The sequence below is a fragment of the Dendrobates tinctorius genome, unplaced genomic scaffold (assembly GCF_039654945.1).
Source record: "Dendrobates tinctorius isolate UK_male_01 unplaced genomic scaffold, ASM3965494v1 ptg000016l, whole genome shotgun sequence".
NCBI classification, from domain to species: Eukaryota; Metazoa; Chordata; class Amphibia; order Anura; family Dendrobatidae; genus Dendrobates; species Dendrobates tinctorius.
The window spans coordinates 21,450,205-21,738,562 of record NW_027361684.1 but is presented as its reverse complement, the minus strand read 5'-3'; the positions used below and the strand labels follow the sequence as shown (position 1 = coordinate 21,738,562).

The window sequence follows — 288,358 nt, the reverse complement described above, 5'->3', positions numbered from 1 at the left end:
CACTAGAAGTCTAAGTTACAGTGGAGATGTCTGGCGGGTCGACAAGTTGGGGAGACCATTCATCGAGAGGATGTTTCTCGTCACTTTCACTGAGATTAATTACAATCTCAATTGTCATCCTGCAGTTTGGAAAACAGGTTAATATCGGTAGCAGCTGATGGAATGCAGGGGGTTAATATCAGTAGCAGCTGTTTTTATTGCCCTAGGACGCTATTCACACTCTGATCGCATTAAATGCGATTCTAGTAATTATGTGCACTGTGGCAGTTTCCGTTTCACGCGTCCTGTATTTTGGAATATAGGAGGAGGCTGCATTAACCTTTTTATGAGACCATTCACACTTTGGAAGCATGAAATATGATATTAGAAACAATGGGGAATATGGCCGTTTCTATGCATGCATGCGTCCTGTATTTTGGAAAACAGGAGGTTAATATCGGTAGCAGCTAATGGAATGCAGGGGGTTGATATCAGTAGCAGCTGTATTTATTGCCCTAGGATGCTATTCACACTCTGATGGCATTAAATGCGATTCTGGTAATTATGTGCACTGTGGCAGTTTCTTTTTCACGCGTCCTGTATTTTGGAATATAGGAAAAGGCTGCATTAACCTGTTTATGATACCATTCACACATTGGACGCATGAAATATGATATTAGAAACAATAGGTAATATGGGCGTTTCCTTGCATGTGTCCAGCATTTTGGAAAACAGAAGGTTTATATCGGTAGCAGCTCATGGAATGCAGGGGGTTAATATCAGTAGCAGTTTGCGACCTGAGGTCAGACGCTGGGGTGGAGCATACCAATAATGGAGTCTTTATCAAGAGTCCATGTGCTTTCACCTCCAGGACTCCACTTGGTAGTGACAGGGACAGTCACACTAGTTTGTTAGGCACCTCGCCACTGCAGGGTCTGTGGACTTAACGGACAACACTAATTCTATATATTCTTTCCTACTGCTTTATATCTATTTGACTCCCCTGATGAATCCCCAGCTTTTGGGAAGAAACGCGTAGGGAGCTTCTGTCTATTTTTCTCCTTAGGCCTCTTTCACACTTCCGTTTTTGACCATCAGTCAAAATCCACCAGGTTTTGAAAAAAACGGATCCCCCATTTTTTTTGCGGATCCGTTTTATTCCCCTTTGAGTTGCATTACTGGTGGATCTTGACGGATGGCCATCCGTTGGATCCGTTTTTGTGAGGATCCGCCAAATTTTTTTCATCCGCCGGCATGCCTGGACAGACCTTGCAACTTTTTTTTGTTGTTGGATCCGCATTTTCCATTGCGCTTGCCCGGAGAAAGGAACTCAGGGAGAAAATTAACCCTGAAATCCTTTCTGGCGGAGGAAAAAAAAATTCTCTCTCTCTCATTCTCTCCTTCCCCGCCAGCGGTTCCTTTAAAATTCTTCATTCTGAGGATCCGTCAAAAAATGGATCCTGTGGCATCCGTTCACTTCAGTTAGGAACGGATCCGCTTTTCCGCCTTTTTGGCGGATTTTAACTGACACAAAAAACTGAATTGTGACAGAGGCCTTATCAGTGGGGGTGTCCACTACAGGATCCACTTGGGGCCTGTCCTTGTTAGGACAGGAGTAACACTGGGGCATGACAGGGAGTGTAGGGGAACACTTTACACTAACACTGGTTTTCCCATGTCTCGGCTCCCCATGAGTGGATCGTCTCTCCAGCAGGATACGCCCCGATGCTGGAATGCTATATCTAATACCAATGGTGAGACCAAACCATTTTTTATTGAGCACTGATTCACATGAGCACTTTTTTGTAATGTTTTGGTGTGTTATGTCCTTTTAATGGTTCATTAAAGGTTATGATTTAATTGACTTTAAGTGGGATACTCTCTAGGCTATGTGCCTCAATTATTACGAACCAAAGGATGTAGAGTCCAAATTTCAGTAGGGTCAACCATCTCTTTTAAAAGTTACAGCAATTTTTTCAGGTAAAGTTGCGAGTGAATCACCCCATACATTATTCAGGTGCAATAAAAAGTCATAGCAATTTTTCTTTACCTAATATACTTGATATATTATTAGATTAGTCATAAAAAATGCAATTTCTACATTATAAATGAACAGACCAGTAACTATTGCTACAAATGTAGACTGATCTTACATCAAACAAATTAAAATACAAAATGCCCTTGTTACTTTAGGAGAATCAGTAATGATAGAAATATAGGAACATTAATAACTGGCTAAATTAACACTGGTAAAAAAATCTAATGAACACAATAAATAACTTTTAAGCGCAATGTCTGGAAGGCAATAAGGATCAGCGCCAATTCCTGCACTTCCTGTTCACTTACTACTTCAGACACTAGAAGAACTCATTTAAGACGACAATCACAGGAACTCAATGCATTTCAAGGAAAAGTAATATAAAGAGCAGTGGGGATTCTTTATGAGGTTGAAAATATTGAAAGAACAGAAATATAAATTTGAAAAGAAGTTTAGAGATATCTATACTATTTAAAATGGATTTTCACACCATTTCATTTCAAACAAGCTTTATTCATGCAATTACTTCTGTGTCATCCAAGTGATGCAAAAGCAAATTCTACATTGAAGTACACATTGAATCACTGAGCCTTATGTTTTCTGTTAAAACACAGTAAAATTGGGGAAATTATTTCTTTTTGATCTTTACAAATTAAAAATAGTTTACCGAGACATATCTGAATACGATAGCTTTTTTATTTTAGACCTTGACATATCCTGTTTGTAATTCTCAAGATTGATAACAAAAAGTAAAGATGAGCATATCTGTCGAGAAAGCTATTTAGTAAATCTCTTGAATTTGGCAGAAAAATTTGATTGTAGTTATCTGATGCAAATTTAAAATCCTCATTATGTTCCGGCGTCTCTGCAGACCCCAGAGAATAATCCAAGTAGGGTTTTAAAAAAATGTAAAAGTAATATCCTGCAGCTCACCTCTCCCATGGCTACTGCAGCCTACTGTCCTGAATCTTTATTCCGCCTTCCCCATCACATGACATCACCTTTGACCTTTTCCACTCTGAACTGGGGCCTCTGGTGCCAAAGTAGCACCCATTCTCTACCACAGTTGGTATTTTTCTAAAAAAAAATGCAATACAAAGCTATTAAAATGTCATGTTTAAACTAAAATGGCATTTATAAAAACTACAGCTTGATTCAAAAAAAGTAAGCCCTCCATTGACAGAAAAATTAAAAAAAAGTTGCAGATCTCACAGATGTAAGGGGAAGGAACTAACTAGGCATGTTTCCTGCATGAAGGGTCCGGAACTGTCGGGGCTGTCACCTATATTGCGGGGTAGAAAGCTTGAGACTCCAGACTGTACTCTGTGTTTGAGAAAAGGGGGCATGGCTAAGAGGACAGAGCTGCAGTGAGGGACGCCTGTGAGGTAAAATCAGCTGAGAGGCGTCTGGGCATAGCAGAGTGGAGCCTGTGATGGCAGAGCGCTTTGACAGGAGAATGTCGACTGAGTACCGCTCAGACACCGCTATCCCAGCTGACATCACTGCCCTCGCTGAGACCGCTGACACAGCCGACAACGCTGCCACAGCCGCCCCTGCTGACCGTGAGAGACAAGGTCTGTGAACGGGACTTAGGCGTGTGTCGATTCGGCACAGCGAACCAGGCTGCCCATTGTAAACTGTGTTTGGGCAGTGCTGCAAATCTTTGTAGTGTTGTGACACTTATCGCAGAGGATAAGGACGTATCCCTCTTCATCACGTCATCTGCTGGATCCAAGACCATCATCAGGATCCCGAGGATTTGCCACCATCATCAGGACCATGGGAGGACACCGCTAACGTCAAAAGATACTACATCATTTACCTCAGGATTGTGACAGACCCCACTGCGACGTAATCTAGGCAGCAGCAGTCACAGACAGAAGTTCAACCGTGACTGGCACCTGAGTGATAAGTTATATTTTATTGTATTGTCGGCTTTACTTGTCCCTGTAGCTTAAGTTATCCCCATTAGCCTTTTGCTGTTTTGCTGTATTAGGAAATATTATTCCTCTGTTTTCTCCCTGCGTGGAGTTTCTACAGTATAATAAACCCCTTTCACCCTTCGTCTGTGTACAGTCCGTTACTCTATCCTACAGTATGTCCCTGCAGTCTCCTCACAGAGACGCAAACCAATTTTTAACAAAGATCTGAATGTTTTTCAATAAACAAATTTTTTAAAACTAATTTTGGTATTGCGATCGAGCTCATGCGGACCACCGTAATTTTGGTCCCAGTGCTATCCAGCAAAACATCAGATTTCAGTCAGCCTAGTGTTAGTCTATGGGGCCATGCACATGATTTTTTTTCCTCGGACATAGTGACGATCGAGCAGTAAACTGCTCAGGTACACCGTGCTCGAATTGAGCATATTGAACTGTTTGGGTGCTCAACTGAGTACTGAGCATAAGGTAAGTCAATGAAGAAGTTGAGCATTTTTCCTGGAGACCTTTACTCAATGGTCGGGTAACATAGAGAGATATATAAGAGAAATAAGCTCATTTGAATCTGAGCCGCACACCGCACTGAAGCTGGGAATTCCCTTGCTGGGAGTGCAAGGACTACTCTGTAAGCCTCTTTGCTAGCTATTTTTCTCTCTCATCTACATTGTTTTTGGTGCCCTTTGACAGCTCTTTGGTCTTCAATAAAGTGGTGTTTGGAGTGTGACTGTTTGAAGTTGTGGACAGGTGTCTTCTATACTGATAACAAGTTCAAATAACAAGTTCTTAAAAAAGTTGTTACAGGTCTGTGAGAGCAAGAAATCTTGAATGTTTTTAGGTGACCAAATACGTATTTTCCATTATAATTTGCAAAAGTAAATCTTGCCAAATTAAACAAGTTGATTTTCTGGATTTGTTTTCTCATTTTGACTCTCATAGTTGTGGTCTACCTATGATTTCAATTTCTGGCCTCTCTCATTTTTTAAGTGGGAGAACTTGCACAATTGGTGGCTGAAAAAAACTTCTTTTTCCCCACTGTATCAAAGTACAGGAGTGGCCATGTGCCCTGAGTCATCTACAGGATCTCAATACGTAGATCAAGGTCGTGTGTCTAATCACATCATGGGTGATATGACCCTGACGCATGGATCTAATACCATCATATGTGATATGTCCCAGATCAGTGTATCTAATCCCATTATGAGTGATATGTCACAGATCCATGTATCAAATCCTATCATGTGTCATACACCCCAGGCCCAGGTATCTATTTCCATCAAGCATGATACGCCCCAGACCAGTGTATCTAATTCCATTATGCCTGATATGCCCCTGACGAGTCTATCATACATGATACACCCCAGACCCAGGTATCAAATCCCATGTCGCGACATATGCTCCAAACACGTGTATCCAATCCCATCATGCGTGATACACCCCAGACCCATGTATCTAATCCCATCATATGTGACATAGTAACGTAGTAAGCAAGGCCAAAAAAAGACATTTGTCCATCCAGTTCAGCCTATATTACATCAGAATAAATCCCCAGATCTACATCCTTCTAAAGAACCTAATAATTGTAAGATACAACATTGTTATGCTCCAGGAAGACATCCATGCCAATACTGAACACCTCGACTGAGTTCACCATGACCACCTCCCCAGGCAAGAAATTCCAGATTCTCACTGCCCTAACAGTAAAGAATCCTCTTCTATGTTGGTGGAAAAACCTTCTCTCCTCCAGACGCAGAGAATGCCCCCTTGTGACCGTCACCATCCTTCGTATAAAAAGATCCTTGGAGAGATATTTGTATTGTCCCCTTATATACTTATACATGGTTATTAGATCACCCTCAATTGTCTTTTTTCTAGACTAAATAAACTTAATTTTGCTAATCTCTCTGAGTATTGTATTTTCCCCATCCCCTTTATTAATTTTGTTGCCCTCCTTGCTTAAGTCATAAGTAAGACTGCTTAGTGCAGTCGAAACGCGTCGACTGGGTCATGTTGACCATGAAAATTTACTTTTGTATGCACTATAATTTCTTTTGAAAAAGAGAAGGAAAATCCAGTCCTGTTGAGCCGTACTCCAGTTTTTTCTATTATCCTTGTTGTGAGGCCAAGGCGAGGCCGGTGTCTGAGCCCCACGTGGATGAGCATAGAGCAACTGAGTGAGCTGTAATAAAATTTTTAGGAAGTTATAAGGGTTAAAAGTTGACCTGCGATTTCTCATTCTTACAACAAAATTTGCAAAACCATTTTTTTAGAGACCATCTCACATTTGAAGTGATTTTGAGGGGCCTATATTACAGAAAATACCCAAAACTGACTCCATTCTCAAAATTGCACCCCTCAAGCTACTTAAAACCACATTCAAGAAATTTATTAACCCTTCAGGTGTTTCACAGAATTTTTTGGAATGTGGAAGGAAAAAATTAACATTTACTTTTCTTTCACAAAAATTTTCCTTTACACCTAATTTTTTTACTTTCCTAAGGGTAACAGGAGAAAATTGACAATACATTTTGTTGTGCAATTTCTCTTGAGCATGCCGATGCCCCATATGTTGGGAAAATCTACTGTTTGGGAACACGGCAGGGCTTGGAAGGGAAAGAGCGCCATTTCACTTTTTGAATGTAAAATCTGCTTGCATAATTAGCAGCCACCATGTCATGTTTGTAGAGCCCCTGATGTGCCACTTTGTACACTAGACCCCTTAAGGAACGTATTTAGATGTGCATTGAGCATCTTGAACCCACAGGTGCTTCACAGAAGTTTATAACGTTAAGCCGTGAGAATAAAAAAAATCACTTTTCCCAGATAAATCTTCTTTAGCTCCAAATTTTGCATTTTTATAAGGGTAGCAAAACAATTCCATACAATTTGTTGTGCATTTTCTCCTGAGTACACCGATACCTCATATGTGGGGGAATACTATTCTTTGGGCGCACCAAAGGGCTTGGAAGGAAAGGAGCGCCATTTGACTTTTTGAACGTTAAATATGCTGGAATAATTAGTGTTTGCCATGTCACGTTTGGAGAGCCCCTGATGTGCCTAAACAGTGGAAACCCCCAACAAATGACACCATTTTGTAAACTAGACCCCTTTGGGACCTTATCTAGATGTGTATTGAGCACCTTGAACCCCCAGGTGCTTCACAGAAGTTTATAAGGGTAAACCGTGAAAATAAAAAAAAATCAAATTTTTCCCACAAAAATTATTTTAGCTACAAATTTTTTATTTTCACAAGGGTAAAAGGAGAAAATAGATGCCAAAGTTTGTGGTACAGTTTATCCTGAATTCAAAGAATCCCCATATGTGGTTGAAAACTACTTTTAAGGCACAGTGCAAAGCTGAGAAGGGAAATAGCACCATATTACAGTGCAGATTTTGCTGCATTTATTTGAGGGTGCCATGTTACATTAGCAGAGCCACTGAGGTGCCAGAAGAGCAAAACCCCCCCATAAGTGACCCCATTTTACCAATTAAACCTCTCAATGAATTTATCTAGGGCTGCAGGGATTATATTGACACCACAGCAGTGTCACAAACTTTTATACCATTGGGCAGTGAAGAAAAAATAATTTACATTTTTACCACCAAGATTGTGTGTTAGCCCCAAGTTTTACATTTCCACACTAGGCAACAGAAGTTGTTTCACAACTTCTGCTGAATGTAGAAATACCCCATATGTGGCTGTACAGTACTACTTTGCCATACAGAGTGACTTAGGAGGGACGGAGCACTATTTGCCTCCTGGAGTGCAGATTTTCCTAGACTAGTTTGTGCATTTCATATAAAGAACCCTTACGTGCTAGAAAAGCAGAATCTCCCCTCAAGTGACCACATTTTGGAAATTATTACCCTTTGGAAATTTATCTACAGATGTAGTGACGATTTTAACTACATGGGTGTTTTCCAGAAACAAACAGAAATGTATGTTGCTGATTGAAAATTGCAAACTGCGGTTGTAGTGGCCAGAACATTATGCCCAGCTCATGCTTCTGGAGACACACACACCTGTAAATCAGGTAGGTCCTCATCACTACAAAAATGCCAATCATGTGGATGCTAAATGTGGTATAGCCACACTGGAGCTCAGAAGGGAGAGGTAATTTGGATTTGGGAGCAGAGAATTTGCTGAATTTGTTTCGGCGGGTGAGGAGCCATTTTGCTTTTCCAGAGCCTTTGTGCTACCAGTAAGGTGGAAGCCCCCTATATTTCCATTAACAGAGGACAGATCTGAGTGGGGACTTGCTTTTTTGTGGATTCAGTTGAAGCTTTTATTGGGAACATTTTACATAATGTTTGGGATTACTTTTATCCCGCGCTCTACATTTACGACCTACTTTGGGGTTTCCATCTAAATCTCTGAGTGACGTGACAGATGAAACCCCTGATGGATCCATTCATTCTAATGAGGCAGCAGAGTTACTCTGGACTCCGTCTGACCTCTGTTCAGCGGTGTCCTTTTCAGAAGTGCACAAAACTGTGGCCAATGGCACTTTTATGCAATCCTAAAAAGATGGACACCACCGGGTCACAGGTCAGACGGCATCTAGAGTGCCTCCATCTGCCTCATTATAGGGAATTTTCCACCGGGGATTCTGTCTGAATCACGTATTTCTGAGATTTACACGGAAACCCCAGTGTAAGCGCTCAGCAAAGAGAGCAGGATAAATGTACGCCGAGACTTACTGCGATCTTTGGAAGGCAGAATGAAAAAATCAACAGCATGTGAAGAATTGGTTTTATTTATTTTTTGCGCCGTTCCACATGCGGTATAAGTGATTAGGCAACTTTATTCTTTGGGTCGGTGCGATTATAGCGATACCAGATTTATATCGGGTTTTTATGTTTGGCTGCTGTCACACACTAAAGTACGCTTTTTATTGTGAAAACTTGGTTTTGCATCACCATTTTCGAGAGTTATATTTTTATATTTCAGCCGACAGAGTCATATGAGAGCTTATTTTTTGCGGGATGAGCTGATGTTTTTATTGGTACCATTTTTTCGTGCACATGACTTTTTTTATCGCTTTCTATTCTGATTTTTGGGAGACAGATTGAACAAAAACCAGCAATTCATGAATTGATTTTTTTTTTTTTTACCTTTCCACGTGTGGTAAAATTGGTAAGGCAGAGTTATTCTTTGGGTCAGTACGATTACAGCGATACCTCATTTATATCTTTTTTATGTTTTAGCGCTTTTACACAATAAAAACTATTTTATAGAAAAAATAATTATTTTTGCATCACTTTATTCTGAGAGCTATAATTTTTTTATTTTTCTTCTGATGGAGTTGTATGGGAGCTTGTTTTTTGCGGGACAAGATGATGTTTTCAGAGGTACCATTTTTATTTACATCTGTCTTTTTCATCGCATTTTATTGAAATTTTTGTTTGGTGGTATGTTTATAAAGCATTGTTTTTCATCTCGTTTTTTTAACGGTGTTCACTGAAGGGGTTAATTAGTGGGACAGTTTTATAGAGCGAGTTGTTACTGATACGGCAAAACCAAATATGTGTACTTTATGGAGTTTATTTATTTACATAAATAAATGTATTTATTGGAAAAATATATATTTATTATTTATTTAGAGATTTAAAAAATATATATATTTTTACACATTCTAACATTGTCCCATTATGGGACATTATTACAGTTGTGGCCAAAAGTATTGACACCCCTGCAATTCTATCAGATAATACTCAGTTTCTTCCTGAAAATGATTGCAAACACAAATTCTTTGGTATTATTATCTTCATTTAATTTGTCTTAAATGAAAAAACACAAAAGAGAATGACGCAAAAAGCAAAACATTGATCATTTCACACAAAACTCCAAAAATGGGCTAGACAAAAGTATTGGCACCCTCAGCCTAATACTTGGTTGCACAACCTTTAGCCAAAATAACTGTGACCAACCGCTTCCGGTAACCATCAATGAGTTTCTTACAATGCTCTGCTGGAATTTTAGACCATTCATCTTTGGCAAACTGCTCCAGGTTCCTGATATTTGAAGGGTGCCTTCTCCAAACTGCCATTTTTAGATCTCTTCACAGGTGTTCCATGGGATTCAGGTCTGGACTCATTGCTGGCCACCTTAGAAGTCTCCAGTGCTTTCTCTCAAACCATTTTCTAGTGCTTTTTGAAGTGTGTTTTGGGTCATTGTCCTGCTGGAAGACCCATGACCTCTGAAGGAGACCCAGCTTTCTCACACTGGGCCCTACATTATGCTGCAAAATTTGTTGGTAGTCTTCAGACTTCATAATGCCACGCACACGGTCAAGCAGTCCAGTGCCAGAGGCAGCAAAGCAACCCCAAAACATCAGGGAACCTCCACCATGTTTGACTGTAGGGACCGTGTTCTTTTCTTTGAAAGCCTCTTTTTTTCTCCTGTAAACTCTTTGTTGATGCCTTTGCCCAAAAAGCTCTACTTTTGTCTCATCTGACCAGAGAACATACTTCCAAAACGTTTTAGGCTTTTTCAGGTAAGTTTTGGCAAACTCCAGCCTGGCTTTTTTATGTCTTGGGGTAAGAAGTGGGGTCTTCCTGGGTCTCCTACCATACAGTCCCTTTTCATTCAGATGCTAACAGATAGTACGGGTTGACACTGTTGTACCCTCGGACTGCAGGGCAGCTTGAACTTGTTTGGATGTTAGTCAAGGTTCTTTATCCAACATCCGCACAATCTTGTGTTGAAATCTCTTGTCAATTTTTCTTTTCCGTCCACATCTAGGGAGGTTAGCCACAGTGCCATGGGCTTTAAACTTCTTGATGAGACTGCGCACGGTAGACACAGGAACATTCAGGTCTTTGGAGATGGACTTGTAGCCTTGAGATTGTTCATGCTTCCTCACAATTTGGCTTCTCAAGTCCTCAGACAGTTCTTTTGTCTTCTTTCTTTTCTCCATGCTCAATGTGGTACACACAAGGACACAGGACAGAGGTTGAGTCAACTTTAATCCAAGTCAACTGGCTGCAAGTGTGATTTACTTATTGCCAACACCTGTTAGATGCCACAGGTAAGTTACAGATGCTGGTAATTAAACAAATTAGAGAAGCATCACATGATTTTTCAAACAGTGCCAATACTTTTGTCCACCCTCTTTTTTATGTTTGGTGTCGAATTATATCCAATTTGGCTTAGGACAATTCTTTTTGTGTTTTTTCATTTAAGACAAATTAAATGAAGATAATAATACCAAAGAATTTGTGTTTGCAATCATTTTCAGGAAGAAGCTGAGTGTTATCTGACAGAATTGCAGGGGTGTCAATACTTTTGGCCACAACTGTATATAACATCAGATCGCTGATCTGACACTCTGCACTGCAGAGTATCAGATCAGGATCTGACAAGCAGGGAAGGAGGCATGCCGCTGCCTGCTCTCAGAAGGAGCTCACAAGGCACCTTCCCTGCAGGACCCGGAAAGACACCACAGCCATCTTGGTGCTGGGGGTCTCCTTGGAGAACATCAGGATAATGCAATCGCATCTCGTTGTTCTAATGGAAGCGCGCAGGGAGCCCCCTCCTGCGCAATGCTCCTCTATGGCACTGTCACTACTGACTGCGGCATCAGAGGGGTTAAATGCCCACAATCGGTGCCAGCACCGATCATGGCCATTGCTGTGGGGTGTCAGCTGTCACATACAGCTGACACCCGCACCTGATCACTGCGGCACACAGTGTGGGGATGCGCAATCGGTATGCTGTTCATATACTCCTGTTTGCGGGAACACATTTCCCGCAGCACAGTATATGTATGGCACATGTCGGGAAGGGGTTAATGACCAAAGGTTTTGTGAGTCTTAATTGACAAGAGAGATTTCCTATTTTAAGCAAATGTTAGTCTTTGTATAACTGTAAACTCCACAGTTTCCAGGCCATTTATTTCTATTACTTACATATCTCCAATATATTCCAATATTGTTATCATTCACAGTTCCCATTGGGGCACACAAACTGAATTCAGTCAGTCTTTCAAGTATGGGAGCAAACCAGAGTACCTAACGGAAACCCAGGCAAACTCAAAGGTCATGCTGGCCTTAGCATAAGTGCTGCGAGGCAAAAATGCTAATCACTGAGCCATTATGCTGACCAATTATGTACTCTTCCTTCAGTTACTTGTGATTTTCAATATTATTGCTTGCTGAAATGTATTCAAAACTGTTATTGTTTATTTCCAAGTAATAAAATTCAGTCTTGGTCATGTTATGGACACACACACATACAGCTATGATAACTGTTGTGAACTCATTTTCTGGTCTGCCTCTGGTTTCTGGTGAGGGAGCTGGTTGTGCTGACAGAGGAGTTGTGAGTTCTCTTTCCAGGCTCCCTCTGGTGGTGGCAGGAGGTAATGAAGCTGATCTAATTAACAGAGACCTGCCACCTGATAATGAGGAAGAGGAGTGGACATCTGGAGTCTCAGACTGGATTTAAGACAGCCGACTCCCTATTCCCATGCTGTTAATTTTTTTCCTGCCTCCTAAGGTCTTAGTTTCCAGCTCAGTTCCTGCCTTCTCAAACTAAGTTATCTTTGCTAATGTTCACATTTGATTTGGTTTGGTCTATTCAGCTTTTTGTGTGGTCAGCCAGCCCCGGCTGGGGCTGTGCTGAATTTCCACTCTTATGTCACTGTATGTGCCAGTTTGATTTTTGTCTTATTAGATTGGCCTCTTTTTGCTCTGTTCTCAGAATATGCCAGAGTGCTGATATAGTAGGAGAAGTCTAGTGACTTCAGGATATTTTTTGCTATCAGAAGTGTTGGACATTTTTGCAGGGTTTTTTTGGCGTGATTGCAGACAGTATCTTTCCTTTCCTGTCCTTTCTAGCTAGTGTGGGCCCCGTCGTTTGCTCAGCCTATTTTCCTACCTGTGTTCGTGTTTTCATCTTGTCTCACTGTCAATACATGTGTGGGGGCTGTCTATTCCTTTGGGGTCTGCTCTGGGGCAGTTTTAGATTTCCCCTTTTCTTGCTTTAGGCTTATTTAGTCCTCCGGTTGTGACGAGGCATCTAGAATCATCGTAGGTATGCTCCACGGCTACTGTTAGTTGTGTGGTTAGGACCAGGGGTCTGCAATCCGCGTAGTTACCAACCTCTCTGGTTTTCTGTGACTTGGCTTGGTCTTGTCTTCCTCCTCGGTGACCCAATCATAACAGATAACTGTGCTACATTGTAATCAGCCCTGCGCTGGTGTGTCCACCACATGACCAGGACAAATCTTCTGGAAGTAATGGATCCTATTCACTATCTACAAGAAGATATTGTGCTATCAAGAGAAATTGATGCTAAAAGTAGATTGGAAAATTGAAATAACCCTTATTCAAGTAACCCATTTGATCTTTCTGCTGTCAGATGGACATTTATTTTATTTTATCTTTTTTAAGGAGAAATTGGCCAATATCGATTTTGCCTCCCTCCTTTTGGTTAGATCAAGGTATGGTTGACAATGTCCTTATTTAAATCGTTACAGCTATTTATTTTAGGGACTTTCATACATTTTCTTATATTTTCAAGAACTGCTCTGACATGCATTTGTACTGTTTGTTGACACTTGTTCTCCTCACATATATTTGCCTTTGAATTGGCATTGACAATTATTACCTGTTGCGTTTGTTCCCTTGTGGACTAAGTGAAGTGTAATTGTGGGTTTCATCTCTTTCCAGTGACAAGTGTTGATGTTTTTCATATTTCAGTGCTAGGCCGAGCAACACTAAATGTGGATACATATCTCTCACTTCAGGTTAATGACAAGAATATAATCTTCGGGCAGCCGACCATCTACGTCAACTAAATTTCAAAACACGATCATGATAAAAAGCCTCAGTTTAATGACCCGAGCACAGATCAGTCACATTGTTTTTCCACACCTACAGAAGCATTGCAATGCTGTAAAAATATGTACACCTGTCAAAAAATATTTTACAGCGGGTGAAAATGCTTCCCTTGGGTGGTTGTTATCTCCCTGAAAGTCGCCATTCATCCAACAAGACAGCTAACCTTTCCGATGAAATCTATCACATACAAATAATTTATTGCCAGTGACTTTCCACTGTATCGCTCACCTTATGAAACAATGACCTGTATACTAATAAATCTGTACAGCATGAGCAGGCAGATATAACTTACAGGTTAGGGAATCATATAGTAAGTTCATACAACGTCTCCATTAAGAAAGAAAGGAATGGCAATGAAGTGCTGAGTATGTGAATATCACCTCTCCTTTTCATTGTGACTTAAAGGGGTTTCCACCACTTTTTTAAAAAAAAACAGGGTCCAAAGATGAAAATGAAACTATCTCTAAGTCCACATATTCCTTTCCCAGTGCTGCCCAGGTACCCTATCAGTTTCTGTCCGGAACTGACAAGTGTCAAGCATATCACCATATAAGCAAGTTGTTCAGAGCCACTTTCTTGTCTCGCTCAACAGTTCTGTTACCGCTGCAGTCAATCATTGGTTGTTGTAGTCACATGCCTGATTCCAAAGTAAGAGAAAGATCCAAGGTTGGTGGGGGACCCTGGCAGTAGGAGAATATCATTTTTTTAATTCTTAGACAATGTGGGCCTTGTTTTAGAGCCAAAAATTGTAAACCAACTGCTTTAACACTATTGTCAAAGATTTTGTAATGGAAATTGTAATATGTTGAAGTTGAGCAAAATGAGTTGTAGGGCCTTGTCAATAGTCCATGGAAGCCGGATCAGAGCCCTATGAAACTTCTACTACAGCAACCCTGGCATCATTTCTGATTAGTAGGCCTGACCCAACATCATCATTGCAGCACTATCTATGCATGACAGAGGAGAACAGACGACAGCAATGGCCGGCAGGAGGAAGTTCATGGGGTCTGATCCGGCAGCAATGGACTAAAGACATGGCCACTGGATAAGAGTCCTGCAAATCTTTTTACCCACATCTAATTATTCTACACATTTAGTAAAAACTTGATTATTGTAAATAAAATAAACCTTTTATAATGGCCATTATTTTTTAACCGTTGTCACTTAGAAAAGACATGGGGGAATTTATCACGTTTAGTACCAGAATTTTGGCACTTTTTGTTTTAATTTTTTTTTTTACCAAACAAAGAATAAAAACATATTTAAAAATTGGCTGTGATGGTGGAAAGGAGTCTATTGCTGTGGTATTCTTTGAAGATTCATTATAATCAATTTCGCATTTCAAAGCTGTAGTAAAGTGTAAAAAAAAGCAGTCACTGTTTCCTCAACTTTTAGTTTTTAGATACATTTATAAAAATGGTACAAAATTTTTAAAGCATTTTGCTCCAACTTTGTCATTTATTTTATGAGGTCATTAAAAAAGGCAAATCCATGGGATTTTCACAGTTTTAGTTACATTTATGACATTAATTTTTTTTTAAATGTCATAAAATCATTCCAAAATGGTGATGGTGCAAAAAGTGAAAAATCAGTTCTAAGATTAAATCTAAAAATGAGCAAATAATGACAACATAGCCATAAGTGAAACAAACTGCAAAAATTCCTCTCATGATATAATCCCCCCCCAGACTAATCTTTAACACCTGTTTGGTCTCTGCAACTTCAGAAGATTAGAAAATAGAAATTGCCTCACCCTGAACTAATGACTCAATTAACAATGTATTTTTTACCGCATTTCCCTCTTTTCTTCTTCTTTCTCTCAAATCCAAGTCAATGTCTATGGTGGGAATTTTTCATTTGTTTTTTGTCTTTTTTGGTGTACTTTGTGTAAATTTTTACTTTTTAGACACTTTTATAAAACATGTGCCATTTTTAACAAATGAAAATGGGTGAATCCCAACTATTTTCCCTGTATTAGATGTGATTATGACTCACAACATTTTTTTTTTTAAATGTCATGTAAAATTTCCCAAACTCAATCCAGGGTGGCATAAAAAGTGAAATAATATTTTTAAACAAATGTGTAATAGCTTTAAGATGTAGCAAATTTATCATTTATATTAAGATACAATGTGAAAACAATTGCGAATAATGGAAAAGTAAAGCTGAATTAAAAAATATCCTTTTTGATACCTTTTCCATTAAGGGTATAAAAATGTGGCTTTGACAGTAAAAAAAAGGTTTACAATGTGGGGGCCAAATCCTTGTCTACATGTTTGTCTACTTGTTTACATGCAGTGGATCTGTCCTGATCATTTGATATGCACACAGATGCATGGCTCTTCGACAAATGTCTTGCACACTGTTTTTGCTACAATGATTGTATATAAATGTTTTTATGCAAAGAAAAGACAAAATTATTGTGAAAGTGATAACTTTCTTGGTTATGGTTTTATATTTATATGCAAAATTGTGGAAAATCATCAGAAATTTCAGCTCCTATGATGCCCAATGACAACACAATTTGTAATAGAAGAGGAGAAGGAGGGAGACAAGAAAGTGTATCAGGAGGCACTTATTTCTGAGGTCAGCAGTGGATGGGGACGGGTCAAACAATGTACCTTAGTTGAAATGTGGTTGTGTCATGATTTTTTTAGGTAAAATGTTTTGAAGATCAGAGCAAAATAATGCTTTTTTTCTTACCAGAATCAATATAAAAATACTTTGACCATATCTATGGACCCACATTCAATACCCACGTAATGTTTGCCTGAGATAGTCTTGTGTGAGGTGGCTGTATGTGTAATTCCGACGGACACTCTGGCAGACGGTCGCTTCCATATTCCTGGACCATGCAGAAAAAGGGGTGTCCAGGCTGAATGTGTGTGGTGTTACCTTTAAGATACACCATGGAAGATTGCATGCTGCTACTTGACATGACAGGTCAAGACTCAAGACCCGACAAAGTAGAGATGAGCGAGATAGATACCAGAGTGCATAAATTGCTGTGGGTATGGAAAGTATTCAGACCACTTTAAATTTTTCACTCTTTTATTGTAGCCATTTGGGAAATTCAAAAAAGTTCATTTTTGTTTCTCATTAATGTACACTCTGCACCCCATCTTGACTGAAAAAAAACAGAAATGTAGAAATTTTTGCAAATTTATTAAAAAAGAAAAAATGAAATATCACATAGTCATAAATATTCAGACCTTTTGCTCAGACACTCATATTTAAGTCACACTAGTCATATTTAAAAACTTCTACTGTCCTTCAGACCCAGGATTTCTTGGACGCTTCTCCTTTCACATAAGCAGCCGAGTGGTCCCCTTGTGCAACATACATGATGGATGGATTGATGAAGGCCACTGGCATTCTAGAGAAAACTTCTCCTGTAGCTTCTGGCATGTTGACGTGGATGCGTGAGTTTGGCTCCGCACAGACAGGTCCTCTAAGTATCTTGGTGGGGAAGGGAGTAAAGGCTCATACTCATATCTGTCTGGAGAAGCGTACTTTGTGTCATTGGATACCAAACTTCACCTTTAGGGCCTATAATACCCAGAGAGATTAGCAAAATTAGGATTATTTAGTGTAGAAAAAAGGTGACTAAGGGGCGGTCTAATAGCCATGTATAAGTATATAAGGGGACAATACAAATATCTCTCTGAGGATCTGTTTATACCAAGGAAGGTGATGGTCACAAGGGGCATTCTCTGCATTTGGAGGAGAGAAGGTTTTTCCACCAACATAGAAGAGGATTCTTTACTATTAAGGCAGTGAGAATCTGGAATTCCTTGCCTGAGGAGATGGTGATGGCGAACTCAGTCGAGGGGTTTAAGAGAGGCCTGGATGTCTTCCTGGAGCGTAACACTATTGTAGCTTACAGTTATTAGGTTCTTTAGAAGGACGTAGATGTGGGGATTTATTCTGATATAATATAGGCTGAACTGGATGGACAAATGTCTTTTTTCAGCCTTGCTAACTATGTTACTATGTTAATTCACGCACACCATATGTTGGGTCTGCTCTTCTTTGATAAACCTGCATTTTCTTACCTTTTCAAACTATAACACTTGTCACTTGGTTGTTTCTGGTAAGTGTGGGCCATTTGGGTTTTAGCAAATTCTTCTGTGAATTTTATTTTCACTACCACCTCAGAGATCCAGTGGTCAATTGATGTGCCACTCTCTTTCTTGCAATAACATCCAACTGGTTTCTCAGCTTTGTAGGGATCTGGCCCTTTTGCTCTTTCTCAGACGAATACCAAGCTGGAACAAATAGCTCATTTTTGGCCTCTGGCACTGCGGCTTTGCCTTCACTTAGATGCTAAGTGCGTTTTTTGGCCAGACCAGCTGGCCAAATGTCAGCACTGGGTAGCAGGACTTGAGATGTTCTTGACCTAACATGGGCTACACTGGGGGGGCAAGAGTGACCAGGGTACAGAATATCATGAAAATGAAGAAGGAAATCTGCAGCACTCTCCTAAAGGATGCATAACCGAAAACTACAAGGAATGCACTAGAAGATAATCCAGTATATTCACAATAGACAGCGTCAAAATCAAATTCAGCTTTTTTACAGATGGTGTTATGTTTGTATAAAGAATTTGTTGAAATTTCATTGAATTCCTTCTTCCCTCTTCCCGTGAAGTGTACCCTGTGCCATTGGCTGCAACACGACCCTAAAGAATAAGCAGTGGGATAACCTCCAGAAAAAATCATAAATATTAGCAAAATGGAGATAAAACTTAGCTTTTAATAGATAATTTTTTAAAATACTTTAGACCATAAAAAATCACACTCATGAGTGTTTTACCGATAATATCAAATTTATTGCAACCACCAAGGTAAAGTGAATTAGTGCTAAACATACAACTGCACCCAGAATCTAATCATGCCATACATATACGATCAATATAATCATTTAGCAAGCCATGTAAAGCATGAAAAATGCCTAATCAGCATAAAGGGACCTAATCATGTTGGTTTATCAGCAACAATTTATACCAACACTCCCACAGAAAGGTCCACATAAAGGCACATGCTAAACATATAAATTGTAGGCATATACAACAACAGTTTACATAAAATTGGAACAGTTTCACCCAGTCCTTGGCTGAAAGGGACTCTCAAATTCATCACGTGATGTACTGTTTTAAAAGGTAACGCCTTTCAGCCAAGGCAGAATAAATTTTGTTTTACTTCAACACTCAGAATTTTTTAGCTGTCTCTTATGATTATAATGGACTATGCTCACATGGGTTTCTTGGAGTTTCTGACTGTCTTTGGACATATAATGGAGGGTGAAGTAATCTCAGCAGGCTTCTCAGCCTTTTTTTTGCTCCACTAGCTATCCGATTGAGCAACTACTTCATTCCAGCTGCTCTATGAGCTAACAAAAATGGCCATGACCTCTGCCTGAGGAGAACAGTAGTTTCTCATGGGGCATTATGACCTTCTTCCATGCCCATTAAGACACCTGCCTTGAGGCCTCCCTCCTTCAATTCGGAACTGCCAACCGCCATTCGCTGTTTCTCCATCTCAACCTCGATGGGACAATCCTCGATGTCTTCTGTACACGCCAGCTTCATATCCAAATCCTGCTTGAATTCCTTATTAAGTTCTGTGATTCCTGACAAACTATCTGCCATATTGCTCTTGGGTATCTTTCCCTTCCAACAGACTAATGGCAGGTCATTGACATATAAGTGCCCTCTCATTCAAACACAGGAGGATGATAGATGGGACAGAGCATCAAGAAAAGAGCCAGCCCACAGTCACATCCCGATGCAGCGAGATATAATTACAGGAAAACTTCAAACACTGATTACACAAAAATCACAAAACGAATTTCTTCACCGTAGGTATTCTTTTAATCAGTATTACAGAGAGCCATGTCTGTACTTAGCAAAATCATGCTGACAGGCTCTCTTTAACTTCTTCTTATCTTCTTATCTATCTAACATTTACTGTGGCCCCCACTCACCTGAGATAAAGAACCCTTCTGCTACTTTATAAAGGGCCTTTCACAGTAAGCGATATCGCTAGCAATATCGCTATAACGTCACTGGTTTTTGTGACGTTATAGTGATATTGCTAGCCATATCGCTATGTCTGATACTTACCTCTGACCGCTCCCCCGCTGGTTAACGCTGATCGCGCGAGAATGTCCTGGGCCGTTTCTCGTCGTCAGCTTCCTGCTGGGCTTCCTGTGGTGCCGACGAACGACGTGTGGACGCGGGCGGTAGGACGTCAGGATCGCCTCACCTGACAGGTAAGTAGCGACCCCCGACCACTGCTATGTCGCTGGTGAGATCTGCCTGTTTGGCAGCTCACTAGCGACCACTTAGCGATGCACCAGCGATCCTGACCGTGTCATATCGCTGGTCGGGATCGCTGGTGCATCACTAAGTGTGACAGTACCTTAATTTTTCACTTCAGGGCTTGCTTCCCGAGTATGGTTTCCTTCCTTTCTTCCACACAATACCCTTAACCCCTTTACTCCCAAGGGGGGTTTGAACGTTAATGCCCAGGCCAATTTTTACAATTCTGACCACTGTCCCTTTATGAGGTCATAACTCTGGGACGCTTCCATGGATCCCGGTGATTCTGACATTGTTTTCTCATGACATATTGTACTTCATGTCTGTGGTAAAATTTCATTGATATAACTTGCGTTTATTTTTTAAAAGAAAGGTGAAATTTCGCAATTTTCCAACTTTGAATTTTTATGCCCTTAAATCACAGAGATATGGCACTCAAAAAACTTAAAAAGTAACATTTCCCACATGTTTAATTTACATCAGCACAATTTTGGAACCAAAATTTTTTTTTGTTAGGAAGTTATAAGGGTTAAAAGTTGACCAGCGATTTCTCATTTTTACAGCACCATTTTATTTTTAGGGACCACATCATATTAGAAGTCAATTTGAGGGGTGTATATGATGCAAAATACCCAAAAGTGACACCATTCTAAAAACTGCACCCCTCAAGGTGCTCAAAACCACATTCAAGAACCCTTCAGGTGCTTCACAGGAATTTTTAGAATGTTTTAAAATAATGAACATTTAGCTATTTCTCGCAAAAACAAATTACTTCAGGTCCAATTTTTTTTAATTTTACCAAGGGTAACAGGAGAAATTGGACTGCAAAAGTTATTGTGCAATTTGTCCTGAGTAAGCTGATACCTGATATGTGAGGGGAACCACTGTTTCGGCGCATGGCAGAGCTCGGAAGGGAACGAGCGCCGTTTGACTTTTACAATGCAAAATTGGCTGGAATTGAGATCGGGCCCCATGTCACGTTTGGAGAGCCCCTGATGTGCCTAAACAGTGGAAACCCCCCACAAGTGACCCCATTTTGGAAACCAGACTCCCAAAGGAACTTAGCTAGATGTGTGGCGAGAACTTTGAACCCCAAGGGGCTTCTCAAAAGTTTATAACGTACAGCCATACAATTAAAAAATCATATTTTTTCCACAAAAATGATCTTTTCACCCCCAAATTTTATTTTCCCAGGGGAAAAAGGACCCTAAAAGTTATTGTGCAATTTGTCCTGAGTACGCTGATACCCCATATGTTGGGGTAAACCACTATTTGGGTGTATGGCAGTGCTCGGAAGGGAAGCAGCGCCATTTGACTTTTTTGGCTGGAATTGAGATCAAACGCCATGTTGCGTTTTGAGAGCCCCTGATGTGCCCAAACAGTGGAAACCCCCAATTCTAACTCCAACCCTAACCCCAACACACCCCTAATGCTAATCTCAGCCCTAGACTTAACCCTAACACTAGCCCTAACCCTCAACCTAGCCCTAACCCTAACAATAATGGAAAAATGGAAATAAATACATTTTTTTTAATTTTATCATTTTTCCATAACTAAGGGGGTGATAAAGGGGGGTTTGATTTACTATTTATGGCGGGTTTTTATGTTTGGCAGCTGTCACACCCTAAAAGATGCTTTTTGCTGTAAAAATAGTTTTTGCATCACCACATTTTGAGGAGCTATAATTTTTCCATATTTTGACCTACCGAGTCATGTGAGGTCTTATTTTTTGCGGGACGAGTTGTAGTTTGTAATGGTGCCATTTTGGGGCACCTGACTTTTTTTGATCGCTTTTAATTCTGATTTTTGGGATGCAGAATGAACAAAAACCAGCATTTCATGAATTTCTTTTGGGGAGTGCGTTTACACCATTCTGTGTGTGGTAAAATTGATAAAGCAGTTTTATTCCTTGAGTCAGTACGATTACAGTGATACCTCATTTATGTCTTTTTTTAAGTTTTGTCGTTTTTATGCAATAAAAACAATTTTATATAAAAAAAAAATATTTTTGCATCGCTTTATTCTGCGAGCTATAACTTTTTTAATTTTTTGCTGATGATGCTGTATGGTGGCTCATTTTTTGCAGGACAAGATGACGTTTTCAGCGGTACCATGATTATTCATATCCGTCTTTTTGATCGCGCGTTATTGCACTTTTTGTTCGGCAGTAAGATAATAAAGCATTGTTTTTTGCTTTGTTTTTTTAAGGGGTTCATTAAAGGGGTTAACTAGTGGGATAGTTTTATAGGGCGGGTTGTTACGGACTCGGCGATACTAAATATGTGTACTTTTATTGTTTTATTATTTAGAAAAAAAAGAATTTATTGGGGAATTTTTTTTTTTTTTAATTTATTTTGGATTTTTCTTTTAAATTATTCTTACACGTGTTTTTTTTTTTAACTTTATTATATTGTTCCGAGGGGACATCACTGTCTTTTGTCAGATCGCTGATCTGACACTTAGAACAGCGCTGTGTCAGATCGGCGATCTGACAGGCACTCCGCAGGCTTCCTCCTGCCTGCTCTCAGCAGGCAGTGAGGAAGACGCCTCCTTGCAGGACTCCGAAGGCCCCTGCGGCCATATTGGATCCAAAGGCCTGCAGGAAGAAGGACTCTAGGAGCGACGCAGCACATTGCATTGCTCCGAGGGTCGCAGGGAAGCACGGAGGGAGCCCCCTCCCGGGGAGCTTCTCTCCTATGCCCCGGTACACTGTGATCATGTTTGATCGCAGTGTGCCAGGGGTTAATATGCCGGGGTGGTCCGTGACCACCCCTGACACATACTGCCGGCCACGATCAGCGGTGCTCCCCCGTGAGCGCTGCTGATCACCTGTGACGTAATATTCCGTCCTTGGGACTTAGGTCCCAGGTCTCATGGATGGAATATTACGTCTAATGTAGGAAAGGGGTTAATTAATGCAGATCTGCATACCTTAGGTCCTTCTCCTTTTTGTACTTTCCACTAACTGCCTGACAAACAGGAAATAAGTCTCTTCTTCCATGTAACTCCTCCCACCATGGGCTGGCTCCAATAGTTATCTACTGGCTGCAGGCCAGAAATTATGTAAAACAATATATCAAACATGACAATGCATTATTTTACTATAGGATCTTCTGGAATTGTGTCGATAGCTTCTTTACTCCTTTACATATGCATAGTTCCAACTGTTTGCTCTTCTGTGCTTTTTCCACACAGGTACAGCCACATAATTGTTTCCACCAGAGACTCGTCTCAGTCGGCAGTTCTAGCACATGTTGCTGCTGCTAAAATTGTGTGTATAGCGGCTGAGGAGTGAACTCCACCAGCCTGCCACAGTCAGGAGCACGTCCTTGTCAGCTTATAACCTCATAACAAAAGGGAAAATCAATTTGCCCTTCAAGTCGCTTTAGTTCCATGGTTTCTATTTTTTTTTAATCCACTACCAATGCACTTGTCACTGAATGTTAAACTTCAACCTATTGGTGCAATGAATGTAAATGTGCATCCATTTTTATGGTGGCTTATGAAAGTACATTGTTTATATGAGCAATCTGCCTCAAAGAATATGCAACAAACTAATCTTTTAAAGTATCACCAATTTTTTTTATCTGCATTATGAATAATATAAAATAAATTTTAAAAATGCCATAATTTCAGTTTTGATTTTATCTGCTTCACAAACAGAGTGAAAAGCAGTCAAAATAGAAAATCTAAAGCTTGTTTTGCAAAAAAAAGAATAACACCTCCTACATCCCCTCAATGGCAAAATAAAAAGTATATGGTTCTTTGCATGTAATTGTTTTAAAGTGTTTTTAGCCTGCAAAATTAGTAAGTAATAAAAAATATTATAGAAATTCAGTATCACCATACTAGCACAGACTCGCAGAAGTTAACAAGTGATTTCAAACACATAGTAAATGGCAAAGAAAAACTAAATGTAGAAAAAAGAATGGTTATTTAACCCAAATGGAATCACTCAAAACATAGTAACATAGTAACATAGTAACATAGTTATTAAGGTTGAAGGGAGACTTTAAGTCCATCTAGTTCAACCCATATCCTATCCTAACTTGCCCTAACATGTTGATCCAGAGGAAGGCAAAAAAACCCCATGTGGCAAACAGTAAGCTTCACATTGGGGAAAAAAATTCCTTCCCGACTCCACATACAGCAATCAGACTAGCTCCCTGGATCAACGCAATATTAAGGAGACTAGTGTATATACCCTGTAATATTATACTTTTCAAGAAAGGCATCCAGTCCCTTCTAAATTTTAGTAGTGAATCACTCATTACAACATCATATGGCAGAGAGTTCCATAGTCTCACTGCTCTTACAGTAAAGAATCCGCGTCTGTGAGTATGCTTAAACCTTCTTTCCTCCAGACGTAGAGGATGCCCCCTTGTCCCCGTCACAGGTCTAAGAGTAAAAAGATCATTAGAAAGGTCTTTGTATTGTCCCCGCATATATTTATACATTGTAATAAGATCACCCCTAAGCCTTCGATTCTCCAAACTAAATAACCCCAAGTGTAATAACCTGTCTTGGTATTGCAGACCCCCTAGTTCCCTAATAACCTTGGTCGCTCTTCTCTGCACCCGCTCCAGTTCAGCAATGTCTTTCTTATACACCGGAGACCAGAACTGTACACAGTATTCTAAGTGTGGTCGCACTAGTGACTTATATAGAGGTAAAATTATGTTCTCCTCATGAGCATCTATGCCTCTTTTAATGCATCCCATTATTTTATTTGCCTTTGCAGCAGCTGCTTGACTCTGGCCACTAAATGTGAGTTTGTCGTCCACCCATACACCCAGGTCTTTTTCAGTGACTGTTTTGCCCAGTGTTTTACAATTAAGCACATAATTATACAACTTGTTCGTTCTACCCAAGTGCATGACCTTACATTTTTCCCAATTAAAGCTCATTTGCCATTTATCAGCCCAAGCTTCTAGTTTACATAAATCCTCCTGTAATATAAAATTGTCCTCCTCTGTATTAATTACCCTACAGAGTTTAGTGTCATCTGCAAATATTGAAATTCTACTCTCTATGCCCCCTACAAGGACATTAATAAATATGTTAAAAAGAAGCGAAGAAGCGGGCCCAAAACTGACCCTTGTGGTACCCCACTGCTAACCGTGACCCAGTCCGAGTGTGCTCCATTAATAACCACCCTTTGTTTCCTATCCCTGAGCCAGCTCTTAACCCACCTACACATATTTTCCCCTATCCCCATTGTTCTCATTTTATGTATCAACCTTTTGTGTGGCACCGTATCAAAAGCTTTTGAAAAGTCCATGTACACCACGTCCACTGCATTCCCTTGGTCCAGTCCGGAACTTACCTCTTCATAAAAGCTTATCAGATTAGTCTGACAGGAACGGTCTCTTGTAAACCCATGTTGATATTGGGTCATAAGGTTATTCTTCTCCAGATACTCCAGTATAGTATCTCTTAGAAAACCCTCCAGGATTTTACCCACAGTTGAGGTTAAACTTACTGGCCTATAATTTCCAAGTTCAGTTTTTGTCCCCTTTTTGAATATTGGCACCACATTTGCTATACGCCAGTCCTGTGGTACAGACCCTGTTATTATGGAATCTTTAAAGATTAAAAATAGTGGTCTATCTATGACTGTGCTTAATTCCTGCAGTACTCGGGGGTGTATCCCATCCGGGCCCGGGGATTTGTCAATTTTAGTGATTTGTAGACGCCGCCGTACTTCCTGCTGGGTTAAGCAGGTGACATTTAATGGAGAATTTTTAACCCTGATCATGCTATCCGTCATGGGATTTTCTTGTGTAAATACTGTTGAAAAAAAGTCATTTAGCATATTGGCTTTTTCCTCATCCTCATCCACCATTTCATCCAGGCTATTTTTAAGGGGGCCAACACTATCATTTTTTAGCTTCTTACTATTTATGTAGTTAAAGAATATTTTGGGATTATTTTTACTTTCTCTGGCAATGAGTCTCTCTGTCTCAATCTTTGCTGTCTTGATTTGCTTTTTACAGAATTTATTTAATCTTCTGTATTTATTTAATGCCTCATCACTACCTACTTGCTTTAATTCTCTAAATGCTTTATTTTTATCTCTTATTGCGCCCCTTACAGCTCTATTTAGTCATAGTGGTTTCCTCCTATTTCTCGCATGTTTATTCCCATACGGTATATATTGTGCACAGGTCCTATTCAGGATGCTAATAAACGTCTCCCATCACGTAAACGTCAATTCATCCTGCAAAATCAAAATTTACAAAGCTTCAAAAAATTGTTATTCCCAATATAGTAAGCGTGACGAACAATAACATCAGGAACGATAGTAAAGAGGTCCGAGGTTAGTACCATGAGGTCAATAGAGACAAAGGGAATAGACAAAGGAGTAGCCAAGGTCAAAGTATCAGGAAGTTGGGGATCAAGAGAAAGGCGTAAGTAAAAAAGGAAGGTCAAAAAGGTAAAACCTAGGTTGGCAATAGAGATCACAATGCAACTTAGAGTACAAGGCAAGCACACACACCTCTTGGCAAAGGTCTGCCAATTGTCAGAGAGTTAAAAGGTCCTGTAATCACTCAGAACACATGACACCACAGACACAGCCAGATAGGATGGCAGAGCTGTCAATCAATATCCAAACACTTCTGCTTCAGATTGGGCAGCAGAGCTGTCACTCACAATCCTGACCGCTCAGTCAGCTCTCGATCCCATAGGGTGGTAGAGCTGTCATTCACAGCATCCCTCAGACAACGTGAGTGGTGGAATTGTGACAATAAGTAATCCCCTATCCACGGAGATAGTAGATAACTTAATGATCATTGAGGATCCAAACATACTGAGAATGGGTCTCTAGAACCCAGGAACTAGACTCTGCAGAGCCCTGTGTTGAATGGAGAAGATGTGCAGATGCTCCATCTCCACTTCATCCATTGTCTGTGGAGTTTCCGGCAAAAGCTGAACACTGTTCAAGAGCCCTGTTTTCGGGATTGCTGCGATTCCCAGTGAATTTTATCAAGCATGGGGATAAAATACCATTTTTGATAAATCAGGGACATTATGCACTGGCCCAGGGTGAGCATGGAAGTAATTATACCCAAAACTGTACTCACCTCTCGGATCGACACCACTCATCCACACTGACTACCATGTCCATCACCAGTCTCCTGGAATAAGAATTATCACGTGACAGCTGCAAAAAGTCTAAAGAAAACTCTTCTAAAAACACCACATAAATCACACTGGTAATTGTACTTCCTTGGCTCAGTTTTTACTTGATGTTAATGGTGAGGATGCTAAGGCTACTTTCACACTTGCGTTTTTTTGTGCTGCGCTGCGTGCGCAGTGCAAACGGGCATAAAAAAACACATCATGCGTTTTTTATGCGTTTTCTTGGTTTTTGCGCATGGTTTTTGCACGTCAGCGCTCCCATAGACTTTAATGTGTTTTTGGGTGAATTTTGTGCGCATTGCGTGCGCATGCGTTTTTTTGAGATGGGTCGGACGCAGAAAAAATGCAACAGGATGCATTTTGTGCGCCCGGGCGCACACTACAAAAACGCATGAGCATACAAACGAGTACAAGCGCATGCCAATGCGCATGCATGTTAAGAATAGGAAAAAACGCATGCGCAAAAGCGCAGCGCAAAAAAACGCAAGTGTGAAACCAGCCTAAACATCCTCAAAAATAGCACCCAAAACTATGCTACATATGAGAACAAACTGTCTTCATAGTCAAAGAGATCAAAATATATAAAACCAAAATGCAATGTATGTTGAGAATTTCACATTTTCCTATCGGCTCAAAGACCAAATGTAGTCATAATGTTTTTCGCTAAGAGAAAAATGTCACTAATAGCTCCATGAAAAAAGCAAAAATGAAGTTAAGCTTGGCAAAGACAGAAGAGGATCCAGGCATGTCTCTCTTTACTTTGTTTCCTATTTTTCTTTTGCCTTTGGAAAACAGCATCAAAATCTCCAGTATAATTTATAAAAATGAGTAAAACCAGCCTTAATCAAGTCTGTACTTGTAATTCATGAAGACAAATCTATATTTCCCTTTAGATAATTGGAGGAAAATGTATTCCAAAACTGCTTCCCATTCCATTCATTCACATCTGCATCTTTTTTTTAGTTGAAACTGATTGCCCATATCCTAAATTATAACGAGAACAAGTCCTCCCACAACGACCATAACAAGTTCTTTGCAGACACTGAACAAGCAGGGGTTAATCGGATGATTTATAGTGATATTAACTTCTGAAAAATTGTAATTCAAGTCATTTTATATTTTATACCATGTAAGTGAAATCTTTTTCATCTCATTGTTATCACTAAAGACTTAAAACAGCTTCAAAATGGAGCGTTCTGTACTAGAATCACTTCAATGTTGTGTTTTCAAATCAATAATTTTTGGAATATATGGAAAGAAAATATAATAAGAAAAATGCTACAAATATCGGCAAAATATACAAAAAATACCCTTCCCTTGTTTCCATACATCTTACCTTTTACTGCCCTCTACTGGTTACTTCTTGTGCTTTCAATGCAATTTTGTGTAGAGAAATTGAAAAACGTTATGAAAAACATTATTTATGATTGTTTTGTAGCAATGTCCATTGTAGTTGTCCAGTATAAATCCTATATATTTACTTTGGTACTACAGATCTGTAATAAATATAAGACAAAAGAGACAAAATTGTGATCAGCATTAAAGTATTGGAGCCTCGATTGCCTTATGTGTGGGAAATATGGGTATATGATAGGATGTTCAGCAGGAAAATGTGATTTCCCAGAATTTTGCATCTTCTTCATTTGTTATTACCTTTCAAAGACCAAGAACTTGAATCTGACAGGGCCAAGAGTCCCATTATTATAAAAATATGGATCAAAAATTCCCCCAATAGTAGAAAAAAATATATGGCCACAATAATTCAATAATTATAAATCTGTCAGTTTCTACATATGGAAGGAGTAGTAGTAATGATAATTATACCTTTTCTATAGAGATCAAGTATACCAGTCATGAGTATGTGGTGGGTCACTGGGGAGGCGCCAGACGTTGCAAAAGGGCCAGCAGGGGGTAGTCCCACTGGCAGCAGATAATGATGTCACAGTTGCTGAAGTGGGTCGTTGGACCCCTCAACACTTCCCTTGTGTCCACAACAATATCAATAGTGAGAGGTGGCACTTGTGGATGATATAGGGCCCCCCAGGGGCACTCCTGTAGCAGTGGTGTCTGGGTGCAGGTTTTGAAGTGCTCGTGATGTTTGTGCAATCTCAAGCAGCCAGACACGCAGGTGAACTTGTAAACATTTTACTGAAAAAGGTATCGGGGTACAGTCTCTCTCTTAAAGGTGAAGTTCACAGTATATTGTGCATATGAAAGTAGTAGTTCTCTCCTCATGAGACAAGCAAGGTAATGGCCTCTCAGAGTTCTTTTCACTTGCTATTAGAGGAAATGTTATGCACAGTCTAAAAAATATTACACTGATGGCGGGACCTTCACAGATTGGCTCTTGGTGGAAACACACTAAAGTGTGGAAGTAATCACAGTTTTGAGCCTACCGTTCCCTTTCCCAGGGGGTAAGTTAAACAAAGTTGGTGACGTGGCAGCCACGTGGATCTGATCCTGGCTAGAAGCAAACAGGATAACCCGGATGCAGGAGAGCACATGTGCAGCATTATCTCTCCTGACTGGATGAGGCTTCACTCCTTTGTGGAGGAAAGTATGTTGAGAAAGATGTCCTCTCAGTGTGGACTGGCATGGAAAGCAGTAGTGTCTGTGTCCACTGCCTTCCTTAGGCAGCTTGAACCGCCCAGAACTGGTTTGTACCAGTGCTCAGGAAGTGTGTGAGCCCTGAGCTGGGAGGCTCTTCCTAGCCATTTCTATGGGAGCTTGTTGTGAGGAGAATCATCACTTAACCCCTTAACGACCACCGATACGCCTTTTAACGGGGTAGTTAAGGGTACTTAAACTACAGCGCCATTAATTAACGGCACTGTGGAAAAAGTGTATAGCGCTGCCCAGAGTCGGATTTTCTCCTGGGTCTCGGCTGTCAAGGGTAGCCAATACTCCAGAGAACATGATTCGGGTCGTTTTTTACCGACCCTGCTTTTGTGATCACTGTTACTAACCATATAACAGCAACCGCAAAAAAAGCCGCAATTTTGCATTTATTTTCTCTCTCCTCTGATGTGATCGCACATCAAAGGAGAGAGAAATAGGGTACCCGATTCCCCTGGTACCTCCCGATGATCCTCGGGCCCTCCAGCATCCTCTGGTGGGTGCCGCCATCTTCTTCCAGGAAGTGCACCCGCCGAATCTGCCGGCCGGCAGATTCCATTCATTAATTCAACATACATTTTGAACACTGTGATAAACCCTATCACAGTGATCAAAATAAAAAAATAATAAATAACCCCCCCTTTATCATTTAGTTAGGGAAATATAATGAAATAAAGAAAATATATTTATTTTCATTTTTCCATTAGGTTTAGGGTTAGGGTTAGAATTAGGGTTAGGGTTTGAATTAGTGTTAGGGTTAGAATTAGGGTTAGGGTTAGGATTAGGGTTAGGGATTAGGATTTGGGTTAGGGGTGTGTTGGGGTTAGGGTTGGAGCTAGAATTGAGGGGTTTCCATTATTTAGGCACATCAGGGGGTCTCCAAACGCGACATGGCGCCACCATTGATTCCAGCCAATTTTGCGTTCAAAAAGTCAAATGGTGCTCCCTCCCTTCCGAGCCCAGACGTGTGCCCAAACAGTGGTTTACCCCAACATATGTGGTATGAGCGTACTCAGGACAAATTGCACAGCACCTTTTGGGGTCTAATGTCTCCTATTACCCTTGTAAAAATAAAAATTTGGGGGTGAAAATATCATTTCCACAAAAATGGAAAAAAAATGATTTTTTATTTTCACGGCTCTGCGTTATAAACTTCTGTGAAGCACATGGGGGTTCAAAGTGCTCAACACACATCTAGATAAGCTCCTTGGGGGTCTAGTTTCCAAAAAGGGGTCATTTGTGGGGGGTTTCTACTGTTTAGGCAAATCAAGGGCTCTCCAAATGCAACATGACGTCCGATCTCAATTCCAGTCAATTCTGCATTGAAAAAGTCAAACCGCACTCCTTCCGTTCCAAGCCCTGCCGTGCACCCAAACAGTGGTTTACCCCCACATATGGGGTATCTGCGTATTCAGGAGAAATTGCACAACAAATTTTGTTGATCATTTTCTTTTTTTACACTTGTGAAAGTAAAAAAAATTGGTTCTGAAGTAAAATGTTTGTAAAAAAATTAAGTGTTAAAGGGTTAATAAACTTCTTGAATGTGGTTTTGAGTGCCTTGAGGGGTTCAGTTTTTAGAATGGTGTCGCTTTGGGGTATTTTCTGTTATATTGACCTCTCAAAGTGACTTCAATTGTGATGTGGTTCCTAAAATATATGGTTTTGTAAATTTTGTTGTAAAAATGAGAAATATGCTGCTCCATAAAGGTTATGGCCTCATAAGATGCTCCATAGAATAGGCCCCATATGCTGCTGCGAAAAAAAAATAACATACTCATCTCTTGTCGCTGGGGGCCAGGTGCCGGTGTCCTGAGTAGCCGCTGTAACGGGGTCTTCCAAGCTGGGGTACCTCTTTCAGTACCACACCGTGTTTTCGGAGGTCCGCTCTGCGTTGGCTGGAGTCTGAATGAATGATGCTGGCTGGAATTCCTCTGAGTGCATGGGCGCATATAAAAGATCACTGCTTCTCCATGTATTTCCAGTCTGACAACACTTTACTCACAGGACACAGAATGTATATCACAGATACAGAGGGCCGGCCAATAGACAAGCGTCAGGCCAGACATGCATTACAAAAGCCGCAGGTGGCCAGAGCCTGCAGATGTTTACTGTGGGAATTACAAATGTGGGGGGAGGGCGGACACTGCTGATACATTAGGGACATGCATCTCACATGGAACCTATTATATATACATATAACTGCACAACATATTCTGGGTGCTGAGTGGTTCTGTAACACGGCTCCCCTTTTCAGCGAAGCGATCGGCATACACAGTCTGATCCTCAATGGATCGGTTTGGGGATGACCGAAGTTTATGGGGTTGGTTCAAGTTCCGTTTGTCGACTTAGTCCATCGGCGTTACCGTTTTGTTTGCCGGGTCTGTGGTGGATGGTGAAGTCCAGAGGTTGTAGGGCTAAACTCCACCGCAGCAATCTGGCGTTGTCTCCAGAGACCCAATTAAGCCAGACTAGGGGATTATGGTCCGTTAGGAGGGAAAACTGTCATCCATACAAATATGGCTGCAACTTCTTGAGTGCCCATACTACCGCCAGGCACTCCTTCTCGATGGCAGCATAGCTTACTTCACGGGGCAGTAGTTTCCGACTCAGGTAAGCTACCGGGTGTTCTTGGCCGTCCGGCCCGACTTGGCTCAGTGCTGCCCCCAATCCAAACATAGAAGTGTCTGTATGAACAAGGAAACGTGTAGTTGGATCGGGTGCGGCCAATACAGGGGTATTGGTGAGGGAGTCCTTTAGTTGGCGGAAGGCTTCCTCACACTCTGAGGTCCAGGTTACCAGGCGGGGTTGGTTCTTACGGGTCAAATCAGTGAGGGGCTTCGCTACGCTGCTGTAATTGGGAACGAATTTCCTGTAATACCCCGCTGTCCCTAGAAACGCCATGACCTGGGTTTTAGTGCGTGGCATGGGCCATTTGGCTATGGCCTCAATCTTGGCTGGTTCTGGTCGCTGTTTCCCACTTCCCACCCAATGCCCTAAATACTGAACCGCTGCTTTGCCCACGTGACACTTGTTTGGGTTCAGGGTGATTCCGGCCTGGTGGATCCTGTCCAATACTGTTTCTAGGTGATTTAGATGCTCTTCCCATGTCGCACTGTAGATGGCGATGTCGTCCAGGTAGGCACAAGCATAGTCCTGGAGACCATCCAGAAGCCGGTCAGCCAGCCTTTGGAAGGTCGCCGAGGCATTCTTCATCCCGAATGGCATAACTCGAAACTGGAATAAGCCGAACGGGGTGACAAATGCCGACTTGGGAATAGCGTCAGGACTAAGGGGAATCTGCCAGTAGCTTTTGCATAGATCGATGGTGGTCAAATACTTTGCCCCCGCCAGCCGGTCTAACAACTGATCCACACGCGGCATGGGGTATGCATCCGTCACTGTTTTCTCATTGAGCTTGCGATAGTCTACACAAAACCGTGTAGTCCCATCCTTCTTGGGCACTAACACTACGGGGGATGCCCAGGGACTATCTGACTCTTCAATGACCCCTAAACGCAGCATCTCTTGTATCTCTTGTCGCATCCCCTCTTGTACAGACTCAGGGACGCGGAAGGGGTTTTCTCTCAGGGGGGTCTGATCCTGGGTCTCAACCTTTAGTTGTGCCAGGCGAGTGTACCCTGGTCTCCCCGAAAACATCCTCTGTCGCTGCCTCAACAACTCCTCCGCCTGCTGTCTCTCCCGGGGGCCTAGGTCTTCACCCAAGTGTACCTGGTCCCATGTTTTAGACTGAGTCCTTTCCCCTAAGACATCCGGCAAGGGAAGTCCGGCTAAATCCTCTGCTTCAGGTGCACAGATGGCCACTACCTCTTCAGGGCGCTCCCGGTAGGGCTTCAGCATATTCACGTGGAACATGCGGATAACCCTGGGGTCATCACAATCGGCAACATTATAGGTTGTGTCGGCTATTTTCCCCACTACCTGGTAGGGCCCCTGCCATGCAGCTTTAAACTTATTCTGCTTAGTGGGCTCTAACACCAGGACCTTCTGTCCTATTTCCAAGGTGTGCTCTCTGGCCCTCCGATCGTACCATATGCGCTGGCGCCGCTGGGTCGCCTGCATGTTCTCACGTACAGCCTGAGTCAGCTCCTGTAGGCGGTTCCAGAATTGCAGCACATAGGGTAGAATAGGTACCCCTTCTATGAAGACCTCCCCTTCCCAGTGTTCCAGCACTAAGTCTAGGGGTCCTCTTACCCGTCTCCCGTATACCAGCTCGAACGGGGAGAACCCTGTGGATTCTTGGGGCACCTCCCGATAGGCAAACAGGAGGTGTGGCAAGAATTTCTCCCAGTCCCTGTAGGTCCTGGTAAAAGTCCCAATGAGCTGTTTTAATGTCCCGTTAAAGCGTTCACACAACCCATTGGTTTGCGGGTGGTACGGGGCGCTTCTAATGGACTTTACGCTGCACAGCTTCCACAGTTGGTTGGTAACCTCTGCTGTAAACTGGGTACCCTGGTCCGAGATAATCTCCTGGAGAAATCCAACCCGTGAGAAAACCTGGAGCAGGGCGGCCGTCACCGTCTCTGCCAGTATGTTAGGTAACGCAACCGCCTCTGGATACCGTGTGGCATAATCTACCACTGTCAATATATACTTTTTCCTGGACGGACTGGGTTTGGCTAACGGCCCTAACAAATCTACCGCTACTCGGCTAAATGGTTCCTCCACAATGGGGAGGGGGCGTAATTTGGCCTTGCATCGATCCCCCTCTTGCCAATGCGCTGACACCTGTCACAGGTCTGGCAGTACTGACGAACATCATAGGTTACCCCTGGCCAAAAGAAGTTTGTGTCAGACGATGCCTGGTGCGACTGACGCCGAAGTGCCCGGCCAAGGGTATATCATGAGAGATTCGCAGTAGCTCCTGCCTATACTTCTTGGGAACTACCAGCTGTTGTTTTATAGTGGGGCTTGTCCCTGTGTGGTGCTGCTCTGTGATCTGGTAGAGGAGTCCCTGCTTCCATACAAACTGTTCCCCTTCTAGTACTCCTCTCCCCTCCTGTGCCTTCCCACGATATCCCTCCAATGAAGGATCCTCAAGTAACTCCCTCTTAAATTCATCTGAGGTGGCCCATGAAATGTGTCTGGCTATGGGAATATGTGCAGGGCTGGGATGTCTTACCTGGGCCTCCTCTGAGTGTGATTCCGCCTCCGCAGCTCGAGCTTGTCTCCGGGAGGTCACAGGATAGGTCTCAGCCAGAGGGGCCACCGAGAATGCAGACAACATGGGCCCCAAGTCATTTCCCAGCAAGACGTCTGCAGGCAAATCCTCCATCAAGCCGACCTCAACAAGGCCATCCCTGACTCCCCAGTTCAGGTGAATCCTGGCAGTGGGTAGTCGATGTATGGCTCCCCCTGCTACACGGACTGCCACTGTCCGGTCCGTCTTCTCTTGGTCCCGGACGAGATAAGGCTTCACAAGGGTCAAAGTTGCTCCGGAATCTCTTAGTCCCTGCATACGTTTCCCATTAACCCACACGACCTGTCAATTCTGTTGTAGATTATCTGCCCAGGCTGCCTGCACAGGGTCTACTTCATGCAGCACTTCCTCCATCTCTTCCACCCCTTGGTTAGTCGTAGCCCCCAATGCTGGGTCAGCTTCACCTTGGTAGCAGTGTACAGCAGCCCGGCTGAAGGTAGCTGTTCCCACCTTTGGCCACTGGGTATGCTGAGTCTGGTTGGGGCATTGTCTTTGCTGGTGGCCCAGCTGACGGCAGGTGTGGCATCGCGCCCCAGGGGGACTGTGGTAGGCCGGGTTTCTAGCTGATCCCCCTTCAATCTTTGGTGGTTTGGGGCCCTCCAGGTCCATGGGCGGGCCCCTAGTGACCACCTTTGATCCGGAGAACTGTGGCCTCCTGGCATCATGATGTTCATCGGCCAGACGAGCGGCTTCCTCAAGAGTCGTTGGCCGCCTGTCCCGAAGCCAATCCTGTGTCTCGGGGTTTAGTCTATTAAAGAATCATTCTAACAGGAAGAGCTGGAGGACGTCCTCCTTATTGGTTGCTTGGCTCCCTTGTACCCACTGTAGCAGTGACCGCCGTAATTTACAGGCCCATTCAGGGTGGGTATCGGTTATGCGTTTTATAAGTCCGTGGAACTTTTGGCGGTGGGCCTCTGGTGTCAGCGCATACCGGGCCAAGATCACTTCCTTGATCCGCTCATAGTCCATACAGTCCTCATCAGGTACCGTGCGATAGGCATCCGCTGCCTGGCCTGTCAGCTTGCTGGCCAGAATCTGAACCCGTTCCTCCAGCTTTACTTGATGAAGGGCACACTGCCGCTCAAAGTCCTGCAGAAAGCCATCAATGTCTTCCTCTGCCTCCCCCAATTGTCGGAAGGCATTGTACTGGATCTTTTTGTGGCTTACTGTTGAAGTTACCTGGTCGAAGGCCAGAGCTCCCCCTGCTCGCTGACTCTCCTCTCTCAGCTCTGCCATCTCCATCTTGGCCAGCTCCACTTTGGTTCGCTCTGCCATTTCCATCTTGGCTAGCTCTATCCTGGTCCGCTCGGCCATCTTTTCCTTCAGATCAGTATGCACATCAGCCATCACCTCTCGTATGATCTCTACTGCAGGGTTTGGGCCATAGAACACCAGTCTGTTCTTTACCTCCCTCTGGAATTCGGTCTCCTCCACGTTCACATTGGGGGGCGCTGCACTGTCGTGTTCCATGATGGCTGCTATCAAATCCGCTTTTGTTTTGTTGCTGGCGATCAACCCTCGGGCTTCCACCAGATCTTTTAATGTAGTCCTCTTTAACTTCTGGTAGTTATTTTCCATTCATTCTTTTCCTCCTGTAGAAGGGGTATCAAATCCTGCTGTCTGCCACCAGTGTAATGGGGTCTTCCAAGCTGGGGTACCTCTTTCGTGTTTTCAGAGGTCCGCTCTGCGTTGGCTGGAGTCTGAATGAATGATGCTGGCTGGAATTCCTCTGAGTGCATGGGCGCATATAAAAGATCACTGCTTCTCCATGTATTTCCAGTCTGACAACACTTTACTCACAGGACACAGAATATATCACACAGATACAGAGGGCCGGCCAATAGACAAGCATCAGGCCAGACATGCATTACAAAAGCCGCAGGTGGCCGGAGCCTGCGGATGTTTACTGTGGGAATTACAAAGGTGGGGGGAGGGCGTACACTGCTGATACATTAGGGACATGCATCTCACATGGAACCTATTATATATACATATAACTGCACAACATATTCTGGGTGCTGAGTGGTTCTGTAACACGCGCGCTATGGGGGACAGGTGCCGGTGTCACTGCTGGCTCAGGCCCCTGGCGCTGACGATATTCACCTGTCCCTGTTCCACCACCGCACGCTGCTCTGCCAGTGACTGTTCAGGCAGAGGGCACGCACTAACTACGTCATCATGCCCTCTGACCTAAACTTCACAGTCAGAAGACGCGGAGGACAGAGCGGCGTGCGGCAGTGGAACGGGGGCAGGTGAATATAGCAAGGCTCCCCCGCATCCTCCCCGTCATACTCACCCCCTTCTGGCGCATCTCTGCATCCCCTGCTTCTCCCATGGTCTCCAGTGCCACAGCTCTTCCTTCCTTCAGTGGTCAATTAGTACCGCTTATTAAAGTCATGAATATGCATATATTCATGACTTTAATCAGCAGTACCACGTGACCGCTGAACACAGGTGCTGTAGACCATGGGAGAAGCAGGGGGGCTGCAGAGACTGTTCCAGGAGGGGGTGAGTATATGTGACAGCCGGGCTCCCGCTCCCCCGCCAACCCCCTGGCGTATATGACTCGAGTATAAGCCAAGAGGGGCACTTTCAGCCCTTAAAAATGGACTGAAAATCTCGTCTTATATTCGAGTATATACGGTATTACATCTCCTAACTCACAGTGCCCAAACTAATTCTGACACACTGGAACAAATCTACTGCCACATGACAGCTGTCTCATTCAGCAGCTGCAGAGCAGGTACAGGGATATCACAAGTAATCTAACAAAGAATCCATATGCAAATCAGGCTGGAAGTACAGAAGGGGTGTGCCAATGCATTTGGACTAATTCTTTGACGTGCACTGACACATCCCCTGTGCGCTTCCAGTCTGCTTTGTATATGACTTCTACGCTAGATATCTCATGACAGGCATATCAAATCTTTAAAAAAACAAGGTAATATTTTTTATTAGGACACAAACACCAATAAAGCCATACCACTATTTCTATGTAAAAAAGTGCTGACAGCTTCCCTTTTAAATATCAGTATGTAATTTATTTATGCTTAAAAATCGAAATTTATAAAACACAAAAAATCAAATGAAAAAATGGTTTCACCCAACCACTAATCATGAGTGGAGAAAAAGTTTTGGTGTTATGATTCATATTCTCTGGCCAAGAAAGCAAAAATGCTGCCGGGGTATGTAAACTTTTGAGTACAACTGTATATATATACCAAGTTCAGGGAGGAGACATAAAAACTACTCCTCTGTTGTAGAGACTTGCGCCATATTAAACAAACTCTGTTCTGCTGGATTGGACTGCAGTTTGACAGCACCAGGTGGAGTCTTGGCTGGGAGGCTGTACAAGCAAATAGGAAGAAATGCTTTACATAAAAGGGCTGATCGTGGCCATCCTGGGAAGAAGATGAGAGCTAGAAGACGGAGAATGTGCTGGATCTCCATTCAGCGCAATCCTTGGAGTTGTGTGTCCTAGAGAGACAAAATTTGCAATGCATAAAAGAGAAAACTGTCCCTTTGCAGTTCCAATGACAGGGGACAAGTTTGCAGTGACTGTTATGCTGCACTCATCCATTGCCGGGACTCCTCGCCCGACATCACCACCTCCTGTGCCACGGCCACTCCGGGGATCCCGTCAGGTCCCGCGCTTGATTCATTGGCTGCGCTGTGTTGCTAGCACGCATGCGCTCCTTTCCCTGCTCTGTTTGCAGCCTCGCCGTCTCTATGGTCCTGGAGGACCTGACCCGGAAGTCCCAGCGCTCATGCCCTATATTAGGCTACGTCTTCCTATGGGAGGTGTCTGATTATTGTTGTGCTTCCTGGCTTGGTCTGTTTGGTCCTTGCTCAGCTGTGCACTGTATTCGGGTCCTCTGCCTTGTGTTCTGTTGTGCCCCCTGGCATATGCTCTGTTCCTGTACTCTGCCTTGTGCTCCAGTCCTTTACTCAGCCTCGTGCTCTGTTCCTGTACTCTGCCTCACCGTGCTTCCAAGCACATGCCCTGTTCCTACACTCTCCTCTGTGCTCTTCCGTGCTTCCAGCACACATTCTGCTCCTGCACTGTGTTCTGTCATGCCTTTTGGCACACCTTCTGCCTAGCCTTGCACTCAGGCGTGCTTCTCTGCGCGCACTCTGTCTAACCCTATACTCTGGTGTGTTCCTTTGCACGAGCCCTGCTTTGCCCACACCCGTGCGTGCTTGTCTCTGCACGCCATGTGCACTCCCATGTACTCACCTTGCACTATCCAGTATCTGGCGCACTCCCATGTACACGGCCTGTATTGTCCAGTATCCTCCGTGCTCCCATATACACGCCTTGTATTGTCCTGTATCCTTCGTACTTCCGTACACTTGCCCTGTACTGTCCTATACCCTGCATGCCCCTGTGCCCATGCTTTGCACACTCCCTGTTGCTTCCTGCAGACACACTCACTTGTGTCTCCCATGAGCCGGCCACCTGGTTCCAGCAGTTGTGGTACCTTACCCCCTTGGGCCTTCCCCTGACACTCCCTGTATAGGGGGTGGTCCTCACTAGGTCAGCTCACCCTAGGTAGGTTGGTGCCACAACCCAGAGAGTCCATTCCAGGAGTCGTCACAGTGATATCAGCAGGAGAGAATTGAGCCGAAATCCTCGGGAGCCGGTATCAGAGATACAACTGAAGAGTCCTCCAGCAAGTCAGGTGTGGTACCACGTGCCAGCTGCAGACTCACTATTCCCTGCTCACGCCATCGTCAGTCAGGCGGATGCAACTCTGTAGTGTTACAGTGACCATATCCAGGTTGGTAAATCTGAAGCTCAGGCCCTCTGCAGGGATCAATGTGGGAGCGAACATGGACACAGTTAGTTTGACCCCAACTCAGACAGGCAGATACAGGCACTTGGTTGCACCAGTGTACAGCAGACTCAGCTTCCTGAGTCACCAGTGCATTATAGAGACCACAGCGGTAAAGTCAAATCTACCGGAGTATACAGAGGTGTTCCAGGGAGAAAACCTATCATTCTCACGTGGTTCTTAACCTGAACAGAATGGTATATGAATCATTCTTAAGATGTCCTTCATTTGGCTACAAGATTCAGTGTATAACTAAATTAATACCTGGACTACGTAGGAGTGTTCCCCCCTCCACCACGCGTGCCAACTCTGGCTGACCAGTACTCATTTACCCACCAATGGGGAGTAGTGGGTTTAGAGTCATTTGGCTAAGGTCGTGAACTGCTGTGCTGCATCACCAATAGGCCATCCCTGATATTCATTTGATTGTTCCAATCCAAGGTCAACACTCGCCAACCACACTAGGCAGATAAATTATAGCATCGTAGTCTCGACTTCCAGACCTACTGAGTGGTGCAGCGCAGTGGTCCTGGTTAGTCCTGACTAGAAGTCTGTGAGTTAACTTGTTTAATTTTTTTAGTTGTTGGAAAAGTATTCTATCTAAATTCTTCAGTAAAAGTTTATCTGGCAATTTTAGTTTTGGGGTACTTTCCTTGTTCCTGGCTTTCGCTATATCCTGGGGAAGCCCACCCCGGTACAGGACCACTGTGTTGTGTTTCAATGACAGAAGCTGCTGGCTACTTTGGATGTGGAATTGTCCCTCTTACCTTGGGCCTCTGAGCAGCTGCACAGGTTGAACAAATGTGTTTTCCTCACTTAGATAAGTGGTTGTCCTGATAAGACAATCCCTTTAATCTTTACAGAGGCTAGTCTAAATGGCTTCTAGATAACAGGAATTACCTTCTAAAGCTTGTGGATTGCTCCTATAAAAATAAAGATGTCAGATGGCATTCACTAATAAAATCTATGTCTACAGGTAGATTCCATTTGGCAAATGGAAGAATTGGTTTTTGCTTCGTCCTTTTCTTGATCTATGTTTCCAATAAAATGGCAAGTTAAAAACTATGGACATTTGCTTGTCTTCCTTAACGGGGTTGTCCAGGACGCAAAGGGGTTATAAACAGGACTTTAAACATTTTTGCTTATGGGGCTAAGAACTAACAGGCAGATAGTTTCTTACTACCTGTCTAATCTGCATGGGGACAATTCCTGCCAGCTCAGTCGGTGATTCTCCCGCTTCATTTTACGCAACGTACCATTGTCATTTTACCATTGTCAACAGAGCAGACACCTTCTCTTCTGGTCTGTCGACAGGGCATCACTACAGATACAATGCTGATTGACAGTCGGCTCCCTGCAGGTAGGCAGTGGGTAGCCAGTTGTTAATCAGCATCACATCGGCAAAGATGCCCCATCGACAGAGCAAAGCGGAAGAGAAATTGATGCTAGAATCTCAGCGGAAGTAGCAGAATTGTCGGCATGAGTGGTCTGTGACCGCTCTGAAATAGCAGTGATCAGAGCCGGGAAGAACAGGCAGATAGTTACCAACATAAAATGTGCAGTGATCCTTCATCTATTATTCACTTCAATGGAAGCCAAGCTGCAGCATCTAAGATCGGCCACTAACCAACGTGCATAGACTTCCAATTCTGTACACTATCTACAACTGGCCGTTACTGGGAGATGATGCTTATCTGTGGAGTTAGGGGTTGTCGGACCACATCGATCTGATATTAATGATCCATCGATAGGAGAGGTCATCATGTCTAAGTCCTGCACAACCCCTATAATAACAGCTCCTAGTAATCATTGAAGAAATAATGTTAGCAGCCAAACTACTAAACTAGCCATTTAAACAACGACTGAAGCTTCTGTTGAAAGCGTAGAAGGTGATCAAGTGGAAGGATTCTCCATAGGTGACCATGCTAGATCAGCTTTCCCAGCAGAACCGCAGCTTTAATGTCTGCTAAATTAACCGTCAGAGCATAAAAACATTCTGAAAACTAAAAATTTATGCACGATATTAGGGCAGCGCTCATCACTGTTCTATCACTTCAAACCAGAAAAAAAACAGTTTTCATTGTAAGCCGCAACCCAACAATATATTTGATATGACGTCTTGCTTTAGAGCACAAGTTATGCTACTGGCTGCTGGCTCTCAGGATAAGTAAATGAGCTTTTCTGCTGGTCAATGAATTCATCAAAGTACATTTTATTGCATTTGTGTTTGTAAATAGATTTTACAATGTTGTTCTTTTCCAATTGATTTCCCTGATTAATATTTACAAAGTGACAAGTTCAAATTGATATGCAAGTCAATGAGGAGAAAGGTGAAGTTCATATGGATTTTATAGTCAGCACGGAGATTTGTTGACTGTAGACTGAGCGCTTACATTTTTAATACAGAAAAAAAACAATAATGTAATGTAATAATATTATCTTGTATCTGTACCTTGTGACTTTATAAATAATGCCTCCTAAAATCACATTAACCTACCTGATTTAAAGGCTCACCGCATCTCAGGAAAAATCAATAGCGTACGTTGCGTAATATAATTATCTTTTTCACAACTGAGATAACATCCTTTGGCCTCATATACTCCGTATCCTTCATCCAGAAGATAAAAAATACATAGATATTAGAAAATAACCGTCTGCCATAGTGAACTCATAACTTTGCAGTTATTTCATGATTTGCCTTTCTATGTGCTGCGTCTGTATTATTCATGGTAGATATTGGACAAGTATTAGATAAAATTAGATAATGACTGCTTCGTACCCACAGTTTTCCCCAAATGATGACCCTTTTAGGAATTTAAAGGAACTTTGCATTGGAAAAAACTGCTATTAGGTTCACATGACAGAAAAAGTGTCATGAAGTGTTTCTCAGGAAAATGCAGCAGAGTAATATACCTCTACCCCATCCTTACGGGCTTCAGCAATAAGTGGAAAAGAGAAGAGTTTCACGTGAGCTTTCGTGGCTCTAATAAATGGGTGAATAAGAGGAGCCACCAGTTATTGTACATCACCAGGACCTGCTCCTGTAAATTCTGCTTCTTTCGCCAGGTGCCACCATATTTTTTTTATGGATGGCACTTGTGATAGAAAAGACGTTGGAACCAAAGCTCTGGGCGGCACGGGCTCGGTTTAGCTACTAAGATTAGAGTGCCTGGGGCTTGCCAATGCTGTCCAATTTGACAGTATAGGTGTGTGCTATCCAGCTGGAGTAATCACTCTGTTCCAGCCAATTGGAAAGCACCACACCCTACTTAAGCTCCCATTAATCTGCCAGATATAGCCTTTTGCTTCTCTGGTTCAATTTTGTCTGTTCAACTTCTGTGTAGTAATTTTGATTGCTGTTTTTGACCCTGGCTTGTTTTACTGTCTATTTCTGAGTCTGACGATTTTGTTCTTTTCCTGCTCTCTTGGTTCTGATCCTGCTACCTGACCGCTCCTGCCAATCTGCAACATCAAAAAGCAATTTTCTTCATGACCTCAGCTCAGGGGTCATTGTTTAAGTCTAGATCCCTGTACAGGGGTTAAATGGTGATAGTCAGGGCAACACCTGGGATCTTGTAAGCAGAGTGTCTAGGGCTAAGCTTGTCCATGGTAGCCATTTTAGAGCTGCCAAGCGACCACTGACATAGCCCCATAATATGTACTGTCGGCTTCAGTCTCATTGCTGTGTCCCATGAATGGGAACAGCTTGTTGTGTGTTTTCTATGCTATGCATTGCATTTTGCTGTTGCTAGGCAGAAGCCCTTCCTTTTAAAGTTTGTCCCTTCTCCTCCTCTGTTGTTATTGAAGTTAGCCCTTGCACCTCCCTTCTTCCTCATTATCAGTTTGCTGTAGCCATCTTTGGATGTACATGTATACTTCTCTGTTTGGGATTACTCTTTACACCTGCTGCATTGTACTTAATACAAGATTTCAGAGAAAATCAACTCTGTTTCCCCTGGACTCTTATTGCAAGTCAGTGTGGCTGAGTTGGCACTATCTGAGGATGCCTGTTATGTGAGTACAACAATCATACAGTTATCTAAGCGATAACTAAAGATTTAGAGACTCATACTGCCTTGAAGAGTCAGAATACTCATTGCAGAATATTAGTGAGTTTAACAATGCAGTTCATCTTGCTACATCTAAACGTTAGATGGTAAAGTTGCTTAATAATGCTCCTGACCTCCCCATCTAGTAGCCCTCAATTGCTAGCAATCTGGATTTACTAGGGAAAAAAGCTAATACAATTTTCTAAAATCATTTACTGCCAGAGGCAACATAATTTAAAAACCAAGCAGCTTTCCCATTTCTTCAGTGTTGGACAGATGATTTCAGAGAATGCGTCCATCCATTTAAATAAAGGTGTTGGACACTATTTTTTTTATTGATGAGCTATCAATATCTGGTAGTAGGGGATGCAGTATCCGCCCCCTCCGATCATGTATTACCAGAACCAGTGGTGACTAGAACACAGCAGATCCATCATTTCCATACTGGCCACAGCTGAAAACTACAGATCCACCCCATATACCAGTATTTCCAATACTCGAGTCCTCACGGCCCTATCAGGTCATGTTTTCAGGATTTCCACAGTGTTGCATAGTGAATTCATGATGCTTTGATGATGCTTCCATCACATAAGCAGTGATAAGGAAATCCTGAAAACATGATGTGTTGGGGGCCGTGGGTACTAGAGTTTGGGAAGCACTGCCCTATACAAATGAATAGGGGGTGAATCTGAAGTACACAGCCGAACCCACTATAATTTCTACAGAGTTATTGTGTTCCGACAGCATAAAAGAACTTCCAGCCGGCACCGGTAACAGCTGATCAGCCGTTGTGCAGGATGTTGCACCCCTATTGATCAGATATTCATGGCCTATATCAATTTCTTTAATAAGATCATTGTGAAGTTGATATGAGGAAATATTTACAGGTGAGATTTTCCAATGAATAAGTACAAGTTGTCTTGTTACAAACGCGTCTGTATTTTCTAGGACTTTATAACATGCTTGTACTGATTATTTTACACATATGAAAAAAAAAAACTTAAAAGTTTTAATCTTACTTATCATCCAAGAAGTAGAGGAAGCATATAGCCATAAAATCACACAGCTTTATTAAGTTCATTACAAAAAGACATAGACAATTCTAAAAGGAGATACATATCCAATATAATACCACAAAGTACATGTATCAAAAGGTAACAATCAATTGTAGGCTTATTACCACAGTATATTCAAAAAGGACACCTCCATTAAACCAATGCTGTGGATTTAAATCTCAAAGTTGCTGCCAAAAATCATGCACATTAATGTGCAGAAATGGTCAAAAAGGCACAAAGGACCCCTAAAATAGAAACATAGAAAGGTATAGTACCAAAAGGGAACAATAGATTCTATTGAATATTTACAATGTATACCTCTAACCAATGGCTAATGCCTACAAGTTTAAAAATTAGTGCAAAACATGTAGTTCTATTATATCAAGTAGGCAGTGCCTATAGTACAGCATAGTTTAAGCATACCAAGCATACCAAATATAAAACATTGTCTATGTCTTTTTGTAATGAACTTAATAAAGCTGTGTGATTTTATGGCTATATGCTTCCTCCATTTCTTGGATGATATGCTTGTTTGGAAGTGCTATTTTTTCTAGGCCGCCTAATTTGGATTTTTTTAATCTATCTTGAAGTGCTGAAGGCACAAGCACAAGTGAAAATAATTTTTAAAAGAGATTTAGGGCTGAACAAGTCATTGTCCACTTCAAATTTATGTTAAGAACCTATAACGCTGCCCTTCACCTCGCCAAACAGACCTACTTCACCACCCTGATCTCCTCACTAACCAACAACCCCAAGAAACTTTTTGACACTTTTCACTCCCTCCTCAGGCCAAAAGCACAAGCCCCTATCACAGACATTTGTGCTGATGACCTGGCCTTCCACTTTACAGAAAAAATAGATAATATCCGTCAGGAAATCTGCTCCCAACCACCAAGTGCTGTGACTCCCATCCCTTCCTGCATCTCCCCTGGCTCACTTTCCACATTTGATCCCATCACAGAAGAAGAAGTCTCCAGACTCCTCTCTTCTCTCGTCCGACTACATGCACTACCGACCCCATTCCCTCACATCTCCTCCAGTCTCTCTCTCCAGTCGCGTCACAACCCACCTAACTACAATCTTTAATCTCTCCCTCTCCTCGGGCATTTTTCCATCCTCCTTCAAACACGCTATCGTTAATCTATTACTAAAGAAACCCGCTCTCGACCCATCCTGCACAAACAACTACAAACCAGTCTCCAATCTCCCCTTCATCTCTAAACTTTTGGAGCACCTAGTTTACTCCCGCCTTACCCGTTTCCTCTCCACTCACTCCCTTCTAGACCCTTCACAGTCCGGCTTCCGCCCCCTACATTTGACTGAAACTGCACTCATCAAAGTGACCAATGACCTTCTGACAGCAAAACGTAATGGTGACCACTCTCTGCTCATTCTTCTTGACCTATCTGCAGCTTTCGATACTGTTGACCACCATCTCCTACTCTCTAGGCTCCAGTCACTAGGCATTAAGGACACTGCTCTCTCCTGGTTCTCTTCCTATCTCTCTGACCGCTCCTTCAGTGTTTTGTTCTCTGGCTCCACTTCATCTCCTCTTCCTCTTGCTGTTGGGGTACCTCAGGGCTCAGTCCTTGGCCCCCTTCTCTTCTCTCTCTACATAGCCCCAATTGGACAGACCATCAGCAGATTTCGGTACCATCTTTATGCTGATGACACACAACTATATACATCTTCCCCCGACCTTACCCCATCTGTACTACAGAATGCCAGTGACTGTCTGTCCGCAGTCTCCAATATCATGTCCACTCTCTATCTGAAACTCAACCTCTCCAAAACTGAATTTCTTCTGCTCCGCCGTCTACTAACCTCCCTAAATCTGACATTTCCCTCTCCGTGGGTGGTACCACAATAACTCCCTGGCAGCAGGCGCGCTGTCTGGGTGTTATGTTTGACACCAGTCTCTCCTTCACATCCCATATACAATCTCTTGCCCGCTCTTGCCGCTTACAACTAAAGAACATCTCTAGAATCCGCCCTTTTCTCACCATGGAAACAACAAAAACCCTCACTGTAGCATTGATCCACTCCCGCCTGGATTACTGCAACGCTTTATTAATTGGCCTCCCCATCACTCGACTATCCCCTCTCCAGTCCATACTTAATGCAGCAGCCAGGGTCGTCCATCTGGCTAATCGGTACTCGGACGTGTCCGCTCTTCGTCAGTCATTACACTGGCTGCCCATTCATTATAGGATCCAATTCAAAGTACTTGTTCTCACCCACAAAGCTCTCCACGGTGCGGCACCCCCCTACATCACCTCCCTCATTTCTGTCTATTGGCCTAGCCGATCGCTGTGCTCTGCAAACAACTTTCGACTAAACTCTGCACTTATCCGTACCTCCCACTCCCGACTCCAAGACTTCTCCCGTGCTGCTCCTATCCTCTGGAATGCTCTACCCCAAGAAATTAGGACTAACCACAATTTGCATAGTTTTAGGCACTCCCTCAAAACACATTTGTTCAGAGCGGCTTATCACGTTCACTAATCAAAGTCATTCTATGTGTAAGTGTGCATGTATAGCCCATTCACTATCTCCATCCATCCTTCACTCTCCCAAGATGACTGGACCTTCATTGTGAATATACAATTGTAAATACACACCTGTAGTTTGTATCTCCCTCACCTCATGGTAGATTGTAAGCTCTCACGAGCAGGGTCGTCTTATTTTGCTTTAATTATTGTATTATTAACGTTGTTACTTATGACTTGTGTTTTGAAACTGTAAAGCGCTGCGGAATATGTTGGCACTATATAAATAAAGATTATTATTATTATTATTATTATTATTATTATTATTATTGTCCAAGGTACTGATCCTATTAAAAAAAGTTCTCAAACAGGCTACTGTGTGGTTGTGAGTGTCCTCTAGTGGCCAATTACATGTAAGGCTAGTTTCACATTTGCGTTAGAATCTGCAGCATTTAATCCGCATCCGCAAGTGCAGGAAAAACGCATATAAACTCGGGCATGAGTGACCTGTCCGATGCCCTCTGGCGCTGCCGAGAGGAGCCCAAAAAAAAGGGGCAGAGGCAGAGGACTGAAAAAGGGGAACACCTGATGGACCAGCTTCCTGGTCTCCAGGTAGTGTGGCAGGCCCACTTGCTGCAGCGCTGCAGGATGGCTGGGACGGGTCCGTGGCTGTCTGATGAAGGACCGCTCCAGAACCTGGGTCAACAGTGCTTCTCCATGTGCTGTGAACAAAGGAAAAAAAATTAATACCCAAAACTGAATAAACGCCAACTCCTGTTGAATAGAAACATACAGATTATGGCAATACAACACAACCTAATGCACAGGAGAAATACTTACGTTCTCTGGGCAAGGACCGGTCTTATAAATGCCAGAATGCGATGGTATTTACAGTATACTTTCGGATCCTTGCTCCAGAACCACTGGGAACACGGCTCTCTTGACGCAGGTCCTTGTTGAAGCGGTCCTTCATTGAACGCCAATGTGTTTTGATTTTGATCACTGTGGAAAAAAACAAAAAAAAGGGTTAGACAATGGACTTTTGGCCGTGCTCACACAACTGTGTGTGATGAGAGAAATTCCTGAGAGTTTCAGTCATCACACACAGTTGTAGTGAGCACGGCCAAGGTCTCTGCCGCTTCACACTGCATTGCAATACTTACAAAATGCAGTTCGGACCCGAGTCGAGGCGTTGTCCCAGCCATCCCACATCGCTTTGGCCACCTCATTCCATAGGCGCCGGATCATCATGTTGTCCGAGTGCTGTGGAACCCGGGTGTCCCACAACGGGACTCGCTCATGGACTAGGGAGATGAGGAGGCCATTTTCAATGAGGTCCTCATCCCGTTCTGGAACCTAAAAAATAAATAAAGACATTAATGTTGGATACATTAACATAAGGAAAAGAAAGAAAACAGAGGCTGAGAAATGGCATGAATAATGAAAGTCAAGATAAAAAGGAGTCCAGAAGAAAAGTGTAAACAGAGAGTAAAGTCAAGAAAGGAAGAATCAAGAATACTAAAGTGAGGATACCGTAAACAGTCAGCCAGGTATACTTACACGCTGTCGCCTTGACACCCGACCGTGACCCCGCTGCTCCTGCTCACCCTCTGCCACGGTGGAAGAAGTGCTCTAAAAAAAGGAAAAAAAATTGTCATATGTGTAGATGTGACAGTGAATATTTACCAATATGAGGAGGTGAGTACTCACTTCACTGACATGTTCGGCTTGAGAAGGCCCACGATGTTGCTCCTCATCAGAAGAAGAAGACATTCTGATGCATGCAGAAAGAAAGAAACGGCAGAAAGGAGGACATGTAGAGACAGAAAATAGAAAATAAAGGCATTGGCTAGGATATACTCACATTGTTCAGAGGCTTGTTTCCCTCCAAGGTGCTTTTGGTCTGTCTGCTGCGTAGTGACCTGCAACTGTCCACTCCCTCCCTTTATCACCTTGTATGTGGGGGGTGGCTTATCAGTGTCTAGACATGTTTTTCTCTGTGGCAACGCATGCGTTCACGAACACAAGCAAACGCATGTACTTGCGGCCGCATGCGTTCACATAGACAGCAATGTGTTTTTTTGCCGCATTTCTGCTGCTAACAGCCGCATACGTTTCTAGGCGTCAAATTGACGCCTCTAAAATTACTACATGTAGCGTTTACCGCGCCAAACCGCAGACGAGGCATGCGTCGTCAAACGCGGCAAAACGCAATCAAACGCAGGCACATGCGTCCCTAATGTTAAATATAGGAATACACAACGCATGCGGATTATTGCGGAAGAAACGCTGCGGACACAACCGCAAATGTGAAACTGGCCTTAAAGATCCAAATTACATTTGTTACAGATGCACAAACTAAATGTTTTTGGTTTCGTTCATTGAAGAAATAATGTTTTTTATGCACACATTGGAAAAAAAAAAGGATTGAGCCCATGTTATTTGCCCTTTAATATTTGTATTATTTGCATTTATTTTTATGAAGCGCACATTGTGTATTCTTACACGTTAATATCCAGTGAGTATTATGCAGAAGGTACACAGCTAGACTATGTAGTTCACAGGGAGTCATGTCGTGCTAAAAATCAATTTACCTTTTGAAAACTATTGATTGACATAGTGCTGTTTACATGAATCAGTGGTCTTCAGAAATCATTCAAACCGTCGGTTCAACATGCCGCGTAGACAGCGACAATCACCAGTATGCTCCAGAACTCAAATGTAGGCTATGTGTTTCCAACAAAATCAATATTGTCCAGCTATAGCGCACGACTGCAGTTAGCATGTAAGTCCACGCTACACAACAGATAATATTGTGCTAGACAATTAAGACTCTTCTTTTTAATGTATGAATATTTAAAGGATCATCCAGAGCTTTGAGTCTTTCACTTGGTGTCATAGTAAGAAAAAATAAAAACTTTCAAATATACGTTAACTACGAGTTAGTCACCATTTCTCACTCAAGGGGGCCAATGGTGCAAAATGGAGGCTGCCAGTATCACACAAATGATTGAAAGTGTAGGGCAGGGGAACTCAACCTGTGGACATGCAGCCCCCAGACCCATGATATGTGGCCCATGGCTGTCTGCCAGGTTGGAGCCTTCGCACCTGATGTAGCCAGCAGCTATTAAAGGGGTTTTCCCACAAATAAAAGTTGATTTTAAACACTAGATCTTGGAATTATAATAATTTCCATAATTGGATGTGAGTGAAGGTACTGTCACACTTAGCGATGCACCAGCAATCCCGACCAGCGATATGACGCGGTCAGGATCGCTGGTACATCGCTAAGTGGTCGCTAGTGAGCTGCCACACAGGCAAATCTCACCAGCGACATCGCTGGGGACGGGGATTGCTACTTACCTGTCAGACGAGGCGATCCTGACGTCCTCCCGCCCGCGTCCACGCGTCGCTCGTCTCCACAGCAGGAAGCCCCAGCAGGAAGCTGACGACGAGAAACGGTCCAGGACGTTCTCGCGCGATCAGCGATAACCAGTGGGGGAGCAGTCGGAGGTAAGTATCAGACACAGCGATGTCGCTAGCAATATCGCTATAACGTCACAAAAACCAGTGACGTCATAGCGATATTGTTAGCGATATCGCTTAGTGTGACAATCCCTTAAAAAAAATGTTCCTGTGCTGAGACAATCTTATAAATGTGCCCCTGCTGTGTACTGTGCAATGGCTGTGTCTGGCCTCACAGCAGGGCCAGCGTTATAGGCAGGCAGACCAGGCAGCTGCCCAGGTTCCCCGCTCCCCCAGGGGCCCCCAGCTAGCGGCACATCACACAGCCGCTATGGAGCCCCTGTGAGGCAACGTGGCCCGCCTGCCCCCGGCGCCGACTCCCCCCCGCCGCAGCCGCAGTAATGATGGAGGAGAGAGTGTCAGCTGACACTCCCTCTACCATCATTTTCTGCTCTGCTTCTGACACAGCGGGTGCGCGATGACGTCATCGCGCTCTCACTGTGCATCAGGCAGAGCAGGAGACAGGAGCCGGGAGCAGCACGGGCACGAGGAGAAGGTGAGGAGTGTTATTTATTTTTTTTTAAATATATCGTGTGTGCTGGACTGTGGGGCCACTCTCGGGGGTTCTGCTATGTGTGCTGGGCTATGTATACCATGTGGGGCTGCTGGGCTGTATATACCATGTGGGGCTGCTGGGCTGTATATACCATGTGGGGCTGTTGGGCTGTATATACCATGTGGGACTGGGCTGTATATACTATGTGGGGCTGCTGGTCTGTATATATCATGTGGAGCTGCTGGGCTGTATATACCATGTGGGGCTGCTGTTCTGTATATATCATGTGGAGCTGCTGGGCTGTATATACCATGTGGGGCTGCTGGGCTGTATATAACATGTGGGGCAGGGCTATATTATATATACCATGTAGGACTGCTGGGCTGTATATACCATGTGGGGCTGCTGGGCTGTATATACCATGTGGGGCTGTTGGGCTGTATATACCATGTGGAGCTGCTGGGCTGTATATACCATGTGGGGCTGCTGGTCTGTATATATCATGTGGAGCTGCTGGGCTGTATATACCATGTGGGGCTGCTGTTCTGTATATATCATGTGGAGCTGCTGGGTTGTAAATACCATGTGGGGCTGCTGGGCTGTATATAACATGTGGGGCTGGGCTATATTATATATACCATGTAGGACTGCTGGGCTGTATATACCATGTGGGGCTGCTGGGCTGTATATACCATGTGGGGCTGTTGGGCTGTATATACCATGTGGGGCTGCTGGGCTGTATATACCATGTGGGGCTGGGCTATATTATATATACCATGTGGGGCTGCTGGGCTGTATATACCATGTGGGACTGGGCTGTATATATAACATGTGGGGCTGCTGGGCTGTATATACCATGTGGGACTGGGCTGTATATACCATGTGGGTCTGCTGGGCTGTATATACCATGTGGGGCTGGGCTGTATTATATATACCATGTGGGACTGCTGGGCTGCATATACCATGTGGGGCTGCTGGGCTGTATATAGCATGTGGGTCTGGGCTATATTATATATACCATGTGGGACTGCTGGGCTATATATACCATGTGGTACTGCTGGGCTGTATGTACCATGTGGGGCTCCTGGGCTGTATATGCCATGTGGGGCTGCTGGCTGTATATACCATATGGGGCTGCTGGGCTGTATATACCATATGGGGCTGCTGGGCTGTATATACCATGTGGGGCTGCTGGGCTGTATATACCATGTCGGACTGCTGGGCTGTATATACCATGTGGGGCTGCTGGGCTGTATATACCATGTTGGGCTGCTGGGCTGTATATACCATGTGGGGCTGGGCTATATTATATACACCATGTGGGGCTGGGCTATATTATATATACCATGTGGGGCTCTTGTGCTGTATATACCATGTAGGACTGGGCTGTATATATAACATGTGGGGCTGCTGGGCTGTATATACCATGTGGGGCTGCTGGGCTGTATATTTCATGTGGGACTGGGCTGTATAAACCATGTGGGGCTGCTGGGCTGTATATACCATGTGGGGCTGCTGGGCTGTATATACTATGTGGGGCTGGGCTGTATTATATATACCATGTGGGGCTGCTGGGCTGTATATACCATGTGGGACTGAAGGGCAGTATATACCTTGTGGGGCTGGGCTGTATATACCATGTGGGTCTGCTGGGCTGTATATACCATGTGGGGCTGCTGGGCTGTATATACCATGTGGGGCTGCTGGGCTTTATATACCATGTGGGGCTGGGCTATATTATATATACCATGTAGGGCTGCTGGCCGGTATCTACCATGTGGGACTGCTGGGCTGTATATACCATGTGGGACTGCTGGGCTATATATACCATGTGGGGCTGGGCTGTATATACCATGTGGGGCTGGGCTATATATGCCATGTGGTGCTGGGCTATATATGCCATGTGATGCTGGGCTACATACCATGTGGGGCTGGGCTATGTACTATGCGGCTGTGTTATGCACCATGAGGGGGTACATTTTACATTATATTCTATGGGGGAGGCTGTGTTATATAATATGGGGGGCTGCATTATATCCTATGGGGAGGTGGGCTGTATTATATTCTATTTGGAGCTACATTATATTCTATTGGGGGGCTGTATTATATTCTATGGGGGAGTGATTGCATCATACTCTGAGGGGGCTACATTATACTATATGAGGAGGCTACATTGTATTCTATGGAGGGCTGCATTATAATCTGTGGGGGGCTGATTATATTGTATGGGAGCTTCATTACACATTGTGGGGGCTACATTATATTCTATGGGGGCTGCATTATACTATATGAGGAGGGCTACTTTGTATTCTATGGAGGAGGGGCTACATTATACTATATAAGGGGCTGCATTATATTCTATGGAGGGCTGCAATATACTCTGAGGGGGCTGCCATATATTCTATGAGGGGGGGCTGCATTATATTCTATGGGGAGGTTACATTATATATTCTGTGGAGTGGCTGCATTATACTCTGTGGGGTAGCTGCATTATGCTTTAAGGGGTGGTTGCATTATACTATAAGAGGGGGGCTGCATTATATTCTATGGGGGGTTACATTATATTGTATGGCAAGGCTGCATTATACTCTGTGAGGTGGCTGTATTATGCTCTATGGGGTGGCTGCATTATACTGTATGTGGGCTGCATTATACTGTATTGAGGACTATGGGGAAACATTATATGAAGAACTATGGGGTGCATTATACTATGGGAAGTGAATTGTACTACATGGATGACTATGGCGGTGCATTATACTATATGGAGCACTATGAGGAGTGTATTATACTATATGGAGGACTGGGCAGTGTATTTTAATATATGGAGGGCTATGAGGAGTGTATTATAACATATGGAGGGCTATGAGGAGTGTATTATAATATATGGAGGGCTATGAGGAGTGTATTATACTATATGGAGGACTGAGGCATGTATTATACTATATGGAGGACTATGGGGTACATTTTACTATATGGAGGACTATGGGGCACATTATATTATATGGAGGACTATGGGGCACATTATACTATATGGAGGACTATGGGGTGTAAACTGTAGATGTGCTGCTAATAACATGATACTGTATGGTGAGCTGTTAGTGATCTATTAGTGATCGTTCTGTCCCCATCATTCTTTCTCAGATGGTGGAAAGAGGCTGGGAAACAAGTGTTGAACAACTTCAATATTGTCGATCACACTCATTTAGCGGCCTGAACTCAGCGCATGTAAATACAACCAAAATGCTTCTGTGTGATGTGCAATATGTTAGTATTTGGGGCCCCATTTTAAACTTTGCCTAGGGCCCCACTTTGCCTAAAACCGGCCCTGCCGCACAGGAACATGGTCTGATCATACCACATCTCCTGGGCAGGGGAGAAAGGTAAAGAGATGATACGGACATTAACACAAGGGATCGTAGGTGATTTTTCTTGTGAGATAAAGCATTTTCCTGCCCCCCCCGAAGCCCCCCCCCCCCCCGAAGGAGCTGGGCAAAACGTGCGTGTCGGGGCAGAGGGATGGGGCTCTTTCACCACTTGTTTAGCTGCCAGGATCCAGGTAAAGTTACCATGACCATTTTCGGCTAATGATTTTCTGCACGCTTTACCCCATATTGTGATAGTTACTATACTGCTAACAAAGCTGGGCCGTTTTTGGCTGTATATAAATCCTTGTATTCATTATTTGTGCTATACTTGTCAGCTTCTGATAACTTAATATAGGCAGGTATTTTGCTTTTGTATTTATATGTATTAATATAGAGTCTAGTGAATTTAATATTTCAGTATAGACTAAACATTTTATATAACTGACTATATTTCTATATATCAGTTTTTGACAATGCTGATGTTAATATGAATTTTGGGTTGTTGTAACTCTTTCAGACTATATAAGTTCTGATTCACAACTTTTTATTGTTTGCTTGTTTGCCTTGTGTTATTGGATAAATATAGCTAATCGTGAAGTATGAGGATTATGATCATGTTACTTACTATGCAGCATGCAGATACTATTTGAGACCCTATGTCCCATTTTTCTTTTTCTGCACCTTTCCTAATTTTAATGGTTGTCTATTCATGGACTAATAAAATTGTACTATGTTTTAATAATTTGCAATGTCTCACTCCTCTTTTTCTTCAGTAATAAATACGTTATGAAGGATTTGTGTAAATATAATCTTAACTGTTGGAGTGGGTGCCTAAAATAATAGGTTTGTCAATAATAAAAAGGACATATTGGTATATTAATATTTTTAAACAATGTTCTACTTCAAAGAAAGAATCACTTGTGATCCCGTGCTGTAATGTCTGAATTTTTTTGTATCTCCCCCCCCCCTTCCCAGGAGCTGAGGTATGATCAGACCATATCCACACATAGTCAGGCACAGCCATTACACAGTACACAGCAGACACATTTATAAGATTATCTCAGCACAGGAACAATTTATTTAATCACATCCAGTTGTGGAAATTATTATTATTCCAAGATCAACCCCTTTAAGAGCAGGTCTCCAGATGGTGAGTTTTGTGAGCCACCCTGCACAGAAGAGCAGATGTGTAGCGTGTGTGGTACAGCAAAGGGTGTAGTGGTGGATGGGAGATACATTTCTCCCAGCAGGATAAAGTTTGGTCGGTATTTTCCCTAAAGTGGAGGACCTGCAATGATGTCACAGTCTCGTGGTCAGCCCATGTGATGTGTACCTCACCTGTGGGTGGGGTTATGGGCTATGTAAAGGAGATGTTGTTTGGCACATGGTGAGTGTGTGGAAGATATGAGGAACTTGGCTGCAGGTAGCCTGAACTTGTTTTGTTGGACTAACTGAGCTGCAAAGCTTTAGGAGCAAAACTCAAAACAACACTGGGAATGGCACCTGGCGGACGCCACTGACCAGGCAGACACTTAGTTAAGCCCGCCCCGTGCAAGGGTGAGTCTGAGACCAGTGGTTCTCCAGGCTGGTGTATGTTTGTTTTTTTTCTTTACTTTCTGCTAACCTACTGTTTAAAAGTGTCATTAAACCACTGAAGTTGGACTCTAAGCCTGTGTGTTGCCTCATTACTGCGGCCCTGCCACTGCCTACCAGAGCAAATCCCTACACGTGCCAGGGTGCAGAAATCGTAGTACTCGTCCATGGCTGCCGCTACAGGCACAGTTACAGGAACCCATGGATCTTGGTATACTGCCTCAGTGTGATTTCTGTGGAGAAGCTTTATGCTGGCAATGGGGCATCTGGGCATCACTATCACTATGGGAAGGAAGCGGGAGCTGGATGTGGCTCACGGCCTCTATCTGACCTAAATGTGGCTATCAAGTTCAGAAAGGTTGGGGACATCTGATTTAGGGAGTCTTAGATGCTACTCTGCTTATACTATTGATAATTATTGTGCAAAGTATGGATAAAACTGCAGAACTCCAAAAAGTAATTTACTTTTATACATACCAGGATGGGTGAACACAGAACTTAAGCACATGCTAAAAAGGAAGAAAAAAATGTTTATAAAATGGAAAGAGGGAGGCATATCTAAAGAAGAATATAATGCTGTCTGCAGAATCTGCAGGGCACAAATCAGATTAGCTAAAGCTGAAAATGAATTGAGGCTTGCAAGAGATGTCAAAAGCAATAATAAAGGATTTTGGGGATATGTCAAAAGTAAAAGAAAAGTCAAAGATGCTATAGGATTTTTACAGGATGAAAATGATGAAATGGTAAGACAGGATGTTGAGAAGGCTGAACTTTTAAATTCCTATTTTGCATCTGTTTTCTCTCAGAAAGGAAATGTAACACCAACTGTTATTCACTGTCCTATTAAGGGAATAGAAGAATCCAGGATATCTATAAACAGAAAGATAGTGAGGAAACACTTAGCTAACCTAAATGAATTCAAGTCTCCAGGTCCAGATGAATTACACCCCAGAGTACTGAAGGAGATAGCAGAAGAAATTTCTGAACCACTCTCCATAATCTTTGAAAATTCTTGGAGAACAGGAGAAGTGCCAGAAGACTGGAGAAGAGCAAATGTTGTTCCTATCTTCAAAAAGGGGAAGAAGGTGGACCCAGGCAACTATAGGCCGGTGAGTCTGACTTCTATACCAGGAAAGATCTTTGAACAAATTATTAAACAACATGTAAGTCAATACCTGGATAAGAATGAAGTGATCAAACAGAGTCAGCATGGGTTTGTAACTAATAAGTCATGTCAGACTAACTTAATTTCCTTCTATGACGGTATCACTGATTGGGTGGATCAAGGAAATGCTGTAGATATAGTATATCTTGACTTCAGCAAAGCATTTGACAAAGTCTCTCATACAATCCTTATTGAAAAAATGACTAAGTATGGAATGGACAAGGCAACTGTTAGGTGGATTCATAGCTGGCTTAGTGATCGGACCCAAAGAGTGGTCGTAAATGGCTGCACATCCAGTTGGAAGAATGTCTCAAGTGGGGTACCACAGGGCTCTGTCCTGGGCCCTGTATTGTTCAACATCTTTATCAACGATTTAGATGAAGGAATTGAGGGTAAACTGATTAAATTTGCTGATGACACAAAGCTAGGAGGGATAGCTAATACTAGAGAAGAGAGAGAGAGGATTCAAAAAGATTTAAATAAACTGGAGAAGTGGGCAGTAACTAACAGAATGGTTTTTAACAGGGAGAAATGCAAAGTACTACATCTGGGCAATAAAAATGAAAAAAGCATATATAGAATGGGAGGAATAGGGCTAAGTGACAGCACATGTGAAAAAGACTTGGGTATACTAATAGATCACAGACTGAATATGAGTCAACAGTGTGATGCAGCAGCAAAAAAGGCAAATGCAGTTCTAGGATGTATTAACAGAAGCATACAGTCTAGATCACGTGAAGTCATTATTTCCCTCTACTCCTCTTTGGTCAGACCTCATCTGGAATATTGTGTCCAGTTTTGGGCACCACATTTTAAAAAAGACATCAACAAACTGGAGCAAGTTCAGAAAAGAGCGACCAGAATGGTGACCAGTCTGCAAACCCTGTCTTATGAGGAAAGGTTGCAGGATTTGGGAATGTTTAGTTTGCAAAAGAGAAGACTGAGAGGAGACTTAATTGCTGTCTACAAATATCTAAAGGGCTGTCACATTGTAGAAGGCTCAACTTTATTCTTATTTGCACAAGGAAAGACTAGAAGCAATGGGATGAAACTGAATGGGAGGAGACACAGATTAGATATTAGAAAAAACTTTTTGACAGTTAGAGTGATCAATGAGTGGAACAGGCTGCCACGAGAAGTGGTGAGTTCTCCTTCAATGGAAGTCTTCAAACAGAGGCTGGACAGACATCTGACTGGGATGATTTAGCGAATCCTGCTTTGAGCAGGGGGTTGGACCAGATGGCCCAGGAGGTCCCTTCCAACTCTACGATTCTATGATTCTATGATTCTATGATTCTATACATATCTGTTACCAGCAACATTTCAGCTAACCTTCCTGAGCCTTTTTCAAGCAAAGCATGAAGGATGTATGGCTATAGTAAGTAGCTAAAGAGCAAAAAGAAATTAATAAAAGCTTGAAAATGATACACAAACATTAATGAAGTGCTTAGTGCATGATGATATACTTAGAAAAGAATATAAAAGTTTAGCATGTGTATAAATTGCCCAAAATGTGTGGTAGGATTTATGTAACAACTACAGTGCTGTGCAAATTAATTGGGACAAAGCATTTTTTTAAGTAAAATCGTAAGTTGGTTACCAGTCAGTGATTCAAACCAGTTTTAACTGCTTTGAACAGGCACTCACACCTGAGCACAATACCTGGCCTGATCAGTGAGTCTGCCGAACTGAACTAACCGCCTCATATATGCCTATGAAGCAGTTACTGGTTTGCAAGGTATTGCACTCTGAGCATGTACTGCATATCATTTATGTGTGAAACAGGCCCAAAACCACACCACACAATGGGCAGAGCTGAGCTGGGATGGGGGAGCGATGTGCCATGGCGATGGCGGCTCATCAAATTCATGACAAGCTGCACTATGCCTTATGCCATAAATATTACTCCAGTCAGTAAGATTTGTGGCAAGATGCATGGAGGTGCACACATCACTTGTCAGAAGAATCTGATTCATTAGGAGTGTGCGTCTCTTAATGAATCAGGGACCTCTGATTCCAGAACGCTCCCTCATCAAGGCCCGCATGAACATTACCAGTCTTGATTATTCGGGGGGGCAAAATGTTTAAATACGGAACAACAGAATATACCTAAAATATGGTAGGGAGGTTTTAAAGGGAACCTGAGAGCTGACTTGGCACTTACGTACTTTAATAATGCCTAAGAGACTTTCTTGACCTGAAATGCTGCATCAATAAATTGAAATATTGTCTAGATGTCCATTTCTGCTTCTTCATTTAGTATTCTCCTAGGACAATTAGCTGTTGGATATCTTGGCTTGGAAAATGGCCATCAGGAAACCATTCTGTCCATGTTTCAGTGGGATTTTACCTTTTTTTTGAGGGCTCGGATTCCTCTTAATAAATGTTTCTCTTTTTCACCTGATTTCAACTAAATAATTTTGCTTTAATATGCATATTACTAAATAGCAGTGAGATTAATTATTATTAACTAAAATTATTTCCAAACGCAATATATTGCTATGAATAATCCATACTGCAAATCCCTGCATTTATATGTATGTATGAGATATGACAAAGTGATAAACATCATGACGCTTCCCATTAAATGCAAAAAATAACCAATTCATAAAAGGACAAATCAATAGAAGAACAATTGAATTGCTTATTTTAATGTCAAGCAAAGCCAACATTCCAGCATATGACCCCCACAATGAAAAAGGGGACATAATAGGTGTCTTATGACATAACCTTCTCTAATGGGTCCAGCGTCCTCCAGAAATGCTTTGCCCTTTGCTGCAAATGTGAGAATAATGTGAAATGCCTGATCTTTCCCTGCCATACATCTGTGGGTTTTATTAATAGTGTCTTTATGTAGGACAACTTAAGTTTTATGGGTCTTTACAATATCTTTAACACTTGGAACTGTCGACTAAAATAAGATTTCTCTGTGATCTGTATATTCAGCTGTGATCCGTGCTAATTTATTTCTGCACCTCTTCATTTTGTGTCTAAAAAGTTTCTTCATAATAGACAATTATCATTTGCTCATTTGCGCTTCGGAGTAAGGTTTAATTTTACAGCTTGGCCGGTTTGCCCTTACCCTTGATTATTACACCACTTATACACTTGTACTGCTACATAATCACTTATGTCTCAGGTATTTAGTTTTAAAATGTAACTAAATTTGTCTCTCATCAAATAGTTTTAATAGAACAGTTATTACTTTCATTTGTCACAGAAGTGGAATTGTGAACTTTAATCATGTTTGAATGAATCATGGTTCTTAATTGCGAAGATCAGCCAATTATTCAGCAAGAGCAAATCATATAACATAAAACGAGGTGTGTGGCATGGAAGAGATATCATATCGTCTGAAAGAGGACATGACACGGCAGCCACGGGTGTAAGGTAAAGTTTTACATTTTAAATGTTAAAAAGGAATTACTTTTCCAAGATGACACAGGATAATGATCAGCTAACGCCCATGGGTCTGGATATTCTTATCTCTGGTGATCACCGTGCAGTCGCGGGTTGCAGCAAAAATGTATCATTCCTTTGAAATAAATGGCCATCTATGTAATGCATGACACTTAATATCTGACACAGAGAGATTGTCACCCTGAATCAACTCCCTAGATTAGAAAATGGCATATAGAGTCACATTTCTTAAATATTGGTTTATCTGTCCACTGTTAAAAACACTTCCCTTCAATGTGTTGTCCTATCAGGGGTGGCTCATGCCCCCCTATATAAGCCTCAGAGGAAATCTATTAAAAAGCAAAAGCTTTTGCTAATGTGAACTCAGTAGGTCTCAGAAACTGGACTTGCAGTGGCCAGTTTATGACAATGGCATCTGTTAGACAAAAAGAGGTCGTCTTTGATGACGCACATTTTTTAATAGAACACTAGGGCTCCCATTCATCAAAGTGAATTTTGGTGTAAAAAATTGTGAAAAGTTGCAAAAATTTGGCACAACTTGAGGTTGTGCAAATATTTGGCAACTTTTCGTGTTTTCATGCCAGTTTTGCCCAGCTCCACCAAAAATAGGCAGGATGAGGATGAAATCAGAGTGTGAAGCCTCAGCTCGTCTACTTCATGATGAGTGGTGGCACTCCTTAAGCCCGAAATCTTCTAGAAACATACACCATTTTTTCAGATGCACCTGATTCATTAAGAGATGCGCCTCTTAATGTATCGTGAGCGTCTGGCTCCAACACGCCTCCTTATCAAGTCCGGCATGAACAGTGTCAGCCTTGACCAATCAGGGACACAGTTTATAAATGATTAATAAAATTAATCAGTAGATAACTATGCTCTCCCTGCTTACCCTGTCTCCAAGACGATTTGCATATAACTGAAACTAAAGGAATTAAATGGTTTATCCGTTCGATAATTCGACAAATAAGGAGCAAGACTTGGTAAATGAGCAGGGATTCACAATCATTCTGCAAAGCTCTCCCCCAATTAAAGACTGGGCAGAGAAGGGAGGCAACTGGTTCAGTTACTCGTCTTACAACCATACAGCTGACACTGATGATAGGAGAGGGGACGTGGGTTGATCTCCTGGAACACACTGATATCTGGTCAGCAGAAAGAGAATAAAGGTGTTGTCAAGCTCTTGTAGAATTTTCATTGAATATTTGTGTTTCCTGAAGCTTAACATTGTACAATATACACACTGTTAGTATTTGGCTGCACTTGCCGTGTTCTGCAGTCGTCACATGGTCCCAAGTACGTGATTCTCATCATTTTTTTTCAATAAAACATTAAGGTGAAAATCTATTTGGCGCATGACTGCAAGTTTCTAAATTGCAAGTGAAGACAAATCCTAATAATGTGTATATTGCACGCTGTTAAGCATGGCAGCTTGTCGAATCCTATCAAAAATTTCACCAGGGCTAAACAACCATTTTATGGTAAGAATTACTAGTATTTTGTAATGATATCTGGTGGAGATTCCAAGTTTCCTGACATTGTTCTAGAAATCTGAGAGCAAAATACATAATATGAAGAACTAAATGAACAAAAAGGTCACACCAGAGTTTATCAAAATGCCTAAAATCACATTAACATGACATACTGAGGATACAGGAAATATAATATTGACTACATAGAGGCAAACAAATAAGCCTGGTAGTTTGTATATCCATCACTTCATTTAGGCTGTGCCCACCATGAGATTTTTAAGCGTTTTTGCCGTGATAACGCTGCGAAAACATTTAAAAATCTTGTACAGAACGCACCCCATGCATTCCTATGGCATTCCGCACATGCTGTGCTAATGCTGCGCTTTTTTCCGCAGCGGAATCGCATCACGGAAAAAATCACAGCAAGCTCATTCTTTTGTGCGGAATGGCAAAGAATAGCCGCAATTCCGCACCCATAGGAATGCATGAGAATTGCTTACTTCCCGCATGTGGCTATGCCCACCATGCACGAAGTTAAGCATCTCATGTGCGGTTGGTACCCACGGTGTGGAGGAGAGGAGACTGTCCTCCAGGCCCTGGGTACCATACCCCTGTAAAAAAAAGAATAAAAAATAAAAAAATGTGGTATATTTACCTTCCGACGTCCCGCGCTGCCATCCCGGGCCTCAGCATTCCCAGTAATGCCTTACGGCAAGGTCCTGTAATGACGTAATCTCGCGTGACACTAGTGGTCTCGTGAGATCGCTATAGCAAGCGAGACCAACGTCTTCACAGGTCTCGCAAGGCATTAAGGGAACGCTGAGGCCCGGGATGGCAGTGCGGGACGTCGGAAGGTAAATATACCCCGATTTTTTATTTTTTAATTATTTTTTACATTCTTTCTTTTACTATTGATGCCGCATAGGCAGCCTCAATAGTAAAAACCTGGTCACACTTGTCAAACACTATGTTTGACGAGTGTGACCAACCTGTCAATCACTTTCCAAGCGATGCTTCAAATCGCTTGGAAAGTGCTTGACTATCACAAGCGAAAATCATGGCAAAATCGCGAACATAATCGTGGTAAAATCGCACTGAAAAAAACGCGCGATTTCTGGGAAGGAGTCCGGTTTTCAGTGTCCGGATTTAGGCTATGTGCCCATGTAGCGTTTAAATCCAGACACTGAAAACCGGACTCCTTCCCAGAAATTGCACGTTTTTTCTGCGCGATTTTACCATGATTTTGCTGTGATTTTCGCGTGTGATAGTCAAGCACTTTCCAATCGATTTGAAGCATCGCTTGGAAAGTGATTGACAGGTTGGTCACACTCGTCAAACATAGTGTTTGACGAGTGTGACCAGGTTTTTACTAATGAGGCCGCCTATGCGGCATCAATAGTAAAAGAAAGAATGTAAAAAATAATTAAAAAATAAAAAATCGGGGTATATTTACCTTCCGACGTCCCGCGCAGTCTCAGCGACGCTCCCGTTCCCAGCGATGCCTTGCGAGACCTGTGATGACGTTGGTCTCGCATTGCTATAGTGATCTCACGAGACCGCTAGAGTAACGCGAGACTACGTCATTACAGGACCTTGCCGCAAGGCATTACTGGGAACACTGAGGCCCTGGATGGCAGCACGGGACGTCGGAAGGTAAATATACCCCGATTTTTCATTTTTTATTCTTTTTTTTACAGGGGTATGGTACCCAGGGCCTGGAGGACAGTCTCCTCTCCTCCACACCGTGGGTACCAACCGCACATGAGATGCTTAACTTCGCGCATGGTGGGCATAGCCACATGCGGGAAGTAAGCGGTTCTCATGCATTCCTATGGGTGCGGAATCACTGCAATTCTTTGCGATTCCGCACAAAAGAATGAGCATGCTGTGATTTTTTCCACGATGCGATTCCGCCGCGGAAAAAAGCGCAGCATTAGCACAGCATGTGCGGAATGCCATAGGAATGCATGGGGTGCGTTCTGTACAAGATTTTTAAACATTTTTGCGCCGAAAATCGCGGCAAAAACGCTTAAAAATCGCATCGTGGGCACACAGCCTTAAACGCTACGTGGGCACATAGCCTCAAAGTGAGTCTTTCACCAAGATAGACCTCATAGTGGGACCATCTATATTATATATTGACAGTAAATATAACCTATCAATGTATCAAGTGCTGTATGGCAGTTCATGGATACAAGGCATGTATTAGTATTTGGATCATGTTGGGAGCCCCCTCCTATGGTGTTCACATGCGCTGACAAAGCCATTTGAACAAATTAACATGATGTATCACAGTATTTTAGTGCACGTGATATCAACAGAAAACTGCGCTACGCCTGCATAATGGATCCTGGGAAAGATGGGACTGCGGTCCTTGAGAGAGAGCGAGAATTAGAGGCACAAACACTTAACCAAGGACGGTATGTATTCAGTGTGAAAGCCAAATACACTTAGGTTAACTACATCTAAATAATATTTTATTGCAATACGTCATCTGAGCTAAATAACCTAGAAGTCACTTACAAACCACATTGACATTAGCCATAGATAATGAATGAGGGTAGATTCTCTGTACAAGTGTTTTTATTTCTAGATATCATTTTGTATTATACAGTGGATTCTTCATACAATGTACAGTACAACTACGGTAATTGTTTTTCCGGACACTACATGATTTGAGCTGAACCCTTTACGGTTTTCATATTCTTGCACCAATGCATTGGCGCTAAAATTGAAGTCATTTAATCTTAAAACTATGTCTGTCATTTTAGTATTAAATTATTAAGAAAGTATCAGATAAAGCATAGTATAACTATTGCTGGTGGACAGAAAATCTCTCGAAAAAAGTCTTTCTATTGGTCTAATACCTGCTTCCTCCCTTCCATTATACAACCTTCAGGGCACTCGAAAACCAAAATGACTGTGAAAGAAGGAAAAAGATGTAATACAGAGAAAGAGGCTGAGCTGATCGTATAAACAGTAGACGTTATATATGCATCTTAATGGAAAATAGTTTGGCAGATCTATCAATTTTTTACTGCCAATTTTCTGACCAAAGGCTTTATTTAATGAACACCTGCACCATTTTTTCCACCACATGCATCCTGTTAAGGTATGCTACACAAGGAAGAAACTGCCAGACTTCCAACCAGTGAATTAATATTAATAGACATTTATGGCTCATCAGCAGACATGGGCACCTCTTAAATGGCATATGTCAGTAGGAACAACCCTCCTAAGCCATCTATATGGGCATGCAGGTTATAGGAAGCTGAATAAAATTATACCTTGATATCTGCGATCCAATGTCTTATTCCATAGAATTCCTCATTTTTGATCATATTTAAATGAGCTCTTAAGATCTATGGACCGGACACAGATCTCCCTAAGAATCTGCCTCCAAGTATCATTTTAAATGAATGGGAGAGTTATCAGTGTGAGACATGTAAATCAGGAGAGCAAGCTGTCAGTCATTACGTGTCTCACACTGGTAACACCTCCTTTCATTAAAATAAGCTCTGCAGGCAGATTCTCCTGGAGATCAGAGTTCAACCCATAGACCTGAACAGCTAATTTACATATTTTAAAAAATGTGAATTTCTCTGGAATAAGACATCGGATCACATATATTAATCATTTTATTCAGCTTCTTATGACCTACATGCCCAATCCATATAGATGACTTAGGAACGTTGATCCTCCTGACAGATTTCTTTTAATTCCAAAACATGGAGACCACTGTTCTCAAGATGTAGTCCCCAGACATGGGACCTACATGTCTACTCAAAACTCTGTCATATGGGGACCACTGTTCTCAAGGGAAATGGGGACCACTGTTCGCAAGGTGCAATCCTCAGTGGTGGGACCTGCATCTCTACTCAAGAATCTGTTATATGGGGACCACTGTTCTCAAGGGAAATGGGGACCACTGTTCTCAAGGTGCAATCCCCAGTGGTGGGACCTGCATCTCTACTCAAGAATCTGTCATATGGGGACCACTGTTCTCAAGGGAAATGGGGACCACTGTTCTCAAGGTGTAATCCCCAGTGGTGGAACCTGCATCTCTACTCAAGAATCTGTCATATGGGGACCACTGTTCTCAAGGGAAATGGGGACCACTGTTCTCAAGGTGTAATCCCCAGTGGTGGGGCCTGCATCTCTACTCAAGAATCTGTCATATGGGGACCACTGTTCTCAAGGTGCAATCCTCAGTGGTGGGACCTGCATCACTTCTCAAGAATCTGTCATATGAGAACCACTGTTCTCAAGGGAAATGGGGACCACTGTTCTCAAGGTGCAATCCCCAGTGGTGGGGCCTGCATCTCTACTCAAGAATCTGTCATATGGGGACCACTGTTCTCAAGGTGTAGTCCCCAGAGGTGGGACCTGCATCTCTACTCAAGACTCTATAATATACTATAAATGCCTGAAATAGGAATAACACTTTACTATTTTTTCCCAATGTCTTTCTGTAAAGTTCTTCTAGTATTGTGAGATCTTATAAACCACTTTATTATATTACATATGTTGAAATGTCAGCGACCATTTGAGGCATCAGAAAATGAAGGTATTAGTAAATGGGAATATGTTACAAATGTTTCCTATTGCTTGTGATAATTGCAAATGAGGTTGGCATAAGTGTAGTAGTTATGGATACCAGTATAACCTTTAGACTAGTTGTGATTTTCTGATCACCTATGAAAATAGATTTTTATACTTGAGTTTTTCTTCCTCTTCCTTCTCTTGCATCCTTGTCTCCAGCATCCGTATTTCTTTCTTTACTTGACGGCTCATAGCTGGATCTAGTTCTATGACTTTCTCAAAATCCTTCTTTGCTTCTGCTTCATTCCACACTTCAGCATTTGCTTTTGCGCGAAGGAAATAAGCCTTCACCAAACCTAGGATGAATCAAACAACTCAGATCAGTACATGTATTACACATCAGGTCTTGGCTTCCCCAATAATATTAACAAGAATGAGATTATTTATGATCAAAAGAGAACAAAGAGCAAAATCTAATGGAATTATTTTTCATCAGACTAAAGCCAGACAAGAAACAATCTGCAGCTCACTCATGCCTAAAACAAATACACTTACATTATTTGTAAAGGTTCACTGAAAACAGAGCGTCTCCTGCCAATCATCTATCTTCATTATAGTGGAATGATGCTATGTCCAAGGTAAAATCTTTTCATATGGGCAATTTCATAATGAAGGGCACTGATTGGACAAACTATGGAGAATAAATCATTTAAAGGGGTTTGCCATAGGGTACAAGTCTGCAATCACTATGTGACTGCAGACTTGTGATTCCTAACATCATGCCCACTGTGTGACCGCAAGTATGCAATTTGCTTGCATGCAGTCACATGCCAACTAGACTTGCACGGCCTCACTCAATGCAAGTGTATTGAGCGAGGCAAGATACGTCTTGTTGGAATGTGGCCGGAAGTAAGCAAATCACATACTTGCAGTAATGTGCCCGCAGTTCCCGGTGACGGCACAGAAAAATCCTCACAGAGAGCAATGCGTGACTGCAGACTTGTACCCCCGAGGCCGAACAACTCCTTCAATTCTAAATAACAGGCAAATAGAGATACTGTACAATTATTGTGAGTTAATATAATCAATCCGGGTCAACTGCTCATTTAGTTATTTCTCTACTTGCAGAAAATTATATTTGGCTGCTGAACACCACTTGGCTATCTCTGATGGGTAGAGTTGAGCGAAACGGGTCGAAAAAATTCAAAAGTCGCCGACTTTTGGCAAAGTCGGGTTTCATGAAATGAAACCCGACCCTAGGATGAGGTCGGCCACGAGGTCGGCGACTTACGCGCCAAAGTCGCGTTTCAAAAGTTTGTTTTGCGCTCTTTTTCAGCCAATCAGGATCCACGGAGACTGTGGGCAACGTGATGACATAGGCACGGGTCACCACCATCTTTCAGAAGGGCATGCAAGTGATTGGCTTGCTTTGGTGGGCGTCACAGGGGGTATAAAAGGGCGTGCACGCCGACCGCCATCTTACTTCTGCCGATCTTAGTATAGGGAGAGGTTGCTGCTGATTCTGTAGGGAGAGCGTTAGGCAGGGAAGAAGACAAAAAAACTGCTTCTGCTGCTAGCGATTTGGCCTGCACAACACACAAGTCACTGTGTGTGCAGTGCAAGGGGAGGCTATATTGTGGTGTATCAGTGGTGTTGGTTGTTGGGCTGCCTTTTAAGGCTTCCTGACACGCTGGCATTGCTGTTTACCCACTGCTCCGCAAACTGCTTTTTTAAAAGCAATCCAATCTCCCTTATCCTCTCGTCACTTTGGTCACAGGCAGCTGTGCCATCGAGCGTGTCACATAGCACTCAGATATCAGTGGGCCGCACACAATCCACAAGTGTCCACTGTCCAAAAGTGTACGCAGAGATTCAAAATCTCCATTATCCTCTCGTCACTTTGGTCACAGGCAGCTGTGCCATCGAGCGTGTCACATAGCGCTCAGATATCAGTGGGCCGCACACAATCCACAAGTGTCCAGTGTCCAAAAGTGTACGCAGAGATTCAAAATCTCCATTATCCTCTCGTCACTTTGGTCACAGGCAGCTGTGCCATCGAGCGTGTCACATAGCGCTCAGATATCAGTGGGCCGCACACAATCCACAAGTGTCCAGTGTCCAAAAGTGTACGCAGAGATTCAAAATCTCCATTATCCTCTCGTCACTTTGGTCACAGGCAGCTGTGCCATCGAGCGTGTCACATAGCGCTCAGATATCAGTGGGCCGCACACAATCCACAAGTGTCCAGTGTCCAAAAGTGTACGCAGAGATTCAAAATCTCCATTATCCTCTCGTCACTTTGGTCACAGGCAGCTGTGCCATCGAGCGTGTCACATAGCGCTCAGATATCAGTGGGCCGCACACAATCCACAAGTGTCCAGTGTCCAAAAGTGTACGCAGAGATTCAAAATCTCCATTATCCTCTCGTCACTTTGGTCACAGGCAGCTGTGCCATCGAGCGTGTCACATAGCGCTCAGATATCAGTGGGCCGCACACAATCCACAAGTGTCCAGTGTCCAAAAGTGTACGCAGAGATTCAAAATCTCCATTATCCTCTCGTCACTTTGGTCACAGGCAGCTGTGCCATCGAGCGTGTCACATAGCGCTCAGATATCAGTGGGCCGCACACAATCCACAAGTGTCCAGTGTCCAAAAGTGTACGCAGAGATTCAAAATCTCCATTATCCTCTCGTCACTTTGTTCACAGGCAGCTGTGCCATCGAGCGTGTCACATAGCGCTCAGATATCAGTGGGCCGCACACAATCCACAAGTGTCCAGTGTCCAAAAGTGTACGCAGAGATTCAAAATCTCCATTATCCTCTCGTCACTTTGGTCACAGGCAGCTGTGCCATCGAGCGTGTCACATAGCGCTCAGATATCAGTGGGCCGCACACAATCCACAAGTGTCCAGTGTCCAAAAGTGTACGCAGAGATTCAAAATCTCCATTATCCTCTCGTCACTTTGGTCACAGGCAGCTGTGCCATCGAGCGTTTCACATAGCGCTCAGATATCAGTGGGCCGCACATAATCCACAAGTGTCCACTGTCCACAAGTGTACGCAGAGATTCAAAATCTCCATTATCCTCTCGTCACTTTGGTCACAGGCAGCTGTGCCATCGAGCGTGTTACATAGCGCTCAGATATCAGTGGGCCGCACACAATCCACAAGTGTCCAGTGTCCAAAAGTGTACGCAGAGATTCAAAATCTCCATTATCCTCTCGTCACTTTGGTCACAGGCAGCTGTGCCATCGAGCGTGTCACATAGCGCTCAGATATCAGTGGGCCGCACACAATCCACAAGTGTCCAGTGTCCAAAAGTGTACGCAGAGATTCAAAATCTCCATTATCCTCTCGTCACTTTGGTCACAGGCAGCTGTGCCATCGAGCGTGTCACATAGCGCTCAGATATCAGTGGGCCGCACACAATCCACAAGTGTCCACTGTCCACAAGTGTACGCAGAGATTCAAAATCTCCATTATCCTCTCGTCACTTTGGTCACAGGCAGCTGTGCCATCGAGCGTGTCACATAGCGCTCAGATATCAGTGGGCCGCACACAATCCACAAGTGTCCACTGTCCACAAGTGTACGCAGAGATTCAAAATCTCCATTATCCTCTCGTCACTTTGGTCACAGGCAGCTGTGCCATCGAGCGTTTCACATAGCGCTCAGATATCAGTGGGCCGCACATAATCCACAAGTGTCCACTGTCCACAAGTGTACGCAGAGATTCAAAATCTCCATTATCCTCTCGTCACTTTGGTCACAGGCAGCTGTGCCATCGAGCGTGTCACATAGCGCTCAGATATCAGTGGGCCGCACACAATCCACAAGTGTCCAGTGTCCAAAAGTGTACGCAGAGATTCAAAATCTCCATTATCCTCTCGTCACTTTGGTCACAGGCAGCTGTGCCATCGAGCGTGTCACATAGCGCTCAGATATCAGTGGGCCGCACACAATCCACAAGTGTCCAGTGTCCAAAAGTGTACGCAGAGATTCAAAATCTCCATTATCCTCTCGTCACTTTGGTCACAGGCAGCTGTGCCATCGAGCGTGTCACATAGCGCTCAGATATCAGTGGGCCGCACACAATCCACAAGTGTCCACTGTCCACAAGTGTACGCAGAGATTCAAAATCTCCATTATCCTCTCGTCACTTTGGTCACAGGCAGCTGTGCCATCGAGCGTGTCACATAGCGCTCAGATATCAGTGGGCCGCACACAATCCACAAGTGTCCACTGTCCACAAGTGTACGCAGAGATTCAAAATCTCCATTATCCTCTCGTCACTTTGGTCACAGGCAGCTGTGCCATCGAGCGTGTCACATAGCGCTCAGATATCAGTGGGCCGCACACAATCCACAAGTGTCCACTGTCCACAAGTGTGTGCAGAAATTCTAAAACTCCCCTGTCCTATAGACACCTTGTACCTTGTTTTACATTACTATATAGTTTGTTGGATTTTGTCTACATTTCTACCAAAAATGAGGAAGGCTGGTGGAAGAGGCCGTGGAATTGGGCGGGGGTTGGCAGCTGGTAATGATGGTGTTGGTGGTGGATCTGATGGTAGTGGCAAGAGCAAAATAGGACCGAATGCAGGAGGTGCTGACCCTGCGTCATCGTCTGGCTACATAAGGCCTCGAACGCTTAGTTTTCTAGGAGTTGGCAAACCGCTTTTAAAGGCAGAGCATCAGGAAAAAGTTTTGTCTTACATTGCTGACTCAGCCTCCAGCTCTATCGCCTCCTCTTCTTCAGTTGTAAAAAGTAAAAGCACTGAGTCGTCATTGGAGGCTCATGTTCATGAACCACACCTTTCCTTGTGTCCTTCACCCCAACCAAGATTGAAGGATGACGCAGGCCATACTACTGATTACTCCATGGAGCTGTTTTCACATACCATGCCTGGATTATCAAGTGAAATGGTGAATTACCCAGGCCAAGATGAATCTGACATGGAGTGCACTGATGCACAGCCGCTGATGGATGATTCTGCTGGTACATTCACTCAGAGCACTACATTGTCCTCGCAGTGTACAGAGCCAGATTTTGACTCTGATGAGACTCAGGTGCCCCTTCCCGCACACTATACCACCATACACGGTGACACAGAGAAAGGTGCACATGACATAGAAGAGGAGGTGATGGATGACCCAGTTGTTGACCCAGATTGGCATCCATTGGGGGAAGAGGGTGCTGCTTCCAATAGCTCAGATGAGGAGCATCCACAGCAGACATCGACATCGCAACAGCTGTTATCTGGCAGGCCCGGAGCACTCCAAAGACAGGTTCCAAACATCAAAAGAGTTGCTGGACAGCTTGTCCAGAGGGTCAAAAGATCACAGCGTGCTAGGCCGCAAAATGTCTGCCAAAGTAGGAAGAGTGCAGTGTGGCAGTTTTTTGAACAAAATCCTCATGATCAGGCCAAGGTTATCTGTAAGAAGTGCGCAAAGACCTTTAGCCGAGGGAAAAATCTGAAAAATTTGAATACCAGTTGCATGCTTAGACATTTAACCAGCATGCACTTGCAAGCGTGGACACAACACCAAACCTCAAGTGCCACATGTGCAACTGATCACAACGAAGGTAGTCAGCAACGCTACATTGTTTCCCCCACTGTAAGCCCACCGGTTAGCACAGCAGCAAATGTTGAGGTGTCGTTGCAAGGCCACAGCAGTCAGGGAATCCCACTGTTATATCAACGAAAGACTGATTCTAGGCCATCAGAAAGAACACCAACTCCATCACCATCATCAACCCTCTCTCAGTCCGCCCTGTCCACTGCTACTTCCACCATATGCAGCTCTCAAGTCCAGCTCACCCTCCCAGACACTATGAGTAGGTCAAGAAAGTACTCAGTCTCTCATCCGCGTACACTGGGTTTGAACGCCCACATTGCCAAACTAATCTCGTTTGAGATGATGCCCTTTCGGTTGGTGGAAAGCACAGCTTTCCGCGAACTCATGGCCTATGCAGTACCACGCTATGACCTACCCAGTCGCCACTTCTTCTCTCGCAAAGCCATCCCAGCCCTCCACCATCATGTGAAAGACCGCATTGTCCATGCACTCAAGCAGTCAGTGAGCGGAAAGGTGCACCTCACAACTGATGCATGGTCCAGTCGGCATGGCCAGGGCCGTTACGTGTCCATCACTGCGCACTGGGTTAATGTGGTGGATGCAGGGTCCACAGGGGACAGCGGTGGTGGGACAGTGCTGCCTAGCCCACGGTACAGGAAACAGTTGGCTGTAGGCGTTCGACCCTCCTCCTCCTTCTCCAGAAGCGACAGCTCGTCCACAGAGCGCAGTCATACGAGCACTCCATCTGCAGCTGCCACTGTTACACACGATGTGTCCCCCTATCGAGCAGCTAGTGGAAAGCGTCAGCAGGCTGTGTTGCAGATGATGTGTTTGGGCGACAGACACACCGCCGGGGTGCTGGCCGAGTACTTGAAGCGACAAACTGAGTCATGGCTGGGCAGTGTACATCTTGAGGCAGGCAAGGTAGTTAGTGATAACGGCCGTAATTTTGTGGCAGCCATAGCCCTTTCAAAACTCAGCCACATACCTTGCTTGGCTCACACCTTGAACCTGGTGGTGCAGTGCTTCCTCAAAAATTATCCGGAGTTAACAGCCCTTCTCCAGAAGGTGCGAAGACTGTGCGCGCACATCCGCCGGTCGCCTGTACACTCCGTTCGTATGCAGAAGCTGCAGCGATTGCTCCACCTTCCCAACCACCGCCTCATTATCGACATTGCAACAAGGTGGAACTCCACCCTGCACATGGTGGAGCGGCTGTGCGAGCAGAGACAGGCCATAATGCATTTGTGGGAGGATACACGGCCAGGCACTTTGAGAGCAGACATGGAGTTGACAGGCGTGCAGTGGTCGAAGCTGAAAGACCTTTGTAAAGTCCTTCAGTGTTTTGAGGAATGCACACGGCTGGTAAGCGCAGACGACGCCATCCTAAGCATGAGCATCCCACTTATGCGTCTGCTCATGCAAACTTTGACGCACCTTAAGGAGCAGGCGTCTGCAGCCAATGTTGATGAGGAGGAAGAGGAGGAGGGAATCCTTGATGACATTCAGCCATTGTCTGCTCAGGGACCTCTCCTGGACGAGGTGGAGGAAGAAGAGGAGGAGGAGGAGGAGGATGATGGGGATGATTACTTAGGGGAGAAGGAAGCATCTCGTGGGGCAAGTGAAAATGTTGGCGTGGCAAGGTCTGGTACAGGGTTTGTCCGTGACTGGAGGGATGTGGATTTGCCAGAAAGTGCTCCTCCACCCAGCACTCGCAGTGCATCATTGACACCGGGAACATTGGCCCACATGTCAGATTATGCCTTGCGGATCCTCAAAAGGGACCCCCGCATTGCCAAAATGATGAACGATGACGACTACTGGTTGGCCAGCATCCTGGATCCACGCTATAAAGGCAAATTACAAAACATCATGCCACAGGAGAACCTTGACCTAATATTGGCTAATAAACAAGCAACTCTGGTAAATCGGTTGCTTGAGGCATTCCCAGCACACAGCAGCGGTGATGGTTCTCACACGAGCCGTACGGGCCGGGGGCAGCTTGGCAGAGGTGTTCATGGTGCACACAGCAGAAGTGGCGTTGGAGACAGGGGTTTCATGACAATGTTGTGGACTGATTTTTCAAATACCGCTCACACAACTGGTAATACTGCATCGATGGAAAGTGACAGGAGACAGCAGTTGTCAACTACGGTTACAAACTACTTTTCCTCCCATATCGATGTTCTCCCACACAGGTCATTCCCCTTTGACTATTGGGCCGCTAAACTGGACACCTGGCCTGAATTGGCCCAATATGCCTTACAGGAGCTCGCTTGCCCAGCTGCAAGTGTGCTATCGGAAAGAGTCTTCAGTGCAGCTGGATAATCCTGACAGAAAAAAGGACCCGTCTGTCAACCCAAAATGTGGATGATCTAACCTTCATTAAAATGAACCACGCATGGGTTTCCAAGGATTTTGTCCCACCTTCCCCTGATGACACATAGGGTGACAGAAAAATGGCTTGCTTTGGTCCACCTCTTCCTGGTACTTCACCTATTTTGCCTTTTGCATCAGCTGAATGTCCAACATCAACATATACCACTTTCTAAAACTCCCTAACTGTGCTGCCTCCCCCCCCATGGCCGGGGTCACCACCTAGCGCACGACACCGTGCGAGTGCCGTTGCCCTGGACAGGTGGGTAGGCCGACTCTTGGGCGCGGGCACTGGCACAGGGTCCCTCATAGTGCAATCAAGTGTCTCTGACGGTGGTGGTGCACACCCGCCGTCAGACACACCGCTGTACTATGAGGGGCCCAGTGCCAGTACCAACGCCCACGAGTGGGCCCCCCTTGCTTGGCCAGGGCCCCAGCATTTGCAAACTTTACCTCTCCCTGCTCCTCCGCTGTGTAATCTGGGCCGTCAAATCCATACTGTGCCTGACACCGTCTGAGCCTGCCTCCTGAGACATATATTTTGAATGTGTACGCTATCCATACATGTTATCCAGGGATACGGTACCCTTTCTAACCTTTGTGCAATGACGTGCAATCCATACTGGGCCTAACACCATCTGAGCCTGCCTCATGCTGTATAGACATATATTTTGAATGTGTACGCTATCCATACATGTTATCCGGGGATACGGTACCCCTTCTAACCTTTGTGCAATGACGTGCAATCCATACTGGGCCTAACACCGTCTGAGCCTGCCTCATGCTGTATAGACATATATTTTGAATGTGTACGCTATCCATACATGTTATCCGGGGATACGGTACCCCTTCTAACCTTTGTGCAATGACGTGCAATCCATACTGTGCCTAACACCGTCTGAGCCTGCCTCATGCTGTATAGACATATATTTTGAATGTGTACGCTATCCATACATGTTATCCGGGGATACGGTACCCCTTCTAGCCTTTGTGCAATGACGTGCAATCCATACTGGGCCTAACACCGTCTGAGCCTGCCTCATGCTGTATAGACATATATTTTGAATGTGTACGCTATCCATACATGTTATCCGGGGATACGGTACCCCTTCTAACCTTTGTGCAATGACGTGCAATCCATACTGGGCCTAACACCGTCTGAGCCTGCCTCATGCTGTATAGACATATATTTTGAATGTGTACGCTATCCATACATGTTATCCGGGGATACGGTACCCCTTCTAACCTTTGTGCAATGACGTGCAATCCATACTGGGCCTAACACCGTCTGAGCCTGCCTCATGCTGTATAGACATATATTTTGAATGTGTACGCTATCCATACATGTTATCCGGGGATACGGTACCCCTTCTAACCTTTGTGCAATGACGTGCAATCCATACTGGGCCTAACACCGTCTGAGCCTGCCTCATGCTGTATAGACATATATTTTGAATGTGTACGCTATCCATACATGTTATCCGGGGATACGGTACCCTTTCTAAACTTTGTGCAATGACGTGCAATCCATACTGGGCCTAACACCGTCTGAGCCTGCCTCATGCTGTATAGACATATATTTTGAATGTGTACGCTATCCGTACATGTTATCCGGGGATACGGTACCCCTTCTAACCTTTGTGCAATGACGTGCAATCCATACTGTGCCTAACACTGTCTGAGCCTGCCTCATGCTGTATAGACATATATTTTGAATGTGTACGCTATCCATACATGTTATCCGGGGATACGGTACCCCTTCTAACCTTTGTGCAATGACGTGCAATCCATACTGGGCCTAACACCGTCTGAGCCTGCCTCATGCTGTATAGACATATATTTTGAATGTGTACGCTATCCATACATGTTATCCGGGGATACGGTACCCCTTCTAACCTTTGTGCAATGACGTGCAATCCATACTGGGCCTAACACCGTCTGAGCCTGCCTCATGCTGTATAGACATATATTTTAAATGTGTACGCTATCCATACATGTTATCCGGGGATACGGTACCCCTTCTAACCTTTGTGCAATGACGTGCAATCCATACTGGGCCTAACACCGTCTGAGCCTGCCTCATGCTGTATAGACATATATTTTGAATGTGTACGCTATCCATACATGTTATCCGGGGATACGGTACCCTTTCTAACCTTTGTGCAATGACGTGCAATCCATACTGGGCCTAACACCGTCTGAGCCTGCCTCATGCTGTATAGACATATATTTTGAATGTGTACGCTATCCATACATGTTATCCGGGGATACGGTACCCCTTCTAACCTTTGTGCAATGACGTGCAATCCATACTGGGCCTAACACCGTCTGAGCCTGCCTCATGCTGTATAGACATATATTTTGAATGTGTACGCTATCCATACATGTTATCCGGGGATACGGTACCCCTTCTAACCTTTGTGCAATGACGTGCAATCCATACTGGGCCTAACACCGTCTGAGCCTGCCTCATGCTGTATAGACATATATTTTGAATGTGTACGCTATTCATACATGTTATCTGGGGATACGGTACCCCTTCTAACCTTTGTGCAATGACGTGCAATCCATACTGGGCCTAACACCGTCTGAGCCTGCCTCATGCTGTATAGACATATATTTTGAATGTGTACGCTATCCATACATGTTATCCGGGAATACGGTACCCTTTCTAAACTTTGTGCAATGACGTGCAATCTATACTGGGCCTAACACCGTCTGAGCCTGCCTCATGCTGTATAGACATATATTTTGAATGTGTACGCTATCCATACATGTTATCCAGGGATACGGTACCCTTTCTAACCTTTGTGCAATCACGTGCAATCCATACTGGGCGTGAGAACGGCTGGCGAGCTGTTAAGCAAGCTACAGCACCTGTCCAGACAAGTACAGGGATTCCCTAGCGAGGAGACTTATTTGATTGTTTTCTATGTTGGGACAGCAATTTTTGGGGAGCACTATACTCTGGAGAATGATAGATGGGGCCCACCATACACTGGAACATTCCAAAGGTGGACATCAGACACTGGAGCAGCATTTACAGGGCCCATTATACACTAGAGCATTAGAAATGGGGCCCATTATGTTTGGAGCATTATTTGGGCCCATAAGACAGTGGAGCTTCATCCATGGGGACCAACATATACTGTAGCATTATGTGGAGCTCATCATATACTGTTTCAAACATTATATGGAACCAATGATTTTGTATGGAGAAATAGATGGGCCTCGTCATGAGATGTAAAAAGTGAGGTATTTTTCATTGTACTATACCGCTATTTTTCTGCCGTATCGGAGCATGATGAGTTGTGGTATGTGTTAAAGGGGCGCTCTTTCGCCCAGGGCACATGAAAACCTGCAGCCAGCCCTCCCCCCCCACAAATTTAGCCAAATAACCCCCATTTTTCAGTGCGTAACTTGTATTATGAAGTTAATTAAGGTTGACAAGCTTAAGTAAGAAGAATTGATGCTTTTGGCATTCAAATGGGCACTGTAGGTGTGTTTCCTGTCCTCCTCTCACTGCCGACTTTTATTCCCCATTGACTTACATTGGGTTTCGTGTTTCGGGACGACCCCGACTTTTCCCTATAATCGGACGATCTTGCTCGACCCGACTTTTGAAAAAGTCGGGTTTCACGAAACGAAACGCGACCCTAAAAAACCAAAAGTCGCTCAACTCTACTGATGGGGCTTAATATTGACAACATAAAAGATAAAAAAAAAGATCACTGGAAAAAGACTAGTAATTCAGAACATAACAATCTATGCTACTGGGAAGCAAAATTCACCCACAGATGTATGGAATGACTTTGCATAAGACATTGTAAAACTCTGCTATAAATTGATATGTTGTGGATTACAGATTTGTAGTGCTGCTCAATGTAACCTCTTTACCCCCAAGAGTGGTTTGCATGTTAATGACCAGGCCAATTTTTACAATTCTGACCACTGTCCCTTTATGAGGTAATAACTTTGGAACGCTTCCGTGGATCCCGATGATTCTGACACTGTTTTCTCGTGTCATATTGTACTTCATGACAGTGGTAAAATTTCTTTGCTATTACTTGCGATTATTTGTGAAAAGAAAACAGAAATGTGGTGAAAATGTCGTAATTTCCCAACTTTGAATTTTCATGCCCTTAAATCACAGAGATATGTCACATAAAATACTTAATAAGTAACATTTCCCACATGTTTACTTTACATCAGCATAATTTTGTAACCAACATTTTTTTCGTTAGGAAGTTATAAGAGTTAAAATTTAAACAGCGATTTCTCATTTCTACAACACCATTTTTTTTTTTAGGGACCACAGCACATTTGAAGTCACTTTGAGGGGTCTATATGATAGAAAATACCCAAAAGTGACACCATTCTAAAAACTGCACCCCTGAAGGTGCTCAAAACCACATTCAAGAAGTTTATTAACCCTTCAGGTGCTTCACAGGAATTTTTGGAATGTTTAAAAAAATGAACATGAAACTTTTTTCACAAATTCAGAACCAATTTTATTTTTATTTTACCAAGGATAACAGGAAAAATTGGACCCCAAAGGTGGTGTGCAATTTCTCCTGAGTACGCTGATACCCATATATGAAGGTAAACCACTGTTTGAGCGCATGGCAGAGGTCAGAAGGGAAGGAGCGCCGTTTTACTTTTTCAATGCAAAATTGGCTGGAATTAAGATAGGCTGCCATGTCGCGTTTGGAGAGCCCCTGATGTGCCTAAACAATGGAAACTCCCCACAAGTGACACCTTTTTGGGAACTAGACCCCCTAATGAACTTATCTAGATGTGCGGTGAGCACTTTGAACCCGCCCAAGTGCTTCACAAAAGTTTTTTCCACAAAAATGATCTTTTTGTCCCCAAATTTTTATTTTCACAAGGGTAACAGAAGAAATTTGACCCCAATAGTTATTGTGTATTTTGGTCTGGGCACGCTGATACCCGATATGTGGAGGTAAACCACTGTTTGGCACATGGCAGAGCTCAAAAGGGAAGTAGCGCCAGATTTTACTGTTATGGTTTGCAGGTGCCATGACCCACTGGGAGAGCCCATGAGGTGCCAGAACAGCAGACCCCCTATAAGTGACCCCATTTTACGAACTACACCTCTCAATGAATTCATCTAGGGGTGCAGTGATCATATTGACACTATGGGTCTGTCACAGAATTTTATACCATTGGACAACCAGCAACCATGCGGAGAGACTGGGGAGGAATGGAATGCCATTTGCTTATTCAAGTGAATGGGTCTGTACACATGTCAGTGTATTTCCACGGACCGTGTGTCTGTGGGCAAACACACTGACATGTCTGTTTTATGTCAGCACGGGCCACAAAACGTCCTGCACATGTGCGTACACATAACCCACATGGATGTCATCCATGTGACACTCATCGGCGACGGGGAGGAAGCATTACAGTAAGCGCTGCTCCCCGGCGCTGGGTGCTGAACACTGCTCTCATCACTCTCCTGTGTTGGTGCCGATCACTGGCAGAACAGGGGAAAATAATGAGAGCTGTTACTGTAACGCTTCTTCCCTGGCGTCCGTCCTTGTGGTACTGATGCGGCATATGCATGCCACACATGTGCCGCAAGTATTAAACACACTGACATCTCTGGTACTGGAAATATCAGGACATGTGAAAGAGGCCTTATAGCGGGTTTTTATGTTTGGCAGCTGTCACACACTAAAAGATGCTTTTTAATTAATAGTTTTTGCATCACCATATTCTGAGAGCTATAATTTGTTCATATTTTGGCCCACAGAGACATGTGAGGTCTTGTTTTTTGCAGGACGAGCTGTTGTTTTTATTGGTACCGTTTTTGGGCACAAGGCATTTTTTGTTCGCTTTTTATTCCAATTTTCTAGAGGCAGAATGAACAAAAACCAGCAATTCATGAATTTCTTTTGGGGGGGTGCTTATACCGTTCCGCGTGTGGTAAAATTGATAAGGCAATTTTATTCTTCGGGTTAGTATGATTACAGCAATACCTCATTTATATATTTTTTATGTTTTGGCTCTTTTATACAATAAAGACTTTTATATAAAAAATAATTATTTTTGCATCGCTTTATTCTGAGAGCTATAACTTTTTTATTTTTCAGGTGATGGAGCTGTATGGGGGCTTGTTTTTTGCAGGACAAGATGACGTTTTTAGCGGTACCATGTTTATTTATTTGTCTTTTTGATTACGTGTTATTCCACTTTTTGTTCGGTGGTATGATGATAAAGCATTGTTTTTTTGCCTTGTTTTTTTATGATGATCACTAAACGGGTTAACTAGTAGGGCAGTTTTATAGGTTGGGTCGTTATGGACGCGGTGATAACAAATATATGTTCTTTTATTGTTTAGATTTTTTTTCATTCAAATATTTATTTAGGGATATAATAAATATAGATTTTTTATTATTTTTTATTTTTTTTAATTATTTTTAAAATTATTTAAAAACATTTTTACACTATTCTATCTTTTACACTTTGTCCCACAATGGTGCAATCATTTTTTGCAGGCTGATTGTTTCTATAGCATGCAGATGAAGCAGCATCTGCATGCTATAGAAGCTGTCAGCGCTGCACCTACTACACACTGACCTGAGAGACTTCCTGATCATGCACTATGTATGACAGGATGTTTCTCAGCTCTGGTAACTCGGAGGTCGTCATGACGACATCGGGTTACCATAGCAGTTATCCAATGGCAGAGAGGCTGTCAGCACTCTGCCTGCTCCCGGAATGCTGCGATTGTGTTCGATCGCAGTATTCCGGGGGTTAAAGTGCCCGGAGCGGTCAGTGACTGCTCCTGTCACTTAGTGCCGGGTGTCAGCTGTGATAGTCAGCAGACACCCAGCCGCAGTCAGCCGCACACCACCCATCTGCGCAGCCAATCGTTGAGATGTACTATTCCGTCCATGGTCAAATTGGCCAAGGGCACATGGACGGAATAGTACGTCTGATGTCGGAAAGGGGTTAAAATGTAGAATTGCTCACAAAGTCTGTGAATCAGATCTCATAACTAGAGCTGGGCGAACCCGAAAGGTAGAGTTCAGGTCCCATTCCGAACACCTATTATCTGTGCACATACCCAGTACACAGACTTCTCCATGAAAGTTCGTGTTACTGTTCGGGTTCGGCAGCCTGAACATCTGGTGATCCCCACACAGTTATCTGTGTGACAGCATGAGGAACACCAGCTCTGATAAACAGTAAGTTCGTTACCACCGGTCAGAGCGCTGCGGTTCCCATGCGGTCATACAAATGACAGGGTGAGAGCCAGCAGCTGTGACTAACGATAAAAAGGTTACCGCCAATCACAGGCATCGCCTGATGAGAGTACTATTATTGTACGCCCGGTCTCACTGACAGTGAGAGCAAGCGTTTGATGATGAGAGTATTCATGAGCCAGCGCCTGTGCAATTAATAAAATAAAAAATGGCATGGGGTCCCTATCTTCTTGTTAATCAGGGCAGGCATAATTGGCAACTGCAGGCTTCAGCCCTCAGCTGTCAGCATTATTTAGGCTGGTTATCAAAAATAAAGGGGTCTCTACGCCATTTTTTTAAATTATTTAAAGAAATAATTTTTAAAAATGGCATGGGGTCCACCCCATTTTTGACAACTAGTCAAGATAAAGCAGACCGCTGGGGGCTGGTATTCTCAGTCTGGGAAATGGGCCATGGATATTGTCCCTCCTTAGCCTAAAAATAGCAGCCCGCAGCAGCCCCAGAATTAGATGCAACAATTCTGGTGCTTTGCCCGACTCTTCTCACTGGTGCATTGGCAAGTGGGATAATATTTGTGGGGTTAATGTCAGCTTGGCAATGTCAGCTGACATCAAGCCCACAGGATTGTTGTGGAGAGGCGTCTATAAAGTAATTCACCCCCATTACTAAAGCCATAGTCAAATACATTGTACAGTAAAATACACATGCACTGACTGCACTATATCACACTGACATCTTTATTATAATGCACAAGCGCCGGCTGATGAGTGTACTAATTTCATCAGTGTTGCCTGTCCTCACTCCTATCACTGAGAGCAGTTGTAGGCTGATGAGAGTAGTAGTGCTGCCGATCACAGCTGCTGGACTGGCTCGCACACTGTCACCTGCTTTACAGAGTGGGAACCGCAGGGCTGTGACCAGCAGTAACGTGTAATCTTACCAAAGGTCAGAGACGCTTCACACAGATGACAGCGTGGGAAACGCCGGATGTTTGGGCCCTCATTCATATTAAAGGGGGACCGGGTCTGGGTAACGGTATTGTTCTGGTACCCGAACCGAACTTGTTTAAAATGTTCGACCAAACCAGAACATCCACGGGTTTGCCCATTACTATTCGTAGCATGAAATATCCACCCATATGCACATATTAAACTATCCAAACTGCAAACTTGCTAAAATTATCATGGAGAAGTATCCAGGTCTCATGACCTGAGAATTTCAAAATTATAGGTGCTTATTAGTGATGAGCAAGCACTAAAATGCTCAGGTGGTCATTACGTGAATCAAGCACTTTGGCAGCTCGGGTGTTCAACTCGAGTAACAAATTTAATGGAAGTCAATGGGAAACTCAAGCATTTTTCCAGTAGACCCTTCCAAGACGTCTAGAAGGGATTAAAAAAAAAATCGCTGAAATGGATGGAAAAAGTGCTCAAATGGAAAGGGAACTCTTACTTCCAGGTCACTACTGGAAACAATGTTGTCAGAGAATTATGTAACTTTTACGGACTGACAATAAAACATACCAAAATGAAGAAAAAATGGATTTTACAGGAAAAAAGGTAAGGAAACATTCTTTACAGTATAATGACTTGAATATAAGGCAAATAAAAAAAAAGATTAAAAAAACGCCTTTTCCACCACTAAGGCTATGTTCACACACACAGCATTTTTGCTACGTTTTTGCACTTTCTCAATGCTTTCAAAGGTGGAAAAAAAACTGAAAGAATTGACATGCTCCTTCTTTCAAAAATGTAGCAGTTTTCTATTTCAGTAATGAAAAAAGGAATAAATAATTATGTATATGAGATTTCTGAGTTGTTTTCCCCTTTGTAAGAAATGGGACTCCTAGACAGATAAAGCCTATGCACTAAGTGAAAGGCCTATCAAAAATTAAAAGGAGTGATGGCAATACATATGGAATAAACATAGAGGATGGCCTCAGAAAACATTTTTCCCCCTTTGGAAGCAGTGCGACTCCTAGACTGGTAAAGTGTATGCACTATGTGCAAGGGCTTCCAAAATTAGAAGGAGGCAGTCCAATACACCCTGAAACACACCTAGTGTAGGGCCTCAGAAAACATTTACAATTAGAATCAGTGGGACTTCTGTGGCCAACAACAAGGAGTCTCAGATTCGAGGCCAATACTCAGGGTACAATTGGCACAATAAGGACCTTCAGACATCCGACTCTAATTTAGTTCCATCTAAGGTGGGCAGCAGTTCCTCTTGTGCCAGCTCAGGGCATCAGGCAGCTCCAAGGTTTCAAACAGATTGAAGGAGGGGTTTCAAAACATTTTTGGACATCTTGTAAATTCATGAACCATGTGGGAGAAACTTCTTCAACCCATCCTGGGGAAAGAACACCACAAGTCTTTTGTCCATTTATTCACATAAGAGGTGCATTTGGGCCTTTCTCCCATTGTATGAATGCATCATTATTTTTATTTTACATGGAGTTGAAGCAAATCTGAGTCTTTCCAGATGCAGTCACTGCTCCCTCCTTGCATAAGCTGATTCAGTGGGTTTTCAGTGGCACTGGGGGCATAATAACTAATTGGAGCATCTACCTTTCAACTGAAAATGCTGGCAGGATGACTGCCCCCAAAATGAGCAAGGCCTGAATTGGCCAAGACTTTTCAACCCCACGAGATGATGACAATGGAACGTAAAGCCAATTCAATTTTTTTTTCTGGCATATTCCCATGCATCCCTTTGCACTAAAAAAGGTATACGATTCATGGTTTCTTCTTTTACTTGTCTCACTCCTCCTTTAATTCATAACTATCCCTCCTGCAGCACCTATTCCTACACTAAAGGGGGTTTTACACTAAGCGATATCGCTAGCAATATCGCTAAAACGTCACTGGTTTTGTGACGTTATAGCGATATTGCTAGTGATATCGCTATGTGTGATACTTACCAGCGACTGGCTCCCCCGCTGTCCATCACTGATCGCACGAGAATGTCCGGCTCCATTTCTCGTCGGGCGCTTCCTGCTGGGCTTCCTGCTGTGACGTCCAGCGACGCGTGGAGGCGGGCGGGAGGACGCAGGATCGCTGTGTGTGAATGGTAAGTATCGTGCGCATGCGTCGCTGCTGAATCGCTGTGAGATCTTTCTGTATGAAAGCTCACTAGCGATCATTTAGCGATGCACCAGCGATCCTGACCGGGTCGGATCGCTGGTTGGATCGCTGGTGCATCGCTAAATGTAAAAGGGCCTTAAATGTAGGTAACCGCGGTTGTAATAGGTAATAGACTAGATATAACCTTGATAAGAATTGTTGGTTTTAGGCTGCAGCAGCAAGGACTGTAAGGCGAAAATCCTTGACTAGATGCCTGTAATAAGTTATCCCTACTCCACCAGCTAGCCCTATATGAATTGTGGATAAGAGCAGAATTAATTGAGAATAGAATCTATTTAAATTGTCCCTGAAAGAAGATTTGCTTGTACATGGCAGTACTAAGGACTAAAATCGCAATCAACCCTGCCTAAATGTCTGTAATACGCTACTCAATACTCCACCAGCTAACCCAAAATTAATTGCAGATAAGAGTGGTATTATTAAAGAATAGAATCTATTTAAATTGTCCCTAAAAGGAGATTGGCTTGTACGTGACAGCCCCAAGAACTGTAACGCAATCAACTCCGACTAGATGCTTTAAATTTGCTATCCCTACTCTGCCAACTAACCCTAAATGAATTGCAGGTAAGAGCAGTCTTATTAGAGAATATAATCTATTCATATTGTCCCTGAAAGGAGTTTTGCTTGTTTGCGGCAGCATTAAGGACTGTAACCCTCTAATACAATATCCCTACCCTGCCAACTAACTGTAAATACATTGCAGATATGGGCGGTTGTCACGCTGCTGCTATGCAGGTAGATGCCAGCTCCACTAGATAGCAATAGAGTGGAGGGAGGACTGCACACAGCAAGAGCAGACCTGCAGTGCAGCAGCGAGGCTGCCACCAGGTGGCTGCTGAATAATCAAACAAGCCAAGTCAACATTAGTCTGTAGCGCCGTACCAAAGGAATAAACAAAACACAGAGTCAGAAGCAAGCCAAATGGGTCAGTACCGGTCAGGAGCAGATATGCCAAAAACAAGAGACAAACAGCAGGTCAGGGTCCAAGCCGAGTCAGACACCAGGGAGTCCTAAACATGAAAGGGAAACACTGAGTCGGGACGGGGAGTGGGGGACAAACAGACATAGGCAAAGTCAGCAACAGAAGGACAAATCAGGGTACTACCAGAGTCAGTTACTCACGCCGTAGGCAGAAAACGTAACTGACATGGCCTGCCAGATGCAGCAGGAAGAAATAGCAAACCTGGATCCAAAATGAGGCCAGACAAAGTTAACCCTAGACAAAAAAGGGCAGACAGGACTCAAAACCCGGACTGGATCATGACAGCGGTATTACTAAATAATATAATCTATTTGACTTAGCCCTGAAAAGGATTGTTGGTTTAACTTTCCCTTCTGGGCATGGCTACGGCATTACTGTGATTGGCAGGCAATCTCCGCATTTTAGTGGCTGAAAATCAGGCGTTAAAAATGTAGGGTGGTGAATCGAGCATGGCGCCTGAGTACCTAGATGCTCGATCAAGTACGAAGTGTCTCAAGCACCAGGAAGTGCCGAGCATGCTCTCCTATCACCGGTGGTTATTCAAACTGGATCAATGCAGGCTCTGTTTCACTTATTTTGTGCAGTTGGTCAATTTCTACAAGCATTACAAGTTTTTGAACATATCCAGACCATTTAAACTGTTATATAGTAAAGGGATTTCATTTATTTATTCTGTGCATGTAGCAATATTATCTAAGCATTAAAGTACCTCTCCAGCATTATTTTTCAGCTCCTGAGTGACGTTACTAATCTAAGGTCCCTGCACCTGGTGTTATATTCACCCTCCAACGTCTTAACTCTTTTTCTGTGCCACTCCGGTCCTGATGAGCCATCTTGTGACTGGCCAGAAGTCAGAAGCTACAGTACATCACAAGCTCTCGGTGCAAGTCTATGAGAGCCAAAACAGTTAACATTTGTGAAAAAGTCACAAAGTGAAAGAGTCACAAAATTGAGGCACAACTCTGCACTTCTGCAACTCTTCAAAAGCTTTTAGGTGAGAAAGCTTTCATAAATCAGGCCCATTGTTTCCAGGAAAATATTACATATTTTTTCAATCTAAAACCAAATGAATACCACAAACAATATATACATATGATTCCTTCAAAGTGAAATTTATTCTCATAACTGTATATGTAAAATTTACAGTGTCCTTGTGAAGGTATTTTTGAAGAAGATCTAACATGAATTCCCCCTGAGTGGCAATTATTATTTCTACCTGAGGAGAAAATAAACCTTTGCGCCTTTGAGGGAACCATTACTGTACAGTACGTCAAATTAATTACACTCAGAGATTTAGAGAACGCTTCTCATAGGCTGTTATGTACACTGCATGAATTCATGATGTGATGTACGAGATATTGGATCTGTAAATTGGGCAATTTTCTTTGAATTTGTGTCCTTCAAATCCTCCTTCTTTGAAGTAGTGTTAATCTCTCAGCTCAGACGATAATCTGCAGTTGTAAGACGTTTACTGTTTTACAATTGCCAATAGAACAAGAAGGCACAGAGAAGCATTGTGAAGATTTTGCTTTATTTTATATATAAAGTATAAGCACTACTACAGAAGAAGCTGTATGGCTGTTATAAATGTACATTATGCAATGGTGCCATCACAAGGAGAACTTGAGAAAGCAATTATGGAAATAGGCTTCAAATAAAGATTGTAGCAAAATAGTATTTGTGGTTGTTCCTGCAGCAATTAACATACACGGGGTTTATGTGTGTATTTGTTCATGGGCCCACATCCATGCTTGCCATTTTACAATCATATACTAATTTTTGTTTGAAAATGGAAAAGGAACAAACTCATTCCAATCATTTACCCTTCAAGCTAGAAATACAAGGGCCTCATTCATCAAGGTGTTTTCGACAGAATTCTGATGAAAAACATCTTGAAATGTTGCAAAATTTGTGCATAACCTGGAGTTGCACAAATATTTTCAATATTTTTGTGTTTTCATTCCACTCCCTGTCAGCTCAACCATCTTTTATTAAACCCCTACTAACATCTGCCATACATATACAGTGCAAGTGGGTAGCAGGTGTATGGAGCGGGGTCAAAGGATGTGCGCGCCCCAAACCCAGCAGGTAATGGCTGTGTGTGCACAGTCAGATGGCTGTATAAATTGGACCGCAATGTTCAGATTGGCTGCAACTCACCAGACCATAGCATGCCATATGCATACAAATATATGAAGCTGTCATGTTCAGTTAGGGAGAGAGAGACATCAGTCCATGCATTGCCCCAGATTCTCTATAGGGTTAACGTCAGACTAGTTTGCTGGCCAATCAAGTACAGTGATACTGTTGTTTGTAAACCAGCTATTGGTACTTTCGGCAGTGTGGACAGGTGCCAAGTCCTGCTGGAGAATGAAATTTCCATCTCCAAAAAGCATGTCAGCAGAGGGAGGCATGAAGTGCTCTAAAATTTCCTGGTAGATGACTGCACAGACTTTGGTCTTGATAAAACACAGTGGACCTACACCAGCAGATGACATGGCTCCCCAAACCATCACTGATTGTGGAAACTTCACACTAGACCTCCAGCAGTTTGGGTTGTGGCCTCTCCACTCTTCCTCCAGACTCTGGGACCTTGATTTCCAAATGAAATGCAAAATTTACTTTACTCTGAAAACAGCACCTTGGACCACTGAGCAACAGTCCAGTTCTTTTTCTCCTTGGCCCAGGTAAGACACTTCTGGCATTATCTATTAAATAGTTCATGAGTGGCTTGACACAAGGAATGTGACACTTGTAGCCCATGTCCTGGATACATCTGTGTGTGGTGGCTCTTGAAGCAATGACTCCAGCAGCAGTCCACTCCTTGTGATTCTCCCACAAATTTTTGAATGACCTTTTCTTAATCATTTTAAGGCTGCGGTTATCCCGGTTGCTTGTGCAACTTTTTCTACTACACTTTTTCTTTCCACTCAACTTTCCATTAATATGCTTGGATACAGCACTCTGTGAACAGCCAGCTTCTTTATCAATGAACTTTTGTGTCTTACCCTCCTAGTGGAGTGTGTCAGTGACTGCCTTCTGGACATCTGTCAAGTCAGCAGTCTTCCCCATGATTGTGGAGCTACTGAAACAGACTAAGGGACCTTTGTAATTGCTCAGGAAGCCTTTGCAGGTGTTTTTGTTAATTATTCTAATTTACTGAGATAATGACTTTTGGGTTTTCATTGGCTGTAAGTCATAATCATCAACATTAACAGAAATAAACACTTGAAATAGATCACTCTGTGTGTAAAGACTCTATATAATATATGAATTTCACTCTTTGTATTAAAGAACTGAAATAAATTAACTTTTTGATGATATTGTAATTTTGTGAGAGGCACCTGTATGTAGCTGAGCAGTGGGGTCTAAAATCAATTTCACTGGTGGGCCCTTGGCACACCAGTCCAAAACTGCACAAGGCCCAGCCTTTACAGTGAAAGCTGCACATGGTCAGACCCTCTGTACAAACATAGCAAGAGTCTCGCAATAGAGAAAAAAAATGGAGCCCAACTGCGCATGCTTGTCCTGAAAAAAGAAAAACTACCAAAAGACGTAACCAAGGATTATGTGCTAATAGGAAAGCAATAGGATAGGGTGCTTGGTAGAATGCTATCTTCTGACACATTTATTTGTGCCAGTTACTGTCATTGTATTTGAGAAGATGAATAAATTTAGTAAATTTGTACAATAGTGAATTTTTCACATATATTACACACTGCAGTATATGTATTGAAAACATATCCTGGAAAGAAAATCAAAATAGATTTACTTTTTATAGCATATTTTGTTCATGGCTTCCCTTTATTGTACCTTCAACCCTCCTTGCCCCTGAGAGTTGAGACACAGATCTCACCAATAAACCAATTCTGACATGGAGCAACAGAACACATAGCTGTGCAGTCTTCAGGGAGGCGCCACAGGTCAAGAAACCCTTCAGATAAGCTCCAGTGTCACCTGCTCGCTCGCTCCGCTAAGTCAGATTTTATTAGGACAAAGGGGATCAAATTGTCCAGAGAGTGACGAAAATGAATCTTCCTGTAGAGGAAACTGTATGAAGACAAAGTAACCTGGGAGGGCAGATGAGCAGAGGAGCAGCAAGGCGCACATATGTTCTTACAGAGACTCGGGAAGGATAAATTAAAGCAATAAATGGGATTATGGCCTGAAGCTGTGCCAAGTGGAAACACAAACAGTGCCACCCTGTGACCTTTGAAAGGAAATTAAAGAGAAAGCTCTGCGAGATCTCCTCTCATCTGTAGTCGTTTTCCAGCCCCTTGTCTCTATAATTTTGTCTTTACTCTGGCTGTAATTCAAGAACAGAGACAAATAACAGGCAGCATTGCCGGTGAGTGCACTGTTTTCCAGCTAACACATGTTATTTTCTACTGTTGCATATGGCACAAGGTAATAACAATGTTTAAAGAAATAGATGTTTTCTCTGCCTTTATTTTTAGATGTTTACACTGTAGAAGGTTATTTCTTTCTTTTTTGCATGGTGATAGATTAGTTTCCATTAAAGTTACAGTACTTCATTCTCTCTTTCTACAAATAGCAAAGGTCCAGTACATTAACATGAAAATGACATCAAAGATGAGCAATCAGCAACACAAAGTTGAAAATCTATTAGGGTGGATGCTTCATACACCATTTTTACTCCAATGTGCGCTATGCAATGCACCAAATGTATTAACCCTTTCCCAACATAAGACATAATAATTGTCCAACGTCACATCCCCGTTTATGGAGAGGATTCAGCAGCTGAGCCGACAACATACCAAGCAGATGCCAGCAATGTTACAAAGCTACAATCTGTCTCTAACTACAGAGACTCAAGAGCTCTTTAATCTCTTAAAGGGCTTTTCCAGTCTTCTATGTGACTGCAGACTTGCAAATCCTTAGACTGCATGTTGTGAGGGTTCTCCGATGTTGGCCCCGGGAGTGGGCATAATATGAGGATTCACAAGTCTGCAGTCACTTAGAATAACTGCAAAATTGTAGCTTAAGACAAGAGAAAGCCTTAAAATGCCCACTGTCAATCTCTGACAGCGACATTAATTGATGTCAGTGCCATCTACCCCAGCCGATTCTGCGGAACCGATGGATTGAAGAGGAAGCCAGGGGACTGCTGAAGGAAACCCTTGTCTTCCTGTGAAGCATATCCTGCGGCTGGTCTTCATAAAATAACTTTTATTTCACTATATACTGCCATACTGTTGTATGGCAGTATATAGTACAAGAATCACTGCTTAAAGTAATTAAAATGGTACCAACAAAAATGTGAACTCACCAGGCAAAAAATAAGCCTTCACACAGCTCTGTCAATTTACAGTTTGTAAAATGCAAATTTTTTTTTATTATTATTATTATTACAGATTGTTATATGAAAGATATAAAATGGACACAAACCTAAAAAAACATACTTTGCCGGGTATCACTGATCGTTGTTGAAACGTCTGGACATTTTTTGGGTCGCTGGTCTCCCGCTGGCCAGCACGCATCGCGTGTGACAGGCGGGAGACCAGCGACCAGGAGCTGGGAACCAATGTACACATCGGGTTTCTAAGTGCCGCGCACCCCTTAGAAACCCAATGTGTACCTTGGTTACCAGCTCCCTGCATCAGCGCACTGGTAACTAAGATACACTGCGGGTAACTAAGCGACGTGCGTCGCTTGTTACCCACGTGTTGCTGGTCCTGATCGCTGGTGAAGCTGCCTGTTTGACAGCTCACCAGCGATCATGTGGCGACACACTAGCGATCCTGACAAGGTGATATTGTTGTCGGGATCGCTGGTGAGTTGCTATGTGTGATGGGGCCCTTAGTGTCTTGTGCCTCCTAGCCAACTGCTCTGTGTAACTGCCCCCACCACTGATTAGCAGCTTTTTGTCTATGCACAGTGTACAGAGAGAAAGCTGCCAATCAGTGGTGCAGGGGGGTTATACACAACTCAGCATTGTAGCACTGCTAGATCTGCAGCACAGAAAACTGTGATTGTATCAAAATGACATCAAGCAGACTAGCAAGTGACACAACACTAGAATCAGGGTCTCAGTCCCTAAATCATGCTGCTCTCAGATTATCTAGGAAAAAAACTACTGATGGAATCTCTTTAAGTGTAATCCAAGTTATTGTTACTTTTATAAACACATGGGTGTTCAAACAAAGAAAAGCATATGCGCCTCCAAAATCCACACATCCTTTGATATATTCATCATAGGGTAAATAGTTTCCTCTTAGCCACAACAAGTATGTCAGCCTGTAGAAAACGCTACTGTAAATGAAGTATTGAACAGAATCTTAACCTATTACATGCATTCATGAGTGGTCAATTTAAAAAGCCTCCCAAAAATTCAAGTCACAATGTGGATTAATGAAATGTAAAATATACAAAACTGTAATTCCATGCACCTTCACCAATACTAATATCAGTTCTGCATAATTAGAATCCATAAATCCACGTCAGTCTCATTACCTGGGTGGTGCTGGATTAGGTCAGTTGTGTGTTCCAAAACTTCATAATACTCCTCCATGCGAAGCAGACACTGGCAGTAATTCAGAATCAAGGTGTTGATCATCTTCTCCAGCTTCATCCAAGGCACCTCCCAGGGCTTTTCCTGAAAGCAGAATCAGTATTTGAGGGGTACGGTAATGATTATAAATCATCCCTTGTCAGAGCTACGTCTGCACAACTATAAATTTGAGCTTCTTGGCATCCAGTAATAACTTCTGAAGTGTTTTATAAGATTTTATGACCTCCCGAGGCCTTTTAAGATCAAAAGTGATAAATCAATTCCAATGAAACTGCTTGGCAGCCTACTGGCTTTCAGTCTATCCTATTAAAGAACAATGGATGCAGTATATAACAATAAAAAAAACTGGAACCTAATTTTTTTGTCATATCACAAGTGTTAAAAAAATTATACATGTAATAAAGTTCTGGTTGAGTAGCTAGAGTTTCATCTCAACAAGAAATGCCATGACCACCCAGACGTTCTTCTTTCCCATCCACTGAAGGAGAAAAAAAAGTGTTATGACTAGGGATGAGTGGACCCGTGGATGTACGGGGTCGTTTGGTTCGGCTGAACTGTAGTTCAAAGTTCGGTTTGGTATCCAGAACCTGACCCCAAACCCAATATAACGACAATGGTAACTTGAGCTTCGGTGCTTTAACTCCTTTACCACCCCCTAGCCTGTTTTCACCTTCAAGACCAGGCCAAATTTTACAATTCTGACCACTGTCAAATTATGTGATTATAACTTGGAATGCTTTAACAGGTCCCACTGATTTTTTTTCTTGTGATATTTTGTACTACATGATAGTGGTAAAAGTTGTTCTATATGACTTGAGTTTATTTGTGAAAACATTGGAAATTTGGTGAATATTTTGAAAATTTAGCAATTTTCAGACTTTTAATTCTTATGCCATTAAACCAGAGAGTTATGTCACACAAGCTAGGTATTCTATAACATTTCCAACAAGTCTACTTTACATATGCATCAGTTTGAAACATATTTTTTTTGTTAGGAAGTTAGAGGGGTTAAATGTTCAACAATTTCTAATTTTTCGAACTAAATTTACAAAACCATTTTTTTAGGGACCACCTCACATTTGAAGTGACTTTGGTGGTCTATATAACAGAAAATACCCAAAAGTGACATCATTCTAAAAACTGCATACCTCAAACTCCTCTAAACCACATTCAACAAGTTTATTAACCCTTTAGGTGCTTCACAGGATTAACACAATGGAACTTTTCATTTTCACAAAAAAAACAGGAGAGCGTTTATAACATTCAGCCGTGAAAATAGAAAATCACATTTTTCCCCCAAAGATGTTCTTTTAGCAACAAATTTTGCATTTTAGCAATGGTAACAGGAGAAAATTCACTGCAAAGTCTGTTGCGAAAATTCTCCTGAGTACACTGATACCCAATATGTGGAGAAAAACTATTGTTTGGGTGCATGGCAAGGTTCAGCAGGGAATTGGAGCACAATTTGAGTTTTTGAACGCAAAATTTCTGGAATCGTTGCCAGACGCCATGTTGCGTTAGGAGAGTCCCTGATGTGCCTAAACAGTGGAATCCCCCACAAGTGTTGCGTTAGGAGAGTCCCTGATGTGCCTAAACAGTGGAATCCCCCACAAGTGTCCCCATTTTAGAAACTAGACATAGAGCCGTTGAAATAAAAAAAAATTTTTTTCCCCAATTAACATTTTTTTAGCTCCAAATTTTTTTATTTTCACGAAGGTAACAGTAAAGGTGGCTGTAAATATGTCATAGTAAGGGAAAAAGGAAGTTAAATGGGGGTAAGAGCATGACAATTGCCCTTCAAACAAATGTGCATAGGGAAATTACTTAAAATAACAGATTAAAAAAATATTTTTTTTATCTTGAACCAGGAGATGGTGGGGGGGCGTGGCCTAACTGCTCAAGCAGAAAGATGTGGCTGTCAGGAGCTCCTGATAAAAATCTAAATAATCTGAGAGAAAAAAAACTTCAGTCAATCGGAGATATAGCAGAGGGGTGCGAGTCACTCACAGAACCATCTGGCACAGCTATAAGGCACAGAGAAGAAGAATAGCCTGTTCTAGCTACTGTTTTGAGAGGCGGTGTGGAGAGGCCTGTGGAGTCCAGGACAGGGGGAGCAGGAACACACCTAACCCACAAGCCCGGGACTACAGAGCGGGAATAGCTTTACCCGCAGAGGTACCGAATCCCTGAGTCACACATCCGCACCACCTGAGACCGGGCGAGAGGGATCCCCTGCTGCCGTGGCCCTTCCTCCATCCCTCTTACCTGAGAGCTCAATGGGAGCGCACGGAGCGCGAGACCTGCCTGCCGTGCTGCGGACACCTCTCCCTTCCTCTCGGCTGGATCGCACCAAGCGGAGATCGGGACTGCAGAGACCGGTCGGTGCACGCTTGTTTCTGGGGGGTAGCAGCCCTCTATATTAGACTGCCCCGCTGGACCGGGGACAGGGAGGCCGGTCACGGGGAGTGGGCGGGAGAATTTGTGCCCTTTTCTGAGACAGGGCGGGCGCCATATTTCCCCTGGTGCTGTGGTGTTTGAGGGGGAGGAGGAGAAGACGCTTGAAGGGAGGCTTTGCAGAGGCAGAGGAGGGAGGCCGCGTCTGAGCTCTCCTGCATTCTACCCCATTGTGGCTGCGTTTTAATTAACTGTTATATAGCTGCCAACTGCACGACAGGCACCCTGACCAATAAAACAGGAATTGGAGTTAAGTATTTGAAGAACACACCAGCTGCACAGCGGCCATTTTGACACCAGTCAGTGGAGACTGGAGAGGACATTGCAATATAGGAGATCCACATCTTTAACCCCTCTGACATAGGTGGAATTCGGGAAGGGAGGAGTGAGCGGCCCCCGTTGATCAATAGGAAAACTATTTCCCAAAATCACAAACACTATAGATAAAGAAAAAAAAAAAAAAGATCTCGGACGATTCTCTTCTTAAGGTTTAATAACAGTCATAGCAAGATTGTGTATGACTTCATATCGTCCTGAACCAACATAAGAGCCACTAATTGCCTCTGTCTAGTATCATGGGAAAATTCAATTCTCCTATATGGAATTAACACTTGAAGTGCTCCTCTAACCCTGTAACCTGTAGACAGGGGGAAATTAACATTATAACAACAAAGCAAAACTCAGAGCCCATCAGCAATAACTATGGGAAAGACCACGGTTAAAACTCTGAAAAGCACCACTAGAGCCACAAAATCCCTAACACAAGCGGATGTAGACAAATTCCTGAAGAAGCAAGCCTCTTTCCCAGACCCTATTAAATCTTCACGGCAAACAGACTTTCAAATGGAAGATATAAGAAAAAGGAACAGCATCCGGTCCAGGTGAAAAATCGTATCAAAGATTTATTCTGCCAGTATAAAATACAACGTTTCGGCCATATTGAAAAAGGCCACAATATGGCCGAAACGTTGTATTTTATACTGGCAGAATAAATCTTTGATACGATTTTTCACCTGGACCGGATGCTGTTCCTTTTTCTTATATGGACATTTGTTCATTTGGGTCCATGAACCTTTGAACCTGCATCCACTTTTCCGCTGTGCTGTCGGCTGCTCTTTGCTGCATCTCAAATGGAAGATGACTCAGAAACAGATCTGGAGAGTGATTCAGATAGAGGGGGAACCATGAAAGATACCCTGGTGACCTGCTCATTTATTAAAAGGATCCTCTCAAAAGCTTTGGAACCTATTGGAAGAGAACTGGCAGAGATAAAGCAAGACATTACACAACAAGGTCACAGGCTCGAAGTGGTTGAAAGTTATCAGACGACTTTGACGCAGCAGACCAACGCCATGTATGTTTGTCTTAATGAGCATGAAAGCCCTATTCATATGATCCAAAGCACGCTAGAAGACCATGAAAACCGCGAGCGAAGGAATAACATCCGTATAAAGGGGCTCCCGGAGTCTGTGGCTACGGAGGCGTTAACCAAAGCATCCACTGAGATCTTTTCTAATCTTCTACTAGACGACGACCCCAAAGACATTGAACTCGTAAGAGTGCACAGGTCTTTGCGTCCCAGACCCAAACAAGGAGAACCCCCAAGAGATGTGCTATGCCGCTTTCTTGACTACCGGGTGAATGACTTGATCCTTCGCAGAGCCCGCGAAGCGCAGAAAATTCTATATGAAGGCTCGCAGATAAGACTTTTCCAAGACTTGTCAGCCACAACACTTAAAAAACGCAAAATTCTAAAACCAATGACAGAAGCCCTAACACTAAAAGGCTATCGATACTGTTGGCTGTTCCCATTCGGAATCTATATAACGGCAGGAGACAAAAAACTTCAAGCCAGGTCATCCACAGACATTAAAGAAATCTGCAAGACTCTGGACATCTCCTTGGAACTGTATCCAGATCTAGAGACGTTTCATGCCGCTTCAAATTATCGACACCTGCCAAACCCACCATCCTGGCAAGTGGTGGGGACTCCGAAACTCCAGAAACAAAGAAAGAAAACTGCAAAATCCCCAAGCTCGAAAGGAGATGATGGAGCGACTTGAATAAGCGAATTTCTGGCTTGTCGGCTGTTCGGCCGTGGACTCTCTCATTGTTAATAAGGTTCCAGATTTGATTTTTCTGGGTTCGAGACCGACACCGCTGCTTTTTAGCGATGGCGGTAGTTACAGTATTATTAGAATACTAAGTTAGATTTGCCCCATTGGGCTCTGAATTTCATTAAATATTTTTCCCCAAAAAAGTCTACAAGAACAATGATTAAGTTCAATAGATCCGCTAATTGTAATTTTTTTTTGCTTGTCATGCTATACATGAATCTCATCACGATTTGTTTTCTTCTCTCTTCCTACCTATTCTGCATCTCCTGTCTCTCCCCCCCCCAATCTCTATCCTAGTTCCAGCACCAAGAAGCATCCGAATCAGAAAAAGTTATCGGGACAAAAAAGATTCACCCGCCAAACCTCTCAACCCTATGGCAATTCATAACAAGGTATTTACTTTTGCCTCTCTAAACGCAAACAGCCTAAACTCGTCGATCACCAGACGACAAACATTAGACATGCTTAAAAAGCAAAAAATAGACATTTTGATGGTCCAGGAAATACACTTTAAATCAGAGAAACTCCCTAATTTTGAACGCTCGCATTACAACTCATGGTACCACACTACAACCACACAAACGGGATCTAGGGGTACCTCGGTGGCGATAGCGAAAGGAATACCGTTTCAGATACACGACATAAAAGCAGATTCAAATGGGAAATACATATTCGTAAAGGGACTATTGGCAGGGAACATGTACACTATCTGTAGCCTTTATGCCCCGAATAAGAAACACTTTAGGTGGCTATTAGCAACCTTTGCGAAAATAGAACAATTTAGGGAAGGGACACTGGTCATAGGAGGAGACCTAAATGTAGCGCTAGACCCTCAGTTAGACATCACAAAAAAGAAAAGCTCAATATCCCAGCGAGACTTGATTAAGATTAAAGCAAAAATTAGGGCAATGCAGATGACAGATATCTGGAGGTATTTATAGCCCGGTGACAAAGACTTCACATACTACTCCCATCCTCACAAGACCTATCATAGATTAGACTACATACTAATCCCGAGAAGACTTCTCCCCAATGCCGTTGCCTCAAAAATACTTCCAAACATTCACTCAGACCACTCAATAGTTACACTCCAAGCCTTTTTCCCTCACAAGAACATGGCGACTAAACGAATCAGTTTTGACAGATTCGTAGGTACGGGCTTGCATATCCAAAACACTTGAACAATATTTTGCACAAAACGATACAGATGAGGTTTCAGTCCCTATCTTATGGGAAGCGCATAAATCAGTAATAAGAGGAGAACTAATTTCAATCACTTCATATCTAAATAAGAAGCGGCAGCACGACATTAACACACTATATGAAGAAATCTTTGAATTAGAGACCTTACACAAGAAACAACCTGATACAAAATGGTTAAATGCGCTAACCAAAAAGAGACAAAAGATGAAAGATTTTTTAAATAAAAAATCTGTAAAATGGTTCGCCAAATGGCGAAATAGAATGTTTGTACATGGAGACAAAGCTACTAAATTTATGCTCTCAAGTATAAGAAAGCGCCAAAACCGCACATATATACACAATCAAAAACTCAGGAGGATTAAGCACTCAAAATTATGCACAAATAGACTCAAGTTCCTAGAATACTACAAACAACTTTATAACATACGCCAGAAAAAGACAGTCAAAGATCAACAAAAAAGGAAGAGGGCAATAGGGAGATTTTTAGCCCGACTGAATCTGCCTCAATTGACAGAAGCGCAACAGTCTCAATTAACTAAGCCATTTAGAATGGATGAGCTCCGGTCTGCCCTGTCGAAGAGCCCAAAGGGGAAAACACCCGGGCCAGACGGTTTACCAATAACCTATTATAAGATCTTCTCCCTTATCCTCAACACACGCCTGCTGGGAATGTGTAACTCTATACTGAGCAGAGATCAATTTCCAGCCCAAGCTTTGGAAGCTAAAATATCCTTAATATATAAGGAAGGCAAAGATCAGGAACAATGCAGTAGCTACAGGCCAATATCACTACACAATGTAGACCAGAAGTTATTTGCAAAAATGCTGGTGAATAGACTAGCAAAGGTTTTACCGTCGGTGATTTCCCCAAACCAAGCGGGCTTTGTGGGGGGGAGAGAGGGGAGAGATAATGCATATAAAATAATACACCTTATGCAACATGCAAAAAAGAACAAACTCCCTTTGGTGCTGCTGGGTACGGATGCCGAAAAGGCCTTTGACAGGGTAGACTGGACTTATCTGGAGGAGTTGTTACTGGGGTTCGGATTCCCGAAGCAAACAGTTCTTACCATAATGAAATTATACAATAACCCGAAGGCCCGCATCGATATTAATGGCTCACTCACAGACACATTCACTATAGGAAATGGTACACGCCAGGGATGCCCGCTGTCGCCACTGCTTTTTGTGTTGACAATGGAGCCGCGCCTAACCGCAATACAGCAATGCCCAGAAATAGAGGGCATAAAAATTGGAAAGCAGAACTATAAATCCACAGCCTTCGCCGATGACTTACTGGTCACAATGACGAAGCCAATTAGAAGCTTCCCAGCCCTCAAGAGGATACTGGAAGAATATGGCAGTGTCTCAAATTTTAAGGTGAATGTGTCTAAATCAGACACATTGGATTTAAACGTCCCAACACACATCCTAAGCAAACTAAAAAAGGAATAACCGTTTACCTGGCCCAAAAATTTTATCACGTATTTGGGAGTCAAAATAGCCAGAACAGAAAAAGAACTGATAAAATATAATTATGATCCATTGTTAGAACAGGCGGTAAACACAATCGGATCATGGAGAGACTCGCTCCTATCATGGACAGGGAGAAAAAATCTTCTAAAGAGCCTGATATTACCAAAATTTACCTATATGTTCCAAATGCTACCTATCCAAGTACCAGATTCTTATTTAACTAGAGTTAACTCTCTTTTTTCCAAGTATATGTGGAACAAGACGAGGCCACGAATAGCTTTTCACACACTGACCCTGCCTCGGGCAAGGGGGGGGGGGGGGATGGGCGCTCCCGATATTAGAAAGTATTATTACGCATCGGTGCTATCGAGATCAGTACATATGATACGAGTTTCACATGACAAACAATGGGTGGCAATGGAAAAAGAACTATCGCCTCTACCCATTAGACAACTTTTATTGACCTACTCAAGAGGGAGTCCCCTTCCTACTTTTCCCAACGCACTCACACGGTCACTGCTAAAAGTTTGGGCCAGAACATACAGCATTCTGATACCCCCCCATCACCAATACTAATGCTATCAGACATCTTAACTCACTCTATCGACACCATGACCGACGAAGCCCCGCTAAGGTTGAAAATCGCAATTGACCAGCTGTTATTTGATGGAGTGCTCCCACCATTTTCGAACTCCGCAAACTACCTGGACTAGCCAACATTAATTTCATACAATATTCCACAATTAAAATGACATTGAAAAGAATTCACTACAACACCAACCTCATGCGCAGACTTACACCCTTTGAGACTCTATGTTCTAAATCAAATAAGCCCACATAAATATTATCCACTATATACCACGAGCTTCTCCTTGCAGAAAAATGCTTGAAACGTGCATATATAGTAAAGTGAGAAAAAGACCTAGGCTATGCTTTCTCACAAGAGCAGGTATTTCACATTTATAAACATTCTCATGGCCCGACTAAATGTGTTAAAACCCAAGAAAACTCTTATAAGCTAGTATCCAGATGGTATATTTCACAAACACAATACCAGGCCTGGCGGGTGAATCATCACACGAAATGCTGGAGATGTGGCATTGGAGAAGGTGACTATCTTCATATATGGTGGTCCTGTCCAGTTATAAAACGCTTTTGGGCGCTTACTGAAAGTGTCATAAAAGAGATAACTGGAAAGTCAGCTTCCCTAACGCCTGAAACCGCCCTTTTGAATTTTTCGGTGTGGCCAAGTAACAAAAAATTATCCTCATTGGTTAATAACATAATAGCGGCAGCCAAACTTTTAATACCCATTCATTGGAAATCTGAGAATGTTCCCACACAAACAATTGCTCTACAAGATAGGCCAACTATACTACATGGCTGAGTTGGTGGCACATGTGAATCTCTCTTTAGTACCATTCCAGGATTCCTGGAAACCTTGGATTATCTTTAGATCAAGTATGCATTCGGATATGATACAGGACGCTACCTAGTGACGAACCACTGCCCCCCCCTTTCCTCCCATTCCTCTCACTTTCTATGTTTCCTACTTTCTCTTCTCTTACTCTCATTATAATTTGATATGTTATTGTCCCAAATGGCTAAATTGGAGAAGCTGTGTGTTAAAACGAGCCAGGGACACCAGTTTTGATATTCACATTAATCTGAACAAATCTCTCTCTGTCCAGATACCAAACATATTTCATTAGTAAGACTGCATAACGCAAGCTAGAAGTGTTTGATCTGTATCGCAGGCATTCTGAATAGACTGCTATGTATTTGTCGAGCACTGAATTTTTATAATGTAACACTGTTTCACTATATTTACTGTTATGCTTTAAAACTCAATAAAAATAACATTGAAAAGAAAAGAACCAGGAGATGGTGGTCCAAGTGGAAGAGGGGGTTGAGGTGATGGTGTAGGTGGAGGAGGTAGCGAACACTGATTTTGTGTTTTTGTTTTTTTTGCGGGGGTGGGATACTCTGAAAACAGACAGTGTAATAGTCTGCTGGCCACTTTCTCTCTGTATACACGTTGTGTAATGCTCATGAAATATAGAAGGGTTAATGGTTTGCCTTTAACTGCCTTTAATTCTTTAATTGCCTTTTGCCTTTCATTGCTAGAATGTATTCTCATGAGGGGGCGTGGCCTGAGCTGGCGATGGTGTAACACGCACGGCTCAGGATCTCTGAGGAGGCATCTCCTAAAACGACAAATAAAGCGAAAGAAAATCGCTATCTCCGATGACCCGTGGAAGGATTGTTTTCTCGTTACTCAGAGGTACATTCTGATACCCCTTATCTGAGCTTTGGACGTTAAAAAAGACTCTTTTGAAATTTGAGGCCTTCTCCCGACATTTTACTGCAAGGACGCCATCTTGGTCCGTGAGTGAAAAAATCCTCTCCCTTCTCCCTCCATCACCCACCGGCAGTCCTTGTCCTCAGAAAAAGTGTCTCCACGCTTGTCTACCACATTTTAAAGATTTATATTGTCTTTTGGAGATATTTTTACAAAATTCCTGTCATATACCAGCTGGTTGGCGGAAGGATGCAAAATAGTCCTCACCCTGTGCCTATCCTGACAGGATTTCTCTCATTGCATAATAAAAGACATTGACTTTTTCTGGAAACTCTTTTTAACTGTTTTTGACCTTTTGGAAGTCCCAGGGTGTCCTGATTTACCTATATTCCCCGGTTTTATATGGGGCAGCAGACGCCATAACGGTCGCGGAGGGATCTATTTCTTCTCACTGTCCTCTCTCATGAGCGCCATTTTCTAGGCATAAAATATCTGAGAGGCAGAAGGACACAAATTAGTCCATGATCTGTGCCTATTTCTATGGTAATATTACCTGCCGCATATTAAAATATACTACATTTATCTGGAAAGTCCCTTTACCTATCCCGGATCCTTTATAAGTACCAGTGTGACCACATTTACTTTTATTTCCCGGTTTCTTGTGGTACTGTGGAAGTTACTGCATACGCTGAGAGATCTACATCTCCCCAGCGCTCTCCCCCCCCTAAGCACTGTATTCCCGGCATATTAGAGCTGTGGGGCGGAGGGATTCAAAATAGTCCCTAAGTAACACTTACTTTCGCGGAGGATCCACTTACAGATTATTAAAGATTGCTAATTTTACTTGAAGGGTCCCCCCACCTGCATCAGCTCACAAAAAAATCCCGGTGTGCCTGATTTTAAAAACACTCATCGCTAGTTCTGGGCACAGCTGCGGGCGCTACGACGGAGGCGGAAGGATCCGCATCTCATTAGCAGTATTATAGCTGCAGGGCAGAAGGACATCAAATAGTCCCGAGTTAATACTGATTTGTGGTGTGAGAGCCCTGGTTAATAATAAAAAGTACTTTGACTTTATCCGAGAAGTGCCCCCACCAGTGCTGGACCTCTAAGTTACTCTTGCCTGCTTCTAGTTACCTCCGCTCTGTGCGGCTCCATTGGGGTGATGATAGAGGCGGAGGGATCTGCCTTTCTTCAGTAGTGCGATATATTAGCTGCCGGCTCACCTGTTGCATATTCTATGAGCGGGGGCCTGATGTCACTGAGCTCTGTGTGAAGTCTAGCCGCCTGCTGCGGCCGCAATTAAGTCACAGAGAGAGCGCGTCTAGACCGGTGCGCAGTTTAAAATGGATTTTATTGTTTAAAACACCAATATTAAAGGTGCCATCTGACTTTGCAGTTTATTTCATTCCTCACAGCCCCTTTTATGAAAAGGCATAGGAAGACGCAAGAGTTCTCTATATTTTAAACATTTATTCAGTGAAGAGTGCTTTGTTTAGTATTCAGCACTCAAAACTCTAATATACATAGCGGTCTCCTATAATAATCAATCTTAGTGCGTATTTATTTCACTCTTCCCATTTTACTGGAGTGGTACTTATTTTTCTAATAAAAACAGCACTATTAATAACAATAAACTAAGCTAAAGAAGAAAGGAGGGGTGGAGTAGGAAAAGGACTGAAGAGTAGACGATTTGAACTCTTAATATAATCCCTGCGAAACAGGATTAAAAAAAGGACACATGATGAGTCACAAGTCCACTCCCATGTCCAAGTCAGCGAAAGTGCCTCCTATGACTCCTCAAAGAGCACAAAAATTTCACGACACCTATAGTCCTAACTTTAAAGATCAAGTGAATCTCGTCAGCCCATTTAAGGCCAGATGTCCTCATAAAGAGGACATGGACACATCTCGCTCATCAAAAAGGAAAAATCCTGGTAAAAAATCTGAAAATTTACTTCACCAGCAGACGCTTCAAGTTCTGAATCTAGAGACATTTCACCAACCTTTTCTCCAGAAAGGTCAAAACTTAAGATGGATAACACCAACTCTTCTTCTACTCAAAAACTGGACGTCGAATCCATCCACTCTTACATGGACACCCTTGCCCAGAAAATTACGTCTAGTATGACCCAAACATTTGAAAACCAAACTAAAATTTTACAATCTACTTTAGATAAATTCAGTAACAGATTAGACAACCACGAAAAACAGCTAACTGTAGTGGAAGAACATACTGACGATTTATCAAAAGTCACTCATGACCTCAAATCTGAACTTCACAGACTCAAAATTAAAGTTGCGGATATGGAAGACAGGAATAGAAGGAATAACTTGAAAATAAGAGGAATACAAGAATCTATTTCACCGGGTAAACTAGAAGACTTCGTCAAGACAATTTTCAAAAAATTACTACCGGCACTTACAGACAAAGATCTCATCATAGATAGGATCCACAGACTTCCCAAACCACGGAATATTGATAAAGATCTACCTAGAGATACCATCTTAAGGGTACAGTTCTTCAAGATCAAGGAAAAAATCAAAAGTCAGTAAAGGATCTAGGAGGCTTTCCAGAACCCTATGCTCACCTCCAGCTATTCACGGATCTTTCAAAGGAAACGATTGAAGGAAGAAAATCTTTTAAGCCAGTCACCTTGAGGGAAAATAATATCCCCTATAAATGGGGTGATCCACTTAAACTCTTGGTAATCTACAAAGGAAAGACGACCGTCCTATTCTCGCCTAAGGAAGGAAGAGATTTCCTGTCCTACTACAAGATACCTGACCGACATAGAAACTTCAACTCTCAAGACCCCAGGCCTTCTTCAGAGAAGGGATGATCCAATGGAGAGACCCTGTCTACATAGTTACTCACCATGTTAAAAGGTCTCCCTACACTTCTTGATTATTTGTTTAGTGTATTATATTGCTTATTATTCTTCTTTCCACAGGTTTTCTTACTTCTCTACTACTTTATGGACTCATATCACATGAGATTATTTTCCTTCTAGGAACAGTGTTGATATGACTGACAGCTAAAGGATGCCTCCAATGGGATCCTTACACAAACTTTCCCCACTAGGGAATTAGAGCCTACCGGCTGGGCTCTTTCTAAAGGACAATTTTGTTCTTACTGTTTTTGTGCTTTTTTGTTTTTGGTTTCAAACAGGTCTTTTGTTTTAGGGTTTTTGTTAACTAAGTTCTACAAAAGGTAGGTGCACTCTGGTTTCCACATTTCCTCTATCCCACTTCATACGGTCCCTGCCACTTCTGTAACATGAAAATAAAATTTGTATCTTATAATGTCAGAGGGCTAAATAGCCCTTGGAAGAGATTTTCCATCGGTAAAGAAATTAACGGGTTACATGCTGAAGTGGCATGCCTCCAAGAAACTAAGTTAAAAAAAGACAACCGCCCTTCTATAAATCTCAAAAATTTCCCATTTGTATCTGAGTCTTGCGGCCCATGAAAGAAAGCTGGGGCTTTAACCCTGATTGGTAATTCAATTTCCTTTGAATTTCTCTCTGAGGTCAAAGACGAAAAAGGACGCTATCATATTCTCCTATGCAAATTGAATGGCCACACCTTCACAATAGTTAATACTTATGTTTCCACCATCAGACAACTTAGCTTCCTAAAGAAGCTAATGAAAAAAATAGACACCTTACGATCAGGAACTCTACTTTTATTAGATGACTTTAATATGGTGCCAGATAATATACTAGACTCCACCTCCCCCAGCAGACAAAGAATGCAATCCTTTAACAGCTAGATTTATAATCATGAGCTATTTGATTCATTCCGCTGTTTCAACACCACATCTAGAGAATTTACTCATTTTTCTGATGGTCATCAGTCGGCCTCTAGAATAGATTTGATACTCACAGATGTCTTCTCCTTGCCATGGTTCTCCTCCATCTCCATACTTAATAAAACTATTTCAGATCATTCTCCGGTAACTGCAGGATTGATAATAGGGCCTCCAATTCGCCCCCATTCCATGTGGAAATTTAACACCTCCTCTTTGCTTCATAACCCCTCCATCAAATCTGAAATCATATCAGCCTTACAGAACTATTTTAGTGAAAACAAATCAAACCTCCTCAATCCGTTTACCTATTGGAATGCTCACAAGGCGGTGTTTAGGGGAGTTTTAATTCAAATTTCCTCCTGACTAAAAAAAGTTAACAGGGATAAAATCCTTACCCTACAACAGTCAATTAAATCTAAAGAAGATGAATTATGTCGATTCTCTATTTCCTCTAACAAACAAGCTGTATCATCAGAACTTACCGATCTTAAGTTGCAATTAAGGAAAATCATATTCAATTTTTACGATTCAGCTATTAGATCAGCAAAATGCAAACAATACTTATCTATAAATCGCCCTTCAAAATACATGTCAAACAGAATTAAGAATATACAAAAACGGAATAGAATTGACAATATAACTTCCTCTAATTGTTCATCTCTGGTCCACCCTAAAGATATTGTAAAGGCTTTTGCCGATTATTGCAAAAATTTGTACAATATTAATCAGGACAACCCTAATATGCAGCCAACTACCTCAGAGATTGGATCATTCCTTTCCAGCATGAACCTCCCAAAGCTCAACTCTGAAGACTTATCATTTTTGTCTTCTCCCTTTAATGAACAAGAAGTCCTAGAAATTATAAACAAGCTTAAAACATTCAAATCACCCAGACCAGACGGGTTCAGTAATGATTATTTCAAGTCTTTTTGTAAAAGTATTTAATTCAGCTTTCCAATCAGGTCAATTTCCCAAAGAGATGCTGGAAGCGACAATTATCGTAATCCCAAAACCAAATTCTGACACTAGCCAAGTTTTTAATTACAGACCTATATACCTCATCAACACAGACGTAAAAATTTACGCAAAAATCCTGGCTAATAAACTAAATCAATTCCTCCCAAGACTAATTTCCAATGATCAGATAGACTTCATTAAAGGAAGACAATCCATAGATGGTATGAGAAGGCTCATTAACATAATTAAGCTACCGTATATACTCGAATATAAGTCAAGATTTTCAGCCCAAAAAATTGGGCTGAAAGTCCCCCTCTCGTCTTATATTCGAGTCATATACAAAGGGGGTCGGAGGGGGCGGATGTGTCAGGTCATACTTACCCGTCCTGACGCTGTGTCTTGAGCCCCCAGCTTCTCCCCGTGCTCTCTCTTCCTGCCTTCAGCGGTCACGTGGTGCCGCTCATTAAAACTCTGCGCAGATTCATGAGTTTTAATGAGCGGTACCACATGACCGCTGAAGGCAGGAAGAGAGAGCGCGGAGAAGCTGGGGGCTCAAGACACAGCGTCAGGACGGGTAAGTATAGCGATACTCACCTGTCCTGCGTCCATTGCTGCTGTCTGTCATCGGTCAGTGACTTCAGACAGCAGAGGGTGCGGTGACGTGGTTAGTGCACGCCGCGCCCCCTGCAGTCTGAACGTCACTGACTGATGACGTGGCAGATAGCGGTGAGCAGCCATGGACGCAGGACAGGTGAGAATCTGACACCCAGCGACGGCGAGGTGAGTATGTCATTTTTTTTATTTTTACATGCAGCAGCAGCAGCATGGGGGCAGCATATGAGGGAACAATCTATGGAGCTTCTTATGGGGGCAGCATATGAGGGAACAATCTATGGATCTTCTTGTGGGGGCAGCATATGGGGGAACAATCTATGGAGCTTCTTCTGAGGACACCATATGAGGGAATAATCTATGGAGCATTTCCCACCCAAGACTTATACTCATAGAATCATAGAATCGTAGAGTTGGAAGGGACCTCCTGGGCCATCTGGTCCAACCCCCTGCTCAAAGCAGGATTCGCTAAATCATCCCAGTCAGATGTCTGTCCAGCCTCTGTTTGAAGACTTCCATTGAAGGAGAACTCACCACTTCTCGTGGAAGCCTGTTCCACTCATTGATCACTCTAACTGTCAAAAAGTTTTTTCTAATATCTAATCTGTGTCTCCTCCCATTCAGTTTCATCCCATTGCTTCTAGTCTTTCCTTGTGCAAATGAGAATAAAGTTGATCCTTCTACAATGTGACAGCCCTTTAGATATTTGTAGACAGCTATTAAGTCTCCTCTCAGTCTTCTCTTTTGCAAACTAAACATTCCCAAATCCTGCAACCTTTCCTCATAAGACAGGGTTTGCAGACCGGTCACCATTCTGGTCGCTCTTTTCTGAACTTGCTCCAGTTTGTTGATGTCTTTTTTAAAATGTGGTGCCCAAAACTGGACACAATATTCCAGATGAGGTCTGACCAAAGAGGAGTAGAGGGAAATAATGACTTCACGTGATCTAGACTGTATGCTTCTGTTAATACATCCTAGAATTGCATTTGCCTTTTTTGCTGCTGCATCACACTGTTGACTCATATTCAGTCTGTGATCTATTAGTATACCCAAGTCTTTTTCACATGTGCTGTCACTTAGCCCTATTCCTCCCATTCTATATATGCTTTTTCCATTTTTATTGCCCAGATGTAGTACTTTGCATTTCTCCCTGTTAAAAACCATTCTGTTTGTTGCTGCCCACTTCTCCAGTTTATTTAAATCTTTTTGAATCCTCTCTCTCTCTTCTCTAGTATTAGCTATCCCTCCTAGCTTTGTGTCATCAGCAAATTTAATCAGTTTACCCTCAATGCCTTCATCTAAATCGTTGATAAAGATGTTGAACAATACAGGGCCCAGGACAGAGCCCTGTGGTACCCCACTTGAGACATTCTTCCAACTGGATGTGCAGCCATTTACGACCACTCTTTGGGTCCGATCACTAAGCCAGTTATGAATCCACCTAACAGTTGCCTTGTCCATTCCATACTTAATCATTTTTTCAATAAGGATTGTATGAGAGACTTTGTCAAATGCTTTGCTGAAGTCAAGATATACTATATCTACAGCATTTCCTTGATCCACCCAATCAGTGATACCGTCATAGAAGGAAATTAAGTTAGTCTGACATGACTTATTAGTTACAAACCCATGCTGACTCTGTTTAATCACTTCATTCTTATCCAGGTATTGACATACATGTTGTTTAATAATTTGTTCAAAGATCTTTCCTGGTATAGAAGTCAGACTCACCGGCCTATAGTTACCTGGGTCCACCTTCTTCCCCTTTTTGAAGATAGGAACAACATTTGCTCTTCTCCAGTCTTCTGGCACTTCTCCTGTTCTCCAAGAATTTTCAAAGATTATAGAGAGGGGTTCAAAAATTTCTTCTGCTATCTCCTTCAGTACTCTGGGGTGTAATTCATCTGGACCTGGAGACTTGAATTCATTTAGGCTAGCTAAGTGTTTCCTCACTATCTTTCTGTTTATAGATATCCTGGATTCTTCTATTCCCTTAATAGGACAGTGAATAACAGTTGATGTTACATTTCCTTTCTGAGAGAAAACAGATGCAAAATAGGAATTTAAAAGTTCAGCCTTCTCAACATCCTGTCTTACCATTGCATCATTTTCATCCTGTAAAAATCCTATAGCATCTTTGACTTTTCTTTTACTTTTGACATATCCCCAAAATCCTTTATTATTGCTTTTGACATCTCTTGCAAGCCTCAATTCATTTTCAGCTTTAGCTAATCTGATTTGTGCCCTGCAGGTTCTGCAGACAGCATTATATTCTTCTTTAGATATGCCTCCCTCTTTCCATTTTATAAACATTTTTTTCTTCCTTTTTAGCATGTGCTTAAGTTCTGTGTTCATCCATCCTGGTTTCCTTAACTGCTTCCTATTCTTCCCTCTTTTCGGAATTGTTAACAACTGTGCTTTGAGAATTTCATTTTTCAAGATTTCCCATCCTTCCTGGACATTTTTGTCTTTAAGGATATCCAGCCATTGGATCCCTCCAATTCTCTTTCTGAATCCCTTAAAATCTGCCTTTCTGAAATCTAACCTTGACGTCTGAGTCTTCACAGGTCTTCCGCCTCTAGTTATCCAAAATTCTAAAATAGCATGGTCGCTACCTCCTAGGGTCCCAGCCACTTTTACCTCCTCAACCATTTCCTCCCTGTTTATAAGGATTAGATCCAAGGTAGCAGTTCCCCTTGTTTTCTCCCTTACCTTTTGGAAGATAAAGTTGTCAGCAAGAGAGGATAAGAATTTCCTTGACCTGTTAGTTTTGCCTGAGAGAGATTCCCAACAAATGTCTGGATAGTTGAAATCTCCCATGACAACTATGTCATATTTTTTGGAGAACTTGGCCATTTGATGCATAAAGAGTTCATCCATAGCTTCAGCTTGCACAGGCGGCCTGTAGTAAATGCCTACAATGGTGTCCTTTCCATTGTTCTGTCCTTGTATTCTTACCCAAACAGTTTCCACAGAACTCCCAGTCTCTGAAGCTTCAATCTCTGTGCAGATATACGCGTTTCTAACATACAATGCGACACCTCCTCCTCGTTTATCAAGTCTGTTTCTTGCAAATAAGTTGTATCCTTCTAGTCTTGTATTCCAATCATGTGTATTGTCCCACCAAGTTTCAGTGATTCCAATGACATCATATTTCTTTTCCTGTGTTAGTAGTTCCAATTCTCCTTGTTTGTTGCCCATGCTTTGTGCATTAGTATAGAAACATTTTAGTTTGTGATTGGTTTCTCTTTCTCCAATATTTTTATTAATTAGATTCTTTCGTCTTTGTTCTTCCTTTCCACTTCTAATAGCAGAGTTCTCAATAGCATTTGTCAGGTGTATGGCTTTTTCTGGTCTTTTGCTTCCCTTCCCATGTTGTTCTAGTTTAAAGCTCTCCTTACAAGTGTAGCAAGGCGACTTCCAAATACATGCTTACCAGTCTTCGTAAGGTGCACCCCATCTCTAGCAAGTAGTCCATCGTATAAGTAGTTCACTCCGTGATCCAGAAATCCAAATCGTTGCTGACGGCACCATCGACGTAGCCAGTTGTTCACCTGCAGAATCTTATTCCACCTCCTTGTTCCATGGCCATCCACTGGGAGGATGGAAGAGAAGACCACCTGCGCTCCCAGTTCTTTCACTTTCTTACCTAAGTCTTCAAAGTCTCTGCAGATGGTTTCCAGGTCGTTTCTTGCAGTGTCATTTGTCCCCACATGTAGTAGCAGGAATGGGTAGTCATCTGTAGGTCTGAAGAGTCCTGATATCCTGTCAGACACATCTTTAATTTTTGCACCTGGAAGACAACACATTTCTCTTGAAGTTATATCCGGTCTGCAGATAGCGGCCTCTGTTCCTCTCAACAGGGAATCCCCCATGACCACCACTCTCCGTTTCTTCTTCACAACATTTTTCTTTCTCCATCCAGGAGGACTCTGAAGGCGTACAAGGTTGCTGCTTGTTGGCAAAGTCTTATCCTGATGTATTTCTTCATTGTTTTCCTGCGTGAGAGCCTGGTACTGGTTTCTGAGCAGTATGGGTGCTGACTGCCTCCTGATCCTCCTGCTTCTCTGGGTCACATGTCTCCATTCCTCTGTTTCTTCAGGTGCACTTCGAATTTCTTCTCTTTCTGTAACATGAAGAGATAATTCTGCTCTGTCCAAGAACTCTTCACCTTCCTTAATGATCTTCAACGTAGCTAACCTCTCTTCGAGATTTTGCAACTTTTCCTCCAACAGGGACACAAGCTTGCATTTGTGGCATGTGAAGTTTGGCTTTTCCACTGGTAAGTCTGTGAACATGTAGCAAGAAATGCAGCTCACCAAATGGCTCCTGGCCTCTTCCATCTTGAGATTTCTTAAAAACGATGAAAGATGAGCCCAAATTCGCACGCCGATAGGCGCGCGATTTTTCCGATTTCCTCTTTTCAGCTGCAACGGCCAAAACCCAGTGATCGTTGAGCTCGCGGAGACTCTTCACTTATCCCAGAAGGCACTGGGAATATGCAAATGATCTCCTCAAGACTCTTCCCCTGGTTTTCCGATTTCCTCTTTTCAGCTGCAACGGCCAAAACCCAGTGATCGTTGAGCTCGCGGAGACTCTTCACTTATCCCAGAAGGCACTGGGAATATGCAAATGATCTCCTCAAGACTCCTCAAGTTCTCCCAGTTTTTTGTGGCAAAATTAGGGGGGTCGACTTATACTCGGATCAACTTATACTCGAGTATATACGGTAATTTCCTCGAACAAACTTAAAGCCACTGTTATCTCTCTTGATGCTGAGAAAGCGTTTGGCCACCTTAATTGGTCTTATCTCGAAGCGACTCTCAAAAAATTTGGAATGAATTCTCAGCTCACGAGGGGTATTATGGCTTTGTACTCTGGCCCTGGGGTGAGGGTATATTCAAACAATCAACTTTCCTCTATGTTTAATATAGCTAATGGGACTAGACAGGGCTGCCCCTTATCACCATTGCTTTTTGCATTGGCTATTGAACCTTTGGCCCAATTAATCAGGAACAGTACAAAGATCTCGGGAATTAAAACCTTGCATAGAGATTTTAAAATAGCGTTTTATGCAGATATTATTCTTACCCTCACTGATCCAAGCAACTCTATCACTGCCTTACAAACCCTAATCCAGACTTTCTCTAAGATCTCTTATTTTAAAATAAATGACTCAAAATCCAAAATACTTGGTTTTAATCTGGGAAAAGACCAAGAGGAAACCACCATGGTTACTTACCGGTAGCCGGTTTTTCCAGAACCCATGACAGCACCACCTGAGAGAGGGATCCGCCCCTCCAGGACAGGAACCTACTGAGATATAAGGGGCGACACCTCTCCCCCGCTTCAGTTGGGTTACAGAGCATTGAGAGGACTTCCCGGTTAGTTACATGTTCAATCCAACACCACATCACACAAATGCACCCTACTAACTGTGCACACCCATACGGTGAAAAAAGGGGGGGGAATAGACGGGTGCTGTCATGGGTTCCGGAAAAACCGGCTACCGGTAAGTAACCATGGTTATTTTGCCTTCACCCATGACAGCACCACCTAGGAGACTTTTGGAGACTACGAAACACCTTAGGGAGGGACCACCGCTTGCAGCACCCTTCTACCAAAGGTTAAGTCAGCAGAGGAGGATAGCTTTAATCTATAGTGCCTAAAGAAGGTGGAAGGTGAGGCCCAGGTAGGAGGCCTTACAAATCTATTCAATTGATACCTCTGCCTTTTCAGCCCAGGAGGTCGCCACGGCTCTGGTGGAATGAGCCTTGATCCCGTCAGGAATCGGGATACCACTAGTTGTGTAGGCTACACTAATGTCCTCCCTAATCCATCTAGCAACAGTCCCTTTTGAAACCCCATAGCCTTTCCTGGCACCCTGAAAAGCTACAAATAGGGACTGGGACTTCCTCCACTGGCTGGTGATAGATATGTATTCTTGCAGGGCTCTCTTAACATCCAAACTATGGAATTTTTCTTCCCCTGGATTCTTTGGATTATCACAGAAGGATGGGAGGATAATCTCTTGACCTCGATGGAAATCTGACACTACCTTAGGCAGATAAGCGGGGTCAGTCCTTAGCACCACCCTGTCCTGAAAAACTTGTGTATAGGGTGGATTTACTGACAGAGCCTTGCAGGTCGCTTTTTCTACGGGCTGATGTAAGGGCCACTAAAATGATTGTTTTCAGGGTCAGAAATTTTGCGGAAAGCTGATGCAATGGCTCATATGGTTCTTTTGTAAGGGCCTCTAGAACTAGGTTTAAATCCCAGGGATCTATCTTGGGTATTGGAATAGGTTTAGCCCTATGACATGTTTTGATGAATCTGGCTATCCATCTATTCGCTGCCAAGTTGCAGTTATAGAGCGCCCCTAGCGCAGACACCTGAACCTTATGCGTATTTACCGCTAACCCCAGCTGTAATCCTGCCTGTAAAAACTTCAAGATGGCACTAATTGGGGGTTCTTGTCCTAACGGCTTACCTAGGAACCGTAGGAATTTATTCCATGTTCTGCCATAGATGTTCGTCGTCACCGGTTTCCTACTTTTAAGCAGGGTGGCCACCAACCCCGGGGAAAAATATTTACCCCTTAAAAGCGACCTTTCAAATTCCACACAGTCAGATGGAATCCCTTGACTTGCGCAAGGAATATCGGGCCTTGGGCTAGAAGGTCCGGAATTTCTGGCAGAATCCATGGATCAGAGATGGACATTTTCCGCAGCAGAGCAAACCAGGGTCTTTTTGGCCAAAATGGGGCTATTAGGATTACTCTGGCTTGATCGGTCCTGATCTTCCTGACCACTGTTGGGATCAGAGCGACTGGGGGGAACGCATAGGCCAGCTTGAAGTCCCACTGAATGTGCAGAGTCCACTGCCCATGGATTTTCCCTTGGGTTTAGGGAGCAAAACTGTTATGAATGAGTCACCGTAGGAGGCAAAAACAGAAATACTAGCTAAGTCCAGAAAACCAGAGAAGTTGGCAGCTATCGGATTGCAGACCCCTGAACCTATCAACAACAACTAGCAGTAGCCGTGGGGGGGTTCCTAAGGTGCCCTAGACCCCTCGATCACAGCCGGAGAACTAAATAGCCTAAAGACAGAAAGGGAAATCTAAACTGCCCCAGAGCAGACCCCAAAGCAATAGGCAGCCCCCAACATATAATGACGGTGAAGCAAGATGAAAAAACACTCACACAGATAGAAAGATAGGCTGAGCAAATGATGGGGCCCAAGCTAACTAAATAGGAAAGGTGTTGTGAGTTCATTTTTCCCTTCACCATTGAGATCTGATGAACTCCCTCCTCTAGTGAAGGAAGGTAGTGAGACTGATTACCAAACACCTGGGCAGCTAGATGATGACTGGGTGGCTGGAATTGAGGACTGGATATAAGGCTGCCGACGCCCTTCTTCCTGGCTGGTGATTTTCCTGCTGGATTCTTGGAGACCAGTCTGATTCCTGCATCTCAAAGCTAAGTTTTTCTGCTCTGCTTTATACTCTTCAGTTTTGTTTTTGTTTTGCCTTGTTTTTTGGGAGTTCTGCCATCCCCGGCCGGGGGTGAGCTGAATTCCATTTTTGTCTCTGATCTGTTGTTATTTTGCTCTGTCTTCAGAATATACCTGAGTGCTGATATAGTCTTTTGAAGCCTAGCGACTTCAGGGCCTGTTTTTCCTATCAGTCGGTTGGCTCATTTTGATAGGGTTTTTGCGGATGGCAGACAGCAGCTTTCCTATCCTGTCCTATGTAGTTAGCTTGGGCCCCATCATTTGCTCAACCTATCTTTTTATCTGTGTTAGTGTTTTCATCTTGCTTCACCGTCATTATATGTTGGGGGCTGCCTATTGCTTTGGGGTCTGCTCTGAGGCAGTTTAGTTTTTCCCCTTTCTGTCATTAGGCTATATAGTTCTCCGGCTGTGATCGAGGGGTCTAGGGCACCGTAGGAACCCCCCACGGCTACTGCTAGTTGTTGTGGATAGGTTCAGGGGTCTGCAATCCGATAGCTGCCAACCTCTCTGGTTTTTCTGGACTTAGCTGGTATTTTGTTTTTTCCTCCTTCGGTGACTCATCATAACAGACAGAATAGAAAAGCTGCTGTCTGCAATCTGCCAAAACCCTATCAAAACAAGAGCCAACAGGCTGATAGGGAAAAAAGCCCTGAAGACGCTAGGCTTCAAAAAGACTATATCAGTACTCAAGTATTTTCTGAAGACAGAGCAAAAAGGAATTCAGCTCACCCCAGCAGGGAATGGCAGAAATCCAGAAAAACAAGGCAAAACAAAACCAAAACACAAATGCAAAAAGCAGAGCAGAAAACTTAGCTTTTGAGGAGCAGGAATCAGACTGGTCTCCTAGAATCCCTCTGAGAAATCACCAGCAAGGCAGAAGGGCGTCGGCTGCCTTATATCCAGTCAGCAATTCCAGTCACCCAGTCATCATCATCCTGTCCAGGTGCTTGGTAATCAGCCTCACTACCTTCCTTCACCAGAAGAGGGAGTTCATCAGAACTCAATGGTGAAGGGGAAAATGAACTCACAACACAAAACCTTCGTGTTTGCCTGTTGTGTTTGTTGGCAAAGAGGTCTATCACTGGTTCCCCCCAAAGCTGCGTTATTTTTTGAAAAATGGACCGATTTAGGACCCATTCTCCCTGCCTCAGAGTATTGCGGCTTAGGAAATCGGCCTCTATGTTTTCTGCCCCTTTTATATGTAAGGCTTTTAGGGATTGTAAGTGTTGCTCCACCTTGCTCAGGATGTCGTCTGCTGCTTTCATTAGGGAGTATGATTTTGTTCCCCCTTGGTGGTTGATGTATGCCACCGTTACTTTGTTGTCCGACATGATGCGGACATTGCGACCCCTGAGTATTGGAAGGAAGTGGGTTAGGGCTTTGTTTACAGCCCACAATTCTCTGGGATTGGAGGATGCCCTTCTTTCTTGAGGTGTCCAGGAGCCCTGGCCTACGTGACCCCTTAGGTGCGCCCCCAACCCTCGGGAGCTTGCGTCTGTTAGGATCACATCTGTCGCCTGTTTGTCCCAAGGTATTCCTGCTGCCAAATTTGTATTGTCCAGCCACCAGTTGAGAGAGACTCTGGTCTCTAGTGAAAGCTTCAGATCTCCTTCTAAACGCCCTCTTAGCGATTTTTGTGCTGCTAGTATCTCCCACTGGAGTTGACGGGTATGAAATTGAGCCCACTTGACCGCCGGAATACAAGACGTCAGAGTGCTTAGTAGAGACATCGCTTTCCTCAATGTCATCTGAGGTTGGTTTTGGGCTGACAAAGCCATGTTCCGTACCTTCTCTAATTTGGCCTCCGGAAGCAGACACACCTGTTGTTCTGAGTCCAGGATAAATCCCAGGAAGGTCTGTTGTTTTAGGGGTTGTAGTCTTGACTTTTTGAAGTTTATTATCCACCCCAATTCTTGTAAGGTGTCGGTCACCTGGCTTAACTGCGCAGTACAATGGTCCTCCGAGTCGCCCACTATGAGGAAATCGTCTAGGTCGGGTATTACCACTGTATCTCGAATCCGAAGGAAAGCTGTTACCTCCGCTATGACCTTGGTGAACACTCGGGGCTATGGATATGCCAAACGGAAGAGCTGTGAACTGGAAATGTTTTAGTACGCCTTGGATATAAAGCCCTACCCTCAAGTATTTTTGGTGATCTGGATGGATAGGGATATGATAATATGCATCCTTCAGATCGACTACCGCCATAAAACAATCTTGATGTAGTAGCTTTATGGCAGTAGTCACTGACTCCATCTTGAAGGTCTGATTCCCTATCCACTGATTGAGTCCTCTGAGGTTTATAATTGTCCTGAACGACTGGTCCGGTTACTTGATCAAAAAAAGTGGTGAATAGAATCCTCTCCCTTCTGTGTGTCCGGGACTTCGTAAAGGACCTTTTTGTCTCTTAGGTTCAGGATCTCTGCTTCCAGGGCCAACTGTTCTTCGGCCGCTCTTCTGATAGGGGTAACTACGCACACGGGTTTTGGTTGGCAAACAAAGGGGATTTTCAGGCCTTCTTTTAAGATGCTTAGGATCAAGGTATTGGAGGAGATCTTTTCCCAGGCCTGGGAAAAGAGCGCCAATCTCCCCCCTACTGGAATACTGGCGTCATTGTGGTGATTTTTTGAACCTCCACCAAACATGAAGACTGACTCTTTTTTCTTTTTGTCCTCCCATCTCCTTCTATCGGCCGGAGGACGCCCAATATTGAATCTTCTGCATTTCCAAAAGGGCTGTCTTCTCTGCTCTGTTGGGAACCTGGGAAAACCTTTTTTCCTATCGCTCGCTTTTTCCAGGATGTCGTCTAAGCTCTTCCCGAATAAGAATCTCCCATCACAGAGGAGAGAGCACAGTTTTGCCTTAGATTGCTGGTCACCCGGACAGCCTTTAAGCCAAAGTGCTCATCTAGCAGCGTTTGATAAACTTGCTGCTCTGGCCGTTAACCTCAGAGAATCCGCTGAGGTGTCCGCTTAAAAAGCTGCTGCCCCATGCAAGAGATACATATCCGCCAATATCTTCTCTCTTGGGACCCTTGATGCTAGTTTTTCTTCCAACTGCTGCAGCCAGATCATGAGGGAGCGTGCTGTGCAGGTGCCTGCTATCGCTGGCTTTAATCCTCCCGCAGTCGCTTCCCATGCATGCCTAAGATATGAGTCTGCTTTCTTATCTAGCGGGTCTCTAAGAACCCCTGAATCTTTCAGGGGCAGGGCCGATTTTTTAGAGGACCTGGATACTGCTGCGTCTATTTTTGGGACTTTGTCCCATATCTCCGCGTCCTTGTGTTCAAAAGGGTATCGCCTCTTAGAGGTGGAGGGAAGAGCTCCTGATTTTTCGGGTTTACTCCACTCTTTCTCAATAAGCGCCTGAATCTTCTCATTCACGGGAAAGGTACGCTTTTTCCTCACCTGGAGCCCCCCAAACATAACATCTTCTAGGGTTTTTGTCGTTTTCTCTTCCTGCAGGCCCATTGTTGCTCTAATGGCCTTTAGGAGGGCATCTGTGTCTTCTACCGGAAAACATGGCTTACCCCCTGTGTCACTGTCTGAGGAGTCTGATGAGGATGCCTGTTCTGATTGAGACGAGGTCGAAGAGGAATTTGAGGCAGAACTAGGGGTATCCTTTCTACCCTTCCTCCTTTTTTTCAATAGGGTCTTAATTGAACCCTCCATCTCTGTCCTAAGGGCTGATATCAGATTAGCCACGAAACTAGGCGCTTCCTCAGCTATAGTTCGCTGACTACAACTGGCACAGAGGTCTTTCTGCCAGTCCCTTGTTAGGGCCGCTTTACATATGGCGCAGTTCCTATTATTTTTCTTGCTTCCTGTTTTTTTGGGCCTTTCCTATGGGGTTAAACATAGACAGGGAACCCCTATTAATACAAATGCTAGCATTCACGAAGATCACCCACCACCCGCAATCAAGGGTACCGGACTCGGAGGCTGCGTTGGAGCACGTGACCTGTGCTCTCTGGATCTCGAGGATTCTCCCAACCTGCGGCTGGGGCGGCTGCTGCTTGAGCGGCTTCCATGTTTGTGGCCAGAGGGCTGTGAGGGCGGCAGAGATAAGGACCGCTCCTGCTCTGACTCCATCGCTGCACCGTCTGCCCCGCCGCAGCCTCGTTTAAATAAGCCTCCGTCCTGTGAGTGGCCTCCCCTCCCCCCTGCGATCGCCGGCTGACTGCCTTCAGAAAAAGCCAGCGGGCCTCGCACCAGGCGCCATGACACCGTCACCTGGATCTGACGTCAGCCGGCGCACCCACAATCCTCTGCGCCGCTGACGTCAGTGACCGGAAAGCGCCCACGTCTCTCCCCTGTCAGATGCTTCGGGGATCGAGCTGCGGGCGCGCGCGAGGGGAGGGCGGCGTGGTGGGGGCTTCCCGCAGCCACCGGGGATGCCACCAGCGCCCACACGAACCCGGAACCCCGGAGGGCCCGGGGACTGTGCCTCCAGCACCCGACCGCTGGCGCTACAGGTAAGATACCTGTTCCTCCCGCGCCGGGACGGGGCTGGGTCTTTTTTTTTTTTCTTCTTTTTTTTCCTTTTGCCCATGACAGGCACCGCCGATAGTGGGGTTCCTTCCAGGACAGGAACCCAACTGAAGCGGGGGATAGGTGCCGCCCCTTATATCTCAGTAGGTTCCTGTCCTGGTGGGGCGGATCCCTCTCTCAGGTGGTGCTGTCATGGGTGAAGGGAAAATTGAGGGTATCTCGCCTTGGGGTTGGACTACTGATGGGCTGACATACCTAGGCCTAAAATTTGTCAAAAGCAAACTCTCTAATAAAACTAAACAGAGCTTCTTACTAAAAAGCTTTTTAACAAATTTCATATATCTAAAGATGATGGACTCTCTTGGTGGGGAAGAATCATGATGGTCAAATCGTACATTTTTCCAAAAATCCTCTATCTACTTTGCTCAATTCCTTTAAAAATAACCACTTCTTCTCTTACAAACCTTCAAGCCTAATTGAACTCCTTTATATGGAATAACAAAAGACCCAGAATAGCAAAAAATATTCTATACAACCATAAATCTTATGGTGGAGCTGGTTCTCCTAATATTACGGCATATTACACTGCAAATTTAGTCAAACAAAGCTTATACTGGTGGCCACATGATACGACACCAGCTTGGCATGAACTTGAATTGTTTTTTTAACAATTATAGACCTCTTCACTTACTAATTCTGAACCAACTCCTTCATAAACAATTAATTAAAAATTCTCATCCAATTTTTCAAGCTATCTCTGAAGCTTGGAAAAAATTTGCTGTTCTAAAAAGAGGCACTAACAAAGAAATTACACTAAAAAAACCTAACCTTATCAGTTATTTTTCAAGCATCCAATCAGTCTATTGACCCTGTTCGGTCTGCTCTTGGACTCAAAAAACACAAAGATTTATACAATGGCGCCGTTTGTACTCCTTACAACAAACTCAAGAAAAGATTTCAATCCACTACTCCTGCTTTTTTACAATATGTCATTCTTAAAGACAAAATCAATGAGTTCCTTACTATCTCCCCAAGAATTTCTGAGCCAGCAGTTAATCTTATTTGTAATATAGATCATAATATATTCTGGAGTTTTGAGTACACATACAAATGGTGTAATAATAGTTTTGAAGCTACCAAGACTCAAAATATTGTTAAATGGGAAAACGAATTACACACGACAATTGACCCTCCTGACCTGACCTCTACTATTTCCTTATCACTACCGGAGACCCACTTCAAACTTTTAACGAGATGGTATTATACCTCTGTAAGACTCCATAGAATTAACCCTGACAATTCTCTGCTCTGTTGGAGGGGTTGTGGAAGGCCAGGAAATATCCTACATATCTTTTGGCAATGTCCCAAAATTGTTCCCTTTTTAGAGAAAGGTTTCAAATCTTATCGATTTTATCTTAGGAACGCGACTTTCTTTGTCTCTTCATCTGGCCCTTCTCTCTCTGGACGCTGACAAAATTGACCCTAATAACAGACTGTTGATTGTGCTCATTTTATTAGTCTCCAAACACTTTTCTTCTGAAAACCCAAAACCCCCACAAATTAACGATATTATAGACAAAATTAGTCTTCATCACTCATTTGATTTGAAATTTGTAAATGTGCATGATCAATTTGCCAAACATGCTAGGAAATGGTCTAGATGGCTGGAGTTGTTCTATTAAGTCTTCAAGCAGAGTGCACCTGCCTAAGACCATTTGGGTATAGGTCTTTGGCTTGGAACAAATTTAATATATTATATGCTTAAATACCTACATTTGTAATAGTTCATTGCATAATATGCTTCTGCATTAGCATGTTACATTTTATGTATTCTTTACATTTGGACTTTGTCCTTCCTTTTTCCTTCTTTTCCTTTTCATCTTTCCTTCCCCCCTTCCCCCCCTCTTTCCTCCCCCTTCTTCCCCATTTATTGAAACTCCAATAAAACGTTTGGAAAAGAATTTATTCTCATGACGCAGCAGTGTGTCAGTCTCCTCTTCAAGGAAACTATGCTTCCTATCATATATGTTCTCAATAGTCAGCCACAACGTGTTCTGGGTACATTGTAAACAAGACATGACCCTGGGTAATGGTGGGGGCTACATAGTTATATTTGTTGTAAATGGTCTAAAATATTGCCTTGTGTTTTCAGTAGTTCAGATAAAGTGATTTGCCCACGACCTGTGTGCAGTCTCTTTTGTCTCCAAGCGCGCTTGCAGATTAAGGGCGTAAACTAATTTGGCCTCACTGGTGATCTGGCATGCCTGACTTTGGGTCAGAACAAAAACAGCTACAACACTCTCCACTTTTTGGGGGTGAAAACAATGAGGAGAGAATCAAATAGAGCATGTGGTCGTGTTGCTGCTGCAGGGAAAGAAAGGACATGGTCAATCTGTGCCTGCTAAGCACTCAAATGAAACACCGTCCTCTAATGAATGAAGGCAACAGGATGTTCTGTTTCATTTCATAGGCCCTAGTACCGCTGGATGAATAGTGAGACAAGAACAAGTAGAGGTGTTTTTAGATTGGATGGCTGAGAGTGCCTTCAGTTCATTCACTTTGTCTTCCACCCAGTTCCCTACTGAAAGTGCAGATTTTGCACCTGTGGCCCATGGGCATCTGTCTTCCACCTCACCCCCTTTCAAATCAGGCAAGCAGTTTGAGCTGCAAGTCATGCAGCAGTCACTTTTTGATTAATTTGCTGGTTGTGGTTCCGTGGACCACCCACCTGGCCCTGCTCCACATGTGGAAGAGATTGAGTGCATTGAGTGCACTGATGCCCAACCATTTGTTCTGTTTGAGGATGAGTATGTTGGAGGGGTAGTGCAAACGGTAAGCAGACCACTGTAGCACATCTCTAATGATAATGATGACGAAAACACAGTTGCCAACTTCTGCAGCTTTCTGCAGTGTGTAGACCTGCAATGAGGGCAGAGGTGAGGACTGGGTGGAACATTATGCGGGGATTATTATTATTATTTACTTTTAGAGCACCATTGATTACATGGTCCTGTATATGAGAAAGGGTTACATACACAACACAAATAGAAATTACAATGAACAAACTAATGGACTGGTACAGAGGTGAGAGGAACCTACCCTTGCAGCCTTATATACTACAGGATAATCGAAAAGGAGACAGTACGTTATGGAACCTCTGGTGTTGGTGAGGCGGTAGCTCTGGTAGTGGTGAGGTGGCAGCGAGATCATTGCAGGCTTAAGCTGTTCTGAAGACATTGGTTTTCAAGTTCCATTTGAAAATTCCAAATATAGGGGATCATCGGACTTGTTGGGCCACAGAATTCTACAGGATGGAGGATGCTAGGGAGAAGTCTTGTAGGTGATTGGATGAAAAACATATGATTGTGGAGGAGTGGTGGAGGTCTTGGGAGGACCAGAGAGTATGTTGTTGGAAATATCGGGATATTAGTTCAGAGATATATGGGAGAGAGGGATTATGGATAGCTTTGTAGGTCATTGTTAGTAGCTTGAAGTGGATTTGTTGAGGAATTGGGAGATAATGAAGGGATTTGCAGAGGGGAGAGGCAGAGGACTAGCAAGAACAAAAGTGAATTAATAGGGCAGCAAAGATAAGGACAGACTGGAGAAGTGCTTTGATATAATGGGGGATGTCAAGGTCCTAGCCCCCACAAGGAGTCAGTACCATCCGAGTGACAAGGGCAGTTCGGAGGAAGAGGTGGTGTTCACACTACCCCAGTTGCACAGCAAAAGACGTAGCAGGGTGAAAAATTGCTATTAATTGGGCTGTTACTGCACTCACTGAATGGCTCCTAGGAATTTTGTCAGCTGCTACAAAGTGCCACGGCCGGCCCCTAGCCTTTTCTCTATCCATGTTGCCTCCTCCTTCGCTTCCACCAACGTCTCCTCATCTAGTTAGCGTACAGTGGGTACGGAAAGTATTCAGACCCCTTTAAATTTTGTATTCTTTGTTTCATTGCAGCCATTTGGTAAATTCAAAAAGGTTAATTTTTTCCTCATTAATGTACACTCTGCACCCCATCTTGACTGAAAAAAACAGAAATATAGAAATTTTTGCAAATTTATTAAAAAAGAAAAACTGAAATATCACATGGTCATAAGTATTCAGACCCTTTGCTCAGTATTGAGTAGAAGCACCCTTTTGAGCTAGTACAGCTATGAATCTTCTTGGTTTTTCACACCTGGATTTGGGGATCCTCTGCTATTCTTCCCTGCAGATCCTCTCCAGTTCCATCAGACTGGATGGTGAACGCTGGTGGACAGTCATTTTCAGATCTCTCCAGAGATGCTCAATTGGGTTTAGGTCTGGGCTCTGGCTGGACCAGTCAAGAATAGCCATAAAGTTGTTTCAAAGCCACTCCTTTGTTATTTTAGCTGTGTGCTTAGGGTCATTGTCTTGTTGGAAGGTGAAGCTTTGGCCAAGGCTGAGGTCCAGAGCACTCTGGAAGAGATTGTGATCCAGGATATCTCTGTTCTTGGCCGTATTCATGTTTATTTCAATGACAACCAGTCATTCTGTCCCTGCAGCTGAAAAACACCCCCATAGCATGATGCTGCCACCACCATGTTTCACTGTTGGGATTGTATTGGGCAGGTGCTAAGCAGTGCCTGGTTTTCTCCACACATACCGCTTAGAATTATCACCAAAAAGTTCTATCTTCATCTCATCAGACTAGAGAATCTTATTTATCATAGTCTGAGAGTCCTTTATGTGTTTTTTTAGCAAACTCTATGCGGGCTTTCATATGTCTTGCACTGAGGAGAGGCTTCTGTCGGGCTACTCTGCCATAAAGGCCCCATTGGTGGAGGGCTGCAGTGATAGTTGACTTTGTGGAACTTTCTCCCATCTCCCTACTGCATCTCTGGAGCTCAGCCACAGTGGTCTTGGGGTTCTTCTTTACCTCTCTCACCAAGGCTCTTCTCTCACGATTGCTCAGTTTGGTTGGACTACCAAGTCTAGGAAGACTTCAGGGAGTCACAAACTTCTTCCATTTAAGGATTGTGGAGGCCACTGTGCTCTTAGGAACCTTGGGTACTGCAGAAATTCTTTTGTAACCTTGGCCAGATCTGTACCTTGCCACAATTCTGTCTCTGAGCTCCTTGGTCAGTTCCTTTGACCTTATGATTCTCATTTGATCTGACATGCACTGTAAGCTGTGAGGTCTTTACAAATCAAGTCGTATCAGTTTAAAAAAACACAGCTGGACTCCAATGAAGGAGTAGAAGGATCGCAAGGAGGATCACAAGAAAATGGACAGCATGTGACTTATATATGAGTGTCTGACCAAAGGGTCTGAATACTTATGACCATGTGATATTTCAGTTTTTATTTTTTAATAAATTTGAAAAATTTCTACGTTTCTGTTTTATTTCCAGTCAAGATGGAGTGCAGAGTGTACATAAATGAGAAAAAAATAACTTTTTTGAATTTACCAAATGGCTGCAATGAAACAAACAGTGAAAAATTTAAAGGGGTCTGAATACTTTCGGTACCCACTGTATGTCCACCATTATCTTTGCTCTACTTTGGTTGGGAATTATTTTTTACAAAACCAATTTAATAGGTTAACACAATACACTAGCAAAACCTTAAATAGATTGCATTTCACAATACAAGCATAGGAATCTCATGACAGAATATCACAAAAACATGTGTTCTTGTTTTAAAACTGGTCAACTCACTACACTCATCACGGGATATATCAAGCCAAGAGAAAATATTGGAAAGAATTCATCTACAAACCTAATAATGTATGACAGACTGTTGGAGCAATGTGCGTCAATTTTTTTTCTGCTCTGCAACTCTCTCTGTGGGATTACTGTGTCAAACAGTCTGTATGTGTACTCTGCATACATCTGTGGGAGTACTCTGAAAAAAGGCTCTGTGGGTTACTCTGCAAAGCAGCTTCTATGGGTGTACTCTGCAAAACACTCTCATTGTTTTTTTTGTTGTTTTTGGTTTTATTTTAATTTTGTGAGGAGCCCAAACAGTGTGAATGGAAAATAGAACAAACATGTTATGATCCAGTCTGGGTTTTGAGTCCTGTCTTTCCATGTTCCCGGTCTGGTCATGTCAGGGGTTAACCTTTCTCAGCCTCAGTCTGGGTTCAGGTTTGCTATTTATCGTCGTTGCTTCCTGCAGGCGATGTCAACTATAGTTCTGCCTATGGCGTGAGTAGCTGACTCTGGTTTATCCTGATTTGTTCTGCTGTGATTCCTGGTCACAATCCCAACAGTGAAACATGGTGGTGGCAGCAACATGCTGTGGGGGAGTTTTTCAGCTGCAGGGACAGGAAAACTGTTTGCAATTGAAGGAAACATGAATGCGGCCAAGTACAGAGATATCCTGGATGAAAACCTCTTCCAGAGTACTCTGGACCTCAGACTTGGCCAAAGGTTCACCTTCCAACAAGACCATGACCCTAAGCACACAGCTAAAATAACAAAGACGTGGCTTCAGAACAACTCTGTGACCATTCTTGACTGGCCCAGCCAGAGCCCTGACCTAAACCCAATTAAGCATCTCTGGAGAGACCTGAAAATAACGGTCCACCAACATTCACCATCCAACCTGATGGAACTGGAAAGGATCTGCAAGGAAAAATGGCAGAGGATCCCCAAATCCAGGAGTGAAAAAACTTGCTGCATCATTACTAAGAAGACTCATGGCTGTACTAGCTCAAAAGGGTGCTTCTACTCAATACTGAGCAAAGTGCAAAAATTTCTACATTTCTGTTTTTTTCCGTCAAGATGGGGTGCAGGGTGTACATTAATGAGAAAAAATTAACTTTTTTGAATTTACCAAATGGCTGCAATGAAAGAAAGAGTGAAAAATTTAAAGGGGTCTGAATACTGTCTGTACTCACTGTATGTCCGCCATTATCTTTGCTTTACTTTGGTTGAGAACTATTTATTACAAAACCAAGTTAATAGATTAACACAACGCACTAGCAAAACCTTATATAGGTTGCATTTCACAATACAAGTATAGGAAACTCATGACAGAGTATAACAAAAACGTGTTCTTTTTTTGAAACTGGTCAACTCATTACACTCATCATGAGACATATCAAGCCAAGAGAAAATATAGGAAAGGATTCATCTACAAACCTAATAATGTATGACATAGACTATATATTTCATGTTATAATGCTAATTCCTCAGAAGCATGCATGGTGAAAAACTATAAAAAAAATTTTTTATCTCTGAGTATCTTACTTTAGTCTGTAGATTTTTTAGGCATATGAGAGCTTCTCTGTACTTGTTGTTTGCATCCTCAAAGCGTCCCAACTTGAAGAGCCTGTTTCCTTCTCCGTGAAGAAGAGGCACAACTTTGAGCTTTTCATCATTGTTTAGTGCCCAGGTTTCTCGTTTATACATACTTGGGGATTCTACCTGTAAGTAAAGAAAAAGTAGGGTGATTAGACTCACAAAAAGAAGGGATGTTGCTGTACCACTTTTATCCTCAAACCATATGGTGTAGCAAAAAATTACCTGAGTTATAAGTGAGAATCCCTGAAACTGCAATACTAATGGGTGCTATAATTAAGTGAGAAAAATCGGGACCTCCACTAATAAAATAATAAATCTTTATCTTGGGTACATTAAAAATATATTCCCATATTATAGAAAAAACTTAAGGGTTACTGGTGCTAAGTATGCCCTTTGTCATCACGACTAAGGATGTTTTTAGTGCCTTATACATCATTTTATTCTATCATATGGGAATACTTTTTTAATGTATCCAAAATAAAGATTTATTATTTTACCAGTTGAAGTGCCAATTTATTTTCACTTTTCTTCATGATTGCTGATCTACACAAGCGGCATTTGCCAACCATAGTGAAAGGCTGATCCAAGCATCAATAATATTGAACTGTGGTAAGCTCACAATCTTTTCCTTTTGTCCTAATGGGTGCTACTTGCATTTATTAAATGACCATATAGTGTTGACTATAAGATACTATTTTTAATTTCTGCCCACCCTGACACTTTATAGCTAGAAACAGATAAAAGATAAAATGGGAAATTTCAACTCTTTTCCCAAACTGACAGATATCTATTGTCCCCTACTTGTCTTTCATGCAGATAACTATTTAGAGAATTAATGGCTCACTCAACGTCTTAACTATTTTTTCTAACTACTGCATTAGGCACTTGCTAGAGGGATTTTCCGATAGCTGAAAATGTCTAAACTCATTGTCAAAATGTAAAATAATTAGCATTGGAGCAGCTTTAAAGTTTTTTTGTGACACAGTTTACTTGGTGCGCAATGCTTGCTTTGCCTTGAGAATTTATGTTTTGAGGCACGTCAAATGCATCTGTGTTACTTTTCCCAGGTTTCATTGGCTTTGTACTCATTCCCTACCTGATATCTCTCACTGTGCATGAGACTTGTGCATACCACGCATGAACTGTGAGAAACAATGCTTGAGACTGCCAGTGTAAGCAGTGTCAGATCAGATTGTGTAAACAATGTATATAAAATGTAATCTTGAAAAGAAGGCAGGTCAAATGACTTTCTATCTATGGAATCAATTGATAACTAAAGCTTTGCATACACAATAGATAGCTGTCTAGGGAATGATGCTTCAGGCATACTTCAGCCAAAATCTCAGCTGGCTCTCCAATACACTGCAGTCCTGTATTCTCCATGAGAAAGATTCCAGCAGACACAATGGCCAGCAACTTTTCTCTGGGAGAAAAATGCAATCAGCAGTCTGAAATCGTATATGTGCGATTAAAATTTCTCTTGACCATCAGTTGGCCAGTGACCCATACATACTAGACATTCGGCTGAACTCGATAATATCGGCAGGTTCAGCTTACAGTCTAATTTTTTTTAAGTAGATTCCAAAGTTAAGCCCTTGGTGCTATTTGCGGAATGCGTATTCATGATTTTTACTGATCTTGGGAAGCCAGTTAAAATAAAAAGCCACAAAATTAATATCCTCATAAGATGTATTACACAATTGACATATGATACATAATGATGTAATGCCCATTGTTATGATTGAGTCACCGTAGGAGGCAGACACAAAAATAGAAGCTACGTCCAGAAAACCAGAGAAGTTGGCAACTATCAGATTGCAGACCCCTGAACCTATCAACACAACTAGCAGTAGCCGTGGGGGTTCCTACGATGCCCTAGACCCCTCGATCACAGCCGGAGCGCTAAATAGCCTAAACACAGAAAAGGAAATCTAAACTGCCCCAGAGCAGACCACAAAGTAAAAGGCAGCCCCCAACATATAATGACGGTGAAGCAAGATGAAAAAACACTCACACAGATGGAAAGATAGACTGAGCAAAGACGGGGCCCAAGCTAACTAAACAGAACAGGAAAGGAAGGTTGCTGTCTGCAATCTGCCAAAACCCTATCAAAAACATGTAAATCAACAGCCGCGGAGACACCATCACATGTTTCTCAACGCAAGCAATGACTAGCCAGGTCTTTCACCGGGAAGGAACAACCACGGGAAGGGCAGTCTCCAATGAAGGAAACCACCTATGCCAAAACATGGTATCCATCCACAGACAGCTGTTTCGGGGTATTGACCCTCATCAGTGTGGAGTAGGAAACTGGCTAGTAGGAGCAATGCCTAGTAAAAAGACTGCGAAAATGAGGATGAGTGACCTCATGGAGATCAACATCCAACACTGCGGAGACACCATCACATGTTTCTCAACGCAGTGATTCTAGAGCAATGCCCCCATCCCTTATGGGAAATATGCAAAAACATGTAAATCAACAGCCGCGGAGACACCATCACATGTTTCTCAACGCAAGCAATGACTAGCCAGGTCTTTCACCGGGAAGGAACAACCACGGGAAGGGCAGTCTCCAATGAAGGAAACCACCTATGCCAAAACATGGTATCCATCCACAGACAGCTGTTTCGGGGTATTGCCCCTCATCAGTGTGGAGTAGGAAACTGGCTAGTAGGAGCAATGCCTAGTAAAAAGACTGCGAAAATGAGTATGAGTGACCTCATGGAGATCAACATCCAACACTGCGGAGACACCATCACATGTTTCTCAATGCAGTGATTCTAGAGCAATGCCCCCATCCCATATGGGAAATATGCAAAAACATGTAAATCAACAGCCACGGAGACACCATCACATGTTTCTCAACGCAAGCAATGACTAGCCAGGTCTTTCACCGGGAAGGAACAACCACGGGAAGGGCAGTCTCCAATGAAGGAAACCACCTATGCCAAAACATGGTATCCATCCACAGACAGCTGTTTCGGGGTATTGACCCTCATCAGTGTGGAGTAGGAAACTGGCTAGTAGGAGCAATGCCTAGTAAAAAGACTGCGAAAATGAGGATGAGTGACCTCATGGAGATCAACATCCAACACTGCGGAGACACCATCACATGTTTCTCAACGCAGTGATTCTAGAGCAATGCCCCCATCCCTTATGGGAAATATGCAAAAACATGTAAATCAACAGCCGCGGAGACACCATCACATGTTTCTCAACGCAAGCAATGACTAGCCAGGTCTTTCACCGGGAAGGAACAACCACGGGAAGGGCAGTCTCCAATGAAGGAAACCACCTATGCCAAAACATGGTATCCATCCACAGACAGCTGTTTCGGGGTATTGCCCCTCATCAGTGTGGAGTAGGAAACTGGCTAGTCGGAACAATGCTGAAACAGCTGTCTGTGGATGGATACCATGTTTTGGCATAGGTGGTTTCCTTCATTGGAGACTGCTCTTCCCGTGGTTGTTCCTTCCCGGTGAAAGACCTGGCTAGTCATTGCTTGCGTTGAGAAACATGTGATGGTGTCTCCGCGGCTGTTGATTTACATGTTTTTGCATATTTCCCATAAGGGATGGGGGCATTGCTCTAGAATCACTGCGTTGAGAAACATGTGATGGTGTCTCCGCAGTGTTGGATGTTGATCTCCATGAGGTCACTCATCCTCATTTTCGCAGTCTTTTTACTAGGCATTGCTCCTACTAGCCAGTTTCCTACTCCACACTGATGAGGGGCAATACCCCGAAACAGCTGTCTGTGGATGGATACCATGTTTTGGCATAGGTGGTTTCCTTCATTGGAGACTGCCCTTCCCATGGTTGTTCCTTCCTGGTGAAAGACCTGGCTAGTCATTGCTTGCGTTGAGAAACATGTGATGGTGTCTCCGCGGCTGTTGATTTACATGTTTTTGCATATTTCCCATAAGGGATGGGGGCATTGCTCTAGAATCACTGCGTTGAGAAACATGTGATGGTGTCTCCGCAGTGTTGGATGTTGATCTCCATGAGGTCACTCATCCTCATTTTCAAAACCCTATCAAAGACATAAGCCAACAAGCTGATATGAAAAAGACCCTGAAGCAGCTAGGCTTCAAAAACTAAATCAGCACTCAGGTATTTTCAGAAGACAAAGCTAAAGAAATTCAGCACACCCTAGCAGGGAATGGCATAAATCCAGAAAAACAAAGCAAAACAAAGTCAAAGCATGAATGCAAAAAGCCGAGCAGAAAACTTAGCTTTAGAAGAGAAGGAATTCAGACTGGTCTCCAAGGATCCCACAGAGAAATCACCCGCAGGGCAGAAGAGGGTCGGCAGCCTTATATCCAGTCAGTAACTCCACTCAGCCAGTCATCATCATCAGACTCAGGTGTTTGATAATCAGGCTCACTACCTTTCTTTTCCAGAAGGGCCTCAGTAGTGAAGGGGAAAATGAACTCACAACAGCCCATACTTGCAGAATTTACCTTAGAATAGGTCTTTATGTAGGATTGAAGAGTTACTCTAAAGGCCCATGTGTTATGATGAGTCACCGAAGGAGGAAAAAACAAAATACCAGCTAAGGCTAATTTCACACTTGGTTTTTTTTGCAGCGCGTTTTTCCCGCAAAAAAAGCATTGAAAAAACGCATACAAACGCATACAAATGCTGCGTTTTTTTCAAGCATTTTTATGAGCATGCATGAAAAAAACGCAGCGTTTTTTTGCGTTTGTATGCGTTTTTAGTGCGTTTTTACCGCGTTTGCATTTTTTTCCAACATTAGGTGGCCCCTCACACTAACCCAAACCATGACTTTACTAACCCTGACCCTAACCCTAACCCTAACCCTGACCCTAACCCTGACCCTAACCCTAACCCTGACCCTAACCTAACCCTAACCCTGACCCTAACCCTTACCCTAACCCTGACCCAACCCTAACCCTTAACCAAACCATACTAACCCTAACCCTAACCCTAAACCCTAGCTAACCCTAACCCTAGCCCTAAACCCCCTTAACTAACCCTAACTCTAACCCAAACCCCTAAATTCCATTGTCCAACTAATGGTAAAAAAAAAAACGCATGCGCAAAAAAACGCATACATAAGCATGCCAATGCGCACATATGCGCACCCATAGACTTATAATGGGTGTCTTGCTGTAAAAAAACGCATTGCGCGCGCATGCGTTTTTTTGAGGCAAGTCGGACACCCAAAAAATGCAACAGGATGCATTTTAAGCGCCCAAGCGCATACCGCAAAAAAACGCATGCGCGGAAAAACGCATACAAACGCATGTGTATGCGCACATAAGCGCATCCCATGCAAAGTATAGGAAAAAAAACGCATGCGTTTTTTAGCGCTAAAATACCACGAAAAAAACGCAAGTGTGAAACCAGCCTAAGTCCAGAAAAACCAGAGAGGTTGGCAGCTATCGGATTGCAGACCCCTGAACCTATCCACAACAACTTGCAGTAGCCGTGGGGGGCTCCTACGGTGCCCTAGACCCCTCGATCACAGCCGGAGAACTACAAAGCCTAAAGACAGAAAGGGGAAAAACTAAACTGCCCCAGAGGAGACCCCAAAGCAATAGGCAGCCCCCAACATATAATGACGGTGAAGCAAGATGAAAACACTAACACAGATAGAAAGATAGGTTGAGCAAATGATGGGGCCCAAGCTAACTACATAGGACAGGATAGGAAAGCTGCTGTCTGACATCCGCAAAAACCCTATCAAAATGAGCCAACCGACTGATAGGAAAAACAGGCCCTGAAGTCGCTAGGCTTCAAAAGACTATATCAGCACTCAGGTATATTCTGAAGACAGAGCAAAAGATCAACAGATCGGAGACAAAAATGGAATTCAGCTCACCCCCGGCCGGGGATGGCAGAACTCCCAAAAAACAAGGCAAAACAAAACTGAAGAGTACAAAGCAGAACAGAAAAACTTAGCTTTGAGATGCAGGAATCAGACTGGTCTCCAAGAATCCAGCAGGAAAATCACCAGCCAGGAAGAAGGGCGTCAGCAGCCTTATATCCAGTCCTCAATTCCAGCCACCCAGTCATCATCTAGCTGCCCAGGTGTTTGGTAATCAGTCTCACTACCTTCCTTCACTAGAGGAGCGAGTTCATCAGACCTCAATGGTGAAGGGAAAAATGAACTCACAACAGTACCTCCCCCTTGAGGAGGGGTCACCGAACCCTCATCCATGCCACCAGGGCGATCCGGGTGAGCCCGATGAAAGGCACGCACCAATCTTTCGGCATGAATATCAGAGGCAGAGACCCAGGAATTATCCTCCTGACCATAACCCTTCCACTTAACCAAATACTAGAGTCTCCATCTAGCCAGACGGGAATCCAGTATCTTCTCTACCTCATATTCCATGTTACCTTCAACCAATATAGGGTCAGGAGGTGCCACCACAGGAACTACTGGTTCAACAAACCTCTTCAACAAGGACTTATGAAACACATTATGAATTTTAAATGTGACAGGAAAAGCCAACCGAAAAGAGACCGGATTAATAATCTCCAAAATCTTGTAAGGTCCAATAAATCTAGGCTTAATCTTAGGAGAAGCCACCTTCATAGCGATATTTTTTGATGACAACCAAACCATATCACCCACCTTAAACTGGGGACTAACGGTCCTACGCCGGTTGGAAAACCGCTGGGCCTTTTCCTGGGAGAGAGACAACTTAGCCACTACTTGGTCCCAGATCTGGTGCATTCTCTCCACCACAGTGTCAACACCTGGGCAGGCAGAAGGCTCCACCTGCCCTGAAGAAAATCGAGGGTGAAAACCACAGTTACAAAAAAAAGGTGACACCAAAGTGGCAGAACTAGCTCTATTATTTAAAGCAAATTCAGCCAAGGGCAAAAATGAAACCCAATCATCCTGATCGGCAGAAATAAAATATCTCAAATACGACTCCAAAGTCTGGTTTGTTCTCTCCGTCTGCCCATTGGTCTGAGGGTGAAACGCAGAGGAGAAGGACAACTGAATTCCCAGCTTGGAACAGAAAGTCCTCCAAAATCTAGACACAAACTGAACTCCTCTGTCAGATACAATGTTCTCAGGAATCCCGTGCAAGCGAACCACCTGTTGCAAAAACAAGGGCACCAACTCAGAGGAAGATGGCAACTTAGGGAGTGGTACAAGATGGACCATCTTAGAGAATCTATCACAAATCACCCAAATAACAGTCATTCTCTGAGAGACAGGCATATCAGAGATAAAATCCATTGAAATATGGGTCCATGGCCTCCTGGGCACCGGCAAAGGCATCAACAAGCCACTAGAGCGAGAACAAGGTTTAGACCGGGAGCAAGTCCCACAGGACTGCACAACATTCCTGACATCACGAGACAAGGCGGGCCACCAAAAAGATCGACTCACCAGATCTCTAGTACCAAAAATACCTGGATGACCAGCCAATGCAGAGCAATGAACTTCAGACATCACTCTCTTCCTCCACTGGTCAGGAACATACAACTTTCCACTGGGACAACGCTCAGGTTTGTCCTCCTGAAACTCTTCCAGAGCACGTCTCAAATCAGGCGAGATGGCAGAAAGAACTACCCCCTCGCCTAAGATGGTAGCAGGCTTAGTCATAACAGGAGAATCAGCAAGGAAACTCCTAGAGAGGGCGTCTGCCTTGACATTCTTAGCGCCCGGAAGAAAAGAGACCACAAAATCAAAACGTGTGAGAAACAAGGCCCACCTAGCCTGTCTAGGATTCAAGCGCTTGGCCGACTCCAGGTAAATCAAATTCTTGTGGTCAGTAAGGACCACGACTTGGTGTTTGGCTCCCTCCAACCAATGTCTCCACTCCTCAAATGCCCATTTCATGGCCAACAGTTCCCGACTCCCCACATCATAGTTACGTTCGGATGGGGAGAACTTTCGGGAAAAGAAAGCACAAGGATTCATTTTAGATGTCACAGGATCTTTTTGGGACAACACCGCTCCTGCACCAATCTCAGAAGCGTCCACCTCCACCTGAAACGGGAGTGAGACATCAGGTTGCCGCAAAACCGGAGCAGAAGTGAATCTTCGCTTCAGCTCCTGAAAGGAAGAAACAGCCTCCGGAGACCAAATCAGCACATCAGCACCCTTCCTAGTCAAATCCGTCAATGGCTTGGCAATACCAGAAAAATTAGCTATAAATTTCCGATAAAAATTAGCAAAACCCAAAAACTTCTGGAGGGCCTTCAAAGAAGTGGGCTGAACCCAATCATAAATGGCCTGTACCTTGGCCGGGTCCATTTCAATAGTTGACGGAGACAAAATAAATCCCAAAAATGAAATCCTCTGTACCCCAAAAAGGCATTTCGATCCCTTGACATACAGGGAATTCTCCCTCAAAATCCGGAACACAGTCCGAACATGTTCCACATGAGAGTCCAAATTCTTGGAGAAGATCAAAATATCATCCAGATAGATAATCAAAAATTTATCTACAAAGTCTCGGAATATATTGTTCATGAAGCACTGGAAGACAGAAGGGGCATTAGTGAGCCCGAAAGGCATCACCAGGTACTCAAAATGTCCCTCCGGAGTATTAAACGCCGTCTTCCATTCATCCCCATGTTTAATGCGAATAAGATTATACGCCCCCCTGAGGTCAAGCTTGGTAAACCAGCAAGCACCTTTAACTCTGGAGAATAGATCAGAAATCAGGGGTAACGGATACTGATATTTAACAGTAATTTTGTTGAGGGCACGATAGTCAATACAAGGCCTTAATGAACCATCCTTTTTAGCCACGAAAAAAAACCCAGCACCTAAGGGTGAAGAGGATGGTCTAATATGACCCTTCTCCAATGCCTCCTTAATATAGGATCGCATAGCCTCATGCTCGGGTACAGATAAATTGAAAAGCCGACCCTTGGGGAATTTACACCCCGGGTTCAGCTCAATAGCACAGTCATAACTCCTATGAGGAGGCAAAGACTCAGACTCATTCTCACTAAATACATCATAAAAGTCAGCCAAATAGTCAGGAACATCATGTGACTGGGAAGAGGTGGAGAAAACAGGAGCATCACTAAGGGCACACCGACAACCCCAACCCACCACAGACAAAGATGCAGCATGTGAATGAGCAAGATAGGCGGAAATTCCCCGCACTTCAGCAGCGAGCTGCTCCACACGATCTGACAATTGCTTCATCTCCATTGAGAGAAAAATTCCCCCTACGGCCTCAGAGATACAGAGGAAAAAATATGCACACAAAAAAAAAAATTCTGACACTTTTTTTTTCCCTTTTTTTTTTTTTTCTTTACAATTCTCTCCTGCTATTGAGTACCCTAGGATCTGCGGTATGGCTGGTGATTCTACATGCTGCCTGTTGACAAATAGATCAGGGGCTTTCCTGGAGTACTGAATAAAACCAAACCCTGTTATGATGAGTCACCGAAGGAGGAAAAAACAAAATACCAGCTAAGTCAAGAAAAACCAGAGAGGTTGGCAGCTATCGGATTGCAGACCCCTGAACCTATCCACAACAACTAGCAGTAGCCGTGGGGGGTTCCTACGGTGCCCTAGACCCCTCGATCACAGCCGGAGAACTATATAGCCTAATGACAGAAAGGGGAAAAACTAAACTGCCCCAGAGCAGACCCCAAAGCAATAGGCAGCCCCCAACATATAATGACGGTGAAGCAAGATGAAAACACTAACACAGATAAAAAGATAGGTTGAGCAAATGATGGGGCCCAAGCTAACTACATAGGACAGGATAGGAAAGCTGCTGTCTGACATCCGCAAAAACCCTATCAAAATGAGCCAACCGACTGATAGGAAAAACAGGCCCTGAAGTCGCTAGGCTTCAAAAGACTATATCAGCACTCAGGTATATTCTGAAGACAGAGCAAAAGATCAACAGATCAGAGACAAAAATGGAATTCAGCTCACCCCCGGCCGGGGATGGCAGAACTCCCAAAAAACAAGGCAAAACAAAAACAAAACTGAAGAGTACAAAGCAGAGCAGAAAAACTTAGCTTTGAGAAGCAGGAATCAGACTGGTCTCCAAGAATCCAGCAGGAAAATCACCAGCCAGGAAGAAGGGCGTCGGCAGCCTTATATCCAGTCCTCAATTCCAGCCACCCAGTCATCATCTAGCTGCCCAGGTGTTTGGTAATCAGTCTCACTACCTTCCTTCCCTAGAGGAGGGAGTACATCAGACCTCAATGGTGAAGGGAAAAATGAACTCACAACACCCATGTATTCAATTACTTGTCTGCCAGCTATCTTTCCCAACTTACTCATACACTACACATGACCATTTGGATTAGCCAATCTCTCCTGTGCTTTCCATGAGAAAGTTGACGCCAGACTCCTTTGGCAGCAGTGTGTCTCCAGGAAAAGAGGAAGAGCAAAAAGATCATCTGCAGAAACAGGCTGGATCCTTCTCTCCTTGATGATCATGTGTCAGGAAGCGTCAGGGGGTCCCCACAAATATTAGACTGTAAACAAGTATTGTTGGACTTGGTCTAATTTAATATGTATGGGTACCTGATGCCACAATGGTGTTGGGACTAAGGGCACGAATCAGGTCCCTAGAACTATAGGCACTCTAGTCTATCCCTGTCCCCGGATTACTCCTGAAGGTGGATTTGGAGACTCCAGGTTCACATGCCATGCTGTTCTACTATATCAACCCTGATCTGTCCCCTCCCCCACCCAGGGAAGTGGGGAGCTGAAGTGTAGAGGGACACACTAACAAGAAAAACAAGGGAAGATGGACAGAGATAATTGAAAATACCAATCATACAATATACACCCACCAAACAGCTGAGTGGGACACAAGGGAGTTAAAGGAAGGAGAAATCAAATTGGAGACTCCTAGCAACAATCTCTTAAATACATTTCCAAAGGCCAACTTCAACCATGAACGACACCTCCAACTGCAAACCAAACAGTAAGAACAATGGCAATCCCTAAGTGCCAGAGGCAAACATATATAGCAGAGGGGAGTGGCAAACACTGAACAGCTGAGACAATCCAAGTAGGAAAGCTCCAGGAGCTTCAACTGAACAGATAAATCCTTGCACTGCCAGCAAGGAAAAAACCTGCACTGTTTAATATGATAGTGAAGTACTTCTAACCAGTGCAGGAGGTTGTAAAAACAGACGCAATGGCCCCTCTCTGTTACGATTTCTCCATGACACATGAACTCTTAGAATAATGATTTCCAGTGAGTGCTGCTTTCCTTTCTTCTTGATAATTAGGGAAAATATCAAGATTTTGATTCCCATTGATCACCATCAAGCCAAAGGATTGCTATTATTCTTAAAAGGAAATAGTCTAAGCTGTGTATATGGGCCATGTAGGTCACACCAAGTTGAATAAAATGATACCTTGGTATCTGTGATCCGATATTTTATTCCCAGGATATCCATGTTATTCTTGTATCTAAATCTGAGCCATGTAATGACTGACAGTTTGCTCACCTAATCGACATGTTTCACACTGGTAAAGCATCCTTTCATTTAAAATAAGCCCTGGAGGCAGTTTTTTTATGCAGATCAGTGTACTGCCCATGGATTTTAACAGCTCATTTACATACAAGAAAAATGTGAATTTCTCTGGAACAAGACATCAGAGTGCAGATTTCAATGTATCATTTTATTCAACTTTTATTACTTACATGCCCATATAGACGGCTTAAGATGGTTAATCCTATTGACAAATTCCCTTTAAAAGGCTTTTTGAACATTAAAATGGGTATTTTTTTTCCAGAAAAAGTGCTCCAATTGTAATTACAGCTTTAGTTACCTTCAATAGCTCAAGAACAAATATTAGAGGTTGTGGTTCTTTTTGCAGCTCGTCCAGATCTTCATATCCCAGAGTATGGTAAGCAAACATATTTGCCAAACCACATGTATGTATATGCCAATCTGTTGGGTCCTTTCCTTCTGTGATGCGCCGTAAGCTCTTTGCAACAAGTGGGTACATACCAGTGTGCTGCCAGAGAGAGATATACAGACAGAATTTAATAACATTGAAATAAAAAGCTCATTTATTCTTTATGTGCTCAATTCAGGCTAGTACTGTATATTCCTAAATCCATCATCCTGATAAAGGGGAGTTCACTGATCTGTACCCATAGGCCAGTCCCTCATACCCTAATATAGTCGTGCACTGAAAAGGGAGATAAAATAAATTCATTCACAATCAGATACATTTCTCATTTCAATCCTAGTGACAAGTTGTAAAATATTGTTTGGTCCATTCCTTTCTTAATAAACATGCTTGAAAATTATTTTGGTTTACCTCTATCATCTGCGCTATCAATTTCCTACTTCCAGGAGCTATTAGACATTCCAATAATTGCAAAAAACACATTGATTTAGCTGTAACAAACATGATGTTTATTTCTTTTTTTGTATTTACTGCTTTTATTTTAACAAGGCTGCTATTAATGCTGTTCCTTCCATGTAGCTCCATTTATAAAGTCTTGCATCCGTTACATATTTCATACAATTTCGTGCTCCCCGAGCAGTACATTAAATTAAGCAAATGCAGATATCTGCATCATTAAATGTCAGTGTGTCTTTGAAAGCAGAGAGATTGTGAGCGCTCAGAGTTAGACGGTGCAATTAAACTTCCCATCAAAGCTATATGCAGATCATTTTGCCGATACTCTACGCGGAACATAGAAGGCGCTGACCACAGATAAACTTCAGTCTCTGATAAATAACAAAAGAGAAATTATCTTGAATCCTATATACATAAAGGACAAATATTGTAATTAGACAATTGCAGTTAAATTCGTGAAAATAAAATCTCACAAGCCGTTAATGAACACCCAGTTACAGTTGGAGAATTAGATACCGTCCTGAATAGGGTGCACCTTGTCGCGGTGGGATGGCTTTTACATTTTTTTTTTAACAAAACAATGATAACTATGTACCCTATGTTATTTATATGAACTATTGCTATTTATTTATTCACTACAGGGTATTTGCTCATTTTGTTTTTAACTTAGATTTTGCTTGGTAATTGGTCACAGTGTGAATGCTCACCTGTGCATTGCACTTATACCAACATATGCTCTGGCCCAATTTTTTTAGGTTCTTCTTGGGAAGTTTGAGGGGTGTCTGAACCGACCCCAGAGTGGAGTGCTGACCAAGAAGGACGCCAGAGTCTTGGACTGTGCAGCTGCTGTATGCCCCATCAGCCAAATCTAGAAAATTGTCTTGGAGAGATTATTGTTTTGTTACAACAGGTGGCTGAAACTGCCAGTTCCAGCCAGCAGAGAATCTTACAAAAAGAGATCAAAGCCCTAATGCAGAGGCAACAGGTAGAGTTGTCTGGTGGGGAAGTCGGCAGTGTGAGGGTGAGTGACCCATTCCCCATTGTGATATCCCCCAAAACTGAAATGTTAATATGGTGTCGGGCAGCAATAGGCATCAGTGGTCGAGATTATCAGGCCCTGGTAGAACCGTGTATTCTGACAGCAGGCCCACTATCCTGACAGCCCGAGAAGTAGTAGATGTCTGCAAGGGGACAATACCTGTACGCATTTTAAATTTTGGGGAGAAAGAGGTCAATTTACTCCGGTATGCCACCGTTGCCAAGCTGTCAATAATAACACAATACAGGCAGTGGAACTCTTGCTTCCGTCCGACCAGGCGGAGGACAATGGCTCTCAGAGGCAGCTGGAGGATTCGTGTCAGAAGCTACATGTAGGCACTGACTCCACCCCTTCGCACCAAAAGCATGAGGTTTACTGGGTGGTCCAAGAATATGAGCTGATCTTTAGCAAACACCCTCTAGACTTTGGGCTGTTGAAAGGGGTCCAACACCATATCCCACTGGAGATCATCAGCCCATTAAATAGAGGTACCGGCCTGTACTCCCAGCTCAGTATCAATGTGTCAAGGGTATGTTTCAGCAGATAAAGGAGGCTGGGGTAATCAGAGATAGTTGTAGCCCCTGGGCAGCTCCGTTAGTGCTCGTTAGAAAGAAAGATGGTACAATGAGGATGTGTGTTGATTACAGGCAGATTAACCTCATTACACATAAAGATGCCTACCCGTTACCACGAATTGAGGAATCGTTAGCTGCCCTGAAATCTGCTAACTTTCTCAACCTTGGATCTCACCAGTGGGTATTCGCAGGTTCCCGTGGCGGAGGCAGACAAAGAGAATACTGCATTTATGACACCAATGGGCCTCTGCGAGTTCAACTGCATGCCAATTGAACTCTGCAGTGCTCCAGGAACATTCCAGAGGTTAATGGAGTGCTGTCTGGAACATACTGGAACTTTGAAACTGTGCTGCTGTACCTGGATGATGTCATTGTCTACTCAAATACGTACGAGGACCATCTAAAGCACCTGGCAGTGGTGTTCGAGGCTTATCCAATTTTGGCCTGAAAGTGAAGCCGTCCAAGTGTCACCTCTTAAAGTCCAAGGTGCAGTACCTTGGCCGAGTGGAAAGCGCAGAAGGCGTGGAACCAGACCCTGACAATGTCACCGTGATCAGGGACTGGCCGAGACCCACCACTATCGAAGAGGTACGGCAGTTCCTCGGACTGGTTGGCTACTACCGGAGGTTCATCAAGGGCTTCACCAAGATAGTGGCACCCCTGCAGGACCTCTTGGTAGGCCAGTTCAAGAAGGTCAAGAAACCGAGTCCTCTGTTCGAGTGGAGCAGGGGAGAGGAAGAATCCTTCACCCGGTTGAAGTTGGCTCTTACGGGAGACTAAGTCCTGGCCTACCCTGACAATGGCCAACCATTTATACTCTACACAGATGTCAGCAATGTGGGATTGGGAGCCATATTGCCTCAGGTGCAGAAAGGCAGACAGAGAGTGATTGCTTATGCCAGCAGGAAGCTTTGTCCCACTGAAAGGAATTCTGACAACCATAGTTCCTTTAAGTTGGAGTTTCTCGCCATAGTCTGGGCTGTGACCAAGCAATTCAAACACTACCTGGCTTCAGCAAAGTTTACCATCTTCACAGACAATAATCCATTGACTCACCTAGAGATAGCAAAGCTATGTGCGTTGGAGCAGTGATGGATGGCTTGGCTATCTAATTTGACTTTGTAAGAAAGTACCAAGCGGGACACAAGAACACTAACGTTGATGCGCTGTCCAGAATACCCAATTCACCAGACATGGGAGAAGACCCAGAAGAGCAGGAGGAAATAGAGCTGCCGGCTTTCCACCTCCACTGTGCATCCCAGTGCTCCCATTGTGTGAGGGACAAGCGCTATGCATTACAAGAGGCCACGTTTAACCCATTGCCCCACCATGGATGGGCAGAAATGCAGGATAGCGACCCGGCCGTCCACCTAAAGGAGTTGCTGACATAAGCTGGCTCACACCCTGGTCCCGATGCCCCACAGAAAACTCAACAGTTGTGGAAGGAGAAGGGTAAATTTTTCATCTATGAGGGGAAGCTATGTCGGAGAAGCATCAACTCTTGCACCCATGAACTTGTTTGGCAAATAGTGGTCCCGACAAGGGATGCCTCGATGGTTCTGGAAGCATACCACAATAGAGCAGGGCACTTTGGGTGGAAGAAGCTGGAAGTCCTGCTACGTGAACGATTCTACTGGGTTGGCATGAGGAAAGCTGTCAAGAAGTGGTGTCGGGAATGTGGTTCGTGCAACCTGCGAGGGAAAGACCGTGACCCCAATGTGGAGCGCTGACCAAGAAGGATGCCAGAGTCTTTGGCTGTGTGGCTGCTGTATGCTCCGTCAGCCAAATCTGGAGGGCAGGTACCTGCAAGCCCTCTGGCCATACCATACACCCGGAGACATCACAGCAGATGAAGAGTCTGGGGCTGCCAGTAGTAAAGCAGTGCCCGTGAGGGGTTCACGCTGTCTATCATACAGGTCAGAATCAACATGCAGGAGAGGGCCACAGTGTAGCTACAGGCAGCAGGGTCCTGAAGAGAGAGCTCACAAGGAAGGCCTCCAATCCCACCTGACGGGGTGGACCCCCGAATGCTTCAAGGTTAGCCGGACTCTTTTTATAATCTGTAATTAATGTCCTGGATCGCATAATCATTTGCCACAAAGTAAAAATTAAAGAAAACTGCACTATTTTGTATCCCTTGCTTATTCACTGCACCCTCAGTCCTGCACCTCAATAGCCACCACCTGAAAAAGACTGCTTTTTGCCCTGGAGCACCCGCTCCACTTGTGGGGAGCCAAAAAACATTCTTGCTGCATCACCAACTGCTCCAGCGGTCTTAGGCTGGTTTCACATTCGCGCTTTTTAAGCGCACGCACGGCCGGGGGTAGCTCCGCCCCCGAGCCGGCTCTCTGCCCGGCGTGCCCACCCCTTCCTTGTAGCGCCGCCTCCTAGCGCACAGCGGCGCCTGCGATCGGCGCACCCTATCTTTAGCATAGGGTGCGCAGATCGTGCGCAGGCCGTGCGCTAGTTGCGCTTTGACCTGCGCTGCGCACTTTTGACGGTGCGCCGTGCGCGCCAAAATCCGAAAAGTTTGATTTTGGCGCGCACGGCGCACCGTCAAAAGTGCGCAGCGCAGGTCAAAGCGCAACTAGCGCACGGCCTGCGCACGATCTGCGCACCCTATGCTAAAGATAGGGTGCGCCGATCGCAGGCGCCGCTGTCCGCTAGTAGGCGGCGCTACAAGCAAGGGGCGGGCACGCCGGGCAGAGAGCCGGCTCGGGGGCGGAGCTACCCCCGGCCGTGCGTGCGCTTAAAAAGCGCGAATGTGAAACCAGCCTTAGTCTGCAGCATCGGCCATTTTTTTAAAAAAATTTTGGCTGAACACCACAGGTGGCGTCATGTTATTCCCTGTAAATAACCCCCCTCAATTAACGGCACGCCCAGGATCACGGCGTTGGGCCACAGCCACCGTAACCGGCTGGCCTGATTCCGAGTACCCCACGGTCCTGGTGGGTGTGTCAAATGCCACTGGAGGCTGAATATTTAAGCCCCAGACCACACCCTGGGGTGGAGATAAGGTGGACAACCTCCCACCTGCTCTATGGTTGTCCACAAATACCCAGCCCTTAAAATGGCAAATGGCTGAGTAACCTCTCGCAACACTTAGTGTGCTGAAGGAAACTTTTGGGTTTCAAATAGCCTCAGTAAAACGTATCTTCCCTCTATCACTTTGCCAGCGACTTTGCCTCAATTCTTTTCGTAATTTTAGGGCAAAAGAAATTCAAAATGAAGGTTGCTATTTCGGATTTTCAATTGTAATTACCGTTTGGTTATATGTTATTTATCCCATTTGGGCAAACTTTTTTCTATTTTTTTTTTTTCTTCTAATCCAGGGACAATTCAATGAAAATTTGAAAATAATAGTGCATGTTTTTCCGGTACATTGCAATGGCATTCTTCCTTTGATGTCTATTTTAAATGTTTTTAAAAGGAAGATGTGTTATTTGTACTAAGGCTGTGTTCACATGAGCGTTTGAGTCCGCAGTGTAGTGTATGTGGATGCGTCCGCGGGAGGCGTATTGAAGTGCCCTCTGAACACATGTTGCATTTTCTTGCGTTCGACGGCCACGTCAAAATGCTGCACGCGGACGCATCTGCATAAAACGCATGTCCCTACGTACACAATGTTAAAGATAGGTACGCAGGACACATGCAGAAGTAGGTGGAGCCATGCAGAAGTAGGGGGAGCTTTAAGGAAAGAAGTCGGCAGCATCACGCTGAGGACTCAAACGCTAATGTGAACCTAGTCTTATGGATGCAATGTATTATACAATTGATGTTGCTCATTCATGTACTAGGGATTTTAATAGCTATGAGATTATGGCCGTGAGTCAGTAAAATTGGTTTAACCAGATTCTGGGGTAAAATACTTTCATAAGTTTCAAAATGTTTTCACAACACATTTTTCCAGCCAGATTTACCAAGCCCTGGTAAAATAGGTACAGCTGGGGTGGAACAAGGATGTGGCATATTTTATACTAGAACTCTTCCAATCCCTGACTGGATTAATATTAGTGGTGAGGCACATATCACTTTTCAGATGTGCCAGATTCATTAAGATGCATGTACCTCTTGAATCTGACTCCAACACACCATCTCATCCTGACCGGTTTAAACAATGCAGATCTTGATGAATTGGGGCCTATATGTTGGGTTTAGTGTGGAAATCTGTGAATTGTTGATAGCATCCAAGAGAGCAGTGAGTCTGTTTAGCTTATAGTCAAATCTGCATAAGGTTGTCATGTCATGGCTAGAGATGAGCGACTTTGCCTTTTTTCAATGGGGAAGAAAAGTCGGCAGTGAGAGGAGGACAGGAAACACACTTACAGTGCCCATTTGAATGCCAAAAGCATAAATTCTTATTACTGAAGCTTGTCACCCTTTATTTACTTCATAATACTAGTTACGCACTGAAAAATGGGGGTTATTTGGCTAAAGTTGTGGGGGGGTAGGGCTGGCTCCAGGTTTTCATGTGCCCTGGGCGAAAGAGCGCCCCTTTAACACATACCACAACTCATGCTGCTCCGATACGGCAGAGAAATAGTGGTATACTACAAAGAAAAATACTTAACTTTTTACATCTCATGACGAGGCTCATCTACTTTCCATACAGAATCATTGGTCCCATATAATGTTTGAAACAGTATATGATGAGCTCCACATAATGCGACAGTATATGTTGGTCCCCATGGATGAAGCTCCACTGTCTTATGGGCCCAAATAATGCTCCATACATAATGGGCCCCATTTCTAATGCTCTAGTGTATAATGGGCCCTGTAAATGCTGCTCCAGTGTCTGATGTCCACCTTTGGAATGTTCCAGTGTATGGTGGGCCCCATCTATCATTCTCCAGAGTATAGTGCTCCCCAAAAATTGCTGTCCCAACATTGAAAACAATGAAATAAGTCTCCTCGCTAGGGAATCCCTGTACTAGTCTGGACTCCTCGTCATCCCCATCTTCCATCTCACTGCACAGTATTTCAACCTTGCAAGTGCTGTGATCCTGAGCAAGCAGGGGGGGCCCACTCGTTGGCGACGGCACTGGCACAGGGCCCCTGATAAGTACGGTGGTGTGTCTGACGGCGGGTGGGCCGAACCTGCACTTTCATCTGCAGCTTCCTCTTTGTCACCGAGTAAGATGGAACAGTATATGGGAAGGGTAACCTGAGTTTCATCAGGGTCAGATTCAGGCCGTGTAAAGTGCAAAGGGAATGTAGTGGTCTGGGTCAATGTACCAGCAGATTCATCGAGCAGTGGCTGGGCATCAGTGCACTTGTGTCGCCCCCTGGAGTACGGTCGCCACAGTGGCATTACCTTCCTCCTAGGGAGTGTGATGTCATGCTTGGGAGCAACGAAGGAGGTTAACTGATTGGGCGGCGTTATTCCCACGAGTCACGACCCTCCAAACAGCGTTCATGAAAGCAAAGTGTTTGTTTTACGTGGGCAGTATGGTTGCAAAGCTGAACCTTAAAGGAATGTCCAGAAGGGCACCACCAGGAGTGGAGCCTGCAGCGTAATTTGACTCAACACGGGCAACCTCAACCATCCAGCAACAAAAAAGATATACACATTGCAAGCTTAATTCCGTTAACGAATGAGACTCCGTCATGCCCCGCGGTCCGAATCCGGCTTACTAGAGGGACACGCGAGGCTCTGGCATGTGAGATTGGCCAATAACTGGTGTGTCATGCCCTTACATGTCCGTGGCTGCATGTGCGCTACACTGAAAGGGCCAGCGTTTGTCGCTTACAGGTGCAGATAACCCGCTGAACACCGTTAGTGATGGGGATCTGGGATTACAATTATTACCCGCGAACGATGATTTCCCAGTAAGTGCAGGTCAACCGCAGTTCCGGAATTAGGCCTAACCGTCATTCCTGAAAAAATGAAAAACTCATGTGTGCAAACCACAGGTGCTGTAGCTTGCTTAACAGCTCGCCAGCCGTTCTCAGGCCCAGTATGGATTACACGTGATTGCACAAAGGTGAGAAAGGGTACCGTATCACCGGATAACATGTATGGATAGCATAGTGTACACATTCAAAATATATGTCTATACATCAGGAGGCAGGCTCAGATGGTGTCAGGCCCAGTATGGATTACACATGATTGCACAAAGATGAGAAAGGGTACCGTATCACCGGATAACATGTATGGATAGCATAGTGTACACATTCAAAATATATGTCTATAGATCAGGAGGCAGGCTCAGACGGTGTCAGGCCCAGTATGGATTTGACGGCCCAGACTACACAGCGGAGGAGCAGGGAGAGGTAAAGATTGCAAATGCTGGGGCCCTGCCCAAGCAAGGGGGGCCCACTCGTGGGCGTCGGTACTGGCACTGGGCCCCTCATAGTACGGCGGTGTGTCTGACGGTGGGTGTGCACCACCACCGTCAGAGACACTTGATTGCACTATGAGGGACCCTGTGCCAGTGCCCGCGCCCAAGAGTCGGCCTACCCACCTGTCCAGGGCAACGGCACTTGCATGGTTTCGTGCGCTAGGTGGTGACCCCGGCCATGGGGGGGAGGCAGCATAGTTAGGGAGTTTTAGAAAGTGGCATATGTTGATGTTGGACATTTAGCTGATGCAAAAGGCGAAATTGTTCAAGTCCCAGGAGGAGGAGGACCAAAGCAAGCCATTTTTCTGTCAACCTATGTGTCATCAGGGGAAGGTGGGACAAAATCCTTGGAAACCCATGCATGGTTCATTTTAATGAAGGTTAGATCATCCACATTTTGGGTCGACAGACGGGTCCTTTTTTCTGTCAGGATTGATCCAGCAGCACTGAAGACTCTTTCCGATAGCACACTTGTACCTGGGCAAGCGAGCTCCTGTAGCCCATATTGTGCCAATTCAGGCCAGGTGTCCAGTTTAGCGGCCCAATAGTCAAAGGGGAATGACCTGTGAGGGAGAACATCGACATGGGAGGAAAAGTAGTTTGTAACCATAGTTGACAAGTGCTGTCTCCTGTCACTTTCCATCGATGCAGTATTACCAGTCGTGTGAGCAGGACTTGAAAAATCAGTCCACAACATGGTCATGAAACCCCTGTCTCCAATGCCACTTCTGATGTGTGCACCACGAACACCTCTTCCAAGCTGCCCCTGGCCCCTATGGCTCGTGTGAGAACCATCACCGCTGCTGTGTGCTGGGAATGCCTCAACCAACCGGTTTACCAGAGTAGCTTGTTTGTTAGCCAATATTAGGTCAAGGTTCTCCTGTGGCATGATGTTTTGGAATTTGCCTTTATGGCATGGATCCAGGTTACTGGCCAACCAGTAGTCGTCATCGTTCATCATTTTGGCAATGCGGGGGTCCCTTTTTAGGATCTGCAAGGCATAATCTGACATGTGGGCCAATGTTCCCGGTGTCAATGATGCAGTGTGACTGCTTGGTGGAGGAGCACTTTCTGGCAAATCCACATCCCTCCAGTCACGCACAAACCCTGTACCAGACCTTGCCACGCCAACATTTTCTCTGGACACACAAGAAGCATCCTCCTCCCCTAAATAATCATCCCCATCATCACCCTCCTCCTCCTCTTCCTCTTCTTCCTCCACCTCATCCAGGAGAGGTCCCGGAGCAGACAATGGCTGACTGTCATCTAGGATTTCCTCCTCCTCTTCGTCAACCTCGGCTGCAGACGCCTGCTCCTTAATGTGCGTCAAAGTTTGCATGAGCAGACGCATAAGTGGGATGCTCATGCTTATGATGGCGTCGTCTGCGCTTACCAGCCGTGTGCATTCCTCAAAACACTGAAGGACTTTACAGAGGTCTTTCAGCTTTGACCACTGCACACCTGTCAACTCCATGTCTGCCCTCAAAGTGCCTGTCCGGGTATCCTCCCACAAATGCATTACGGCCTGCCTCTGTTCGCACAGCCGCTCAACCATGTGCAGGGTGGAGTTCCACCTTGTTGCAACGTCGATAATTAGCCGGTGCTTGGGAAAGTGTAGCAATCGCTGCACCTTTTGCATACGACTGGAGTGTACGGGCGACCGGCGGATGTGCGAGCACAGTTTTCGAACCTTCTGGAGCAGGCCAGTTAACTCTGGATAATTGAGGAAGCACTGCACCACCAGGTTCAAGGTGTGAGCCAAGCAAGGTATGTGTCTGAGTTTTGAAAGGGCTATGGCAGCCACAAAATTACGTCCGTTATCGCTGACTACCTTGCCTGCCTCAAGATGTAGACTGCCCAGCCATGACTCAGTTTGTTGCTGAAAGTACCTCCGCGGTGTGTCTGTCGCCCAAACACATCATCTTCAACACAGCCTGCTGACGCTTTCCACTAGCTGATCGATAGGGGGACACCTCGGGTGCAACACTGGCAGCTGCGGATGGAGTGCTGCTGCGACTGCGCTCTGGGGACGAGCTTTCGCTTCTAGAGGAGTAGGAGGAGGAGGGTCGAACACCTACAGCCAACTGTGTCCTATACCGTGGGCTAGGCAGCACAGTCCCACCACCGCTGTCCCCTGTGGACCCTGCATCCAGCACATTAACCCAGTGCACAGTGATGGACACGTAATAGCCCTGGCCATGCCTACAGGACCATGCATCAGTTGTGAGGTGCACCTTTCCACTCACTGATTGCTTGAGTGCATGGACAATGCGGTCCTTCACATGAAGGTGGAGGGCTGGGATGGCTTTGCGAGAAAAGAAGTGGCGACTGGGTAGTTCATAGCGTGGTACTGCGTAGGCCATGAGTTAGAGGAAAGCTGCGCTTTCCACCAACCGATAGGGCATCATCTCTAACAAGATTAGTTTGGCAATGTGGGCGTTCAAACCCAGTGTACGTGGATGAGAGGATGAGTACTTTCTTGTCCTACTCATAGTCTCTGGCAGGGTGAGCTGGACTTGAGAGATGCCTATGGTGGAACTAGCGGTGGACAGGGCGGACTGAGAGAGGGTTGATGATGGTGATGGAGTTGGTGTTCTTTCTGATGGCCTAGATTCAGTCTTTCATTGATATAACATTGTGATTCCCTGACAGCTTTGGCCTTGCAACGACACCTCAACATTTGCTGCTGTGCTAACCGGTGGGCTTACAGTGGGGGAAACAATGTAGCGTTGCTGACTACCTTCTTTGGGAGCATTTGCACATGTGGTACTTGAGGTTTGGTGTTCCGTCCACGCTTGCAAGTGCATGGTGGTTAAATGTCTAAGCATGCAACTGGTATTGAAATTTCTCAGATTTTTCCCTTGGCTAAAGGTCTTTGCGCACTTCTTACAGATAACCTTGGCCTGATCATTAGGATTTTGTTCAAAAAAGTGCCACACTGCACTCTTCCTACTATGGAAGACATTTTGCGTCCTTGCACGCTGTGCTATTTTGACCGTCTGGCCAAGCAGTCCAGCAACTTTTTGGCTTTTTGTAACCCGTTTTTGGACTGCTCCGTGCCTGCCAGATAACAGCTGTTGCGATGTCGATGCCTGCTGCGGATGTTCCTCCTCCTCTTCGGAGTTATTGACAGCGGCACCCTCTTACCCCAATGGATGCCAATCTGGGTCAACAACTGGGTCATCCATCACCTCCTCTTCAATGTCATGTGCACCTTCCTCTGTGTCACCGTGTACGGTGGTATAGTATGCGGGAAGGGGCACCTGAGTTTCATCAGGGTCCGAATCTGGCTCAGTACACTGTGAGGACAATGTTGTGCTCTGAGTGAATGTACCAGCAGAATCATCTATCAGTGGCTGTGCATCAGTGCACTCCATGTCAGATTCATCTTGGCCTGGGTAATTCACCATTTCACTTGATAACCCAGGCATGGTATGTGAAAACAGCTCCATGGAGTAATGTGTTGTGTGGCCTGCCGCATCCTTCAATTTTGGTTGGGGTGAAGGACACAAAGAAAGGTGTGGTTCATGACCATGAGCCTCCAAAGACGACTCAGTGCTTTTATTTTTTACAAGTTCAGAAGAGGAGGCGATATAGCTGGAGGCCGAGTCAGCAATGTAGGCCAAAACTTGTTCCTGAAGCTCCGGCTTTAAAAGCGGTTTAGCTACTCCTAGAAAAGGGAGCCTTCGAGGCCTTGTGGAGCCAGACGATGACGCAGGCTTAACACCTCCTGCATTAGGTGTTATTTTGCTTTTGCGACTACCAGCAGATCCAACACCAACACCATCATTAACAGCTGGCAACCCCCGCCCACTAACACGGCCTCTTACACCACACTTCCTCATTTTTTTGAAAAATGTACCCACAATTCCACCAACGATATGGAACTGTAAAACAAGGTACAAGGTGTATATAGGACAGGGGAGAATTTAATTCTCCTACCACTTATGGACACTGATGTATTGTGTCAGGCCAGTGTATATCACACCGCTGTATGACAGGCTGAATTTGGCTGGTGTGTAAAATGTGATATATGATGGGAGAAATGGAATGTCCTTACACACTTCTGGACACTGATGTATTGTGTGAGGCCCAATGTATATCACACCGCTGTATGACAGACTGAATTAGGCTGGTGTTAAAAATGTGACATAGAATGGCAGAAATGGATTGACCTTACACACTTCTGGACACTGATGTATTGTGTGAGGCCCAATGTATATCACACCGCTGTATGACAGACTGAATTAGGCTGGTGTGAAAAATGTGACATAGGACGGCAGAAATGGATTGTCCTTACACACTTCTGGACACTGATGTATTGTGTGAGGCCCAATGTATATCACACCGCTGGATCACAGGCTGAATTTGGCTGGTGTGAAAAATCTGACATAGGACGGCAGAAATGGAATGTCCTTACACACTTCTGGACACTGATGTATTGTGTCAGGCCAGTGTATATCACACCGCTGTATGACAGGCTGAATTTGGCTGGTGTGTAAAATGTGATATATGACAGGAGAAATGGAAAGTCCTTACACACTTCTGGACACTGATGTATTGTGTGAGGTCCAATGTATATCACACCGTTGTATGACAGACTGAATTTGGCTCGTGTGTAAAATGTGATATATGACGGGAGAAATGGATTGTCCTTACACACTTCTGGACACTGATGTATTGTGTGAGGCCCAATGTATATCACACCGCTGTATGACAGGCTGAATTTGGCTGGTGTGAAAAATGTGACATCGGACGGCAGAAATGGATTGTCCTTACACACTTCTGGACACTGATGTATTGTGTGAGGCCCAATGTATATCACAGACTGAATTAGGCTGGTGTGAAAAATGTGACATAGGACGGCAGAAATGGATTGTCCTTACACACTTCTGGACACTGATGTATTGTGTCAGGCCAGTGTATATCACACCGCTGTATGACAGGCTGAATTTGGCTGGTGTGAAAAATGTGACATAGGATGGCAGAAATGGATTGTCCTTACACACTTCTGGACACTGATGTATTGTGTCAGGCCAGTGTATATCACACCGCTGTATGACAGGATGAATTTGGCAGGTGTGAAAAATGTTATATAGGACGGGAGAAATGGAATGTCCTTACACACTTCTGGACACTGATGTATTGTGTCAGGCCCAGTGTATATCACACCGCTGTATGACAGGATGAATTTGGCATGTGTGAAAAATGTTATATAGGACAGGGCAGGATTGGAATCTCTCCAGAGTGTAGGTCTGTAAGAACGGAACAACTCCTCGACTTATCCTTACAGAGTCACACCCTTAGCTTCACTGTGGCCGTGATAACAGCCGTTACATGGTACTGAGAGAGCAGCGTGCACGTACACCGCTGTCCGGTGTATGTTAAATTGTCAAGCTCCGTGTTTTTTTTAGTATATGGACTGACACACGCTGTCTCTCTATAGTTTTGAATGTAATCAAACAGCAAATAGACTAGACTGTTTGAAAAACAGACAAAACTATAAGGTGGAGGTCTGTAAGAACGCAACAACTCCTCGACTTATCCTTACAGAGTCACACCCTTAGCTTCACTGTGGCCATGATAACAGCCATTACACGGTACTGAGAGAGCAGCGTACACCGCTGTACGGTGTGAAAAAATGCACGCTCAGTATCTCACCAGGACAAAAAAAAAAAGGATTGCTTTTAAAAAAGCAGTTTGCAAAGCAGTGTGAAACCAGCAATGCAGCTATCAGGTAGCCTTATAAGGCAGCCTAACAACCAACAGAGCTGATCCACCAAAATATAGCCTCCCCTTGCACTGCACTGTGACTGGTGTGTTGTACAGGCAAAATCGCTAGCAGCAGCAGCTGATTTTTTTTTCTTCTTCCCTGCCTAACGCTCTCCCTACAGAATCTGCAGCAGCAGCATCTCTCCCTATACTGAGATCAGCAGAAGTAAGATGGCGGTCGGCATGCACACCCTTTTATACCCCCTGTGACGCCCCCCAAAGCAAGCCAATCACATGCATGCCCTTCTCAAAGATGGTGAGGACCGCTGCCTATGTCATCACGTTGCCCACAGTGTCCGTTCTTCCTCATTGGCTGAAAAAGGGCGCTGAAGCATGTTTTGAAACGCGACTTTGGCGCTAAAGTCGCCGACCTCATGGCCATCCTCACTCTGAGGTCTGGTTTCGTTTCATGAAACCCGACTTTGGCGAAAGTTGGCGACTTTTGAATTTTTTCAACCCGTTTCGCTCAACTCTAGTCATGGCAGGCGGGCTCAAAAAATGTAACCAAAATATGTTAACCTCACATTTAAGAGTTTATTCTCAAGTTGTCTCTTGAGCAGCACACAGCTTTCCAGTGTCTTTTACTTCCTGGTTTCTGGAAGGATGGGCTCTCCTCCATGAGTCACATTTTTGGTTAATAGCAGAACTATAATATTAGTGGAACTATACAGCTCAGCACAAGCTCAGCTGTAACATATTGCGCTATTGGACTTTTTTTCTGAAGAATACACAGATATTAAAATATTTATATATAGAGATAACAGGGCATTTGAAAAAGCATGCAGCTTGGACAGCAAATATTGATAACTAAGATTAGAAGCTGATGGTGGGAACTGGAGATTTTGCAAGATTTATAACAGCACCTTGTCAGGAGCTGAGGAGGAATTGGAGGGAGGTGAGCAGCTAAGAGCTGTACATAAATGAATTGGCTGGGCAGCGTTGACTGGAATGTTAGGATTTCATTTCTTTCCTAGAAAGTAACTACTGCCCACTTTCTGGTAGGCTCTAGTGGCTGAGCTCCATGGAATCCAGCTGTACAACATATAAGATAAATCCTCTCATTCTAGCAGAATTACAGCAGAAAAATAAAAAAACTAAATTGCAAACTTGCTTATTTTCATGCTAATTTAATTTAATTACATGAGAATGTCTCTAAGTATAGTACATATTCAATTTGGACTATACTTAAAGAGGTTATGTGATGAAGTTCTGCTATATCTTTAGTGACATATTTACCACATGACACAGTATCCAGCCATGAAATATTGAAGAAAATGTGAAAGATTGGCGAATAAAGACAAGGCTTTTAAATCTCTATGTAGAAGACTGGATATAAAATCAATTCATTAGGTGCAGCATGTCTGATTTTTTTACTTAGGGGCGCCAAACAATGGTTAAACTATGACTTTCTGAAACAAAATATTGTTCTTTTGAGATTCACTACTTTTTGTCCTTATTAAAAAAAAATGCAACCTCCCAACCGTCACCATTATTATTTACTTTCTATTGACCGTTTGGGCTCCCTCAGACACCAGGTCCCCTATAGTTACACCAGTGAATATTAGGAATACTTAATTGAGAGTAAGTGTGCCCAACATGATGGGAACAATGCCTCTAAGGAAAAGTGCACTGTCCTTATGCTTGGCGTTTAACATTTAGAACAGTGTATGATGGTACCCTTGCACCTCCTTTAGGTAACTTATTTGAGTACTTGAAAACAAAAAACATGACCTGCACCTCCTGACATAATGAAGCAAGTGTGAATAGGTGCAAGCTGATGTGACTGCAGTATAGCCATATCAAAAAGTGCAGAAGCACGCTGTGTGCACCAGGATATATGCAAATATATTGAATACATTAAATGTAAACTGCATTATTGCCATATAAAATATACTTTTAAGGCCGGGATCACACATGCGAGGAATACGGCCGAGTTTCACAAGTTAATACCGGGCACTGCTGCCGGTACTCGGATAGGAGCATGCGGCCGCATAGCAATACATGCAGCAGCAGGCTCAGTGCCGAGTATTAACATGTATTTCTTGCATGTATGATCCCGGCCTAAACATGTGGCACATAGCTCACAAATGTTCAAATTCATGTGTGACTACTAGCCACAACAAAATGTGTTGTTGTTTCATGACCTTAGACTCTTCTATCAGACCTACCTTTCCAAAAGTCTACAATCTTAAAGCACCACTCAAATGGTTTTTATTTCAGCACTGGAGTGTTGCTACTAATGCAAGTTCCCTGACCCTAGTATTATACTTACCAGCCGCTGTCTTCAGCTCTTTGAGGTGCCACGAGAGGGATCATGTGCCGCATTAAAGAAGACCTGTCAAATGTCACGTGGACCCATCCTGCAGGCCGGTAACTAAAACAACAGGGCGCGGCACGTGATACTGTCCTGTGTGAAACGGCTCGCAGGCCGGAAACTAAAACAACAAGACAAGGGGTAGGGAAACAGTTACAATGGTGGGCCCTGCGATAGGGAAAGGGGACGTGGAGACCTCCTGCACTCCCCTGAGTCAGTGTCCCTAACGCTCCTAACGTTCCCTATGCCGGTTCCGCACCGGGCACCGATCAGGAACCTGTCGCCCTAGCACACCCTACACCTATCCCTTGCTAGGGAGCTGGGTGGCACAGGCACTGGCACCACCGCTGTACTAATACACACTAAGGAAAAACACAATCAGGGAAACACCACTTAGTTTTACTCTGTTGCACTTGCTCCTGGCAACAGAGTCCACCACCAGCATGCAGCTCTCCTCCTGAATCGCTGCCACCAAGCTCTGTTAGAGCAACAAGGAACGCTCTCCAGCTCCTTCCTCCACCAAGGATGGTTGAAATGAACACTGTCACCAACACTGATTGCAACAACTGTGACTCTTATTACAATGTATAAATATATGTGGGGACAATACAAAGACCTTTCTAATGATCTTTTTACTCTTAGACCTGTGACGGGGACAAGGGGGCATCCTCTACGTCTGGAGGAAAGAAGGTTTAAGCATACTCACAGACGCGGATTCTTTACTGTAAGAGCAGTGAGACTATGGAACTCTCTGCCATATGATGTTGTAATGAGTGATTCACTACTAAAATTTAAGAAGGGACTGGATGCCTTTCTTGAAAAGTATAATATTACAGGGTATATACACTAGTCTCCTTAATATTGCGTTGATCCAGGGAGCTAGTCTGATTGCCGTATGTGGAGTCGGGAAGGAATTTTTTTCCCCAATGTGAAGCTTACTGTTGCCACATGGGTTTTTTTTGCCTTCCTCTGGATCAACATGTTAGGGCAAGTTAGGATAGGATATGGGTTGAACTAGATGGACTCAAAGTCTCCCTTCAACCTTAATAACTATGTTACTATGTTACTATGTTTATAGAAGAGCCAGCAATCACACCTGCATTATAATCATGTGCACTTAACTAAAGAAACCAAAGTGCAATGAAGCTCACCACCACCGGGGGGAAACTTAGAACAAACGGCACCACAGTGCAATAATCCTAATGGCCACCGGGGGCAAAAACCAATCTTAAGCACAGATTAGGAAAAAAAAAAAAGGTTACCTGTGCTTTTATCAATCCTGATCCAGCATGGATCATGACATCAACGTGTCAAAAGTGGTCAGTGTTTGCTCAGATGTTATTCCCATTGCTCCTATTAGTGTGCCGATTTTTTTTTGTTTTTTTATATCCACCATACTCTTGCAGATATATGGGCCTTTTTATTTAATGCTAGTTTTATAGCTTTTATCAAAGGGGTTGTGGTTCCCTGGATTCTCTGGGGCAGAGGGTCTTTAGGCTGCTCTGCATTATTACCTTGTGACCAATGCCCCCTGCTAAAAACCATAACAATTGCCACTAAATAAAGAGCCCCATATTCATGGGAGATTAAATAAATACACTGCCTACAATAATTTCATACCATGTAATTCTTTTTCAAGACCTTGAGAAAATCACTGCATGGTATGAAACGATCATAAGCAGTCTGTCCTGCATCTTATCCCACCACTGTATGTGCAAGGAATAAATAGAACTGCATTGGATTAAAAGCAACAGGGTGAGTGCTGTGAAATATTCTAATGCAGGAATTGAACATTCCGTGTAATTAGTAATCAATGAATTAATCTAATGTGGAATTGATTACTGCATCTCTTTTGGAACACTGAGCCTCTTTGCTGTGTATCCACCATTGCCCAATTGAAGCATTTCACAGCTGAGCCAACAAACTAGTGCTGAGGCTGACATCTTGATTTTTTGGATTATACACAAGATTTGTATTGCAATTGTGATGATTTTACCAGTTTTCCCCAAATCCAGTCCTCAAGAACCACCAACAGGTCAGGTTTTCAGGATTTCCTAAATATTGAACTGATGATAGAATTATCACCTATGCAAAACATGATCTGTTCGTGGCTGTTGAGGATTGAAGATGGGAACACTGGTCTAAACATATATCAATTATAATCTTTATGGGTCATTTAAGTTTTCCAACAAGTCCATATAAAATGTCTGAATGCCATGTATGAATAAGATGAAAATAAAAATCACGTTGGTGATCCTGGTTATAATGTAAAATGGACCTTATATGAGCTTGTCTCTTAATCCTAAAGAAAGTCCATTAGTATTTAAATTTATTACTTTGAGATGTCACAAAATGTAGTTTTGAACATTTTACACGATGATCAAATCTGAATAGGGTTTTGTAAGAAATATCAGACAAACATAGAAGAATGATTGGATGCTGGTAATGTAAATATGCTTCATGCTTTAAGACAAAACTCTTATCAATTTGAAGATGTTTTTTTTTCTTATTTCTTTGTAATGAATGAACACTATGGAATTTTCTTTAAACTAATTTTTTAGAACCTGGGAGCATCCATGGAAACAAGAATGTTGTCAACCACTTATAATAGTTATTTCTCTGCCAAAGAGATGACAGCTATGTACTAAGCTCTGCTTATCCCAAGAATCATTTGGGAGGAAACACAATTTTCACTGAATTACTGTTACTCAGCTAACATTAGGAACACAAATGCCTTTATTCTCTACAGAACAAAAGCTGTCAACTGCTGGGTACACAAGGTTGGATTGAATATATATTGTATTTTACTGAAAATTGGAAATAAACTTGCAGCGCAGTTTATATGCATTCTGAATTAGTATCCACCACCAAGATCGATCCTATAGAAATAAAAAGCGTAAAATACTTTATTATTTGTAATGCCACAAATAGTATGGAATCCTACCACAGATTTCCTAATCATTTTTATTTATCTTATCTTTAAAGGGATTCTTTGGTAACATAAAAACTAAATAAAGACAATTTTACAATAATTAAACTTCAAAATACCTTTAATTAACAAATCCCACTCATTTAGTCTAGGGAGTTAATCATTATACAGGGTGGGCCATTTATATGGATAAACCTAAATAAAATTGGAATGTTGGTGATATCAACTTCCTGTTTGTGGCACGTTAGTATATGGGAGGGGGAAAACTTTTCAAGATGGGTGGTGACCATGGCGGCCATTTTGGATCCAACTTTATTTTTTTTAATGGGAAGAGGGTCATGTGACACATCAAACTTATTGAGAATTTCACAAGAAAAAAAATGATGTGGTTGGTTTTAGCATAACTTTATTCTTTCATGAGTTATTTACAAGTTTGTGACCAAAGTGTTGTCCATTGTGTTGGATTGTCAATGCAAGCCTCTTCTCCCACTCTTGACACATTGATAGCAACACTGTATGACCCTGCTTGCTGCATATGTGAACTGTAGCCAAAAATCAGCTTCTAGCAGTGTTCCTGAGGAGCCTTAGTCCATTCACAGGTAATGGCATTCAGTTTACTAAGGCTACATGCACATGTTGAGTATTTGGTGAGATTTTACCTCAGTATTTGTAAGCCAAAACCAGGAGTGGGTAAAAATACAGAAGTGGTGACTAGAGATGGGCAGACACCTGGATGTTCAGGGTTCGGCCGAACAGTTACAAAAGTTTGGGTACCAGAACAGTACCCTGACCCGAACCTGAACCCAAACCCCATTCACTTCAATGGGGGGCCCGAACATCAAGCGTTTGCCATCCTGTCATGTGCATGACAGTGCGGCAAACACCGCTTCTGATCAGTGGTGAAATCATTCCTGCCGGTCAGAGAGCCATGGCTCCAATGCTGTCAAAAGATCGAAGGTATAAAGTTTTCCTCCGGTCAATGATGTCAGCTGATGGGCCTACAGATCTGATCGTCTGACACCTGCTGCCGCTTTTTTAAATTATTTATTTCAATAATTAAAAAATATGGCGTTGGCAACCCCACTATTCTTGATAACCAGCCTGGTTGAAGCTGACAGCTGAGGGTTGCATCCCCCAGCTGTGAGTTTTACCTGGCTAGTTATCAAAAATACAGGGGAACCCATGCCAGTTTTTTTTAAATTTTTTATTTACAGCGCAGGAGCCAGCTAATAAATACACTCATTAGCCGCTCCTGTTCTTGCTGTTATTAGCGGTAGCAGGTGTCAGATGATGGGAGCTGTAGACCCATCAGCTGACACCAGTGACCAGGGGTAAACTTTATACCTCCGATCACAGCTGAGTGCTCACGCTGTCTTTTGACAGCATGGGAACTGCAGCTCTCTGACTGGCGGGGATGATTTCAAAGCTGATCAGAAGCTGTGTTTGCCGTGCTGTCAACGTGACAAACACCCGGTGTTCGGGCAGCCGAACCCGAACAGTTACATGGACTTCCTAGTGAAGTATGTGTTTCATGTCCGTGCATGAACAGTAGGTGTTCGGTAGGGACGCCGAACTTTACTGTTCGGGTTCGCCCATCATTAGTCGTGACGTGTTTCTATTATATTTTTCCTCTGACTGTTCCTCTCCTTGTTTTAGCTTACAAATACTGAGGTAAAAATCTCGACAAATACTCAACATGTACAAGTGACCTAACATTTTTGAGCTGTCAGGGGAGTGACTCAAAATATAAGACATTACATCAATGCCATATAAAAAAAAATAAGAAAAATGATGCAAAAAATGTGGCAGAAACAGAAATCTTTCACCAGATACCACCAAATTTCTGGATGATGAACTAGTCTGGTGACATGATCCGTCAGTAGCAGCTATTTTATGGACAGTAGTGCTGCAGTTCAGTTTTTGAGGATATTTAAACTATGAAGAAAATGTTACCAACCTCTTTACCCGAGAAGCTGTATTTGAGCTAATTCAGTTAGTTTGTATGGGTGCTTTCACACTGAGTTCTGGCATCCATTCAGCTCTCATCAGGGCTTGCATCTGGACCCCCAGTAAAATGGGATTCGGGTGTATGCGTCGACGGGGCAATAGACTTAGATGGTGCCAATAGAGCAAATGTATGTCTGTCGTGCACACTTTTGTCTTTTTATAATGTCGTATCAGCAGATTTATGGCCATAGGCAACATTAATAGTTGAATGCACAGAAAAACAAACAGCCTGTTAACCACTTCACAACATTTTATGTAAGTTTACATAATGGTCGAGAAAGGGTTCCCGCAAAATGACGTAACCGACCCGGCAAAATGACAGGAACTGTGCTCTGATGATTGCCACTAGGAGCTCAGGAAATATAAGGGGCAAATCAGACAATGATTACCTATCCTAAGGATAGTTCCCTATTGTTAAAGTAGTTGACAACCTCTTTAAGTCTTAAAGCAAAGGTAGTATTCTAATACCACCTGTGCCACATATAACTGTAGATCCATCCTCCACCAATTGATTCACCGCTGTTTGCATCCTGAGGATGTGGATAGCTGTGACATCAAGTAGTGGGTGTCAACAGATGGGCGGTGGGCGAGGGCATGGTGCGACATGTGGGCCACAGTTTTCAGCTATTCGGCAGTCCTATTCTGGATGTGGCCCGCATGGACTTAGGCCAGGTTTTCAAAGTATGTATTCTCTGAAACATTGCAGCATTTTAAATAATAACACAACAATTACAAAATTCGGATGCCCATGGTTCAGGCAAAATGAATCTGCTCTCAGGTTCCCTTTTAGCTTGCCCTGAAAACACATCTTGATATTTCATAAATTGACTTCTGTTCTTTTATTGTTCACAACCTTATTAATTCTTTTAGCAGTAGCGTCTACATTTTTTGCATTTTAATGCTGTTAAGAGCTTCTATCATCAATTTTGGGCTGCAGTTTTTATTTAATAAAATAGTGGACAGCCTCAGTCTGGTAATCTTCTTAAACAGACAGTAATCATCAAACATTTGGACACACTTGTTTTGCAGTGGTTTTCCCTGTACTTTTTATTAGAATATGCACTTTGAAGATTCAGACTGAAAGCAGCAAACTACAAAGGAACACGTATGGAATCAAGTAGTAAAGAAAAGTGTGAATCATACCGGGTTATATGTTAAATCTTAGATTCCTCAAAGTACCTCCTTATACCCTGATGACAGCTTTACATTGCCTTGGCATTCTGTTAAGCAGCTTCATCAGGTAGTCACCTACATGTGTGGTTACCACCATGAAGCCTGGAGGAGTAGGTGTGATGATGTAGGTATGCTCTTCTGGTGACCCTTTTAGTGATTTATTTAAAAATAAAGTCACACTTACCCAGCTTGGCTACCATAGGATTCTACAATGACTTGTTACCCCATCTGGTTTTACCTTAGTGGGACCAAAGACCAAATGACCAATGACCAAAAACATGCCCTCAGTCTAAGTAAGGAATATGTGACGAAGAAGGAAAGGAATGTAGTGATGTGTTAGATTACATGCCGTTATCTAATATATAAAGCTCAATGTGTGTATGTATGTATGTATGTATGTATGTATGTATGTATGTATGTGTGTGTGTATGTCCGGGATTGGCATCCGCAACGTCGCAGCTACAGCCACAAAATTTGGCACAGTCGCACGTCTGACCCCGAGAGCGTCATAGGCGATGTTGTGAGGCGAAATTTCAACCCCTCGGGTTCCAATTCACCAAACAATTTTGCCCCTATCTACATAATGGGGAAAAAGTGTGTGTATCAAGCCCCGCCCCTCATTATGATGTCATAATGGTTGCCATGGCGATGCTGATGTAATCATAGGTTGCAAGCCCTACCCCTTATTAAGATGTCATAATGGTTGCCATGGCGACACTAATGTCATAATAGGTTGCAATGGCGAAGATGCTGTCACAATGGTTGTCATGGTGACGATGATGTCTTAATAGGTTGCAATGGTGACAGTTATGTCATAACGGTTGCCATGGTGATGATGATGTAATAATGGGTATAAGGGCACAGGACTATGGGATGGAGGATGTGTGATGGGTATATGGGCACTGGACTATGGGATGGAGGATGTGTGATGGGTATATGGGCACTCGACAATGGGATGGCGAATATGTATGATGGGTATATGGGCATGGGACTATGGGATGGGGATATGTATGATGGGTATATGGGCACGGGACTATGGGATGGGGATATGTATGATGGGTATATGGGCATGGGACTATGAGATGGAGGATGTGTGATGGGTATATGGGCACTCAACTATGGGATGGAGGATATGTATGATGGGTATATGGGCACGGGCCTATGGGATGGTGGATATGTATGATGGGTATATGGGCACGGGACTATGGGATGGAGGATAATTATAATTTGTTATAACTAACCACAGTTAGTTACTATGCCCGGGCAGCGCCGGGCTCTTCAACTAGTGAATGATAAAGCACATTCACACCGGTAGCATACATACCAGGGAGGCAAATACCTGAACCTTACATAACATTTTCCTTTACTCATTCTTTCCAGGTATGTTCCTTCATGGTTTTGCTGCTTTCAGCTTGAACCTACAATGTGAATGTTCCAAAAATGAAAAAAAGAAAAAGGAAAATCACAGCATGAACATCATGAACCATTACAAAACTTTAGACTCGCCCTGAAAGTTAGTGACAGAAACGCTCATAACTGGTTATAATGCACCTTGAAAGAGATTGACTTTCAACCAACATTGGTCCGAACGCCTGGGTATTGGAACCCCACAACCCTACACAGTTGCTCTCGAAGTGAGAGATCTCACTCTTTCCACTAACCAAGCACTGCTGCCTACTTTACTAATCTGATACAAAACCACAGTATTGTTTGTTAACATCTTAGTAATGTTCATGACAGTGTTAGGGTAATGGAAAGAATAAGATTTTGCTATTTTATTGCAAGGGCGGCTGTGGAGGGTTGTGGGATCCTGTTTTGCACCCCAAGATCACACAAACTGAAAGTTGGTTTGATTTTAGTCAAAAGTTTTGCCGTTTCAAGATGTACTAGATGCACTAGTGGTTTTTACACTATCTTGTATTTAATAAAATAATTGGTTTGGGGTGGGTGGTGCACTCTTTTCTTAAATAAAAAGAGCAGCCCTGATTGATGATAGGTACTCTTTAACTTCTGTACACACACTGGCTGGTGATTGTCACATGCAGTTTTGTGTTTACTACCCAGTTAAGTTGGAATGATGGTTGGACCAAGGTACGTAAATCAAAGATTGTAAACTTTTGCAAGAACAGCCTTCGTTCCTTTTAAGGGTTCGGTCAGGCTGGAGAGTAGTCATTGTAAAAACTCAAATGAGCACTAGCTGATGTTTCATAACACTCGCCCCCAATGTTATACTATGGAGCAGTGCCGGCTAGCGTTTTTTTCCAATGCCAAGTCAGCACAAAAAAAAATTGTTCCATGCTGCGATAAGCACTCAGATTTCATCCGAATCCAGTCCAATGTAGATGGGAGAAGCTGGAGAAATTAAGTTCTCCATTTTCTCCGCAACTGTGACACAATTCGAAAGTTCATTTTAAAAATTGTCTGTGTCTGACCGTGTACAGAACTTACCACAGCTCCTGGGCAGGGACGAAGCAAAAGACAATACAGACATTACAGCAGGAGATCGCAGAGGATACATTTTGTGAGGAAAATAATTTTAAAAACAGTCAGTGAAATATTTTACCTCACAAAATGAATCCTCTGTGATCCCCTGCTGTAATGTCAGTATTGTCTTTTGCTTCCTCCCCTGCCCAGGAGATGTGGCATGCTCCGTACACAGTCAGACACAGTCAATTTTTAAATTGAACTTTTGTTCGTGGGAAAACCCCTTCAATGTGACCGGCTACCTCTGCCTGTAGACACGTCGCGCGTCTGCCGCCGTAATTCGCGCAGGTGCAGTAAATCAGACTGCCGCCAACTTTGTGCAGAAAGATAGTGGCGGTCAAATTAAAACTGCGCATGCGCTCCTCCTGTACAAAGATGGCGGCAGTCAGTGATTCATTCGGCTGATCCCGGCGGCAGCATGTTTGCGACGGTGTTCCGCTGGTGGTACCGCGCAAGAGGCTGCGTGAGTGTGTGAGTGTGACTATGAATGTGAGAGTGTGAATGTGAGTGTGACTGTGTGAGAGTGTGAGCGTGAAAGTGTGTGTGAGTGTGAATGTGAGTGTGATTGGGTGTGTGAATGTGAGTGTGTGTGAATGTGAATGTGAATGTGTGCGTGAGTGTGAATGTGAGAGTGTGAATGTGAGTGTGTGAGTGTGTGTAACTGTGTGTGTGGTGCATACGGCGTATAGATTGCGCATGTGTGTGTGGTGCGACGGTGTTCCGCTGGTGGTACCATGCAAAAGGTTGGTACCAGCAGCAGTTTCCATATTGAGACACCCATCACTTGGGTGTCGCAATATGGCGGTTGGTGAACTTCCTCTGCTTGGAATTCTGGGATACGGTGACATCTGGACAGAACAGGAAATGAAAACATTACAAGGTAATTATGTAAATAGATGCAAAAACAAGCTAGTCAGCACCCCTAATAAATTGAACTAAATGTGCAGGTGTAAATATGCTGTGAATGCAATGCAAGACAAACACAAAAGATGCAGCAGCACTGTTTCTAATTTGAGCAAGATAATCTGGTTCCTAAACAAATAATTAAGCTTTTTTTGTTAGATCTATGAGACCCTGGTGAGATGAGATTATTTCGCTAAGGCTGGAGTCACACTAACCTGCGCAAAATACGCTCCGTATTTTACATGCGTAATACGGATCAATGACCACTAAATAGTGGTCCGTAGGTCATCCGTAAGCAGGGTGAGGTCGCGTATTTTGCGCATGTGTGTATCCGTATGTAATCCGTATGCAATCCGTATGGCGAGATTTTCTCGCAGCCTTGCAAAATGGACATTTAACGGTTTTGAGGCCTGCAAACAATTTAAATCATTAGCCTGCACCCTATTTAGACACTCAGAAACAGGTGGCTGCCTACATTCTGTACATTTGTCACCTTGCTTTCACGAGGTGTGTTGGTGTTCTTTGTGCAGCATGGCAGAGGGTCTGACATTCAATACAACCGAGCAGGTTCTCTTTACCTGGCTTTTGTCACGGCGCTTTGGCCAACCATATCCTGTGATAGTGGATCCGCGGAGGAGGAGACGCATGTGGGTACATCCACTTTTGAGGCAACGAATCACAAGAGGTCATTTTCACCGCCTCTATTCGTCTCTGCGGGAGCATCCGGAGAAATTTTACCAGTACTGTCGAATGAGCATTTCCACATTTGATCGCCTCTTGGAGACAGTGCGCCCTGGGATCACCTTTCAGGACACTAGGATGCGCAAAGCCATATCTGCAGAGGAGCGACTTCTACTCACAATACGGTATGTACGACACAACCACATTCTCTATGTTCATAATGTGTGTGTTAATTTGTTTTTTGGCCTTCTTGGACAAAGTTTAATACCCTCATCTTACTCAAAATATGTTTCACCTGACACAGCAGAATGTTACATCTAATATGTACTGCATATCACTTAGTCATTGTGCCACCAAATACTGTATGTGTGTGTTGTTCTCTCTCATTTCCTACCAAGTTTGGTCGGCATGTAACTGATTTTTTTTTACTTTAGCCATTCTAACCTGTACTATTTCTGTTGTTCTACAGCTTCCTGTCCACTGGCCTGTCTTATGCCGCCCTCCACCATGAGTTTCTCATTGGAAAGTCAACCATTTCAGGCATAGTGAGGTCTACATGTGCAGAAATCTGGACAAGACTCCATCAGGTGGTCCTACCCGAGCCCAGGATGGAAGACTGGTTAAGGATTTCAAGGGACTTTGAGGAGGACTGCCAGTTTCCAAATTGTATTGGGGCCCTGGATGGCAAACATATCAGGGTGCGTAAGCCGCCGAACTCAGGCTCCCAATTCTTCAATTATAAGCAATACTTTTCTGTTGTATTGTTGGCTCTGGTAGACCCTCAATACAAGTTTATAATTGTTGACATTGGGGCCTATGGAAGGACGGGAGACTCTAGAGTCTTCAATACTTCCATAATGGGTCGGCGGCTACGCACCAACCAGTTGGATCTACCACCACCACGCCAGCTACCAGGCTCCCCCGAACAATCAGTCCCTTATGTCCTTGTGGCAGATGAGGCCTTTCAGTTATCACGTAATGTCATGAGGCCATATCCCCGGCGCAACCTTGACCACAGGCGCAGAATTTTTAACTTGCGCCTATCACGTGCTAGGCGACTGGTGGAGTTTTCCTTTGGGATTCTTTGTGCCAAATGGCGGGTACTCCAGTCTGCCATTCAGTTGAGTGAGCAAAATGTGAATGAAGTTGTCAAAGCCTGTGTTGTTCTGCATAACTTCACCAGGATACATGATTGTTCCTCCTCTGATGGTGTTGTGCGTAGGCCGGACAATGTGCGCAGGGTGAGACCACCTATCATCCCTCAACGTAGACCGCTCTCTGGCCTCAAAGTGCGTGATATATTCACGAATTACTTTATCTCACCTGAGGGGGCAACTTCTTGGCAAGAGAATGCTGTGTCTATGTTATGATTTGTTTTTTTAAAAGTGTGTCTAAATATATATTACTCAAGCCTTTTTATGATTCTATGAGTGTTTCTTTGCATTGGTTGGTGTCTGTTAGTATGTTGTGAGGGATAGTGAAAAATCACACAGAGACGTTAACTAGAGTAGACAAATTTTTAGTTTTGCCTTTTTTTTTTTTTTTGCTTAAAGGCAAACTTAATTTTGCCATAATACAAATTTGGCAATGGCCAAAATGACCCTTTGTGCCTTCTTTAACTTGGTGTAACATTAACATTACAGAAAAAAACTGCAACAAACATTATGCAATAACAACATTGCTGCATGCCTACATTAACCTTGATTAGGCAACAAAGGGTGAGCTCCATCACCTAAATAAAGTCAATAAGATAACATTTCCTCATAATGTTTTCCAATCATAGAATGATTCCACCATGACAGGCAAGGCTACCTCACATCTTTCACACAGATATTACCTGTCTGTAGAACAGACAATATTTAAGCATGCTATACTGGAAAGGATGAAAATACAAAACTCACTTGTTAAGACATAGAGAGAGCGTGATATTGTGAATGCTGGTCGCCTCAAATTGGTTTACTAGAGATTGCTAATAACAAAGTTGACTACTTAACTAAAGGCAAGCACGCCTTTCCTATGCATTAGCAAGTGATTAGTGTATTTTCATCCTTTCAGGTAACAGTATAGCGCATTTAAATATTCTCTTTTATACACACATGTAATATCTGTGTGAAAGGCGTGAGGTAGCGTTGCCTGTCATGATGGATTGTTTCATATGTTTGGAAAACATTGTTTAAAAATGTGAGTGTTAAATTATGTTCTAAATGTTGGTGAAGGAGAACACCTGTTTTTTTGTCTAGATTAGAAGCACCAGTTACATGTAACTGGACATCTCCAAATTTTTGATTCATAAATCCTCATATGTAGGGGAAGGGGAACGGGGAGGAACAGCCTGTGGGTGCTGCTGGACATTGTGGGCAACATCGCCCTGTGTGGGGCCATACTGTTGCCCATGATGCTGTTGTTGTCCAGCCTCCTGGGCCTGTTGGTGATACTGGCCAGAGTAATGATGATGGTGAGGGGCTTCTTGTTGGCTATGGTAGGCCCGTGGCTCATACCCACCAAGATAGCCAGATCGTCCCCAACCAGGTTGGGACCAGCCTCCAACACTGGGTGGGTACAAGTGGCCATATTGGTGGGGTTTTACTTGAGGAAGACATTTGGGGCTGCGGAATAGAAGGATGGGTAGGGGGAGGAAGGGCTTGAGGTGTTGGCCCACGTATTAGGGGCTGTTCAGACCCTGCTTGAGCAAGCATCTGTGTGGATGGTCTCATGCGCATTAAATTTCTTGGTGAGAGCTGCCACCTCTCCAGAAATTCAAACACCTCATATGGGGTATTGGGGGGGGTGCTTGCATCAAGCAGGATCTGAATACATCCCCTAATACGGAGCCTGACCTCACGGGTAAGGGCACGGAGATAAAGGGTGAGGCTACGTGCATAGGCCTCCTCACCATCATCTGTAGTGACTCTGGACAAGTATTTCAGCACCCCAGTGTCCACATTGGTCCTGCTCTCTTGAATGGTGACCTGGCGCCTTCTTCTTATTCGCCGTGATGCTAGAGCAGCCTGTGGGGAGGGCCTGATCTTGGCAGTTGGGCTGCTGCTCAAGTTGCCCATCTCTTCCAGGATGGGTGACGTTGCAGCTGCAGACCATCCTGGTGGTGTGTTGTGTAGGGCAGCCATTGTGTGTTCTGGTGATGCCTCCTCTTCAGCCATCCTTCTTGTAGGGGGAGAAGATGGGCCAGCCACCTCCTCCCCTACAGGATCTATAATGGGCTCTGTCTCTGAGGCCGTTCCTCGATCCGTAAGGTTGGATTGAGTTCTGTTATGAAATAGAACAGAGGCAAAAATACATCAATATTTTTGTCCCTGTAAAGTATTTGTGTAATGTTTTTGTGTCATGTGGTGTGAGGTATGTACTTACAGTCTCAGAGCCAGAATTGGGGCGAGGAAGTTCAGCCGGTCATAGTATATATATTTGCGCTTTACATGGCCAGCATCCCCACTCCTGGACCGCTGCTGGCGTTCCCGGCGGTACTGGTCCCGGATGCTTCTCCACCGTTTCATCACATCTTCCACTGCAATGTGACAGGAAAGATTGTCAAAATCACATATTTGAGAGGTCACATTTTCAAACAGTAGTCTAGGCATGGGGACTTATGGGGTGTGCGTTCTACCCATGGTGGCATATGTAATTGGGCCGATACCCAGGGTCTCATTAGCTCCACTGAAACTAATTTTAGTGGCTAGGAGGATGAGGAGCTTGTGGCCTAACCCCTAATTATGGCTGTGTGAAGCCACGTGTCACATCCTAATGTAACGGCCTCATGAGGCTAATAAAAGTACATGCACAGGAAGGGGGGGGGCTGATTGTAGATTCATTTTATAGCGCGCGCTAACGTTAATTATATTTTGATGGTTGCACTTACGAATTTTATGCTGCTCATCACGTGGTCTGTCACCAAAGTCATGGTACATCTGGCGACAGATGCGCCTCCATGACGCCTCCTTTCTTGTGCGGTTCGCATAGTTTGCGTCGCGTGGGTCCCATATTTCTGGACGCTCCTGCACCAGCACAATGAGCATCTCTACATTAATATATGTGGACGCCATGCTGCTGCTGTACTCCGTGGAGGCGTACTTCCTGGATGTCTGGAGCGCTTTTTGAGCTCATTTGCATGTCTACGCTTCCTGATGATGGATTGGCCCATTTCCTGTTCACCAGCCAAAAGACCTGCGTATTGCTCGCAGGTCACACGTGTGTTCCGTGTGTAATGCGTATTTTTTGCGCACCCATAGACTTGCATTGGCGTACTACGGGCGTAGTACGCTGACAATTGCAGCAGGCTGCGAGTGGCACGGAGCGTAGGATACGGAGGAGAAATATACGCCTGGTGCGAGTGACCCCATAGAGAATCATTTGTCCGTGTCTAATGCATTCTTTTAGCGCCTCTCACTCTCCCGTATTCCTCGCCAGTGTGACTCCGGCCTAAGGGACCAATCTGTATAAGTTTGCTTTATGCAAGATGTTCACTAATGACCTCATATTAATGAGTACAGTAAATACAGCAGTAATGCAATTCTAAAAAAACTGAATCTCAATTTGTGAATTTGCTTTCTTTAAATACCGTCATATATGAGTATGTTCACACATGGCGTATTTGTAGCATTTTTTCTGCACCAAAATTCGGAGTGGTGGTAGAACATTTGTAGTATACTGTACATGCATTTTTACTTGCATTTTTCACCCATTCCAACAAAAGGATGAAAAATGCACGTAAAATGCTGCAAATATGCATGTAAAAATACGTAAAAAAAAAAAAGTAAAAATTATGAAAGAACTAGGATGCTGTGCCTTGCCAAAAATGCTGCAGGGCTCAAACTAGTAGAAGAAAGCAGCGTGTATATGTGCTTTTCAATAACTAATTATGCTAGTACTGTAAGACGCTGCAATTTACATACACACCACATGCACTGCACAAAATACAGCTGAAACACTACAAAATTGCCATGTGCGAACATAGCCTAAAAATGCTTCATCAGTGATTTGATTTAGAAGAGACGTTTCAGATCTATCAGATTAAAGATATGTGCACACGTTGCGGATTCATGTGCGGATTTTTCCGCGCGGATTCTACTGAATCCGCAGGTAAAATTACCTGGGTTTTACCAGCGGATTTCCTGCGGATGTTCTGCCGTTTTTGTGCGGATTTGGGCTGCGTTTTTAAACCTGCTGATTCCTATAATGGAATAGGTGTAAAAACACTGCGGAATCGGCACAAAGAATTGACATGCTGCGGAAAATAAACCGCTGCGTTTATGCACGGAATTTTCCGCAGCATGTGCACAGCGGATTTTGTTTTCCATACGTTTACATGGTACTGTACACCACACAGAAAACTGCTGCGAATCCGCAGGGCGAAACCCACTGCGGATCCGCAGCCAAATCAGCAACGTGTGCACATACCCTAAAGCTGCTGTTATACGGATGACCAATTACTTGAAAGGCCATCAAGTACTGTAGTAGAGCTGCTAAGATTACATCACATGGAAATGATTTTAGCTAAAATCCATGTAAAACAATTACACACAACAAGTAACATCTTAATTTGAAAATTTCTAGAATTCTCGAACCTAGCTTTTCTTTTTTTCTCTGTAGTCTTCCTCTCTGCTTAAATTATGCTGTCAGACTCAGTTCTTGTCTATGAAGTGATAAAATTAATATTCTGGTAAATTAAAATCAAGTTGTTTTCTTTTTGCCATATAAATTTTATGCCGTACTGTACAGAAATGAATCCTATCGTTAAGATCTTATTAGTTCATTTCACTTGCTACTTAAAATGCTTGTTAATAACATTTATTCTCCTGTAAATAACGCCTCCGAGTTTGAAGCACTCATTATTCATTTGTGTACAGCCAAAGCACAGCTTCAGTTTTTTTACTTCACATTTATTAAGAATAGGTGATAATGTCTTTCTTGCAGACTAATGAAAATATAGAAGTGTTGATATTTTAGGGTATTTTTAGTGTCCGTGCATGAACCCCGAACAAGAACTTCTCAAGGAACACCGTGTTACTGTTTGAGTTTGTCAGCTGGAATAAAGCTTGCTGAAAGGCTGCAGCGCTGTAAAACAACAAGCTTTTCCCATGTTGGCACTTCTGGCCTTATCACAGCCATGTCAAGTATAAATTATTTAAATAATTTTTGATAACCAGCAAAGCTAAAGCAGATAGCTGGGGGGTGATATTATCAAGCTGGGAAAGCTGTTGTGAGTTCATTTTCCCCTTCACTACTGAGGCCCGAGGAACTCCCTCTTCTGGTGAAGAAAGGTAGTGAGCCTGATTGTCAAACACCTGGGGCTGATGATGATGACTGGCTGAGTGGAGTTAATGACTGGATATAAGGCTGCCGACGCCCTTCTGGCCTGCGGGTGATTTCTCTGTGGACTTCTGGGAAACCAGTCTGATTCCTGCTCATCTAAAGCTAAGATTTCTGCTTTGCCTTTTTGCATTAGTGTTTTGTTTTTCCTTGCTTTTCTGGATTCTGCCATTCCCTGCTGGGGTGAGCTGAATCTCCTTTTGCCTGTTGCTCTGTCTTCAGAATATTCCTGAGTACTGACATAGCTTTTTTGAAGCCTAGCGTCTTCAGGGCCTTTTTTACTGTCAGTTTGTTGGCTCTTGTTTTCATAGGGTTTTTCACGGATTGCAGACAGCAGCCTTCCTGTCCTTTCCTATCTAAAGCTGGCGTGGGGCCCATCTTTGCTCAGTCTGTCTTTCTGTCTGTGTTTTGTTCTTTCTTCTTGCTTCACCGTCATTATATGTGGGAGGCTGCCTTTTGCTTTGGGGTCTGCTCTGGGGCAGTTTGGATTTCCCTTTCTGTCTTTAGGCTATGTAGTCCTCCGGCTGTGATCGAGGGGCCTAGGGCATCGTAGGAGCCCCCCACGGCTACTGCTAGTTGTGTTGATAGGTTCAGGGGTCTGCAATCCGATAGCTGCCAACTTCTCTGGTTTTCTGGACTTAGCTAGCATTTCTATTTTTGCCTCCTGTGGTGACTCAATCATAACAGAAAGCCCTTACCAGCCTAAAAATAGCAGCCCACAGCTGTCCAAGAAAAGGAGCATCCACTAGTTGCCAATTCTGACATTTTGCCAAGCTCTTCCCGCTTGCCCTGGTGAATTGGCAAGCAGAGTAGTATTTTGTGGTTGAATTGAGCTGTGTAATGTCCATTGACATCAAGCCCAGAGGTTAGTAATGGGGCGGTGTCTATCAGGCACCCATTACCAATTACCGTAAGTAAAAAGAGAAAAAAACACAATGAAAAAAAATCTTTATTTAAAAAAACTCCCCAGCAATTTCCCTCTTTCCCCAATTTATTAAAAGTAAATAAAATACACACCAGTCCCCTATAGTCCAAAGGGAGGTCCAACAACAATTCCAGTCTTCTTCATCCAGTCTTCGCAGCTCCATTCAGGGAACGCAGCTCCATACACTGGAACAGCAGCTACTGTTGGGTCTCAGGTGGCGCTCTGCTAGAACCTGGCTGCGGTGTATTGATGTGACATCAGTAAGGCTACTTCAATTCACAAGCACTGGATCTCACAAGGGCAGGGTGAGTGCCTGACTGATGAGTGCCTAACTGACAGTAGCGTGTGGATCCTGTTGTTGTAAAGAGTGCTGACATCAGTAAGGTTATTGCAGTTCATAGCTGATGAACTGCGATAACCTTATTGATGTCAGCGCTTGGAGAGGGAGAAATTTGGATGCACCATTTCTGGTGTGGCTGAGGGCTGGTGTTATTAGTCTGGAAGTAGGCCAATAGCCATGTCCCCTTCCCAGCCTATTAATATCAGTACACAGCTGTCTGCTTAGCCTTTGCTGGTTATTAAAAATAGGGTGGGACCACATCTTTTTTTTTCGGGTCCTCCTTTTTAATAACCAGTAAAGGCTACACAGACAGCTGTGAAGTGATATTAATTGCATGGAAAGCTCGATGTTAATTGACCCCTTTGCAGACTATTAAAACCAGCTCTCAGCTCTATGCTTTCGCTGGTTAATAAAAATAAGGGGGACCCCATGCCATTTTTTCCTTTTATTTAATTATTAGCTAAATACTTGTAGAGTAAGCTACCCACACACTCCACTAATTATACATCTCACTGACATCTTTCTTACTATGCATAGGCGTCAGCTGGTGAATACTCTTATCAGCGTCGTGAGAGTAATAGTCATCAGCCGACACCTGACTGGTGGTAATCTTTTCTCTGATGGTCACAGCTGCTGACTCACACACTGTCCTCCATGTGATAGAGAGAGAATCGCGATATCCAGCAGCTGTGACCGGTGGTCACTTCAGTAAGGTTACTGACAATCAGAGTCACAGATGACAGTGTGGGAACTATTGGATTTTCAGGTTCCCCATTCACTTAAATGGGGTCCGGGTTCGGGATTAAGTTCGGTACCGTTCTGGTTCCCAAACCGAACGTTTTTGTAAAGTTCAACCGAACTCAACAAACCCGAACATCCACTGGTCAGCCCATCGTTAATAAGGAGCAATGCACTGGTAAAACTTATACTTAAGTTTTCCAGGGCATAAAGATAATGCAGTGGATTAGACATACTGGCCTTTTGCAAGAAGTCCCGTGAGGTTGAGAAGTTCTTGCTTCACGTCAATCGGTATACCATCCTACCCGCGCCCTCCATTCTGCTGATGACCTGAGGTTAGCATCCTCAATAATTAGAACCTCCCACTCCCGTCTTCAAGACTATACACGTGCTGCGCCAATTCTTTGGAATGCACTTCCCAGGTCAATACGATTAATCCCCAATCCCCACAATTTTAAGCGTGCCCTGAAAATTCATTTATTCAGACTGGCCTACCGCCTCAACACATTAACCTAATCTATCCCTATGTGGCACAGCCAAAAGTTTTTTACCATAACCAGGTTCCCCGCATCATGATCCCACATGCTTTATGCATCCATTAGCCCTCTGCATCCGTACTGTTACACACTTAACATTATGCCTGGTCCATACAATCAGGGCAACTGTTACCACCCACCTTTCATGTCTCCCCTTTTTTCCTCATAGACTGTAAGCTTGCGAGCAGGGCCCTCATTCCTCTTGGTATCTGTTATGATCTATGTGATTATTGTTATGCTGTAATGTATATTGTCTGTACAAGTCCCCTCTGAAATGTAAAGTGCTGCGGAATATGTCAGCGCTATAGAAATAAAATTTATTATTATTATTATAATGGGGCCTTTAAAGTTCTTTTGCACTGTGCCACCACAGCATATGTCATGACATTGTGGAAAATATCATAGCATTATGATGTGCATCACTCAAGGGCTAACTCGGCCAAAGGCAACACACATCGTAATGTCATGGCATCATGATGTGCACCATGACAGCATGGCATGTAGGGACATTAGAGGCCTAGCCAGCCAGAAGCTACATTCCTAAGTGAAGCAGGCTGCAGAAGATGTGATGAAAGCAAGATGACTGGATGGCAGGCTGCAGAGACAGCAGAGGTGGAGGGCCAAGTAAGCTTTGGGGTACTAATTTTTTTCTGCATTCTATTTTTATGTTCTGGATCTGAAGAGACCCCAGAGCATAATAAGGAACATTTTAATTAATTCAATCAAATCAAATCTCCCTGAATAATTTGTGTGATTTGTCAAATTCAAATCTCTTCGGATATGCTTATTTCTTTTTCTTTTCAATGTTCTTTTTATTAAGTTTTAAAGCATAACAGTAAATATAATGAAACAGTATTATATTTAAAGAATTCAGTGCTCGGCATATACATAACGATCTATTCAAGACGAATCCGATACAGATTAAACATTCCTGGCTTGCGTTATGCATTCTTGCTGAAGAAATACATTTTGATAACTAAAAAGGAACACTCAATTCAGTTTAGTGTTAAGTAGCAAAACTAGTGTCCCCGGTTCTCTCTAACACACGATTTCTCTGATTAGTCTTTTGGGACAACAACATAAGGAAATTATAGTTAGTAAGAGAAGGAGGAAAGAAAGTAAAGAAGAAAAGTAGGACTCACAATGAGTGGGATGGGGAGGAGGAGGAGGAGAGGGAGGTGGGGGGGTAACAATTTGTCAATGGATAACATCCTGCATCAATTCCGAATGTACACGTGTTCTGAAACTAATCCAAGGTTTCCAGGATTCCTGGAATGGCGCCAAAGAAAGATTTACATGCGCCGCCAATTCGGCTGTATACTTTAGTATAGCTGGTCTATCTTGCACAGCAATTGTTTACGTGTGGGGATAATCTCGGATTTCCAATGAATGGGTATTAAAAGTGTTGCTGCTGCTGTAATGTTATTAACCAATGAGGATAATTTTTTGTTATTTGGCCATACCGAAAAGTTTAGGAGGGCGGTTTCAGGCACAAGGTTAGCTGACTCTCCAGTTATCTCTTGAATGACACTTTCCGTAAGTGCCCAAAAGCATTTTATAACTGGACAGGACCACCATATATGGAAAAAGTCACCTTCTCCAGTGCCACACCTCCAACACTTGTGTGATGATTCACCCGCCAGGCCAGGTATTGTGTTTGTGAGATATACCATATGGACACTAACTTATAAGAGTTCTCTTGGGTTTTAACACATTTAGTCGGACCATGAGAATGTCTGTAGATGTGAAGTACCTGTTCTTCTGAGAAAGTGTAACCTAGGTCCTTTTCCCATTTTACTATGTATGCGCGTTTAAGGCATTGTTCAGCGAGAAGGAGCTCATGATATATAGTAGATAGTATTTTTGTGGGCTTATTTAGTTTAGAACATAGGCTCTCAAAGGATGTGAGTTTGCGCGTGAGGTCAGTGTTATAGTGTATTCTTTTCAATGTCGTTTTTATTGTAGAATGTTGTACAAAATTGATGTTAGCTAGTCCGGGTATTTTGCATAGTTCAGGATGTGAAGGGAGCACTCCATCAATTAACAACTGGTCAATTGCAATTTTCAACCTTGGTGGGATCTCTTCAGACTTAGCGTCACTAAAGTGAGTCAAGACGTCTGATAGCCTTAGAATTGGCGATGAGGGGGTATCAAAGTACTGTATGTTTTGGCCCATACTTTTAGCAATGACCGTGTAAGTGCATTGGAGAGGGCAGGAAGGGGAGTCCCTCTTGAGTAGGTCAATAAAAGTTTTCTGATGGGTAAAGGCGAGAGTACTTTTTATTTTGCCACCCATTGCTTGTCTTGAGAATCACAAATCAGATGTACTGATTGCGACAGCACCGCTGCGTAATAATACTTTCTTATATCAGGAGCTCCCATTTCCCCCCTCGTCCTAGGTAGGGTCAGTGTGCGAAAAGCTATTCGTGGCCTCGTCTTGTTCCACATATACTTGGAAAAAAGTGAATGAACCCTAGTCAGATAGTAATCAGGAATTTGGATAGGGAGCATCTGGAACATGTAGGTAAATTTTGGTAATATCAGGCTCTTTAGAAGATTTTTTCTCCCTGTCCAAGATGGGAACGAGTCTCTCCATGAACCGATTGTGTTTATGGCCTTGTCAGGAACACCGCACTGCACTTGCTCACTGAGCCAGGGTGCGTGTCCTGAGTACAAAGACTGTGCACAAAGATACCTGCGGAGCGAGCAGCAGTGGTGACAATGCATGCTCCAGGACCTGAATCACGTGACTGCTGGGGGCGTGGCCTAAGCTCCACAGAGCTAGGAGCTGCAGGGAAACTCCTAGAGGGGTAACTACAGGACAATGTTACCAAGGAGCATAGACAGAGACAGATACCAGATCAGGCCGGGTCAAAGCACGAGATAGCAGGACAGTGCCAAAGGGCTAGACAGAAAGAATAGTCAGGACGTAGCAATAGATCAGAAAACCAGAACAGGTATTAGACGGTACAATAGGGGTAAACTGTAATGGAGTAACAATTGCCAAGCCAGGAGGTCAGAACCAGAAAAGACAATGGTACCAAAAACGAGAGACGGAGTACAGAGTGAAGGAACAAGCCGGGTCATACACGGGAAGCAAACAAACAATGCAGAGTACATGCACACCAGGGGTCAGACACACCAGAATAGCAGTATAACTGACAGAGAATGCCAGTATGGAGTGAGCATAAATACCCCTCCCAGATCCAAAGAGAGGCCGGCAATGTTAACCCTGTCAGAACAGGACATTAACCATGTCCTAACCATGACACCGGCAATGTTAACCCTGTCAGAACAGGACATTAACCATGTCCTAACCATGACAGGCCTGTTCTAGCAATGGATCGTAGTTATATTTTATCAATTCATTTTCTGTTCTGGCTATTTTAACTCCCAAATACGTGATAAAGTTTTTGGGCCAGGTGAACGGATAATCCCTTTTTAATTTACTGAGGACGTGTGTTGGGACGTTTAGATCCAGTGCCTCGGATTTAGACACATTCACCTTAAAACTGGAGACGTTGCTTTATTCTTCCAATATCCTCATGAGGGCTGGAAAGCTTCTTAGAGGCTTTGTCATTGTGACAAGCAAATCGTCGGCAAAGGCCGCAGTTTTGTAATTCTACTTTCCAATTTTTATGCCCTCTATTTCAGGACATTGCTATATAGCAGATAGGAGAGGCTCCATTGACAGCACAAAAAGCAGTGGTGACAACGGGCATCCTTGGCATGTGCCGTTTCCAATAGTGAATGTGTCGGTGAATGAGCCATTAATGTTGATGCGGGTTTTTGTATAATTTCATTATGGTAAAAACTGTGTCACGGAAATCCGAACCCCAGCAGTGTTTCCTCTAAGTAAGTCCAGTCTACCCTGTCGAAGGCCTTTTCGGCATCCGTACCGAGCAGAACCAGAGGGAGTTTGTTCTTTTTCGCATGTTGCATAAGATGTATTATTTTGTATGCATTGTCTCTCCCCTCTCCCCCCCACAAAACCCGCTTGGTTTAGGGAGAGTACCGACGGTAGGACTTTTGCTAGTCTACTTGCCAGCATTTTTGCAAATAACTTCAGGTCAACATTGAGTAGTGAGATTGGCCTGTAGCTACTACATTGTTCCTGGTTTTTGCCTTCCTTATATATTAAGGATATTTTAGCTTACAAGGCTTGGGCTGGGAAATGATTTCTGCTCAGGACAGCGCTACACAATCTCAGCAGGTGTGTGTTGAGGATAAGGGAGAAGGTCTTATAATAAGTGATTGGTAATCCGTCAGGTCCGGGTGTTTTTCCTTTTGGGCTCCTCGACAGGCATGACCGGAGCTCTTCCACTCCAAATGGCCTAATTAACTGAGTCCGTTGCGTTTCGTTTAATTGAGGAAGGTTTAGTTGGGCTAGAAATCTCTCTATTGCTCTCTTCCTATTATGTTGGTCAATGTTTGACTCTTTCTGGCGTATATAGTAAAGTTGTTTGTAATATTCTAGGAACTCTGACTCTATTTGCACATAGATTTGAGTGCTTAGTCCTGCCGATTTTTTGATTGAATGTATATTTGTGCGGTTTTGACGCTTTCTTATGCATGAGAGCATAAATTTAGTAGGTTTGTCCCCATGTACAAACATTCTGTTTCGCCATGTGGCGTACCATTTTGCTGATTTTTTACTTAAAAAATCTTTCAACTTTTGTCTCTTTTCGGTTAGCTCATTTAGCCATTTTGTATCTGGTTGTTTCTTATGTTGGGTCTCTAATTCAAATGTCTCTTCGTAGAGTGTGTTTATTTCATGCTGTTGTTTCTTATTTAGATACAAAGTGATTGAAATTAGTTCTCCTCTTATTACTGATTTATGAGCTTCCCACAAAATAGGGACTGAAACTTTTCCTGTGTCATTTTGTGCAAAATATTGTTCAAGTGTTTTGGATATACGGATGCGTACTGCTGGGTCTGTCAAAATTGATTCGTTTAGTCGCCATGTCCTTGTGAGGGAAAAAGGTTTGGGCAACGTCATTTGGAGTGTAACCAAAGAGTGGTCAGAATGAACATTTGGGAGTATTTTTGAGGCCACGGCGTTGGGGAGTAGTCTTCTCTGTATCAGTATATAGTCCAGCCTATAATAAGTCTTGTGGGGATGGGAATAGTACGTGAAGTCCTTGTCGCTAGGCTGTAGATATCTCCATATATCTATCAACTGCATTGACCTAATTTTTGTTTTAATTTTAGATAGGTCCTTCTGAGATATTGAGCTTTTCTTTTCTGTGGTGTCAAGTTGGGGGTCTTGTTATGAGTTCATTTTCCCCTTCACCATTGAGGTCTGATGAACTCCCTCTTCTGGTGAAGGAAGGTAGTGAGGCTGATTACCGAGCACCTGAGCTGGGAGAGGATGACTGGGCGACGGGGATCTCTGACTGGATATAAGGCAGCCGACGTCCTTCTGCCTCGCTGGTGATTTCTCTGTGGAATTCTAGGAGACCAGTCTGATTCCTGCTCCTCAAAAGCTAAGTTTTCTGCTTTGCCTTTTTGCATTTGTGTTTTGGTTTTAGTTTGCCTTGCTTTTCTGGATTCTGCCATTCCCTGCTGGGGTGAGCTGAATTCCTTTTTGCCTTTTTTCTCTGTCTTCAGAAAATACCTGAGTACTGACCTAGTCTTTTTGAAGCCTAGCGTCTTCAGGGCCTTTTTCCCTGTCAGTCTGTTGGCTCTTATTTTGATAGGGTTTTTCGCGGATTGCAGACAGCAGCTTTCCTATCCTGTCCTATCTAGTTAGCTTGGGCCCCATCATTTGCTCAGTCTATCTTTCTGTGTTAGTGTTTTTTCTTCTTGCTTCACCGTCATTATATGTTGGGGGCTGCCTATTGCTTTGGGGTCTGCTCTGGGGCAGTTTAGATTTCACTTTCTGTCTTTAGGCTATTTAGCTCTCCGGCTGTGATCGAGGGGTCTAGGGCACCGTAGGAACCCCCCACGGCTACTGCTAGTTGTTGTTGATAGGTTCAGGGGTCTGCAATCCGATAGCTGCCAACTTCTCTGGTTTTCTGGACTTAGCTAGCATTTCTGTTTTTGCCTCCTATGGTGACTCATTCATAACAGGGTCTAGCGCTACATTCAGGTCTCCCCCCATAACCAGTGTCCCCTCTCTGAATTCTTCTATTCTCCCAAAGGTTGCTAGTAGCCATTTTACGTGTTTCTTGCTTGAGGCATAAAGGCTGCAGATAGTGTATTTGTTTCCCGCTAATAGTCCCTTAACGAATATATATCTCCCATTTGGATCTGCTTTTCTGTCATGTATCTGAAATGGTATTCCTTTACCTATCGCACCAAAGTGCCCCTAGACCCCGCTTGTGTAGTTGCAGCATGGTACCATGTGTTGTAATGCGAGCGTTCAAAATTAGGGAGTTTCTCTGATTTAAAGTGAGTTTCCTGAACCATCAGAATGTCTACTTTTTTGCCTTTTTAGCATGTCTAATGTTTGTCGTCTGGTGATCGGTGAGTTTAGGCTATTTGCGTTAAGAGATGCGAAAGTAAATACCTTGTTATGTACTGCCATAATGTTGAGAGGTTTGGCGGGTGAATCTTTTCGTTAACACTTGCTGACTCAGACGCGTCTTGGTGCTGGATTTTGGGTATAGATTGGATGGGGGGAGGGACAGGAGATGCAGATTAGGTAGGAAGAGAGAAGACAAGTCATTTTAAGAGTCATGTAAAACGTGACAAACAAGAAAAAATTACAGTTAACAGATCTACTGAACTTAATCATTGATCGTGTAGGCTTTTGAGGGAAAATATTCTAGAAGACTCAAAGCCCATTGGGAAAAATCAATCTTATTGTACCAATAACGTTATGACTACCGCCATCGCCACTAAACAGCGTCACCGGTCTCAAACCCAAAAATTTCAAGTTTGGAACTAATTATCTACGGGAGAGTCCACAGTCGAACCGTCGACAAACAGAAGGCGCACACATTCAAGTTGCTCCATCATCTCCTTTTGAGGTTGGTGACTTCCCAGTTTTCTTCCTTTGTTTCTGGAGTTTCGGAGACCCCACCACTTGCCATGAGGGAGGGTTTGGCAGGTGTCGGTAGTTTGATGCAGCATGAAACGACTCTAGGTTCAAATACGGCTCTAAAGAGATGTCCAGAGTCTTGCAAATGTCTTTAATGTCTGTGGATGACCTGGCTTGTAGTTTTTTGTCTCCTGCTGTTATATATATTCCGAATGGGAACAGCGAGCGGTATCTGTAGCCTTTTTGTGTTACAGCTTCTGTCAGTGGTTTAAGGATTTTTCATTTTTTAAGAGTTGTGGCTGACAAATCTTGGAAAAGTCTTATCTGCGATCCTTCATAAAGTACTTCCTGCGTTTCGCGGGCTCTGCGAAGGATCAAGTCCTTCACCCGGTAGTCAAGGAAACGGCATAACACGTCTCTTGGGGGTTCTCCTTGTTTGGGTCTGGGGCGTAAAGACCTGTGCACTCTTACGAGTTCGATGTCTTTGGGATCGTCATCTAGTAGAAGATTAGAGAAGATCTCAATGGACGCTTTGGTTAACGCTTCCATAGCCACGGACTCCGGCAGCCCTTTTATACGAATGTTATTTCTCCTCTCACGGTTCTCGTGGTCTTCTAGCGTATTTTGAATCATGTGAATCTGGCTTTCATGTTCGCTAAGACAGTCATGCAAAACGGCTTGTTGTGTCAAGATTGTCTGGCGACTTTCGATCGCTTCAAGGCTGTGGCCTTGTTGTGTGATGTCTTGCTTTATCTCCGCCAATTCTCTTCCAATAGGTTCCAAAGCTTTTGAAAGGATCCTTTTGATGAATGAGCGGGTCACCAGGTTATCTTTCGTGGGACCCCCTCTATCTGAATCACTCTCTAGATCTGTTTCTGAATAATCTTCCATTTGAGAGTCTGTTTGCCGTGAAGATTTAATAGGGTCCGGAAAAGAGGCCTGTTTCTTCAGGAATTTGTCTACATCCGTTTGTGTAAGGGATTTTGTGGCTCTTGTAGTGCTTTTTAGCGTTTTAACCGTGGTCTTTCCCATAGTTATGGCTGCTGGGCTCTGAGATTTGTTTTATGTTTTTATGATGCAATCTTCCCTCCACCTACTGTTTCAAAGTTAGAGGAGCATTTCAAGTGATAATTCCATTTGGGGGAAATGAGTTTTCCTGCGACATTAGATAGAGACAACTGGTGACTCAAGCCTTAGTTCAAGGCGATATGAGGTTGCTGTTTTCTTACGCAATCCTGCTACAGCTGCTATTAGGCCTAGAGGATGGGTATATCAAAGATTTTTTTTTTTTTTTTATTATGATTGTTTAGAATTTGAAGAAATACAATCCTCCTTTAAACACTAAGAGTTTTACACCTCTCTCTTTTCTGAACCCGTTTTTGTCTGAGGGGTTGAAGAAGTGATTCTTCTATGTATCAATGTCTTGCCTTGCCCTCACTGTTTGATGCTAAGATGGCCACTATGCGGCTAGTATGTTCCTCAGAAGCCGAGCTCAAGCCTCTGCTTTAATAATGATGGCACCTGATTTGCCGTTGGGGGTAATATGGCTGTAAATAAGACCCACTCCCCCGGGGATCTGCTTATTTCTAATAGAAACCCTGCCTTGAAACTATGACTAGTACTAGGATACTAGTAATGGTACTGTCAGCAATTACGGGCTACCATAATGGCCAATCTACTTGGTAGAATCTACAAGCTCCTTGGTATTCACCCTTTAACACCTATACAAGGATCTGGACTTTGTTGCAGGGGAATCCAAGCAGAATCTACTGAATAATATAGAGTACTTCACACGCCTATTGTATCAAGTAGTCTTGAGCTTTATTGTGAAAGCAATTCACAAATAATCATGAGACATTTTGGTCTTTAAATAATCAGGCCTTCAGAAAGTGAAATATATATACTGTGTGTGTGTGTGTGTATATATATATATATATATATATATATATATACTATATAAAGCTCAATGTGGGTGTGTATATATGTATGTATGCATGTATGTCCGGGATTGGCATCCGCACCGTCGCAGCTGCAGCCACAAAATTTGGCACAGTCACACGTCTGGACCCTGAGAGTGTCATAGGCTATGTTGTGAGGCAAAATTTTAACCCCGCACGTTCCAATTCACCAAACAATTTTACCCCTATCTACATAATGGGGAAAAAGTGTATGTATGTTTTGGCATCTGCACTGTCACAGCTACAGCCACAAAGGAGAGGATTAGATACACGGCTCAGCAGTCAGTATCACACAGGATAGGATTAGATACACGGCTCAGCAGTCAGTATCACACAGGAAAGGATTAGATACACAGCTCAGCAGTCAGTATCACACAGGAGAGGATTAGACACATGGCTCAGCAGGCAGTATCACACAAGATAGGATTAGATACACAGCTCAGCAGTCAGTATTACACAGGATAGGATTAGATACCCAGCTCAGCAGTCAGTATCATACAGGATAGGATTAGATACACAGCTCAGCAGTCAGTATCACACAGTATAGGATTAGATACACGGATCTGCAGACAGTATCAAACAGGATAGGATTAGATACGCAGCTCAGCACACAGTATCACATAGAATAGTATTAGATACACGGCTCAGCAGACAGTATCACACAGAATAGGATTAGAAACACGGCTCATCAGTCAGTATCACACAGGATAGGATTAGATGCACGGTTTTTATGTGCAATATGATCATTATAATTTGTTATAACTAACCACAGTTGGTTACTATGCCCAGGCAACGTCGGGCTCTTCAGCTAGTGTGTATATATATATATATATATATATATACAGTCATATGTTAAAGTTTGGGCACCCCTATTAATCTTAACCTTTTTTCTTTATAACAATTTTGGTTTTTGCAACAGCTATTTCAGTTTCATATATCTAATAACTGATGGACTCAGTTATATTTCTGGATTCAAATGAGGTTTATTGTACTAACAGAAAATGTGCAATCTGCATTTAAACAAAATTTGACCGATGCAAACGTATGGGCACCTCAACATAAAAGTGACATTAATATTTCGTAGATCCTCCTTTTGCAAAAATAACAGCCTCTAGTCGCTTCCTGTAGCTATTAATGAGATCCTGGATCCTGGATGAAGGTATTTGTGACCATTCCTGTTTACAAAATAATTCCAGTTCAGTTAAGTTTGATGGTCGCCGAGCATGGACAGCCCGCTTCAAATCATCCCACAGATGTTCAATGATATTCAGGTCTGGGGACTGGGATGGCCATTCCAGAACATTAGAGAAAACAAGGGCGGGGGCGCAGACATAGGGCTTCACCTGGCATAAATCAAATAAAATATAAAAGTACTCTGGAGTACTCACCCTTTATGGGTTGTGTTCAGACACAACCACTCTCAACGTTTGTTGCAGTCATATAGCTGCTGCAGAGCTCGTGCAGGTGGACAGCGTCCACTAGGTATCATAAGTTGAGGATCCAAGAAAAGCACTTCTGAGCATCCGCACTGCTTTAGTGATAAGAATTCTTCAGTAATCCATATAAATCTTTCAAGTTCTTTATTATATGTACTACAGAAACTACGCGTTTCGAGGTGACAAACCGCACCTCTTCTTCAGGTTACAGTACAGAGTTGTGATCGGTCTATACAAATGACAGCTTTATATGATGTGTGGGCGTAACCCCCCGTTGTGAGAAAAGGGCGTCAACCTGCACATGCTGCACATAAAGATATTTGAAAAAGACAAGCAAAGTGACATATATATATAGAAAAACATATATTCCGGATAGTGATAGTATTGTGTATCCTATTCAGACAATCAATACAATAACATGGACTTTTATAATTAAATAAAAAGAAATATATGAAATATGTAGAACACAAAGAAAAGGGAACAAGAGAGGATAAGAACCAGATTCATTGTGGTGAGTTTGAGACAAATGTCTGGTGGTTTCACCACTGAGCTATCATGAGTGATGAGCTACCAGTGGTGAGGAGTAGTGGAGAGTAATTACTCATTTGATATAACTAGTGAAGATAGAGAGTGCAAAAAGTTTCCTTTCACCAATAGTAGTGATAAATGGTAGTGTATAAAAGGAGCTATATTTGGAGAAATTATGTATTTTAAACCGATGGATTTTTTTTTTTTTTTTTTTTCCATTCACATGGCAGATCTATGAAAGAACTAATTTGCAACACCATTTTTTTAGGGACCACCTCACATTTGAAGTGAGTTTGGGGGGTCAATATGACAGAAAATACCCAAAATTGACACCATTCTAAAAACTGCACCTCTCAATGTACTCAAAACCACATTCAAGAAGTTTATTAACCCTTCAGGTGCTTCACATGAATGAATGGAATATGGAAGGAAAAAATAAACATTTAACTTTTTTTCACAAACATTTTACTTCAAAACCATTTTTTTTTATTTTCACAAGTGTAAAAAGAGAAAATGAACCACTAAATTTTTTGTGCAATTTCTCCCGAATACGCCAATACCCCGTATGTGGGGCTAAACCACTGTTTGAGCACACGGCAGAGCTCAGAACGGAAGGAGTGCCGTTTGACTTTTTCAATGCAGAATTGGCTGGAATTGAGATCGGATGCCATGTCGCATTTGGAGAGCCCCTGATGTACCTAAACAGTGGAAACCCCCCACAAGTGACCCCATTTTGGAAATTAGACCCCCCCAGGGACTTATCTAGATGTGTGGTGAGCACTTTGAACCCCCAAGTGTTTCACTAAAGTTTATAATGTAGAGCCGTGAAAATAAAAAAAAATCATTTTTTTTCCACAAAATGATCTTTTAGCCCCCAATTTTTATTTTCACAAGGGTAACAGGAGAAATTGGACCCTAAGAGTTGTTGTCCAATTTGTCCTGAGTACGCTGGTATGCCATATGTTGGAGAAAACTACTGTTTGGGCACACGGTGGGGCTCGGAAGGGAAGTAGTGACGTTCTGAAATGCAGACTTTGATGGAATGGTCTGCGGGTGTCATGTCGCGTTTGCAGAGCCCCTGATGTACCTAAACAGTGGCAACCCCCCACAAGTGACCCCATTTTGGAAACTAGACCCCCCAAGGAACTTATATAGATGTGTGGTGAGCACTTTGAACCCCCAAGTGTTTCAGTAAAGTTTATAATGTAGAGGCGTGAAAATAAAAAAATCATTTTTTTTCCACAAAAATGATCTTTTAGCCCCCAATTTTTATTTTCACAAGGGTAACAGGAGAAATTGGACCCTAAGAGTTGTTGTCCAATTTGTCCTGAGTATGCTGGTATGCCATATGTTGGAGAAAACTACTGTTTGGGCACACGGTGGGGCTCAGAAGGGAAGTAGTGACGTTCTGAAATGCAGACTTTGATGGAATGGTCTGCGGGTGTCATGTCGCGTTTGCAGAGCCCCTGATGTACCTAAACAGTGGAAACCCCACACAAGTGACCCCATTTTGGAAACTAGACCCCCCAAGGAACTTATCTAGATGTGTGGTGAGCACTTTGAACCCCCAAGTGTTTCACTAAAGTTTATAATGTAGAGGCGTGAAAATAAAAAAATCATTTTTTTTTCCACAAAAATGATCTTTTAGCCCCCAATTTTTATTTTCACAAGGGTAACAGGAGAAATTGGACCCTAAGAGTTGTTGTCCAATTTGTCCTGAGTACGCTGGTATGCCATATGTTGGAGAAAACTACTGTTTGGGCACACGGTGGGGTTCGGAAGGGAAGTAGTGACGTTCTGAAATGCAGACTTTGATGGAATGGTCTGCGGGCGTTATATTGCATTTACAGAGCCCCTGATGTACCTAAACCCCCAATTCTAATTCCAACCCTAACCCCAACACACCCCTAACCCTAATCTCAGCCCTAACCATAACCCTAACCACAAACCTAACACCAACACACCCATAACCTTAATCCCAGCCCTAGCCCTAGCCCTAGCCCTAACCCTAGCCCTAGCCCTAGCCCTAACCCTATCCCTAGCCCTAACCCTAACCCTAACCCTAGTCCTAGCCATAACCCTAGCCCTAGCCCTAACCCTAACCCTAACCCTAGCCCTAACCCTAGCCCTAGCCCTAACCCTAGCCCTAACCCTAGCCCTAACCCTAACCCTAACCCTAGCCCTAGCCCTAACCCTAAAGGCCCCGTCTCACTAAGCAATCTCGGTAGCGAGATCGCTGCTGAGTCACAACTTTTGTGACGTAACAGCGATCTCACCAGCGAGATCGCTATGTGTGACAGCGATCAGAGAGCGGCCCCCCTGCCGGTATCGCTGATCGCTGGAAGAAATCTCTGGACATTTCTTTGGTCGCTGGTCTCCCGCTGGCCAGCACGCATCGCTGCGTGTGACAGGCGGGAGACCAGCGATCAGGTGTAAAAAATAATAAAAAAAATAAAAAATATAGTTATTCTCACCTTCCGATGTCCCGTTCAGCCATCCTGCCTCTCTCCACGCTCCGGTCCCAGTGATCCTTTGCACGAATGACTGCGAGACTTTGTTATCCCGCGAGACTGTGACATCTCGCGGTCATTCGTGCAAAGGATCACTGGGACCGGAGCGTGGAGAGAGGCAGGATGGCTGAACGGGACGTCGGAAGGTGAGAATAACTATATTTTTTATTTTGATTCTATTTTTTACAGGGATGGCCAGCGATGCCGGGCGCTCGGCATCGCTGTGCTGATCGCTGGTGAAGCTGTCTGTGTGACAGCTCACCAGCGATCACATAGCGACTTACTAGCGATCCTGACACCTTGATATCGGTGTCGGGATCGCTGGTAAGTCGCTTAGTGTGACGGGGCCTTAACCCTAGCCCTAGCCCCTGCATTTTTTTTTTTTTTTACTTTTTTTTTAATTTTTGTCACAAGATCGCTGCACTGCGATCTGACTCATAGTAACGCCACTTCACCTCTGATCATCTGTCAGTGTGAGATCAGAGGAGAAGCAGCGTTACTATGTGACAAGATCGCTGCCTGGCACATAATAACTCCACTTCTCCTCTGATCTCACAATGACAGATGATCAGAGGTGAAGCAGCGTTACTGTGTGACAAGATCGCTGCTTGGCACAGCTGTGCCAGGCAGCGATCAGCTGTGCCAGGCAGCGATCTAGTCACACAATAACGCTGCTTCACCTCTGATCAGCTGTCAGTGAGATCAGAGGGAGAAGCCGCGTTACAATGAGGGAGATCGCCGGGAAACAAGCAGCTTTCCCAGCGATCGCTCCCATTGGCTGCTGTGACGCTGACGTCATCGGGACCTGAACCAATCAGGTCTTGATGACGTCGGGGGTCCCAGCATGCATTGCGCACCGGGATCCCCACGTTGGAAGGTATGTGGGGGTCCCGGGGGGCACAAAACCGCCGACAGTAGATAAACGTCGGCGCTGCACAAAGCCCAGCAAGCGCCAACGTTTATCTACTGTGGGCGGTCGTGAAGAGGTTAAGAGTCTCCTCTTTCCTCCACTCATTACCTGTAGTAATGGCACCTGTTTAAACTTGTTATCAGTATAAAAAGACACCTGTGCACATCCTCAAACAGTCTGACTCCAAACTCCACTATGGTGAAGACCAAAGAGCTGTCAAAGGACACCAGAAACAAAATTGTAGCCCTGCACCAGGCTGGGAAGACTGAATCTGCAATAGCCAACCAGCTTGGAGTGAAGAAATCAACTGTGGGAGCAATAATTAGAAAATGGAAGACATACAAGACCACTGATAATCTCCCTCGATCTGGTGCTCCACGCAAAATCCCACCCCGTGGGGTCAGAATGATCACAAGAACGGTGAGCAAAAATCCCAGAACCACGCGGGGGGACCTAGTGAATGAACTGCAGAGAGCTGGGACCAATGTAACAAGGCCTACCATAAGTAACACACTACGCCACCATGGACTCAGATCCTGCAGTGCCAGACGTGTCCCACTGCTTAAGCCTGTACATGTCCAGGCCCGTCTGAAGTTTGCTAGAGAGCATTTGGATGATCCAGAGGAGTTTTGGGAGAATGTCCTATGGTCTGATGAAACCAAACTGGAACTGTTTGGTAGAAACACAACTTGTCGTGTTTGGAGGAAAAAGAATACTGAGTTGCATCCATCAAACACCATACCTACTGTAAAGCATGGTGGTGGAAACATCATGCTTTGGGGCTGTTTCTCTGCAAAGGGGCCAGGACGACTGATCCGGGTACATGAAAGAATGAATGGGGCCATGTATCGTGAGATTTTGAGTGCAAACCTCCTTCCATCAGCAAGGGCATTGAATATGAAACGTGGCTGGGTCTTTCAACATGACAATGATCCAAAGCACACCACCAGGGCAACGAAGGAGTGGCTTCGTAAGAAGCATTTCAAGGTCCTGGAGTGGCCTAGCCAGTCTCCAGATCTCAACCCTATAGAAAACCTTTGGAGGGAGTTGAAAGTCCGTGTTGCCAAGCGAAAAGCCAAAAACATCACTGCTCTAGAGGAGATCTGCATGGAGGAATGGGCCAACATACCAACAACAGTGTGTGGCAACCTTGTGAAGACTTACAGAAAACGTTTGACCTCTGTCATTGCCAACAAAGGATATATCACAAAGTATTGAGATTAAATTTTGTTTCTGACCAAATACTTATTTTCCACCATAATATGCAAATAAAATGAAAAAAAAACAGACAATGTGATTTTCTGGATTTTTTTTTCTCAGTTTGTCTCCCATAGTTGAGGTCTACCTATGATGTAAATTACAGACGCCTCTCATCTTTTTAAGTGGTGGAACTTGCACTATTGCTGACTGACTAAATACTTTTTTGCCCCACTGTATATATATATATATATATATATATATATATATATATATATATATATATATATATATATACAAGAAGTTGATCTGAGACACAAAATATACTCCGTGAAACTCCCAGGACAATATATTTATATGGAGAATTTATGTTAGGAAATAAATCATACTGGTCTTGATATGACAACAAAGTTTGCAGAAATAGTAGACCAGTATTACACATGTATTTAATCAATCCTTACTTCCTTACAACTTCCCTCCATCACTCCCCACTCACCTTCACTCCACCACTCCTCTTTCCACTGCTGCCCACCATCTTTGTTACCCTTCTTACCTTTCTTTTTACTCATTTTTCAATCTTCCTTTTTTGCCCACTTTCCCTCCCTTATTTTTCCAATTATTTCTGTTAATCTCCCCTCCACCTAATCCACCCTTATTATTGTTTCTTTATCTTACTAGGTAAATTATTCTTCTACTGTATATAAAGCCTAAGAAAGAAACAAAATAAAAATATCCTGCTGTAAGTAAAATGCAATACTGCATATAAATAACATAAGATACTTAGTAAACACTGTTTTTGATTTTAAAAAAGTGTAAAGGCCATCCCACCAGTGTCAAGGTATATCCATTCTGGACAGTCCTAACCTGTAGTATTACCTTAATGGGAATAAGATCCGAGCAGGACCAGAGCCTGAATATGGACATTGAGATGTAGCTTTGTAGGAAGCTACAGATGCTTCTCACAAAATTAGAATATCCTCAAAAAGTTAATTTATTTCAGTTCTTCAATACAAAAAGTGAAACTCATATGTTATATAGAGTCATTACAAACAAAGTGATCTATTTCAAGTGTTTATTTCTGTTGTTGATTATGGCTTACAGCCAATGAAAACCCAAAATTCATTATCTCAGTAATTAGAATACTTTATAACACTAGCTTGAAAAAAGATTTTAAAAACGAAAATGTTGGCCTACTGAAATGCATGTTCAGTAAATGCATTTAATACTTGGTCGTGGATCCTTATGCATTAACTTCTGCATCAATGCATCTTGGCATGGAGGAAATCAGCATGTGACATTGCTGAGGTGTTATGGAAGCCCAATTTGCTTTGATAGCAGCCTTCAGGTTGTCTGCATTGTTTGGTCTGGTGTCTCTCATCTTCCTCTTGACAATACCCCATTCTCTATGGAGGTTAAGGTCAGGAGAGTTTGCTGGCAATCAAGCACAGTGATATTGTTGTTTTTAAACCAGGTATTGGTACTTTTGGCAGTGTGGACAGGTGCCAAGTCCTGCTGCAAAATGAAATTTCCATCTCCAAAAAGCTTGTCGGCAGAGGGAAGCATAAAGTGCTCTAAAATTTCCTGGTAGATGGCTGCTCTGACTTTGGTCTTGATAAAACACAGTGGACCTACACCAGCAGATGACATGGCTCCTCAAACCATCACTGATTGTGGAAACTTCCCACTAGACCTCAAGCAGCTTGGATTGTGGCCTCTCTACTTTTCCTCCAGACTCTGGGACCTTGATTTCCAAATTAAATGCAAAATTTACTTTCATCTGGCAACACCTTGGACCACTAAGCAACAGTGTAGTTCTTTTTCTCCTTGGCCCAGGGTAAGATACTTCTGGTGCTGTCTATTGGTCATGAGTGGCTTGACACAAGGAATGTGACACTTGTAGCCCATGTTCTGGATACGTCTGTGTGTGTTGGCTCTTGAAGCAATGACTCCAGCAGCAGTCCACTACTTGTGAATCTCCCCCAAAATTTTGAATGGCCTTTTCCTTATATTTCTTTCAAGGCTGTAGTTATCCCTGTTGCTTGTGCACCTTTTTCTACCACACTTTTTCCTTCCATTCAACTTTCCATTAATATGCTTGGATTCAGCACTCTGTGAACAGCCAGCTTCTTTAGCAATGACCTTTTGTGGCTTACCCTCCTTGTGGAGTGTGTCAATGACTGCATTATGGGCATCTGTCAAGTCAGCTGTCTTCCCCATGATTGTGGAGCATACTGAAATAGACTAAGGGATCTTTTTAAACGCTTAGGAAGCCTTTGCAGGTGTTTTTGTTAATTATTCTAATTTATTAAGATAATTACTTTTGGGTTTTCATTGGCTGTAAGCCATAATCATCAACAGTAACAGAAATAAACACTTGAAATAGATCTCTCTTTAATGACTCTATATAATATATGAGTTTCACTTTTTGTATTGAAGAAATAAATAAATAAACATTTTGAGGATATTCTAATTTTGTGAGAAGCACCTGTATATCACAAAATATTCAGGTCAAAGAAAGGGAGGCCATACCCTTGCGTTCACTGAGTCCGAGAACCTAAAGCAAAACCGAAATGAACTGGACTATAAGTTGGTATACATGCAACTTGTAGGAGCATGTTCATTCTCCTATATAGTAGAGTTAGTTTTGTTTTGTAGCACCGGCATCTCAGCATGTGATTCCTCTCTTCCTGCAGAGACCCCAGCGTACTCACCACCGCGGCCTCCATCCTGCCCTATCTCCTCTTTCCAGGTCTGCAGCTGCCCAGAGTGCAAACAGCACAAGCTGGTCCCTGGGCACTGTGCTTAGGGCTTGCTTGAGCACACTTTCACCTTCTTAAAGGGGCCACATGCATTTCCCTAGTGTCCCCAGCCAAAAGCTGGAGGACACTTACTATTTAAGCCACCTCCCCCAACATGGAGGTGCTTATGCAATGTTGTGAGTTTGTTTTCTACCACTCTTGCGAGTTCTCAGGTCCCAGTGCTCTTATCCCAGTACTCTGTATCTGCCAGTTTTCATCTCTACATCAGCCGGTCCTGTTGCACCTGCCAGTGCCCATCCCTATGTCTGCTGGTTCCCTTGCACCTGCCAGTGCTCATTTCTATGTCCGCCGGTTCCACTGCACCTGCCAGTGCTCATCTCTACGTCAGCCCATCCTGTTGCACCTGCCAGAGCTCACCTCCACGTCACCTGGTCTAGTTGCACTTGCTAGTGCTCATCTCTCATTCAGCCGGTCCCATCTGCATCCATGGTATCTGTCATCTTATTCCATCTGCCTGCATTTATTGGACATTCCCTCGGGCCGCCCCAGCTACCCTTTCCTAGTGGGTCAGCTGCCAACTACCCAAAGTCAGTCCTGGAGTAGCACGTGGACCACCTCCCTTGTTTCTCCTCGAATCTTGGTGTTGTATGCTGCTGCATATCCATGGTCAGATTGGGTGAGGCTCCTAATTACGCCCCTCCAGGTCTTCCTTGGGCTTCAACACAGTGGTTCTCCCACCCCGCCAGTTACATGTTTGACTGTACACACCCATGAAATCACATTTTTAACAAAATTTATTTTATTGATTGAAGCATCAAAATTGTATTCTTGTGTAATGCTGGGCTATTTTTTGTGAGAATATTATTGTTATATGGAGACCACGGTGAATTATTTTCTATTACATATACTCCATGTACAGTATATCTATCATCCTGGGAGTTTCACTGTGTATATTTTATGTCTCAGACCAATGTCTTTTTGACATCCAATATGTATTTATATACTCCAGTATAATATTGTATGTACAGTTGTGTGAAAAAGTGTTTTGTTGTCTATTTTACTTTGTCAGGCAGGTCCTATTTAAGTGATTTTTTGATTGAGAACAGGTGTGGCAGTAATCAGGCCTGGGTGGGCTAGGAAATTTGAATTCCGCTTCCCAAAGATGTGAAAAACCAAAGTTAATTTATGTTTTAAGGGGGAGGGGGTAAGCATTTTTTTCAAACAGGGTACTGTAGGTTTGGATTTCTTTTTCCCTTAATAATAAATACCTTCACTTATAAACTGCATTTTGTGTTATCTTTATCTTATATTTAAATCTGTTTCCTGATCTGAAACATTTGAGTATGACAAACATGCAAAAGTATAGGAAATCAGGAAGGAGGCAAACACTTTTTCACACAACTGTGTCTTCAGTATTTGTTTTACTTTCTGATGAAGGTCTGATCATACAAAGACTGAAACGTAGCAAGATTATTTGGTGGATTGTTCTCACAATAAAACTCTAAGTTGCACCATACAAAAGGAGTGCCAAGTTCTCTATATTGCTTGATTCTGGGGTGAAAGCCTACTTGTCCATCTGCAGGAGTGTAGTGTATCTCTTTTGCATCTACAAAGTAGTTGATGACTGCTGGAGCAAGCTGAAAGCCCTAGCCAAACAAGCTGGGGTAAAAACCAACAATCACTAAGTCAGGTGAGAGAAAGCTGGGGCAAAATCCAGGAAGGGCAGGCAGAAGTAGTGAGTCAAATGAAGGTCAAAAAGGGAGCATGAAATGAAGGCTCAATTCAGAAAAATAGTCTGAAAGTAGAACAAATATCCAATATAGTGCTCTGAGATAGAAGTGGTAGTCCATGGTGAGACAACCCCTGTGTTTATGATAACTAGTTTTGGGATAATGTTACCATTACTATATTCTTCAGGCTGAAATTTACAAATCTCAACCTGTTCACCACTATTTACTAAAGAATACAGAAATAAAGAATACAGAAGCTTAAATAAGGTGTTGAGTTGCTAATTGGTCTGCTGAACAGGTACATCGATTGGTTAGTCAGTAACAACTTACATTGGTTAGACTACTGGGACCTTTGATTGGCAGGACGTGGCAACTGGCAGATAAGTACATCAAAAAAGTTAAAGTGGTTGTCCACTATTGGACAACTGCTAATGGGAACAGGAAGTGGAGGAAATATTTAAAAAACTGAGACTCACTTCCTCGACCAGCGCCGATCCTACTTAGCCACCAATGCATCATCGTTGGACTCCTAGGATCAACATATGATGGGTGAAATTACCAATGACCTTTTTGAGTTCAGCATTCACATTTGGCTAAGCCCCACAGAAGAAACAGTTTTCCTTCTGGCTTAGCTATGACTAAATGTTGCACTGCATATGTATGAGCTGTATGGGAAATGCATATCAATTTTTTTCTTCTCCACTCTCTGGGTCCATTAGTAAAGGATAAAGAAATACCTACTCACCCACGCCCTAGGTGGTTAGAGGCATAGAACAAGATGCAGTCATATGTGGATAAAAGGAGGGGTTGATTCAGCTTCCAGAATTTTTTGCCCCAATTTTTTTTATTTGATAGGAGAAGGTGCAAAAAAATATGTACAAAACTCAGTAAAAGGACAGAATAGCAGCAACGCGTTTCAAACACACATGGTTTTTTTGTCAGAGCTCTTTGCACCTTCTGTCAAATTTTTTTTTGGCAAAAAATTTTGGAAGCTGGATCAACCCTTCCTTTTATCTACCTCCATTAGTAAAGAATTGTGCAGAGGTGGACAAATCATGTAACAGGATTCATATTAGAACTCTTTCAACAGTAATAGGATCATCAGAAATGTAGAGCAAAAGCATGTGAGACTATTCAGCTTTAATTATGCATACATTTATAAATATCACAGGATCTGGAGCAGATAATTGTTTAATTGCTTTGAGATGGAAAGCGTTTAATGCTCAACTCAAAAACACTCTTATCCCCTATATGCCAAAGTACCTTAATTACAATTGAAATTACACCAATCATTCATTATAAGCTTACATAAACAATCATTGAATTGCCATGCATGGTTAACAGCTCTTAGTAGAATATCAAGCTAAGCGTAACTACAACATGTGTTTCCATATATTATGAGTATGATTCAAGTCTAATATAAATACACCATGTTAGAAGTTAAAGTGCATTTATACACCACAATTATTGTAAATTTCTGTTTTTTGAAACACTACTTCCCAATAATAGTATAGTATAAACAGGCTGAAAGTCGGTTAGAAGTTTCATGGAAATTATGGTGGACTCATTTTTACTAAAAACAGCCCATTAAGCCACATAGCATTGAAAAGGTTGAGATTTTTAAGTAGCTAGCCTGAAGAACACAATAAGGATAACTTCATTCCAAAACTAGTCATCAGATCTTCAAAGGTTGTCTCACCACAGCTTACCACTTCAATCTGAGAGCAATTGTATTGACTGGAGTAAGTCAGCTGTAGCATTACATAATTGGAGGGGTTCTCTGAAAATTGCCCACAGGAAAAATGCCCACAGGAAAATTGCCCACACGGAAAATTGCCCACACGGAAAATTGCCCACACGGAAAATTGCCAATTTCAGCATCACAAAGTTTCAGATCTTTGATATTTGAGGTGCAAGGTGAGGATGCTCACATGATATGTGATTAACTTGTGATTTAGGCTATGTGCACACGTGCAGATTTTTTGCTGTATTTTCCGCCGCAATTCCTCAACTCCCTGCCGCGGGATATCCGTGAGAAATCCACATGCATAATTCCCGCGAAAATCTAGAGTTTTGCAATCGTAATTAGCTTGCAGAATACTAGCGTTTTCCAAGCGATCTGTAGCATCGCTTGGAAAACTGATTGACAGGTTGGTCACACTCGTCAAACATAGTGTTTGACAAGTGTGACCAACTTTTCACTATTGAGGCTGCCTATGCAGCCTCAACAGTAAAAAGATATAATGTTAAAAATAATTAAAAAATAGTGTTGTCACCTTCCGGCATCCCCCGTAGCATCTCGCGAGACCGCTACGTCATCACAGATCATTGTTGCAAGGCATCACTGGTAACAGGAGTTGGCGGGAGCATCGCTGAGGCCTGAGAACACTGCGGGGGATGCCGGAAGGTGAGTATATCACTATTTTTTATTTTAATTCTATTTTTTACAGGGATATGGAACCCAGGGCCTGTAGAGTCTCCTCTCCTCCAGAGCCTGGGTACCATCCACACATTTTCTGCTTACTTTGCGTATGGTGGGCATAACCACATGCGGAAAGTAAGTGGAACAATGTATTCCTATGTGTGAGGAATTCCCGCGATTCCGCAAAAAGACTGAGCATGCTGCGTATTTTTCTGCGATGCGATTCCGCCGTGGAAGAATACGCAGCATTAGTACAACATGTGCGGAATGCCATTGAACTCAATGTGTTGCTTATTTTATGCATTTTCACGGAGAAAAAACGCTGCAAAAACGCGTACAATCCGCGGGAATTCCGGGCGTGTGCACATAGCCTTAGAGTTGATCTAGTGCAAAACTGGAAAAATGATGAAGATCTGTAGTTTGTAGCAGTCTGTCATTATCAGCAATAGATAGATATAGTCTGCTCTCATCTCTCACTGATTCTGCCTTACTCCTCCCACCAGCCCAAAACAGCAGCACATGCAGAACAAGCAGCAATGTGATCCAAAGGAGCTATCACTGCTATCAGTACTCACAAAAGTATCACTGTTTTATCTGTGGAGTTACATGGGACTGCAGGTCACATCTAATACATTATCATCTCAGTGGGAACCTACCAAAAGCAGAGTGCTGCTGGCAGAGATAGTTATTCCTGGAAGCCCACAAGGCACAGCAGAAAGGTGAGATTATGTCACTTTTACCACCTTCTGTTCTTGCTGAGAATGTATGTGTTTTTGCAGTGGTGTAACTGGAGTCCGATGGGCCCAAGTGCAAAATTTGGACCTGCCCCCCCACACACACACACGTTGGTCAGATGTATGGGCCCCTGTTGCGTTCTAAAGTCTATAAAGACTTATGAATTGCTCCCCTCCCCTTTCACTATGTAGTAATGTCTCCCATCCTGGTATATATGCCCATCATCCTGGTGAATACGTCCGCATCCTGGTATACATGTCCCAATGCTGGTATATATGGTCCCCATCCTGGTATGTATGGTCCACATGGTCTCCATCCTGGTATATAAGCCCCTTCCTGGTATGTATGTCCCCATCCTGGTTTACATGGTCCCCAATCCTTGTGTATGTGTCCCCATTCTGCCCCTAATGCATAATTAAAAACAAAAACATTCTACTCACCTTTCCTTTGCTCCCACTTCGCCCTGTGTCTTTTGTAGCCACCGCACAGCCCAGCAGCTGACATTAGAGTGTGCGCCATTGTCATGCACAGCTCCCTGTGGCTGCACCTCCAATGTCAGTTCACAACCACTGTGACGGCAGCATGTATTGCAGTGCAGGGACCCGACGGGTCTCTGCAACATGATGCATGTCATCTGGATCTGCATCTTCAGTGAGGACCCTGATCCAGCAGAAGCAGGCATCTGTACCCCTGTGCCTTGTCGTGACCTTGATCCCTGCGGCCACAGTCGTTACACCTCTGTGTTTTTTTCTGCTAGCTAACCAATAGTCTTATCAATGTGTGTTCCCCTCTCCCTGTGTAGTGGGATGAGCCCTGGTTCTTGCAGGCTTTCAAAAGACAGCCAGGCCAGCAGACAAGAGCACCCACTGACCGGTGTGTCGCCATATTGATGTCACTAACCAACAGAGAAGGTGGAAGTGCCAGAGCAGTGCCGCTCTCCCATTGATTTCAGTGGCAGTGAATCTGGTGCCTGCACTTCCTTTCCTATCCACTTATGACTACCAAGAGTAAGAGTGAACAGATCCTACGTAGTTATGTATCATACACATATACCGCAGGTGCAGGCAGGCATAGGATGAAAGAAAATGCAGAATGCATTTGAATAAGGGTCTCTAGGCCCATACACACCACACTGAGAGTGGAATTATTTTTAGCACTGAAGTAATTGCAGGAACGCGGGATGTTGTCACAGTAGGAGACAGATCAAGAGTTTAAGCTGGTTTCACACTTGCGTTTTTTTGCGCTGCATTTTTGCGCATAAATGTGCATGCGTTTTTTTCCTATACTTAACATGGGTGCGCATTGTCATGCATTTGTATGCGTTTGTATGCGCATGCGTTTTTTTGTAGTGTGTGCCCGGGCGCACAAAAGGCATCCTGTTGCATTTTTTGTGTGTCCGACCTGTCTCAAAAAACGCATGTGCACGCAATGCGCACGAAATTCACCTCTGTGGGCATTTTTCACATATCATGTGAACATCCTCACCTTGCATCTCAAATATCATAGATTTGAAACTTTGTGATGCTGCAATTGGCAATTTTCAGTGTGGGCAACCTCCGTGTGGGCAACTTTCTGTGTGGGCAATTTTCCTGTGGGGAATTTTCCAGTGGGTATTTTTCTGGTCACCAATTGGAGGACATATGAAAAGGGTCATTCTGATGAAACAACCCCTGTAAATGCAGGAATGAGGATCTTTCTTAGGGTAATCACTGCCCATGGTGGGATACAACTACAAGCCAGAATCCAGTAGAAATTAAAAGTAACTACCGTAATACCTAGAAGTAACTAAGAATTTTTTTTCTTGTTTAGTTCCCTTATAAAGTTTACCTTAGGTGATTTCCTGTATTCTCTCAGTTCCATATACATCAATATGTCATTTTGGCCTTAATTCATGATTAGTTTGCAAAGAATGGGTTAATACACTGTGAATCTATAAATTAGTGCAATCTTTCTAATACACTTTCTATATCTGTGTACCCTCATGTGAAAGATACACCATGTTAAACCTGTGTTATTGCATGATCTTCTAAATCATGTGGCAGCAATTCAAACTCGTCGGGTCGTGCTGTGCTCAATGTGTGTGAACCGGAAATCTCTTTTACAATATAAGCCTATGGAGAGTCAGAACAAGGCACTATAGATTTACATTGTAAAAGAGATTTCTGGCTCACACATAGGCCCAACTCATCAAGATTGGAGTTGTTCACTGGTTTAGTGGCTGGGGTGTGAGGCACCTGATACATTAAGGTGCCTGATACAGGCGAGGTACAAAGTGCACCTTTATATGCCTCACCAGTTAAGTACTTGAGTAAGATTTGTGGTGTAACGTACACTACCGCACATTATTAATTTTATGTGAGAGGTTACAACGCACCCACTTTGTAGGAGCAGAGCAAAAATGGTGTGAAAACATTGAAAATTGCAACATTTTCTTGTAGTCTCATATTGTCCAAAAAATTTGAAACAGTAATGCTAAGTCACTACTCACAGACAAGCCATGAGACAGGGTAGTCAGGAGGTCTGAGGTCATATACCAGGAGGAAATGTAGTACAGAGGGGCAAGACAAAAGTGTGGTCAGGTAACAGTCTAGGGTCAAATGCAAGGAGGGTACTTCAAGACAAGGGAGTAAAACAAAAGGATAAGCAGAGGCCATGTCCGGGGTCAAGTACCTGAAGTCTTAAAGTATCAAAAGCAGAAGGGATAATCTACACGAAAAGTCACAACAAATCTGACGTCCAGCAACAAGATCAGAGGATCAAACACAATGTTAAACACACACACCAAACCAAAGAAAGAGCTATTGCGGACACTGACTGCTCATAGCTAACCAGCTAAATAGCTAGCAAATAATTAAGAATGGGAGGCACCTGAGGAAACACCCGCAGGTTAGACAAGATTGAGCAGCAGGGCTGTCAATCAAAATACTGAAAGCCCAGAATGGCCAAAAATCAAGTTGGGTGACTGGACTTTCATAATATCCACAGTCCGGCACACTCCAGAACCAATAGTGTGGCTGACCTGTCATTCACACCATCCCTAAGCCACAGTCGAAAATGAAACCTTGACAGAGACTTGTCAAAACTTTTTTACCCCAGTTTTCTGCAGTAAGAGCTATGATCAATTGGGCCATAGAGTGCGGTGTGATCTGCAGAGTCTGAATTACTGTCAAGTGACTTAGAAGAGGAATAGAATGGCGCTGGAAACCGGAGAAGCCAGTGATCGGTGAGTATAATAATGTTAAGACACTAACATTTAAACAGGCTTAGGGAAACAAAAGTTAATGGGAATCTATTATGAAAAATGATCTAATGAGCAGAAAGCTAATAGTAATCTGGTATAATTTACCTAATTTGTATCTTTGTGCACTTGTACATTTAGTTATCTGTATCACAATCAGTATTATATGGATTGAAGTAGGTTTTCAACAAGTGATAACCGGAAATAAACTTTTGAACAGGTTCTGCTGTACAATTCTCCTGAGCGTGGCTTACGGAGATTTGAGTCTTATAAGGGATAGCTGACTCCTTTGTAATCACATTGGACTTGATACATTACAAGAGGTAAAATAAGGTTGTAATGCGCAATGTGAATATGTCAGGGATAACATACCGTCAAAGATATAACTCTTCAAAAGCTCTGAAGAAACATAAACTCATTATATGTATATTCATGGCAGTTTGTAAAGCTGTAGGTAATGCAGCTCTCGGTAGTTCTCTATGCTCCGAGGCTCCACTGAGCTTTCTGCACCTGTTGACACTCTGCAGCCTGCAGCTTGGCAGCAGAGGGGAGAGGAATCATCACCATATGTTGTGCATCTGATCTCCACAATCACTCAAGGACTGCAGTAATCTTCTTAAGAAATGATGAGCCTGCAGTTAAAAGGATTTCGAAAATGGACCCAAAATAAACCCTTGTCAAAATCGTCTCATAAACAACATGCACTCAATTTGTAAATGAGTGTTGAGATTTAGGAGCATGGAAAAGCAAATGGTGATATATGATGTATAGGATACGCGTCAGATAAATATTAACTCCTTAACCCCAAGGGTGGTTTGCACGCTCATGACCGGGCCAATTTTTACAATTCTGACCACTGTCCCTTTATGAGGTAATAACTCTGAAACGCTTCAATGGATCCTGGTGACTGTGACACTGTTTTCTCATGGCATATTGTACTTCATGATAGTGGTAAAATTTAATTCATATAACTTGCGTTTACTTGTGAAAAAAACGGAAATTTGGCAAAAATTTTGAAAATTTTGCAATTTTCCAACTTTGAATTTTTATGCCCTTAAATCACAGAGATACGGCACACAAAAAACTTAATAAGTAACATTTCCCACATGTTTACTTTACATCAGCACAATTTTGGAACCAAAATTTTTTTTTGTTAGGAAGTTATAAAGGTTAAAAGTTGACCAGCGATTTCTCATTTTTGCAACACCATTTTATTTTTACGGACCATATCACATTTGAAGCCACTTTGAGGGGTCTATATGATAGAAAATACCCAAAAGTGACACCAGTCTAAAAACTGCACCCCTTAAGGTGCTCAAAACCACATTCAAGAAGTTTATTAACCCTTCAGGTGCTTCACAGGAATTTTTTGAATATTTAAAAAAAATGAACATTTAACCTTTTTTCACAAAAAAAATACTTCAGGTTCATTTTTTTTATTTTACCAAGGGTAAAAGGAGAAATTGGACCGGAAAAGTTATTGTGCAATTTGTCCTGAGTATGCTCATACCTGATATGTGGGGGGGGAACCACTGTTTCGACGTATGACAGAGCTCAGAAGTGAAGGAGCGCCGTTTGACTTTTTCAATGCAAAATTGACTGGAATTCAGATCGGACGCCATGTCACATTTGGAGAGCCCCTGATGTACCTAAACAGTGGAAAACCCCCACAAGTGACCCCATTTTGGAAACTAGACCCCCCAAGGAACTTATCTAGATATGTGGTGAGAACTTTGAACCCACAATGGCTTCACAGAAGTTTATAACGTACAGCGGTACAATTAAAAAATCATATTTTTTCCACAAAAATGATCTTTTCACCCCCAATTTTTATTTTCCCAAGGGTAACAGGAACCTAAAAGTTATTGTGCAATTTGTCTTGTGTACGCTGATACCCCATATGTGGGTGTAAACGACTATTTGGGCGCATGGCAGAGCTCGGAAGGGAAGCAGCGCCATTTGCCTTTTTTGGCTGGAATTGAGATCGGACACTATGTCGCCTTTGGAAAGCCCCTGATGTACCTAAACAGTGGAATCCCCCCACAAGTGACCCCATTTTGGAAACTAGACCCCCTAAGGAACTTATCTAGAAGGGTGGTGAGCACTTTGAACCCCCAAGGGCTTCACACAAGTTTTTAATGCCCGGGCGTGAAAATAAAAAAATCGTAATTTTCCACAAACATGATCATTTAGTCCCCAATTTTTTATTTTCCCAAGGGTACCAGGAGAAATTGGACCACAAAAGTTGTTGTCCAATTTGTCCTGAATACGCTGATGCTTCATATGTGTGAAAAAACTACTGTATGGGCACACGTCGGGGCTCGAAAGGGAAGTAGTGACGTTTTGGAATGCAGACTTTGATGGAATGGTCTGCGGGTGTCATGTGAGTTTGGAGAGTCACTGATGTGCCTAAACTATTGATACTCCCCACAAGTGACCCCATTTTGGAAACTAGACCCCCTAAGGAACTTATCTAGATGTGTGGTGAGCACTTTGAACCCCCAAGTGCTTCACAGAAGTTTATAACGCCCAGGCGTGAAATTAAAAAAATCATATTTTTTTTCCACAAAAATGATATTTTTGCCTCCAATTTTTTATTTTCCTAAGGGCAACAGGAGAAATAGGACCCCAAAAGTTGTTTTGCAATTTGTCCTGAGTAGGCTGATACCCCGTGTGTGGGGGTAAAACACTGTTTGGGCGCATGGCAGAGCTTGGAAGGGAAGGAGCACCATTTGACTTTTTCAACGCAGAATTGGCTGGAATTGAGATCAGACGCCATGTTGCATTTGGAAAGCCCCTGATGTGCCCAAACAGTGGAAACCCCCTAATTCTAACTCCAACCCTAACCCCAAAACACCCCTAACCCTAATCTCAGCCCTAACCCTAGCCCTAGCCCTAACCTTAACCCTAACGGGAAAATGGAAATAAATACATTTTTTTAATTTTATTATTTTTCCCTAACTAAGGGGGTGATAACGGTGGGGTTTGATTTACTTTTTATAGCGGGTTTTTATATTTGACAAATGTCATACGCTAAAAGACGCTTTTTATTGTAAAAATAGTTTTAGCATCACCACATATTGAGAGCTATAATTTTTCCATATTTTTTCCACCGAGTCATGTGAGGTCTTATTTTTTGCGGGACAAGTTGACGTTTTTATTGGTACCATTTTCGGGCATGTGACATCTTTTGATCTCTTTTTATTCCGATTTTTGGGACGCAGAATGAACAAAAACCAGCGTTTCATGAATTTCTTTTGGGGGGTGTATTTACACCGTTCCACGTGCGATAAAATTGGTAAAGCGGTTTTATTCTTTGGGTCAGTATGGTTACAGTGATACAGTGTCATTTTTTTCTGTTTTGGCGCTTTTATGCAATAAAAAAAATTTTATATAAAAAATAATTATTTTTGCATCGCTGTATTTTGCAAGCTATAACTTTTTTATTTTTTCTCTGATGATGCTGTGTGGCGGCTCGTTTTTTGCTGGACAAGTTGACGTTTTCAGCGGTACCATGGATATTTATATCCGTCTTTTTGATCGCGCGTTATTGCACTTTTTGTTTGGCAGTATGATAATAAAGCATTATTTTTTGCTTTTTTTTATTTTTTTAAAGGGTTTCGCTAAAGGGGTAAAGGGGTTATCTAATGGGAGAGTTTTATAGGGCATGTCGTTACGGATGCGGCAATACCAAATATGTGTACTTTTATTGTTTTGGTTTTTTTATTTCCAAAAAATGAATTTATTAGGGAATTTTTTTTTTTTTCAATTTATTTAGCGATTTCTTTTAAAATTATGTTTACACTTTTTTTTTTTAACTTTATTAGGTTGTCACATTACAGATCACTGTGACAGATCAGCGATCTGTCACAGGCATTGAAGCAGACTTCCTCTTGCCTGCGCTTTGCAGGCACTGAGGAAGCCAGCTCCCTGCAGGCCCCCGAAGGTCCCCGTCGACATCTTGAATCCAGGGACCTGCAGGGAAGGAGCCCCCCACAGCAGCGCTGCACATTGCGCTTCTGTGGGGGGCTCAGGGAAGCACGGAGGGAGCCCCCTCCCTGCCGATGCTTCCCTTTAACCCCCGGTACACCGCGATCCTGTTTGATCGTGGTGTGCAAGGGGTTAACGTGTTGGGGCGGTCCGTGGCCGCCCCTGACACATTGTGCCGGGTGTCAGCTGTGATAATCAGCTGACACCCGGCCGCGATCAGCGGCGCTCACCACGTGGGCACCACTGATCGCTGTGAAGTACTATCCCGTCCCTGGGGATTAAGTCTCAGGGCACATGGACGTGATAGTACGTCACATGACACAAAGGGGTTAAAGTAACCATGATTCTACACTGGGAAATGAAACATTTGTACAGCACAATTACTCCCACCAAGAGAAGTAATCCAGAGTTATCAGCGCATTCACAGAACTGTTATATTTGGCTGATGCAATTTCCTTTGAGATGTGCAGAAAAATTGGATGGCAGACGGTTGATCCATGTGACGTACGTTTTTTCTCTCGCACAAATGACTTGCATTGGCGAGTCTCTTCTGATATATGTGGCCGTGTAGGGACAGTGACCTGACGGACAGACGTACTTGTCAGTTATAACAGATGGATAACAGCTGGGCAGTAAAAGTGATAGGCAGTACCCTGGGTGACCACAAGGTGGCAGGGGGGAGTGTGAGGAAAAGGACTTGACAGCAGCTTAGGGCTAGGAAACCGTTGGTCATGGGGGGCGGAGTTACAGGGAACCGGGAAAGATATAAATACTGAGGGAGGGCTCCAGAAGATTGCAGTCCCCAGGGGGAGCTCAGGTGACAGGAGGACTACGACAGTTCGTGCTCTCTGAGGAGAACCAGACCAGGGGGACTGAGGAGAGAGAGCATCAGGGGGGTGGTCCTGACAGGAAGAACCGCAGAAGGGACGAGGCACTGGGTGTAAGACACCGTATTTGACACGACGACTGAACAGTAGAAGCGCTGTTGGTTTACGGCCTAAGGCGGCCACAGTGACGGACCTGTCAGGAGCGTCGACGAGTGAAGAGGGGATGGTGTATGCATACACGTCCCCAGTGTAATGTATGGTGTGTGGGAAGCGGCCCTGGAAACGGAGGGCCGTGAGGTGAAGGAAGTGCGGTGTGCTTCTGAGGCCATCAGGCGGACGGCGAGTGAAAATAAACTTGGAGCTGTTGCACCCAGAACCTGCCTCCATCTTGTCTGTTACATCTCTGCACGGTAAGAAGAGGGACCACCCCCCACCCCCCAGCTCGGCCCACGAACCCTACACTTGGCGTAGTCGGCAGGATCGCCGCCGCTAACACGCTATCTTCTGCGGCAGGCCTGCGTCTGAAGGACTGAGAAAAAATTTGGGCTGCTCTATTTTGGATTATAAACACCTGTGGACTACCAATTACTGACCTGTGGATTACAAATTGGGACGCTGTGGCAGATCTGCGTTGCTGCAGAGGATCCAAGGCAGCAGCTGATTCTGCCCAAGAATTACTCCAACGCAGGATAGAGGTCCGGGTGTTTGACATGGTTCCGGATGGACTGGGGCCCCCTCCAACGTACCCGTGGGGGAAACGATATGTGCCAGGAGGCCTCGGGCGCCTGGAGTGGCAATGGCGTCGGGAGATCGAGTCCCGCTGGGAGTCATGGACTGTCTTCCAGATCTCCGGTGGAGAAGAAGAGCCGTTGCGGACCCTACAGGAGCGGCCGCCAAAGACATCACCGGGAAGCCTCCCCGCGGAGCCCCTGAGCCTGGAGGCCAGCCCCGCCGGACGGCGAGGTGAAGAACAGAGACTGCGGGAGAAGCCGCGGGAAGATGTGACAGAGGCCGCGACGTCGGGGAAGGTGAGAGTTTCCCCGGCTCTGCAAGAAGTTCCCGTTAGTCAGCCGCAGCATGCGGCTCCCTGTGTATCCGAAAGTCTGGCCGAGGAGGCCCTTACTGTTTCGCTGAGCTGAGCAGGGCCTCCGTTCCCGTTCCTGATTCATCATGCCCGGTGGCGCCACGTCTGGTGTCGCCGGTGTGGAGACTGTCTACAAAAGGCGCTGCTGTGTGTCCCCTGCCGGTAGCGACCTCATTCCCAAAATCGGCAGCTACTCCAGCTCCGTCTGGGACTCCGGGTGCGGCCTATCCCGCGGCCGAGGCTATCATAGAATCATAGAATCGTAGAGTTGGAAGGGACCTCCTGGGCCATCTGGTCCAACCCCCTGCTCAAAGCAGGATTCGCTAAATCATCCCAGTCAGATGTCTGTCCAGCCTCTGTTTGAAGACTTCCATTGAAGGAGAACTCACCACTTCTCGTGGCAGCCTGTTCCACTCATTGATCACTCTAACTGTCAAAAAGTTTTTTCTAATATCTAATCTGTGTCTCCTCCCATTCAGTTTCATCCCATTGCTTCTAGTCTTTTCTTGTGCAAATGAGAATAAAGTTGATCCTTCTACAATGTGACAGCACTTTAGATATTTGTAGACAGCTATTAAGTCTCCTCTCAGTCTTCTCTTTTGCAAACTAAACATTCTGTTATGCGGGGCTTAGGTCAAAGGAGGCTGACATACCCGGGGCCCCTGCGGAGTCCCTCAAACTAGGGAAAACCCTGTCTGACCCTCAACCCAGGGTTTTTGCTAATGGTGCAAATGCCTGATCCTCCAGCCTTTCCTTATCTCCTGCTCAGCCCTAAGCTGAACCCCCCACCAAGTGAGTTGTCAAACCACCAAAGCCCACACAGTAATGACAGACAGGGAGAACTTAAACCACACCGTGCCGCAAACACACAGGACAATACTGTAATGTGAACGGGGCAAAACAAAGCACAAATATAGGAAGGCGAAAAGGTAACAACGGATCATACAACACCAGATATGAATTTCTCTCTCCAACACCTCCTTTCCAGACCGGAACCACTTGGCATAAAACACAAGCTATAATCGGCAATGCCCACAGGCCAGCACGACTATTTAAAGACCGAGGGCGTGACCAAACATCCCACCTGATATCCAGCTAGATTAACCCCAGATAACCTGAGTAAAATCAAGCCGGCGCCACTGAGGCTATAGTGGACGGAGATGGAACTACCGCTGCCTGCCGGATGCTGTGGTGTGAATAGCGTCCGACATGACACATTCCCAATCCTGCAACCTTTCCTCATAAGACAGGGTTTGCAGACCAACCAGTCACCATTCTGGTCGCTCTTTTCTGAACTTGCTCCAGTTTGTTGATGTCTTTTTTAAAATGTGGTGCCCAAAACTGGACACAATATTCCAGATGAGGTCTGACCAAAGAGGAGTAGAGGGAAATAATGACTTCACGTGATATAGACTGTATGCTTCTGTTAATACATCCTAGAATTGCATTTGCCTTTTTTGCTGCTGCATCACACTGTTGACTCATATTCAGTCTGTGATCTATTAGTATACCCAAGTCTTTTTCACATGTGCTGTCACTTAGCCCTATTCCTCCCATTCTGTATATGCTTTTTTCATTTTTATTGCCCAGATGTAGTACTTTGCATTTCTCCCTGTTAAAAACCATTCTGTTAGTTGCTGCCCACTTCTCCAGTTTATTTATATCTTTTTGAATCCTCTCTCTCTTCTCTAGTATTAGCTATCCCTCCTAGCTTTGTGTCATCAGCAAATTTAATCAGTTTACCCTCAATTCCTTCATCTAAATCGTTGATAAAGATGTTGAACAATACAGGGCCCAGGACAGAGCCCTGTGGTACCCCACTTGAGACATTCTTCCAACTGGATGTGCAGCCATTTATGACCACTCTTTGGGTCCGATCACTAAGCCAGTTATGAATCCACCTAACAGTTGCCTTGTCCATTCCATACTTAGTCATTTTTTCAATAAGGATTGTATGAGAGACTTTGTCAAATGCTTTGCTGAAGTCAAGTTATACTATATCTACAGCATTTCCTTGATCCACCCAATCAGTGATTCCGTCATAGAAGGAAATTAAGTTATTCTGACATGACTCATTAGTTACAAACCCATGCTGACTCTGTTTAATCACTTCATTCTTATCCAGGTACTGACATACATGTTGTTTAATAATTTGTTCAAAGATCTTTCCTGGTATAGAAGTCAGACTCACCGGCCTATAGCTGCCTGGGTCCACCTTCTTCCCCTTTTTGAAGATAGGAACAACATTTGCTCTTCTCCAGTCTTCTGGCACTTCTCCTGTTCTCCAAGAATTTTCAAAGATTATGGAGAGGGGTTCAAAAATTTCTTCTGCTATCTCCTTCAGTACTCTGGGGTGTAATTCATCTGGACCTGGAGACTTGAATTCATTTAGGTTAGCTAAGTGTTTCCTCACTATCTTTCTGTTTATAGATATCCTGGATTCTTCTATTCCCTTAATAGGACAGTGAAGAACAGTTGATGTTACATTTCCTTTCTGAGAGAAAACAGATGCAAAATAGGAATTTAAAAGTTAAGCCTTCTCAACATCCTGTCTTACCATTTCTTCATTTTCATCCTGTAAAAATCCTATAGCATCTTTGACTTTTCTTTTACTTTTGACATATCCCCAAAATCCTTTATTATTGCTTTTGACATCTCTTGTAAGCCTCAATTCATTTTCAGCTTTAGATAATCTGATTTGTGCCCTGCAGGTTCTGCAGACAGCATTATATTCTTCTTTAGATATGCCTCCCTCTTTTTCCATTTTAGCACAGTTCGTGCTCTCTAAGGAGAACTAGACCAGGGGGACTGAGGAGAGAGAACGTCAGGGGGGTGGTCCTGACAGGAAGAACCACAGAAGGGACGAGGCACTGGGTGTAAGACACCGTATTTGACAGGACGACTGAACAGTAGAAGCGCTGTTGGTTTACGGGCCTAAGGCGGCCACAGTGACAGACCTGTCAGGAGCATCGACGAGTGAAGAGGGGACGGTGTATGCATACATGTCCCCAGTGTAACGTACGGTGTGTGGGAAGTGGCCCTGGAAACGAAGATCCGTGAGGTGAAGGAAGTGCGGTGTGCTTCTGAGGTCGTCAGGCGGATAGCGAGTGAAAATAAACTTGGACCTGTTGCACCCAGAACCTGCCTCCATCTTGTCTCTGTTACATCTCTGCGTGGTAAGGAGAGGGACCACCCCCACCCCCCAGATCGGCCCACGAACCCTACAGCCACTCGTAGCATGCTGCCATTTTTTCCTCATCCCGATCTCAGCTGAGGAAAAACTCGCAGATCAGCACTGACTCATTGAATAACATTGGAGCAATTTTTTTTCTACCATTGCACTCATCCTATTTATACGTTACTGTTAGCGTACTCTCATCTGACAGGTTCCCTTTAAGCTTCTGGGAGTGGGACCAGATGAAAAATATACTTATCCATTGCAACACTGATATAAACCCACAAAAAATGGGCCAGATTTATCAAAACAAAAAAAAACAAATGTCTTTTTGCCTATTGCAACCAATCATAGAATGGTGTCTCAGTGGTTAGCACTGCAGCCGTGCAGCACTGGGATTCCGGGTTCAAATCCCATCAAGGACGGCATCTGCAAGGAGTCTGTTCTCCCTGTGTTTGCAGAGGTTTCCTTCTAAACACATAGTAATGGGAAATTTAGATTGTGAGCCCAAATGGGGAGAGTGAGGCTGTGTGCACACGTCCGGAATTCCCCCGGATTTCATGCGCTTTTGCTGCGTTTTTTCGATGCAAAAATGCATAAAATAAGCAAGCCATTGTAATCAATGGCATTCCGCACATGCTGTGCTACTGCTGTGTATTTTTCCATGGCAAAATCGCATTGCGGAAAAATATGCAGCATGCTCATTCTTTGTATGGAATTGCGGGAATTCCGCACACATAATAAAGCATTGTTCCGCTTACTTTCCGCATGTGGCTATGGCCACCATGCGCAAAGTAAGCAGAAAATGTGCAGATGGTACCCAGGGTCTGGAGGAGAGGAGATTCACCTCCAGGCTCTGGGTACCATATCCCTGTAAAAAATAGAATAAAAATACAAAATGTTGTTATTCTCACGTTCTGGTGTCCCCCGTAGTGTTCCCAGGCCTCAACGATGCTCCTGCCAACTCCCGTTCCCAGTGATGCCTTGCGACAATGACCTTTGATGAAGTCGCGGTCTCGCGAGACCGTTATGTCATCAAAAGTCAATGTTGCAAGGCATCGCTGAGAATGGGACTTGCCGGGAGCACCGCAAGGATCGAGAATGCTGCGTGGGACGTCGGATGGTGAGAAATACACCATTTTTTATTTTTTTAAAATTATTTTTAACTTTATATCTTTTTACTACTGATGCCGCATAGGCCGCCTCAATAGTAAAAAGTTGGTTACACTTGTCAAACACTATGTTTGACAAGTGTGACCAACCTGTCAATCAGTTTTCCAAGTGATGCTGCAGATCGCTTGGAAAACGCTAGCATTCTGCAAGCTAATTACTCTTGCAAAACACTAGTTAAAACGTGGGAAATACGATGGAATTACACATGCGTAATTCTAGCGTATTTCCCGCGGCAGGGAGTTGCGGAATTCCCACAGCAATTTCCGTGGCAATTCCACAACATGTGCACGTAGCCTGAAACTGATTTCTGTAAAGCGCTGTGGAGTTAATGGCGCTATATAAGTGAGCATAAATAATAAAATTTTATTTTACCAGTGCCATTTAAAAAAAAATAAAACTTGTGCTGTTATTGATTCCTATGAGCAGCAAAGATGGCTTTAGTTTTTAAACCTTTTTAATAAATAAGGCCAATATGTATAGCAAGAGGCTCCGCCAGGAATTTCAATACCTTTTTTAAAGTATAATATAACACAGTTAGAAAATATGACAAATAAAAAAAGTGTAAGGGAATCTGTCACCAAGTTTGGCCATCTAATCTGAGAGCAACATCATAATGTAGGGACAGAGACCCTGATTTCAATGATGTGTCTCTTAGGCCAGGCTCGGATTGCGTTAGGGCTGTCCGTTCAACGTATGCGTTAAACGGACTGCGCTAGCGCAACTGCCTTTTTTGGATCGCGTTATGTGATCACGCTAGCGCAGGTGCTTGAATCAAATTTTTGACCACTATTCGCACTTTCTTATTCTTACTTATCTTTTGGCACTGGCACTTTAGAAATTATTGGATGATTGTTTAATTTTTTTTTGTTTAACCGAGTGTTACATGATTTACAATGGAATTAGAGTCAAATAACATTGTACAGTATATTTAGCTGCTACTTATTGATTATTTTTACCCGTACCTTCTTTTCCAGCACCTTTTTCTGAAATTTTAAATGTTTTTATTTTTTCATCTAATAAATGTTATGTTTTTAAAGCTGCAAAAGTGTTATTGGTCACTTCTATTTTTGTACCTAGTTACTTTATCAGGAGCAAAATTGTTTTTTGAGTATATTTCTGTGTGAAGTGCAGCCCACTTTTTATGGGTATATTGAATACTTACGGACAAGATGTGTTATTTATAAAAATAGTAAACCTACTGCCATGTAGTCCTATATATTCATGATCTCTGTATAACCCTGCCCCCACCACTCATTGGCTGCTTTCTACCTATGCACAATTTTCACAGAAAGCTGCCAATCTGAGGTGTGGGCGGGGTTATACAGAGCGCAGCATTCAGAGAAACTGCTATGTCTGCAGCAGAGAAAACAGTGATTGTAGCCAAACTACACTAAGCAGACCCACAAGAGACACTGATGTCACTGGAATCATGGTCTCCTCCCCCACATCATGCTGCTCTCAGACGGGGCAGCAAAAACCTAGTGACAGATTCCCTTTAAAAAGTGCAAACACCACCCCAGCCTTTATTTAGGATTCTGATTATGGCTTTAATATAATTTAGCTGGCTTTTCCGTTACTCAAAAGTTACTTACCCTATACAAGTTAACATCTAAGTTATATTGTCACTAGATCAATGTAAAAAAAACTTTTTCTAAAACTACTTCCTTTCAAAAGACATTTCTTATATGTAAGCTGCTTTCGTCTTCATGGATATCAGCATTTTATTATGGCTTGTTGAAGAAGCATTTTCTGCACATTTATACTGTATTTTTCTATTATGTTTGTATTTTACTTGAAGAAGGTAAATGCTAGCTCCAGTAAAAAGCTTTCTACCTCTTTGTGATACCACTTACTGTGCACTCCTGGCACTTTGCCTAAAAGAAAGCAATTTTTTTTTATATTTACGGTAAACGGACAATAAATGCCTGGAAATATTATTCCATTGGTGACCTTTAAAAACTTTATTTCACATAATGGGTCTGCTCTATATATGTACTTCTGGCTGGTGCTGAACTTTCATACATGCAGAAATCACAAGGGAGGAAATAAATGGTAAAAATAACTATTTAAAAGTGTTTATAACTATTCAAAACAACAGGAACTAAAGAAATAAGCCCAGACATACTTCACGCAGTGCGCATAGAAGTGACAAAATCATTTTAAGAATAATGTAAAAATATTCACTAAGTCAAGGAGGAAGCAAGTGAACAATCAGTTCATGAAGTTAATGTGTTTTTAGCTGGAATAATGGGCAAGCTTAAAGTGAATCCGCCAGCAGGTTTATGCTACCTCATCTGAGAGCAGCATAATGTAGGCAAAGAGAAGCTGAATCCAACGATGTATCATTTAGATTACTGTGTGCAGCCATTCTGACACAATCAGAGCTTTCAGATTAAGCAATGAAGCAGAGCTGAGAAAGCTAACCCTGCCCACACCACAGCTAACCCCGCCCACACCAGCCTCTCCATGTACAAAGTCCATAGACAATGAGTTGCTTAGTTGTTGGACTAATCAAGAAATGTAAACTTCTTAGTGACAAATCATTCACAGTTAGTAAACTACAGCACACACTTTGACAAATGACACATCCCTGAATTCTGTGTTTCAGCCTCTATCTCCTGCTGTCTTCAGATTACATAGCAAAAACTGCTAATAGATTCCTTTTAAAGGGGTTGTCCACTACTGGAAAAGTGGTTGTTCATAGCTAATGTATCCAAATAAAAAGAAGATAAAAAAACATAATACATATACACAACAATGTCACGTGACTGCAAAAAGACACAGCAGTGGAGTTAAAATCAGCAGTAGATTTTTTCATAGTCCAAATCCACCTTGGTTATTTTTTTTGTCCATCAATCTTTCAGTTAGACTTTGTTCCCATGTGCAGTTCGGTATAAAAAAAAACAAATGTACTGCACTTACCATCCCCATGTCCTCCAGCTAGTCTCCATCACTGCACCCAGTGACTGCGGAGCTGATGTTATGTCAACAGAGTGGTAGTCAATCAGCAAATTCAGCAACTGTCAGCTGTGCACTAAATCAACACAGGCAAGAATGCTAAGCTGATTTATTAGCTGCCACATTGTAGTTGTGATGCCAGAGCCGTGGACAATAGTAGAAAAGGGGAGCAACGGGAGAGAATGGACATGGGGAAGTGACTACAGCGCAATACCAAACAGTGCCCATGGATGAAAATTAACTGAACAAGTTCCTTAACTACTTCTGAACTGCCCACAGATTCAGTCATCTCTTTTTCCTGCACTGATGTTCTAAAACGTCAATGCAGTCTATTCATCTTTCACAAGATATTGCATCTGTGGGGGAGGGAAACTGACTCTCAGACACAGCTGGACTCCCCAGAGAGAAGATAAACATGGTTTATTATGTTTACCCTGAAAATTTCTGTATACAAAGCGTAAGTGCTTCCTAATAATTTGTATTTACAGATTAAGAAGCACTTACCCTACTTTCATCTCTGAACCCAGTGAATATGTGATCACTAGGTGAAGGGAGGGAGCAGGAGCTTCTGGGTCTTAGAAAACAGTGCTGCAATACATATATACATGTATAATATACCAGCTGCAGTTACAAGAGAAATTACCAAAATGAAATTAATGTATTGATGTATTAAAATGTCTCATCCCTCAAAAAGTATTTTCAAACCTTTCGGAGGCACATTGTATAAAATAACTAAAAAGTAAATAACAATGGCAAAAATGAAATGGCAAGAAAAGCATTGAAAGAACAATAAAAAGAGATACACTGCCTTTCTAAATTGCTGTTTCTAGCCCTGGCCCCATTGGAAAAATTTGTCCAATATAAAAAATGATTTCTTTGGAAAGGGAACGAAATTTAAAATGTTTTAGTGGTCCTTTGTTGTCATAAGAAAATAAAGCAAAAAATAAAAATACACATGTTTTCCTATTCTTTTCTTTTCATTTTCTCCTGAGATCATCAAAAAAGAAATATAAAAATGACATAAAAATAATGCCCCGTGACTATTTGTTTTTCCCATTTTTTTATTTTTGCTTTTATGACCGCTCAGGACCACTAATACTCATTTAAAAATGTGGTCCCCTTTCTTTAACAAATATTTGTTTATTGAACACTTTTTACCGGGTCCGGGCTGTCAACAGCGATTTGGATTGACAGTGGCATTTTTTTATTGTTATTATTTAACTTTTACTTTTTTTTTTTTAGTTATTTTTCATGTATGTCATATATTGTGACCCTGCCATAAGGCTATAAAAGACTTTTGAGGAGTATTGAAATACTGAACTATTTTTATTTTCCTCCAATTTCTCCTGTAGCTGGGACTGGTAAATTAGCCCCAGTTACAAGGGAAATGCAGCATCCTGGCTACATAGCAGAATTGTTTGAATCTCCCACAACCCAGCAACTCTTTCTCTGTCACTAAACATGGTGATCATATGACCCCAGTGTATGGGTGAAAAAGCACCGTCTGTGATTTTTTATTACTGCATAATAAATCCTCTGTGCCTTCTCTATGGGGACTCTGGCTGTCTCTGACAGCTCTCTTCCCACTCCCACAGCTACTGTTCTATAGTGACATTTTAGAAAGTCACTGCAGAGTAGAAGTGAGACCACTGGGATTTTTAAAGTCTATGGATGGAAGTAATTAAATCACATGTATGAAAAACCCCAAAAATGTGCTTGGTTATGAAAGGGTAAATGGATTGGTCTTGAACTGATTGATACGATGCAAGTTGGGATTGAGTGTATGGAGTGTGCTCAAGGTGAGCCCACCCCATACCCAGATGATAATGGCTGTGACACACTGTCAGGATCTGCCTCTAAATAAATTTGAATTTATTTTTAGACTCTTTAGTGCCTGTGGCTAGAGTGTGCCCAATATTATCAGCAGATAGAGCAAACTGATCCTGGGCTACTGACTATAGAAGATAATAGTATTAATAAAAGTTGACATAAAATCACAAAAAAAACAACTTTGTGTTAAAGAATGTACCAAGGACCAGATACTCATTTAATTTACTGATTAACATTTGATTTTTTACTAATATAAGTAATTAAAGGACTAGGATTTAAGATACTCACTGTGACGTCACACCAGAATTCAGCCACCTCACCAATCCTCATTGACGCGAGCAGGATCTCCCATACCTCCAGCTTGAACATGTTGCCAATAATGATTTCCATCGGAACTCCCACTTTCTTGCTGTCATCAATAACCGTTCTATCACTGTCACATTTTAATGTCCGAAAATGGAATGTCACCTATTAAAGCCAGAGACAACGTTGATATTAAAGACTATTTCTATGAAGAATAACGCAGTATTGAGAAGCAAAGCTGACAAAATATATACACCTTCACACTTAACTTTTTTCTGCAAAACTAATTTATTATCCCCTTCGCGACTAGTACAGCTCAGGTCGCTTCTTTCCCTTTGGTGTGGACTCTGGCAGAGAGCCGACATCTTTCCTGACACATATCAGCTGTTTTAACCAGGTGACATGTGCTGGGATTGCCACTGTCAAACTCTGACAACGGCATTTAACGCTCACTTCTGGCCATCGCGCCATAAATCCGCCCACTGGTGACCCCGTCACGTGATTGCGGGTCACCGGTGGGTTGGCATGACAACCAGAGGTCTCCTGGAGACTTCTATGGTTGTTATTGGCGGCTTGCTGTGACCGCCGCCCGGTGGATGGCGCTCATAGCAAGTGAGGTTTTCTGCTACATGCAGGCAATCTGATCATCACCTGTATGTAGCAGAGCTGATCGGATTATGGCAGCTTCTAGTCTCCCATGGAGACTATTGAAGCATGCCAAAAGTTAAAAAAAAAATAGAAAAATAGAAAAGTCCAATTCACCCCCCTTTCACCCCATTGAAAATAAAACAATAAAAAAATCAAACACGCACATATTTGGTATTGCTGCATTCAGAATCGCCCGATCTATCAATAAAAAAAAGGATTAATCAGATTGCTAAACGGCGTAGCGAGTAAAAAAGTCAAAACGTCAGAATTAGAATTACGTTTTTTTTGGTCGCCACAACATTGCCATTGCATTAAAATGCAATAACGGGCGATAAAAAGATCATATCTGCACTAAAATGATATAAATAAAAACGTCAGCTCGGCGCCAAAATATATGCCCTCATCCAACCCGAGATCATGAAAAATGGAGACGCTACGGGTCTCGGAGAATGGCACAATTTTTTTATTTAATAAACTTTGGATTTTTTTCACCACTTAAAAAAGAACCTAGACAGGTTTGGTTTCTATGAAATCGTAATGACTTGGAGAATCATAACGGCAGGTCAGTTTAAGCATTTAGTGAACATGGTAAAAAAAAAAAAAAAAAAAATCACTGTGGGATTGCACTTTTTTTGCAATTTCACCACACTTGGAATTTTTTTCTCATTTTCCAGTACACAATATGTCAAAACTAGTTAACCACCGCTGGTGGATCGTGAGGAGGGTAGTATTACAATGAGGACAGGAGACAGGCATATCTTCCAGTCACCGCATGTCCCAGAGCCTGGAAGGAATAATTAGCATAAAGACAGAATATAACATTTCTCAGCATCAAGATCATCAATATGAAGCATACAGGTAGGACTAGTGTAACATTTCTATTACCTGTATACCCATATTAATAGGTCAAATATGTCCAGGGTATGTGACGCGCCCCAGGGGCTGTGGGATACTCGGTACCCGGCCGGCCATCTTAAAGGGATATGTCACAGTGGCAGTGACCCGATCCGTGGCCCCAAGCGGTCATGTAAAAGGGGTAGAATTGAATGGGAATAAAGTTTATGTAGTGATTCGTGATGCCAGTTGGAGTGTTCAACTGTAGTAAAGCTGGCACTGCAAGATGATCCCTGGGGGAGTAGATGGTGATGGCAGTGCAGATGTTTAACCCTCTCCAACCAGGGCTGACCCCCAGAGATTGTGAAGAAAGTAGAAGGCACTGAGTAATAAGGCAGGAGACAAGGATAATCACTTTATCATTTACTGTAGTTCAGGTGCAGTTCAGAGGAGATATTAGAACTCTCACAGGATACAGTCTGCTTTGCAAAATGGGAGTTATCCTTCCCTCTGCTGTGACTCAGTGTAAGCTTCCTGCTATTCTAATCCCTTCAGGGACCAAGGCTTCCCAGAGTTTGGAACTTCTAGTATAGCCTCTATTCACTGTGTTTTCCTCTTCTGGCAACTTGCAGCTTGGTTCCTGTGTGAAGCTCTTCTTGCACAATCCTTCACTGATCCTAGTTTTGTTTTCTGCAGTTTTTCCGGGAAAAACACTCCACTGTTGGTTGTATAAACTCACACAGTCTCTCAACTTACCACCCTGCTCTGAAAGCATGGATGGCCTAGGGGCTGACTCCCTGATTCTTATTAGCTTCACTCCTGGAGGGACCACATGTCATCATGGCTTCCAGGAGCGTTCTCTTCCTCCTTCTTCACTCAAAACAACAACTCTTGACTCCTCCCCCTCCCAGTTAAGGTATGTCTGCAAAGCTCTAAGCTTCAGACAAGTAAGGGAGTGAGGTAAATTGTATGTGTGTGTGTTGTGGTCTCTAGCAGAGATAGCATAACTCCCACTGCTCACAAAACACATACAAAACAGTACATACTGTATTTATCCCTTTTGTGGTGGTAAAGATGTAGGGTGCCACAGATGACAGATTCATCAGTGTTATCAATTAGGAGTGTGTAAGGCTGGTTTCACATTTGCGTTAAAACAACGCTGCGCCCTGCGTCATTAAGCCCCGCCCCGAGCCGGCTCCCTGCCCGCCCCATCCGGAATCACCGACTACTTTCGCATTTGCACGCATGTGATCGGCGCACCCTATCTTTAGCATAGGGTGCGCAGATCATGTGCTGCCAGTGTGAAAGTAGCGTGCTGCGCACTTTTGACGGTGCGCCGTGCGCGCCGAAATGCAACATGCTGCAGGGCGCAGCGTTGTTTTAACGCAAATGTGAAACCAGCCTAAGCAATCACTTAAAGGCAAAGGTTTATTCTTAGCATCTAAGCCTGCTGCAAAGCACATCATGTACTTTTAAGAGAATAATAATAATTTTTTTTATATAGTGCCAAGATATTCCGCAGCACTTTACAATTGAGGAGGAATAACATATCTTCTGAGTTTGTGGTATCATTTGCTTTGCTGTTTCTTGTTATCCCCCTGCATTTTTCACCATTTATCCCCTATAAATGAATGTAAGTTAGGTTGTGTTACTTGCATCTCTTGTGGGTGTGTATGGAGTTTAGACAGTAGTTTCCTGAGTCGACCCCTGACATAAGAGGAAGACCCTCTTCTGCATTCCCCTAGAGTTCCTGCCAAGAATCAGGTGGAGATACTGCGCCATATTGAGGTGACAACTACCAGACACTCTGGACATGGAGACGGCTTAAAGGGGTGTAACACCAAAAAGAATAATTATAAAAATTACACATTTCTGAAAATTATAATTCACAGATAAAATTAAATAAATATTTTAATGCCTTGATACATATATAGAAGCAATCGAGTTTTGTGGACGCTACACTAAGCCAAAACAGACTGCTACAAATTAAGGAAGGAAGCGCCATTGTTGGTCCCTCACTATTTGCTGCTGATACCCATTGAGATCCTGCAGTGATTTACTGATCTCATAAGTGCATGTGGCATCTGTGCAATTACACCATTCTGAACTGTATCTCTGCATCTTCTATACTTTGCACTGAGCTATTACTCTTAAACTAGCGGAAAATCATTTTATATTTCTTATCTCTCTTTTGTAACTTCCGTTCTCCCTGATTATTTCAGATGTTCTTATGTGATAATGTTAGGCCATTATTTTGTAGGTCTTGAACATTATTACTAAATTAATCAAGATTTCTATTCAATGACATATGAATTTATCACTTGTGGCTGTGTATCGATGATCCTAAATTTCTCCAAACTTTTATTTCTCAGTTGGTATTCATGGAGTATAGTCCTAAAATATAGAATTTGTTATTGAAACAAAGTAAAAATTACGCACTTTATTCAGTCTATCATTTTTAATATGCTTCAATAAAAAATTCTATATTTTAGGATTATACTCCATGAGCCTTTAGCTCTTTTTTTCCAGTATTTATATCTGAATTTTGAGTTGTCCATCCAATCGGTCTGTCATAATCTTGGGAAATTTTGTATAAATGATTCAGTTTGTTTTCAGTTTGAAATTCTATTTAGTTTACAATAAAGTAAAGATTCATTATTAATAGGATAAAAGTTTATGCAAATACTATGAAGTGTCACATTTACTACAGAAGAGTACTTCAAGCTATTCTCACTTAGCAAGTTTCAGCAATCACGGTCTTCTTTATTAGACGTTTTTCACATTTACGATCCATGCACAGATCGCTATGTTCGGATTACCTGAGGGTCTCCTGCCTGAGCTCTACAGCCTCATATATACCTATAAGGCTTTTGCATTGGGATCAGGACTCCCGCAGTCATCATGAACATCATAGTTCATACTAGGACAGTAAATGTCAAATGTGTGAATCTGTCCTAACAAGAATCCACTAAAAATAAGCTAATCACTATGAGTTTCACTGCTGGGACCACAGGGATCATCAGTAATTTGCTGAGGATCATCAGTTCTGTTTCTCTTCAGTGGCACCATTTGGGAAATAAAGCAGTACATGCTGTCCGTTAAAATCATTGGCCATCAAATGGACAAGCCAGGTCCTCCGGAAAAAAAAAAGACTCTACTTTGACTCTTTCTGCTCCATCCATAGGGCTTTGAAAATGTTTTATTAAAACCAGAAAACCCCTTTTATAGTTATATTAATCATCTTGAGCATCTGATGTTATGAAACAGTGATAGGGAAAAGGTTAGAGGAGTATTCCAGTTTTAGAAAAACTCTGTCCCCAGGCACGGTTTGCTAGCTTTTAAAAAAAAGACTGTTCTTTAATAAAATAAATGGTGCTTTATTCCTCCCCTACTTGGGTCCAGTTCTGGGTATCCACTGCTGCTTCCATCGTTTGTTATTGCCCTCAGTCTTGGCTGCAGCATTGTCGACATGACATCAATCAGTGCGGCTCGTGTCCTCCACTCTGGGAGAGCCCTTGAGTTAGCTAGTCAGCTGCACTCTGTCGATGTGATGTCAGAACTGCAGCCGTTAAGTGAGCTCAGCGACTATGGTCGAGTAAATGTCATGAGCCGCCTACAGAAGCTCAACACACTGATTGGCTGCAGCACTGTCGACATCATGCCATAACAGCAGTCGTTAAGTGAGCTCAGTGACTATAGTTGAGTAGATGTCATGAGCCGCTTAGATATGCCGAGCACACTGATTGGCTGCAGCACTGTCGACGTGATGTCAGAGCTGCAGCCATTAAACGAGCTCAGTGACTATGGTCGAGTGGATGATTTTTTTTAAGCAAACACAACCCAAGTTTGTTAGGGATCACCTGCTAGCCTGAAAAATGGCTACCACAGGCAGAATTAGCACAAGCTACTCCATTTACCAGATTCTTGGGGATACCCTGGACTTCACCCATTACAGCTATACAGGGATTTGGACTAACACAGGGACCTCTGGGTTGGGGTCACAGAGTCAGCTGTTGGCCGGTGATGCAGGATGGCAGAAGTGGCTGGAAAGCCGAGTCAGATTCAGGAGGGAAGTCAAGGTAGAAAATCAGAAGATAAAAGAATAGTCAGGAAACAGGATGAGGTCTATAAAAGGAAAAAGCACAAAAACATCAGGAGCTGTGATCAAGGGATGTAAAGTGTGAACCAGGCCAATAAAACTATATCTGGCAACCCACAGCAGTAAGTTTTAATAAGAGTTAGTACTATCCTATCGGACAAAGCAGGGAGTTGATTAGCACACACACCCCTACTGAGGAACAGAATAGCACTACACATCCCAGGCATTCTAGTCTTAGTGATGGGACAGACCATGAGATGCCCAAATCTTCCATTCCAGACATTTCCCCATCACCATAGCCACTAGCAGAATGACTATGGCATTGCCTTGTGACAGGAGTAGACATCACCATAGGAGATCTCGGAGATGTGACAACAAACCACCTGGGGAAAGTGGACTTCTGAAAGCAAAAAAACAGCTTAGAAGGGTTATTCCCATCTGGGACAATTATGGCATTTTGACAAAATATGCCATAAATATTAGATAGATGCAAGTCTGACAGCTGAAACTTACATCTAGTTGTAGAGTAGTCTCCTGTCGCACGTCACCAGGAATGAAGTGGTGGCTGTGCATGTTCTTCTCTTTCCATTTCTTTGTACAGGAGTTCTGAAAATTGATGAGCAATACGGCTTGTCAGTTTTTCAAACTTCCACACAAATAGGATCATTAAAGAAAGATAATGGCCCAGAGGAAGCATCCACATCTATCAGTAATCTTTGGCATATCCACCATACATAACATTACAGTTGCCATTTGGGAATTTCTCTTTAAACAAGACCTGAATTTTGATCATCCCTCTACACTTATTTCATACACAGAGCTAGGACGCTAGGAGATTTAGGTATATAGGTAGCGATTGAAATAGAGATCTTGGTGGGGAGGGAATATAAATCTAGGTCTGGCTAAATTCCCCTTTAATTTTTTTTTAGCACTTTTATTAATATAAACACAGCAAGATTAATTGCACCGTGTAGCAATGTGCTGCCACCCAGGGCCTATATAACACTGGCAATGAAATACAATTAAAATACAAGGGAACCGGGGAGTTATTTCATTTTTGTTGTAGCCTAATTAACTGTGGAAATCTGCTGACTTAGTTCTTCTAAAAGTTATTTAGATCAAGAAAAACATATTTGAGATTAAATCCTCCGAGTGTGTTTGTATATAATAATTCTGTCGCAAAGTACCTGCCAATCATATTTACTTCTCTTTTACTTTGGCTTTTAGCATTTAATCACAGCCCCTATCCCTGCTGCTTTTCTAATAAGGTTGTGTTCTTAATATTTACGGTATATTTCCCAAATATAAAAATTGGATACCATGCCAAAGGTATCCAATAACATTACTTGTATCCTAAATATCCATAGTAAAGCATTTGTGGCAGACTGATACCAGGAACTGCCCATTGAAGGAGTATTACAGTTTCAGAAAATGAAGTATATTTTTTCTATCATGAACAGTTAGCCCATTTTCTATATACTTTATGTTTTCCTCCCACTTTTATAAGATCTCTCTGTCACGATCCATGATGGATTGTGACAGATAAAAGCATATGTAACTTTTTTTTTTCTTTAAGCTGTTTGCTTAAAGTTAGTTTTGCCCCCGGTGGCCATTAGGGTCATTACACAATGGTGTCTTTAGTTCTAGTTTTGCCCCGGTGGTGGCTAGTATTATTACACGGGAATCACTAGCAGGTGTGATGGCGCTGGCTCTTGCCTATAAAGGAGAGTCAGGTGGTCTCACTCACTGTTGGTGATATTGGTCATTTCCAACCATCCTTGGTGGAGGAAGGAGCTAGAGATGAGTTCCTTGCAGCTCAGTCAGAGACCTGGTGGCGAAGGAGCAACAGTGAGGAGTTCCTTGCAGCTCTGTCAGAGCTTTGGTGAAGTAGCAGCTATTCAGGAGGAAAGCTGCACTCAGGTGCTGGACTCTGTTGCTGGGAGCAATAGCAACAGGGCAAAGCTAAGTGTTTTTTCCCTGTTTGTAACTTTCCTTATGTGTGTTTTAGTGCAGTGGTGTGATTAGTTTCTGCACCGTCCAATTCATTAGAAAGGTATAGGTGCAGGGCGAGCTAGGGTTGTTAGGTATCCTGCTCGTCGTCAGGTGCGGAACCTGCCTAGGGACCGTCAGGAGTGTAGAGACACTGACTCAGGGGAGTGCAGGAGGTCTCCATGTCCCCGTTCCCTATTGCAGGGCCCTTCATTGTATTGGTTTCCCTGGTGTTTCTCTGTAAATTCGCTCTGCTGGAGGCGGTGTATCCAGATACACGTGTAACTTTTGAAATTCGCCTGCTGGAAGCAGTGTATCCGGCTGCACGTTTCATTGTTTAAATTCGCCCTGCTGGAGGCGGTGTATCCAGGGTCACGGGTGTCATAGAAATTCGCCCTGCTGGAGGTGGAGTATCCAGTCACCCATGACATCACACTCTCCTTGCAGTTATTAAATAGGAATCTATAATATTTACTTCCAGTGGATAGAACTCTTAACTGGCCAAGTAATGAACATATAGTTGTACAAGTCAGAGCTCTGATAGCTACACAGAGGCCCCGAAACATCAAAGCTTTTTCATCAGTGTTCTGGCATAAAAAGCTTAGAAAAACCACATAATTTTGAAAAAACTGACAGTTGCACTAAAATTATGAAACTTTTGGTGCTCTCACGCCATTTTCACCCAGCTCCGATAAAGTGGGCACAGCTGGCATGCGATGCTGGTGTAGCGACTTGCGCTGGTCAAATTTATGACAAGCGGTGGTGGCGTTCGCTACACCACAAATCTTCCCCAGCATGGGCTGAATTAGGATTTGTGGGGAGACATACACAGAGGTGTAATCCACACATCCGACACTTTTGATTCATGAAAAGCAGCTCTGCTATATAAGAAAACTCAATAAATGGGTTTAAAATTACCAAGCGGGTGTAACACTGTGAATCTTAAATGTGAGTAATATACACATTGTAAAGACTCCACTCTATTTCTCCATGCCATTGGTCTTCATGGGATTGCCCAGATGTGGTTTGCGTACTAAAAGTCACATGATGCCAATTTTCTCGGCATGTAGTCATCACATTATTTTTACAAAACTGAAGGCCCTTTTACATTGGCAGATGTTTGGCAAAAATAACAATCAGTCCCAATCATTGTCTAGTTTGAACATGCTCAACAAATGAGCTAAAACCCCTATGTGAGTGCATCTTTTATACAGCTCTAAGATGCATTGGTCTGCAGCATGTCCGATAGTGTCAAAAAGGAAGTGCTGCTGACTCTAATTGTTCATTGTTTAATAAATGTGGAAGAAAATGGATTGGTGTTTTTTGCAGGCAGAATATTTTAGAACAGCCTAAGTAGAAAGCACATAACCACAAAATAAATTAAAAAAGATTTCCACCCAACCTTCCCACCCTATGGTTCACCCTGGTTCAGTTTTCTTAGAGCTCGCTGCTTAGCAAAATGAATGACGTTAAAGTAAATGTATTTCAAAGCATTCCAATGCCATGGATACATTGACTAATAATCCTATGTACTTTCTGACCTTACTTCCTATCGTTCTGTAGAATCAGAGACTAACACACAGCCCGGATCTGCAGGATCATATTTGTTGGTGCTTTCAGCCCAGTCTATTTTTCTTCTAAGATATTTTTCTTCTTTTTTTGTTTTCTGCAGAAAATATCGGATTATTAGGCTTCTCCTACTATGCACATTTAATCAATAAAATATTAATTAAAGTTGTCATTAAATGTGTCACCATCTGCTGGGGTGTAATCTTAGAGCTAATGCCACTCAAATCCCTGGTTACACATGCTGAGCAGCAAAAGATCACGCTGTGCCATGCAGTTCTTACTGTGTCAATGATGTATTGCTATGCGTACCGTTTGATATACTGCAATAAATGAGAGTACATGAACACAAAGTATTATATATCTGCTCTATCTATATGGAGTGCTACTTTGTATTTGAATTTATTGGGGGATATTTCCTAAGCTAAATTCCCCAGAACTCTGTCTCAGTTTTCACCAATACACTTTTTGCACCTCACTCGAAAGTGGCTCAGTGTGACAAGACATGAGCTAAAATTTTGATGTACAATTCTGGTGTAAATTAAGCCACTCCACCAACATTTGGAGTAAAATTAGAAAAAATTTCAAACACTTTGCCAAATTTATTAACCTTTGTGAATCACTGTGTTAAATTTAATGCATTTTCAGACTCTCCAGTATAAGTTAAACTCCCTAAAAATTAGAAAGGATTAGTACATTTGTCAAATTTTACTCTGAGCACCCTAAATTGAAAACTATTGAACCCATATAGCTGAAGCATGGTGAAGTAATCTATTATCTATGTCTACTCAAGCTATGTTATCTATTGACGCGTTCAATATTAGAGATGAGCAAGTAGGTTTGATGTAAATTGAATTTGCTTTAAATTTTACCAAAATTTGGGATCTTCCTGAATCTAAATTTGCATGATTTGCTTCAAGCAACTTCAGGAAAACGGTGGCCAGTCACAGCTCACCTGTACAGTTTGCCAGTTGCAGCTCATCAGTCTTGCCACCACAGATCTATGTGTTCTACCTTTGACCTGGTCTTTCCTTCAGCACTACACACACCATCATCTTCAGCTCCCCCAGAATTTTCACTCAGCTCCTGAGCCTTAGTAGGTTTCTGACATCACTATGTCTTGTCAGCACCTCGGGTGACATATGTTGCACCCCTGTGAAGTTATGACTATGTCATGACATCAGAGGCCTACTCAGTGCTGGAAGCCCTGTTACAGAGTGAAAATGCAAACAATCCAAAGAGGAGTGTAGCAAAGCTAGAGTTAAATCTTAGAATTGCAGGTCTTGATTAGATACATCTGACTTGCTTTGAGTAAGAACCAGGGTCTGTGTTCACTGGGTGTGAGTATGCTGGATGCTGAACAATTGAATGTGATGCGAGTGAGTGACCAGCCAAAATTTGAGCTGTAGCTGGGAGAGAGACTTGTCAGGGTCTCTATCTGAATGGAGACTGCATAGGTTAGCTAGGAAAGCTGAGCAGTATGTGTGTTGGAGCTGCAAATAATTGCATGGAAGCTGCAGCCTATTCAGTGTGAATTGTTCCCTGAGTTGAACACTTCTGTTTGGCACTGGAAGTTGCTGAAGCTCGGGTTGAAGGTGATACCAAGATTGGTGGGATTGTGCCTCTACTGTGTATGACGTTTGCTCAGGGAGAAAAGACTGCAATTTATTCAGGTGAGCCTGCATTGACATATATGTGCCTGCTAAATTAACTGTTTACTTGCTGTGAAATATTTGTGCTGTTTTTAGTTTTGAATCCCTTGCAATTTTATGAAAGCAATACAACTGCACATGGTTGGACTGCAAGGTCTGTGTGAACACTACCTAATACCTACCTAAGAGCGTGAATCCCTACAGGAGATACACGAAAATAAAATACCAGAGGAAGCTGCAAGGAAGACAGGAAGGGGAGATGCGTTTGAGGTACCCCAATTATAATAAAGAACTTTTATTTTGCATTTAATAACTTTGATGCAAATCTCACTTTCTGGCCAAAATCAAGCGAACTGCCGAAATTGAATTCCAGCAGATTCCATCGTCACTCTATCTATAGCTCCAATATTTCTGTACAATGAGTTGGGGGGACTATCATGAGGAAATTATTATCTGGTGTAGTTTTTTTGACTCGCTTTATAATTTTCTTGGCTTTTATTTTGTGATTAATTTATTAATCTGTCACACAATAAATAGCAAATTTGATACATTTTATTTGGTCACCAAATTGGAAAAAGGGCAAGAGAAAGCATAGTACAGAAAACTATTGCCAAAAGTTAAAAAAAAATCTAATTTAACATGAAAGGACGAGCTGAAAGTTGAGACAAAACATCAAACGTGGAGAAGTTATTCCAATAATTTTTTAGGGCAAAATTTGGTCAAAAGAAAGAGGTTGAAAAAAACAAAAAGAGTGATCATCGCCTTTTTTTCATAATTCAAGGTAAATGTGGAACCAAGTGGTAATCAGAGCAACACTACTTCAGAGTGTTAAAAACCCTTCCCATTTACAATAAAAGGGGCTCTCAATATAGATTCTCATTCTGACGGCTTTGTTTTAGTTCAGTGTGCTCTCCATGTGCTCACCGACAGCACACTGATCATAGCCTATGGGAGAGTACATTAGGTCTATGAGAAAAAACAACAACATACACTATTTCCAACTGTTTTACGGACTATAATAGTGCATGTTAGAGCAGTCTGTTCCTACACCCACATGGAGCCTGACACTCTCGCAATTTTGGAATGTGACTGGCCCAATATCATCTCTGGCAGTTTAAACACAGTTTCACAGCATAAAAGATAACATAAACTTATAAATACCTGATATTTTGTTATGTAAATCAAGGTAAAGTAATAAACAGTGGGGAAAATAAGTATTTGATACACTGCCGATTTTGCAAGATTTTCCCACCTACAAAGAATGGAGAGTTCTGTAATGTTTATTGTAGGTACACTTCAACTGTGAGAGACAGAATCTTAAAAAAAAATCTAAAAAATCACATTGTATGACTTTTACATAAGTAATTTGCATTTTATTGTATGAAATAATTATTTGATACAATAGAAAAACAGAACTTAATATTTGGTAAAGAAATCTTTGTTTACAATTACAGAGGTCAGACATTTCCTGTAGTTCAAGTTTGCAGACCCTGCACAAGGATTTTGGCCTACATCTCGATACAGGTCTTCTCTAGAACTTTCAAGTTTTAGGGCTTTTGTTGAGCGACATTGAACTTCAGCTCCCTGGAGACTGGCTAGAACTCACTCCTTAGTTGCCCTTGCTGTGTGTTTTCAGTCATTGTTATGATGGAAGACCCAGCCATGACCCATCTACAATGTTCTTAATGAGGGAAGGAGGTTGTTGGCAAAAGTCTTGCGATATATGACCCCATCCATCCTCCAGTCTATACGGTGCAGTCATCCTGTCCCCCCTTGCAGAAAAGCACTCTGAAAGTACGATGTTTCCCCTGCCATGCTTCACGGTTGGGATGGTTTTCTTGGTGTTGTACTCATCCTTCTTCCTCGAAACACGGCGAGTGGAATTGATACCGTAATGGTGTAGTGTGTTACTATCAGTAATGTTTGAGACGGTGGTCCAAGCTCTCTTCAGGTCACTGACCAGGTCCTCCCATGTAGTTCTGGGCTGATTCCTGACCTTTCTTTGAATCATCTTTACTCCACGAGGTGATATCTTGCATGGAGACCCAGACTGAACAAGATTAACAGTCATATTGTGTTTCTCCCATTTTCTAAGGGTATGTTTCCACAGTTCGTAACGGCAGCGCTTTGGACGCAGCACATGCCAGCTCCGTCCAAAGCACTGCCGGCTTTTGTACGCACGGTAATTCTGCATGTGTTCACTGAACCTTGCCGAATCACTCCATTCTATACATTGTACTGTGATATTTATCTTGCGGAGACGTGAAAAGACGCGATGCATGTGCGTATACGCAGGGATGCCGCGGGTGTCCCTGCACGCATAGTGGAGATGGGATTTCATAAAATCCCATCCACTATGCTGTAACATCTGGCCACTGCAGCTGTATGCAGCATCCAATCCGCAGCATTTACGGACCATGGAAACATACCCTAATAATTGTGCCAACAGTTGTTGCCTTCTCACCAAGCTGCTTGGCTATTGTCCCGTAGCTCATCCCAGCCTTGTGCGGGTCTACAATTTTTGTTCCTGGTGTCCTTAGATAGCTCTTTGGTCTTTGCCATAGTGGAGAAGCTTGAGTGTGATTAATTGAGTGTGCGGACAGGTGTCTTTTATACAGGTAACGAGTTCAATTCAGGTTCAATTAATACATGTAGTAAGTGCATAGTAAAAATGTTTCTTAAAGAAAAAGTAACAGGTCTGTGAGCCAGAATTCTTGCTGGTTGGTAGGTGATCAAATATTTATTTCATAGAATAAAACGCAATTTAATTATTTAAAAATCACACAATGTGATTTTCTGTTTTTTATTTTTAGGCTGGAGTCAGACACAACATATAAAAATATGGACAGTATTTTACGGTCGTAATACGCAGAAATGTTTCCTGAACAGTGATCTGTATGTCATCCGTTGTCAAGTTGTGGCTGGGTTTTTTGTGCATGTAAGCATCCGTATGACATCCTTATTGCATCCGTATGCTGCGATTTTCTCGCCGGCTTGCAAAATGGACATATAATGGAGCCCAATCACAGGTTAAAACACAAATGAAAGAATAGATATAGACACATAGAATACATCTATATATATAAAACTGAATGTATGTATGTGTGTATCACCAACCAATCACTAAGCATCTCTCATTTCACCAAAGCTGGTTAAAAGAAGCTGAGCTGTGATTGGTTGCTATGAGCAAGTTTTCCCACTTGACAACACCTCAGCAGACACTGACTGAGTGGGAGAAATCTAGCATCCCTGGGAACATAAGCTCCCAGCCATTGTCTTCCCCACAGAATGGAGCACAGAGCACTTTGGTTTTGACCCCACACCTCTCTTAAAGGGATCCCCGGTATGGAAGTTAGGACCGTTCCACTCAGCTCTGTGGCTCTGACCCCAGGGTCTCTTAAAGGGATCATTGGTATGGAAGTTAGAGCAAATCCACTCTGCGCTTTGGTACTAACCCCAGGCCTTTCTTAAAGGGATCTCCAGTATGGAAGTCAGGGCAAATCCATCCAGCGCTTTGGTTCTGACCCCAGACCTCTCTTAAAGGGATGTCCTGTATGCAAGTCAGGGCAAATCCACTCTGCACTTTGGTACTGACCCTAGGTGTGACGGACTCAGCTCCTGCTGAGCCCATTTTTTGAGTGGACCCTCTGGGTCGTGGCACCCACCCACCGAGGGCGAGCTGACCTTGTGAGAATCCACCCCCTATACAGGGAGTGTCAGGGGCAAGACCAAGGGGGTGAGCCACCACGACTGCTGGGACCAGACGGCCGGCTCAGGGGACACTAGACGAGTGTCTGACGACAAGCAGGAAGCAAGACGAGACTAGACGTAGGTGCAAGGTATCTTCATTAGAAGAACACAAGATCACATACAGAGAACACAAGCAAAACGTGCAAGGTGCGCGCGTGGGCACGCCAAGGTCCATAACATGGTACGTGCCAGATGGCACGCCTAGGCACAGGTAATGGCAAGATGGCATCGGACTCCGGACTGCTGGCAAACCGACAGGGTCCAGGGATCAGGCTGCGGACGTCAGCTCCGGACATCAGGCCGTAGTCATCTGGTTCCGGACCTCTGGCAACGGTCGGCAGGTTCCGGGCATCCGGCAGGCAAACCAGGGTTCAGGCAAGGAGGCACGACAGATATCCAAGCAGGGTGCGTGTTTAGGGAACACGCCAAGGTCCAAGGCTAGGTGCGTGTGTAGGGGACACGCCAGGGTCCAAGGCTAGGTGCGCGTGTAGGGGACACACCAGGGTTCAAGACTAGGTGCAAGGCAAGGTGCGTGTGTAGGGGACACGCCAGGGTTCAAAGCGAGGTGCGTGTGTAGGGGACACGCCAAGGTTCGCAAACGAGACAGGGTGCGTGTGTAGCCACGCCAAAGCATAGAATAAGACAGTGCGTGTAGAGACACGCCAAGGTACAAGGTATAAGACAGAGTGCGTGTAGAGACACGCCAAGGTTCAAGGTACAAGACAGAGTGCGTGTAGAGACACGCCAAGGTACAAGACAGAGTGCGTGTAGAGACACGCCAAGGTACAAGACAGAGTGCGTGTAGAGACACGCCAAGGTACAAGACAGAGTGCGTGTAGAGACACGCCAAGGCACAAGACAGAGTGCGTGTAGAGACACGCCAAGGCACAAGACAGAGTGCGTGTAGAGACACGCCAAGGCACAAGACAGAGTGCGTGTAGAGACACGCCAGGGTTCAGAGCAGGGTGCGTGCTAGGAGCCACGCCAGGGCACAAGGAAGGGCTGCGTGCTAGGAGCCACGCAGGGATGCACACCTCACTGGCCAATGCACACGGCTGTAACGCCAGCACGAGGCACGACTAAGGCACAGGAGGGGGCAAAGGAACCTTCGTGCTAGGAGCCACGCCAGGTTCAGGGCAGGGTGCGTGCTAGTAGCCACGCCAGGGTTCAAGGCAGGGTGCGTGCTAGGAGCCACGCCAGGGCACAAGGAAGGGCTGCATGCTAGGAGCCACGCAGGGGGCACGCCACACTGGCCAGTACACACGGCTGTACACAAACACGTGGCACTTACCACGGCACAGGAGACGGCCAAGGGGAACCCACGCCGGGGTTCAATACAAGGACAAGGCAGGGAAACAAGACAAGGAACACAAGCAGAAACAGAGCCAGGTCAGAGCGAGGACAGAGTCTAGCAGCGGAGCGTAGGCAGAAGCCCAGAGCCGGGCCAAGGGAAGACCTTGGGACTAGACAAAGAAACGAGCACTAAGGAGAGGAGAAATGGTGCGTGTGCCAGGGAGCACTACAGAGCACCATAGGAGAGAGCGAGGAAGAGCAAGCAAAGACTGAGACCATAGGGAGGAACACAAAGCAAGGAATAGCAAGGCAGAGAACACAGGGAGGACTACAAGTCAAAGCATAGCAAAAGCAAGACATGGCAAAACAGGCGAGGCAGAGAACAAAGGAAGGACTACAAGTCAAAGCATAGCTAAGGCGAGACATAGCAAAACAGACTAAGACAAAGAACAGCAGAAGGACTACAAGGCAAAGCAAGGCAAAGACAAACATGGCACGAGAGACAACACAAGACATGGCACAAGACAAGAGGCGGAATACGAGCACGGAGCGTGTGCAGAGACGCACTACAGAGCAAAGTGCAAGGGCACAGAATAGAGGGAGCAACCCCACAGACCCAGAGCCTTGCAGGGAAGCAACACAATAATCAGGCCCTGAGCATAGGAAGAGGCGGCCTGATATAGGGCATAGCACCTCCTCCTCCAGGTCAGGACCAGGGGAGAACTTCCGGGATTCTAGACATGACGAGATGATAGCAGAACCAGACAGTGCAGGATCTTAGGAAACGTCACATGATCAGGGTTTCAGACATGACGAGATGATCACCGAACCAACCAGTGCAGGATCCTAGGAAGAACACATGATCTGGGATTCTAGACATGACGAGATGATTGCAGAACCAGACAGTGCAGGATCTTAAAAAACATCACATGATCAAGGACTCCAGACATGACGAGAAGATCACAGAAGGCAGAGCAGAAACGCAGGGATCCTGCAGCTCAGACATGAGGTGAGTCTGCACACAGCTCTAGCGAACATGCAGGACAGCAGACAAAACATGCGCATGCACATCGCTCCAGGAGTTCTTGAGACAAACAGACATGGCAGACATGGCGGACGTGACAGTACCCCCCTCTTTAAGCCCCCTCTCACCGGGGCTGGAAAGAAGAAAAAAAAAAAAAAAAAATTTTCTTCGGCAGAAACCAGAGTTTAGTACAAACCACTCCAACAATGTTGATCCGACATCTGAAACGGACACCTGCACCGGTCAAGACACAGGAGCCGCTAACGAGACATGAAGATCCAGTGGGGAGGACTGCGGTTAGACAAGCAAGTCTTCTTACTCTGGCTGCCATCATTTCCAAATGAGTCCAGAGGTCAAGGGCCAGGTCTGATTTACATCAGAAGAGTGGCCGGGGTACCGCCATATTCAGGAGAGTCCAGGAGACAGAGCAGATCAGAATCTATAACAGACGGGTCATCAGACGGGTAGCCGAGGTACCAGCGGAGTCCATGGCCTGATTAACTGTGGCGGACTCAGCTCCTGCTGAGCCCATTTTTTGAGTGGACCCTCTGGGTCGTGGCACCCACCCACCGAGGGCGAGCTGACCTTGTGAGAATCCACCCCCTATACAGGGAGTGTCAGGGGCAAGACCAAGGGGGTGAGCCACCACGACTGCTGGGACCAGACGGCCGGCTCAGGGGACACTAGACGAGTGTCTGACGACAAGCAGGAAGCAAGACGAGACTAGACGTAGGTGCAAGGTATCTTCATTAGAAGAACACAAGATCACATACAGAGAACACAAGCAAAACGTGCAAGGTGCGCGCGTGGGCACGCCAAGGTCCATAACATGGTACGTGCCAGATGGCACGCCTAGGCACAGGTAATGGCAAGATGGCATCGGACTCCGGACTGCTGGCAAACCGACAGGGTCCAGGGATCAGGCTGCGGACGTCAGCTCCGGACATCAGGCCGTAGTCATCTGGTTCCGGACCTCTGGCAACGGTCGGCAGGTTCCGGGCATCCGGCAGGCAAACCAGGGTTCAGGCAAGGAGGCACGACAGATATCCAAGCAGGGTGCGTGTTTAGGGAACACGCCAAGGTCCAAGGCTAGGTGCGTGTGTAGGGGACACGCCAGGGTCCAAGGCTAGGTGCGCGTGTAGGGGACACACCAGGGTTCAAGACTAGGTGCAAGGCAAGGTGCGTGTGTAGGGGACACGCCAGGGTTCAAAGCGAGGTGCGTGTGTAGGGGACACGCCAAGGTTCGCAAACGAGACAGGGTGCGTGTGTAGCCACGCCAAAGCATAGAATAAGACAGTGCGTGTAGAGACACGCCAAGGTACAAGGTATAAGACAGAGTGCGTGTAGAGACACGCCAAGGTTCAAGGTACAAGACAGAGTGCGTGTAGAGACACGCCAAGGTACAAGACAGAGTGCGTGTAGAGACACGCCAAGGTACAAGACAGAGTGCGTGTAGAGACACGCCAAGGTACAAGACAGAGTGCGTGTAGAGACACGCCAAGGCACAAGACAGAGTGCGTGTAGAGACACGCCAAGGCACAAGACAGAGTGCGTGTAGAGACACGCCAAGGCACAAGACAGGGTGCGTGTAGAGACACGCCAGGGTTCAGAGCAGGGTGCGTGCTAGGAGCCACGCCAGGGCACAAGGAAGGGCTGCGTGCTAGGAGCCACGCAGGGATGCACACCTCACTGGCCAATGCACACGGCTGTAACGCCAGCACGAGGCACGACTAAGGCACAGGAGGGGGCAAAGGAACCTTCGTGCTAGGAGCCACGCCAGGTTCAGGGCAGGGTGCGTGCTAGTAGCCACGCCAGGGTTCAAGGCAGGGTGCGTGCTAGGAGCCACGCCAGGGCACAAGGAAGGGCTGCATGCTAGGAGCCACGCAGGGGGCACGCCACACTGGCCAGTACACACGGCTGTACACAAACACGTGGCACTTACCATGGCACAGGAGACGGCCAAGGGGAACCCACGCCGGGGTTCAATACAAGGACAAGGCAGGGAAACAAGACAAGGAACACAAGCAGAAACAGAGCCAGGTCAGAGCGAGGACAGAGTCTAGCAGCGGAGCGTAGGCAGAAGCCCAGAGCCGGGCCAAGGGAAGACCTTGGGACTAGACAAAGAAACGAGCACTAAGGAGAGGAGAAATGGTGCGTGTGCCAGGGAGCACTACAGAGCACCATAGGAGAGAGCGAGGAAGAGCAAGCAAAGACTGAGACCATAGGGAGGAACACAAAGCAAGGAATAGCAAGGCAGAGAACACAGGGAGGACTACAAGTCAAAGCATAGCAAAAGCAAGACATGGCAAAACAGGCGAGGCAGAGAACAAAGGAAGGACTACAAGTCAAAGCATAGCTAAGGCGAGACATAGCAAAACAGACTAAGACAAAGAACAGCAGAAGGACTACAAGGCAAAGCAAGGCAAAGACAAACATGGCACGAGAGACAACACAAGACATGGCACAAGACAAGAGGCGGAATACGAGCACGGAGCGTGTGCAGAGACGCACTACAGAGCAAAGTGCAAGGGCACAGAATAGAGGGAGCAACCCCACAGACCCAGAGCCTTGCAGGGAAGCAACACAATAATCAGGCCCTGAGCATAGGAAGAGGCGGCCTGATATAGGGCATAGCACCTCCTCCTCCAGGTCAGGACCAGGGGAGAACTTCCGGGATTCTAGACATGACGAGATGATAGCAGAACCAGACAGTGCAGGATCTTAGGAAACGTCACATGATCAGGGTTTCAGACATGACGAGATGATCACCGAACCAACCAGTGCAGGATCCTAGGAAGAACACATGATCCGGGATTCTAGACATGACGAGATGATTGCAGAACCAGACAGTGCAGGATCTTAAGAAACATCACATGATCAAGGACTCCAGACATGACGAGAAGATCACAGAAGGCAGAGCAGAAACGCAGGGATCCTGCAGCTCAGACATGAGGTGAATCTGCACACAGCTCTAGCGAACATGCAGGACAGCAGACAAAACATGCGCATGCACATCGCTCCAGGAGTTCTTGAGACAAACAGACATGGCAGACATGGCGGACGTGACACTAGGCCTCTCTTAAAGGGATCTCTGGTATGGACGTTAGGGTAAATCCCTCTGTGCTCTGATTCTCACCCCAGGCCTCTCTTAAAGGGATCCCTGGTATGGAAGTTAGTATCGCTCCACTCAGCGCTCTGGTTCTGACCCCAGGCTGTCGAGATGATGTGGGATATTAGGGGTAGTAGTCTGGTGGCTCTGGCTGATGTGATGATGTGGGATATTAGGGGGAGTAGTCCGGTGGCTCTGGCTGACGGGATGATGTGGGATATTAGTGGTAGTAGTCCGGTGGCTCTGGCTGACGGCATGATGTGGGATATTAGGGGTAGTAGTCTGGTGGCTCTGGCTGATGGGATGATGTGGGATATTAAGAGTAGTAGTCCGGTGGCTCTGGCTGATGGCATAATGTGGGATATTAGGGGTAGTAGTCTGGTGGCTCTGGCTGAAGGGATGATGTGGGATATTAGGGGGAGTAGTCTGTTGGCTCTGGCTGACGGGATGATGTGGGATATTAGGGGTAGTAGTCTGGTGGCTCTGGCTGATGGGATGATGTGGGATATTAAGGGTAGAAGCCCGGTGGCTCTGGCTGATGGGATGATGTGGGATATTAGAGATAGTAGTCCGGTGGCTTTGGCTGACGGGATGATGTGGGATATTAGGGGTAGTAGTCCGGCGGCTGTGACGGGATGATTTGTGATATTAGTGGTAGTTGTCCGGTGGCTCTGGCTGACGGGATGATGTGGGATATTAAGGGTAGTAGTCCGGTGGCTCTGGCTGATGGGATAATGTGGGATATTAAGGGTAGTAGTACGGTGGCTCTGGCTGATGGGATCATGTGGGATATTAGAGGTAGTAGTCCAGTGGCTCTGGCTGATGGATGATGTGGGATATTAGGGGTAGTAGTCCGGCGGCTGTGAGGGGATGATGTGGGATATTAGTGGTAGTTGTCCAGTGGCTCTGGCTGACGGGATGATGTGGGATATTAGTGGTAGTTGTCCAGTGGCTCTGGCTGATGGGATGATGTGGGATATTAGAGGTAGTAGTCCGGCGGCTGTGACGGGATGATGTGGGATATTAGTGATAGTAGTCCGGTGGCTCTGGCTGATGGAATGATGTGGAATATTAGAGGTAGCTGTCCGGTGGCTCTGGCTGACGGGATGATGTGGGATATTAGGGGTAGTAGTCCGGCGGCCGTGGCGGGATGATGTGGGATATTAGTGGTAGTTGTCCGGTGGCTCTGGCTGATGGGATGATGTAGGATATTAGGGGTAGAAGTCCGGTGGCTTTGACGGGATGATGTGGGATATTAGTAGTCCGGTGGCTCTGGCTGACGGGATGATGTGGGATATTATAGTGAATGGGGCTATGCGAAGTGGGTGTGGCTCTACACTCAGCTTTATATATATATATAGATATAATCATTATAATTTGTTAACTAACCGTAGTTAGTTACTATGCCCGGACAGCGCCGGGCTCTTCAGCTAGTAGATATATATGTATATATGTGTATTCTATGTGTCTATATCTATTCTTTCTATTCTTTATTAAACATGTCAGTGTGATTTCACTGTATCGCAAAAAGAATTGCTTTTGTTAAAGGACATCGGGTGCGTATTTCTCGCAAGTCACACGTCTGGTCTGTGTGTAATCCGTATTTTTCTTGCCCCCATTGACTTGCATTGGCGTATTTTTGGAGGAATACGCTGACAATCGCAGCATGCTGCGATTTTCTCAGCCTGTAAAATACAGCCGAGAAATATACGGCTGATGTACCGTATGTTTTTACATCTAGTTTTTTCCCATTTAGAAAAAAATTCTAAAAGAATTGCCATACTGCAGATTTGAAAAACACTTTGAGGCTGAGGTCACATGACTGTATAAAAAAATCAGTCTGATTTTCTCCCAGAAAAGTGGTACGATATTTCACTCAGATGTCATCCGTATACAATCCATGTTTTCACTCGGCAGCTCTTAATCACTTACAAGACCATTTACAGTTTCCTACGTTAAAGAATTGCAATGTGTCTGTCCATAAAAGTCAGATAGTATATTGTGGCTTTGGATAGCATCTGATTTTTTTCTCGCATCCGTTCAATTTTGGAGTGAAATTGAAAAATGCTGAGTTTTTTTTTCACAGACAGATTCCTTCAGTGAAAAAATTGATCATTAGCACTGCCCCATTGAATAACATTGGTCTGAGTGCTATGAGATAGCACTCCTCCGATGTAAAGCTGTGGCCAAAAGTATTGACACCCCTGCAATTCTGTCAGATAATACTCAGTTTCTTCCTGAAAATGATTGCAAACACAAATTCTTTGGTATTATTATCTTCATTTAATTTGTCTTAAATGAAAAAACACAAAAAGAATTGTCCTAAAGCAAAATTGGATATAATTCCACACCAAACATAAAAAAGAAGGTGGACAAAAGTATTGGCACTGTTCGAAAAATCATGTGATGCTTCTCTAATTTGTGTAATTAACAGCACCTGTAACTTACCTGTGGCACCTAACAGGTGTTGGCAATAACTAAATCACACTTGCAGCCAGTTGACATTGATTAAGGTTGACTCAACCTCTGTCCTGTGTCCTTGTGTGTACCACATTGAGCATGGAGAAAAGAAAGAAGACCAAAGAACTGTCTGAGGACTTGAGAAACCAAATTATGAGGAAGCATGAGCAATCTCAAGACTACAAGTCCATCTCCAAAGACCAGACTGTTGCTGTGTCTACCGTGCGCAGTGTCATCAAGAAGTTTAAAGCCCATGACACTGTGGCTAACCTCCCTAGATGTGGACGGAAAAGAAAAATTGACAAGAGATTTCAATGCAAGATTGTGCGGATGTTGGATAAAGAACCTCGACTAACATCCAAACAAGTTCAAGCTGCCCTGCAGTCCGAGGGTACAACAGTGTCAACCCGTACTATCAGTCAGCGTCTGAATGAAAAGGGACTGTGTGGTAGGAGACCCAGGAAGACCCCACTTCTTACCCCGAGACATGAAAAAGCCAGGCTGGAGTTTGCCAAAACTTACCTGAAAAAGCCTAAAACATTTTGGAAGAATGTTCTCTGGTTAGATGAGACAAAAGTAGAGCTTTTTGGGCAAAGGCATCAACATAGCGTTTACAGGAGAAAAAAGAGGCATTCAAAGAAAAGAACATGGTCCCTATAGTCAAACATGGCGGAGGTTCCCTGATGTTTTGGGGTTGCTTTGCTGCCTCTGGCACTGGACTGCTTGACCGTGTGCATGGCATTATGAAGTCTGAAAACTACCAACAAATTTTGCAGCATAATGTATGGCCCAGTGTGAGAAAGCTGGGTCTCCCGCAGAGGTCATGGGTCTTCCAGCAAGACAATGGCCCAAAACAAACTTCAAAAAGCACTAGAAAATGGTTTGAGAGAAAGCACTGGAGACTTCTAAGGTGGCCAGCAATGAATCCAGACCTGAATCCCATAGAAAACCTGTGGAGAGATCTAAAAATGGCAGTTTGGAGAAGGCACCCTTCAAATATCAGGGACCTGGAGCAGTTTGCCAAAGAAGAATGGTCTAAAATTCCAGCAGAGCATTGTAAGAAACTCATTGATGGTTACCGGAAGCGGTTGGTTGCAGTTATTTTGGCTATAGGTTGTGCAACTAAGTATTAGGCTGAGGGTGCCAATACTTTTGTCTGGACCATTTTTGGAGTTTTGTGTGAAATGATCAATGTTTTGCTTTTTGCTTCATTCTCTTTTGTGTTTTTTCATTTAAGACAAATTAAATGAAGATAATACCAAAGAATTTGTGTTTGCAATCATTTTCAGGAAGAAACTGAGTATTATCTGACAGAATTGCAGGGGTGTCAATACTTTTGGCCACAACTGTATATGGCGGTGTGAGCGAGCCCTGAAAGTTTAAATCTGCAAGGAAAAAATAAGTAACGTGCTTCCAATTTCAGAAATCTCATTCACTTTGATACTACTGCAGCAAAAACGCACTGAAAAATCGTGGCAAAAACGCAGCATGTGAACAAGTCCAAAACGTTAAAAAACAAAAATTAAGTAATTAGCTGTCATCTAATTGTCTGTCTATTTTTTCAGGGTTGCCAACTTTACTTTTTATTTTTTTATGGACAACTTATCAAAAAATCATGGACAGACAATATTTTTTACCAACACATTGTAAAGCCATAATAAATCATTATGATTATAAGTGATACATGTCTACAGACTGTAATTCTGATATAAAGACATTAGCTCTATTCACTGTAAAATAATGATAATTACAGTAAAAATAATCTGTATAAGTTTCTTCAGCCTCAAAAAAAAGATCACAGACGCCTGAAATTCTGAGCCTTTTTATCTGTTGCTCTCCTATGTTCAATTTTTCTATTAATTTATCTTAAAATAGTTAAATTTTTGTTGCATTCACAAACCCAAATTTGTACAGGGACTAAATCACAGAGAATGGACGCATAAAGGGGTAGTACGGTATATTGTACGGTAGTCTTTTCACTACCCACTTAGAGATGAGCAAAAACGATCAGGTTAACAATGGCTCTTGTACTTGGCAAATGTACAGAGCAGAAAGACAAACCTTCGATCCAGTGATATATTTCGGCAGGTCTCCAGTGCCTCCATGATAAATTTGCTTCTTCACACCTTCCCTGTTCAGACCTATTGCTTCCTCCATTGCACCTGCTATCTGTGGATGAAAATAGATTCAGACTGTGAGATTAACCTTTATATAGAGATAAGGAAGGATCTGTGAAACTGCCTTCAAGGCATAAGACCTGGGGATTGAACAGTCTTAGCACAGATTGCCTGACTTAGTGAGGGAAGCCACTGTTCTTATATAAGCAATATTTGAAAATGTTTTTTCCTTCTGTAGCATAGGAACATTTTTCTTTGTAGACAAGTTTTCCTGGTTTGGTGTAATCCTTAAGAAATTACATTTACATTACAATAACATAAATTTTCCTGGCAATGTAGGCAATAACTTTCTACATGTATTGGGTTGGATTGAGGAGTTAGGAAAATCTTTACTGTCAAAGCCAATAGAGAAAAAGGTTGCTAAGGCTACTTTCACACTTGCGTTTTTTTGCGCTGCGCACCGTGCGCAGTGCAAACGCACATAAAAAACGCATCATGCGTTTTTGTGCGTTTTTTTGAGGGTTTGTGCGCGTTTTTTTTCAAAAAAACAAATGCGTTTTTTGCACTGACAGCGCACCCATAGACTTTAATAGGTGATTGGATGGAAAAAAAAACGCATTGCGTGCGCATGCGTTTTTTGGGGGCAAGTCGGACGCTCAAAAAATGCAACAGAGTGCATTTCGTGTGCCCGAGCGCACACTACAAAAAAATGCATGCGCATACAAACGCATGTGTATGCGCACCCATGTTAAGAATAGTAAAAAAAACGCATGCGTTTTTTTGTGCAAAAAAACAGCGCAAAAAAAACTGCAAGTGTGAAACCAGCCTAAGGAAAAGGAAATGCCCACGAGCATACTTCCAGAATAGGCATGTCATTAGCAGATCTAAACGAGATATGGCATTTAATAATATAATGCTTTTACTGTTTAGCAATTCTGCCCCTGGTAAAAGAGTATTTATTTCATTTTCACTGGAATGACAAAAATCCTGATATTATTAAATTTGAGCAAAATGATGCACAGGACCCAAGTCCAGCAGCCTTGTGGGTAGACTGTGTCTTCGTTGAATTGGAGCACAAAGAATCTATTCCCTACAGCCGGCATCCTCTTCTCGTCTAATGATTAGTAGGCTCATGATCGGCATAGGGGCCTACTAAGCCGCAGTGCCAGGGATGGTGGCAGGTAGAAGATGCACAGTGTTCGAGACCAGTGGCTATGGACTAGTAACGCAACCACTGAACAAGTATCCTGCAGATCTTTTTGCTCTGCATTAATATTTATATTTCTTACCTCTTTGATAATTTGCCATCTACTTGATAAATCCAGCAGATGAAAATTGAGCTGGCCCATACTTCTTCATCTGTATTTTGAACTTACACAAGGCTCCCTTTCTTCGTGGACCTGCACATTAGCAAGAGAAGGGTAGCTCAATGGTCGAAATTACCTTTGGTTCTGTAAGAAATGGACTGGAGCAGGAACAAGCTGAAACTGTCTTCTTATGGGGATGTTATGGTGACATAACCTACATCTGTCCCTTAGATAAACTTTTCGACACCTACTTAATTCACACATAGAAATTAATATGACTTTAGCTTAGGCCTATTCTGATGTCAGTGTTTGTCTTTTGTGTATAGTCCATGATGTCCAGGGACACTGACTAAGAGAGGAGTTTCTCGATTTGCAAATGATCAATTTTGAGTCAAATTTCCTGAAATTAATTAAAATATATTGAGATTTGATTCATGGTTCACTAAAAAAAAACAATTTACTAGACACCATTTCCCACACTGCTTAAGCATGAAAGAGTGGTCTAATGTTATTTTTAGTGCCGTGTAGGTCTTCCGATAATGCCGTGCAAATATGAATTAGTGAATTATCATACCTTGTACAGTGGTGGTCAGGACCTGGGCCATCACAGCGGAGCACAGTTTGTATGGCGGAGTCACTTTCTATTTCCAGGGTCACTGGGTAAGTCTCTCTCTTCTGTCGAATATAAGCTCTTATGATTAGTGAGATCCTCTCTCCAGTAGAATGTTAGCTCTTATCTTCAGCAAGGCATGTTCTCTCTTTCACCTGTAACTTGTAAGCTCTTATCGTCAGTAAGGTTCTCTTTCTCTATCTCTCCTGTAAAGTGTAAGCTGTTATGATCAGCGGGTCATCTTTTTCTCCTATAGAGTGTCAGCTCTTAAGGTTCTCTTTCTCTCCTCTATCTCTCACATGTATTTTTACAAGCAATTACTAGCTTTCCACTACTGAAATTCACGCAAATGTATTCATCGCGAAGTTGGAGAGTTCAGATTTCAAAAGATCCGCTCATCTCTAACATTGACCCATTATAGTCTATGGGGTTATTTATATTTTGGATTTTTCCCATAAATCATTGATGACAGAGGATAAGGGACATGCCTTACTAGGGTCAGATGAGTGGCCATCTGTGTGCTATTTGTCTTTCAAGATACGGTTGCTAGATAAACCTCCTCTTATACCATTCTCAGTATTTTTAACGAAAATTTAAAAAAAAACAGACGACAGGCAGATGGTAAAAAATGGACATGCATGTGTGAATAAAACCTTTGTGTAAATTATTACTGATGTGTTCTGCTGTGGATTGAGCATTTTGTGCTTCTTTTATATAGACGCTGGTTTTGTGCAAGCAATCCAAGTTCCCCTTCTTATGCTGAATGAGAGAACATAGCACTATAATTTCAATGGCTAGAGAACCTATTATTTTGTTAGCGACTCATTTCCTTTAATCAGTATAATTAACTGTACTGAACATAATGATTTAACCCATTAATTATAATACAATACATTGTAAGTATCCCCATACTACTAGTGGATATGGAACATACAAAATAAAACACAATCACTTGAAGAATATGTGCGGCGCTCTAATGACAGGGAGGTGTGTAAAGCTGTTACAGAGAGGTGACCAACTGCTCCAGCTGCTACTTAATAACATAAAACATTGCCTTAGACAATGGGACACTGCTCAGAGAGAAATGATTTGTATAAATGGTTGCAGCTTTTGTTTTACTTGACAAGAACAATGTGCTTGTCTTAAAAAATCTGCTTCTCCAGCGGCCCAGACTTACATCAGAGTGACAGCAAAATAGTGCACTGATTATTGCCTGTATAATTAACTGTTGCATAAATGTACTATTAATTTATATTAATGAGCTTATGATATTACAGGTTTTTTGTTAAATATTATATGTTCCACTGCTGCTACAAAAACACAAACGAAAAGAATTAATTTTGAATTACAGATTTAATGTAAAATTTCCTAACATTTTTTGCATAACACTCCTATTCATCTCCATGGTTACAGACTACAAATATATCTTCTGTGAAGTCAGACCCTGAGGTCATGTTTTACTCCCTTCCATTTCACACCTCCTTTACTCGAACATGATACATGAAGCAAATTGTCAGGAATTGAACCCAGCAGCTCTTCCCTCTGAGCTACTGAGTTTGCTGGACAGTTCCTTGCTAACCCAAATACTAGTATCTGTGGTGTTCCTGATTGGCTCAACCCTGTGATCTCCTGATTAAACACCCTACTTAAAGGGAATCTGTCACCTGGTTTTGGTGGGCTATTTAAATGAGGTCTGTCCGGTCCGATGGGCGGTGTTTCGGATCTTTGCCGCCTCCCCATCCTTGGCACTGTCCGCAGTTTTTTCATGAATAGGAGTAGGTGTCCGCCATCTTTCATGCGTGCGCTAAGCATTCTTGGCTCAAACGCACGCAGTATGCTTTGCCCAACTGCGGGCAAAGCCGAAAAGCCTTACTACACATGCGCCAGATAACTAAGCCCCGGAAGTATTTTGCTGTGTTACAGGGACTAGTTAACCGGCGCATGCGCAGTAAGACTTTTCGGCTTTGCCCGCAGTTGGGCAAAGCATACTGCGTGTGCGCGAGCCAAGAATGCTTAGCGCGCATGCGAAAGATGGCGGATACCTACTCCTATTCATGAAAAAACTGCAAATGGCGGCCAAGGATGGGGAGGTGGCAAAGTTCCGAAACACCGCCCATTGGACCGGACAGACCTCTTTTAAATAGCCAGCCAAAACCAGGTGACAGATTCCCTTTAAACCTGCCAGTGAACTTCCTTCCTTGTGAGATTATTGACCTTCCAATGTTTAGTCAAGCTTCTTTCCACTTGCTGCATATCCTCAAGATTATACTGCTGCTACCGTGTACTGACCTCTGGCTACGCAACCTGCTAATCCTTTAACTATACTGTTACTCCTGTGTACCGACTTCTGGCTATTTCTGACTATGCAACCTGCTTATCCTCCCAAATTTTACTGCTGCTCCTGTGTACCAACTTCTGGCTATTCCTGACTATGCTACCTGCCGGTGCTGCCCCTAGTGGTTACAATGCCACTACTTGAACTCAGGACAGTCCATAACAGAATAATCTCATGCACAATATTGAGTCTGTTGCAGGTACCCTGAGGCAAGAATTTTGGTACCACATACCAAGAAATATTTTCTAAGTTGCAAACACAGGTGTTGGGTCAGCAAAAGGAAATCATTGAGTTACAAAGGCAACCTCTGGATTTGTGCAACTCAGGCCTGGAATAATGCCACTGCGAAAAGTTCAGTGGGGATCATTATCATTACCGTAGCTTGCTTAATCAATACCATATATGTTTCCAGATGCATCCTTCTCTGTTTACCAGTAACAGGAAAAAGGGTCTGTTCATCATTAATCTTCTGACTGATGAGGCTCTTGCATGGTCCTCACCTTATGTGGAAAATAATTCTGACCTTCTGAATGATTTAGTTTCCTTCATCACAGCTATGGATCAAGTGTTTGATGACCCAAATCGTTGTGCTACAGCTGAAAGTTGCATAACCTACATCTTGGGCGGTGCTCTGTAGCTGAATATACCACAGAATTCCGGCGCTGGGTGGCAGACACCACATGGATTATCAGAGCTAATTAAGGATGAACTTGCAAAGATTAAGGCTATATGCACACGTTGCGGAATTGCCGCGGAAATTTCCGCAGCAATTCCGCAACTCCCTGCAGCAGGAAATACACGAGAAATCCGCATGCGTAATTCCCGCATATTTCCCACGAAAAACTAGCGTTTTGCAAGCGTAATTAGCTTGCAGAATGCTAGCGTTTTCCAAGCGATCTGTAGCATCGCTTGGAAAACTGATTGACAGGTTGGTCACACTTGTCAAGCATAGTGTTTCACTAGTGTGACCATCTTTTTACTATTGAGGCTGCCTATGCAGTGTCTGTAGTGAAAAGATATAAAGTTTAAAATAATTTAAAAAATAAAAAATCGTGTTATTCTCACCTTCCGGCGTCCCCCGCAGCGTTCCAAGGCCTCAGCGATGCTCTCGGCAAGTCCCGTTCCCAGAGATGCCTTGCGACAATGACCTCCAATGATGTAGCATCTCACGAGACCGCTACATCATCAAAGGTCATTGTTGCAAGGCATCGCTGGGAACGGGAGTTGGCGGGAGCATCACTGAGGCCTGGGAACGCTGCTGGGGACACCGGAAGGTGAGAATATCATGATTTTTTATTTTAATTCTTTTTTTAACAGGGATATGGTACCCAGGGCCTGGAGGAGAGTCTCCTCTCCTCCAGACCCTGGGTACCACCCGCACATTTTTCGCTAACTTTGCGCATGGTGGGCATAGCCACATGCGGAAAGTAAGCAGAACAATGCATTCCTATGTGTGTGGAAATCCCGCGATTCCGCACAAAGAATGAGCCTGCTGCATAATTTTCCGCAATGCAAATACGCAGCATTAGCACAGCATGTGCGGAATGCCATTGAGTTCAATGGGTTGCTTATTTTAAGCGTTTTTGCAGCATTTTCGCAGCAAAAAACACGGTAAAGACGCATAAAATCCGTGGGAATTCGGGACGTGTGCACACAGCCTGAGACTCCTGATAATTTAGGGGACTTTATTCAATTATGAATCTGAATTAATCAGATACTCACAGAATGAAAAAAGGAAAGACTGCAAGTATTTGGAAACAACCATAACTACTCCTTTACTCACTCAGCATTAAAAAAAACAACAGGAAATGGAAAGTGTGATTGAACCTATGCAAACTGATGTAATCTGAAAACCTCTCTCTGCAGTAGAGAAGGAGAGGTGATGTAGAGAAAATCTATGCCTCCATTGTGGGGGCTCTGGACATTGCAAGCGATTTAGACCTTTTTGAACAGCCAGATCCAGTAATGAAGACCATCTCACATTGTCAGGCACACCGCACTGCACTTGCTCTCTGAGCCAGTGTGCGTGTCCTGAGTAAAGCGAACTGTGCTCAAAGATACCTGTGGAGCGGGCAGCAGCTGAGTAGGTGCGTACTTCAGAACAGCAGGACCTGAAGCACGTGACTGCTGGGGGCGTGGCCTAAACTCCAGAGAGCTAGGAGCTGCAAGAGAACTCCTAGCAGGGTAACTGCGCAACAAAGTTACCAAGGGGCATAGACAGGGAGGATAGTCAGGACATAGCCAATGTGTCATACACAGAGATAGCTGCAAGGTACAAGAGGGGCTAGCAGAGAGTAGTCAGATCACAGGCAATGAGTCATACACAGGAAGGGTAGCGAAGTACAGAATCAACAGGCAAACTCACAACAGGGAACAGAACCGGGTCAGAACCATATAAACAAGCTATAACAACGAACAGGCACAGGCACACAGAGGTCACCACACTCGGCCAAAGGCAAAAGTATTACTGACAGGAATTGGAACTTCCCAGGGGTTTAAGAAGCTCTCCCAGAACCAAAAAGAGGCCATAATCATTAACCCCTGGTGTGCAGGTCAAAACCTGCACTGAGCTCCAGACATTAACTCCTGACATGCAGCTCAGAAACCTGCACTGGGATCATGACAGTACCCCCCTCTCAACGGCGGTCTCTGGACCCCCAGGCTTCCACGGGTACTTGGCATGGAAAGCCCGAGCCAGGCGATCTGCATGTACAGAGCGAGCAGGGACACATGAGCGTTCCTCTGGTCCATATCCCTTCCAGTGGACCAGGTACTGCAAAGAGCGGCGCACCCGCCGAGAGTCCCCAATATGTCCTACCTCATACTCCAACTGACCCTCCACCAGCACTGGAGGAACAACAGGCTCGGAGTCCTCTTTGACAGACCCTACGGATTTCAGCAGAGATTTATGGAACACATTGGATATTTTTAAAGGAGGCGGGGAGATGCAACCTATACGCCACTGGGTTGACTATCTCCATAATCTCATACGGACCAATGAACTTTGGTCCCAATTTAGCTGATGGTACCTTCAGGTTGATGTTACGTGTGGAAAGCCAAACCTTCTCTCCCACCTGAAATATGTCTCCCGAGGCTCTCTTTTTGTCAGCAAAATATTTGTACCTCCCCTGGGCTCGAGAGATATTACGCTGGACTTCAGCCCAGAGGTTTTTTAACCGTTGAACGGACCCCTCTACCCCTGGACAACCAGAATCCACCCGTGAAAACTCCCCAAAATGCGGATTGAACCCATAGTTAATCAGGAATGGGGACATGTTGGTGGACTGACTCACCCGGTTGTTAAAAGTGAATTCCGCCAACGGTAACGCATCACACCAATCCTCCTTTCTGGCGGAGGTCAGACACCTGAGAATTTGTTCCAGGGATTGATTGGTGCATTCTGTCTGACCATTACTCTCCGGGTGATATGCCGACGAGAAGGAGAGTGAGATGCCCAATTTCATACAGAATGCCCTCCAAAATTTGGCCTCAAACTGCACACCTCTGTCAGACACAACATTCAGGGGTACCCAATGCAATCGGACCACATGCTGCACAAACAACCTTGACAATGTTTCTGCTGAGGGTAATGCTGCCAAGGGAATGAAATGGGCTTGTTTAGAAAACCTATCCACCACCACCCAGATCACGGTATTGCCCCTGGAAGGTGGAAGGCTGGTAATAAAATCCATGGAAAGATGAGTCCATGGCCTATCAGGAACCGGTAAAGGTATGAGTTCCCCAGCCAGCCGGTTATGCGAGCTTTTGGAACAGGCACACACACCACAAGCAGAAACAAAATTCTGGACATCGGACCTTAGTGAAGGCCACCAAAAATCCCTGGCTACTGCCTCTCTAGTGGCCGTGATATCTGGATGTACACTCAACCTAGACTCATGAAACTTCTGCAGAAGTCTAGGCCGCAATAAATCTGGAACAAACAATTTATCCCCTGGCCTGGTTGCCGGAGCTAGGGCCTGAGTCCTTAGAATTTCTTGTTCCAACTCAGATGACACCCCCGCCACTATCACCCTTGGGGGAAGAATGGTGGATGGCTGCTCGGGGAGAGACACCGGGTCAAAACTTCTGGACAGGGCATCCGCTTTAACATTTTTGGACCTCGGTCGAAAAGTAATGGAGAATTGAAATCGTGAAAAAAAAAAGTGACCAACGGGCTTGTCTAGGAGTAAGCTTCTTAGCAGATTCAAGGTATGCCAAATTTTTCTGATCCGTGACAACCGTGATAGGGTGAGCCGCCACTTCCAAAAAGTGCCTCCATTCCTCTAACGCTAGCTTGACCGCAAGAAGTTCTCTATTACCTACGTCATAGTTTCTCTCGGCTGAAGAGAACTTCTTGGAGAAGGGTCTGAGATTGGTAAGGGTGGCCGGACCCTGGGACAGCACAGCCCCCATCCCCACTTCAGAAGCATCCACCTCCACAATGAATGGTTTGGACGGGTCTGGTTGTACCATCACCGGGGCGGACATGAAACATTTCTTAATTGCTGATAAGGAATCCTTAGCGAGCACAGACCAATTTTTTATATCAGCGCCCTTCTGGGTAAGATCCGAGAGTGGTTTAACCACTTGTGAGAAACCTCAAATGAATCTCCGATAATAGTTCGCAAATCCTAAGAAGCACTGGAGCCCCTTGAGATCTCGAGGCTGAACCCAGTCAGCGATCGCCAGCACCTTCTTAGGATCTATACGAAACCCCTCACAGGACAGAATCAACCCCAAAATAGACAGTTCCTGTACAAAAAATGAACATTTTTCCAATTTAGCGAACAATTGGTTCTCCCTGAGTCTCTGGAGAACTGTCTGTAGATGTTGCAAGTGAGATTGGCTGTCCGGGGAATACACCAAAATGTCATCCAAATAAATAACAAAATGGCCTATCAGATCAGAAAACACTACATTGATGAAATTCTGGAAAATAGCAGGTGCATTAGTTAACCAAAACGTCATTACCAGGTTTTCAAAGAGTCCTTCTGATGTGAGGAACGCAGTTTTCCACTCGTCCCCTTCCCGAACCCTTATCAGATTGTAGGCCCCCCGGAGATCTAACTTGGAGAACCATTGGGCCCCAGCTAACTGGTTACATAAGTCTGGGATGAGGGGAAGCGGGTAAGTGTTCCTAACTGTTATCTTGTTCAGTTCCCGAAAGTCAAGGCACGGCCACAAACCACCATCTTTCTTCTTCACAAAGAAGAATCCTGCTGCCACAGGTGACACAAAAGGCCTGATATGCCCTTTGTGGAGACTCTCAGCTATGTACTCCTTCATGGCTTGGCGCTCAGGCCCGGACAAATTGAACGATCGAGCCTTAGGTAACTTGGCTCCAGGTACTAAATCAATGGCACAATCGTAGGGTCTATGTGGTGGCAGCGCCTCAGCCTCACTTTCAGAAAAAACATCTTCGAAATCCTTAAGGTACACCGGAATACCTTTCAGACTGACAGACGACACAGATACGGATTTAACAGCGTTAACAAGATGTCCCAGGTTACCACATTTATCTTTACATCCCCACTGAGTGATCTCCCCTGTCACCCAATCAATGGTAGGATTATGGCGTTGAAGCCAAGGCATCCCTAGTACCAGTCCTGCAGGCAAGTTATCTAGCACAAGACAACTTTGTTTTTCCACATGAGTGGAACCCACTTTTAGAGAAAAAAGTTCAGACCTGCAACAGATACCGTCCTGGGTAAGAGGGGATGAGTCAATTGCCACAAGTTTAACAGGATCCTGAAGCCTGACTGTCCCTATCTTATTAAAAGTCATAATTTTGGTATCAATCAGGTTCACGGCAGAACCAGTCAACAAAAGCAGTAGTTTGAACCAGTTCCCCCTGCAGCACCATTTTTGCACGTGAGGAAAATTGTACCTGAAGGTCTGGGTAGCCTCATCGACTACTACCCAGACCTAGTCGTTTCCTGCCATCTTGGAGGATGATGGACAGGAGGGGCAGTCCTCCTTCCAGTGTCCAGATTCCCCACAATAGAAGCACAACTGCTTCTCCCGGCGGCATCTTCTTTCCATTTCCTCACAGGTGACAGCGCTCACCTCCGTAGCCACAGGAAGAGTCCGGGTCTCATCTCCACTGAAGAATAAAGGTGTTTCTAGTTGCATAACGCCTCTAGCCCGCAGTCTGCAATCCATGAGAACTGCTTGGGTCATGGCATCCTCCAGGGAGTCAGGTGGAGGATGTAGTGCCAGGGCATCCTTCAGACGTTCACACAGGCCTCTACGGAACAGCCCCCGAAGGGCGGCATTACTCCAAGAAATCTCGGCTGCCCAACGTCTGAATTCAGTACAGAACCACTCGCGCGAGTGCTCCCCCTGACTGACACTCATCACCTTGTCCTCAGCCAAACGCACCCTATCAGGCTCATCATAAATAAGCCCTAAGGCTTCAAAAAATGCATCCACAGACATTCTCTCAGGGGCAGAAGAGGAAAGCGAAAATGCCCAGGCTTGTGGGGACCCCCTAAGCAGGGACATAACCACCCCCACCCTCTGTTTCTCATCCCCAGAGGAGCGGAGTCTCAAAGAGAAAAAGAGTTTACAGCCCTCCTTAAATGCTCTGAATTCATCTTTGTTACCAGAAAACCTATCTGGCAATTTAACTGGGGATTCGGGTGGGACTAAAATGACATCTCTATTCCCCACCTGCTGAAAGCCTGTGGAAAGCACCCCCTGAACCGAGTCCGCAACCTGCCGCTGGGACTGGGCTAGAGCTTGGTGTTCCAAACTAAGCTTCTGCAGCGACTGAGTCAAGCATTTCACCTGCTCAGATAAGGCATGCATTGGGTCCATGCTGCAGAAGTGAGGAGAGAAAAAAGAAAAGTTCACGGTCAGTTATAATGTCAGGAACACCACACTGCACTTGCTCACTGAGCCACTGTGTGTGTCCTGAGTAAAGCAAACTGTGCTCAAAGATACCTGTGGAGCGGGCAGCAGCCGAGTAGGTGCGTACTTCAGAACAGCAGGACCTGAAGCACGTGACTGCTGGGGGCGTGGCCTAAACTCCAGAGAGCTAGGAACTGCAAGAGAACTCCTAGCAGGGTAACTGCGAGACAAAGTTACCAAGGGGCATAGACAGGGAGGATAGTCAGGACGTAGCCAATGAGTCATACACAGAGATAGCTGCAAGGTACAAGAGGGGCGAGCAGAGAGTAGTCAGATCACAGGCAATGAGTCATACACAGAGAGGGTAGCGAAGTACAGAATCAACAGGCAAACTCACAACAGGGAACAGAACCAGGTCAGAACCATATAAACAAGCTATAACAACGAACAGGCACAGGCACACAGAGGTCAACACACTCGACCAAAGGCAAAAGTATAACTGACAGGCATTGGCGCTTCAAAGGGGTTTAAGAAGCTCTCCCAGAACCAAAAAGAGGCCACAATCATTAACCCCAGGTGTGCAGGTCAAAACCTGCACTGAGCTCCAGACATTAACCCCTGACGTGCAGCTCAAAAACCTGCACTGGGATCATGGCACACATGTAATGCAGGATAAAGGCAAAGAGCAATCACCATCGTCTCATTTTGTCGTTCCTATACAGGTCATAATTACGAGCCAAAACATACAATGCTCTGTCACGTTAGATTCTGGAGCAGGAGGAAATGTTATGGACTTACAATTTACACTTGATAATACCATTGCAAGTAGGACTAAATCCATGCCAATCGATATGGAAACTGTGGATGAATCACCTTTATCTTCTGGACCTGTTACTCATGAGACAATTGAAATGGATATCTGTACTGAACCGAATCATCATGAAACTTAGTTTCCATATTATTTCCTCTCCAAAATTTCCAGTTATTCTAGGAATTCCCTGGTTTTCAATCCATAACAAATCTATCAACTGGGCATCAAGGACCATTACCTTTCCTTCTGAGTACTATAAGAAGAACTGCCATGCTAATTTATCTGTTCTCAAACAAATTCAAGTATCCAAGATTTCTCATCAGAATTAATTCCTAAGTTGCTGGAGAGATGGCATTCTGCCAAGATTTTTACCAAACTCGATCTAAGCGGGGCTTATAATCTCATACAAATTTGCCCAGGAAATCAGTGGAAAACTGCCTTTAAAACTAGATAGAACATTTTGAATACCTGGTTATGCCTTTTGGCCTTAGCAATGCCCCTTTTAGCACTTCATTAATTATGTTTTTTGAGATTTTTTTGGATTGATTTGTTGTTTATCTCAATGACATTCTTATATTTTCAGATACCTTGGAGGAGCATTACAGACATGTCCAGTTAGTCCTGAAATGTCTCCAGGAGAATCCGCTCTATATCAAACTCAAAAGATGTGAATTTGAACAAATCAGGATTCAATTTCTAGGATATATCATCTCCTCAGAAGGTCTGAGCATGGATCCCAGTAAAATCAGAGTAGTAGTTGACTGGCCTACTCCAAAAAATCTAAAAGATGTACAGCGCGTTATAGGATTTGCAAATTTCTACAGAAGATTCATTAAAAACTTTTCAAAAATAATTTTACCAATTACTTCACTCGCAAGGAAAACCAAACTGTTTTCCTGGTCTCCAGAGGCACAAGTGGCCTTTGATAAACTAAAGACTCTTTTTACTTCTGCACCATTACTAGTCCTACCTAATACTGAACTGCCGTTTGTTGCCTAAGTTTATGTCTCAGACTCTGCGTTGGGAGCTGTTTTGTCACAGCAAGTTGGAAACAAAATGCCGCTTCATCCACGTGCATTTCTTTCTCATACCACATAATCTGCAGAAAAGAACTATGACATTGGAAAGAAAGAACTTTTAGCTATTAAAGTTGCCTTCTCTGAATGGAGACATCTTTTGGAAGGGGACAATCATTTAATGACTGACTGTCCTTACTGACCATAAAAATTTAGAGTTCATCCATACAGCTAAGAGGTTGTCTGCAAAGCAATATGGGAAATTGTTTTTCTCCAGGTTTAATTTTATAGTTTCTTATCGGCCTGTTTCAAGAAAAGGGAAGGCTGAGCTGATGCTCTGTCCAGGATATTTACAGAACCTCAGGAGAGCTCTAACACTGACTGTACCATTTTGCTCCCAAAAATTTTTTTGGGAATACTGGAAACCAAAGAATTTTTATTAAAGATGGATATCAAACTGACTTTTTTCTTAACCATCCTTCTAAAGACGTTGATCTTTCATTGAAGGAGGGTTTTGAATGCAGATCAATCAATTATACATCCCTAAATCTGCTAGACTTGAAGTCCTCAAATTTGTCCATGATTCTAAACTTTTAGGACACCCCGGAGTCATGAAAATGCAAGAACTACTGCTTCGCTCTTTTTGGTGGCCTAATTGTAGGAAGGATGTGAGAAAATTTGTTTCCTACTGTTTAACATGTGCACAGAACAAGACACCACGTTCTTCACCTCTAGGACTCCTTCACCCTCTTCCAGTTCCATCCAGGTCTGGGGATCAATCTTTGTGGATTTTATTGTGGACCTACCTCCCTCTAAAGAAATCTTTGTTATCCTTGTTGTGGTGGATTGGCTCACTAAGATGGCCCATTTTGTTCCCAGTAAAGGGACTATTACCACTGAAGAAACCGCAGAATTAATGGTCAAACAGATATTTAGGCTATGCTATTGAGGTTAGCATCCTCAATAGTCAGAACCTCCCAATCCCGTCTCCAAGACTTTACACGTGCCGCGCCAATTCTTTGGAATGCACTTCCCAGGTCAATACGATTAGTCCCCAATCCCCACAATTTTAAGCGTGCCCTGAAAACGCATTTATTCAGACTGGCCTATCGCCTCAACACATTAACCTAATCTATCCCTGTGTGGCACAGCCAAAAGTTTTACCATAACCAGATTTCCCGCATCATGTTCCCACATGCTTTATGCATCTATTAGCCCTCTGTGTCTGTACTGTCACTCACAACATTATGGCTGGTCCATACAATCAGGGCAACTGTTACCACCCACCTTTCGTGTCTACCTCTTTCCTCATAGACTGTAAGCTTGCGAGCAGGGCCCTCTTTCCTCTTGATATTTGTTATAATCTACTGTATGTGATTATTGTTATGCTGTAATGTCTATTGTCTGTACAAATCCCCTCTGAAATGTAAAGTGCTGCGGAATATGTCGGCGCTATAAAAATACAATTTATTATTATTATTATAGGCTGCATGGAATTCCTGAGGATGTAATTTCTGATATAGGTATTCAGCTTACATCAAGATTTTGGCAAAGCTTCTGTACAGCTTTGGGAATTACTGTCAAGTTGTCTACTGCCTTCCACTCACAATCTAATAGCCAGACTGAAAGAACTAACCAAACTCTCGAACAATGCATAAGCTATTTTATTTCTTACCTGCAGGATGACTGGGTGGACTATTTACCAACAGCAGAATTTGACTATAGTAACTCCAAACACAGTTCTACATCCCAAAGTCCATTTTTTGCTAACTATGGCTTGCATCCAGTATTTTTTCCTAATCTTCCATTGAATACTTTGGTTCCTGCTGTTACTGACAGATGTACAAAGTTGCAGAAAGCTCAGGAAGAACCAATTGGGATGTTATAAAAGGCCCAAGAAGATTACAAAGAAACAGCGACTAAACATTGCAAAGCCCCTCCTACCCTTCAGGTTGGTGACAAGGTTTGGCTATCTTCAAAAAATCTGAAAACGAAAGTGCCATCTTCTAAATTGGGTCAAAAATTCATAGGACCTTTCCAAATTTCTGCACAAATTAACCCTGTTGCTTTCCGTTTAAAACTTCCTAACAGCCTTAAAATTCACCCTGTGTTCCATGTCCCCTTGCTCAAACAATTCACTGAGAATCTGTTTTTGGGAAGAACTAAGCCACCTCCTCCACCAGAAAAGTTCATGGTGAAGAAGAGTACATTGTGGATAAAATTCTGGACTCTAGAAGATTTAGAGGAAGATTACAATATTTGGTGCAATGGAAGGGTTACAGACCAGAAGATAATTCATGGGAGCCGAAGAGCAACATCAATTTACCCAGGCTTACAAGAATCTTTCATCAGAGACATCCAGAGAAGCCAGCACTTGAGATGTCTAGAGGTGGGGAATACTGTCAGGACTTGATGCAGTTATTTTTGATCAAGAACCAAAAAAAGATTCAAATAGAATTTTTAATATAAAAGGACTTACATTGGCCATATATCAGGTACTGTAACATCTGTCAAAGGTCACAGGCTCAAGAAGGCTACCTCAGACAGACTTGGCACAAGCCACTCTATCAGGTTCCAGCGGTATACACAATGAATTGCTTCTATGGAAAGGCTGCCATCTGGAGAAGTGAGCCAAAGGCAGGAAGGGTCACTAAGCAGAGTCAGAGCCAAGAGGCCACTTCAGGAATAGAATTATAAGACAAGATGATGGTCAAAATTAATGCCGAGGTCAGAAAACTGGAGAAATCAGGAAACCATCACAAGCATGGACAAGAGCACAAGTCAGGTAGCAAAAGCTAATTAACTGGCAGTGGAAGTCCCAAGAAACCCAGGAGTTTAAATAGCAGGCAGCCACACCCAAAGCTCTCAGAAAAGAGTAATCAAAAACCAGAAAATTAACCCCATAGCTCCATGATATAGGGAAAAAAAGTCCCAGGAGTTAAACAGGACTCATGTTGTCATTCATCACTTGCGACATACGTGTGGCGCCACCTAGCAATCAAAGCAGGCACAGGAACTGAAAACGGTGTTATAGATTGTTACAGATAAACTATATGGATAAAAGTATTGTGGCCCCAGACATCACACCATCAAGAGCTTTTATGACATCCCATTGTAAATAAATAGTAATTAATATTGAGTTGTCCCCCTCTGCATCCCGGGAAGACTTTTTACAAGATTTTGGCATGTGTCTGAAAATTTTTGAGCATTCATCCAGAAGAACATTTGTTAGGCACTGAGGTTGGAAAAGAAGTCCTGTCTCACAATCTCCATTCTGTGTTCAGTGGAGTTGAGATCGGTGCTCTGCACTTACCAGTCAAGTTCTTCCACACCAAACTTACTCAACAATGCATTAGGTCAGCCATGATGGAACAGAAAATGACCTTCCTCAAACTGTTCCCACAAAGTTGAAAGTATCCAAAAATGTCTTGGTATGATGAAGCATTAAGATTTTCCTGAAAAGCAACCCAATCGCGTTATTTGACCTTTACCAAACTTTACAGTTAGCACAATGGATTCTGACAGGTAACATTCTATTGGCATTTCCCAAACCCAGATTTTTCCATCAGACTGCCATAAAGAGAAGAGTTATAAATCACTCCAGAGAACACAGTTCCACTGCTCCAGAGTCCAGTGGTGGTAGCTTTACACCACTCACAAAACAACCAAGAACAAGAAACATACCAAAAGCAGGGATCACCAACAATAGTATCAAATTTTATTGAGACACACAAAACCACACAGAATTTTTAAAAACATTTAAAATACACAAGTGGTTACAAAAAAGTAACAAATACATACAGAAAGCAACAGCTAGCACCAAAGCACTTACAGGTAATATATTAGATTTTAAATAACCAATGGTATAAAGAGAGAAACCAATATCTCTATATAAATAGAACATAAGTAGTATTAAATAAGACAAAGAATCCTCTCATATCCAGAAAGAGTGTTAGTACCAAAGTACCTACAAATGGTATATTGATTTCAATTTTTTAAATATCAAATGATATGGAAAGAGAAGCCAATGTCTCTCTATAAATAGAACCTGAGTGGTATTGTAAGGCGTGATAACCTCTCATAGCAAAAAAATATTGGAGAGAGGGTGTAGATTGGCACCAAATATAACAAGCAAAAAAAAAAAAAAAAGAGGGGGGGGGGCAAAGAACCTTATACAGAGGGTTATGAGGTGTAATGAATTCATTGTCGCCCCATAATAACATAACATAATATATAGATGAAGGAGCCTCATTAGCATCCTAGAAGTTCTAAAAAACCCTCCTAATTCACCCACATAGTTTGCAATAAATACATTACCACTAGACTGGATACAACCCAAATAGGCATGCTCACAGATAGACACATAGAATCATTGAGATGCAAGCCCAACGCACGTCGTCACAAAGAAAAGGAACTTATAGCCAAAATAGCACCACCATATAACTTACGATCCCCAAGAAGAGCATTCATGTTGAAGTATGGACTTTTTCATTTATACTTTCCCAAATTGTCATAACCATAATATAAATGAGAATTAATGATCCCAATACAACACAGTAAGTAGAAGTGTTTGCTCAGAGCTTCTCAGAACAACATTGTTATATAAATAAATGATTTGATACACCTGCACAGTATGATGTCCCATGACCACAAGATCATACACATGCTTCCATCTTATTTTTAGATAGATATTTACACACTAGATGTGTGCCTGATGCTATCGCATTGGGAGGGCAGTAACATCACAATGGGGGCAGCTTTGTGGCACTGGGGGTGGCGGCCAACCCACTTCCGTGCAGTCACAACTGGCAAGAAAGTCGGTGTTTTGTGGTCTGTGCTGGAGATGTTGTGTGGCGCCACCAGAGGGTGGCCGCACCCAATTTCCAGCACAGGCCTCAAGCTGCAGTCTTTCCTGCCGGCTGTGACTGCATGGAGGTGGGTGGGCAGGCAGCGGCGGGATCCGGCGCGTGTTGTCAGGCAGTGGGTCCTGGCGGGGGTCCGGCGGCGGCATCCCTCTCATTTCTCCTCCCTCATTACACCCTCTCATTATACCCCTTTATTACATCCCTCTCGTTATACCCCCTCATTACACCCCTTTCACAGCCTCATGATCGCAGCGGTGGCCTGGATCCAAGTGGCAACTGAGAACCCAGGGGCGGTTGGTTTCGCAGCAGTGGCCTGGTTCCGAGCGGCAGCTGGGATCCCAGTGGCGGTCGGTATTGCAGCTGCGTCCTGGATCCGAGCTCCAGCGGGATCTCAGCTGCGTTTTGGATCGCAGCTGCGTCCATGATCTGAGTTGCATCTCTTGGGTGTACCAAAATGCAGTCGGCGTACTTTCGGTGCGACGCAGTGGATTTTGGGATTCGGGGACATCCAGACGGAAGTGGATGACAGACAAGTTAAGGCAATTATATATAGATTGTTATGTGTGTCAACCAAGTTGAGAAAACCTCATATCTGTGTGACCAGATTTTGAGGTCAACTAAACCAACCATTCATGTCATCTTTTGGGGATATAACATACATACGCTACAATTTTCACAGGTGGATGTGAATTACATGTGGTCCATAAACACCCAGAAAGGTGAGTGTTAAGATGTTAGAAACGCAGAATATGATGATAAGATTCCTAACTATTTTACCAACAGATCATAAACCGGTACAAAAAAATGATGCCCACAATTAGAACAGAGTATGTGCACAATGCGAGGCCACAAAATCTAGGGTCCCAACACCATAATATATATGGTGCACAAGATAATCGGAGCACAAAGATGACATACAATAATGTGGAAAACAGTTTCCCATCTCATATATACCGATTTAAAAATGACATAAGGATCCCCACCAAGGTGTTAATTGTCCTACAAGATTGGACCAATTGGTCAAGAAATCCATACACCAAGGGAAGGATGATCCAACCCCATGTTTTATGGTCTGAAAAAGTAGTACAAGACACCCCCATCCCCTACAGGGGGTATGGGTAATAGCAAGTAGCCCAGCAGGCTACAAGGGATGACCCCATGATGTAGAATTGCTATCTCAAAATTATATTTGGTGCCAATCAATGCCTTCAAAAGGATGAACCCAAATTGATATAGCCACCCTACTAAACACCATAAAGGGCAGGTTGACAAGTGGGAATCCTACAAATTTGAACGATATCAAAAGATTATAACAGTAGACGGTTTTTATGTTAATTACTGTACATAATTCATGTTTTAACCACAGAATCAAATACAACTAGAATAGTATAAAGACCTAATTGGATAAACCTCCAATAGACAGGACGGACACTATTATGTATACTTGTTGTAGTTGGTGTCAAAAAACAGAAAAAGTATATATAAATCATTAAAGTTGCTTGCAAAAGCCTGTGAAGAAGAGGTCTTCATTTAGGCAGGCGTGTTAGAGGTTCCGTAAGTTGTAAATCCATTTAAACTCACACCTCAATAATTTGAGGGTGATATTTCCTCCTCTGATATTGGAGTGAACAATCTCCAAACCTATGATTTTCAGTCCTTTGGTACTACTCCCATATGCACATCCATGAAATGTGAGGCCACCGAAGAGATTGTTTTGCCCTTCTCCAGAGCCTTCTTAGCAGTGGAAATATTAGACATGCTGTTGAAACATTCTTCTCAATTCTTGAGTGGTTTGACCCACATAAAGTTTGGGACAATTGCAGATGAGTAGATATACCAAGTTCCTTGACCTGCAATTAAAATAACATTAGGTCTAATCAGTGCAGGTAAGGAGCTAATGACAAGTCCATCTTGTGCAATCATGAATTGGCATACATTAATAATAATCTTTATTTTTATATAGCGCTGACATATTCCGCAGCGCTTTACAGTTTGCACATATTTTGAACACTGTCCCCGATGGGGCTATGTCTTTGGAGTGTGGGAGGAAACCAGAGTGCCCGGAGGAAACCCACGCAAACACGGGGAGAACATACAAACTCCTTGCAGATGTTGTCCTTGGTGGGATTTGAACCCAGGACTCCAATTTCGTGCTCTCCTCGCCACTACTTTAGGGGACGGAGTTGTCCTTGGTGGGATTTGAACCCAGGACTCCAGCGCTGCAAGGCTGCAGCGCTAACCACTGAGCCACCGTGCTGCCCTTACATTACACCCTCCACATGGATAAGTCCCATATATCTTAATGCCCCTACCCGTGTTGACTTTGGGACGTTGGTAGTGGCTATGGCACAATTGATCTATCAAATTTCGTGCTCTCCTCGCCACTACTTTAGGGGACGGAGAGATGTAAGAGGCCACCCTTGGTTCACTTAGTAATATGTCCCAATTCTTGGACAATATTTTATAGATATCTGACCACTGATTATTGTTTGTCACTTTACACCACTCCATCCGACACTTGACATTGTGCTTGGTGATATAAGACTTGAATGCAGGTGCTCAGTAATGGAAAGCAATGCCATGAAGCAGTTTGTCTGCTGTGCTATATTATGCTATATATTGTGCTATATTAATATCAGAGGAGGTTTGTACTTTGCATTTATAAAGTCAGCAGAGTGTTTGTGACTTTTATTCACTACTAGCTGAAGAGCCCGGCGCTGCCCAGGCATAGTAACTAACTGTGGTTAGTCATAACAAATTATAATTATCCTCCATCCCATAGTCCCGTGCCCATATACCCATCATACATCCTCCATCCCATAGTCCCGTGCCCATATACCCATCACACATCCTCCATCCCATAGTCCCGTGCCCATATACCCATCACACATCCTCCATCCCATAGTCCCATGCTCATATACCCATCATACATATTCGCCATCCCAAAGTCGAGTGCCCATATACCCATCACACATCCTTCATCTCATAGTCCCATGCCCATATACCCATCATACATATCCTCCATCCCATAGTCCCGTGCCCATATACCCATCATACATATCCGCCATCCCATAGTCCCGTGCCCATATAACCATCATACATATCCTCCATCCCATAGTCCAGTGCCCATATACCCATCACACATCCTCCATCCCATAGTCCCGTGCCCATATACCCATCATACATATCCTCCATCCCATAGTCCATTGCCCATATACCGATCACACATCCTCCATCCCATAGTCAACCATTATGACATCATAATGAGTGGCGCGGCTTACAACCTATGATGACATCAGCGTCGCCATGGCAACCATTATGACATCATAATGAGGGGCGGGGCTTGATACACACACTTTTCCCCTTTATGTAGATAGGGGCAAAATTGTTTGGTGAATTGGAATGCGCGGGGATAAAATTTCGCCTCATAACATAGCTTAGGACACTCTCGGGGTCCAGACTTGTGACTGTGCCAAATTTTGTGGCTGTAGCTACGACGGTGCGGATGCCTATCCCGGACATACATACATACAGTACATACATACACACACTTAAGCTTTATATATTAGATTATGCTCGGCATACAGTTATCCTAAACTTTACATGGTCTGCCACTTTGTGGGTGAGTTGATGTGGTTCGTAAATGGTTTGACATTCCAATAACACAACTCACTTTTCTAGTAGAATATTTATGGGGGAAGAAAGTTTACAAATGACATGTGGCAACGGTGGCATTCAATGACTGTACCAGCCATATTGCAAAAATATTTTAAAATAGCAAAAAGGTGTATAAGAAGTTATCACCAGATTTAACAATACAAACTGCATGGATTATTAAATAAATATTTTAGACTAGATGAGGATGGTGTACTTATGTTAAAAATCCACATCAGAAAAGCTGTATAATCCCTTATAAAAGTTTTCCTTTCCAATATTAAAACAGATTTTATTAAAAAATTATCAATATTGGGATTTTTTAAGGGATTTTCAAAGTAAATATGCCAGCTTCACTAGGTATAAGAGATTTAATAATATTTGCAGCTTTTATAATGATGTCTGGTGACTTTAAACCTTTCCTGACAGACATTGTAAATGAGTGGTGCAGTGGGAAGGTAGGGCCATAAACTGGTTCTAACAGACCCCCAAGATTGTACAACTGACAGGTGTAATATCCTGAAATACTTTAATATTGCAGGGTGTTAGACCAATTATCAGGCTAAAGAAAGTTCAATTCAATAAAAAAGCATAAATGTAAAAAAAAACAAAAAACTAAATAATGTGTGAAAAAAGAAAGGAAAAATATTTCATCACAAAAAAATTCAATTATTATGTAAAATCAAAAGTTAACAAAAAAATATACATACTCAATACTGAAGCATCCGGAATGACTCAAAACATAAAACTGTTTGATAATTAACTCAGTGAACAAAGTAAAACAAATAAAATAAAAAACACACCTAAAACAAAGCTTTTTCATCACAGTGACACACAAAAATGCAATAAAAAGTGATCAAAAACTCAAAATCTTGTCATCCAAACAAGTCCTATTACAACTATGTTAATGAAAAAAAATAAAAAGCTGTATCGAAAGATGGCAATGCAGAAATATATATATTTTTTTTTTAAATGTCATAAAAAAGTTTAGCAATCTGATTTCACTGTAATTATAAAGACTCCAAAGAATAAAGTTGTTTAAAACTTTTGCCACATGGTGAAAAAAAATGACAAATTGCTACGGAAAAATGTTACGTAGACCAAAAAGGTGCCAAAAAACCTTCATTTCTTCCAGTAAAAAAACCAAAAAAAAAGCTATTACACAGCTTTATCACAGGAAAAATAAAAAATTGTACATTTCTCAGACTATATGGATGCAAAAAGAACAAGCAGTGAATAGAGCTGCAGTGATAGAGGCTTCAGATCTACAGCTCTTTAAGGGCCTGTTACACATAGCGATATCGCTAGCAATATCGCTATAATGTCACTGGTTTTTGTGACATAGCAGCGATATTGCTAGCGATATCGCTATGTCTGATACTTACCTCCGACCGGCTCCCCCGCTGGTTATCGCTGATCGCGTGAGAACGTCCTAGACCTTTTCTCATCGTCAGCTTCCTGCTGTGACGACGAGCGACGCGTGGACGCGGGCGGGCGGACGTCAGGATCGCTGCGTCTGACAGGTAAGTAACGACCCCCAACCCCTGCGATGTCGCTGGTGAGATCTGCCTGTGTGGCAGCTCACTAGCGACCACTTAGCGATGCACCAGCGATCCTGACCGCGTCATATCGCTGGTTGGGATTACTGGTACATCGCTAAGTGTGACAGTACCTTTAGATCTACAATATGCCTTCAAACTTATTTGCACATCAATTTAAGAACTGATTGTCTAGGCAAAGGTATTGCTGGATTTATCTTTGAAACAGCTACATACACATAATGTGATCAGCATAAATGACTACACCCAAACAGATTTGTCAGAAAACCTTTAGTTTTCTTTCAGAATCAACATTTTCTAAGGGATGCTATACTCCAAAATACTTCCACAAATGTGAGCCATTGATTGCGGCAAGAATTGTTATTTTGCACACCCCAAAAAGTAATTTTCCTAACAAATTCATTCAAGACCAAAAATGAGTACACTTTAATGACAGTCTTAGGAGCAATTCTATAGTTTAGACCAGTGTTCCCCAACTCCAGTCCTCAATGCCCACCAACAGGTCATGTTTTCAGGATTTCCTTTGTATTGCACAGGTGATGGAATTATCACCAGAGCAATACTAAGGAAATCCTGAAAACATGACCTGTTGGTGGGCCTTGATGACTGGAGTTGGGGAACACTGGTTTAGACTACAAAATTCTATGCAACAAGAATTCAACCACAGGTAAGTCTAATTATTCATTAAACAGGAGTACAGCAGACAGTTGACTATAAGGGCCCCGTTACATTTAGCGATGCACCAGCGATCCCGACAACGATACGACCCGCTCAGGATCCCTGGTGCATCGCTAAATGGTTGCTAGTGAGCTGCCAAACAGGCAGATCTCACCAGCGATGCAGCGACGCAGCAGCGGTCATTACCTGTCAGACGCGGCAATGATGAAGTCCTCCACCCGCGTCCATGCATCGCTCGTTGGCGCCAGCATGAAGCCGCCGCCGAGAAACACCCCAGGACGTTCTCGCGCGATCAGCGATAGCCAGCGGGGGAGCAGGTCGGAGGTAAGTGTCACATGTAGCGATATCGCTAGCAATATCGCTGCTGCGTCACAAAATCGGTGACGCTTTATCAGTGATGCTTTAGCGATATTGCTAGCGATATCGCTATGTGTGAAGCCCCCTTAAGAGTGTTACTTAACAATGAAAGCCTCTTTTCATGCTGTCAGCAATGGCACCACATGGAAGAGAAATGTTACAAGGCCTGAGATACAAAATAATTTCTTTACACAAGAAAAGTGAAGGCTACAAAAAGATCAGTAAACCTTTACTTATCAGCCAGAACACTTGAAATTGTATAATTCCTGAAGCCATGGACATGAAGGGAGGCCATAGTGCCACATTTATATTGGGGAACTCCCAAAATAGACAGATCCTACATTAAAATGGAGTGATTGCCTGTCTCCAAAAATAAAAAGCAAGGATATATGAAGGTATAACATATCAAATTGTATTACAAATATCCACGTATCACACCAGCATGTGCTTTAAACTGTATATAAATAAGGTTTCTTCAAATATTTTGTTATATTAGCCTGATGAAGGGATGTAAGCAGTCCCAAAAGCTTGCTTTGTAACATCATTCACTATTATTTGTTAGCCATTAAAAGGTATCATGCCCACAAGATTCCTATTTTGTTTCTCTCACTGAGAGCACTTTACATATTTTATTACAAATATCAAACATATAAATGAATAATTACAACCAGCAGGTCTGTGGTGAGGATGCAAAAATAAGACCTCACCAAGGACAATGAATATAATGATCAAAAAAGTATAGGGGGAAGCAACCAATACATTGGCAGCCATAGTAGATAGCAAAATTGCCGGACAGTATCCAATACAGAAACAGTGATAGGTAGTCTAGTAGTGTAGCCACAAGGTGGCAGCAAAGTCATGATCAAGAGATGTATAGATGTAATCCCATCACAGTGTCAGCAGGGTAATAATATCCAAGCATGCAAAAGCCACTATGATGAAAAGTGACCACATACAGGTCTGGCAAAAATTAAGAGACCACCACATCAAAACCCTGTCATAGGCAGCTGTTATAAGCTCATTTTTTGCTCCACCAGCTGAGAGTTCTCCTTCCGTTCTCCCTCTGGTAGTGACAGGAGGTAGTGAGGTTAGTTTAATTGGTAATGGTCTGCCTCCTGACGAAGAGGATAGTGATTGGATCTCCGGAGTATCAGACTGGATATAAGACAGCCAACGCCCTATCCTGTTGCTGGTGATCAGTCTGTTTCTCTGGTCTTGGACTTTAACTCTGCTCCAGTCATCTCAAGTTAAGTTTGTTTTTTGCTAATGTTCACACTTGCTCTTGTTGGTCAACTCAGTTTTTGTGTGGTCAGCCAGCCCGGCTGGGCTGTGCTGAATTTCCACTCTTATTTATCTGTATTTGCCAATTTGCCATTTTGTCCTTTATTAGATTGGCTCTTTTTGCTCTGTCTCAGAATATTCCAGAGTGCTGATATAGTGGGAGAAGTCTAGTGACTTCAGGGTTAATTTTGTTATCAGAAGCGTTGGACTTTATTTTTGGTAGGGTTTTTTGGCAGATTGCAGACAGTATCTTTCCTTTCCTGTCCTTTCTAGTTAGTTTGGCCCCATCGTTTGCTCAGCCTATTTTTCTGCCTTTGTTTGTGTTTTCATCTTGCTTCACCGTCAATACATGTGGGGGGCTGTCTTTCCTTTGGGGTCTGCTCTGGGGATTTATTTTTCCTCTTTTCTTACTTTAGGCTTATTTAGCTCTCCAGTTGTGACGAGGCGTCCAGGACCACCGTAGGCACGCTCCATGACTGCTTCTAGCTGTGTGTTAAGATCAGGGCTCTGCAGTCTGCATAGTTACCAACCTCTCTGGGTTTCTGAGACTTAGCGTGTCTTGCTTTTTTCCTCCTCGGTGACCCATCATAACAGGCAGCCCATTCTCCAGACCTGAACCCCATTGAAAACCTGTGGAATGTAATAAAGAGGATGATGGATAGTCACAAGCCATCAAAGAAGAACTGCTTACATTTTTGAGCCAGAAGCAGTGTGAAAGACTGGTGTAAAGCATGCCAAGACGCATGAAAGATGTTTTTAAAAAATCATGGTTATTCCACAAAATATTGATTTCAGAACTCTTCCCGAGTTAAAACATTAGTATTGTTGTTTCTAAATGATTATGAACTTTCTTTCTTAGCATTATTTGAGGTCTGAAAGCAATGTTTTTTTTGTTTTGCTTTTTTTAATTTTGACCATTTTTCTTTGACAGAAAAAAAATACAAAATTTGTTTGGAAATTCGGAGACATGTTGTCAGAAGTTTGTAGACTAAAATAACAATTTACATTTTACTCAAAAATATATCTATAAAGAGAAAAACCAGAGAAACTGAACATTTGGAAGTGGTCTCTTAATTTTTGCCAGAGCTGTATTTACAGTGGGTATTGAAAGTATTCAAACCCCTTTAAATTTTTCTCTCTTTGCTTCATTTGGTAAATTCAAAAATGTTCATTTTTTCTCATTAATGTACACTCTGCACCCCATCTTGACTGAAAAAAAACAGAAATGTAGACATTTTTACAAATTTAATAAAAAAGAAAAACTGAAATATCACATGGTCATAAGTATTCAGACCCTTTGCTCAGTATTGAGTAGAAGCACCCTTTTGAGCTAGTACAGCGATGAGTCTTCTTGGGTATCATGCAACAAGTTTTTCACACCAGGATTTGGGGATCCTCTGCCATTCTTCCTTGCAGATCCTCTCCAGTTCCATCAGGTTGGATGGTGAACGTTGCTAGACAGCCATTTTCAGGTCTCTCCAGAGATGCTCAATAGGGTTTAGGTCCGGGCTCTGGCTGGGACCGTCAAGAATGGTCACAGAGTTGTTCTGAAGCCGCTCCTTTGTTATTTTAGCTGTGTGCTTAGGGTCACTGTCTTGATGGAAGGTGAACCTTCAGCCAAGTCTGAGGTCCAGAGAACGCTGAAAGAGGTTTTCATCCAGGATCTCTCTTTACTTGGCCGCATTCATGTTTCCTTCAATTGCAACCAGTCCTGCCCCTGCAGCTAAAAAACACTCCCATAGCTTGATGCTGCCACCACCATGTTTCACTCTTGGAATTGTATTGGGCAGGTGATGAGCAGTGCCTGGTTTTCACCACACATACCACTTAGAACTTTTTGGTGATAATTCTATCTTCATCTCATCAGACCAGAGGATCTTATTTCTCATAGTCTGGGAGTCCTTCATGTGTTTTTTAGCAAACTCTATTCAGACTTTCATATGTCTAGCACTGAGGGGAGGCTTCTGTCGGGCCACTCTGCCTTAAAGGCCCAACTAGTGGAGGGCTGAAGTGAGAGTTGACTTTGTGGAACTTTCTCCCATCTCCCTACTGCATCTGTGGAGCTCAGCCACAATGATCTTAGGGTTCTTCTTTAACTCTCTCACTAAGGCTCTTCTCCCACGATTTGCTCAGTTTGGCTGGATGGGACCTGGAAGACTTCTGGTGGTCCCAAACTTCTTCCATTTAAGGATTATGGAAGCCACTGTGCTCTTAGGAACCTTGAGTACAGCAGAAATTCTTTTGTAACCTTGGCCAGATATGTGCCTCACCACAATTCTGTCTCTGAGCTCCTTGGACAGTTCCTTTGATTTCATGATTCTCATTTGGTCTGAGATGCACTGTGAGCTGTGAGGTCTTATATAGACAGGTGTGTGCCTTTACAAATCAAGTCCTATCAGTTTAATTAAACACAGCTTGACTCCAATGAAGGAGTAGAACCATCTCAAGGAGGATCACAAGGAAATGGACAACATGTGACTTAAATAGGAGTGTCTGAGCAAAGGGTCTGAATACTTATGACCATGTGATATTTCAGATTTTCTTTTTTAATAATTTAGAAAAAATTTCTACATTTGTTTTTTTTCCAGTCAAGATGGGGTACAGAGTGTACATTAACCCCTTCCTGACATCCGACGTACTATCCTGTCCATGGGACCCGGGCCCCTATGCCCATGGACGGGATAGTACGTCTACCGCGATCAGCGGCGCCCACGTGGTGAGCGCTGCTGATCGCGGCCGGGTGTCAGCTGATTATCACAGCTGACACCCGGCACAATGTGTCAGGGGTGGTCACGGACCACCCCCGACACGTTAACCCCTTGCACACCGCGATCAAACATGATCGTGGTGTACCGGGGGTTAAAGGGAAGCATCAGCAGGGAGGGGGCTCCCTCCGTGCTTCCCTGAGCCCCCCACGGCAGCGCAATGTGCAGCGCTGCTGCCGGGGGCTCCTTTCCTGCAGGCCCCCGAATCCAAGATGGCGACGGGGGCCTGCAGGAAGCGGGCTTCCTCAGTGCCTGCAAAGCGCAGGCATGAGGAAGCCTTCTGCACTGCCTGTGACAGATCGCTGATCTGTCACAGTGATCTGTGATGTGACAGATCAGCGATCTGTCACAGGACAGTGATGTCCCATCTGGGACTATTTAATAAAGTTAAAAAAAAAAAAAAGTGTTAAAATAATTTTTAAAAAAAATCGCCAAATAAATTAGAAAAAAAAAAAAATATTCCCCCAAATAAATCCATTTTTTGGAAATAAAAAAAAACAAACAATAAAAGTACACATATTAGGTATCACCGCGACCGTAACGACCCGCCCTATAAAACTGTCCCATTAGTTAACCCCTTTAGCGAACCACTTAAAAAATAAAAATAAAAAACGAAGCAAAAAATAACGATTTATTATCATACCGCCAAACAAAAAGTGTAATAACGCGCGATCAAAAAGACGCATATAAATATCCATGGTACCGCTGAAAATGTCATCTTGTCCCGCAAAAAACGAGCTGCCACACAGCACCATCAGCGAAAAAATAAAAAAGTTATAGCTCGCAGAATAAAGCGATGCAAAAATAATTCTTTTTTATATAAAAGTTTTCATTGCATAAAACCGACAAAACATAAAAAAAGACCTAAATGAGGTATCGCTGTAACCGTACTGACCCGAGGAATAAAACCGCTGTATCAATTTTACTGCACGCAGAACGGTGTAAACGCACCCCCACAAAAGAAATTCATGAAACGCTGGTTTTTGTTCATTCTGCGTCCCAAAAATCGGAATAAAAAGCGATCAAAAAATGTCACGTGCCCGAAAATGGTACCAATAAAAACGTCAACTCGTCCCGCAAAAAATAAGACCTCACATGACTCGGTGGGTCAAAATACGGAAAAATTATAGCTCTCAATATGTGGTGATGCAAAAACTATTTTTACAATAAAAAGCTGCCAAATATAAAAACCGCCTTAAATAGTAAATCAAACCCCCCGTTATCACCCCCTTAGTTAGGGAAAAATAATAAAATAAAAAAAATGTATTTATTTCCATTTTTCCATTAGGGTTAGGGTTAGGGCTAGGGTTAGGGCTAGGGTTAGGTTAGGGCTAGGGTTAGGGTTAGGGCTAGGGTTAGGGTTAGGGCTAGTGTTAGGGCTAGGGCTGAGATTAGGGTTAGGGGTGTGTTGGGGTTCGGGTTGGAGTTAGAATTGGGGGTTTCCACTGTTTGGGCACATCAGGGGCTCTCCAAATGCAACATGGCATCTGATCTCAATTCCAGCCAATTCTGAGTTGAAAAAGTCAAATGGTGCTCCTTCCCTTCCAAGCTCTGCCATGCGCCCAAACAGTGTTTTACCCCCACATGTAGGGTATCAGCCTACTCAGGACAAATTGCAAAACAATTTTTGGGGTCCAGTTTCTCCTGTTACCCTTAGGAAAATAAAAAATTGGGGACAAAAATATCATTTTTGTGGAAAAAAATGATTTTTTTATTTTCACGTCCGAGCGTTATAAACTTCTGTGAAGCACTCGGGGGTTCAAAGTGCTCACCACACATCTAGATAAGTTCCTTAGGGGGTCTCGTTTCCAAAATGGGGTCATTTGTGGGAGGTTTCCACTGTTTAGGTACATTAGGGGCTCTCCAAAGGCAACATGACACCCGCAGACCATTCCCTCAAAGTCTGCATTCCAAAACGTCACTACTTCCCTTCCGAGCCCCGACGTGTGTCCATACAGTAGTTTTCTCCCACATATGGGGTGTCAGCATACTCAGGACAAATTGGACAACAACTTTTGGGGTTCAATTTCTCCTGTTACCCTTGGGAAAATAAAAAAATTGGGGACTAATTGATCATGTTTGTGGAAAAAATACGATTTTTTTATTTTCATGCCCTGGCATTATAAACTTCTGTGAAGCCCTTGGGGGTTCAAAGTGCCCACCTCACATCTAGATAGGTTCCTTAGGGGGTCTAGTTTTCAAAATGGGGTCATTTGTGGGGGTTTTCCACTGTTTAGGTACATTAGGGGCTCTCCAAAGGCAACATGACACCCGCAGGCCATTCCATCAAAGTCTGCATTCCAAAACGTCACTACTTCCCTTCCGAGCCCCGACGTGTGCCCATACAGTAGTTTTCTCCCACATATGGGGTATCAGCATACTCAAGACAAATTGGACAACAACTTTTGGGGTCCAATTTCTCCTGGTACCCTTGGGAAAATAAAAAAAATGGTGACTAAAAGATCATGTTTGTGGAAAAAATACAAATTTTTTATTTTCACGCCCGGGCGTTATAAACTTCTGTGAAGCACTGCGGGGTTCAAAGTGCTCACCACACATCTAGATAAGTTCCTTGGGGGGTCTAGTTTACAAAATGGTGTGATTTGTGGGGGGGTTCCACTGTTTAGGTACATCAGGGGTTTTCCAATCGCGACATGGTGTCTGATCTCAATTCCAGCCAAAAACGTCAAATGGCGCTGCTTCCCTTCCGAGCTCTGCCATGCTCCCAAATAGTGGTTTATCCCCACATGTGGGGTATCAGCGTACTCAGGACAAATTGCACAATAACTTTTAGGGTCCTGTTACCCTTGGGAAAATAAAAATTGGGGTGAAAAGATCATTTTTGTGGAAAAAATATGATTTTTTAATTGTACCGCTGTACGTTATAAACTTCTGTAAAGCCCTTGTGGGTTTAAATTTCTCACCACATATCTAGATAAGTTCCTTGGGGGGTCTAGTTTCCAAAATGGGGTCACTTGTAGGGGGTTTCCACTGTTTAGGTACATCAGGAACTCTCCAAACATGACATGGCGTCCGATCTGAATTCCAGCCAATTTTGCATTGAAAAAGTCAAACGGCGCTCCTTCCATTCTGAGCTCTGCCATGCGCCGAAACAGTCGTTTCCCCCCACATATCAGGTATCAGCATACTCAGGACAAATTGCACAATAACTTTTGCAGTCCAATTTCTCCTGTTACCCTTGGTAAAATAAAAAAAATTGAACCTGAAGTATTTTTTTTGTGAAAAAAAGTTAGATGTTCATTTTTTTTAAATATTCAAAAAAATTCCTGTGACGCACCTAAAGGGTTAATAAACTTCTTGAATGTGGTTTTGAGCACCTTAAGGGGTGCAGTTTTTAGAATGGTGTCACTTTTGGGTATTTTCTATCACATAGACCCCACAAAGTGGCTTCAAATGTGATGTTGTCCTAAAAATAAAATGGTGTTGTAAAAATGAGAAATCGCTGGTCAACTTTTAACCCTTATAACTTCCTAACAAAAAAAAATTTTGGTTCCAAAATTGTGCTGATGTAAAGTAAACATGTGGGAAATGTTAGTTATTAAGTTTTTTGTGTGCCGTATCTATGTGATTTAAGGGCATAAAAATTCAAAGTTGGAAAATTGCGAAATTTTCAAAATTTTCGCCAAATTTCCGTTTTTCTCACAAATAAACGCAAGTTATTTGAATGAAATTTTACCACTAACATGAAGTACAATATGTCATGAGAAAACAATGTCAAAATCACCGGGATCCATGGAAGCATTCCAGAGTTATGACCTCATAAATGTACAGTGGTCAGAATTGTAAAAATTGGCCCGTCATGAACGTGCAAACCACCCTTGGGGGTGAAGGGGTTAATGAGAAAAAAATGAACTTTTTTGAATTTATCAAATGGATGCAATGAAACAAAGAGTGAAAAATTTTAAGGGGTCTGAATACTTTCCGTACCCACTATATGAGAGTAAGGGCTTACCCATAGTGTCAAATATGTCCTGGTGCACCTCCGTATGCCCAACACTCTCTTCCCATTGGCTTCCTCGGAGGGGCTGTGTGAGTAAGTGTGGGATATGAAGATTTTATATACGCAGCGCTTCAGTCGCGGTTGTGTCAGTTCCAGCAATCCCGATGACAGCGCAGGTCGAGGAAAAGTTTTCTATAATCTCAGAGACTTTCGCTGCTCCGTGTGGATGCCTTAGGGGATGTGGGTGAGCTAGAGTGCCGACACGCATGCATGTGCAGTGGTGGCCATCTTAAGCCAGGGAATGATTGTGGGCAAAAAAGGTAAGTAAATTAACCCCTTTCTGCCATCCAATGTACTATACCATCCATGTGACCTGGGCCTGTCTGACCATGGATGGTATAGTACGTCGTATCTTTAATGCGACCACCGCAACTGAAGATGCGGTGATTGCATTAAAATTCCGGTGCCATCTTACCTCATGGAAGATGGTGTCGGCATCCCGGGGGGTGTCCTCGCCCACCCGCACTCAAGATCGCTGTAACTGGCTGTTCAATTCTGAACAGCCAATCGCAGCCTCTTATTGTTTCAGTCAATCAGATTGGCTGAAATAGTGATGTCCTAGCCTAGGATAAGTACCGATGTATTTGATCCTAGGCTGGTGCCTGGCAATGCCAGGCATCGGCAAAAACCCCTCAGATTGGCGCGAACGATGATTGCTGTAAGAGCACCAATCCTACGCAGGTGCCTAGGAAAGGCCAGGCATGGCTGCAGCTGCTAATTGGCATTATCGATGTAATCGTCGATCGCGCCAATCACAGGGCACAGCCGTGGTGTGACTGCGCTGTGCCCTGCCAGTGACCTGCCTAGGATTGAAGTTGTGAGCGCCGATCTTAGGCTGGTGCCTAGCAACACCGGCGTCACCAGGGCCAGCTCTGATTGGTGTGATCGATGACAGGTCACAGCAGCGGTATGACCGCTCAGTGACCTCTCTGTGACTGCTCTGCATGTTCTCACACTAGTTGCTGGATCTCCTGCTATGCTGGGATTTGTGGTGCCACAGAAGTCTGTGACACCAAAATCCCTGCTGAAAAAAGAAGAAAGAGGACAAGACAGAAGAGGGACTACAACCGTGTTTTGATCCTTGATCCCTGCCCGATATCTTTTCATCCACCCCAATCCCCCCATCCCTTTCCACCTCTTTTACCCCCTCCACCCCCCCTTTGCGCCACCTCTGTGCGCACATTTAGCAGCCGTCGAACGTTGATTGGTGACGCAGTTCACCGATCAACACTCGTGCTCGCTTTCTCTCTCACCCCCCTTTGCGCCACCTCCGTGCGCACATCCATTAGCCGCTGAACTTTGATAAGTGGCGCAGTTCACTTATCAGGGCTCGTGCCTGCTGATTTATTTTTTTTCCCTCACCCTTCCCTTGTGCCACCTCCGTGCGCACATACAGCAGCCACCGAACTTTGAGAAATGAAACAGTTTACTTATCAGAGCTCGTACCTACTGTTTTACACTTTTCTTTTTACAGGCATTTTTTTCTCCCTATTTGCTTTTTTCTTTTAGCTTTTTCTTTTCAGACAAGTTTGCACCAAACAGTATCCCCCACACACAAACAGTTAAAAATAAAGTACTTCACACAAGCACCATATTCATAAAAAGGTCCCACCCGTCACGTTCGTCCCAACAGCACTATTTAGTGGAGTAGGCATATGCTTTCCTTGCCTCTGACACTAATAGTGATGGACAGGGTCCCACATTTCTTTATGGGGTCATGGCCCGAATGTGTTTTGAGGCCATCCACAAATTCCTGCATTATACCGATAATGCAGTGTCCCCTACGAGATGACCCTAACTTTGACCGTCTGGTCAAAGTTCGGCCGGTCATAGAACACTTCAACAAAAAGTTTGCTGAAGTGTACGTGCCCCAAAGTGACATCTGCTTGGATGAGTCCTTAGTTCATTTTAAGGGAAGGCTCAGATTCTCTCAATACCTGCTCAGCAAGAGGGTGAGGTACGGAATCAAACTCTATAAGCTGTATGAGAGTACATCAGGGTACACCCACAGGTTTAGAGTTTACGAAGGAAAGGACACCAGGACTAAACCCCCTGAATGTCCCCCTGTCCTGGGAGTGAGTGGGAAAATTGTGCAGGATTTGGTGCACCCACAGCTGAATAAAGGTTATCACCTCTACACTGATAACTTTTATACCAGCAACCCACTCTTCAAATCCCTCTCTGCGCGAGGTAAGGTAGCCTGTGGTACTGTCCACAAAAATCAGAGAGGCCTCCCGAAAATGCTACTTGGGCAGATTCTCAGAAGGGGTGACAGCAGAGACCAATGTAGTGACCACCTACTGGTGGGTGGTCAAGTTCAAGGACAAGAGGGATGTCCTTCTCTTGACCACCATACAAGGTGATGGCATTGGAAGAAAACACGCCTGCCGGACAACTTCACTGCTTTCAAACAAGCTACACTTGCCTTAAAATCAGCCATCACCTCTGCTAAACAGACCTATTTCACAAACCTTGCATCTTCATTATCCCAGAACCCAAAACTGTTCAGCACATTCAACTCTCTCCTCCGCCCACCACTGCCACCTCCAACTCCTCTCATCTCTGCTGAGGACTTTTCCACCTACTTCAAAAGCAAGATTGACCAAACAAGGCAAACCTTTACAGTTCCACCACCCCAACCACTCCATATACCAGACCTCTGCCCTTCCCTAATAACCTCCCTCTCCAACATCACTGAAGGAGAGCTTACTCACCTCCTTTCCAAATCACGCCTCACCACCTGTGCACTTGACCCCATCCCTTCCCACCTGCTCCCCAACCTCACTAACATGATCATTCCAGCCCTAACCCATCTCTTCAACCTATCCATAACTTCTGGTACCTTCCCCTCTGCCTTCAAACATGCCACCATAACACCATCCTCAAAAAAATCAAACCTTGACCCAACTGCTATGTCCAGCTATCGCCCCATATCACTGCTCCCGTTTGCTTCCAAACTCCTTGAACAGCATGTCCATGCTCAACTTTCCTCCCACCACTCATCTAACTCCCTCCTTGACATCCTGCAATCTGGCTTCCGCCCCCACCACTCCACTGAAACTGCCCTGACCAAAATTACTAATGACTTACAGCCAAAGCTAACAGACAGTTCTCCATCCTCTTCCTTCTTGACCTCTCCTCTGCCTTTGACACAGTTGACCACTGCCTACTGCTACAGATTCTTCCCCTGGCATCAAAGACCTTGCCCTGTCCTGGATTTCCTCATACCTTTCTGACCGCACATTCAGCGTTTCCCACTCCTTCACTACCTCCTCATCCTGCCCCCTCTGTGTTGGAGTCCCCCAAGGCTCTGTCCTGGGGCCCCTACTTTTTTCCATCTATACTCTTGGCCTAGGACAACTCATAAAGTCCCATGGCTTCCAGTACCACCTGTATGCAGATGACACTCAGATCTACCTCTGTGGCCCAGATGTCACCTCTCTGCTGTCCAGAATCCCGGAGTGTCTATCAGCCATATCCTCCTTTTTCACCTCTCGCTTCCTAAAACTCAACGTAGACAAAACTGAACTCATTATCTTTAGCCCATCTCACGTATCTTCCCTACCCGATCTATCTATTATGGTAAATGGCATCACGCTCTCTCCCGCACCTGAAATCCGCTGCCTCGGAGTAACTCTCGACTCTGCCCTGTCCTTCCAACCACACGTCCAATCTCTTGCCACCTCCTATCGCCTCCAACTCAAAAATATTTCTAGAATCCGCCCCTTCCTCAGTCCTCAATCTACTAAAACTCTTATACATGCCCTCATCATCTCCCGTCTTGACTACTGCAACACTCTCCTCTGTGGCCTCTCTGCTTACTCTCTTGTACCACTCCAGTCTGTCCTCAATTCTGCTGCCCGACTAATCCACCTCTATCCTCGCTACTCCCGTCTTCCCCCTCTGCAAATCCCTCCATTGGCTCCCAATTCCCCAACGAATCCAGTTCAAACTACTAACACTGACCTACAAAGCCATCCACAACCTTTCCCCTCCCTATATCTCTGAACTAATCTCCCAATATCTTCCCTCACGTAATCTTCGATCCTCCCAAGACCTCCTACCCTCCTCCACACTTATTCGATCCTCACACAACCGCCTCCAAGATTTCTCCCGAATATCCCCTATCCTCTGGAATGCCATTCCTCAACAAGTCCGATTATCCACCACCCTCGGATCCTTCAAACAGAACCTGAAAACCCATCTTTTCAGGAAAGCTTACAGCGTGCAATGACCATTCTGCCGCCTCACCACCGCCTGAGCTGCCGCCTCATCACCACCAGAGCTGCTGCACCCCCGACCTTCTGTCTCTTCCCCACTATCCCATAGAATGTAAGTCTGCAAGGACAGGGTCCTCTCCCCTCTGTACCAGTCAGTCATTGTAAATTTGTTTACTGTTAATGATATCTATAACTTTGCATGTAACCCCCCCTTCTCATGTACAGCACTATGGAATTAATGGCGCTATATAAATAATAATAATAATAATAATTAAAATCATGGAGGTCATACAAAATACTAGATGCATTTGTTTTTGACATTGGTTGTATTCAATTTGCTTTAACTAATCTTAATTTTGAAATGAGTTGTACTCATTTCTACTGAGCATTGTATGTATAGTTTGGAGGTCGTAATTCTGCTGTCAGATTCTTGTTTAACAATTTATGGGATTAATGTCACTAGAAGCATAAGCTAGGCACTATGTGAACTAAAATGGCATATTTGTAATTTTGACTTTGCAATATTCACTGAACATTAATTTCTGGAAAATGAAGATGACATCAAAATTAGCTTTTATCCTAAGTCATATTACAAGAGTCGTGAAAGGGTTGATTGTGACTTGTAGGATTGCTACTACCAACAGGTGGCGCTATCGAGTTCAAGTCCTCTTTTTCTCTGAAGAGGCAATTTGCATATTAAATTTCCCAGAGGAGCATTGCACGGCGAATAAGCCTCCTTACCTTGACAAGCCAGAGCTGGTATGTCACTCTACACAAGGAGAAACCTTACCCCTAGACATCAAAATAGTCATTATACTCATACAGGAAATACCGTATTTTTCGGACTATAAGACGCACCGGACCATAAGACGCACCCCAGTTTTCAGTTGGAAAATAGGGGGGAAAAAATAATTTGTCAAATGGGGGTCCGTCTTACAGTCCGAATTCAGCTTACCTGGGAAGGGATCCGGCACAGGTGGAGAAGTAGTCACAGGGGTCATTCAGTGGTCCAGGCTCGTGCAGTGGCGGCAGCTCTGTGCTGGGGCAGGTTGTTTGTGCTGGGGCAGCTGCGCTGGGGTAGGGGCAGCTGTGCTGGGGCAGCTGTGCTGGGGCAGGGGCAGCTCTGCTGGGGCAGCAGTGCTGGGGCAGGTGGGCTCTGCGGTGGTGGCAGCCGTGCTGGGGCAGGGGCAGCTGTGCTGGGGCAGCAGTGCTGGGGCTGGGGCAGCAGTGCTGGGGGCAGATGGGCTCTGCGGTGGTGGCAGCTGTGCTAGGGCTGGGGCAGCTATGCTGGGGCTGGGGCAGCTGTGCTGGGGCAGGGGCAGCAGTGCTGGGGCAGGGGCAGCAGTGCTGGGGCATGGGCAGCTGCGCTGGGGCAGGGGCAGCAGTGCTGGGGCAGGTGGGCTCTGCGGTGGTGGCAGCGGGCGGCGCTCTGCGGTGCGGTGGTGGCAGCGGGCTGTGCTCCGGTGCAGGGGCCGCGGCTCCGCCGGCATTTCTTCGCAGCCCGGAGGCCCCCGCAGTTCCCTTGCTGGCCGCCGCCATGTTGCAGTGGCCTCCAGGAGCAATGACGCCGGCAAGATGGCCACCGGTCCGGGGACGGCGCATGCGCAGGATCAGATCTCGTCCCGAGACCTCGGGGGACGAGATTCAAATCTCGGCAACGAGATCTCGGGACGAGATCTGAAACTGCGCATGCGCAGTCCCCGGACCGGCGGCCATCTTCCCGGCGTCCATGCTCCCGGAGGCCACGGCAACATGGCGGCGACCAGCAAGGGAACTGCGGGGGCCTCCAGGCTGCGAAGAAATGCCGGCGGAGCCGCCACCCCTGCACCGGAGCACAGCCCACTGCCACCACCGCACCGCAGAGCGCCGCCCGCTGCCACCACCGCACCGCAGAGCGCCGCCCACTGCCACCACCGCACCGCAGAGCCCCACCCGCTGCCACCAGGTTAGACCGTGTATTGCGACCATAAGATGCACCCCCCACTTTCCCCCAAAATTTTGGGGGAAAAAAGTGCGTCTCATGGTCGGAAAAATACAGTACCTGAAGGAGGTCATATTTTTCTGTAGTTCTGGCACTCCCATAAAGGACTACAGGAAAATCTCTGCCATAAAAGCCAATGATCTAAAAAATGTTGAGCTAAATCTACTTTTTATTGTAACAAATTACATTTTTCATTTTCAACAAACTAAATAGTAAAGAAAATGGTAAAAACACCTGTAGAGTAAAATGCTCATTACACCCTTACAAGAACTCCCTAATGGGGATAATGTCTTTGATGGGGTCACTTTGGGGGGTTTCTAATATTTGGGCACCTTGTGGACTCTATAGTTGGAGCCCACAGTTTGTTACAGCCAAATTTGCGTTTGAAAAGCCAAACAACATTTATTTCTTTCTGAGCCCTGCTGTGCTATCAAACAGGAGATTCTGACCACATATAGAGTATTGTTGCTTTAGGAAGAAATGCTAAACATTTTCCTGGAAACAAAAAAACAATGCACAAACAAAGCATTATAAAATTCTGATAAAATGCTCACAACACTCATAGATAAATTCCTTGTCAGGTGCAGTATTTAAAATGGAGTCACTTGCTGAGAGGAGGAGGGGTCCTGCTGTTTCGGCACCTCTGGGGCTCTGCTAATGCAGCATAGATCCACAATGTATTTCAGTCAAAACTGAACTCCAGATCCTCTCTAAACATAAGAAGAGAAATAGGGAAAAAATTACAAACCTACAGGCCCAAATTAATGATCTAGAAAAAAAACAAACCAACTTGAAAGTTCCTTCCCAAACCATCCAGGCTGAGATTTTGAGACTTAGACAGAGTCTGAGATCTGAAATCTACCAGGAATACGATGCAGCCATCAAAGCATCTAGGTATAAATCGTATACATCTCTCAACAAGCCTACCAAGTTTATGATGAGGAAATTAAAAAGAGAAAGAATCAAAAAAAGGATAATTAAGATTGTATCTCCCTCGGGTGATCCCAAAATTCACCCTAGGGACATTGTCAACTCGTTTGCAGATTTCTTTAAAAATCTTTATAACCTGAAAGATGACCCCCAAACACCGGTGGTTAACTCGAATTTTGTGGATTCTTTTCTACAGAGTATCGATTTACCAAGAGTTGATGAGCTGGACTTGAATTATGTCAATAGCCCTTTTACAGAGAGTGAAATAGTTGACGTTATCAAGAAACTGCAGTCCCAAAAATCACCAGGGCCGGATGGCTTCTCTGGGGAATACTATAAATCCTTTTCAAAAATTTTAGCTCCACAGTTGGCTTCCGTCTTTGGTCTGGCATCCTCTCGGGGTTCCTTCCCAAAGGAGATGTTAGAGGCAACAATTGTCATGATTCCAAAGTAGGGCGGAGACCCCGAGAGGATACAGAACTATAGGCCAATCTCTCTCATAAACAGCGATATTAAAATCTATTCAAAGATCATCGCAAACCGACTAAAAAACATCCTTCCACGTCTGTTGGTGGATGATCAAATAGGGTTCACAGAGGGCTGCCAGGCCTCAGATGGGACTAGAAGGGTGTGGAACCTGATAAATTTAGCTAACAATTCGAGAACCGAAACTGCATTTCTGGCACTGGACGCCGAGAAGGCGTTCGATAGACTAAACTGGCTATATTTAAAAACAACTCTCGCTAGATTTGGCTTTGACGAGAAGTTTCTATCAGCAATCTTCACCCTATACTCGGGTCCTAGTGCCAGGATCTATGCAAACAACTTCCTTTCTGACTCATTCGACATTACTAATGGCACAAGACAGGGGTGCCCCCTGTCTCCCCTTCTATTTGTGCTTGCCATAGAGCCCCTAGCCGAAAAAATTAGATTAAACAATGATATTAAAGGCTTTGAAATGCCATCACGAAATTTTAAAATCGGGTTATTCGCAGATGATCTCTTCCTCACACTTCTTGATCCCGCAAATTCCATTAAAGCCCTTTCAGATGAACTAGAAAAATTCTCTAGAGCATCCTATTTTAAGATAAACCCACACAAATCCAAATTTATAACTCTAAACATGAAACAATCCGAAATTAACGAAATAAAGACTCAAACCCAGTTCATTTGGGAGGAAAAAGAGATTGTCTATCTAGGGATTAGAATAGCAGGATCAATCCAAGCCACAGTTAGGGCCAATTTAGACAGCATTATAAAGACTATTACAGGCAATCTATCCTTTTTGGTTCAGTTAGAGACTTCCATTTTTGGGAAGATACTGGCAGTCAAAGCCTTTATCCTCCCCAAAATTTTATACATATTTAGGACTTTGCCAGTTAGCTTTCCGCGCCAATCCATTGATAAAATTCAAGAGCTCATCCGACTATTTATTTGGAAAGGTAAGAAAGCAAGAATATCTGCAGACTTACTTTATAAAAATAAAAAACATGGGGGCGCAGGACTGCCCAACATATACGCTTATTATTCAGGCCTCACTTATTAAACAGAGCTGGCACTGGTTTATGGAAAACATGACACATCCGGCTTGGTATGGCTTGGAGAGAGATGCTAGTGATAGAGGTTCCACGCGAAAGCTTTTCTTTTACTTCCTTCTGCAAAAGCACAGTGCAAACTCATCGCATCCTATATTTCGGTCGATAATCTCAGCCTGGAGGGAACTCATTAAGCCGACTAAAAATATCAAAAAAGCAGAGCAAATCTTAAAACTACCCCTATCTTCATTTGCACTGATGGATGATCTCCCGATGCCGGAGGTATGGGGGAAATCTGGAATCAAAAGGGTGGGGGATGTTTTTAGTGGAGTGGAGTTCTTGAAATTCAGTGAGATCAAGGCTAAATATAATCTACCATCATCTGAGCTGGTCTTTTACACCATGTTGAAAGACAGAATTTTGAAAATCATAAAAGGGAAGACTTTAAATTATGAAATGCTAACTTCACTGTTGTGCAACCTTAAAAATAAAAACCTCTGGAGTCTGCGTAATTTGTATAGATCTGTCATCAAGGACCTAACGAGCCACAAAAACATATACATGAAGAGATGGGAGTCCGATTTAGGTGCTGATATCCATCTCGAGAATTGGAACAATGCCATCAAATTCACTTACAATTCCAACATATCAATGGGTCTTCACGAGGGTTATTTTAAACTGTTAAATAGATGGTACTATACCCCGACAAGGTTATCACATTTTACCACAGAATTATCTTCCTTGTGCTGGAGAGGTTGTGGACATCAAGGGAACCTCTACCATATATTTTGGGGTTGTTCAATGATCAAAAACCTCTGGTTCCAGGTCACACAGCACATTAACCTCATTGCTAAGGACTTCACAATTACGCCTGAAAGAGCACTTCTTTCATTAGACATGGAACAATTTCATGATTCGGTAAGACATATTATCATCCACATCCTCCTAGTGACTAAGACCATGTTAGCACAATGGTGGAAGAAAGTCGAGGTTCCTAAGTTTTCGGACATACTTAATAAAATAGGCCAACATAGTGATTTAGAACTCAGATTTGCGATTAACAACAATCACATCCACAAATATACAAAAAAATGGAAGACTTGGAACAACAAATTCCTTATCAAATAGACCTATTAAGAGGTATTATATTTTGAGGCCTAAACATGGCCGTTGTAGTACTGGGATGTCGTATCTCCTTCCAAGAATGTTACCCCATAATAAGGATTGTCGATTTTCTTTCCTTTTTTGTTGTTATTTGCTATATGCTATTTAATGCCTATTTGTGAGTTCTCTAGTTTTAAATTTTTTCCGTACCTGTACAAGGTTCTTTACTTCCCATTCCCTTTCCTCCCTTCCTACCTTCCTTCCCTTACCCTGTTTAATGACTGAAAACCAATAAAATTATTTGAAAAGAAAACTGAACTCCAAACATTAACATCTGCATCTTCACTTCTGTGCCACTCTGTATTCCTAAACAGTAGATGCTTACAACATATGAGCATTGCTAATTTCAGGAGAAATTGGGTAACAAATTTTGTAAGGGCATTTTTTACTCCTTGTTAAAGTGAAAAATGTAGAGTTTAAAGCAAAGTTTTAATGATAAAAAACTTAATTTTTCATATTTGACGCTAAAAAAAACCCATTTTTAATATTTCAATTAAATATTTTTACAAAAGGGTTGAACTTTGAGATGGTAATAAATCGGCTCTGAAGTTTATCAGGAAGGAAAAAAAGATAAGCCTAACAAAGACGTGATGCTTTTTAAGTTAAAAAAATGCAACCTCCCCTTTAAGATAGCTACATATCAGCTTAAAGCTATGTGTTCATCCATCTCATGTAAAGGGTATCTGTCACCAGACTTCTGCTACCATAAGGATTTTGTGACACAGCAGCGATATCGCCAGCAAGATCGCTGTGTGTGATGGGGATCAGTGACCGGCCCCCCTGCTGGTTATCGCTGATCGTGCTCAAGCGGCCTGGGCCGTTTTTGGATCGCTTGTCTCCCGCTGCCCAGCGCGCATCGCTGCGTGTGGCAGCGAGAGACCAGCGATCAGCGACGCTGGTTGCTAATGTAAACGTCGGGTATACAGGAGCCACGGCTCCTGGATACCCGCTGTTTATGTGGCGCCCCTGAGGATTCAGTTGCCACAGAGGTACTGCACCTCCTCCTGAGGTGTGGTACCCCACCATCCAGGTGAGTTGGAGGCTCCTGACCACATTCCAACACTTGCATCCCACACAACACAGTAGTTCAGCAAAGCCACATTGCGACTCCCTGCTTGGAGTGTAGAGCAGCACCTTTGGTGGCTTCCTGCTTGGAACATGAAACGTGCTGGGAGGCGGGTGGAGCTAGAATACATAAAGAGCGGGAAGGTTTAGGAGTCAGTCAGTTAAAGTCAGGGGAGTGAGGAGAGAAGATCCCTGGAAGAGGGATGGAGGAAGGAGGTGCTGCAGCAGATCTCAGTGATCTGGGTCTGCTGGCACAGGAAAGGAAAGAAGGTGAAAGACTTTGAACAGAAACCTGATCTTCCATAAGAAGGAAAGACCAGTACGGAACGTAGGAGAAAAAGGGAACAGAGAGGACTTGGGTTAGGAGAGAACCCTGCCTAGAAGTTCTAAGCACAAGGTCGGGGCCCAGTCCCCGAGGTTGTACGGATACTAATGGTCCTGCAGCAGACACCGGTGGAGTAGTGAGCTGTAAATGCACTACTCCCATCTAAAACTTGAGGGCACAACAGCAACTTGGATAGTGAGCCGGGACTCAGGAGAGAGGAGTCCCCGAAGCAGGCTACAGCTGTCTGTCGTGAAAGTAAGGTTCTTGGGAACATCTGCCAGGAGGAACTCCAGTGTAACTCAGTACTAGGAGTACTTCACTTAGAGGCGCTATTAGAGGAGACGTTCAGGAAGGCACATGTTGGCGGAGTGTTGGAAGGGAGCATTCCATCTGATCTGGAGGTTGACTGAGTCCCTGTACCGGAGGACACGGCACGGAGGAAGGCATCTGTGTGTACTACAGACTGTGAGTAAAGCTTTGGAACTACAGGCCCTGGTGTCCTCCAATTATTCCTGCGCCAACACACCCCGTACCACTACATCTGGGTACCAGCATCCACACTGCCTGCGTCTCTCCTCTGCCCCTACATCTACACTGCCCTGGGACTACAGCTCCGCCTGTGGGGAGCTTCACCATCTTGGCTGCAACACACCATCAGTCCCAGTGGATCTGCATGCAGCGTCGGCTCAACATCTCACTTGCCGAACACAACAGGTGGCGTCATCAACTATTCTATTAACTTCAAACCACCATTCAACTCCCCACTTATTACTTCGGCACCCAGGGCCACGACCGGGTCACTGCTGCTGTGACACATCCCACTGACACTGGCCCGGTACCGAGTACCCCACAGCCTTGGGTGTCAGGGCGACCCATTTACCTTGGAAACCGGCGTATATGCTGGTTTCCAAGGTAAACGTCGGGTATCCAGGAGTCGCGTGGCTCCTAGATACCCGATGTTTACCTTGGAAACCAGCATGTACGCCGGTTTCCAAGGTAAACAGCGGGTATCCAGGAGTCGCGCTGCTCCTGGATACCCGATGTTTACATTAGAAACCTGCGTCGCTGGTCCTGATCGCTGGGGCTGTCTAACGATGTCCCAGCGATCCCACCAACGATCATGTTGGATCGTTGGTGGGATCGCTGGGACATCGTTTAGTGTGACGGGTCCTTAAGCTAAGAGGAGCATAATGTAGAGATAAAGACCCTGATTCCAGCGGTGTAATTGATTGGGTTGCTAGCTGTAGTTTTAATAAAATCACTGTTTTATCAGCAGGAGATTATCACTATAGGCCTATTAAGCCTGCTGCTGGGTAGTCCTCTATATTCATGAGCTCTTTATAACCCCACTCCCCACCACTGATGTGCATAGGCAGAAAGCTGCCAATCAGTGGTGTGGGCGGGGTTATACAGAGCTCAGCATTCAGAGAAATGATTAATCTGCAGCAGATAAAGCAGTGATTTTATCGAAACTGTACCAAGCAGTTCAGTAAGTGATACCTTGCTGGAATTAGGGTCTCTCACGTACATCATTCTGCTCTCAGAATACATAGAAGATACCCTTTAAGGGGTAGAGGCATTAATATTTCCAATGCTTTGCTCCTACAGTAGATAATCAGAGGTGTCTGGAGGATCTATACTACATTTCCAGACTGAAATAACCAATACACAGAGGTGAGAGACATTGCTGACAGCTGAAAGAGCATTCGGCTCACAAGTCTGTGCATCATCAGCATTGAAGGAAAGCCACACATTCTTTAGGGGCATCAATGAGACCACCTTACCACATACCCTCTTTACTTGGAAGTTAGGTGTTTCGTACAAACAGAAAAAAATGTGATTTTTTTTTTAATCATGTCCCCATAATACATTTATCTTTTTGTCGTTGTCTCTCGTGAAACAATTGTTATACGGTATTATTTTCATGGGCATGGAGATTTGCTGCTTTGTTTTTCCAGTTACCTTAGAGTTATTTTATATATAAAAGCCACAATAAAAAGTGCGTATGTGCTATCATCTCAGCTACAAAAGCTGGCACAATAATGTTTTAGGCTATGAAATCTTCAAAGTGATTGTGACAGCGTTCACCAACACTGTAAATATTTACCGGTAATGAACAGGAAGGATAAAGTTAGAAAGAATACTCATTTCCAAAGCAATTTACTGCTGAGTAAAGGATTGGAAATATAAATGGGATACTGGCTCCCTCCTGTGTTCACACAAAGTTGTGTCTGAAAGTCGCTGGAATTCTTCATTTACTAAATGACTGCACAGAATAAAAAGGCTACAACAACATTACATTGCAAAGAATTGTTCTTTTAGTTCTGACACGTCCCTAGAATTTATCACCCAAAACCTGTTGACTACAAGCATATAAAGAGCCGTAGTCATCAAAGGGGGTATCTGGGACTTTACAAAAAAAAATGTATCTACGTTCTGACAGGTAACTACAACTTACCTGCCTGTTATGCCCGGCGCCGTGCTTCGTTGACACAGACAGCTCCTGGCAGGGATTTAGAAGCATCAGCTGACGTCACGTCTACAGAGTGGAGGCTTCTCTTCCACTCCGCTCTGTCGACGGCGCGAGACTTCGATCTTATACTAATTGACAGCCGGATCCCTGTTGCCTAAACTAAGGAGGCGGCTGTCAGTCAGAATGAGTCAGAAGTCCTGCCGAGTCAGCAGAGGCAGCTGAGTTACCGGCAGGAGCGGTATATGACCGCTCTGTGCCAGGGAAGAACGGCGCCGTGCACAACAGACAGGTAAGTTGCAGTTACCTGCCTGTTAGGCTAGGTGCGCACATTGCGGAGTTACTTCTGTAATTTTCTGCGCAGATCCTGCATCTCTTGGCAGAAAACGCAGTGGAAAATCCACATGTTTTTGATGCGTTTCTGTTGTGGATTTTCATGCGATTTTGTAAATCCATACAGCTAAATAAAGATATCTTAAAAAAAAGAATTGTGATGTCATTTCCTTGTTCAACCTCTTCTGTTTCATTCTCCATTGAAGACCATAATATCATTACATACCATGTACCAGGTGTCAGCCAGATACCCTTATTAATAAAAAGGTAAAGATATAAAGAGATAAAGACACACACAAAATCTGCGTGAAATGCAATATCTGCTTATTTTTCCCAAAAAATTGCGTAGGCTCCCGCATAATTTTCATAATCAGCAGAGGGAAACCAGATGGCTGTGGGCTGATGTTAATATTCTGGGAAGGAGCCAATAGCCATATATTCTGTGAAGAAGCCAATAGCCATAAGGCTATGTGCACACATGCAAAAATACTGCGGAAATCTCCGCAAAATTTCCGCACTCCTGCCGTGGGTAAAACGCATGCGAATTCGCATGCGTTTTTCCCGTGAAAAACAAGCATTTTCTGCTTGTGCATTCCAAGCGATTAGCATCGCTTGGAAATGTGATAGATAGGATGTTAAAATAATAATAAAAAAAATATTGTTATTCTCACCTTCTAACAGCCCCCTGATCTGCTCTGCGGCGCTCCCGGTCCCAATAGTGCTTTGTGCGAAGGACCTGAGATGACGTCATGCTCGCGAGAGAGCTACATCATCAGCGGTCATTCGTGCAAAGCATTACTGGGACCGGAAGATGCTGGGAGCGTGGTGAGAGGCGAGAAGGACTTCGGAGGCTGCCGGAGGGTGATTATATCACTATTTTTAGTCTATTTATTACAGGATTATGGTACCCAGGGCCTGGAGGACAGTCTCCTCTCCTCCAGGCCCTGGGTACCATCCGCACATGATCCGCTTACTTTGCGCATGGTGGGCATAGCCACATGCGGTAAGTAAGTGGATCAATGCATCCCTATGCGAAATCGCCACAATTCCACAAAAGAATGCAGATGGGATTCCGCAGCATTAGCATAGCATTGCGGAATCCCATAGGATTGCATTGGATGTGTTTTTGCGGCAATTCCGCAGCGGAAAAACGCTGCAAAAATGCACACAGCCTAAAGGTTCCCAGGCCATTAATATCAGCTCAAAGCTGTTTACTTAGCCTTTACTGGCTAGTTTACAGGAAAACCCCAGAAAAGATTGACATGGGTCCCCCTATAAAATCGAACCAGCAAAAGCTAGGCAGACAGCTGCGGGCTGATATTAATAACCTGGGAAGGGGCTATGTATATTGGCAGCCTCCCAGGCTAAAAACATCAGCTCTCAGCCACCCCAGAAATGGCGC

The 288,358-nt window shown here is 43.5% G+C and overlaps 1 protein-coding gene and 1 long non-coding RNA gene across 7 annotated transcripts; both read right to left on the bottom strand.

The window, feature by feature from the left end:
• Nucleotides 1-65,134: 65,134 nt before the first annotated feature.
• Nucleotides 65,135-240,874, bottom strand: AIPL1 (AIP like 1 HSP90 co-chaperone). Of its 6 annotated transcripts, none has more exons than XM_073565571.1 (6): nt 240,767-240,874; nt 216,267-216,446; nt 138,913-139,101; nt 127,099-127,275; nt 92,886-93,027; nt 65,135-67,455 (listed from the first exon to the last, which is right to left on the bottom strand). In XM_073565571.1, the coding sequence occupies exons 1-6, from the start codon at nt 240,860-240,862 to the stop codon at nt 67,253-67,255; spliced, it is 987 nt and encodes a 328-aa protein (XP_073421672.1). In that variant the 5' UTR covers nt 240,863-240,874; the 3' UTR covers nt 65,135-67,252. The 6 variants fall into 6 exon arrangements, with proteins under 6 accessions (XP_073421672.1, XP_073421673.1, XP_073421675.1 ...); XM_073565572.1 differs by having other exon boundaries at nt 216,267-216,411; nt 240,750-240,862; XM_073565574.1 differs by having other exon boundaries at nt 92,886-92,955; nt 240,767-240,862.
• A 16,575-nt stretch (nt 240,875-257,449) lies between these two features.
• Nucleotides 257,450-279,922, bottom strand: LOC141078046 (uncharacterized). The gene is made up of 2 exons (XR_012227642.1): nt 279,689-279,922; nt 257,450-260,468 (listed from the first exon to the last, which is right to left on the bottom strand). It is a non-coding gene; the product is annotated as an uncharacterized lncRNA (long non-coding RNA).
• Between the last annotated feature and the right edge of the window lie 8,436 nt (nt 279,923-288,358).

Bases quoted from the DNA above. Each gene is read 5' to 3' on its own strand.
- AIPL1 (XM_073565571.1), bottom strand. From the start codon at position 240,862: ATGGAGGAAGCAATAGGTCTGAACAGGGAAGGTGTGAAGAAGCAAATT. The intron at 93,028-127,098 runs GTAAGATACTCA...TTCTGCTTTCAG, and splicing joins TAAAAAATCTACAGACTAAA to GAAAAGCCCTGGGAGGTGCC. The intron at 67,456-92,885 runs GTAATGAGACTG...GATTCATCCTAG, and splicing joins CCTAATCCAGCACCACCCAG to GTTTGGTGAAGGCTTATTTC.